At 38.0% G+C, this 288,358-nt stretch overlaps 5 protein-coding genes, 1 long non-coding RNA gene, 2 other non-coding genes and 2 pseudogenes across 13 annotated transcripts in view; 4 read left to right on the forward strand and 6 right to left on the reverse strand.

Annotated features, from left to right (window-relative positions):
• Positions 1-6,734: 6,734 nt before the first annotated feature.
• On the reverse strand, positions 6,735-29,423 carry LOC122428239 (transmembrane protease serine 11B-like protein). The gene is made up of 10 exons (XM_043448108.1): positions 29,275-29,423; positions 26,422-26,537; positions 15,603-15,721; positions 15,437-15,504; positions 12,159-12,319; positions 11,436-11,474; positions 10,485-10,659; positions 9,282-9,541; positions 8,397-8,539; positions 6,735-7,606 (listed from the first exon to the last, which is right to left on the reverse strand). The coding sequence occupies exons 1-10, from the start codon at positions 29,280-29,282 to the stop codon at positions 7,445-7,447; spliced, it is 1,251 nt and encodes a 416-aa protein (XP_043304043.1). The 5' UTR covers positions 29,283-29,423; the 3' UTR covers positions 6,735-7,444.
• A 6,714-nt stretch (positions 29,424-36,137) lies between these two features.
• LOC122428362 (transmembrane protease serine 11B-like) lies at positions 36,138-52,634 on the reverse strand. Its single transcript, XM_043448339.1, has 10 exons — positions 52,520-52,634; positions 49,164-49,285; positions 46,883-46,998; positions 46,736-46,803; positions 45,183-45,343; positions 43,579-43,617; positions 40,619-40,796; positions 38,197-38,456; positions 37,675-37,817; positions 36,138-37,064 (listed from the first exon to the last, which is right to left on the reverse strand). Exons 1-10 carry the CDS (start codon positions 52,525-52,527, stop codon positions 36,903-36,905), a joined length of 1,257 nt encoding a protein of 418 aa, XP_043304274.1. The 5' UTR covers positions 52,528-52,634; the 3' UTR covers positions 36,138-36,902.
• Positions 52,635-66,613: 13,979 nt separating this feature from the next.
• On the reverse strand, positions 66,614-183,871 carry LOC122428473 (transmembrane protease serine 11E-like). Its single transcript, XM_043448517.1, has 12 exons — positions 183,797-183,871; positions 172,499-172,556; positions 122,451-122,542; positions 102,768-102,892; positions 98,069-98,190; positions 95,561-95,628; positions 84,942-85,105; positions 81,091-81,129; positions 78,036-78,213; positions 76,259-76,518; positions 75,287-75,429; positions 66,614-68,994 (listed from the first exon to the last, which is right to left on the reverse strand). Exons 2-12 carry the CDS (start codon positions 172,505-172,507, stop codon positions 68,833-68,835), a joined length of 1,362 nt encoding a protein of 453 aa, XP_043304452.1. The 5' UTR covers positions 172,508-172,556; positions 183,797-183,871; the 3' UTR covers positions 66,614-68,832.
• On the forward strand, positions 87,989-89,466 carry LOC122427979 (annotated as a pseudogene).
• Positions 116,975-117,046, forward strand: TRNAC-ACA. Its single transcript has one exon. It is a non-coding gene; the product is annotated as a tRNA-Cys (tRNA).
• Positions 144,202-163,489, forward strand: LOC122428474. The gene is made up of 3 exons (XR_006265722.1): positions 144,202-144,357; positions 159,636-159,640; positions 163,479-163,489. It is a non-coding gene; the product is annotated as an uncharacterized LOC122428474 (long non-coding RNA).
• On the reverse strand, positions 146,873-146,974 carry LOC122428548. The gene has a single exon (XR_006265765.1). It is a non-coding gene; the product is annotated as a U6 spliceosomal RNA (small nuclear RNA).
• A 9,445-nt stretch (positions 183,872-193,316) lies between the features above and the next one.
• Positions 193,317-232,544, forward strand: YTHDC1 (YTH domain containing 1). 5 transcript variants are annotated; one of them, XM_043447746.1, is made up of 17 exons: positions 193,338-193,709; positions 204,516-204,617; positions 204,985-205,106; positions 205,443-205,869; positions 210,960-211,049; positions 211,513-211,566; positions 212,168-212,262; positions 214,400-214,508; positions 214,619-214,736; positions 222,552-222,636; positions 223,809-223,975; positions 226,507-226,589; positions 227,745-227,781; positions 227,854-227,917; positions 228,023-228,085; positions 229,569-229,703; positions 231,538-232,544. In XM_043447746.1, exons 1-17 carry the CDS (start codon positions 193,682-193,684, stop codon positions 231,760-231,762), a joined length of 2,004 nt encoding a protein of 667 aa, XP_043303681.1. In that variant the 5' UTR covers positions 193,338-193,681; the 3' UTR covers positions 231,763-232,544. The 5 variants fall into 5 exon arrangements, with proteins under 5 accessions (XP_043303678.1, XP_043303681.1, XP_043303675.1 ...); XM_043447740.1 differs by having other exon boundaries at positions 193,339-193,709; positions 204,985-205,313; XM_043447741.1 differs by having other exon boundaries at positions 193,339-193,709; positions 204,985-205,313; positions 227,878-227,917.
• A 19,402-nt stretch (positions 232,545-251,946) lies between these two features.
• On the reverse strand, positions 251,947-264,419 carry LOC122428336 (annotated as a pseudogene).
• Positions 264,420-272,802: 8,383 nt separating this feature from the next.
• Positions 272,803-288,358, reverse strand: part of LOC122428432 (UDP-glucuronosyltransferase 2B4-like) — a 19,917-nt gene continuing 4,361 nt past the window's right edge. Inside the window, exons 3-6 of one of the 2 annotated variants that reach the window (XM_043448455.1) lie at positions 280,417-280,548; positions 277,779-277,866; positions 276,698-276,917; positions 272,803-274,445 (exon numbers count right to left, since the gene is read on the reverse strand). In XM_043448455.1, the coding sequence (XP_043304390.1) occupies positions 274,166-274,445; positions 276,698-276,917; positions 277,779-277,866; positions 280,417-280,548 (720 nt within the window). In that variant the 3' untranslated portion in view covers positions 272,803-274,165. The remainder of the gene's footprint in view (positions 274,446-276,697; positions 276,918-277,778; positions 277,867-280,416; positions 280,549-288,358) is intronic. The other variant, XM_043448456.1, reaches the window with a different exon arrangement.

Genomic DNA, 288,358 nt, shown 5'->3' on the forward strand with positions numbered 1-288,358 from the left:
TGAAACTTCAATACTTTGGCCACCTGATGCAAAGAACTGACTCATTAGAGAAGACCCTGATGCTGGGAAAGACTGAAGGCTGGAGAAGGAGAGTCAGAGGATGAGATGGTTGGATGGCATCACCTACTCAATGCACATGAGTTTAAGTAAGTTCTGGGAGTTGGTGATGGACAGGAAAACCTGGCATGCTGCAATCCATGGGGGTGCAAAGAATTGGACATGACTGAGCAACTGAACTGAACTGAAAATGAGCCCTTTGCGAACCCTAATACCTTTCAAGAGGTCTGTGAAATCATACCAGTTGTACCAAAGCAGTGGTGGCTACAAATGCTAGTACTTTAGCTAATGGAGGTAGTGGAAACAAACTGTACTAGGAATCATCATATCCTCATATTTTTCAAAGTCACATATTTACAGAGGAAGATATAATTTCATCAAGAATGCCTTGAATGAAACATTAAAAATGACAAATTGTATGAAATCTTGACACTGAGTACCTGTCTTTGTAATATTCTAAATGACAAAATGGGAAGTACACATGAGCACTTCTGCTGTATGTTGAGTGATTGTACAACTTGCAAGCTGAACTCACCAGTTTTATCATGGAACAAGAGTTTATTTGAAAAGAGTGACTGAAAACTGTGGCTATTTAGAATCAGCATTTGGTAGACATTATCTTGAAAATGAAGGAAGTAAATCCATCATAAGGAAAACAACTGAAGATATATGTTGCTAATGATAAAATTTGAGATTTATTGTGAAAAATTAGAATTTTGGTAAATGTGTACATGTCCTTGTGAACTTGGGTTTCCTAGGTAGCACTAGAGGTAAAGAACCTATCTGCCAACACAGCAGATGTAAGAGGCGTAGGTTCAAGCCCTGGGATGGGAAGATCCCCTGGAGGAGAAAATGGCAACCTACTCCAGTATTCTTGCCTGGAAAATTCCATGGACAGAAAAGCCTGGCAGTCTACAGTCCATGGGATCACAAAGAGTCAGACATGAATGCAGTTACTTAGCATGCAGTCATGTGAACTTGACCCCCCCAGATAATGAAAGATTTTTATGATGATATTAGTTCTGATATTAATGAGTATGATTTTTTTGGTATTATATAATAGAAGATGTCAATACTTGAAACATAGGAATAACTCAAAATGACCAATAAATACTGCAACAGAATCACATATGGATAAAACATTCACTCAAAATGCAAAGTCTTCTAATGGATTTTAATATAACAGCACAAAAATTTCATTGAATTCTACATTGGGAGAAGCTACACTTGTTAAATAGTATTATCAAAGGAGACTATCTAGAAATAATATTGCCTTACTCTTCCTTTTTTCAACTGCATACCTGTGTCAATGGCAGATTTTCTTCATATACTTTAACCAAAACAGCAAATTTAATACAAAGCAGAGATGAGAATGCAGCTGTCTTCTATTAAGCTATATATGAAAGGCATTTGCAAAACTATAAAGCAATGCCATTTTTCTCATATTTTTGTCTTAGAAAATACCTGGGGATCAAATCTGGGTCTCCTGCATTGCAGGCAGATTCTTTACAGCCTGAGCCACCAGGGAAACCCCTTAGAAAATACAGCTATTTTAAAATAAAAGTTCTGTTATGTTATCATATAATGAGTTTATTATTATTTTAAGTGGATTAAATATTTTTCTATTTTAACTTTGAATATGATAAATATCAGTAGATATAACCTATATAACCAAAAGCTCTTTGGGATTCTCAATAATTTTGAAGAACAGAAGTATCCTAAGAGCTCAGAGTTTGAAAACCACTGCTGCAGATAACTTAAGATCAAGGATATCCATCTGGCAAAGCTAGCATAGTAGGTTGACTACAAGAGCGCAGAGAAAAGAGATTATAACAGAGATAAGTGCCCTCAAGCTCACAGGGCTCATGCAACTCATTTATAAGTTCAGAATAGATGCTGTCTCCAAAGAAATGAGCAAACCTCTCACTATTCCAGGTTCCCAGGTGCAGTAGGGAAGTCCTTACAATAGCCTGATGGATCTCCCCTGATAGAATGGACCCTGTGCCAGGTCATTTTGGCCATTGCTCCTATGTTGATATTCACCTGAGAGACAATAGAGAGTAATGGAAGGACCTCTCAATGGTTCATCAATAGTAGAAATGCACATGGATTTTTCAGTTGACAGGAAATACTAAGAAGCTATGAAATGACAACTAACTTTTTGAAGCTGTGAGCTAAGCAGGCCAAGCAAGTTCATTTATAACAGATATTGCATGCTGCTGCTGCTGCTAAGTTGCTTCAGTCTTGTCCGACTCTGTGCGACCCCACAGATGGCAGCCCACCAGGCTCCCCTGTCCCCGGGATTCTCCAGGCAAAAACACTGGAGGGGGTTGCTATTTCCTTCTCCAATGCATGAAAGTGAAAAGTGAAAGTGAAGTCGCTCAGTTGTGTCCGACTCTGTGCAACCCCATGGACTGCAGCCTACCAGGCTCCTCTGTCCATGGGATTTTCCAGGCAAGAGTACTGGAGTGGGCTGCCATTGCCTTCTGTAGATATTGCATAGCCTCATGCAATAGCTACTACTTGTATAGGAGACTAAAAAGAAAAGCAAAGAGGAAAAAACTGAAAGCCCAACAGAACATGAACAATGGAAGGACTTATCTTCAGCCTTCACAAACCCAGTCTTCAGAGTTTTCTGAGGGGTGAAGATCCCTTCTTTCCCAGAAGAGTGACATTTTCTAACAGAAGCATATGACACAAATTCAAGGTTTTTTTGTTGTTGTTGCTTTTTGTTTTTGAAAGTCTCCAACACTCTGAGAAAATGAGTGAACCAAAAAGTCCGTGTACTATTGGAAGCAAAGCCTCAAAGGACATCATAAAAGAGTGAACTAACAAATCCAGCACACATATTAGCAGATCTGAAGAGGTATGTGGATAGTCTTGTGTCTGAGGATGAGTGATTCAAGAAAAAAATATGCAGCTTAAAACTGAAAAGACAAGACTCTGAAAAAGGTCCAGTAGAAAAGTAACTGGATCTAGGTACTAGTTTTATAGAAAAATCAATTACAGAATCTGCCACCACCAAGGACTATGTCCAAAGCCTAATGAATAAATATAAGGCCAAGGAGATAAATGGTTAAGATGGCTACAAAAGAACAAATCACCAAAAACAATCCAGCAATACTTCATAGTGCTGTAGAAGAAGCTTCTTTCCCAGAATTTAGAAAAAGTGTGTTAGGGTTGTTGCTTCAATGGCCTAACATTCTCACCTCTAACAAAAACAATGTTCCACAAGTCTCAGGTATAGTGTAAATTCTCTGGACAATAAAACAATACATGGGAAGGGTCACAGTAACATGTTTGACATTTCTGAAAATAGTACCATGGAAAAACCTGATATTTTTCTTTACCTAAAACCACAAAATCTCAATTTACAACGATTAACTATTAAACAGCCAAAACACCTCTAAAACAGCAAAACACCTCTATTAATAGTGTTATAGCCATGCTTTCTCTGAAACAAACTCAGAAGGACAATGCAGATAGTGGAGTTTAGTTTATTATACCGGCGGGCCTAAGGCAAAGTCTCCTCTTAGCCAAGGACCCTGACCAGCATTTGTGAAAATCTTTTATACCCCATGTGTACGTGTCCAAACCCACCAGCCCAAATCCCTTGAGGCTTACAAAGGAAGGGTAAATACAATCACAATAACCCCATCATTCACGTGTTATGTGTTCAAACAGTTAATAATCAATAAGCCCGCGGTTATATTCCAACCAGTTAATAACCGATAAGACTGCGGTTACATTCCGATAGATATTGTCCAGAGGCAGGGGTGATTAGTGTCTGTTTTCTCTTAATCTGGATGTGATTTTCAAGATTCCCCTGCCCAGAGGGGGTCTTATCCTTCCATTGTCATTCCCACAGGCGCTAAGCACAGAGTTCAGAGTCTATTGGAGAGGCGGCCTAGCACGACCAGCATGGACAGGCCTGAGATGCAGTCCAGACCCTATGAATTCCTTCTTCATTCCCTCCTCTTGATGCTCTTAGTTTCTATAACGAGCATCATTTATTGAGATATATTGTACCTTAGCCCTCCTGCTACCCATATGAGAGAATGCTGTCAACCTCTGGGTTACAAAATTCACAAGGCATTGTAGGAAGCAGGGCCCACAAAGCAGGATGATCAAGATTACTATAACAACAGTTACAATGGTTTTCCACCAGTCTCCCTTCACCCAGGAGAGGACTGAAGTCCAAAAGGGAATATTTTCATTGCATATATTCGACTTTAATTATGGTGCAAGTCCCTCCCTGGGCTGCCGTGAGTCCTATTTTGAATTACTGAATCTGTTCTTCAGTTAACAGTTTCATGCCCTCTTGAACTCACTCTTCAAAATTCTTTTCAACTTTCCCTTACAGTACTTGTTGACTATCGGTCTCGTGCCGGTATTCAGCCTTAATGGCTTTAGTACTGTCTAAGAGGGCCTGTTTAGTGAAATTAGTTAAGGCCTCTACCTTAACCATGATATCCGTTGTCCCTACAGAGGGTACAAACAAGGCAGCAAGATAGTCATACCATTGGAACACGGATCGTGTCCACCTTGCATGCAGATAAGGCAGGTTTACTGGAGGCTGGTGTAAGCTAGGCTTAATACTGCCATGGGCGAAAGCAAATCCTATTGTGCAATGCCCCACCCAGCCAACTGGTAACCATGGCCATAAGTTAAGCCCACAGAGCCACTGGGTCCCATTGGGAGCTACCCAGCGGATTCCAGGCCAGTTGGAACCAGGCCACTGAGCAGACTGATTGGGGTGATAGGTAACTTCCAAGATTTGCTTACATTGTTCAGGGCACAAATAACAATTCTTTTGGGTCTAGGGGACGGTCTCCAAATCCAACTTTCTGTTCTTTTTGTTCCCAGCAAATAGTAGTAGGGACAATCAACTGTCCTTTCAGTGTTCTTAACATAATGATAATATCAAGTCTATCAGGAAATAATTTTAATATTATCGTTTCATGGATAAAGGAACTGAATTAGTAGTAGTTCTTTTTTTAAAAAATTAACAGTTTACATAACTAAGCAGAATATACTTTAAGTGAGTGAGTGAGTGAGTGAAAGTCGCTCAGTTGTGTCCGCCTCTTTGAGACCCCATAGACTACACAGTCCATGGAATTCTCCAGGCAGGAATACTGGAGTGGGTAGTCTTTCCCTTCTCCAGGGAATCTTCCCAACCCAGGGATCGAACCCAGGTCTCCCACATTGGAGGCAGATTCTTTACCAGCTGAGCCACGAGGGAAGAAAGTATATTCAAAACAGGAGCTACAGGCGCAGGGTACGGATCTGTCTCTGGTTGGAAGGTATCTGTCCCTCCAGACTCTGAACACCCTCAACTTCCTCCTCAGCTCTCAGTCTCAGCTTCTTTTTAAAGATTTTTTAATGGAGTATAGTTGATTTACAATGTTGTGTTGATTTCGGCTGTTCAGCAAAGTGAATCAGCTCCACTCTTTTTTAGATTCTTTTGCCATATTCATTACAGAGTATTGAGTGGAGTTCCCTGGGCTATACAGTGGGTCCTTATCTATTTTATATGTAGTAGTAGGTATATGTCAATCCCCATCTCCCAACTTATCCCTCCTCCCTCCTCTTTCTCCTCTGGTCACTATAAATTTATTTTCTACATCTCTGACTCTGGAGCTGTCTTCTTGGTTATTCCATCACCATTTGGGGTGTGAGGTTGGCTCCTAGACGCCCACAAACCATAAGCCCCCAGACCAGGTAGACATATTCCTCCCAAACAGAGGCCACCTTCAGTGCTGGTCAACCTGCTCCTGTGGGTCTGGCTCACCTCTCTCCTTCTGGGCCTGCCTTCCCACTAGACAATGACCCCCAGATGGCTTTTTCCATGAGTTGATCCAGCAGTGCACAGGCACCCAGCATCTCTTGAAGATGCAAGACCTGCATGGCCACCAACCCCAGGAAATCCTGCTGTGTGGGGAGGCAGCCTGCCCACTGTGCAAACTGCCTTGCCCTGGGAGAGGAGGCATGCCTGGGCTCTGCCTGTAACCTCTGTGGCTTCCTGGAGAGCCACTTCCTAGACTCCAAGCTGAAATTCATTCAGATTGTGTGTGATCACCAGACCAAACTCCACAGGCTGTCTGGAGCCTCAGTTCTGCTGAGGCTGGGCCAGCATCATCCTCAAGTGTGTCCAGGAGCCTCCAGCCTCCAGGGCCCTTTGAGGGCCACACCCACTGTTTCCCCACCCCCCAACCTCCCTACCACTTACTCCCCCCGCCACTTGCCCAAGCCTCTCTCTCCAGCCTTGAAGACAATTTCTTTTTTGCTTTTTATCTTTCTTTTTTATTTTTTAAATTAGTAAAATATGATAACAAATTTACTAGAGATTTGGAAAACACAGAACTAAATTACATATAGTTCCACTATATATTACAATTGTTTAAGTAGATAAATTAAGATTTTTAGTTCGAGTTTCAATATTAAGCTCTCAGAAATTAATAGAATGAACAAGGTAGCTTTTTTACCACCCTGGAGAGGGTTCACAAGTTGTGAACCAAGTGGCAAGAATAACAGGGAAAAAAAAGGAGAGAGAGAGAAGGTCAATAGTAAAAGACTAGAGAACAAACAAACAAACAAACAACAAAAAAAAAAAACAAAAAAGAAGAAAAAGAAAAGAAAAAAAAATTGTCATATTGAACAAAGAGAGTTTGCTTTTAAATTTGTTTTAATTAAAATATACTTTCATGGTTCATATCTACTCTTTTTTTACATGTTACAAATGAAGAATCTCCACAGAAGCCTGTATGAACACAGCAGAATTAGTGTACCTGGTTTCTGTAAGTCAAAAAGGTGTTGTTTTGCCTAATTTTGCTTATGGTGAAATTCTTAAACAGTGATTTCAAGAGTTGATCAAGACCCCATGACAAATAGGAGACTCTCTAAGCCATGCCTAAATTCAGACCAGATTTAGTTCACAGCTACATCCCTTCCACAAAAGATAGAAAGGAAGGCATATACAGTGTGTTCCAACCAACTCTCAGAAGGTATTGGTTTCAGTTTCCTAGAGTGAGGCTTGCTAACTTGCAGTGGACAAGGACATATTTTCTCAATTCCAGAAAGTCTGAATGACTAAAACCAAGAGTGTTATGGTGTGGAGAGATAACTGTGATGTGGGCACGAGAAATAGAAAACAAATAGTAATGGTTAATTTTGATAGGAACATTTTATTTAGTTAGGCTTTTCTCAACTAAACATGAGATTTTTTGTTCTGTCTAGTCGAGTCTGCTTAAAGTTCATAAATATTCCCTCAGGACCACAGTTATTTCACAATAATTATTATACACATCAATTTAAAATACATGTTAAATAAGGCTTAGAAGTAAGAGGCAAAAATGACCTAAAACAGTGTCTACAAGATGCTCTCCTCTTAGATACCAGTCTTTGAGGCAATCCAGTTGCGGTAGGCAGTCACTCGTGTATAGACTCCTGGTTTATTGATTGTACCACATTCTGCTCCCCAGCTCACTATTCCAACAAGGTACCAAATATTTCGAGAGTTGGGATGAACTAGTGGTCCTCCAGAGTCACCCTAAATAAAAATATTTGTCATTATGGAGAATTTACTTCCAGATACTTTACATACACAAAGTAGTAAGCCCAGATGAGCTTGTGGTTCACTCTTCATAGAGACTGTAGGGTGTATGATGTAAATCTAACCTCAACTGTGATGGACTAGCCTATATATTCCCTGGGGTTCTTTGGGGGAAACTTGAGTCCTGAAGTATGAACTGATAAGTGTTCCATGAGAAAGCTTTGGGAGACATATATTATGGATATCTTTGGAGTAGCAGGCTTCATATCTGAGAAATGTAACAAAACTGTAGCCATGAGGCTACAAAGTAAAAGAAATAGTCTAGAAGTAATTTAAACATTTCTGAGACTGAGAATTTAGTGAAATATGGCTAAGAGTATGGACTGTAATGATAGGCTATTTTGGTTTATATACCTGTTCTCCCACATGCTAGCTTTGTGACCTTTTGCAAATTACCTTCCTCTGCCTCGATTTCCTCATCTATAAAATGATAGTAGTGATAACATCTACATCACAAAGTTGTGATGAGGATTAAGTGGATTCATATTTGTGAAGGACTTCAGTCAGTGCTTAACTCGGAGTAAGTCCAACATGTATTTGTTAAACACTTACAAGCACATGTGGCATGTAGGAGACAATTACTTTAGCCCCAGAGCCGAGAGGGAGTTTGACTGGATTGTAAAAAGTAAATTAACTGAAGCACAGAATTACTTGCATATTGATAATTTACATAAAATAATAGTTGCTTGTATACTATATGGTCAGTGTGAATAATGTCCGGACTTACCTGGCATGCATCAATATTTCCTTCTATGTACCCAGCACATAGCATTGTGTCTTGTACCATCCCATTATATCCTTCCCGAGCATTACAAGTGTTTGTATCAATTATCTTCACAGGTGCTTTCTGAAGTAATACTGGGTATGCACCTAAGGAACACAAACATTATCAGCAAAAGAGCTGCTCTTTAGCAGAGCAGGATGGAAAACTAGCTTTGTTGTCTCTATATAAGACGTGTACTTGACTTTTTTTTAAGAGTGAAAAAGCCCCTTTCCATCACTCAAACCAAAGAAAAAGAGATTTGTAAAGAATTGGGCTTCCCTGGTGGCCCAGATGGTAAAGTGTCCGCCAGTGATGCAGGAGACCCGGGTTATCCCTAGGTTGGGGAGATCCTCTGGAGAAGGGAATGGCAACCCATTCCAGTACTCTTGCCTGGAAAATCCCATGGACGGAGGAGCCTAGTAGGCTATAGTCCATGGGATTTTGAAGAGTCAGGCATGACTGAGCAACTTCACTTTCACATTCTAAGAATGAAAATACCCCTTTCCCTCACTCAAACCAAAGAAAAAGAAATTTTTAAAGAATAGTTTGAAACATCTTTCTAATGCTGTCTTTCTTTGTCCTTATTTCCCTTCTTACATCTTTGCAGCAGCACCTTTTTAGTTAGGTTCTCCAGGTCAAGGAGCTTACACTACCAAACTGGCCTCCTTGGAATGTTCCAAATCCAGGATTTGCAAAGTCATAACTTCATATGCACCTTCCTTGAACCATTTCCTGGAAGTACTGGGCCTCCAGGGGTAAATGATCCTTTCGTTCTGTCCCTAGATCATTTTTTTCCCCTTGTTTCTTTTGTACCTTGCATATTAAGTTCCTACTCAAAACTTAACTTACCATCATGTGAAAGTGCTCCCCATCCTGTGACAACAACTCCTTCACCTGGTGGAAAAATCTGTGTGGTTTCAGGAAGACAAACTGAATGGACATCGTTCTTATATAAAACTTTTTCAGTAAGCAATATAACTGCAATATCATCATGAAGTTCACCCTTGATGTAGTTTTCATGAATAAAAATTTGCTGAACATAGTGTTGCATATAGGGGAGATTTACTTTGGTGCCAAAGGTGACAGTATAGTTCCTTGGATCTCGTGAACTAAAAGAAACAAAAATCATGTATTTTGCATTTATTTCAGAGAAATAGAGGTACAGGTTGCATCTGTTATAGTCTTTTCATGACATTGATGACAATTTCTTGCCTTGCAAGCCATTAGCAGTGATACAATCTGATTTTTTAAAATTCACTTGAAAAATCTTCGAGTCCCTATACCTACACTATGTAAGATGATTAAGATGTAGAAATTAAATAGTTCATGCCTTAAAGAAATTTAAATCTAATGAAAGATGGGCATGAACACAAAAAGTTATCATTGCCTAAATGGTTGTGTGACCACAAAATAGGAGGACTTAAATCTGTATGCTCTAGGGACTGGACGATTTCTTAGGAAAAGTAGCATTTTGATGAGACTATAGAACTAAGTCAATCTTGCCTAAAAGACAAGAAGAGAAGGAGACAGGCAGGTGGAGAGTGGGAAGGAGGTATGAAATAGGATTATGTGTGATAATAATTGCAAGTCATTTGGGATGTCTGCAGTATGAAGTGATGAGAGATAAGAATCATGTGCGAAATAAGATGTCAAGAATGAATTACTTTTTCCAATCTTACTGATAAGGTAGGAAAGCCTTAGATTGGCTTATCATATGATTTGTGTTTCAAACCAGAACACTTGGGAATGAGAAGGAATCCTATTGCTGAATACCCTGGGATAACAGGTGTAAACTGGACATTTAGCCTCCCTAAAATAAAGTCTTAGTCACTCAATTGTGTCCGACTCTTTGCAACCCCACATACTGTAGCCCACCAGCCTCCTCTTTCCATGGAATTCTCCAGGTTAAGAGTACTGGAGTGGGTAGCTATTCCCTTCTCCAGGGGTTCTTCCCGACCCAGGGATCAAACCCAGGACTCCTGCACTGCAGGCAGTCTTTAACTGTCTGAGCCACCAGGGAAGCCCTAACCTCAAGCAATATGATGAACTTACTTTTTAAAGCAGTGAGCTGCAGTCACCAGATATCTGTCACTGATCAAAGATGCCCCACAGTAGTGCTTGCCATTTTTTTTGAGACTTGCTTGCCAGGGCCACTCTCCTTCCTGAGCAGTGGATCCACCCTTGATTCTATCATAGGTAGCTGACATCCTTGGTCGTCTCCCACAGCCTGTCAGGAAGAGTCAGTGTTATACTGTTGAGAATAGAAAGATCCTGTTTGACTACAAAACTGAGGTTGAGCTGAGTTATCCTTGTGTTCTATCTGACAATGTCTCTCACTGAAAGGAACAGAATGCAATCTACACAGGAATCACTAGCAACCCCTGGATCACCTTCCTACCCATCATAGTATCTCCAAGACTCTTCAGCACTTGGAGGATATGGAAACTGTGCAAGGCGTATAAAGACACCATTAAGTACGTGGACGCTGCAACCAGACTCCGTGGTCTGAATTCCGGCCCCATCATTTACAAGCTGGATGAACTTGAGGAAATTACTTCACTTCTTTATGCTTCAGTTTCCTCATCTCTAAAGTGGAATAATAATTTTTGTTGTTCAGTTGCTAAATCGCATCTAACTCTCTGTGACCCCATGGACTATGGTTGCCCAGGCTCCTCTGTCCTCCACTGTCTCCCAGAGTTTGCTTAGATTCATGTCCATTGAGTCAGTGATGCTATCTAACCCTTCTCCTTTTGCCTTTAATTTTTCACGGTATCAGGATCTTTTCCTATGAGTTTACTCTTCACATCAGGTGACAAAATATTGGAGCTTCAGCTTTTCAGCATCAGTCCTTCCAAAAGAAATAATAATACTTATCTAGGATTGTTGTGAGGATTGAATGAGTTACATGTAAAACAATTAGAACTGTCTGATTCAGAATAACAAATCTTGATTGATATGTTTTACATCATCACATACATTTAATTAAAAAGTATCTGAACTTACGGTTGTTGATTATCTTTTCAGCTTTGACCTTACTGATTTCTGAAATAGAAGAAAAGGCCCATTGTAAATTTAATGACTAGCATTAGTCACTGACCCTGGGGCTGGTGATGGTAGGTCCAGAGAGAAATCATTTTGAATCTCAGGATAAAGTGTCAACAGAAAGGAGAAAATATTGGCTTATTTGAATTGATCTTTTACTATATATGAATGTGAGATATGGAAATACCATCTTCATAGTTCCACATGAGAAACGTCTTTTTATTTAATTGGGATTGTATTCTATATCATTCAAAGTGGAAAGTTACTAGTATATTTCATTTGAAGAACAGGAAGACCTCCAGGTGAACCTGATTCCTGTCAGTAAACAAAAATAACTTTTAAAAATTGACTTGTCTTATAATGGCTGATCGAATCCTATGTCTGAAAGTCATAGGAGATCATGAAAAGAATACAAGAATACATCACTACTATAAGGATTGTTCAACGTTTTACTACTTACTTTAGAATAAAGAGCAGCTTTCCCCTCAGAGAACCAGTTTTAAGGTGTGGCATTATTATGATCTAAGTGTGTTTTAATAATGAAGAATACAAACTGTTGCTCTGATATAAAACCATGACTTTTCTTTTAAAAAATGAGAATCAGCTTTGTGCCTGGGGCTTGTGATATATGTCCAGGATAAAAAGATGAAAGTAACACTGCTTCCATCTAGAACATAAGCTTACCCTCAAGTGTAAGCGAATCAGGATCTGTAGTCAAGGATCCTGAGTGGTTCTTCAGCATTTGACGTAAGATGCTTTCAATTCCTCTTCTTGTGTTTTCCTTCACTGATTTGGGCGCCTTGAATACGAGCCATATATGTGCTGTCACACTGTCGTCAGCAGGACTAAAAACACAGTAAAGGTTTCATATGTTGCTAAAAACGAGCATTATGTCTTTATTCCCTGAACTCTTATATTTTCACTTCTGTTCTTTTGTAGCTGTGTGTAGTACCTTCACCTTAAGTCAATCACAGGATCATCCAGCTGCCTACGTTTGCTGGGTGACAGTGTGCATACAGCTATTCAGTTTAGAAGACAAGTGGTTCTACACATCTAAAAATGTAGGAAAGGCTTGAGGCACAGAGTAGAAGTATCACACAGGAACTGGGATCATTTATTCCTACATTCATCAGTCATTTATTGAGCTGCTATGAAAAGTGATGAGGTGTTATGGGGTGATACAAGGGTGACTATAACATAGTTCCTACTCTCAAGAGGTTTCCAGATTTCTAAGAGAGATGACATCTATACAAATGACTTATAATAAATGAGGCAAAGCAATAAGATGTTTATCTTATCTGAAAATAAGGCAAGTCATGGTTTACTTAAAGTATCAGAGAAATTTTTATTGAAGAGGTAACATACACACTAGACCTTAAAATATTTTTATCACTGTTTCATCATCAAGCAAAAATTGCTTATCAGGCAGAGCAAAGGAGGAATAGTACTGCAGAATAACTGGATAGCAATAATATTAATTAGCATTTACTGTGTATCTTCTGTGTTCCAGGTACTATGTTATCACATTTATTATCACACTTAGTCTCCACAACAACCCTGCACCTTAGGTGTCATTACCTTCCTTTTGCAGACAAGGAAAACTTGAGACTTTGAAAGTCTACCTAATGTGTTCAGAGGCTTCCCTGGCGGTACAGTGGCAAAGAATCTTCCTGCTAATGCAGGTTTCCCAGGTTCAATCTCTGGGTTGGGAATATTCCCTGGAGAAGGGAATGGCAATCCACTCCAGTATTCTTGCCTGGAAAATCCCATGAAGAGGGGAGCCTGATAGGCTACAGTCCATGGCGTCTCAAAGAGTCAGACATAACTGAGCACATAAACATGCAATGTGCTAAAGATTACACAATAATTAAACTAAGATCCAGATACACTACAACTGACTCCCTAATCCAGGCCCATTACACTATGCACTTTGTCTCTATGCCAAGTTAGTCAGTGACGACAGTGTCTAGGAGACTGAGCTCAGATGGAAGAGGATTTGAATGTTAGCCAAGGGGTAGTGGTAAAGAGAAGTTGTTGAATAAAGCTGTGCTTGTGGAAGATTAACCTGACTGTCATGTTCAGGACAGATTTGGTTGGTATTGGAATGCAGGTGGGGACAGTCCAAGAGGCTGGCTAATGGACTTGTAAGAATTGTCAAGCATCTCTGAGGTCAGTGTCCGAAGTGGTATTATTATGCTTTAGATTTTTCTAATGAATGATTATCTTTTGTTATATAAATAAATAGTCATTCCTAGGTAGCACTCAGCTAATACAAGTTTGATTATAGTAGCAGTTGAAAGTCAAAAGTATTAGAAGCTCAGTCGTGTCTCTTTGTGACCCCACTGACTGTAGCACACCAGGCTCCTCTGTCCATGGAATTTCCCAGGCAAGAATACTGGAGTGGGTTGCTATTCCCTTTTCCAGGGCATCTTCCAGACCCAGAGATTGAACCTGGGTCTCCCACATTGCAGGCAGATTCTTTACTGTCTGAGCCATCGGCAAGGTGTGCCCAAATGAAAACCTTGGACCTGTAGCCTCTCCATCGCTTTCCATGGGCTCACACTTCCTATAGATACCCAAAGTTACATGTGTGGGAAAACCAAGCAAAAGCCTTAGGGTGGTTGCAGTCCTGTTTGAAAGATACCCTTTAGTGTTAGCCTCCCACTGTTTCCAATACTAAAATCAATTCCCAAAAAAGAATAAAAAAAAAAAAATTAAACCGATTCCCAAAATTAATTCTAGTTGAGCTTTTGAACCATCCTGCAATTCTAGGAGTCCACTTGAGTTCCAGGAGCAGCGGAAGAAGGGCAGACATAGTCTGGTGGCCTTGATTAAGGTAAAAGCAATAATAGCCTTCATTGGAAAAGTGTTTACTTGCAAATATTTCCATACACATTATCTTTTTTGATCGTGAGTATAGTTTTATGAGGAATGCAGTGTATGTGTTATTATCGCTATTCACAGACAGGGAAGCAGAGTCAGAGTGATGTAGTGATTCATTCAAGACTTGAGGGTTACTAAGTAGCAAAGCTGCATCAGGTTGTTTAACTCCTATTCCAGAGCTCCACTGGACTTTCCTGGTGGCTCAGCTGGTAAAGAATCTGCCGGCAATATATGAGTTCCAGTTCAATTCCTGGATCGGGAAGATCCCCTGGAAAAGGGATAGGTTACCCACTCCAGCATTCTTGGGCTTACCTGGTGGCTCAGACAGTAAATAATCCACGTGCAATGTGGGAGACCTGGGTTTGATCCCTGGGTTGGGAAGATTCCCTGGAGGAAGCCATAGCAACCCATTCCAGTATTCTTGCCTGGAGAGTCCCCATGGACAGAGGAGCCTGGTGGGCTACAGTCCATGGGGTCACAAAGAATCAGACACAACAGTGATGAAGTACAGCACACAGAGCTCCATTAGCTAGTCCATATTTCTGCAAACTTGTGCAGAAAACACAGCACAGTTATTTTGCTTCCTGTTGTGGCCACTAAAAGGATTTTCTTGGCATCAAAGTCTGGTATAGATATGCTCTTTTCTACCCTAAAAGAACTCTAGGGCAGTTCTCCAAGGTGTTGAACTAACTTACAAGAATAGAAAAACATGAAAAAACAGGATATGTATTTATGTTACAGCTAAATAAAAATGTTATACCGTCAAACATTGGTCTAAGAGACCAGTTAGTATTTGCTGAACATAAAAACTTTAAATACTAGAGAAATGATTCATATGTAATTTAAGAAATAATGTATTCTCAGTGTCACTAAAAATGAACTTCACTAAATAGCTCAAACTTTGCTTTAGTTGTGTGCTAAACAATTAGCCTGATATTTAGCTTAGGATGATGTCATTCATTAGTAACTTACTGGCTAATGATTGTAATCTGTCAACAGACTCCTTTTATAGTGGTATTTGAAATATAATGATATAGGTGATAGGTTGGTATCTTTTCTAACAGTTATTAGTTACTTACACCAGTGTGATGACTTGAGAGCTGATGTATTGTCTGTAAATGCTAGAACTCTGAAATGCATCAGACATCTGTTAAAGAGAACATAGAGTCAAATATCAAATCTCAGTAATAAATTTATGTTTCAGAGAATTAACAATGAACTAAATAGAAGAAAATACTAATTTACCTTCGTCTCAAGAATTTTGCTAAGATAGTTATTTTCTGGTGATGTCTCCTTTCCATAATTTCTATTATTTGGGATATTCAGCACTTTAAAGCTACCTTGGTAATAGTAGGTCTTGTTTTCTGTGAGATAAGGAAATGATCCAATGATTATTTAAGTGAAGTGGATTGCAAATCCAGATATAGATTACAAGGTAATACCAGCTATTAATAGTAAATAATGCGTTCATATTATATATTGATAAGCCTTGTGAACCTTTCTGGGGCAGTTGATTAGATAAACTGTGCTTTGCAGAAAGTATTTGTAAGACCAATAATGGAGCAGATCTATATCAGACAAAGGTCAGAAAGAAGAGTTATATCTTGATTGACACAGATGAAAGTGAAATTGAAAGTGGCTCAGTCGAGTCCGACCCTTTGCTACCCCATGGACTGTATAGTCCATGGAATTCTCCAGGTCAGAATACTGGAGTGGGTAGCCCATTCCCTTCTCCAGGGGAATCTTCCCAACCCAGGGATCAAACCTAGGTCTCCCACATTGCAGGCAGATTCTTTACCAGCTGAGCCACAAGGGAAGCCCAAGAATACTGGAGTGCGTAGACTATCCCTTCTCCAGCGGATCTTCCTGATCCAGGAATCAAACCAGGATCTCCAACATTGCAGGTAGATTCTTTACCAACTGAGCTATGAGGAAAGCTAGGACATTCTATAAATGATATCTGTCTAGAATAATCAATTTTTGGAGTATAAATAAAAATTGTTGGGACTTCCTTGGTAGTCCAATGGCTAAGACTCTGTGTTCCCAATTCAGAGGCTCTGAGTTTGGTCCCTGATAAGGGAACTAGATCCCACATGCTGCAACTAAAGATGTTGCATGCTGCAACAAAGATCAAAGATCTCCATGTGCTACAACTAAGACCTGGCACAGCCAAATAAGTAAAATAAAAAGTAAATATATATAAAAAAATTACCGTTAAGCATCTACTATGTGAAGATACTTTATAAAAACCATATGAAGAATACCCAGTTTTCAAGAGAAATGTGGTCTCAGAAATATTCAGTAATTTACCTAACATCACTTAGCTACTAAAAAGAGCAAAGTATCAATACCTGACCTTCTGACCTGTCTGACTCTGAAGCCCACATCTAATCCATTATATTTTCTTTCTAAATTTTTATAGATACTATGCTGTTTGATACATAATGCATCTTACCCCTAATATGTGATAGATAGTAAGCATCTAGGAATATGCTAGGTACTGGATAGTAGTGCCCAGCATATAGTAAACACTAAAAAAAATGTTAACATTGTTTTGTAGTATGACCATTGCCTTTGAATATTATCTTGTGGGAGAAACAGGCTCAATATGGATAAAAGCATACATGAGATACTAATAAGGATATAATTAAATGATAAATTTAATTGTTAAACTACAAGTTCTTTATGAATACAGAAAGGCAGACACCATAATTAAATTAAAATATGAAAGACGAAAACAATAGAATGGGAAAGACTAGAGATCTCTTCAAGAAAATTAGAGATACCAAGGGAATATTTCATGTAAAGATGGGCTAATAAAGGACAGAAATGGTATGGACCTAACAGAAGCAGAAGATAATAAGGAGATGTGGCAAGAATATACAGAAGAATTGTACAAAAAAGATCTTCATGACCCAGATAATCACAATGGTGTGATCACTCACCTAGAGCCAGACATCCTGGAATGTGAAGTCAGGTGGGCCTTAGGAAGCATCACTATGAACAAAGCTAGTGGAGGTGATGGAATTCCAGTTGAGCTATTTTGAATCCTAAAAGATGATGCTGTGAAAGTGCTGCCCTCGATATACCAGCAAATTTGGAAAACTCAGCAGTGGCCACAGGACTGGAAAAGGTCAGTTTTCATTCCAATCCCAAAGAAAGGCAATGCCAAAGAATGTTCAAACTACCGCACAATTGCACTCATCTCATGTGCTAGCAAAGTAATGCTTAAAATTCTCCAAGCCAGGCTTCGAAAGTATATGAACTGTGAACTTCCAGATGTTCAAGCTGGATTTAGAAAAGGCACAGGATCTGCCAACATCAAATTGCCAACATCTGCTGGATCATGTAAAAAGCAAGAGAGTTCCAGAAAAACATCTATTTTTGCTTTATTAACTATGCCAAAGACTTTGACTGTATGGATCATAATAAACTGTGGAAAATTCTGAAAGAGATGGGAATACCAGACCACTGGACCTGCATAGAGATTTCTCAAGAGGCAGGTCAAGTGGTCTGGTCTTGAGAAATCTGTATGCAGGTCAGAAAGCAACAGTTAGAACTGGACATGGAACAACAGACTGGCTCCAAATAGGAAAAGGAGTCCATCAAGGCTGTATATTGCCCCCCTGCTTATTTAACTTATATGCAGATTACATCATGAGAAATGCTGGGCTGGAAGAAGCAAAACCTGGAATCAAGATTGCTGGGAGAAATATCAGTAACCTTAGATAGGCAGATGACACCACCCTTATGGCAGAAAGTGAAGAGGAACTAAAAAGCCTCTTGATGCAAGTGAAGGAGAGTGAAAAAGTTGGCTTAAAGCTCAATATTCAGAAAACCAAGATCATGGCATCTGGTCCCATCACGTCATTTGAAATAGATGGGGAAACAGTGTCAGACTTTATTTTTTGGGGCTCCAAAATCACTGCAGATGATGACTGCAGCCATGAAATTAAAAGACACTTACTCCTTGGAAGGAAAGTTATAACCAAGCTAGATAGCATATTAAAAAGCAGAGACATTACTTTGCCAACAAAGGTCCCTCTAGTCAAGGCTATGGTTTTTCTAGTGGTCATATATGGATGTGACAGTTGGACTGTGAAGAAAGCTGAGTGCCGAAGAATTGATGCTTTTGAACTGTGGTGTTGGAGAAGACTCTTGAGAGTCCCTTGGACTGCAAGGAGATCCAACCAGTCCATCCTAAAGGAGATCAGTCCTGGGTGTTCATTGGAAGGACTGATGCTGAGGCTGAAACTCCAATACTTTGGCCACCTCATGCGACAGTTGACTCATTGGAAAAGACCCTGATGCTGGGAGGGATTGGGGGCAGGAGGAGAAGGTGACAACAGAGGATGAGATGGCTGGATGGCATTACCGACTCGATGGACATAAGTTTGAGTAAACTCCGGGAGTTGGTGATGGATAGAGAGGCCTGGCATGCTGCGATTCATGGGGTCGCAAAGAGTTGAACACGACTGAGCGATTGAACTGAACTGAAATGATTGAAGCAACTACATCCCAGTGTCTTCCCCAATGCTAAATTTTCTGGATTAGTGAAACTGAGACACTGTTGAAAGCATGTGCACATGCTAAAAATGTATATGCTGAACTCTTCCCCTACCCCACTTGATTTTTCCCCCAGCCCAGACTATGCTCATGTAAAACAAATGAAGTTTCTACCGAAGAACTCTAACCAGTTCAAGAAAAAATATCTAAGCGTAATGGTAACTTGAATTCTCTCAACAAAACCACCTAAATAACACAGCCTATAGTTAAAATCATTGTAAACAGGTATCTCTTTCAGAGTGAGCTTCAGTCAGCTCTTTAACCTCCAATCCTAAATATTAGCAGACACTGAGCTGAAAGATTAACATATATATTTGAGACAAGATCTAATATGAAATATTGCCAAAATAAACAGAGAAAACATTTGAGGAAAGAGACTAAAAACTAAAACAGGTTATTATATTTGGAGAAAATTTTGTAAGAAATAAAACCAAGATGTTATATAAAGGAATAACTAGATAATTAAAAAGCAGTTATACATATAACTGCAGAAATAAATAATTCAGTAGAAGATTTGAAGATAAACTTGAGAAAATGACCAAGAAAGTCATTTTTAAAAATACTAAGGGATGAAAAAATAGAAAGAAACAGATAAAAAAATTAGAGACTACATTTAGGAAGTCTAATATAAAAATTACAGGAGCCCCAGAAAGAGGGTAAAAAGGCTAGAAAATTATCAAAGAAATAATCTAAGAAAAATTTCAGGAACTGAAGCACATGAGTTTATAGATTGAAAGAACCCACTAAATGTCAGCACAATGAATGAAAATAAGACCTAGATTATATCAAATTACCATGAAATTTCAAAATACTGGGGACAAAGAAAAAAATCCAAAAGGTTTCAGAAGATGGGAGAGTAGGAGAAGAGTTTTCATTCAAAAGTTTATAATCAAAATGTCATCAGAATTCTCGGCAGGAACTATAAAAGCATGAAGATTATAGAGCTCTAACTTCAAAATTCAGAAAGGAAAACGTTTTTCAACCTAGAATTCTATACTGTTAATTAAGGTCAAAAGTAGGTTCTGATGTTTTCAGACATGTGAGTTGTCAAAATGTAAACTTTCTTGAAAGCTTCTGGAACATACATTCCACAACTAAGTGAAAGTGAAAGCTGCTTTCCGACTCTTTGCGACCCTGAGGACTATATAGTCCATGGAATTCTCTAGGCCAGAATACTAGAATGGGTAGTCTTTCCCTTTGCCAGGGGATCTTCCCAACCCAGAGATCGAAGCCAGGTCTCCTGCTTTGCAGGTGGATTCTTTACCAGCTGAGCCAGCAGGGAAGCCCAAAAATACTTCAGCAGATAGCCTATCCCTTCTCCAGAGGATCTTCCCAACCCAGGAATCTAACCGAGGTCTCCTGCACTGCCGGCGGATTCTTTACCAACTGAGCTATCAGGGAAGCCCACGGCCAAGTGAATAAAATAATAAAAAAGAAATCCAGGCATTAGGGGGTTAAACCCAGTAGACGGTGGAAAATAATTCTTAGAAAGTCACTAAAGAGAAATTCTAAATAAACAACCATGTAGCCAGGGAGTGAAGTATGACATGAACAGTAGAAAGTAAATAGATATCAATAGCTGAAAAGTCCAGGGATAGCAATGTTAAGAATCAACTTAAAGAATTGAAGACGGTTGCTCTGAGAAATGGGAAATAAGGGTAGCGGAGGAGGGCCTGCTTTTTTTTTTTTTATAAAAAGCTGTGACAGTTTGATTCTTACAACTAAAGTATATAAAGCTTAGGAGGAAAAAAATATCCAAGCATAGCAAAGTCATGGATAAAGGAGTAATGGTGAGCATATGAATATTTGAATATGAAAATATATTCATTCAAAACTTCACAACTAGTAATTATAATTATAAACCAAAATAAAGTGCTATAAATGTTGACAGTGAAAGGTAATAATATTGGTAACAAACTACTGGGAAGTGTGACAGATAGATGAGAAGTATGTATGCCTATTTTTAAACTTTCATAGCAGGATATGAATAACATAATGTCTAAAGTTAAAACACATGATTTTGGACCTAGCCTTAGATGGTGGAGGAATAGGATGGGGAGACCACTTTCTCCCCCACAAATTCATTGAAAGAACATTTGAACACTGAGCAAACTCCACAAAACAACTTCTGAACGCTGGCAGAAGACATCAGGCACCCAGAAAAGCAGCACATTGTCTTTGAAAGGAGGTCACCTCTATTTCCTCCCTCTCCCTTCTCTTCTCAACCCAACTCTGTGAATCTCTGTGGGTGTTCTGGTCTGCGGAGAACACTTAGGGAACAGACTGCTGCCTAGATCTGTCTCTCCTCTTGATTCCCCCCTTTTCTCCTCCTGCTCACCTCTATCTCCTTCCTCCCTCTCCTCTTATTCACATAACTCTGTGAACCTCTCTGGGTGTCCCTCACTGTGGAGAATCTTTTCACCATTAACCTAGAAATTTTATTATCAGTGCTATATGGATAGAGAAGTCTTGAGGCTACTAGAAGAATAAGACTGAAAACCAGAGGCAGGAGGATTAAGCCCAAAACCTGAGAACACCAGAGAACTCCTTACTACAGGGAACATTAATTAACAAGAGGTCATCCAAAAGCCTCCATACCTACACTGAAACCAAGCTCCACCCAAAAGCCAATAAGTTCCAGAGCAAGACATACCACACAAATTCTCCAGCAATGCAGGAACATAGCCCTGAGCATCAATATACAGGCTGCCCAAAGTCACACCAAACCCATACACATCTCAAAACTCACTACTGGACACTCCAGTGCACTCCAGAGAGAAGAAATTCAGCTCCACCCACTAGAACACTGACACAAACTCCCCTAACCAGGAAACCTTGACAAGCCACTTGGCCAACCCCACCCACTGGGAGGAACCTCCACAATAAAGAGGAACCACAAGCTACCAGAATACAGAAAGGCCACCCCAAACACACCAATCTAAATAAGATGAAAAGGCAGAGAAATACTCAGCAGGTAAAGGAATATGAAAAATGCCCAACAAACCAAACAAAATAGGAGGAGATAGGGAATCTACCCGAAAAAGAATTTAGAATAATGATAATAAAAATCATCTAAAATCTTGAAAACAAAATGGAGTTACAGATAAATAGCCTGGAGACAAGGATTGAGAAGATACAAGAAATGTTTAACAAGGACCTAGAAGAAATAAAAAAGAGTCAGTTAATAATGAATATTGCAATAAATGAGATCAAAAACACTCTGGAGGGAACCAACAGTAGAATAACGGAGACAGAAGATAGGATAAGTGAGGTAGAAGATATAATGGTGGAAATAAATGAAGCAGAGAGGAAAAAAGAAAAAAGAATAAAAAGAAATGAGGACAACTCCAGGGGCCTCTGGGACAATGTGAAACACCCCAACATTTGAATCATAGGAGTCCCAGAAGAAGAAGACAAAAAGAAGACAAACTGTTAGCCAGACTCATCAAGAAACAAAGGGAGAAGAATCAAATCAACAAAATTAGAAATGAAAATGGAGAGATCACAACAGACAACACTGAAATACAAAGGATCATAAGAGACTACTACCAGCAGCTCTATGCCAATAAAATGGACAACTTGGAAGAAATGGACAAATTCTTAGAAAAGTATAACTTTCCAAAACTGAACCAGGAAGAAATAGAAGATCTTAACAGACCCATCACAAGCAAGGAAATCGAAACTGTAATCAAAAATCTGCCAGCAAACAAAAGCCCAGAACCAGATGGCTTCACAGCTGAATTCTACCAAAAATTTAAAGAAGAGCTAACACCTATCTTGCTCAAAATCTTCCAGAAAATTGCAGAAGAAGGTAAACTTCCAAACTCATTCCATGAGGCCACCATTACCCTATTACCAAAACCAGACAAAGATGTCACAAAAAAGAAAACTACAGGCCAATATCACTGATGAACATAGATGCAAAAATCCTTAACAAAATTCTGGCAAACAGAATCCAAAAACATACTAAAAAGATCATACATCATGACCAAGTGGGCTTTATCTCAGGAATGCAAGGATTCTTTAATATCTGCAAATTAATCAATGTAATACACCACATTAACAAATTGAAAGATAAAAACCATATGATTATCTCAATAGATGCAGAGAAAGTCTTTGACAAAATTCAACATCAATTTATGATAAAAACTCTCCAGAAAGTAGGAACAGAAGGAACATACCTCAACATAATAAAAGCTATATATGACAAACCCACAGCAAACATTATCCTCAATGGTGAAAAGTTGAAAGCATTTCCCCTAAAGTCGGGAACAAGGCAAGAATGCCCACTCTCACCACTACTATTCAACATAGTTTTGGAAGTCTTGGCCACAGGAATCAGAGCAGACAAAGAAATAAAAGGAATCCAGATTGGAAAAGAAGAAGTAAAACTCTCATTGTTTGCAGAAGACATGATTCTCTACATAGAAAACCCTAAAGACTCTTCCAGAAAATTACTAGAACTAATCAGTGAATATAGTAAAGTTGCAGGATATAAAATTAACACACAGAAATCCCTTGCATTCCTATACACTAACAATGAGAAAACAGAGAAATTAAGGAAACAATACCATTCACCATTGCAACTAAAAGAATAAACTACTTAAGAATATATCTACCTAAAGAAACAAAAGAACTATATATAGAAAACTATAAAACACTGATGAAAGAAATCAAAGATGAAACAAATAGATGGAGAAATATACCATGTTCATGGATTGGAAGAATCAATATTAAGAAAATGAGTATACCACCCAAAGCAATCTATAGATTCAATGCAACCCCTATCAAGCTACCAACGGTATTTTTCACAGAACTAAAACAAATAATTTCACAATTTGCATGGAAATACAAAAAAACCTCGAATAGCCAAAGCAATCTTGAGAAAGAAGAATGGAACTGGAGGAATAAACCTGCCTGACTTCAGGCTCTACTACAAAGCCACAGTCATCAAGACAGTATGGTACTGGCACAAAGACAGAAATATAGATCAATGGAACAAAATAGAAAGCCCAGAGATAAATCCATGAACCTATGGACACCTTATATTCGACAAAGGAGGCAAGAATAGACAACCAAATTCTGAAGGAGATGGGAATACCAGACCACGTGACCTGCCTCTTGAGAAACCTGTATGCAGGTCAGGAAGCAACAGTTAGAACTGGACATGGAACAACAGACTGGTTCCAAATAGGAAAAGGAGTACATCAAGGCTGTATATTGTCACCCTGCTTATTTAAAGTATTTGCAGAGTACATCATGAGAAACGCTGGGCTGGAAGAGCACAAGCTGGAATTAAGATTGCTGGGAGAAATATCAATAATGTCAGATATGCAGTAGACACCACCCTTATGGTAGAAAGTGAAGAGGAACTAAAAAGCCTCTTGATAAAAGTGAAAGAGGAGAGTGGAAAAGTTGGCTTAAAGCTCAATATTCAGAAAACTAAGATAATGGCACCTGGTCCCATCACCTCATGGGAACTAGATGGGGGGACAGTGGAAACAGTGTAGACTTTATTTTTGGGGGCTCCAAAATCACTGCAGATGGTGACTGCATCCATTAAATTAAAAGATGCTTACTCCTTGGAAGGAAAGTTATGACCAACCTAGACAGCATATTAAAAAGCAGAGACATTACTTTGCCAACAAAGGTCTGTCTGGTCAAGGCTATGGTTTTTCCAGTGGTCATATATGGATGTGAGAGTTGGACTGTGAAGAAAGCTGAGTGTCGAAAAATTGACACTTTTGAACTGTGGTGTTGGAGAAGACTCTTGAGAGTCCCTTGGACTGCAAGGAGATCCAACTAGAAATGCAAATCAAAACCACAATGAGGTACCATTTCACGCCAGTCAGGATGGCTGCTATCCAAAAGTCTACAAAACAATAAATGCTGGAGAGGCTGTGGAGAAAAGGGAACCCTCTTACACTGTTGGTGGGAATGCAAACTAGTACAGCCACTATGGAGAACAGTGTGGAGATTCCTTAAAAAAACTGGAAATAGAACTGCCATATGACCCAGCAATCCCACTCCTGGGCATACACACCGAGGAAACCAGATCTGAAAGAGATACGTGTACCCCAATGTTCATTGCAGCACTGTTTATAATAGCCAGGACATGGAAGCAACCTAGATGTTCATCAGCAGACGAATGAATAAGAAAGCCCTGGTACATATACACCATGGAATATTACTCAGCCAATAAAAAGAATAGATTTGAATCAGTTCTAATGAGGTGGATGAAACTGGAGCCCATTATACAGAGTGAAGTAAGCCAGAAAGATAAACACCAATACAGTATACTAACACATATATATGGAATTTAAAAAGATGGTAATGATAACCCTACATGCAAGACAGAAAAAGAGACACAGACGTATAGAACAGACTTTGGGACTCTGTGGGAGAAAGTGAGGGTGGGATGATCTGAGAGAATAGCATTGAAACATGAATATTATCAATTGTGAAACAGATCGCCAGTCCAGGTTTGATGCATGAGAGAAGTGCTCAGGGCTGGTGCACTAGGTTGACCCAGAGGGATGGGATGGGGTGGGAGGTGGGAGGGGGGTTCAGGATGGGGAACACATGTAAATCCATGGTTGATTCATGTCAATGTATGGCAAAAACCACTACAATATTGTAAAGTAATTAACCTCCAACTAATATAAATAAATGAAAAAAAAAAATCACCTACCAAAAAAAAAGAAAAACAAAAACATGATTTTAGAAAATGACTCCAACTTCTCTCTTGTTTTTCAAAGTCTTTTTCAAAATGTATGTTAAAAAGACTTTTAATTGTTAACATCTTTGTTATCAAGAAACAAATAGTCAAAATTCAATATTCTTTGATTTCTCTTCATCACATGGACTGTAGCCTACCACGCTCCTCCGTCCATGGGATTTTTCAGGCAAGGGTACTGGAGTGGGTTGCCATTTTCTTCTCTCTTCATCATATACAATGAGTATAATATTTTAATTATCAATATAAAATAACACACTTGATACTATCTTGGTAGATTACTTTTTCTGCCTATCTAACAATTTTCCACACACTCATGTCTTTATATAGCATACATTATGCTGGTAAAGAATCTTGGTGGCTCAGATGGTAAAAAAATCCACCTGCAATGTTGGAGACCTGGGTTGGGAAGATACCCTGGAGAGGGGAAGGGCTACCCACTCTAGTATTCTGGTCTGGAGAATTCCATGGGTGTGTTGTCCATGGGGTGGCAAAGAGTTGGACACAACTGAGAGACTTTCACTTTTTACCAATTATCTATGCACTCATGTCTTTATAAAGCATACATTATGTTGCCTGTGTATATTCAAAATAATGTCTGTAATACACTGACACATGTTGACAATTCTTATTTCTGGGATCTTGGATCATTAATGGCCTTTCTAAAAGGAAATTATTTGTTATTTGCAATTGTTTGTCTTGTAGAAATAGAAATGAAAATTGCAACAAACTTAAAGAAATAGAAATGTATTCTTTACCAACCTACTGCCAGAAAATGAACTAGAAGACCAATAGTGGTTCCTAGGATTGCCACCACTCCAAACACAATGAGGACAATCACCCACAGTGGCAAAGATGGCCGAGGAACTGTCACTCGTCTGCAAGTAAAGAATATGAATAAGAAAGACATTAGAAAAGTCAGCCATTCCAAATCTTTATTTATTTTCTCTTGCTCACCCCTAGAATATCCATAATCTAAACACATTAGTAGCAAAAGACATTTGAAGACAGGAAGGAAGGAAAGAAGAAAGGATGGAAAGAGAGAGGAAGGAAAGAAGGAAGAAAGGGGAAGAAGGAAGTGAAGCCTATGAACTTACCTTAAAGCTTATGACTGAACCTCTCTGGATCTGTGCTATGAAATTATTTTTCAGGAGTTATGATGATGCCAAGTGACCTTTACTTAGATACTAGTTCCCTCCCCTGATCAATGGGTAGTGGAAAAAGTTAGCAAGTGAAGACCTTGCCAGTTAGGGGGGCCCAGGAAGAGAAAAGAATAGAAGTGCCTTGGGACTTCTTGATGCCTAAGTTTATTATAATTTTTATACTATGATCATGATCCTATATTATTTACTATGTCCTTATTATATCAAAAGAATACACACAAATATGAAGTGCCATATTGGATTAGAGCAGTGCCCATCTCACTGCCATGAATTCTCAAAGCCTCTGTGGCAAGGATCTAAAACATAGCTTTCTTGTAAGAGTTTCCCCATTTCATTGGACTAGCCCTAGAAAAGAAATTGAAATTGATAAAATATGGTTTTGAAGTCTTTACATTCACTGGCAGTGTTTCCTTTCTCCCTCTTGGTCTTTCACCACTCAGAGCTCCTGTGCAGCCACAGACTGCACAGGATGAGACCTAAGGTCTCATCAAATGCACCTGCAGAGGCAACCATGCTTTAAGATTCCCCCCAGATCCCCCAGGCAATCAGATTATTGCCTCACCCTGAGAAGTTACTCACTGAGCTAGGGCTTGAACCTTTCCTGGCTAATTAGCAGTGCTTAGAAACAATGGCTTAATCCTTTCAATTCTTTCAGTTTAGGACTTCACACAAGTGTCAGAATGATGGAGAAGGAGGAGGTGCTCTATAAATAAAAATAATATTACCCACCCAGCATAAAGGTGATGACTAACTTCCAGGCAAAACGAAACAGAACAAAACAATCTTTTTGTTTCTTCTCCACTTTTAATTGTGAGTGAATGCTCTTTCCTTAACTGATAGACCAAAGATGTGACTAATAAGAAAATATCAGGGTTACAAATATCATAACATTTTTAATAAAAAAGAAATCACATAACAATATTTACTTTAGCTCAAGAAAAATATTCTTAGTATGCTTTATTGCAGTGAGCATGCTCTTCTTTTTTAAAAATTAAAAATGTATTTCATTCAAATATAGCTGATTTACAATGTTTTGTTAATTTCTACTATACAGGAAAGTGATTCAGTTACACATATATATACATTCTTTTCATATTCTTCCAATATGTTTATCAGAAGGTATTGAATATAGTTTCCTGTGCCACACAGTAGGACTTTGTTGTTTATCCATTCTATGTATAATAGTTTGCATATGCTAATCCCAAACTCCCAATCCTTCTCTCCAGGAATCCCCTGACTGAGCATGCTCCTTCTAATTACATTTTTACATGAATTTATTTTTATTTTATATTGGAGCATAGTTAATTAAGAGTATTATGTTAGGATGCACATTTTTTAGAGAAATATTTCTGTAAAGTATGAGTTTGTATTTCAGTTATCCTAATTTATAATGTTTAATATATAATATAAATATTATAAATTAGGATCAGTTAATTTTGGTATATTGTACACATTGCAATGAAAACTCCATGCATGTTTTTAAAAGGTTGGCATGAATAATCATTGTTCACATGATGAAGTAGTAATCTAATTAGATACTTGAGGTAACACATGTCTATACATAGTTACACTATTCTAGTTTATGAACATTTTACAGACAAAAATACATAATTTTATATATTATTCTATAGGGAACCCTTATGAAGTAATGGTACTGTGAGATTGAAAGTTATATCCGTGAAAGCACTTCAGAAACCACAGATATTAAACAAAAATGAAGGATTCATAATCATTACCACCAACAACAATTTGACATTAGCTTTATGAGAGAAGAAAATTATATCTCTGCTTCCTTCTCTCCACTTTAAAATAGTCACACATTGACCTAAATGGCTAGGAAATCCAAAAAAAGAGGGGATATATGTACATGTATAGTGAATTCGCTTTGCTGTACTGTAGTAAATAACACAACATTGTAAAGCAATCATATTTTTTTAATAAATAAAAATATAAAATAGATAACCAACAAGAGACCTACTGTGTAGCACAGCGAACTCTGCTCAATACTTGGTAATAACCTAAATGGGAAAAGAATTTGAAAAAGAATAGATACATATATATATGTATAACTGAGTCACTTTTCTGTACATCTGAAACTAACACATTATTAATCAACTAAATACTCCAATATAAAGTTAAAAAAATTTTAAGTAAAAAGCAGTCACACATTAATATTGTTTTTCATTCACAGAATGTTAAGCTGCATGTTAGCTTTTTGAAGCACTCCCCAAATTGCTAAAAACAAACAAACAAACAAAAGAAACCTATAGATCCTAGATACAACATGTAAATAATAGGGTTGCCTCCAGATAGGAAATCCAAACTGCTGTGGAAAAATTACAAATTCCCCTCAAACTCAATTGTTTTACTGCAACCCTTGGGTGGGAGTCATAGTGGGGAAAGTGTTCATCCTTTTTATGTCAGAATTTTAGTCAAGCAAGTCTCCACTTACCTGTACATAATGTACTGATATAATGGCTGTTGATGTTAGTAACGATAAAGGAAACTTCTGTACTTCTTTTGTCCTGATCAGTGGTTCTCAGGTAAATGTACTAACCACAGTGATACTTGGGATCTTAAGGGCTGGGTGCACTAGCAGAAAGCAATTAAAAGGAAACTTGTTTAACAAGTGTTGATGACAACTTGGATCTGTGATTTAAAGGAAGAAATGAAAATTCTCTTTGAGTTGGATACTAAGACAGACATAATGTGGATTGGTCATCTGACAGGTCCACCCAAGAAATATCACCACAAATTGGTGAATCAGTGTTCTGACTCAGATTCTGTCTACCCCTTTCCTGATACTGTGGCTCCTCCTCAGTGAAACCAACTATACCTACCACAGCACTCTCTGACAAAGGACTTAAATGTACATTGTGGTTTTTTTTTTTTTCGGATACAATAATTCTGTTATAATATATACACTACCATGTGTAAAATAGATAGCTAGTAGGAAATTTCTATATAACACAGGTTGCTCTGTGATGACCTAGAAGGGTGGGATGGGGATGGGAGGGAGGCTCAAAAGAGAGGGGATATATGTAAACATATAGCTGATTCACTTCATGGTACAGCAGAAACTAACATGATACTGTAAAGCCATTATACTTCAATTAAAAAAAAATTCTGCCACAGCATTACTCATTGGAAACACACTTAATCTAAAAATTCTCCCTGGACTCTCTGCACATTTTTGAAGGAATGGATTTACTGATGGAAGTAGGTTTTGGTATAGGATTCATCAGTTCTATTTTGATAATTCCTTATGGGAAGTGGAGTTAACTAATCTAGTCAAGCATTATTTTACTAAGTGAATCAAGAAAATAGTAAAGACTTAATATGAGATATTTATGAATGCTATAAGGAAAATAAAGCAGAATAATTGGGCAGAAAATGGTGGGAGGCTATCTTTATGGTGGTTAGGAAAGGCCTCTCTGAGGAGGAAACTTTTGAACACTGACCTGAATGATAATATTAATAGGTATGACTCATCTTCCTAAAACATATTCATAACATTTCTTCATTTAAAAATCATCAAAACTCTCACTTGCTTTCAGGATAAAATAGAAACCTCACTGGTTAATATTCAAGGTCCTTTAGAATGTCATTTCTTTTTACCAATACTGTTCCATTACAGCGTGCTCTAACAAGAAGGGCATGACCTCTGTCCCAAGGCCAGGACCACCAGTAACTAGTTGTTTGGCATAAATCTTCCTGAGCTTCCCTTTTCTCTTAAGTAAGAATGGAATCTAAGAAGATTGTACATGTAAGGCAGTTGTTATCAACGGAGACCATGTAGGCCAAGTGCTTGATACAATGTACAGGACACTGTATTATCCTCACAATGACTTTACCTAAAACTTGACTTTCCTTGAGCTATTTCTCACAGTTCTATTCCTTGAATGGCTTCCTGGGTAGCTCAAATGGTAAAGAATCTGCCCACAATGCAGAGAAACCTGGTTTTGATCCCTGGGTCAGGAAGATCTCCTGGAGAAGGGCATGGCAACCCACTCCAGTGTTCTTGCCTAGAGAATTCCATGGACAGAGGAGCCTGTTGGACTACTATCTATGGAGTTGCAGAGAGTTGGACATGACTGAGGACCAAAACATACACATTCCTTGAATGGCAAGTGCTTTCCTACCTCCAAGATTAACACACCCAGGATTGCCATTTCTACCATCTAATGTTTATCCATGCTTCATGGTCCAACTTAATTGCTATGACCTTCATAAACCCTTCCCTGGAATTGTTAATCTTTAATCCAAACCCTTCTCTTTAATCTTTTTTTATGGCCCCTAATATTTACTATCATCAGTACTCATTTTCAATTTAATATAAATTATCATATTGATTTCTATTTGAATCTGTTCTGTGGAGGGTTCTATCATACCAATGAAAATATAAGCTACTTAAACCTGAAGGCAAAAACTATAGCTTATATTTTTTTGTTTTTCATAATGTTTATCAAAGTTCTTAGTATCCAGTAGATGTTCATCAAATAACATATATGCTTAAATAAAATGATTAATATCCAAAAATAGGTAGACCTCCTAAAAATTAATAAAATATTTTTTAAATGTAATATAGAATGTAGATAAGATTTTAATAGAGTATTCATGGAAGAAATAGAGAAGGACATTAACATAAAATATGCTTAATACCATCTATGGATAATTATAGAAGCACATTAGAACAATTCAATAACTCTACTAAAATTAAAAATTAAGAATTCTATTTCAAAATGAACTCTCGTATATTAATGGTAGGAATTAGAATTGAGTCACCAACTGTACAGAGTAGCTTGACATCACCTATTTAATTTTAACACTGTATTCCCTATGGGCTAGAGTCAGACATGGCTGAGTGACTAATGCACACACACACACATTCCCTATAACTAAGCAGTTTCACTTCTAGGTATATATCTAGACATCTATCCTGGCTCATATACTGAAACAGGAATATATAAGGTGATTTATTACAATGTTCTCAACAGAAAAGATAGAAACAAAATATTCATTGATAGAACAATGGTTAAACTATGGTGTACCTATACAATGCAATATTGTTTGGCAGGAATGAGGTTATAACTGGTGTGGTGCCTTACTCATTATCCTTTCTAAGGTCCCTTTCTATCCTATAGAGACTGGAAAGCTTAAAAAGATATTTCCAAGACTGCCTTGCATTTAGAATTCTGGATGCAAAATAGATTCTGCCAGCTAGATGCACTTGTATGAAACTTGAAAGGGAGAAGCAAGTCAAATGCCTTTTAAGGCAGAAATGAGACTGTCTTGGGATTTATGTTGATAAAAGGTCATAGGGATATTCTGTTTCCTGCAGCAGCATCCTACTTTCTATATCTAGCTTCCTAGGGTCTAAGAAACAATTTGAGAGTAGGCAAAGACCAGACCAGCTTACGGGTGTCAAGAGGCTGTAGTAGAAGTATCATTGCTGTTAGGGCCTTTCTGATCCCTGGATCTTAGCTATTGAATTCAATACTACCACAGTGGCTATCTCTTCTGGGCATCAGTTCTCTACTGTTCTATGGGTCATCCCTGAAGTTCAGCCTAGGGCCTTCACATCAGCCCTTCTAATAACTTTTGAAATACATGATTTCATACTTCAAATTTCTTTCTGTTTAAAATGTCTTTTCTAAAATAAATAAATAAAATGCTTCTTCTACTCTGACTGATAGAGTTGTAAATCTGTATAGAAAAATTTTAAGAAAAATTATTGAGTAAAAACATGAGATACAGGATCACAATTTGATACAATAACAGAAGTAATTAAAAGAAAATAATATTTACATTTTAATAGAAGTTAATGTATATACTTAAATTCATGTATTTATTTATAAAAAGGTAAATATATTTAAAATATCTGGAAGGATTCCAAAATAATGATTACTTCCAAGGAGAAGGAAAAAGATAAGAATTGAAAATGATAACTAAAGAAACTTTATCTTGATCTGTAATGAATTTGTTATTTTCACAAGAATAATGTGTTAATATGTTGCTTGCTTGTATAATTAAACAAGTTTAAAATATACTTGTTGAAATGAAATAAAAGTTTGTCTTTGATATGGATCTGAGTGGAGGATAAAAAGAGGAATTGGTAAATAAAATGTAGGGAGTTAGGGCCAAATTAATATTGGCTAAAAATAAATTGTATTAATATTTGTTGGCTTTGTAGAACTTTCCAGGATGAGATAATGGCTTGATGACAATAAGCACAAAATCCATAAGAACACAGTGGATTGGGACTCCCTCGTGGTCTAATGGTTAGCACTCCACACTTTGACTAATGACAGCCTGGGTTCAATCCTTGGTCGGGGAACTAAGGGCTCTTATGCCAAGCTGTGCAACATGGACTAAAAAAAAAGTTGATAAGTCTCACAAAGGTGTGAACTAATTTTTAAAGTATAGTTACCAGGAGAAAAACGTCAGAAAAGGACATTCTAGATAACGACTACAGCATTTGAAAGGCCCAGAATAGCATGTTTCAGAAATCTGAAGTAGTAACAAAATTAGAGCACAGGTTAAATACAAGGGCTCAATGGGAACAAGCACAGAGCTGCATATAGCAGCCAGATCCTAATAGGACATTTCGGTGTTATTCAGTTGGATGGGACTGTTACCTCCATTGAACCAGACACTAGTTCAGGAACACAGAGACAGAAAAACGCTCTTGAGAAACTGTCTAGTAGGATACTCAGACGCAAAAATAGATGTTTCCATTTTGTAGAAAGCACAGTAACAGGTGTATGCCTGGGGCAATCTGGAACACCAGACTAGGGACGTCAGAAAAGTCTTCCTGGTAAGAGGGAAACTCATAAAACGTGTCCTGACTAATGAGTAGGAAGTGTGTGTCAAGCTTTTTGTGGATTTGCAAATCATAATACAGAGTTTAGGTTTTATTCTCCAAGGGTGATGAGTCCAAGGGTGGAGTAGATTTTAAGCAGAACAAAGAAATTCTCCTAGACTCCCTGATAACCAAGACTTTGTTCCTGCTCTGATCATGGCTTGGTTTGATGCCCTTTAATCCCTTCTCTTTCATCAAATGTCTGGGAAGGAAAATGTGGGGACAGACTCTCATTACTCTGGCTAGTGATTTCTGCTTTGTTGAATCTTATTTTTGATAGATGATATAAATCTGATGTACAGAATAAACATATGAAACCAAAGATAGTTATTTAATTGAATTCTTGTATACACCCATGTTTAATTAAAATAAAGTTTTGTTTATTCAACCACAAGTGTGAATTGTGACAAATTTTAAATGAAGATGACTAAATTTATTGAGGAAACAACTTAAAAAAGTACAATAGAATTATTTTATTTTCACAAAGAATTATAATAGTTATAAAGAAAACAATGTTTTATGAAAGATTGATTTTTTGTAATCATATGATTTTTTTGCAAAACATAAAAACATGATTTTTTTGTAATCCTTTAATTAGCCACTGTAAACTGCAAATCTGAAATGTGCTTGATATACCTTTATGAATGTCTCAAAAATAGTTTCTAAAACTTCCTTACATTGAAATCATCAAAAATGAAAACTAGTAACAACTTATGTACCTCAAGTGCTAAGCAGGCATTACTTAAGGCATTTAACAAAATATCTGACACAATGGTCAGAAAGCTAGTTTGTAATGTCCTGGAATAGAAATCATGCTCAAGTTGCATCATTCCCTTCTCCAGGGGATCTTCCTGACCCAGAAACTGAACCTGGGTCCCCCACATTACAGGCAGATTCTTCACCATCTGAGCAACCAGAGAAGCCCATCATCTGGTGAAGATTTCTTTTAAAAGTGCAAATGAGTAATATGTAGTTACATTCAGTGGTGTGCTGGTAAATACTTAACAACCAGGTCTCAGGGCTAGGGACTAGGAGCCAACTTGTAGCACTGATCAATTTTCAAGGTCTAAATACACCATGATCAATTTCAAGCTACTCACATGATATTGCTGAACATAGATTCAGGAAGGAGCAAGCAGTAGCTTTCTATTTGTTGTTGTTCAGTCAGTGTTACGTCTGACTGTTTGCAACCCTATGGGCTGCAGCATGCTAGGCTTGCCTGTCCCTCACCATCTCCTGAGGTTTGGCCAAGGTCATGTCGATTGAATTGGTGATGCCATCTAACCATCTCATCCTATGTCACCCCCTTCTCCTCCTGCCCTCAATCTTTCCCACCATGAGGGTCTTTTCCAATGAGTCATCTCTTTGCATCAGGTGGCCAAAGTATTGGGTCTTCAGCATCAGCCCTTCCAATATGTGTTCAGGTTGATTTCCTTTAAGATTGACTGGTTTGATCTCCTTGCTGTCCAAGTGGCTTTCAATAGTTTTCTCCATCACCACAGCTCAAAAGCATCAGTTCTTTCGTGCTTTGCTTTCTTTACAGTTCAGCTTTCACATCAGTACATGACTTCTGGAAAGACCCTAGCCTCGACTACATGGACCTTTGTCGGCAGAGTGATGTCTTTGCTTCTTAATACACTGTCTAGGCTTGTCCTAGCTTTCCTGCCAAAAAGCCATCATCTTCTAATGTTATGGTTGCAGTCATCATCCACAGTGATCTTAGAGTCCACGAAGAGGAAATCTGTTACTGCCTCCACATTTTCCCTTTCTATTTGCCATGAAGTGATGGGACTGGATGCCATGGTCTTAGTTTTTTAATACTGAGTTTTAAGCCAGCTGTTTACTCTCCTCTTTCACCTTCATCAAGAGGCTCTTTATTTCCTCTTTGCTTTCTGCTGTTAATGTGGTATCATCTGCATATCTGGGGTTTTTGATATTTCTCCTGGCAATCTTGAGGATACTATTCTGAAAAAGTTGCTCAGACTGCCCAATCTCAGGTACATCTCATCAGCCCTATTATTTCCTATCATATTTTTTTTTTCCTTTGTAACACTTGTTGAGATTCTTACTTATGTCTTCACTGCCTATCTTTATCCTCTAAATGCAGCATCCTTGAAAGATGATACTGTGTCCATACCTGACATTTCCTGAAACACATTGGGCGTTCAATAAATATGTGTGATTGTCCTGAGTAAGGAGTGGGGAGGAAAAAAGCACCATCTTGTCCTACTTGGTTATGGATTGACTTCACATCACTGTGCTTGTCATTTGAGTCGCAATTTACAATAAAGAAAAAAGTAACGTCAAAAACAATTGAAGGAAGAGAATTTTGTAGTTTATTTTAGTTGTTTTTGAAATTTTAAGCTACATTTTTATTTTTAAGAAATTACAAGAGGTGATTTATTCACAGAGATTACAAAGTCAGCCCTCTGTGTAACCACATGTGTACTGTCAAGAGAGCTACTATAATAAGTGCCATACTCTCCTCTTCCCTGAGAATGCAAACAGATGACAAAAGGACATGAAGAAAATATTATATAAATAATTATAACTTTAAGTCATTTTAAAATTCTTGACTCATTTTGAATTTAAATTTTATTGAGGAAAAATTTATGTGAGGGTTACAGTCTATCAAAGGCTGAAGAATGACTTTAAGCAAATAATTGTTCCGCTTAGTGTTCCTCACTCTATAGATTAAGAGACTTGGACTAGCTGAACTTCTGATATCCCTTCTCCATTCCAAGATTATAAGATTTTATGAGATCGTAAAAGCTATCTCAAATATAAATAAAATGTGAATGTCCATTATTTGTCTTATACAGTCCAGTTTAACAACATGAATTTGTAACTTATAGAATGAAAAATAATTTATTTGGTATATCTAGCATATTTGTTCTCATACTAATAAAATGTGAATTTTTTTTTAATTCTGAAAAATAAAGTATATTCTTAATTTAATGGCAAGGTAAACCAGAACTAAGGTATTAATAAAAATATTTTGATCTTTCTCTTTTTCTTTCTGCTTCCTATATTAGTTAAATAGATAAATAAATGAATGGATAGTGTTTTAGATAAAATAAAACATTAATCAAGACCTTCATTCATTTGTATGTAAGAAAATAATTGGTATATAAACAGTGAAAAGAAAAATATTTTGAGAAAATGGATAAGAATATCCTATAGTTGTCTTTCTGTTATGTTCCAAAGTTACTTCTCTTTCAGAGTCCTGTCTTGGAGGTAATCCAGTCACGATAAGCAGTCACTCGAGTGTAGACACCTGGTTTATTCTTTTTACCACACCCTTCTCCCGCGCTTACTATTCCAACAAGGTGCCAGATGCTCCTAGAGTTGGGGTAAGCCAGTGGTCCACCAGAATCATTCTAGAAGAAAACAAGAAAAAAAAAAGTTTCTGGTCCTGAAACATTTCTGTCTCTAGTCTTGAGTTTTCAATAGGCTCTAGGCAGTGCAGACAATTCATGCTCTTCAGGCTTAGAACTGTGGAACTACTGAGTTTCTTCAGAACCCAGGGCAATTATAAATCAGAACACAGTGCCTACAACTGGACTGGATTGGGTTGGGAAGACTAGAAGCTGAGTTTGTAATGAGTCCAACCTTAAAAATGGCGAAAGTGACTCCATGATGAAGCCTCTGTAGAATGGATGACATGTGCATGTGGCATCTCTGGATAATGAAGAGGCAGCCTCGTAGGTCTACAGGTTGCCCAGAAAATAGGGCCAAATTTATTTTATTACCTTGTAACTATGGATTCCTAGACTAAAAACTTCCTGAGAGCAGAGTTGTGTTCACCACTGCATCTCCAGCTTCTGAGCTGGGGCCTGGTACATTAATGAGATGAATAAATATTTGTTAGGTGTATTGAAATAAGAAGCTACTCTGTGAAAATCATTAAAACAAACCAAAAAAAGTGATAAAAAACTTCCATTGAATTAGTACTTGGGAAAAATGATTTGATAATGTATCTAAAAGTACCTGACAGGCATCTGCTTCTCCTGACATAAATCCAGCGCATAGCATTGTATCAGTCACCAAGCCAGATAATGCATATGGAGCATTGCAAACTCTGTTATCAATAATCTTCAAAAAGGCCTGCTGAAGTATCACTGGAAGAGGACCTAAGGGCAACAAATGCTGCATATTATGGAGATCTTAACCTTGTTTGTTAAGACAAAGAACAATCTGTAGAATAAAGCAGATTCTTTTGGTCACCAAGAGGCAGACCAGTCCCAGGCTAGACTGATTTCTTTCTAATGTTTATTATAGCTGGCTGCCTCACACAGAAATTTCAAATTTTCCAGTTCATATTCCCAGAGATATTTCAGAAACTGAAGATGACGCCATGCTTTTTTGGTCCCATCACTTCGTTTTCTTTTCAGTTTTTTTTTTTTTTTTTTTATGAATTGGTTAATTGCATGAAAGAGTGAGTGATTGATTAATTATTCCTATGAAGCTATTACATATTTACAGAAAAACTTACCATTCACATAAACTTACCATTCATATAAAGTGTTCCCCATCCTGTAACTACAACACTGTCATTTGCTGAGAGTTTCATTTTGGCTTCAGGAAGACAAATCTTACGAACATGCTTTGTAAAAGATACTTCTTCAGCGAGCTGTACAAGGGCAATATCATCATGAATCCCAGGGCTACTAAAATTTTCATGAACAATAATGTTTTGAACTTTCCGTGTCATATATGGTTTATTTACTACAGTTTCAAAGTTAACCATCCAATCTTCTGAATTATTTTTCCTGGAAGGCACAATTTAATTAAAATACACTCAATTTGAGGGTCAAAATGGTATTCTCAGTGGTTATCTTATAACTTTAAGATATGTTTCCCAAACAGTACTATAAAGCACTTAAATTCTTGTTTTAAAAATGTCTTTGATCTGGGGATGTCATAAATGCTGCAGACACATAAAAATAGTCCTAAAGACTATTAGAGCTGTGTGTTGTTGTTTAGTAGCCAAGTCGTGTCCAACCAGACTCCTCTGTCCATGGGATTTCCCAGGCAAGAATACTGGAGTGGGTTGCCATTTCCTTCTCCAGGGGATCTTTCTGACCCAGGGATTGAACCCATGTCTCCTTCCTTGCAGGCAGGTTCTTTACCATCTGAGCCACCAGGGAAGCCTGTATTGGAGTGTTGTGTGTGTGTGTGTGTTAGTTGCTCAGTCATGTCTGACTCTTTGCAACCCCACAGACTGTAACCCAGCAGGGTCCTGTATCCATGGAATTCTCCAGGCAAGAATATTGGTGTGGGTTGCCATTTCCTTCTCCAGGGGATCTTCCCAACCCAGGGATCAAACCCCAGTCTCCTGCATTGCAGGCAGATTCTTTACCTTCTGAGCCACCAGGGAAGCCCATATTGGAGCTGTTAGCACACTACAAAAACTCCTAAATAGTCACTGATGTCTCCTGCTACTTCAGCCTCATCTGGTTTCTATGCATTTGAGCAATCACATACGCTGGACTCCATGAGCCCATGGCAGGGCTCTTGACGTCTGTCTGCATACATAAAAAAATTGCAACTAGTTCTCATCCAATCACTCCACTGTATTTACCAAGTCAATGCATCTTGGCTTCTAATTTAGATTTTTTTGACCAGATTCTCCAGTTCCTCTGAAATTCTTTCTCAATTTAGGCCCTAACATCCTATTCAATTACTGTCACTTTCCTCAAAATGTCAGGTGCATTTTTTTTTTAAGATTTCAAAATCTTCATGTAACTGTGACCCTCTTGAATCCTTCTCCCATTCTGAAGTCTTCAGTGACTCCACACACTCAATAGCTGTGTTTCTTTAGTAAATAAGCATCTTGTCATTTAGAGGTGTCCCTGATGAATAAAACTATATTTTCTTTTTTTGTTGTTGTTGTTTTTTGTTTTTGAATAAAACTATATTTTCTAAGCATATTTTCTAATGTTTCCTTTTACAAATCTTCTTTACTTCAAATAGTTATTTTTGTTTGCTGTCCATAGAATACAACTTGTGTCTCTTCATCCCAACACATTTGAAGATGACTATTTTTTCAACTCAAAATATGCATTATTCTTTCTGATCTATCTACTCCAATCAAATAAACTTTATCTCTTTAGAGTCTGGAACCAAACTTGTAACTGCATATCTCAGCTAGAATGTGTTCTCTATCTTCATCAAGTGTCCATAGCACATACTAACGCCTGTGTTGTACGTGTGACACTTACTACTCTATGCTGCATAATACCTTTAATATATCATATTTAAATTTCTTCAGCTAGATTGTAAATCCCTAGAGCACAAGACAAATAAGCACCTTGTAACTGGATTTAGACATACCTGCGTTCACACTCGGTTCCTGTTGTTTAACAGTGGCAGGATCTTGGTCAAGTTATATCACCATCTCTAAACCCGATTTCCTCACCTTTAAATAGTTTCAAGTATACCTTTCACATAGTATTATTGTTATGATTACATGAAATGATGTAAGGAAAGCACTTAGTATCAGGCCAAAGCCCTTATTTGGGAAATGTTAATTGCTTCCATTCGCTTTTCCCTTTGCAGTGCAAACAAAGGCATTTAAATGGGGGCAAAGCAGTAAGCTTCAGTTGGGTCCAACTCTTTGCGACCCTACAGACTGTAGCCTCCCAGGATCCTCTGTCCGTGGGGATCCTCCAGGCAAGAGTACTGGAGTGGGTTGCCATACTGTCCTCCAAGGGATCTTCCTGATGCAAGGATCGAACCGGAGTCTCCTGTGTCGACAGGCAAGTTCTTTAGTGCCACCTACGAAGCTCTTAAATGTCTTCACTGCCCTTAATTATGAGAGCATTTGTATATTTCATGTAGTCCTGGTGAATGTCACACATTTAGGTTAACCTTCAAAGACCTCCCAAATAGATCTGCAACCAGAATCTTACACTTAGACGTTCAAACATACCTAGCAAAGCAGTGAGCTGCAGATAGGAGCCATCTGCTGCTGATCAGAGAGGCGCCACAGTGGTGTTGGCCTTTCCATTGCATGCTTGCTTGCCATGGCCAGGCTCCCACCAGGGCATTTTCCCCATTCACAATTCGGTTGCCTACTGGGATACTGTTGGTGAGTCTTCTTCCACAACCTGAAAAAAGGATTTATTTATACAAGAGCAGGTAACTTTGATCATGCTTTATAAGAAATACATTTTAAAACAGTTCTTGAAACCCTTCAATGATTGTCCTGCATCTCCTAACCAATGCTGTTTCTTTTCAGAATGTACGTTTATTATGGTAGCACTCCATCCTTGTTTTGATGACTTTTACTCCTCTTTTCCAGTTTCAAGAATCTTTCAACTGTTGACCTTTCTTGTATCTATCCGTTATAATTCTAGTCTCCCCAAGTAGATTGCATAATTTTAAAGGTGGAGACTTTGCTTCATTAATATCTTACATAGCATGTACAATGCTGTCTGTAAAGCCCCATGTGGACAGCATATGCTCCATAAATATCCACTGAATGAATGAATGCCTGGATGTAACAAACTGTGCGCCACATGATACTCTTAAGAGAATTTGCTTAAAAAGTACAGACTGTGTTTTTTAACTTACAATAAACACATTTGATATAGCCTAGTTTTGCATTTTCTTATTACCCTCAGTGTCTTATTACCCTCCTTTTTCCCTTCGCTTAAAAAAAAAAAAAAAAACTAATTCAGCCATGATATTCTTCATGATTCCATTTTCTGAAAATAATTCTCACTTCAACCTTACAAATAGTCAGTTCAGTCAAGCAGTTGTGCCCAACACTGCGACCCCATGAACCACAGCATGCAAGGCCTCCCTGTTCATCACCAACTGCCAGAGTTCACCCAAGCCCATGTCCATTGAGCCAGTGATGCCATCCAACCATCTCATCCTCTGTTGTCCCCTTCTCCTCCTGCCCTCAGTCTTTCCCAGCATCAGGGTCTTTTCAAATGAGTCAGCTCTTTGCGTCAGGTGACCAAAGTATTGGAGTTTCAGCTTCAACATCAGTCCTTCCAATGAACACCCAGGACTGATCTCCTTTAGGATGGACTGGTTGGATCTCCTTGAAGCCCAAGGGACTCTCAAGAGTCTTCTCCAACACCACAGTTCAAAAGCATCAATTCTTCGGCACTCAGCTTTCTTTATAGTCCAACTCTCACATCTATACATGACCACTGGAAAAACCATAGCCTTGACTAGATGGACCTTTGTTGGCAAAGTAATGTCTCTGCTCTTTAATATGCTATCCAGGTTGGTCATAACTTTCCTTTCAAGGAGTAAGCATCTTTTAATTTCATGGCTGCAATCACCATCTGCAGTGATTTTGGAGCCCCCAAAAATAAAGTCAGCCATTGTTTCCACTGTTTCCCCATCTATCTGCCATGAAGTGATGGGACCTGATGCCATGATCTTAGTTTTCTGAATGTTGAGCTTTAAGCCAACTTTTCCACTTTCCTCTTTCACTTTCAAGAGGCTTTTTAGTTCTTCTTCTCTTTCTGGCATAAGGGGGGTGTCATCTGCATATCTGAGGTTATTGATATTTCTTCCGGCAATCTTGGTTCCAGCTTGTGCTTCCTCCAGCCCAGCATTTCTCATGATGTACTCTGCATATAAGTTAAATAAGCTGGGTGACAATATACAGCCTTGACATACTCCTTTTCCTATTTGGAACCAGTCTGTTTTTCCATGTCCAGTTCTAACTGTTGCTTCCTGACCTGCATATAGGTTTCTCAAGAGGCAGGTCAGGTGGTCTGGTATTCCCATCTCTTTCAGAATTTTCCACAGTTTATTGTGATCCACACAGTCAAAGGCTTTGGCATAGTCAATAAAGCAGAAATAGATGTTTTTCTGGAACTCTCTTGCTTTTTTGATGATCCAGCGGATGTTGGCAATTTGATCTCTGGTTCCTCTGCATTTTCTAAAACCAGCTTGAACATCAGTAAGTTCACAGTCCACGTATTGCTGAAGCCTGGCTTGGAGAATTTTGAGCATTACTTTACTAGCGTGTGAGATGAGTGCAATTGTGCAGTAGTTTGTGCATTCTTTGGCATTGCTTTTCTTTGGGATTGGAATGAAAACTGACCTTTTCCAGTCCTGTGGCCACTGCTGAGCTTTCTATATTTGCTGGCATATTGAGTGCAGCACTTTCATAGCGTCATCTTTCAGGATTTGAAATAGCTCAACTGGAATTCCATCACCTCCACTAGCTTTGTTCATAGTGAAGCTTCCTAAGGCCCACTTGACTTCACATTCCAGGATGTCTGGCTCTAGGTGAGTGATCATACCGTCGTGATTATCTGGGTTGTGAAGATCTTTTTTGTACAGTTTTTTTGTGTATTCTTGCCACCTCTTCTTAATATCTTCTGCTTCTTTTAGGTCCCTACCATTTCTGTCCTTTATTGAGCCCATCTTTGCATGAAATGTTCCCTTGGTATCTCTAATTTTCTTGAAAAGATCTCTAGTCTTTCCCATTCTATTGTTTTCCTTATTTTTTTACATTGATCACTGAGGAAGACTTTCTGATCTCTCCTTGCTATTCTTTGGAACTCTGCATTCAAATGGGTATATCTTTCCTTTTCTCCTTTGCTTTTCACTTCCCTTCTTTTCACAGCTATTTATAAGGCCTCCTCAGACAGCCATTTTGCTTTTTTGCATTTCGTTTCCATGGGGATGATCTTGATTCCTGTCTACTGTACAATGTCACAAATCTCCATCCATAGTTCATCAGGCAAATGGTCAGTGTTTTTCAAAAAGAAATGCTAGACAGATATGTAGCATCACCAATAATTTTGAAAGACTACTACAGATTTCCAAAATGAAATACTTCTAGAAACTTTGTAGCAAGATGATGGGAAAATATTTATGAGTGTGTTAAATTTATAATAAAGTTTCTAAACTTACAGTTGTTGGTAAGCATTTCAGCATTATACTTGCTGATTTCTGAAATTAAGAAACAAAAACATAAGGTTAATAAAATATCACCAAGCAATTCTCTTCAACCAAAGAACTAAATTTCCCAACCCAATTACACCCAATATTTAACTATTCAGATTATTTCACGTATTATTTATCAACCCCTCTGACTCCTACTTGCTCTATTTTGGCCATCTCTCCACATCTCTACCAGGTGGTATAGGCAAAAGGAAAAGGAAATAAAAAAGCAAAGGTCTCGGTTTTATAATAGTTGAAGTAAAGCATTTAGAGAAATAAGAAGCTGACACTCTTACCAAAAGAGGCACTGGGCATAATTGGATTTTTCCCCCAATGATAATTCACACTATTTTGAAATAGAGTTGTCTATATTTTAAAGAAAAATAGCAATTAAAATTACATTTTATTGCGCCTACCCTGCTGTTTAGAAGTCATCTCATTACTTAGACTGAATTGTGAAATTTTGAGAATTTGACTTAAATTTAAGTCTCTTTTCTTTTGGAAAGAGACCTTAGAGAGAAAGAAAAGAGAGAACATTAAAAAAAGGCACTTTGGAAAGTGTTGACCCTGAATTCCTGGGAGACAGAGGGGCCGTAACTGGTACAACCATCTTTCCTAATGACTAAGCACAAAGGAATTATCTTGCTCCTTGCAGAAGCTCTAACTTAAACCCACTTCTCATGAGTGGCCCATTGGTAACAGAGACTGTATTGAAGCAAAGGAGCTGTAACTGGCAGCTGGTGACCATTATAGCCTTCAAGGATACTAGGATCTATTGTCAGTCTGGAAGAATCACAAAACTGGTCTCTGGAAACACAAGCTTATCACCTAACAGACTTTTTAATAATCAAAGTTTAGAGTTTCAAGATCTTTGCAAAACCATCAAAAATTTCTGAATAATTACTTTCTGTACTAGGGCAAAATCCTATCATTTTCTTCCCTTGTTTTCTAAGGAATTATTTCAGGCGAACTTTATCTTTAATAGTATTACTTCCATTCTTCCCCAAGAAGCAATGAGAATTCCCTAATCTTCAACTTTACCCTTACTCCTCCAATCTTTACACTGAATGATCAAGAAAACCCCAAGTTTGTTTCTTATAATGAGATCCTGACATAAGTAGAAGGTAAGGAGGAATATATGGAGGAGGGCTTGGCAGCCCACTCCAGTATTTTTGCTTGGAGAATCCCCGTGGACAGAGAAGCCTGGCAGGCTACAGTCCATGGCATCACAAAGAGTCAGACTCGACTGAGTGTCTAAGAACAGCACAAGGAGGAATATGGCTTCAGTTATTATTTTTCACCCCCTTTTCATCCATTACAGCCAACCCTTCCAAACTCACGAGCATGCCTGTAGCTTAACACTTATTTCTATCACTGTTCAGACAAAGAGTCTATAACACTCCCCTTTACAATACCACCTCAACTGTAGAAGGGCCATAGTTGGGAAAACTAATTTTTCCTAAGAAAATTCCTAAAAATTTTGGTTCATTTTTTTTTCCAGTCCTTTTTTTTTTTTTTTTTTTTAATAGTCTAGGTACTTAAGTAGTAGTAAATAACATAAAGAAGTAAAATACCTGTAAGTTTAATGGAAGTGGGAACTGCGTTCCAGGATGCCATGTTGTCCTTCAACATCTGATGTAAGATGGCCTTGATTTTAGGCCTCATGCTATTCTTTTTTGCTGGAGGAAACTTGAATGTCAACTGTAAGTGTACACTCGAACCATTGGAATCAGGACTAGAAATAACAGAAATGTTTTAGTGTGCTACTTTCTGATTTTTTAGAGGTTTTATGAACACATTAGATTTCCCACATTTTAATTATTATATTGCCTTTACATATATTAAAAAATAATACAGATATTGTCACAGTATGTATAAAGTATAATGGTCCCTAAGAACCTAACTGGTTAAGAGGTATTGTTCATGAAAAAGGATGTGAACCACAAACTAGAAATCAGAATATCTCAAACACATGTAAGAAACTGAACACTGGCCAATAAATAACTGGCTTGAGATTTTATTGTATTGTAGAAAAAAATAGTGTTCTTATATAGATATTTTCTAATAGCTTAATTTTAGAGAAAAAGATAAATGAGAACTTAAATTCAGGGTCTGGAAGTATTCAAAAGACAACTTCTAGCATGTATTTGGGAACCAGTACTAAACTTTTTCCTATAGATTCTTATACATGTCCAACCCAATAGATCTATGCAATGAGAAACTTCAGAAAGATAACTCTAAAGCATGAAGACAATTTCCATTTTCTACATACTCAGTACATCATTTTTATTAATAAGGAAAGAAGATAAATTCATTTTGGAAGATTTTCAAACAAAAATCCATATTAAGCACGACTAAAAAAAACAACTTCAACTTTATTTTCAAATAATTATGATTAATTGAAGACCCTTTGAAGATTTTTGCCTGTCTGTAAGAAAGTAGATTGGTTGGTTGGTTAGCTGGTTGATTGGTTGGCTAGCTGGATTTTTTGTCTCATTTTGTCTTGTTTAGGGAGTTCAGACTCACAAGTGCTCCCTGTGTCACTCATCCCCTATGCTTTGTCCCACTGCCTCCCTGCATCCCTCATCCCCCCCCCCCACCACCAAGAGCACTTACAATACATATTCAGACAAAAGTTACCTTAAAAGATTCACTTTCTCCAGTCATTAAAGTGATGGTAATTATTAGAGAGAACAAAAGAGGATTATTTTAGAAAAAGTATGGCCAGATGGGTATTAAATGGGAAAAGAGATGATTAGTGTATCAGTAGCAAAACAATCAGCTAGAACTCCTGGTTCTGCATAGAGTTACAATTATCTTTTATCATAGAAGTCAGGACTGACTGCCACCAACTACCTTATAATTCCCCTTCAAGTGCAGAGATTAAAGATTTGAGCAGAACATTGCCTACTTGAATAGAAATTTGTTCAATACAGTGATGCTATAGTTTATGGGGAACTTTTTAGTCCCTTTCTTTTTACCTTTCTTCCCTTCTCTCCTCCCTTCCTTCCTGCTCTCTCTCTTCCTCTATCCCTGTCTCTTGCTGTTGTGGTTATTTAAAGCTGAGGCTGATGTGACATATTATCTACTTCTCATGCCATAAGATCTTGAATGAATTTTTACTTACAGAAGTTTGATGACCTGAGAGTTTATATATTCTTTGTATACACTAGAATTTTGAAATGCATCAGACATCTGTCAAGAGAAAAAACAAAAAAGTTACCATGTATGTTTTAACGAAATTTATAATAAAATAAATAAACTTCTGACTTACCTTAGTCTCAATATCTTTGCTTAGATCTGCGCTGGCCTGTGAAATTGCTTTTTCACAATTATCATTGTATGTGACTCCAGAAATATGAAAATCACCTTGGTAATAGTAAGTCTTTTCTGTGAAATAAAGAAAATACTTAGAAAACTTTAAAATAACCTTGACCTCAAGTCCCTCCATATCTTTATCTCAAAATTAATAATCAGTACTGGGAAATTATCACCACTTGAAAGAGAGATCCCCCTAGCTCTCAACCAATTCTAGTTACTCACAGTATTAACAAAGACTGTATGAATTCGTAAACCAGAGTCCTAGAGTAAGCCCATCTTCCAAAATTGCTTCAAACAGCTTTTACAACAAAGTTTGAGTGTCTAATTTTATTTCAAGAAGTCCAGTTCAACTAATTTAGATTTAGGTAATATAAGCTTGTCTAGCATTGAATCTGAAATGGTAGATAGCTGATCAGGTAAAGAAACTCAAGAGTAAATTCTTATCTCACACACTTCCTGCTCAAGCCAGGATGACTGTAGGGCTCCATTTTGCATCACTTCTTTCCACTAATTCACTGTTTCTTCAAAAAAAAAAAAAAGGGACTTGTTAAAATGCAAACCATATTTTGGAAGGCTAGCTAATTAAGCTACTGGTCCCCACTAACATACTGACAAGGCTTCTTCACGGTAGCCTGATTTGAAAAACTCAGAGTGCTATCCATAAGGAAACTATGTGAATAAAGTTATTTTTTTAATGAGTAGAGATAAGAAGTAGATAGAAAGATTCAGACTATGGAGAGGTGGTGGATAGACAAGGCAGGCAAGAGACCGTGAGTATCCACTATGCTTCCAAAGGATGTTTTGAAATTTCATATTAAGATGGTTGGGTAAAAACAAAGGAGAAGAGGCTAGGTTGAAAAAGAACTGAAATTGTCACTGAATCAAACAAAATATATCCATATTGCATTACTGTATGGGGTGATATATTTCAGAGGAATAAAACAGGAAAATCATGAAAAAGTATTATTAGAATAATACACTTAAAGTATTAGGATGTGGGTTTGTGCTCAACTATACTAGAAAGCTTGTGATATCTAGGAAGTGACTTGACTTTCCTGAGCCTCAGTTTCCTGCATGTGCAAGGAGGGACAGTAGTAAAACCTGCCCTCCCAGGCTCAGAGAATTAGTGTGAGGATCGAGTGGAGTAACACACACCAAGTTTCTTTCAAAACATTCAATGGATATACAAACTTCAGGGTTTACTTTTCCTGAAAGATAAAAATAAAACCAGCTTTCTGGATGTAAACTTAATGAATGTTATTAAAAATAAGATCAAGTTAGCATAAGCATTCAGCCATTTAGCCACTCTTGACTGTCCACTATTAGAAAAGCCATTAGTGGAGTATCAATTATGCTTATCAATTATGTCATTCAGAAAAGTTTGTTAACATATTTGGTTGCATCAAGTCTTAGTTGCTGCACGTAGGATCTTCATTACCTCATGTGGGGTGTTTCATTGTGGTGCACAGACTCTCTAGTCGTGGCACAAGGGCTCCAGAGCATGTGGGCTCATTAGTTTTGGCCCCGGACTTAGCTGCTCCACAGCATGTGGGATCCTAGTTCCACAACCAGGGATCAAAATGCATCCCCTGCATTATAAGGCAGATTCTTCATCACTGGACCACCAGGGAAGTTCCTTAAACAGATCTTAACAACCAACATCAGAGCACAAGCATTGGCTCAGACGGTAAAGCATTTGCCTGGAATACAGGAAACCCAGGTTTGATCCCTTGGTCAGGAAGATCCGCTGGAGAAGGAAATGGATGGGAACCCACTCCAGTATTCTTGCCTGGAACATCCCATAGGCAGAGGAGCCTGGAGGGCTACAGACCATGGGGGCACAAAGAGTCAGACACAACTGTGTGTGTAGATCTTAGTAACCAATATCAGAAGGAACCAAGAAGTGAAGGGAAGCTCTGAAGTTTGAGGTTTATTTTTTTTACCAAAAGATACAAGTTAGCTACAAACCCACTCTACAAGCACCTTTATTGACAATGAATACTGGCATCATAGTATTGAGCATTTCAATCTTGTCCACACTCCCACAGCTGGTGATATAACTTATAGACTGGATCAAAGAGGCATATGATTCAAACAAATTACAAACTTTGGTGTCAAATAACATGAAATTATGTTGAAATAAAATAGTAATTAGATGAGAAATTTTCCACAAAGAAATTTAACATTCCTGTTGTTTCTTGTCAATTTTTAAGAAAATGAGAGTCAGTACTGACCAACTGCCAGGAAGTGGATGAGGAGACCAATGGTTAATCCCAAGATTGCCACGACTCCAAGAAAAATAAGGATGGTTCTCCATAATGGCCAAGATCTTCTCTGGGAAGATACACTGGTGTGTCTACCAAAAGAGGGAAGGTGACTTGAGTCAGATGATGTGCTGTGTGCTGTGCTGAATCAGACAATAAGTATTCTAAATTTACCTGTCTCTCCTCCAACTCATACAACACAATTTATAATTTATGCATCATATCTTTGTGTTAGCTTAAAACACAAAAGCCTCAAATGTGAAAAGAGGATAGACCCTAATGCTCATTCATTTAACAGATCATCTTTGAGTGCTATGTTAGCTGCTGGGGATACAACAGTGAGCAAAATAGCATGGTTTATGTTCTCATGTTGACGAGGAGAAATCAACTGACTTTTTTTATTTACTTAAAACAAGTTATAAAACCTTATACATGATCTGATTGTACCTTTGGAACTACAGCTACATCATATACATGGACATATATAGATTTATAAACAAGACATATAACATCATTTATATATTTAACTAAGTGTGTCAGAAAGCATCATGATGTCAATTTCAGCTTTCCCACGTTTTAAGATTATGGATAGACTTTTTTATTTCTGTTTACTTCTTCCTTATCTGTACTCTCTAATGTTTCTACAATAAGCTTGGATTATCTATACAGTATAATTTAATAGATAGATAACTTTCATCATTACAACTAATCAATTAGATGAAAAATAATCAGAAAATATTGTAAGTTGGCATCATACAGATAGAGTGATCTAGGCTTACAGTTAGGTCATATGGCCAGGCTTAATCTAATTTATATAAAGTTTGGGCATTATTCTTCATATCTTGAAAGACATGATGTCATGAAATAGTTCATTTGGAGCTGTAACACACACACACAAATTAATTTCAAATTTCAAAATAACCTCAACTCTTTCTTCAATCTTTGTTTTCTGCATTATACTAAACAAAAATGACAAAACAGAAGAATTTGTAATCAGTAGACATATTTGTCAAATTAGATATTTTCTATGAGCAGGAAAACCTTTTTGTTCTAGTTCCTCCAGAACTAACTGACTTTTTGGTAGAGAAGATCCTTTAAAAATGAATTATAGGTAACTATGCCCCACCTGTGCAACTCCACCCAGTGTTAATTCAATTCCTCTCTGTTCTGTTCTTTATTCTTAATCCTACCTCTTCCTTATATCTCTTTTGATGACTCGTTCATTAACACTATCCTATGCCAACGTTGTGAAAGCTCTTCAAAGAAACTCCCTACATTCCATACATGCTTTTATACTGGAGTTCATTTGTATAATCTCATTTTCATAGGAAAAAAGCTATTTGGGCACAATATTTCTTATATTAGATGATTCACACTTTAAAAGGAGCATATAGTTAATGTTTATAACCTTATTAATATCTGAAAATATATGCCTGCTAATAAATAGCAAAATTTACTATGATAGTCTCAAATTTGTTTTGGATTAGCCATTGTAACATAGGCTGGTGGCTTAGTCTCTCTGAGACATGAATATTAGTTTGAGAGACTCAAGCACTATATAACCTAAATTATGTACATAGTACAGAAAGTAGCTGAAATGGTTTCTATATAAAATAGTCACTATATTACAGTGCATAAATGCTTTTCTTTGAAGGTCCCTTTTAGGTGTTCTTGGAAGTTCTAAAGAATACATAGTGTTGACTATAGAACTGGTATTGCTTTTTCCCCTTAATTGTGAATTTCTCCCTATCATAAACAATTGAGGAGATTGTTTTATATATAAAATATCACAGCTTATGATTTATTCAACCTCTCCTCTAGTAAGTATGATGTTTGCATTCTGAAATTGATTATAATTTTTAATAACAGCTGAAATCATTAAAATCATGTTCTAGATATCCAAAAAAGTCCATTCATGAAATAATTTACTCCCATCTATAAAGTATATATTTTAGCCATAATTTTTTAAAGGTAGAAATCTGAGTTCCTGAATGAACCTCTCATTTAACAAAGAGAATAGGGTAAAAATTAATCTTCAATAAATTTAACCAACTCCATATGCTAAACTAAATTATACCTGACTCACTTTTGGACTGAATCTACTTCAAGGATGAGCTCATTGCTATTCTGGTATAATTCAACTATTTACCTTAATAAAATTATAATAATGTTAAAAATAATGGTAACTACAGTATTGACAATTTTAAAACATTTGTCTCACAATAATTTATCTCCCACAGCCCATACCCAGTATCATATCCTAGATCAGACTTCCTTATAACCAAATTCTGGTACTGAATTAGCAGTTAAATTACAAAGCCTTACAAACTGTAGTTCTCATTTACTAAAACTTCATTTCTACACTTGAATTGGATGGACCTGAGTTCTGTTATATAGTGAAGAGTGTAAAATATGATTCCAATGCAAAATTCCCCAAATCTTATAAAGATACTTTTTTTCCCCATCATTAAAGTTATTCAGTCATTTCCGACTCTTTGCGAACCAATGGACTGTACAGTCCATGGAATTCTCTAGCCCAGAATACTGGAGTGGGTAGCCTTTCCCATCTTGAGGGGATCTTCTCAACCCAGGGATCGAACCCAGGTCTCCCGAATTGCAGGAGGATTCTTTACCATCTGAGCCACATAGGGAGAGAGGCTTATGAATAAGGAACAAAGTATTAATAATTAATGATCAAATAAGTCAAAGAGCCTCCACAGCCAACTTTCTTCTGGAACTCTAGGAAAGCCTAGAGTCTGGAAAGGAACTTATTTGGAAATGTATTAAGTTTTGAGGGCCCCCTGCAGTTTGCTAGGTGCTAATTTAGGGTCTGTGTTGTAAAGTATATTATTCCAAAAATCTATAATGGCTTTCAGGTTTTTAAAATATTTATTTAAAAATTCATACTAGAAAACATGGTTTTTGTTACACTATTAGAGAACAAAAATGGTAGTATTCTTTTTTTTTGGCTGCACCTTGCGACATGTGGTATCTTAGTTCCTTGACCAGCAATCAAACCTATGCCCCTGCACTGGAAATGTGGAATCTTAACTACTGAACCACCAGGGAAGTTCCCGTGGTACTCTTATGTATGGTTACTTTTAAAATAACAAATAAAATTTTCCTAAAATTTGATTAAGATTTTCCAATTTTCTGAAAATTTCCCAGAGACTTTACAAGGCCTTTAGATATCAGAAACAATAGCATGGATCCAGAAATAAAAATCTAAATTATAAAAAGCAACAAATGAACAAAAAACTAGAAGCTACTCTGTAGCAACCTGTTAGCTTTTATAGACTTAATCTCCCAAATAAAATTCCATTTACCTGTACATAGTATTCTGGTTATTATGGTGGAGTCAGGAACAAAGATAGTGACGATGTTGAAGATGATGATGATAGTAGTGGTAATAAAGATAAGGGCTTTCTGGTGGAGCTTTAAAGATGATCAGAGTTTCCCAGATTTATGTGTTAACATTCAGTGTTGGTTGATTCATTTTTATGGGCTGGGTGAAATAAAGAGAACAAATAAAGTGAAACTTGTCTGACTAGTGTCAATGACTGTCATATTTCTGTGGTTTCAAGATAGGAGTCATCCAGGGAATGAAAAACTTCCTTGACTTGGCTATTCAGAAAAAAACTAATAGCCTAATCTTGGTCTGGTCACTTAAAAGGTACACCTAAGAAATAGCTTTTTGGTAAATCGAGATAATTCTAACTCTTTGTTTGACCAGTTCCATCATTCTGGATTCTTCCTCCTCAACTGAAACCGGCTGTAACTACGTAGAAGTTGCTGACAAAAGACTTTTCACAAGGTATTGATATTAACATAACTAATATCACCACCATTTTGATATAATGAATTCTATCTCATTGTCATTTACATTTTCATTTCCCTAATTACCAGTGAAAATGATCATTATGATCATTATTTCACTGTTCAGCTACGCTGCAGCCCCAGTCTTTGTGTTCTGACTTCTATAGCCTGTTACACTGTGGTTTTCTGCTTAATTTTTAGCTCCTCTACCTCACCTGGACTGGCCAGTGCTCTCTGGCAAGAAACTATATGTACGTGAATCTCACCCAGTATAGCCCCTTCTCTTCATTAGTTTTCTCTGAGACAGCTTTTAAATTTCACCCACTATAGTCCCTTCTCTTCATTATTTTTCTATGAGACAGTTTTTTGCCAGTTTTTGGTCACTCTGTACTACCTTCATATATTTTTTATATTTTTTCCAAAGTTTATAATTATTAATTCTAGAAAAACTTGATAGAAGATATTTCTCCATTGCCATAAGTGGAACTAGTCATTGGTGGTGTTTAAAAAACAGAATCTCTTAATTATAGTTTAAAATTTGCCAATATTTCCTTTTAAGGTTAGTATTTTATGTCTATATGTACATAGTTTGTTGAAGAATTCTTTGCCTTTCATAAAGATATGCTTGCATGTTTTCTTCTAAAAACCTTAGTGTTACTGTCTGCATTTAGATCATTAATTCACATTGCATTCCTTTTTGTGTATATTATGAAGAAGGAGTAAAGATGCATTTTTTTCCGTATGACTATTAATTGACCCTGCACATCTTATTGAAATCATACGCATGCAATTCTTTATCCACTATCCTGCATTGCCACCTCTATTATAAATCAAGTATTGATATAAATCAAATGGGGGTATCTTTCTGAATTTTTTATTGTTACTTTATTTTTTGTGTACTCTATCACACTGCCTTAATTATTGAAGTTACATCATGTCTTGTGTCAACTTAAAAAGACACAACATAGGAGTTGTCAGTTTAAGTTGTGTTCAAGGTCCTACTGAGGACTGTAGCTTGGAGACAGCTACTGAGTTAGCTCTGAGAAAACTGCTCCAAAGAGATAGTGGAGAAAACCAGTTTATGTATGATTTTTGGCTAGGAAATACATACAGTCACATACACATCTTAGTAAAAGACTACTTCTAGTCACAAAAAACAAATGTCTCAAGTCAGTGATGTTAATGAGTTTCATGTATGGGAAGATTCAAGAGTCCAGGGTTATCCAAATTCTGCTGGAGATGTTTACCCAAGGATCTAAGAGGTCTGTTTGTCCAAAGCACAATAAGCCTCATTCTTTATCATCTGTGATGGATTGCAATTTAATACTTTTAGAACAGAACTTTTTCTCTGTTCACACTTGATATCTGGTATGTAAGTCTATATTTTTTTCTTTCCTCAAAATGGTCTTGGCTATTTTTAGTCCCTTATAGTTCCTTATAAATTTTAACATTGATTGATCAATTTCCAAAAAGAAATCTCTAGACTTTTGTTGGTATAGTATTGAATCTATAGAACAAATGGGGAAGAATTACCTTCTTAATATACTGAAGCTTCCAATCCATGAACTTGGTGATTTCTTCAGTTTATCTTGATTTTTAAAAAATTTCTCTCAATAGTGTTTTATAAGTATCTGAATAGAAGGCTTATACATGTTTCCCTAGGTTCAGTCTCATGTATTTGTTTTTTTCTACTCCAGTGTAAATCATTGTTGATGGTGGTATTGTTCAGTGACTAAGTCATATCCTGCTCTTTGAGACGCCATGGACTGTTGCACGCAGGACTTCCCTGTCTTTCACTGTCTCCCATAGTTTGTCCAAACTCATGCCCATTGAGTCAGTGATGCCATCCAACCATCTCATCCTCTGTCATCCCCTTCTCCTTCTGCCCTCAATCTTTCCCAGCATCAGCTTCTTTTCCAATGAGTCAGCTCTTCACATCATGTGGCCAAAGGATTGGTGCTTCAGCCTCAGCATCGATCCTTCCAATGAGTATTCAGGACTGATTTCCTTTAGGATTGACTAGTTCGATTTCCTTGCTGTTCAAGGGACTCTCAAGAGTCTTCTCCAGCACAACAGTTCAAAAGCATCAATTCTTCAGTGCTCAGCCTTCTTTATGGTCCAACTCTCATATCCGTACATGATCACTGGAAAATGATACTATTTGTAAATGGTCAGTCAGTTAGTTCAGTTCAGTTGCTCAGTCGTGTTCGACTCTTTGCAACCCCATGAATCGCAGCACGCCAGGCCTCCCTGTCCATCACCAACTCCCGGAGTGTACTCAAACTCATGTCCATCGAGTCGGTGATACCATCCAGCCATCTCATCCTCTGTCGTCACCTTCTCCTCCTGCCCCCAATCCCTCCCAGCATCAGGGTCTTTTCCAGTGAGTCAACTCTTCGCATGAGGTGGCCAAAGTGCTGGAGTTTCAGCTTCAGCATCAGTCCTTCCAATGAACATCCAGGACTGATCTCCTTCAGGATGGACTGGTTGGATCTCCTTGCAGTCCAAGGGACTCTCAAGAGTTTTCTCCAACACCACAGTTCAAAAGCATCAATTCTTCAGTGCTCAGCTTTCTTCACAGTCCAACTCTCACATCCATACATGACCACTGGAAAAACCATAGCCTTGACCAGACAGACCTTTGTTGGCAAAGTAATGTCTCTGCTTTTTAATATGCTATCTAGGTTGGTCATAACTTTCCTTCCAAAGAGTAAGCGTCTTTTAATTTCATGGCTGCAGTCACCATCTGCAGTGATTTTGGAGCCCAAAAAAATAAAGTTTGACACTGCTTCCACCGTTTCCCATCTGTTTCCCATGAAGTGATAGGACCATGATCTTAGTTGTAAATGGTACTATTCTTTAAATTTTATGTTATATTTATTGTTGGCATATTAAGTACAATTCATTAGTATATTGACCTCATATTGAGAAACTTCGTTTATCAATTTTATTTTTCTATTTGTATAGTATTTTGGATTTTTAGCATATACCTATAACAGCAAATAAGTGCAATATTATTACTTCCTTTTGATTGCTTATATTTTTATTTTCTTTTAGCTGATTCGTTGATTGATTGCCTTTGCCATACATCATAGAATTCTAGTTATTGTTGAATAGAATAGGTGATAGCTGGCATCCTTCTCTTATTCCTACTTTTAGGGAATGTTTTTTGGTATTTCACCATTGAATAGGATATTTACTATCATTTAATCAGATTAAAGAAGTTTCTTTTTGCTTTTAGTTTGCTAATTTCTTTTTCTTTCTTTTTTTTTTTTTTTTTATTAGTTGGAGGCTAATTACTTAACAACATTTCAGTGGGTTTTGTCATACTAGTTTGCTAATTTTTATAATAAATTAATTTTGAATTTTTTTTCCATTTCCATTTCCAAATGCTTTTTTCCATTTATTGAGATAATCATTTTTTTATTTTTGTTTGATCAATATTGTGAATTAAATTGATTGATATTTAAATGTCAAATCACACTTGTATTTCTATTAGAATGACCCCCACTGTATTGCAAATAAAATGTGATACATTTTATATTTTACTAGGTTTGATATCTTATTTTCTTTAGGAGTTTTGTATTCATGCTCCTGAAAGAGAATGACATAATTTTATTGTCTTTTAATGTCATTGTTAAGCTTAGTAATCAAGGTAATGTTGCTCTTATAATATAAGTTGGAATGCAATTATTTTATTGAAGATAAAATTTTAAATTTATATCAGGTGGAAAAATTCCTAGAAAAAAAATTCAAGTCTCCAAAACTGACATAATCACCACTGTAAGAATTGCTACCCATCCTTAAGGAAAACCACATTTTGGACTTTGCACAAACTTAAACTTTCTCTCTACATACTCACTGAGGTATAGAAAATTATCTGTTGAAACAGCTATTAGAAATATAATCCATAACTCATATGTATGTTATATGACATTTACTGTCAGATACCTTCTTAAAATAAGACAAAGATTTGAAGCTAATGTATATTATGTATTTATGTTAGATATCAATCATCTCATGTGCAGGCAAGCATGTCAGTCACTTCAGTCGTATTTTACTCTCTACAACTCTATGGACCATAGCCCGACAGGCTCATCTGTTCATGGGATTCTCCAGGCAAGAATGCTTGAGTGGTTTGCCATTTCCTCCTCCAGGGTATCTTCCCAAGCCAGGGATCAAACCCATGTCTCCTGGGTCTCCTGCATTACAGGAGGATTCTTTACCCACTGAACCACCTGGGAAGCCCCAGTCATCTCATATGCATCTCTTTTTTCTTTTGATTTGCTTCTAATATCAAAAATAACAACTTCAGATGTGTTCCTTCAACTTTCCTTGGATAAACAACGTTGTTTATGAAACAGTATGAACCTTTCTTCCATCTTAAACAAAGCCTAAAATTTCAGTATTTATGCTATTTTTCTCCCTTTGGTCCCATAACTACAAAGGGCCTCTCCACTGTAAAGGAAAAATATGTCATATTATACTAATGGCTTTGTTGAATCACCATTCTTTTTTTTTTTTTTTTTTTTTATTATTATTATTTTTTCCAGTGGGTTTGTCATACATTGATATGAATCAGCCATATTTACATGTATTCCCCATCCCATCCCCCTCCCACCTCCCTCTCCACCCGATTCCTCTGGGTCTTCCCAGTGCACCAGGCCAGAGCACTTGTCTCATGCATCCCACCTGGGCTGGTGATCTGTTTCACCATAGATAGTATACATGCTGCTTCTTTTGAAATATTCCACCCTCACATTCTCCCACAAAGTTCAAAAGTCTGTTCTGTATTTTCTGTGTCTCTTTTGTTTTAATATAGGTTATCGTTATCACCTTTAAAATATATATATGTTACGCTGTAATGGTCTTTACTTTGGCTACTTCACTCTGTATAATGGGCTCCAGCTTCATCCTCTCATAGGACTGGTTCAAATGATTCTTTTTAATGGCTGAGTAATATTCCATGGTGTATATGTACCACAGCTTCCTTATCCATTCATGCTGATGGGCATCTAGGTTGCTTCCATGTCCTGGCTATTATAAACAGTGCTGCGATAACATGCACGTGTCTCTTCAGATCTGGTTCCTCAGTGTGTATGCCAGAAGTGGATTGCTGGGTCATATGGCAGTTCTATTTCCAGTTTTTTAAGAAATCTCCACACTGTTTCCATAGCGGCTGTACTAGTTTGCATTCCCACCAACAGTTAAGAGGGTTCCCTTTTCTCCACACCCTCTCCAGCATTTATTGCTTGTAGACTTTTGGATAGCAGCCATCCTGACTGGTGTGTAATGGTACCTCATTGTGGTTTTGATTTGCGTTTCTCTGATAATGAGTGATGTTGAGCATCTTTTCATGTGTTTGTTAGCCATCTGTATGTCTTCTTTGGAGAAATGTCTGTTTAGTTCTTTGGCCCATTTTTTGATTGGGTCATTTATTTTTCTGGAATTGAGCTGCAGGAGTTGCTTGTATATTTTTGAGATTAATCCTTTGTCTGTTTCTTCATTTGCTATTATTTTCTCCCAGTCTGAGGGCTGTCTTTTCACCTTACTTATAGTTTCCTTTGTAGTGCAAAAGCTTTTAAGTTTCATTAGGTCCCATTTGTTTATTTTTGCTTTTATTTCCAATATTCTGGGAGGTGGGTCATAGAGGATCTTGCTGTGATTTATGTCGGAGAGTGTTTTGCCTATGTTCTCCTCTAGGAGTTTTATAGTTTCTGGTCTTACATTTAGATCTTTAATCCATTTTGAGTTTATTTTTGTGTATGGTGAATCACCATTCTTTAAATGAGTACATTATAGAATGTGCATGTGTTCCAAAACATTCCCATAGACTGCATGTTCCAGTTTCAATTCAATTATGAGGTCTCAGTGTTTTAACAAACTCATAAAAATTAATCAAGTGTTCCATAGCAGCTGGAATTATCCATCTTATGCAAGTACTTTCTCTCCCTGGGTTTATATTGTCCCCAAGTTGTATCATGACATTTGTATCCAAACACATTTCTTTACAAAATTTTAAAAATCCTTCAAACCCACCTTAAGATTTTCTATTCTACTGAATCTTCTGAAATTACTCTGGCCCACATTAATTTTATTATTTGCTGTCATAATATTGCACATACCTCAAAACAATTAATTATTATTTATTATTCTATTTGTGCCATATTTATTTCCCCAAGAAGATGAGAAGATCTTAAAGTGCAGGGTTTACACCTTATACTAATTTTTCATACACTCCAGTTTCTCAATAGGCACTTACAGTCTCATTGTCAGGAACAGGAAGCAAGCACCTCTTCCCCTTTCTTTTTATTGCTTGTTTATTCTTACATAGTGCTCTGCTGTGCCTAGTTGCTCAGTCATCTCTAACTATTTGGGAACCAATGGACTGCAGGCTCCTCTGTTCATGGGGATTCTCCAAGAAGAATTCTGGAGTGGGTTGCTATGCCTTCCTCCAGGGGATCGTCCCAACCTAGAAATCAAACCAGGGTCTCCTGCATTGCAGGCAGATTCTTTATCAGCTGAGCCACCAGGGAATTCCTACATGGTATTTGGCTCTTATTTGTACTATTTTTTTATTTTGCATTTGTAATATTTTGGTTTAGCTTGTCTGGAGAGCTACTAGCAGCCTCTTACATGGCACTGTTTCTTAATAAGCATACTTCTCACAGGACCTAGTTCTCAAAATAGCAAAGCTAGAAGCTCAGTTTTACCAATAGTTCATCATGATCAAGCTCTAGGGAATTATTTGATATTTATCAAACTCATGATATTGTTTTTGACCAAGGTGTCATGTAGGGAACTTAGAATGAGAGCTACAATATTCTCTATCTCTAGAATGCATGGTTCCATAACTAGGATATTACTTTCATATTCTCAAGGAATCTGGATAACTTAGTTTATAGGACTGTTACTCAAATGATGTGTGTGTACCAAATCCAAATATTCTGTTACGAGATTGCCTGCCCACTTCCTATAAATTCTCCAGATTAAAACACCATTTTTTTATGCACTGGTAATTTTTGTTGCTAAAAATATAACGTCATTATATAATCTATCCCTGCTAAAGAAAGGCTGAAGGAAGATTGACATTCCTTGCCAACCCTTGTAACATAGTGAACTGAAGTCTAGTACTCAATAAAAAAGATGGATTATAAGAGACCAAATTGCTGTTTGATGAGTTTCGGTCTTTTGTAGGATGAATTACATTCCTAAGTACTAAGAGTACTTACAAATGAAACTGTATGTAGTGTTATAGCTGATGTTTACGAGATTTTGATGAATCATAAAATGAGAGGAGTCCAAGAGTGGAGATAACATAGTTTATTTTTTAACTGAGAAAAGTTATCAGTGAAAATCATTTTCCACTAAATCTGAAAAAAATTTGGGTTAAAAGAAGTGGAGAAGTTACTAAAAGTATGGCTTGGGCAAATCTAAAATTGGAAGCAGTCATTACTTGAAGCCTATGTTGATTCACTTAAAATAAATATTGTCAGATTAACTTTATACCACTTTTAGATTAGGGGATTAGGGCAATGTGGTAGACAGAGTTACTTAGAATTCTTACTGTCTTCATCATCACCTTAAGAATTATTATCATTATTAATATAGCAAAAATAATAGCTATCATTCATTGAAGATACAGTAGGAGCCTTACTTTTTTATTTTCCAATGTCTCTATATCCAGGAAAAGGCAATGGCACCCCACTCCAGTACTCTTGCCTGGTAAATCCCATGGACAGAGGAGCCTGGTAGGCTGCAGTCCATGGGGCCGCTAAGAGTCAGACACGACTGAGCGACTTCACTTTCATTTTTCACTTTCATGAATTGGAGAAGGAAATGGCAACCCACTCCAGCATTCTTGCCTGGAGAATCCCAGGGATGGGGGAGCCTGGTGGGCTGCCGTCTATGGGGTCGCACAGAGTCGGACACGACTGAAGCGACTTAGCAGCAGCAGCAGTCTCTATATACCTCTTTCATATTAATTTTTTCAACAATTCTATGAGATAAATGGGCTACCTTGGTGGCTCAGTGGTAAAGAATCCACCTGCCAATGCAGGAGACATAGGTTTGATTCCTGGGTTGAGAAGATCCCCTGGAGGAAATGGCAACTCATTCCAGTATTCTTGCCTGGGAAATCCCAAGGACAGAGGAACCTGGGGGGCAGACCATGGTGTCGCAAGAGTTGGACACAATTTAGTGATTAAACATGAGATAAATATTGTCACTCCCACTTTACAAATAAGGAAATTGAACTTCAAAGAGTTTGCAACTTATCAAGAGACACCATATAGTGAGTAATAAAAAACAAGATTAATTTTTTTTTAAATGCATGGGACTGGTATTTCCTAAGATGATGGACTAAGGAAATGAGACCAACATTCCTGAAAATTATAGTAGGAAAAATGGGTAAAATAGTTAAGAACTCTGTTGACGATATCATAAAGCTAACAAAATAAAAATTCCAGGGCCAAGATCTTGGTGAAGATAAACTCAAAGAAGTTAATTAGCCTGCCATTTGGAGCTGCTATTTCTGAAAAAGGATGCTAAAGCTGAGAAGAGCATCTAATAGTATCAGGGTAACAGCGTCAAAAATTGGAATCCAGGGTCTGCACTGAATAAGGGTGGTTGTTAAACCCACCACGCTTTGAGTTGGGCTCCTGAAAGGCAATTTGTTAAGTGTGACTATATGCCCAATATCTGGATTGGATATCTCTATGAAAGAAAACCAATGATACTTGATCCCTACATGGCATTCTACTATGGAGGATCATAAATCTCAATGCAAAATAATAAAACTTTTAGAAAATAATTTAGGAAATAATCTTCATGATTGTGAAGATAGCAAAATCTTTCCACAATAAAAAGGTATTACCATAGAAGCCATACTTTGTCGTATTCTCATGTAATAAAATATTCTACAGCACTTTAAGTAAAAGAACTTCAGATACATGCATCAACATAAATGATTTTCACAAATGAGAGTCACAATATATACTATATTTTCAGTTTCACTTCTGTGAAACTATACAGTTTCACTTCTGTAATATTCAAACACTGTTAGATGTAGGGTGTTGAGTTATAAGTCCAGGATACTGTTCTCTGGGATGCTGGCAGTGTACTATTTCTTGTCTAGGTGGTAATTACATGGCTGTTTACCTCGTGACAATTTATTGATCTGTACATTTGTCTTCTGTATTCTTTTATGTATTATACTTCACCACAAAACTTCTGAAAAATTAATATATAAGCTATTAGAGAGGAAATTATTTCTGTATGAAAGCAAAATAAAAAGCCTGCCAACAACATGTACTGAAAAGTTACTGCAAGGTGCTGTGAAAGTAAATATAAAAGATACAGAAAAGAATGCATCTGCGATCTATAGAGATTACACATGATAAGAGAAACTCAATATATGTGAACCAATACCAGAATATTGTTATAATAATTACATGACTTTTTCCAAGAAAGTTGATGTGTCCAAGAGATACACATTTCAGTGCACTCCATTTTCATAAAAAGAAAGTGAGTACTAATTATTTATGTAGCTAAATGTGTAATCCCCTGGAGTAGCGAATGGCAGCCCGCCCCAGTATTCTTGCCTAGAAAATTCCATGGACAGATGAGCGGAGCCTGGTGGGCTATAGTCCACGGGGTTGCAAAGAGCTGGACACAACTGAACATGCATGCACAAACATGTAAAATTTTAAATACATAGCTGGTTGTCAAACATCTACTCTCAAATCTTTATAGCCATAAATGTAAATATATTTATTTGATAAATGAGATTTTCAAATTTAGCATTAGCAAATACTTCCTAAATTCTGGGGCAAGAACTGCTAAACTCATAGATACTACATATTTTATTATGGTTTGCAAAATATTTTCAGCTTCCTGAAGATACTAATATTTTTACCACTTCACATGAGGTTTTTGGGAGGGGAGTGCAATCACAAATAGAATAGAATTCTCTTCGGTTATCATGTTTGTTAAATACAAATATCCTAACTGTCCTGGCTGAATTCCTCTACCTGAACCAGCAGATTTTCTCTCCTGACTGAAATTCTGATTTACAGATTAGTAACACCATCTGGAGTTCTATCTACATATGTTTCTGTGGGAAGAAAAGTCCATTCTAAAAATATTTCTGTTTTATATTGTACTATAGCTTATTTGCAATGTTGTGTTAGTTTCAGGTGTAGAGAAAAGTGATTCACCTATACATACACATATATCTATTCCTTTCCCATTTAGATTATTACAGAATACAGAGTTCCCTGTGCTGTATAGTAGGTCCTTGTTGGTTATCTATTTTCAGTATAATAGAGCATATATGCCAATTCCGAACTTCCAGTTTATCCCTCCGCCCCACCTTTCCCCTTTGGTAACCATAAGTTTATTTTCTTAGTCTGTGAGTATGCTTCTGTGTTGAAAATAAGTTCATTTGTATCTTTTTTTTTTTTTTTTTTAGATTCTCCATGTAAGCAATATCATATGATATTTGTCTTTTTCTGTCTGACTTACTTCCCTTAGTATAATAATTTCCAGGTCCATTCATGTTGCTGCAAATGGCATTATTTGATTCTTTTGAATGGCTGGGTGTTATTCCATTGTATATATGTACATCTTCTTTACCATCATTTGTCTGTGGACATTTAGGTTGCTTCCATGTCTTGGCTATTGTAAACAGTGCTGCAATGAACAGTGTGATGCATACATCCTTTCAAACCATAGTTTTTGTCTGACTATATGCCCAGGAGTGCGATTGCTGGATCATATTGTGGTTCTATTTTTAGTTTTTTAAGGAAGCTTCATACTATTCTCCATAGTGGCTGTACTAATTTACCTTCCACCAACAGTACTTTCAACAGCTTAGGAGTTTCCCTTTTCTCCACACACTCTCCAGCATTTATTGTTTGTTGACATTTTGATGATAGCCATTCTGACTGGTGTGAGGTGCCTCATTGTAGTTTTAATTTGCATTTTTCTAATAATTAGCTATGTTGAGCAACTTTTCACGTGCCTCTTGGCTCTCTGTACGTCTTCTTTGGAGAAATGCCTATTTTGGTCCAAAAGGCCATTTGTAATGGGACATTGCATGCAATTTATTTAATAATGTCTTCACATTTATTTTCAAATATACAATTACTTTTTAGTGTTAATTGTATAGATAATGTTGTACATTAAACCTAGTACTTATTTATTTTATAACTGGCACTTTGATCTTGGATTTCCCAGCCTCCAGAACCATAAAAAACAAATTTCTGTTATTTTTAAGTCAGCCAATCCATGATATGACTGCTTCTTTTTGCAGAAAGAAATCTGAACATCACCAATATTTGTCAATTTACACCACCAGAAGTGCTAGCACTAATAAGAGAAATATTCTAGACTTACTAAACATCATTGCTGCACTTGCTTTCTGCTAAAATCTATTTCTTTGAAAACATTTTGTGAATTTATTGAAAGTCACAAAATTTGATTATTAAATTCCCTATGTTTACATAAAAGGATATTAACATAATAACCCCATTAAGATATAACCTTATTGTATTTGAATATATTCTTGGCCCAGCAAAGTTTCTAAGTGGCCAGTAAGTGCACAGGATGGTAGAGCAGGAACAGTGGTAAATGTAAAGCTTGTACACAAAGGAAGTTAGGGTTGACAATTGATGTGTGTCTGCATAATACTTTAAGATTGAGAAAAAAATGGAATGGTGCAAACAATGAACAATTATGTTCACACAAGACCTACACATCCACATACAAATATTGTAGTAGCTTTATTCATAGTAGCCAAAAACTATAAACAATTCAAATGCCCCTCAATGTATGAATGGTTAAACAAATTGCAGTGCACCCATGCTGTGAAACACACACAGCAATAGAGTAAGAATGAACTGTCATGTGTGGGCACAACACACGCACTTTGGATTGATCTTAAAGGAATTGCGCTGAGTCAAGAGGCCAACCTCCCAAGTAGACATATTGTATGATCCCAGTTATTAATATATACCATTCTTAGACAAAATTATATAGATGGAGAACAGATTAATGTTTTTCAGGGATTGCAGACCGGGAATGGGGATGGGGATGATGCCAGACGGCTGTGCATAGCATGAGGGATCCTTTGCCCTAACTATTCTGCATTGTGACTTGGTGATGGCACACAAATCCACACGTGAGACAAAATTACATGGAACTAAATACACACACACAAATAATTGCATGTTTTAAAAACATAAACTCTCATAAGGTTGATCGATTGTCTCATGGTCAACTTCCTGGTTATGATATTGTACTACAGCTAATCAAGATGTTACCGTTTCCATGAACTGGATAAAGAATACGTAGGATCTCTCTGTATTATATTTCAGGTCTTCCCAGGTGGCACTAGTGATAAAGGACCCAACTGCCAGTGTAGGAGATATAAAAGATGTGGGTTCCATCCCTGGGTTAGGAAGATCCAGGAAGATCCCCTGGAGAAGGGCATGGCAACCCACTCCAGTATTCTTGCCTGGAGAATCCCACGGACAGAGGAGCCTGGCAGGATACCATCCATGGGATCGCACAGAGTCAGACTGAAGCAACTTAGCATGCATGTATTATATTTTACAGCTCTGTGTGAGTCTATGATTATCTGATTATAAAAAATTATTTTAAGTGGTCAGAAATTTCAGGAAAAAGAATGTCTCCACTCGAGAGAGTCGAGGAAGGCCTCATGGAGGAAGCATCATTTGAACTAGACTGTAGATCTTCATATGGTCCAGTAGCTCTATAGTTAAAAAGGTTTATCATTTTAAAAGTTGAAATGAAAAATTAGAATAACAAATAACTTGGTAATATGTTTTGGAATGATCTCAATAAAAGTTCTTTTGTAGAATTAGAATTAAACAAGAAACCAGCCTATTCTGTTGATCTAATCATCTTTTTATTTTAAAAATACTTATTCAATCTATTAGTAATCAAGTAGCAATCATATAACAATGTAGTTTACATCAACAGTTATAATAGCACAATTTCTTTAGCACCTGCTATGTTCTAAGAACTTTGTTAAGCACTTTTAAATATCTCATTTTAATCTCTACAGCATTCATTTGAGGTGAATATTATTATCCCTGTTTTATAAGTGAGTATATTGAGGCTTAGTGTGTTTAAATAACTGGCTTATATCACACAGTGTAAAATCTGGGATTACTTCTTAAAATCGATGTGTAAATAGTAACAAAGCTACACGTTCTGCATAACACAAAAACAAAAGGTCAGTTCAACAACATTTCTTGAAAGACTATTATATGCAGAGCACTTTACTAGGTCCTGTGGGAAGAGAGAAAATATAGCTGAGAAATGCCTGCCCTCTTGCACAGTTAATAAATATTATTTCAGTCATGACAACTTTCTGCAGTGAAATGGCTAAAAAAGACAAGTTCAGGAATGCTGAAACTCTTTGTTGTGTTAGTCTCTCGGTCATGTCCGACTCTTTGCCACCCCATGGACTGTACTCCAGGCTCCTCTGTCCGTGGGATTCTCCAGGCAGGAATACTAGAGTCGGTTGCCATTTCCTTCTCCAGCAGATCTTCCCGACCCAGGGATTGAACGCTGGTCTCCTGCACTGCAGGCGTTTCCTTTGCCAGTTAGCTACCAGGGAAGATCTGAAATCCTTTAGAAGTTAACTTTTAAAGAAAGTTGTCATTTAAAAATATGATACTATTTTATCTATTTCTCTGTGCACATTAAGTTTTAACTAGCACTTATATATTCACTATGGCCAAACCTCTAAGATCTTTTGAGAAACATTTCTCTGAGATATATGATGTCACTGTGAATTTAAACTTCTAAAATTTCTTAATTTAAATCTCTTCAAGTTTGCCAAAGAAATTCCTATCACATTGTAGATTTTACTTTAATTTGGAAACTACCTCCAGAAATGTGGAAAATACTAACCTGCTGTCAATTTATATGGATTAATTTTTAAACACCTTCTTAAAGATGAATTGTATTCTTTTGGTTTTACAAGACCCTGATACAGAATGTCTACTACAGTTTTCATCATTACTTGAACACCCTAAGAGCTTGCTTCCCTTTATTTACCTACAGCCTACGGGTGCCACCTAGAGGCCTAACTGTGATGTATACTCAAACAAGACGAACACTGAGAGAAATGGTAGGAAATGTACTTAAGTCTTCCTTTAAAATTCATTTTCCTCAATTTTTTCAAAAGAATTCAATACATTAAATATATTTCTACAAAATATTTGACACTGTCAATTCATGTCAGATTTCATATCATATTTTAGCCAAGTGCCTAAATTGTATCAGTTCATATGCCAATGTTACTTAGGTGGATTTTTTTTCTACTAATGTTTCTTTCAAAGTGGTTATGGTACAATACCGAACTCATACGAGTAGTTATACACAATGAGGAAAGGGTAATGCAAAGATTTAGTGAAATCTCACCACTAACGTGAAACCAATCCTAACTTCATAGTGCCTACATCACTTGAATGCTCTATGTCTAACAACTTAATAGTAATTTATCAAAGCTGAAATCAGGAAGGTGGTTGACATTAGGCTTTTTCCATCAGTTTTCTATCCAGGCGGTGAGCAATTCAGTGTCATGCCAGATGTAACAGGGAGGCATCTTCCAGGATAAATTCCCCATAATATCCTCTCATCTGAGCCCAGAGGAGAGTCTGAGACACATGGTGTAAGAACGGACTGGAAATGAGGGCAAGGAGGTGGAGTGGTGAGGCCAGAATCCGCAGTCATCTCAAAATAGAGGTCTGACCTGTAGCTGCATTTAGAGAACTATACACACTCACAGCTGGACCTTATTTCCCTTCACAGCTATGCAATGTGGAAAAACTTTAAATACAAACACACAAGCTCTTGGTGATAATACCATTTCATTCAATAGTTCATACAGATTCTATTTTTATTTCCTCCCACCCAACCATACAAAAACCTTACCATATAATGTATGCTGCTTGTTCTTAGGTAAAGTTCCACTCTAGCCTCAGATTTGAAAGGAATTTGCAGTAAATTGATGAGTAACATTTTCTCCATCTTCCGCTTCTTTGTGGATTATCATAATGTCAAGCAAATTGATAATATTTATTTTTTATTAAGATATGTTGACATTCTCAGTAGTCCCATGTTAAATAAATACTATTTGCTTTAACTTAAAACAAATACATTATATAGAGTTTGTATACTTATTATAGGCCACAAAAAAATAGAATCTTCCCCATATTTATCTCTGTCAGTTTGCTGGAAATGCAAATAAATTATATCTTGGTTTCTCTTTATTTCCTTAACTTAGTTCCCATTCTTTCACCATCATGAAGTATTTGGTTTTCTGCTGTCTCTTTACCTGAACCTTCATGATTATGATCATTTTCTTCACTGCATTAATAAAAAACACCTAATACTTTTCTGTATGTAAAAATGTAGTTTTTTTTCTTTTCATATTTTGTTTTACTCTTTGTCCCGCACCTTGAAAGTGGAAATTTACCGAGTTGAGAAAAGCCAGGAAAATGAAGGAAGGGATCACTTCAAACTGCGTACATGCCTGAGAGAGATTTATGTCAACAGTCAAAATTTGATGACAGAAAACTTCTAGAAAAACAAGTGACTGCAAGTTGAGACAGAATCCATCTGATAGAAGCAAGATGGTGTGCGGAGCAGAGCTAGGAAGGAAATAGCAGGTGGTTTAGTTCAGTTGGTCAGATCTAGGTGGCCTGCATGATGACTTCTGCAATTCTGTACCTCTAAGAATGACCTGTACACAAAAGTGTGTTCCATTCTGCTAGGCTGTTCTCTCTTAGACACCAGTTTTGGAAGTGATCCAGTCCCGGAAGGCAGTCACTTTAGTATAAACACCAGGCTTATTGGGTTGTCCACATTCATCTCCCCAGCTCACGATTCCAGCAAGGTACCAGATATCTCTAGCATCTGGACTAACCAGAGGTCCTCCAGAGTCGCCCTAAAGGAAAAGGGAGAGATTAGTATTTAATAATGCAGCTTATTACAGAGAAATGTGCTATTTTCTAAAGTGAGTTTAATGAAAGGGGCAGTTTTAAAAAATCTTCAGTGTGTTCAAATGAGAAGTGATGTCCTTTATCCATGCCAGGAATTCACATAAAGGAGGAGCTCCCCTGCTTGGAGAGCTGGTTAGACTCAGGGCTCAGTACTCTGAGATGAAAGACTGCATCTCTTGGCAGAACAGCCACAATCTGATACATCTGACAAATAACCGCCCACACTCTATCAGTATGACACATCTCCTAAAAGAAGAGTGAGGAGTTTACTACTGATAAAAGCATGGCCATCAGAGTCAGACACCTGGGTTTAAAGCTCAATTCTGGCCCCTCCAAGCTGGCTAAGACCTTTAATTTACTTATTGCTAATGCTCCTAATAATACCTACCTGCAATGATAATTTTGAAGATTATGTAAGACAGTGTACATAACGTGCTTAGCATAGAGCCTGGCACAAAACAGAACTTAGTGAATATGTATATATAACCTCAAAGTCCGATTGTTTATGCCTTGTGAAAACCAGTAGGCTATTTCTTTTATATGGGTCATAAAAACAAGGTGCTGACTGATCTTCCCCCAAAATCCTGGGATCTCTAGTTACTGACCACTCATTACATGTTCAATACTATATGAAGTGCTTAAATAATTAATATATTATTTTATTAACTAGCGTAATTCTGGCAACAAAGCACGGAGTTAGGTTTCATTTTCTCTATTTTAGCAATGAAGAAGCTGAAACTAACAGAGTTTAGTAATTTTCCTGATATCACATGCTATTCAATATCCAGAGTGATTTCACTAAGTCCATGCTTTTTTTCCCTTACATTATACTAATTTATTTCATCTACATAAAAGTATTAACTAATACTAACTCAATTAGATATAATGTGTTTGTAATTTTTAAATCAATTAACCAATAAGTATATTTCCTTATACTCTCATATGTGGTAGGAGATGTAAAAAGAGTCTAAACACATGAGCCCTCCCCTCAACGAGTGCACAATCTACTGATAGAAGCAAAATGTACTATATGAAGCTATCGGATAACAAATCATTTAGATAATTGGCACCCAGGCCTATGTGAAGACATAGCAGATTAGGAAAAAGCAATGGAATATGCCAGAAACTACAAAGCTTAAATCTGTTTAAGAGACAGGAGTGAATGAGTCTGATAATAAAGTAATTAAGGAAAAAAGACAGCAGTGAGTCTAACAGCAATACAAGCTGAAAAGTAAGGTGATGTCCAGCAAGTATCAAATGGAGAAAGAGACAGTTGGTTCTGTTAACACTAGTTAGCTCACATGTGATTGGTGAATAGGGGAGTTACATCAGTACAAAGTGGAAGTTGTGATGGCTTATAGGTGTTTTGACTTAGGCAAGGGAACCAGACTAATGGGAGTAGAACTGCAATTTCCAGAAAAAAAAAAAAAGGTCTCAGCTCCACTACTGTGCAGGCAGAAGCCTTGGAGGCTCTAGTTTAAGAAAATGTTAAGAGTGTCCATGCCCAGGAACCCTTCTCCCTACCCAGAGAGGCACACCCCATCCTTGCTTAGTTCTCGGGTCCTGCCAGGCTGTACTTCTCCTCTGCCCAGAGCTACACTCCCATATGTATTGTCTCACCCTCAACAAGCCAGTATTTCTTTTTGTTTTCAGTATTTCTACTCTATTGTTTTTGTGCATTTTTAACTTTTCCCTCAGTCAGCCACCAGCCACCCTGGGCAATCTGCCTACCTACACTGTTATTTTTCAAGGTACAATTATTTTTGCTGTTGATGATGTTGTTAATTCTCTGGTTACAAAGTTGCATAACTTTTGAGGGGTCAGTTGGTCTGTATCTCCTGCTATTTCCCCCTTAAATGCAGTTATTTTTAGTGAGTGGTTTAATGAGAAACAGAACAGGAAGTTTATTCAAGAATATGGGTATGTATAGCTGATTCACTTTGATGTATAGCAGAAACTAGCACAACATTGTAAATCAACTACTCCACTAAATTTTTTTACAAAAGAATGTACATATCATAACAGAAACTTAAAGCCAGAAGCTAAACAAGAAACCAGTTTTAGTGATTAAGATATGAAGCAATGAAGCAATAGATTAAGTTCTTAACAGAAAGAATGGAGACAAGGAGATAAATATGGTAGAAATAGTAAGGTGAAAATATTCTATGATTTAATTGATTACATGTGAAAGAGATTTAAAACTAAAAGATTTCAAGAATAATGAAAGCCAACCACATAAATGAGAAACTTGAAATGAAAAAAGCACTTCATGGACAGGGAAGCCTGGCATGCTGCAGTCCATGGGGTAGCAAACAGTCAGACATGGCTGAGCGACTGAGTTGACTGAATGCCTGTTGAGTCTAAGATGGAACATATATAAAAGTTAGTCTTATACTAACAACTTAAAACATATAGATAGAAATGGTTTGGGAGTATGTGGAAATGTGAGACTGAATTTGGGCAAGAGATTAATTTTGGAGATGTGGATTTGGAAGACATTAAAGTGACAGCTAACTTAAAGAAAAGGTCATTTCTTTGAAGGTATATGTAGAGAAAAAATAGATGAGTCTTAAGGAGCAACAAGGCTTAGAGACAGGCAGAGAGGGAAATAAAGAGAAACCAAAATAAGGAACCAGAAATGAGTTGTTGGAAAAGGGGGGAGGAAATCAGCATATTTCAGGATTATAGAACCCAAAACAAGATCATATTTTAAGAGGAGGTAGCCACATGCCACTGAGGGGAGGGAGTAAGAGACCCAAGTAAAGGTTTCTGCATATAAAGTTATTCATGATTTTTGAGAGGGGGAAGTACCAGATTCCTCCTGAAACAGAAAAGCAGCCAAACTTGGTTTCTTGTCTTTAGTTCCCCAAATTTATGAGACATTCACATCTAATACTATCATTAAAAAGGCATTGTATTAATAGAAGAGGTAACATATTTTCAAATGAAATTATAAACAACTGTGATTTACTTCAAAATAGATCTGGAGTTGAGGATGGGAAGAAGAAGGTTGGGGTTAAAATATGTAGGAATGAAATGATTGGTCATGAGTTGATAATGTATAAACTGGGTGCTGTGTACACACTGTGAGTCAGTCACAGAAAAAAGTGTGGTCCCATCCCAACCCCATCACCAAGGGCCAAGTGGGGAGACTGGACTTCAACCATTACAGAATATAAGGATTCTGTAAGGCAATCCCCACCTGACTGGTGTCAGAGAGGCTGAGTGGGGAGCCTCTCTTTCATCCCTGCCAGGTGATGATGAAGCCTTCCTCTTCCTCCCCTGTGGTAACCAGCTGGGGAGCATGAACTACCCCCCAGTGCCAATGAGGCAGAACTCTCTCCCTCTAGGCTGATGTCAGAACAGACCTAGTGGAGAGCCAAGCGGTGATAAGGGCATTATCCCATGATGTCAGTGGAGGCCACAAGGTGAGCAGTAACAAGTTGCCACCATCCAGAATGGTATTTTTTTACTTCATCCTCACCATCCCAGACTTTATATGTGAAATCCCCTAAATGGAGGGTGTGAGGGGATTTTCTGTTCCTCCATCAAGAAGGGTGAGGAGGAAAATGGTATATACTTTTTAAAATGGTATATTTTTTTAAAAAATTAGGTTTAATAAGTTTCGGGACTTTTCTGGCTGTCCAGTGAAGGGAGCGCGGGTTGGATCACTGGTCGGGGAACTAAGATCCTGTATGCCCGGCACCACACGGCCAAAAAAATAAAATAAATTTAATAATTTTCTCCCATCTTAAAAAAAAAACCCACACTTAGTGAAAGTGGCTCACTCGTGTCCGACTCTTTGTGACTCCAGGGACTGTACAGTCTATGAAATTCTCCAGGCCAGAGTACTGGAACGGGTAGCCTTTCCCTTCTCCAGGGGATCTTCCCAACTGAGGGATCAAACCCAGATCTCCAGCATTGAAGGTGGATTCTTTACCAGCTGAGCCACAAAGGAAACCCTAGTGAGAAGCCTGCAATTCCACCTCCATCCAGCAGTAACAGAGGTCTCTTTCCCCACCCTGGTGTCAGGGGACAATGAGTGGGGGAAGTGCTACCCCATTCCCCTACCCCCTCCACTGGCATGTCAGAGGAGTCCTGTAAAAACAGATTTAAATAAGATGCTGAAACTCATAACATAATATCCAAAATGTCCAGGATATATCTGAAAATCACCCAATACCAAGAACCAGGAAAATTTTGACTTGAATAAGAAAAGGCAATCAATCAGACACCGACACTGAGATGACAGATGTTGGAATTATCTGACAAAGATTTTAAAGCAGTCATCACAAAAATGTCTTACTAGGCAATTTCCATCATAAAACACAAAAAATCCGATTATCAAAAAAAAAAAAAGAAAAGCTCACCTGAAGTGCTTAACAAAAAAAAAGAAGGAGATGATGGAAGTAAAAACAAAATCAATGAAATTGAAGATAGAATGATAGAAACTGCTCAATCTGAACACACAGAAAGAGGAGTGGAAACAATATGAACAGAAACTCAGAGATCTCTGAGAGCATAATGAAAGAGCTAACATACCTATTATTGGATTCCAAAATGAAGCTGAAAATTTTTCAAAGAAATAAAGGCTGAAACTTTCCCAAGTTTGTCAAAGGGCATAAACTTGCAGATTAAAAAGCTGAGTAATTGCTTCTCAGCCTTTTGGCTAAGATCAAGTGTAAAAAGCTGAGTAAGCCCTAAGCAGTATAATCAAGAGAAATCCCTGCCAAGATACAAACTCAAACTTCTGAAAACTAAAGACAAAGAAAAAACCTTAACACAGCAAGTTAAAAATGACATTTCATCTGCAAGAGAAAAACAATTCTAATAACAGCAAGTTCCTATTATAAATTACAGAGGCCATGATTTAAGCACTAAAAAAAAAAAAAAAACAAAACTGTCAAGCATAAATTATATACCTGGCAAAATTAGGCTTTACAAATAAATAGGAAATAAAGAATTTTACAAACAAAGAAAATCTAAGGGAATTTGACACTAGCCAGATCTACACTAAAAAAAAAAAAAAAAATGGCGAAAGGAAGTTTCTGAAACAGAAAAGAAATGATATAAAAAGAATTTTAAACATATACATTGCCATATGTAAAACAGATAGCTAGTAGGAATTTGCTGTATAATGTAGGGAGTTTAAACCCGGTGCTCTGTGACAACCTAGAGCGGGGGAGGTGAGAGGGAGGTTCAAGAGAGAGGGGATATATGTATACCTGTGGTTGATTCATGCTGACATATGGCAGAAACCAACACAATATTGTAAAGCAATTGTCTTCCAATTAAAAATAATTTTTAAAAAATTTTAGAAAACCAGAAGGGAAGAAAGAACAGACGATGAGTAAATAGACTTCCCTTCTCCTCTTAAGTTTTCTAAGTTACATCTGGCACTTGAAGCAAAAACATGTCTGATGTGGCTCTCAGTATTTATAGAGAGGAAATATTTAATATTTATATTTATTAATATTTAATATTATGAATGATGAAAGGTTAAAGAGGCTTAAGGGAAAGTATGCTTTCAATTTCAATCCAACTCAAACTGGTGTTGAGTAAAATCTCAACACCAGTAAACTATGATAAGTCATGTGTATTTAACTTAGAGGAACCACACAATTTTCCTACAAAGAGAGAGTATGGTTAGAAACACTAATGGATAAATCATGGTGCTTTTCAGGTCTACTATATTGCTCTACTTTTCTGTTTACTTATTCTATGAACTTTTGAGAGTTTGATATTGAAACTCCAACTAAAAATCTTAATTTATCCACTTAAAAATAGTTGCAATATACAGCAGAACTATAAAAAAATCAAAATGGAATTCTGAAAAAAGGCTACTGTATGATTCTACTCATACAACATTCTTGAAATTACAAAATTATAGAGATGGCAAACAGATTGGTGATTGCCAGGTGTTAGTGATGATAAAGTGATGGGGGAAGGAAATGGATGTTTTTATAAAGGGAGAAAGATCTCTGTGGTGACGGAAGAGTTCTTAACTGCAGTGATGATGACACAGATCTGCACATGTGATAAAAAGCAAGAAGTACACCTTGTACCAAGATCAATTCCTAGCTTTTATATTCTACTCTAGTTATATGAGATGTAACCACTGGAGAATACTTGGTGAAGGTTATAGGGGACCCCTCTGTACTATCTTTGCAACTTCTTGTAGAGCTGTAATTATTTCAAAATAAAAGGTGAACAAAAATTATTCAGCCAATCACTTACCTGGCAAGCATCTCTATTTCCTTTCAAGGAGCCAGCACATAACATTGCAGGAGTTATAGCATTATTGTAAGCTTGGGGTGCATTGCAGCTTTTAGTGTCTATAAGATCTACCTGTACTTGCCGAAGATGATTTTGACTGCTACCTAAAAGGAAAAAAATAGACTTCATATTTATATATATATATATATTCTATAAACCTGAAGAAAGTCTTTTATAATTAGTTATTGGATGAGCTGGCACATAGAATCTTAGAGATGTATTTTTTCAGATACAGTGGTATTTGGGAAATGAAGTATAACTATTTTAAATGAAGTTAGGTGCCTAGAAAAGAACCCCAAGTTGCTTAAATAATTTCTATGTCATTATTAAGCTTAGAAGTTAATTTCAGTAGGGAAAGATGGTAGTTTTATGATTCTCTGATCTTCACAATTAGGCGTAAGTATTAATGATCCCTAATCTCTTATGTGGTTAATACCCTGGCAGCTCATATAGTAAAGAATCTGCCTGCAATGTGGCAGATCCAGGTTTGATCCCTGGGTGAGGAAGATCCCCTGGAGAAGGGAATGGCAAACCACTCCACTATTCCTGCCTAGAGAATTCCATGGACAGAAGAGCATGGCAGGTTACAGTCCATGGAGTCACAAAGAGTATCAGACACAGGTAAGCAACTAACACTCCCACTTCACAATCTTATGTGGTTATTACCCTACTAAAAATTTCAGACATATTCACTCTTTCAGCCATCTTACCAAGCACCATTACTATAGTTGTAGTGATGTACTTGAAAGTAACTTAAAGCATGAAGGAATTTACATATCTTCTAAATCACTTAGTTCCCAAGTAGGACCTGATTGGCCCAGGTCCATATGACCAAACCACCAACATATTTTGGCATAATGGCATTCCACTCTTTAAATGCCTTAGCATACCAGATTAGGTTACTATGATTTGACTTTCTCCTCAGATGCTCACCATCATTTTGCAGTGCTCCAAATCCTGTCACAAACATCTCATCACCAGGGCGGAACTCGTGGGATGCATCGGGGAGACAAATTTTGTGTACTGCATTTGTGTAAGGAACAGGCCTGGAAAGCTCTAAGACTGAAATATCATAGTCATGCGATGGATATTTGTATTTTTCATGCACAATTATCCTCCGGAGGGATTGTTTCATTTTTGGAGGATATATTGTGACTCCAAAAGAAGCAGTCCACCTGGCTGGGTCCTTATACCTGAGGATAAAGTATGAGGAACAAATCCCACTTTACTAATATAACTATTTATATTAAATAATTTAGCACACACTTGTCAAAGTAAGTTTTCCCTTTAAAATTATAGTTTCTATGCATAGACACAAATGCTTTCCAATCTAAGGGTCAGGGGTCATATAAGGTGGAAAGGTCACTGTGTCAGGTTTCTTAGGGTTTCCCAGGTGACTCAGTGGTCAGGTTTCTTAGGGTTTCCCAGGTGACTCAGTGGTAGAGGCCACTTGCCAATGCAGGGAGACACAGGAGATGCAGGTTCAGTCCCTTGGTCAGGAAGATTCCCTGGAGAGGGAAATGGCAACCCATTCCAGTATTCTTGCCTGGAGAATCCTAAGGACAGAGGATCCTGGAGGACTAAAGTCCACAGGGTTGCAAAGACTTGGACATGATTGAGCAACTGAGCAAACATACATGTTTTCTTGGGATGTGCACTTCATTCTGCATACTGAGTCACCTACTCCAGATCCTAGGGCCTTTTGATATTTCTGGGCATCAGTGACTCCAAGGGACATATGGAAAGCATATCTTGTACAGAATGAAAGAACTATATGCAGTTGTGTGCACCATATTGCCTATCCACAAATTTCTCTGAAAATCAAAACTGCTACACAATAGTTTAACAGAGCATTACTTATCCTGTATACCTCCGGCATTTTGTGATGGGTTAGAAGATTGAAGCAAAATTCCTTGAAATATAACTGATCAATCTATTCAGTTGTATCAATATAATTTGTTACTACCAAATTTCTTCATATTTAATTTTTTCTTAGAATTTCTCCATCAGGATCAAAACTACAATTCACTTAGCATCTATCTCTGGTAGATATGTAGAATCTACGTGAGAAACGGCTCTTGATTTTCACACCAAGCTCAATGTCCAGAGATAATTCTCAAAGTCCTGCTTCCTTTGATAAATTACTGTGTAATTGTCAATGGATAATTTATCTACATGTTCTTTGATACCATTTCCATTTCTAGACTATAAAACCTCTTACTAACATTTATGTGTTTCCTACTCTCTTGTGTCTGACTCTTTGTGACCCCATGGACCATACAGTCCATGGAATACATCAGGCCAGAATACTGGAGTGGGTAACCTTTCCTTTCTCCAGGGGATCTTCCCAACCCAGGGACTGAACCCAACTCTCCCTCACTGCAAGCTGATTCTTTTCCAACTAAGCCACCAGGGAAGCCCTATGTGATAAAACATGCATATACATACATATGTATGTATATAATCTTTAATTTATATTAAACTCACCTCTCATGAGGCATTTCCATCCTACTAAGCACAATGCACTTTGCTTACCCTTAGTCATTCTCATGGAGAAGGAAATAGAAACCCACTCCAGTATTCTTGCCTGGGGAATCTCATGGATAGAGGACCCTGGGAGGGCTAGAGTCCATGGGGTCACAAGAGTCAGACAGGATTTAGCGACTAAACCACCACCACCATCCAATCATTTTCAAGGTTCAATACTTACTTTCTGAAGCAGTGGGCAGCACTCACAAGCCATGTGTCATTAATTAAAGTTGCTCCACAGCGATGGATCCCATCCCATTGCAGACTACTTTGCCATGGCCATTCACCCTCTTGTACCTCTGTTCCACCAACTATCCTGAGACTCTGTCCTGAGGTTTTGTTCCTTCGTGTCCCACAACCTGCAGAAGAGAGGATGCATTTGTTAGCAATTGTTTTTATGTATCAAACTGTGTTGTGCATGCTCAGTCGTGTCCTACTCTTTGCAACCCCATGGGCTGTAGCCCACCAGGCTCCTCTGTCCATGGGGTTTCTCAGGCAAGAATACAGGAGTGGGTTGCCATTTCCTTCTCCAGAGGATCTTCCTGACATGGGAATCAAATCCAAGTCTCCTGAATCTCCTGCATTGGCAGGCGGGTTCTTTATCCCTAAGGCAACTGTGAAGCCTGTATATGTATATACATATGTATATATTTATCTCTATATACAACAGATTAATATATATTAGTACATATATTATTATATGTATATATATCTAATATTAGTAGTAGAATATTGTTTATAACAAGAGTTTCTCAATCTTGGCATTATTGACATTTTCAGATGGATAATTCTTTGTTGTGGGGGTCCGTCTTGTGCATCACAGGATGTGTAAAAGGATCCCTGGCCTATACATATTAGATACCAGCAGCATCCCTGCCCCCCAACCATCATGATAACCCAAATGCCACAATAGGACATAGTCACTTGGGGGAGTCAAAATTGCCCTTGTTTGAGAACTGCTGCTGCTGCTGCTTCTAAGTCGCTTCAGTTGTGTCTGACTCTCTGCGACCCCCTGGACAGCAGCCCACCGGGCTCCTCTGTCCACGGGATTCTCTAGGCAAGAATACTGAAGTGGGTTGCCATTTTCATCTCCACGTTTGAGAACTACTGTCTTGTAATTCTGTGTTCGTGTGTTAGTCTCATATATCTAGTCTCATTGAAGTGTAAGCTGCTTTAAGCAAGGATTAAATCATCAGTTTTATGTCCCTATTGACTAACACAGCACTAGTACATAGCTAGTTCCCAGTAAATACTAGTAGTGAAAAGATATGCCATGTAATGGGATTATTCTTTGGTTTTACATTTAGTTAAGCCTGTGAATTAACCAGCATTCTGAGCTGGTGAGTAGTGCATTTCCTTTCATCTTTTAATATAAAGGTATTGTGTAATTCTGTTAAATATCAAATATATTCTCTAAATCATGGTAGGGTATTCTGCCTTAGGAGGAAGAAACACTGTGCCTTGAGTCAGTACCTTTAAAATACCTTTAAAATATCATTTGGGCCTTCAGTAATTTCATCCACCTATATACCAGTCCCATCACTTCAGTTCAATTCAGTCGCTAGTCATGTCCAACTCTTTGCAATCCCATGGACTGAAGCATGCTAGGCCTCCCTGTCCATCACCAACTCCCGGAGTTTACCCAAACTCATGTCCAACAAGTCAGTGATGCCATCCAACCATATATTCTTCTGTCGACCCCTTCCCCTCCCTCCTTCAATCTTTCCCAGCATTAGGGTCTTTTCAAATGAGTCATCTCTTTCCATCAGGTGGCCAAAGTATTGGAGTTTCAGCTTCAACGTCAGTCCTTCCAATGAACATTCAGGACTGATTTCCTTTAGGATGGACTGGTTGGATCTCCTTGCAGTCCAAGAGACTCTCAAGATTCCTCTCCAATACCACTGTTCAAAGCATCAATTCTTCAGTGCTCAGCTTTCTTTATAGTCCAACTCTCACGTCCATACAAGACTACTGGAAAAACCATAACCTCGACTAGATGGACCTTTGTTGGCAAAGTAATGTCTCTGCTTTTTAATATGCTGTCTAGGTGGGTCATAACTTTCCTTCCAAGGAGTAAGCATCTTTTAATTTCATGGCTGCAGTCATCATCTACAGTGATTTTGGAGCCCAAAAAAATAAAGTCTGCCACTGTTTTCCCATCTATTTGCCATGAAGTGATGGGACCAGATGCCGTGATCTTCGTTTTCTGAATGCTGAGCTTTAAGCCAACTTTTTCTTTCTCCTCTTTCACTTTCATCAAGAGCCTCTTTAGTTCTTCTTTGCTTTCTGTCAGAAGGGTGGTGTACCTGCATATCTGAGGTTATTGATATTTCTTCCAGATATCTTGATTCCAGCTTGTGCTTCATCCAGCCCAATGTTTCTCACGTTGTACTCTACATATAAGTTAAATAAGCAGGGTGACAATATATGGTCTTGATGTACTCCTTTTCCTATTTGGAATCAGTCTGTTGTTCCATGTCCAGTTCTAACTGTTGCTTCCTGACTGGCATACAGATTTCTCAAGAGACAGGTCAGGTGGTCTGATGTTCCCATTTCTTTCAGAATTTTCCACAGTTTATGGTGATCCACACAGTCAAAGGCTTTGGCATAGTCAATAAACAGAAACAGATGTTTTTCTGAAACTCTCTTGCTTTTTTGATGATCTAGTGGATGTTGGCAATTTGATCTCTGGTTCCTCTGCCTTTTCTAAAACCGGCTAGCTTGAACATCTGGAAGTTCATGGTTCATGTATTGTTGAAGCCTGACTTGGAGAACCCCAGTCCCATAATTGTCAGCAATTCTTATAATATGAGATTAATAACATCAAGACTTTATTTAGTGTGGAGTAGCACTAAGTTTCTGCCTTTAGCTGAAAAATATCAATATACAAATTACTTTTATACAATCTTTAGAAAATTTTCATGAGGATATATTGTAGATATCTGCAATCAGAATGTTAAGAAATATTTTTGCTTTTTCTTTAACAACTGTACCACTCACTTCTACTACAAATCTGCCACAGGCCCCATACATCCATTTCAAAACCCTCCCAGTTTTTATCCTTTTTCAATAAAAGGTAAGATAAACCTTACCTTCAGAGGTAAGATAAATACCATGAGATGTGCACAAATCGAACTTTATTCTGACCCCATAATACTGATAAAATAAACTTAAATAATCTAAAGTTAACTTTTTTCATTCAGGTAATGCAATTTTAATAAGTGTGTTAAACTTACAATTGTTCAGGAAGTTGTCTGTTTCTGTCTTGTTGATTTCTGAAACACACAGAAATGGTCAATAGAACAGGGTCTGCACATGAGAATTTCATAATGCCTCTGAGTACCTAAAATACTAAAGGTTGCTCAATTCCATTAAAAGATAGTATCTGTATGATGTAAAACTTTCAAAAAGCAACACAGTTTATCATAGACATAGTATATTCATTTTCTTGGGGAGAAGGGAGATTTGAACAGTTTCTTAAACTTTAGTGTGGCTAAAAGTCACCTAAAGAGCATCTTTATACTGTAAATTCCTTTTCCTTTTCCCGGTAATTCTGAGTTTGTCCTGAATCCCAGGAATCTGAGTTTTATAGCAGGAAATAGGATGCAGCTAGTCCATAGCTTTTAGGGGGAAATCCTATTCTAAATCGCAGTATTGATTCCCCAAATGCAATCATATTTTTATTGACCATTATTTTTGTATTATTTGTTTTACCAAACTCATTAGCATAGTTCCATCTGTACAACATACCCTAGTGCATGTTCATAAATTAGTTCTCACTCCCACTGAAAACCAATGCTGTCCATTTCTTGGTCTTCTTTTTGCTAAAGTTTTAGGAAGACAATTTGCCCTCAAATTGTCATTCAACTCTAGCCAGGGGCTCCTTAGCTCAACAATCAGGCCATAATCTTATCCAAATGCTAAACCAACCAATAGTTACATAAAATTCTCAATACTCAAATTTCCTGATTCAGTAGATTTCTAATGAATGAACCTATTTTTCTTTGAACATGGCAAGATAGGATTTCTAAATGTAAAAAAAAAAAAATAATAATGTTAATTTCTTTAGTATTTAACAGTTTTGATTCACAAAAAATCTATTTTCTAGAACGACTTTTCTGACTTTATTCTGGCTACATTTGGGGAAAATGAAAAAATGATGAAGAAGTGGCCATTTATTCTCAGTAAATATTTAAAAACACCACCACAAGTCTCCCTATTTCAATATTCTATTCTTTATTTCAAGCTTTTCCTAGAGAAAATCTGGGCTTTGCATGTTGATACTATTAAAAAAATAAATAAAAGACTCAAAATGGAGTCATTGTGCTAAGTCCCACATCAGTAAGCCAAACTTAACATCTAGCCTAATTGCAGTTTCAACCTATTTCAGGAAGGCGACCTTTAATCAGTGAACCTGGAATTACCTAGTCAGCGCTAGTGAAGTAATCTGTCTGCTGACCCCCATTGTTTCCCAAATGAAGTTGCCCTTTCCTGACACAATCCACTTTGCCAGAAAACTTCTTTGTCTTGTCTCCTTCTGGCCATAAAAGTCTTCTATTTTGTACAGCTCCTCAGAGTTCCCATCTGTCCACTAAGGCAGAGTGCTGCCCAATCCATGAATCATTAAATAAAGTCAATTAGATCTTTAAATTTACTTTGTTGAATTTCTTTCTTTCTTTCTTTCTTTTTATGTACCACCAACAGAGTTGACTTCATGGATGCATGATTTATGTATCTGCACCAAGTCCTATACTCAGCATGACCTTGCACTTGGTTTAATGCTCACTGTGTTGAAATTCGTAATAATTGTATCTCATAATTTGTGTTTGGAAGTGAAGTTTGACAGGATAATTGAGTATGGCATGAGCAGAGGAGATATATGCCACGTGTACATGGATTCATGCTACCCCTTTTGAATGTGTTATTCATGATATTCTTTGAAATAAGAATTCCAATGGCCCCACAATGTTCAGCAAACTCAAAATGAGTACAAGATAGTGTGTGATGTCTACCGCTATATAAACAGAGGTTACTGACAGCCCCAGGAAGCCAAGTTTTCTGTTTGAACCAGAACTTGCTTAGAACACTAAAGAAGTAATGGCATTCAAATAAACATAAATGACTAAGGGACCTACCATACCCTTTCTTCTGCCCATTACTTCTTTGTATTAGCCAAAAGCTTTAACTGAAAATAATGATATAGAAGGATGTTTTGGTCCTTCCTCACATAAGCTGAAGGTAGAGAGCACTGGTAAAATGTGCCTGTATCTAGAAGGGAAATAAACAATGTTGAGCTAGACCTCTCTAGTGTTTCTTTTGATCTGGTAACCAAGATGTATGCATGGATAAGCTATGAAATACAGTTGCATAGTTTTCATGATTCCAAATAAAAATTAAATGCTTTTATATTTGCATTTGAAATTGACATTTCACAATATAAAGGTGAACAGCAAATCTCATGCTACTAATTTAAAATTTTGACTTTTTCACTTACTGCTGCTGCTGATGCTAAGTTGCTTCAGTCGTGTCTGACTCTTTGCGACCCCATAGACGGCAGCCCACCAGCTCCCCCATCCCTGGAATTCTCCAGGCAAGAACACTGGAGTGGGTTGCCATTTCCTTCTCCAATGCATGAAAGTGAAAAGTGAAAGTGAAATCGCTCAGTCGTTTCCGACTCTTCACGACCCCATGGACTGCAGGCTCCTCCATCCATGGGATTTCCCAGGCAAGAGTACTGGAGTGGGTTGCCATTTCCTTCTCCACTTTTTCATTTAGACTATCATTAATTAATAAATAAAAATACCATGACAAATCAAGAAAAATCATGAAAGAAAAATCATATATCTTACTACCTTTAACAGCACTGTCTAATTGCTTTTTCGGAGTCTCAGACTTTCACTTCTCACTGGCCCCACAAATTACATACTAATAGCTGGCCATGACTAGTGGGCTGCCGTTTCTAAGCAAGTAGAGGGACTAACCACCAGGTTTGGTCTCTAGTTACATCTGTCAGTGTTTATATTAGGACTTTTATTCCTTCTTTCTACTTGTGCTTTATTCTGTAGTTTCTAGTGCTGCCATATCCAATACTTTATTCACCAGCCACATGTGCCTAGTAAGCGCTTGAAATGTGGCCAAACTGACGTGCATTATAAATATAAACTATACAATCAATTTCAAATCTCATGAAAAATATTTACATGGACTATTTGTCAATATGAATTACATTGTGAATACAATGTATTATAAATTGCATTATTTCAACTAGTAGACAGTTAAATGAACTACTCATTGAAATAGTACTACTTTGGATATATTGGGTTAAATGCATAAATTAATTAAACACATTTCACATGTTTACTTTTACTTTTTTAATGTGGCTACCAGAAACTTTAAGAATATACATGTGGCTGGTACACAGTTTCTAGAAACTAACACTGTTCTATAGCATATGACTGAGCTTTTAACCAATTTTATATTTCTCCTGAGGGTCTTGTATGTTTTTCACTTTCTAGTTATGAGGGCCTATCACAGTTTATCTTGTTCCCTTGCCCTGACAAAAACAAAAAATTTAGATTTTTCAAGTTAGTTATAAAATATACCAAAAATAATTTTTGCCAAAAGATACATGATATACATTTCATCAGAAAAGGGCCTAAGAGAAGAAGCTAATAAGGTTTATTAATGACATTTGAATGAAAATAGGTAGATAGCATGAATCTTTCACAAAATCTAAAAATCAGTAGCATATAAGCCATTACACTCAGAACATAAAAAGTAAGCAACAGGAAGAGGGATAAATACACAGAGCCACTTTTTCCATTCATCATTGGATTCTATAGCTAAAGTATAAGGCCCAATATAGAAAAAGAATCCTGTCTCACAAGAAAATGACAGACTTGCAGGGGAGATGTAAGTTAAAGTAGTATTAAAATTTTAAAAACTTCATTTGGATAAATTTAGTCCCAAAGAAGTATTCTGTTGGTGGCAAGACCCCATAATGAAAAACATCCAAAAACTTTTAAAGATTAGTGCCCAAAACCAGTTATTCTATGTAAGAGAATTGAATTAGAAGAAATAAACTTACTTTTAATTTCAACTGATTCAGGATCTAATTTAGGGGGTCCTACAGCATCTTGCAGCTTTTCATGTAGGACATGTTGTATTATTTTATTGATGGTTTCAGGGTCCTCAGTAGAAGGAAATCTAAAAATCAGCAGCATATGAGCCAACACTCCATGTTCCTCTTTACTGTTGACCAAAAAAAGAAAAAAGAAAAAAGAGAGAGAAATACAGTTTTAAAAGGTTAATATACAAATAAGATTTATGGCAATATCATACTCTATTTTTTCTTTATAACTCATTTGAAACACAAACACACACAAAAAAATATGTAAATGCAATTTTAAAAGATCTAATTTGTTTTCTTCTATATTCCTGATGCTGGGAAAGACAGAGGGCAGGAGGAGAAAGGGGTGACAGAGGATGAGATGGTTGGATGGCATCATGGCTCAGCAGACATGAGTCTAAGCAAACTGTAGGAGATAGTGAAGGACAGGAAAGCCTGGCATGCTACAGTCCATGGAGTCACAAAGAGTCAGATATGATTTAGGAACTGAACAACAACAACAATATTCCTATTGTTTGCCACATTCAAAACTCTCATCTCAGCCTTTCTGACAGTCAACTAGTAGCCTATGATCTTCCTTACCACCATAGGTTCTAGTTAAATACTTGGGTTATTAACATCAAAAGACAATTTTCTTGTCAACCATTCAAAATTATCAAATAGGATTAATTAAATCCAGTGATTTCTCCTAAGTAATCTTCAGGTTCTTCTAAACAACTGCTAATCCTGAAAACATTAGAAAGTTTGACCAAGTTGTCTTGACTTCATGTGATTTTATTTCCACAACAAAGTGTTAATGAGCCTTAGCATTATTTGAATGAATTACCACTTTGGAACCACGCTTGACTACTCTTTCTCATTCTCAGTCTATACTCTACCCCTTCTTTCACAATCACAACCAGTTCCCTTTCAGTCTGGGTGCAATAGGCTGCCACTGTGCTGGGCCCTGAGGAGGGTGAGTCCAAGTGCATGGGCGCTCTAAGAGCCATCTCCTAGATAGATACAATTTTGTAGCTCTCAGCACTTGCGGCTGCTGCTGCTAAGTCGCTTCTCACCAGGCTCCCCCGTCCCTGGGATTCTCCAGGCAAGAACACTGGAGTGGGTTGCCATTTCCTTCTCCAATGCATGAAAGTGAAAAGTGAAAGTGAAGTCGCTCAGTCGTGTCCGACTCTTCACAACCACATGGACTGCAGCCTACCACGCTCCTCCGTCCATGGGATTTCCCAGCAAGAGTACTGGAGTGGGTTGCCATTTTTGTCTCCACTCAGCACTTGACTCCTGTTCATTTTCAGAGTTAGATGTTTTGGAGGCTTGTCTCTAGGTACAGGTCTTAAAAGCTGAGGTGCCTCAAAGACAGAAATATAGATCAATGGAACAGAATAGAAAGCCCAGAGATAAATCCACGAACCTATGGACACCTTATCTTTGACAAAGGAGGCAAGGATATTCAATGGAAAAAAGACAACCTCTTTAACAAGTGGTGCTGGGAAAACTGGTCAACCACTTGTAAAAGAATGAAACTAGAACACTTTCTAACATCATACAGAAAAATAAACTCAAAATGGATTAAAGATCTAAATGTCAGACCAGAAACTATCAAACTCCTAGAGGAGAACATAGGCAAAACACTCTCCGACATAAATCACAGCAAGATCCTTTATGACCCACCTCCCAGAATATTGGAAATAAAAGCAAAAATAAACAAATGGGATCTAATGAAACTTAAAAGCTTTTGCACTACAAAGGAAACTATAAGTAAGGTGAAAAGACAGCCCTCAGATTGGGAGAAAATAATAGCAAATGAAGAAACAGACAAAGGATTAATCTCAAAAATATACAAGCAACTCCTGCAGCTCAATTCCAGAAAAATAAATGACCCAATCAAAAAATGGGCCAAAGAACTAAACAGACATTTCTCCAAAGAAGACATACAGATGGCTAACAAACACATGAAAAGATGCTCAACATCACTCATTATCAGAGAAATGCAAATCAAAACCACAGTGAGGTACCATTACACGCCAGTCAGGATGGCTGCTATCCAAAAGTCTACAAGCAATAAATGCTGGAGAGGGTGTGGAGAAAAGGGAACCCTCTTACACTGTTGGTGGGAATGCAAACTAGTACAGCCACTATGGAAAACAGTGTGGAGATTCCTTAAAAAACTGGAAATAGAACTGCCATATGACCCAGCAATACCACTTCTGGGCATACACACTGAGGAAACCAGATCTGAAAGAGACACGTGCACCCCAATGTTCATCGCAGCACTGTTTATAATAGCCAGGACATGGAAGCAACCTAGATGCCCATCAGCAGATGAATGGATAAGGAAGCTGTGGTACATATACACCATGGAATATTACTCAGCCATCAAAAAGAATTCATTTGAATCAGTCCTAATGAGATGGATGAAACTGGAACCCATTATACAGAGTGAAGTAAGCCAGAAAGATAAAGAATATTACAGCATACTAACACATATATATGGAATTTAGAAAGATGGTAATGATAACCCTATATGCAAAACAGAAAAAGAGACACAGAAGTACAGAACAGACTTTTGAACTCTGTGGGAGAAGGTGAGGGTGGGATGTTTCAAAGGAACAGCATGTATACTATCTATGGTGAAACAGATCACCAGCCCAGGTGGGATGCATGAGACAAGTGCACCGGCCTGGTGCACTGGGAAGACCCAGAGGAATCGGGTGGAGAGGGAGGTGGGAGGGGGGATCGGGATGGGGAATACGTGTAAATCTATGGCTGATTCATATCAATGTGTGACAAAACCCACTGAAATGTTGTGAAGTAATTAGCCTCCAACTAATAAAAAAATTAAAAAAAAAAAAAGTTGAGGTACCTGATTTGGGGTTCAAACTTTTCACTCATCAGGGAGAATCTCTGGGTTTGAGATTTTTTCCTGGTGTGGCAGAAAAGGATTTATTGCAGGATTGTGTCCCAGCCTCTCCAACCTGCTTCAATGTGACTTTCTTCTCATTTGCCCAATGTGCAGTAGTTACTCAGTCAACCTTTGGGGTTTTTTGCTTTTTTTTTTAAGAGAAAATTGTTTCTTCTGTATCTGTAGATTCAGTGAGTCCATGGGAGGAGGTGATTTTTTCTTCCTGCTTCACCATCTTAAACCAGAACCCCAAAGAATCTTACTTCTCACCTGTATGCTGCATCAACTCCTGTGCTCCTAAATTGTAGATAGGAATACCAACTAGACTCTCATTTTTGCAAGGCGGTTTATCTGTTATAAATTTGATTATCCATCCTCTCTGATGCAGCATTTCTACTTTTAGAAGTTTAATCTTCAAAATACACTCTTTCAGTGCAAGGAGATATGTATACATACAGCATCTTAACTTTATCTTTAAATCAAAAAATATTGTTAACAACCCAAGGGTCCATCAAAAAGGCAATGGCTAAATCAATCTTGACATACACTTGTAGTGAAAAACTATATAGCCAGCTAAATATATATGCAGTCGTTGGGAAAATATTAAAAATAAATTACTAATAAGATGTGTTGGATGGCTGTGTGCTGGCCAAAGCAGTCCTTCCTCCTACTGGGGCTCTTGGCATCTCTGTGACCAGCGAGCTGGACATCTTCATGGGGAACATGACCCTCATCAATGAGGATGTGTATCACCTCTGGCTGGATGATGATTTGGTGAGTACTTGGTGGCCCTGAGGGTGTGCTTGCTGGGGGATCCTGAAGCAGCCTGGCACCACAGCAGCGATGCTTCAGAGCGACACCATGGACCACTATGGTAATTTCCATGTGCTTGAGCACCTGCTCCATGCACCACCAAAACTGCAGCACCAGCTCATCTTCCAGATCCTGCCCTCTCAACAGGCACTGTTCATCTAGAGGGACTCTGCCGCTGATCAGGCCTTCGTGCGGGAGGCGCTGGGCAAGAATCTGTCCAAGGGCACCAAGAAAGACCTGGATGACATAGGAACCAAAACCGGCATCACCCTCAAGAGCTACTGGAGGCAGTCTGACAACTTTAAGCGAGTCTTAAAGGTGGTAGAGGAAATGAAGGACTCCCTGGTCGACAACACCCAGCAGCACTTCCTCCTGTTCGAGCGACTGGCCAGGGACTATGCAGCCATTGTCTTCTTCGCCAACAATCGTTTTGAGACAGAGAAGGAAAAAACTGCAGTCTCTGAGCTTCTGGGATTTTGCCTTCTGTACTGAGTTCATGAGGGTCCCAAACTGGACCCTCAGAGTTGCAGACTCCTAGGTGGATGACATGGATGCTAACTTTGAGGAGGAGAGTCTCCAGGACTTGAAGGAGATCAAACTACCCTCTGGGGAAAGTTCCGTGTCTTCTCGAAGATGGAAGCCAGGTCCTGGGGGCTGAAGAATGTGGCCTCCAAGCTGACCCACAATAAGGATGTCCTAGACCTATTTATGGGCCTTGTGGAGAAGTTCATGGAACCCTGTGGCCCAGACCACTGACCGCTGAATGATTAGCCCCCTGGGAGGGCTACATGGATACCCTCCCACCCTCCTTGGCTGCCTCCTGTGTCTCTATCATGACTGAGGCCCCCGCCACACACTGACAATAAAGTGGCCATGACTTTGAAAAAAAAAAAAAAGATGTGTTATTTCTGAGCATGAAACTATTAAAGAGGGGACTTTTGCTTTCTGTTTTTTGTAGTATTATGTTATTTGAATTTTACACAATTTCGTATTGCTTTTGTAATCTGGAAAAATAGAGCTTTAAAGGGATCATTGTTGTATATCTCATCCCCCTTTTCATTGCCACAGCACCCCATACATCCATTATTTACTCTTTTCTTCTTTCCCATAAACTATTCATCTACTGGCTGGCTGATAGACACAAAAACAAAACCTCCCACTACCCCAGCTATATGATTTACCTCACACCTTCATATCACAGAAAACCTTCTTGAATGGGTAAATTACATTCTACCTCACATTTACTTCACTACAGTCTACTTCCTCCCCTTCTGTTCAACTGAGTCATTTCTCTACTTGAACACTAATGACTTCCTCCTTGACATTTCCCATGGATTCTTTCTAGTCATATTACTTGGTCTCTCAGGAATCTTGTCAATGTTGACCACTCCCTCACCAAAACTTCCTGTTACTAGTTTCAGTGGTGCCTCTCTCGATTCTTTGCTTTGCCTGCTCCTTTCCTGTCTATTTCCTAGTTTGCTATTTTTCTTCTGTTTCCTTAAATATGTCATTCCTCAAGTTTTCTTCACCATCCTTTTTTTCTTGCATTACCCCTTTTTTGAGAAATTCTGTTGACACCCACACTTTCTAATACTCTGAGCTGATGTTGAGCAAATTTATGTCTTCAACTCAGTTTCCATTTCCTCCCTTATGTCAGACTCATATTTCAGGCTCATAGGATCACTTAGTATCTCAAATCAATATCTCTAAGGCTGACTTTATCTTTCCAACAAATTTGCACATCTTCATATTATGATAATAGAAGAAAGAATAATGAATAGCAAGATTTCTGGGATGAAGGGGTAAATAAATTAGAAAGTGATTCAGAAGATAGAATTGGTTGTTGTTTTTCAGTTGCTCAGTCACGTCTGACTCTTTGCAACCCCATGGACTGCATCATGCCTGGCTTCCCTGTCCTTCACCAACTCTCAAAGTTTGTTCAAACTTATGTCCATTGAGTTGGTGATGCTATCCAACCATCTCATCCTCTGTCATCCCCTTCTCCTCCTGCCTTCAATCCTGCCCAGCATCAGAGTCTTTTCCAGTGAGTTGGCTCTTCGCATCAAGTGGCCAAAGTATTGGAGCTTTGGCTTCAGTATCAGTCTTTCCACTGAATAATCAGGGTTGATTTCCTTTAGGATTGGCTGATTTGATCTCCTTGCTGTCCAAAGGGAATCTCAAGATTCTTCTCTACCGCCACAGTTCAAAGGCATCAATTCTTCAGCACTCAACCTTTTTTATTGTCCAGCTGTCACATCCATAATGACTACTGGAAAAACCATAACATTGACTATATGGACTTTTGTAGGAAAAGTAAGGTCTCTTCTTTTTAATACACTGTCTAGGTTTGTCTTTGCTTTAGTTGCAAGGAGCAATAGTTCTTCTCCAGTAGCATATTGGACACCTACTGACCTGAGGGCTTCATCTTTCACTGTCATGTCTTTTTGCCTTTTCATATTGTTCATGGGGTTCTTGAGGCAAAAATGCTGATGTGGTTTGCCATTCCCTTCTCCAGTAGGCCACATTTTATCAGAACTCTCCACCATGACCCATCTCTCTTGGGTGGCCCTACACATCATGACTCATGGTTTCATTGAGTTAGGCAAGGTTGTGATCCATGATTGAGGTCTTCATTCTGTCTTCCCTCTGATGGACAAGATGCTTGTGCAAGCTTCCTGATGGGAGGGATTGGCTGTGGGGAAAACTGGGTCTTGTTCTGGTGGGCAAGGCTATGCTCAGTAAGCCTTTAATCCAAATTTCTGCTGATGGTTGAGGCTGTGTAATGTCAGAAATGAAATTGAAAGAAGCTTACACCTTGGAAGAAAAGCTATGACAAACCTAGACAGCATATTAAAAAGCAAAGATATTACCTTGCCGACAAAATTCTGTAAGGTCAAAGCTATGGTTTTCCCAGTAATCATGTATAGATATGAGAATTGGACAATAGAGAATACTGAACATCAAAGAATTGACGCTTTTGAACTGCGGTGTTGGAGAAGACTCTTGAGAGTCCCTTGGACTGCAAAGAGATCTAACCAGTCCATCCTAAAGGAAATCAGTCCTGAATATTCATTGGAAGGACTGATTCTGAAGCTGAAACTCCAATCCTTTGGTCACCTGACACAAAGAGCTGATTCCTTGGAAAAGACCCTGATACTGGGAAAGATTGAAGGTAGGAGGAGACGTGGACAACAGAGGATGAGATGGTTGGATGGCATCACCAACTCGATGGATGTGAATTTGAGCAAGCTCCAGGAGTGGGTGAAGGACAGGGAAGCCAGGTGTGCTGCAGTCTATGGGGACACAAAGAGTTGAACACAACTGAGCGACTGAACTGAACTGTACAGAATGGCAGTAAGGGTGACCTCCTTCAAAATGACTTTTGCCAGCATGCCAGGCCTCCCAGAACTGTTGTAGTCAGTTCCCTGGCCCCACGACAGGCCACTGTTGACCCACACCTTCCCTGCAGACTCCCAAGCACACACAGGCAAGTCTGACTCATTCTTTTATGGTGTCACTGCTCCTTTCTCCTGGGTCCTGGTGCACACAAGGTTTTATTTGTGTTCTCCAAGAGTCTCTGTTTCCCTAGTCCTGTAGAATTGGTAGAACTTAGTTGTTTACGAAGTTCAAGGGGCCCAGGAAAGGGAGGAGCATGGATGACTTCCAGGTTTCTTATTAGCATAATTAGGTTTTCTTGAGTTTGAGAATTTTCTGTGAAACACCCACATGGAAGTGTGCATGGGCAAGCATATAGTTCTAGAACCAGGACAAAAATTTAGACTGGAAATAGAAACTTGGATTTCCATAGCATAGAAAACCATGATGTGGGTGAATGAAGTCCCCTTGAAAGACTGAAAATTTGCTAACTGGAGAAGCAGATACATATCCAAGAAAAAGTAATATTTTGAACATCAAAGAGTATGGAATTTTCAAGAGAAAGTGGGCAACTAAGTAACAGGCTGATGAGCAACTGGGAGCTTTTTTCATCGAAAAAATGCTGGAAATAGCAGCTGTTTTCTTCTGGAAATTACAAATAATTTGTATAAAGATAATACATTATTTTAAGATCCTCATATAGTATTTTGCTTTAAGTGTTATGCCTTGGATTCTATTTACTGATGGATGATGAAATTGAAGAAAGTGGAGAAAACTACTAGACTATTCACGTATGACCTAAATCAAATCTCTTATGACTATACAGCAGAAGTGAGAGATATATTTAAGGGACTAGATCTGATAGACAGAGTGCCTGATTAACTATGGAGGGAGGTTCTTCACATTATACAGGAGACAGGAATCAAGATCTTCCCCAAGAAAAAGAAATGCAAAAAGCAAAATGGCTGTCTGAGGAGGCCTTACAAAGAGCTGTGAAAAGAAGGGAAGTGAAAAGCAAAGGAGAAAAAGAAAGATATTCCCATTTGAATGCAGAGTTCCAAAGAATAGCACAGAGAGATAAGAAAGCATTCCTCAGCCATCAGTGCAAAGAAATAGAGGAAAACAATAGAATGGGAAAGACTAGAGACCTCTTCAAGAAAATTAGAGATACCAAGGGAACATTTCATGCAAAGATGGGCTCAATAAAGGACAGAAATGGTATGGACCTAACAGAACCAGAAGATATTAAGAAGGGGTGGCAAGAATACACAGAAGAACTGTACAAAAAAGATCTTCATGACCCAGATAATCATGATGATGTGATCACTCACTTACAGCCAGACATCCTGGAATGTGAAGTCAAGTGGGCTTTAGGAAGCATCACTATGAACAAAGCTAGTGGAGGTGATGAAATTCCAGTTGAGTTATTTCAAATCCTGAAAGATGATGCTGTGAAAGTGCTGCACTCAATATGCCAGCAAATTTGGAAAACTCAGCAGTGGCCAAGGGACTGGAAAAGGTCAGTTATCATTCCAATCCCAAAGAAAGGCGATGCCAAAGAATGCTCAAACTACCGCACAATTGCACTCATCTCACACAGTAGTAAAGTGATGCTTAAAATTCTCCAAGCCAGGCTTCAGCAATACGTGGACTGTGAACTTACAGATGTTCAAGCTGGTTTCAGAAAAGGCAGAGGAACCAGAGATCAAATTGCCAATATCTGCTGGATCATCAAAAAAGCAAAAAAGTTTCAGAAAACATCTATTTCTGCTTTATTGACTATGCCAAAGCCTTTGACTGTGTGGATCACAATAAACTGTGGAAAATTCTGAAGGAGACGGGAATACCAGACCACCTGACCTGCCTCCTGAGAAACCTATATGCAGGTCAGGAAGCAACAGTTAGAACTGGACATGGAAAAACAGACTGGTTCCAAATAGGAAAAGGAGTATGTCAAGGCTGTATATTGTCACCTTGCTAATTTAACTTATATGCAGAGTACATCATGAGAAACGGTGAGCTGGAGGAAGCACAAGCTGGAATTAAGATTGCTGGGAGAAATATCAATAACCTCAGATATGCAGATGATACCACCCTTATGGCAGAAAGTGAAGAAGAACTAAAGAGCCTCTTGATGAACGTGAAAGAGGAGAGTGAAAAAGTTGGCTTAAAGCTCAACATTCAGAAAACGAAGATCATATCATCTGGTCCCATCACTTCATGGCAAATGGATGGAGAAACTGTGGAAACAGTGGCTGACTTTATTTTTCTGGGCTCCCAAATCACTGCAGATGGTGACTGCAGCCATGAAATTAAAAGACGCTTATTCCTTGCAAGGAAAGTTATGACCAACCTAGATAGCATATTAAAAAGCAGAGACATTACTTTGCCAACAAATTTCCACCTAGTCGGTTTTTCCAGTGGTCATGTATGGATGTGAGTTGGACTGTGAAGAAAGCTGGGTGCCGAAGAATTGATGCTTTGAACTGTGGTGTTGGAGAAGACTCTTAAGAGTCCCCTGGACTGCAAGGAGATCCAACCAGTCCATCCTAAAGGAGATCAGTCCTGGGTATTCATTGGAAGGCCTGATGTTGAAGCTGAAACTCCAATACTTTGGCCACCTGGTGTGAAAAGCTGAGTCATTGGAAAAGACCCTGATGCTGGGAAAGATTGAGGGCGGGAGGAAAAGGGGATGACAGAGGATGAGATGGTTGGATGGCATCACGCAGTCAATGGACATGGGTTTGGGTGAATCCAGGAGTTGGTGATGGACAGGGAGACCTGGTGTGCTGTGGTATATGGGGTCACAAGGAGTTGGATATGACTGAGTGACTGAACTGAACTGAACTGATGAACAGATCTGAGATCTTAAATCTTATAGCAAAAAAAAAAAAAAAGAAAAAGATGAGTGAAATGAAAGAAAGGAGAGAAAAATGGTAGGAAGGAGAATCAAGAAGAGAAAAAAAACCCTCATCTACTACACTATTTTACATAGGACACTTATTTGTTATTAAACCAAGAGGTGTGGCTTAGGTCCCTATTTGTTCTAACTAGTTTCCAAAAAACAAACAAGTCAAAAAACCCAATTCTATAATATAGCCACCGATAACACTTAGAATCTGTCTGCAGTGCAGGAGACCTGGGTTTGATCCCTGGTTTGGGAAGATCCCCTGGAGACAGGAAAGGCTACCCACTCCAGTATTCTGGCCTGGAGAATTCCATGAACTGTACAATCCATGGCGTTGCTGAGTCAGACACGACTGAGAGACTTTCACTTTTATTTTTCCCTCAAAATCATCTTGCAAATTCTTTCTTTTGGATTTAAAGAATAAGTAAGGTACATTGTAACCCACAACTTAACACAGAAGAGATACAAAATTAATCTGTTAAATTATATCACATATGAACAATTCAAACTATTTATTACTGACCAGGCTAACAGCTTTAGCTTCAAATTATAATCAGAAGTCAGTATTTTAGATCTACATACCTGAACTTGATAATGTGAGACTTGACAAATTTTCCCCTCAATGAAGATTTATGAAATGCATTTTTCACCTGTTCCAAAAATATTCAAAATATGTCAGCAAGGATAATTTTCTAAAATTCTGCAAGTTGATTCAAAGCTCAAAACATTTTTTAAAAACTTAAAAGCAAAACACATTGACTGACATTTCACAATTGCTGAACTTGAGGAGTCTCTTTTTGTACTCTGTTCAGTGATTTCAGCTGGACTCTGCCTTAGGAATTATATGAGCTGGGGAACCATAGGAGGGGGGCTAGGAGTAATGTCTGCTGTGTTACACTCGGAAAGAGATAAAAGAGAGTAAACAGACTGGGTTCTGAAAAGTAAGAGAAGTATTCACTATGAGATGGAGACTTTTACTGTAGGTACACCAAGGAAATGAAAAGAACTCTGGCAGGTGGTAGGTCATAAATTCAGTCCATGGTCACACCATCCTGAACATGCTGGGTCTCATCTGATCTCAGAAGCAGAGTCAGGCTTGGTTAGTACTTGGAAGAGATAATGAATGTGAGAATGAATGCATAATGGTGTCACATGGTTCTCAAACCTGGAGAAAAATATTACCAAATATCCTGTCATAACCTACGCCCAATTCAGCACTCAAGATGCTCTTAGGAAGGCTCAGATGGACTGGAACACATAGCCTATGGGTGTATGTGTGTTAGTTGCTCAGTTGTGTCCGATTCTTTGCAACGCCATAGACTATAGCCTGCCAGGCTCCTCTGTCCATGGGATTTTCCAGACAAGAATACTGGAGTGGGTTGCCATTTCCTTCTCCAGAGGATCTTCCCAATCCAGGGATCAAACCTGGGTCTCCTGCATTGGCACACAGATTCTTTACCACTAAGCCACCTGGGAACCAAACACAGATACTACAAGCTGGTGACCAATTGACAAACAATGAGCCTTTTTATTCTTTCTTATATTTTGTTTGACTTCTGAGTCTTTGTTCCCAAGAACAATTACTTCAATTATGAACAAATCAGCACAATTCAAATGAGCCCTCTAATGACAGCATTCATTTGTAAATAAATTTAAAGGTTTTTATTTTATTGAATAACTTCAAAATTACTTGTTTTAAAGAGTACTAGAGTCCTATTTATATTCCTTTATGTTTAAGTCAGTCTGAATCTTATACAAAATTTAGTGACTGGCACAGAAAACAAGAAAAATAGTTGCATTTTTACTTAATATATTTACTTCCTTTCCTTTCCTTTACTATATATTACATTTTAAGGATATATATATACACATACATATCTTTAAGCAGATATATATCCTTAAAAAAAGTTCATTTAATATTTCCCTGATTTGGTGTTTACAAATACAAATTCAACCAGGATTTGATTTTCTCCTCAGCAAAGTATCCAAATCCTTAGGCTTCTAATTTACCAGACAGATTCCAGGTGGACCACTGCCATTCTGTTCTCTCTTAAGATATTGGAAAGCAGTTTGGGAATTTTCTAGTCTAGTGCCTTAATTTTCACATAAGGGAATTTTTCCAGAATGACAAAGAGATGTGCCAAATGGCACATCAGTGGCTAATAGATGGTCCTAGAAGTAGGTGTCCCAGCTCCTGGTTTAAGGTAATTTCCATCATGTCATTTCACTAATTACCTCACAGACTATCAGAAAACTTCCAAATTATTCTCTAAGTAGTCTGGCAATGATAAGTCTTCACCCAGGTTCTTGCTCTTTTGGCCTATACTGCTAAGGTTTCCCAGGTGGTGCTAGTGGTAAAGAACATGTCTGCCAATGCAGGAGATGTAAGAGATGCGGATTTGATCCCTAGGTTGGGAAGATGCCCTGGAGGAGGTCACAGCAACCCACTCCACTATTCTTGCCTGGAGAATCCCACAGACAATGGGGCCTAGTAGGCTGTGGTCTGCAAGGATCACTAAGAGTCAGACATGACTGAATCAACTTAGCATGCATACTTAGTTTTCCACTATTTAAACTATTTCTTTTATTCCTTAGGATACATGTTGATGACCTAAGGATAAAGATGAATATCCAAGGATTTCCTATAGATTTATGTACTAAAAACTTGTCCAAGGTTGGATACTTTTTAGTACTAAAATACTACTCAAGTATGTGTCTGAATAGTTTCAATCTTGTGTCTTTTGCTAAAGGTCTCTTCTTGAGGAAATCAGTGACACAACCACCATATTTTGGGTCACCCTCACATTCTCAGAATTTCTGGACTCTGCTGATCAATAGAGTATCACTAGCTAAAGAAGTGTAAGTAAGAGGGACAAAGAGAAAAGACTAAAGGTCACTAGGTTTAGTCTCGTAAGGAATATTCCTCCAAGTCACGTGTTGTCAATTTTGTTTTATGTCTCTCAGGTAGGGTCTCTCCCCATTTTGCAATGATATACCAGATCAGTTAAATGGATATTTGAGAAGCTAGGATACTAAAAATTTTGGTAAAAAGTGATAGCAAATGCCCTAGAAATGGGGAGAAATGCTTACCATTGATTCAATTTTCTGGCTCATTTCTGTGAAATTTTCAGAAGCCTCTCTTCCAAACTCACCATATACTTTGTTACTTGTAAATGACAATGTGCTGTAGTAATTGTAGGTCTTCTTTTGATCTATAAGAAAAGAGGCAAAAATGTATCATACTTTTTATCTGATGTGTGTAAAGCATCAGGCATTTTCTTGTTTGGTAGTTGAACATTCAGAAAACTAAGATCATGGCTTCTGGTCCCATCACTTCATGGGAAATAGATGGGGAGACAGTGGAAACAGTGTCAGACTTTATTTTTTGGGGCTCCAAAATCACTGCAGATGGTGACTGCAGCCATGAAATTAAAAGATGCTTACTCCTTGGAAGGAAAGTTATGACTAACCTAGACAGCATATTAAAAAGCAAAGACATTATTTTTCCAACAAAGGTCCGTCTGGTCAAGGCTATGGTTTTTCCAGTGGTCATATATGGATGTGACAGTTGGACTGTGAAGAAAGCTGAGCGCTGAAAAATTGATGCTTTTGAACTGTGGTGTTGGAGAAGACTCTTGAGAGTCCCTTGGACTGCAAGGCGATCTAACCAGTCCATCCTAAAGGAGATCAGTCGTGGGTGTTCATTGGAGGGACTGATGCTGAGGCTGAAACTCCAATACTCTGGCCACCTCATGTGAAGAGTTGACTCATTGGAAAAGACCCTGATGCTGGGAAGGATTGGGGACAGGAGGAGAAGGGGATGACAGAGGATGAGATGGCTGGATGGCATCACTGACTTTATAGGCATGAGTTTGAATAAACTCCGGGAGTTGGTGATGGACAGGGAGGCCAGGCGTGCTGCAATTCATGGGGTCGCAAAGAGTCGGACATGACTGAGCGACTGAACTGACTGAACTGAGACAGACTGAGACAGGAGAAAATGTCCCACCCAAATCATCTCCATCATCCTGCTCTGAGCTTCATGGTTATCTCAAAATAAAAGACAGCAACATTCATCATTAGAAGATTTACAGTGTAAAATCATTTTAAGATTTAGAGTGTAAAATCCATACAAAATGCTCGGTGTTCCTGTAGGCTAATTAGTTACATGGATATTTCTGAATAAACCACAAGAAGCAGCTAGTCAGGCCATCTGAACACACTAACAGGAATAGATTCAGAAGCTTCCCAAGAGCAAACACATTTTTATATTTTAAAAGTAGATTTCTCTCAATTCCATAAACTATCCATCAATTCTGGCTGCAAGGATCTAGAATAAGAAAATTTATTCTGGCTAAAGAAGGAGGTGAGGGTAGGGATTAAAATACCAGGAGTTTAGTGAATAGAATTTTAAGGAGCTAGAGTTGCCACCTTGGTAACCCTCCAGGGACAGTACATAGTTTCACCTGGTTCTCTTGGCTCTCCATTTATTTTCTCCCTCCAGCCAGAGGCATTGGCTTTTTTCGTTTCTTTAGCCAATGTCTCCACTCTCTGCATCCAGTTCAAGCAGCCCAAGTTTTTGGTCTGCTGAAGAGTTAATGCAGCATAGCTTTTCTTCTACTCTCCTTTACATGAAGCAGGCACAGAGCTCAGAAGATTCTTTCAATGAAATATTAATGCTGACTATGTTTTGTGTGAGAGACTGTGCCAAGCATTAGGAATACAATGGTGACCAAGACTGTTGTGTATGGTTATAATAGGAAAATGGAGTGTGCCTCATTCAACCTCAGTTTCTCTCTTGCTTCTCATTCTTTCTCTCACTTAAACACCAGAGGGAAAGGAAATTTACATTAGACACCTGTATCCCTAGCATATTCACATGTCTCACCCAGTTTAAAATAACCCTCCTAAGAAAGCAATGTTATCCACATCTAACAATAAGGACTGTAGTCTCAGAAACATACATGCATTTGTCCAACCTCAACATAAGATGGCCAGAAAAGATTAAATTGGGTTTCAAGTTAACGTCTAACTCCCAAAGCACACATTTTCATGATACACTGCTTCTTGGAATGGAAAAAAACAAACTCACTCACTGAAGCTACAGGAGAAGTCTCTAGTCATGCATGAGAGCTATCAAAAAAAAAAAAAAAAAAAGATTCTACCAGATCATTCTGGTCATCCTGAGGATTTGTTGGGATAGAAAGGGAAGCCAGTGGTGACTTGGACAAGACCTGGGGAGGGAGTAGTGATTTGTAAAGGAGATGGATGGCGCTGAACGCTCAAGCTCTCCTGAGCATTTGCCACCTAAGTGAGGGCCTAGGGAGGATTTTCCTTCCTCCTTTCCTGGCCCTGAATGGCCTGTGTGACCTGAAATGCAAACAGACCACAATATACACAATTTGAAGTATGAGTTTTAATGTATTGAAATAGTGACCAATAGTTTACCTTCAGTCTAAGGCTGGGTCCAATACTCTGCATTTCTAACAAACCCCTAGGTTCTGCTGATGCTGCTGGTACCAAATCACACATTGAATAGTAAGGTTCTAAAGAAGAGGTGAACATTCTCTTCTATATCCTTAGACTCTTTTTTTTAATTATTAGATTGAATTATTTGAAATTGCCATTTATATAGGTTAAAAATGGTCCAATATCAGCAATTTCATATGCTACAACTAAATAAGTTACTATAATCAATATTTTAATTTGCCTGTTAGAGTCAAATAGGTTGCTAGGTGTCAAAACACATTTCCAGTTGACAAAATTATATGGCATGTGTAGTTGATGAAAAATACCATAGAGAGTGTTAACAGAAAAGTAAGAAAAATATGGATGAACATGAGTTTGCTGATAATATTCTAACAGGAAATTATTCATTGTAGGTGATTCTATAACCCACAATGATGTTCATAGGAGACATACTGCTGTTATTCAAGTTACTGAAGGGATAGAAATATAGTCCCAAAGGCCACCGGACACAAACTGCACACACAGTTCTATGTTGCCTGGGTTTTATGCCAAAATGGTGTTTTTCCAAGCGTGATCATCTCCATCTTTATCTGCCTGTTTCTACAATAGATTTGTTTGGCTCACTTTGGTTCTCTAGGCATGCCAGCTCGTAAATGCTCATGTGCTTCATCTACTCTGTTTTTATGTCACATCTGTAAACAGAAGATAGGTGACAAATGTGACAGCAACACATATCATAACAATCACTATTTATTCAGGTGAATTGTGTGGGCAGTGGAAGTTGTGTGTTCCATATTACTCAGATGATCATCCCAACAATAGGATATATAGGAACAGAGTACTGAAGAAATATTACCAGGTTTTTATTGTATTATGCATATGAGTAAACTTTGTAAGCTTTATAATACATGACTTGGAAAGAGGCAAAGGAGAAGTACTAAGGAAAATTTTCTCCCACTGAAGTAATGAGATCCCTAACATTATTGGGAATTCCTCATTAAGTCAGACAAGCCTAAATATTTTCCAAGAAAATATCGTAGGTATGATTCATTCATTTTCATCATTCAGCATTCAATAGATGTTAATTATCTAACATGTGCCAGGAACTTGCTAAGTTCTAGAAATAAAAAAGTGCTTAAAACATAGTCTTAGACATCCATGGAGAGGAATAATGATGCTTGTAACATAATGAGACTTAGTATATTCAGAACAGAGCTATAGAATTATAAAAATCATTTTAGCTATTCTTTTTATATTAAAAACATGTTCCAGAGAAATTATTGAAACACAGATACTACAAATTCAAAGATCTGCATGTAGGCAAATTCTATCCCCCCTTCAAAAAAAAAATCTTTAAATACTTTTTCTTTAAATTTCCGAAAAATAATCCACCTTGTTTAGGAAATTAAGATTGGATTTGTGTCTGTTAGCAGAATATAACCAATTTACAGATCACCATCTTTCTTCACAGGAAAGCAACTTCTGCAAATTCCCAATTAAATTAGAATCAAGTGATTAGCTTTTTTGGTTACAGGGTCTTAAATATCAAAGCATTATCTAGTCACTAAGGGAGATATTAAACCAACAGGTCAAAGTGGAGTCAGCTAATTAAAACCTGAGACAGAGTAAGAAGGAAACTTCAGAAGGGTTGTTATGCCCTGGAAAAACAGTTCTGAAGTACCCTGGGGACCTTTCTAATAACAGAGCAGCATTCATGCTTCATCTAACAGGGAGGTACCTGAATACCACAGAGTGAACCTCTTTATAATTAACCTTCTCAGCATATCTTATTTTCTTTAAGCACTTGCAATATATCCCAAGATGATTTTAAAATAATGACAATAGACATTTATTCAACATATACTGCTATAAGCATTTTTCCAACTTACTAGTACAGAATAGAGCCTACCAGTCTATAATCTCTGATTGTATAGTTTATTGAACTGTCAGGATTTCAATGAGTTGGAGTTATTTTAAATCAAGATGATTTAAAATCCGATGACTTCAAACCTCTCCAAACATTGGACTCTACCTTTCCTATGGTTTTCCCATAATTAAGACTTGATTATTGCTTGTCAATGAATATGAAAGCTAGCATGATATTCCCAGCAGGAAGCATTGCTACATCAAAGATAGAAGAAAGAATCTTCCTTGGCTTGTGCAGATTAAATGAGTAACAAGGCAGGTAAAGATCCTTTTGAACTATCCATGTGAACAAATTATGGTAATGAATGAATAAGCCTGAGGCAAATCAAAACAGAAATGTAGATCAGGAAATATTTGAGGTAAATCACATGATGCCAGGGCAACCCATACTTACTGTATCTTGCATAATGAACGATGAGTCCAATGCACACTGCCAGGACAATTAAGGAAATAAAGGTGATGAGGCCAATAACCCAGGGCTCCAGACAAGCCCTCTTCCTGGCTCTCACCACAGATGACCTGAAAAAGAAAGCAAACGGGTGGATTATATTACAGTATACACCACACCCACTCCTTAGGTGAAACAGATATTCCTGGGGAATTAATTCAGGACACTCAGAAGGAAGAGTACTGTTTTGGTTTAAAACATACCCCAATCCCTGCTGAAGCCATTCCTGGCTCTGGTTGCCTGACCTTAGGCACGTAATTTGATTTCTCTGTGCCTCAGTTTCCTTGCTCAAAAAATGAAGATGATAATGATAGCACCAGTCTCAGAGGATTATCATTAAGGATTAAATGAATTACTGTAGGTCAAGTGCCTACAACAGTGCCTAGCATGTAGCAAGTGCAATGTAAGAGTTCGCTATGATTTACTGAGTGGTCACATGCAAGCTACTTTCAGGCACTGTACAAGCTATGAAAATGTTTAAAGCCTGTTTCCATCATAGAATTTTAAATGGCCTATGATACTTATTAGGGCTTCCTTGATGGCTCAGTGAAGTAAAAAATCTGCCTGCAATGCAACAGACACAGGGGATGCAGGTTGAAGCCCTAGGACTGGAAGAGCTGGAGAAGGAAAAGGCAACCCACTCCAGTATTCTCGCCTGGAAAAGAATTCCTCCCATGGACAGAGGAGACTTGGTGGGCTACAGGCCAAAGGGCTGCAAAGAGTTGGATTCAACTGAGCGACTAAACACACAGACCACCAGGGAACTCCCTAAATCCTAAACTTTTGGGCTTCACAAGTGACACTAGTGGTAAAGAACCTCCTTGCCAATACAGGAGACACTCAATCTCTGGGTCAGGAAGATCCCACAGAGTCAAACACGACTGAAGTGACTTAGCATGCACATGATATATGTTACAGCTTGAACCGTATCAGGTTCCAGGCAAAGCTACTAATTCTATTCTCGTAATATTTTTCTGAAACAAACTTCAAGGATACACATAACTCTAGAAAAGAACCAGAGTTCTTTTCTACAGAGCCAGAGTGTTTGAACTGATGTTTACCTCTAAACTTCAGCAATGCTTCAGGAAATCCCCTCTGCATAAAACTTTCTCAACCGCTCCCATTTGTTCTGCTTTCAAAAATAAGTTACTGAGAAATGCTGATCAACCTGCTTTTTGTTTGATTAGTGAAGTTACCATTCCCTTGTGTTACAATAGCTTCTAAACAAACTCAAAAGTTAGAGAAAATGAAAAGTCAGAGTGGGCCCAGTTGTTGAATCATGATGCTGTTATTTTCCATTTCTAGGGGTATTTATCATGCTGGTAGAAACAAGGCATGTGTTCTTATCTCCACAAAAGTCTGGTACATGAGAACTGGGGGAAAGAACAGGGTTATCCTGGAGGACCACGTGGGGTGGATTCAGAATAAAGAGAATTCCAAGTCCAACCCTTTCCTTATCAGCTTGGACAAGTTATTTAGACCCTGAACTAAGTTCCGCCATCTGGCAATAAGTGACAGGCCACCCACTGTCTAAAGCACATGGTTGATTCTAGGACCCTGAATGAAATCATGAATGTGAAAACTTCTTGAAAATTGTGAAGAATTTTACAGTAAATAATTGTTGCTTACAGAAATCAAGGAGACTCCATTTCCTGGTGATCCAAGACTTGTTGTTTAGTCACTAAGTCATATCCAATTCTTTTGTGACCCCATGGACTGTAGCCTGCCAGGCTCCTCTGTCCATGGGATTTCCCAGGCAAGAATACTGGAATGGGTTGCCTCCTCCAGGGGATCTTCTGGACCCAAGGATTAAACCCACATCTCTGCTTTAGCAGGTGGATTCTTTACCACTGGGCCACCAGGGAAGCTTGATACAGGACTAGGAAGTGGTCTGATCATTTTGGTCGCTGGCACACCTTCATCCCATCTTGACTCTGTCTCAATGTCCTGTTCAGTGGGAACACTGTCACAGAAGTCAACAGTGTCATCACTACAGACCTCTGCCCCTGCTGAAGTCACTGGGATGTAGTGAAGGCTCCAGGGATCTACTTGGTCTCCTCCCTTGGTTCTGTGATTTCCCCATGGGGCTATAGCCAAGGAAACTTTATCTTCCTCTCCCCAGTCTCTTCCATCTCCAGTTCTCCTTTAAGTGGGATTCCAAACACCTGTTCCTAGAATGACGATTACTGAAGTATAAAAGGACTTCTCCACTTCTGCATATTTCTTATGTGAAGACGTGCCTGAGATGCTTATAAACTGATTCCTGTCCCTCCATCCCTGAATGCTTGCTATTCACTTGCAGAAGAAAGGAGATGTGCACAGCAGACATAAGCAAAATGTTAGAGGGAATGTGGGGAGGGAAAGGCTTCTTAACTAATTTCAACACATGCCAGATGAAGAATATAATTTGTAATTGTAGGAAACAATTGATATAATCATCAAATGAAAGTATAAAATTGTGAAATATAAGACAGAAGTTATATTCATTCTACAATAACTTTTCATTGAGATAGAAAATTTAAAATTGCAGCCACTAAATTTATGAGGTAGTATTTACCTGTATCAGCATACAAAAGGCCAATAAACTATTTTAATGAAAAAAATGTTGCAGAATAATATGCATCCTATGTTTGGCTTTTGTAAATGTTAATAATAAAAATACATGTGTGTGTGCAGAGAAAAGTATATTAAAAAAACACAAAATTTTTAATAGTAAGAAGTGAAATAAAAGTAAGTGAGCAACTTTTAACTTATGTATTTTTTATGTTATGATGGATTCTTTTTAAAAGGAGATATCATGGCTTTCAAATAAATGAGAGAGAAACTAAGGAGGACAGTTATACATGTCTTTTTAAAAAAAAATTTGATTAGAGTATATTTGCTTTATAATGTGTTAGTTTCTGCTGTATAGCAAAGTGAATCAGCTATATGTGTACATGTATCCCCTCCCTCTTGAACTTTCCTCCCATCCTCCCCACCCGATCCTTTCTGGGTCATAGCACTGAACTGAGCTTCCCGTGCTATACACCAGCTTCCCATTAGCTAACTATTTCACACGTGATAGTGTATATACATCAATGCTACTCTCTCCATTTGTCCTACCCTCTCCTTCCCCCACCCATGTCTACATGTCCATTCTCTACATCTGCATCTCTATTTATGCCCTGCAAATAGATTCCGCTGTACCCTTTTTCTAGATTCCATATATATGCTTTAATATACATGTCTTTTCATGGAATTCCTATCACTAACCTGTTTGAGATACTACTGCATTTTCTGTTCCTCTCTTCCACCTTTCAAAACTATTTTAGAGATGCTCTGTCTTTGGTGGCTTTGAGGGAAATAATAGGGATAGCATAGAATAAACCAAGAGAATCCATAAAAAACACTCTGAATAAACAATTAAGAGAGTATGTTTTTTTATTCTGACCACCAGCTTATTTATTGTACAGTGTGATACCAGAAGATTCCATTCTCTCCCTTATTTTCTGCATATGAAAGACAAGGATAAGAACTACAGTCCCTTCCTAACTTGATAAGCTCTTAGAGAGAGAAATGATGAAGTATTTTATTACTTTGAGCAGTCAAGCAGAAAATCATTGTACAAATAGTAAGAATTACTATTATCATTATTTTAATTATTAATAATAATGGCAGTGGCCATATTCCTGATTTTTTGTCATTGGAAACATCTCTTCCCTTCCCTTCCCATCTTGATTTCCAAGTAGAAAATCATTGTACAAATAGTAAGAATTATTATTATCATTATTTTAATTATTAATAATAATGGCAGTGACCATATTACTGGGATTTTGTCATTGGAAACATCTCTTCCTTTCCCTGTATGGCATTGCTTTTCAAACTGATTCACCCTGTTTCTTAATTACTTTTCTGTTTGCTCTCTCAGCGAGTGATTCAGTGTTGAATTGCTCCAAATTAGATGTAGTGGGAATGTGTTCCAAAAAAATGGAGGAATAAATCTATTTTATGTATCAACAGACACTTGTGTAATTAACCCCTTCCTGCACATAAACCCTTGTCCAATTATGATTGGGATCTGTTGAAAATAATCTGAACCTCTTCGTGAAAAACCACCTTCAGATAGACTAGATAAATTCCAATAACTTCAGTGGTATCAAATTTCTTTCTTTCTAAGATTTTTCTTTTCAACTGAGGACATGTTTAACTAGACAGTGAATGTAACAGGTGAATATAGCAGTTAAAATATAGTTATATATCTGGCAAAAAAATATGGTTATATATAGTGGTAAAAAAGCCCACCTGCCAATGCAGGAGACTTGAGATTTGGGTTCGATCCCTTGGTCAGGAAGAGACCCTGGAGGAGGAAATGGCAACCCACTCCAGTGATCTTGGAGAATCCCATGGACAGAGGAACCTGGTGGCCTACAGTCCATAGGGTCGCACAGAGTTGGACACGACTGAAGAGACTTAGCCCAGCACGGCATATTTTTATAAGTCCCAAATTGCCAGAAAACAAGTCCAGAGTTGCATTATCATGATCACTTCTTAATGTGTCATTTTCTAGAATAGTATAAAAAGAAAAGCAGGAGCATTAACAAAAATGTGAGGGGGAAAAAAGCATTTATAATACTGCAAATAGACCTCATGGCAAGCATTGGAGACCCAAACGACAAGTCTCACAGTGCTTCAGAGGAAAGTTTACCAAAACAAATGCCAATGTAAAACTACCACAATGGACTGATTAATAACGGACATTGAACTCGCTCTCCAGTCTCTGTAAGGGTGGTGGTGGTTTAGTCGCTAAGTTGTGTCCAACTCTTGCGACCCCATGGACTGTAGCCTGCCAGGCTCCTCTGTCCATGGGATTTTTCAGGCAAGTGGGTTGCCATTTCCTTCTCCAGGGGATCTTCCTGACCCAGGAATTGAACCTGGATCTCCTGCATTGCAGGCAGATTCTTTACTGACTGAGCTATGAGGGAAGCCCCTTCTGTAAGGGTAAGCAGTGCTAATATTCTTAGCTGGAATGTTTCATCTGCTCAGTCCAGTTGAGCTGTTTTGAATGATCATGTGCACGATGTCTATAAATCTGGTGATCCCAATACATTATTAACTCTTTAAGCCACAGATCAGCGAAGTTTTCGGTGAAGGCCGCATAGTAACTGCAGACCCCTTCTGGTTCAGCGGGTAAAGTATCCTCCTGCAATGTGGGAGACCTGGGTTCGATTCCTGGGTTGGGAAGATCCCTGGAGAAGGGAAAGGCTACCCACTCCAGTATTCTGACCTGGAGAATTCCATGGACTATACAGTCGCAAAGAGTTGACAGGACTGAGCAACTTTCACTTTTACTTTCATAGTAACTTTAACAAATTTCTGTGAAGGTCCCATAGTAACTGTAGCAGATTTCTGGGTTTCTATTGCAATTAGTCAGCTACGCCATTGTAGTGTAAAAGCAGCTACAGCTAATATATACAAAAATGAACACGGCTGTGTTCCATAAAACTTTATTTCTGCACACTGAAATTTGAATTTTGTATAATTTTCTCTTATAAAATTTTTTTTTAATTCGTTTCAACCATTTAAAAGCTATAATTCTTAGCTCAAGCACTGTACAAAAACAGATGGTGGGCCAGGTTTGGCTCTTGGGCCATAGATTACTGATGGCTGTTGTAAGCCCTGTCCTACAAGTCAGTGTTAATTGCATTGAGAACTTATAATAATCTTTGCATTTTTTCATCTCAACTACATGGCAAGTCTAATGTAACATGTCTCTAATCCCATTACCACTGACCTTGTTCTGACAATTCTCACTAAAATTCATCCTACAGCTTATTTCCCTAATCTCTAAATCATTGTCCATTACAGTACACTGTTCTTCTGGAAATGATAGAGCCAATGACTGAAACCACTTGAAATCCAAGTTGGCCTCAGGTGGCCTGGCATTCCCCTTCTTCCCCATGAGCTTTCTGGCTCTTTGTCTTTGCTCCTGCTGCCTCCTATATAGAGTAACTTAGAGTTTGTATTTGCTTTCATCATAGACGCCTCTGTATACATAAGATTCAGTTCAGAAAAGTCCCCTCCACTTCAGTAAGTTTTATTCACCCCTAAGTGTCACATCAGAATATACATTTTGAGTTCCCTTGAGGACAATGTCTGAGTCTTACTTATCTCTCTTCTCTGACCACTCTGCTGCTCAAGATACATTCACAGAGGGAATTGAATAGAAGTTGATTACTCCAAATTGAACTGACCATTTGTCAGTACCACAGTATGGGTTTTAACCTCCTGTCTTTCATAGCACTTCTGGTCTGCCTCAGCCTTACACAACAAACTGGAATATTACACACAGGAAAGGATAAGTCAGTCCTTATGAAGACTATTTACTATTTAAGTAAAGCCTGATTTTCATAAAACACTTTAATGTAATAATTAAACTTTGTGGTTAATATGTTTATTTTACCTGTTTAAAATGTATAATTTTCCAACTGTGATCTTACCTATCTACTGTAAAGTATTATTGTAGCACAGAAAAGTGATAAATTAAAATAAGGGGACATTAATTTCAGGAGACATATATTATTTGGGGTCATTAAATGTCTGTACATAATTAGGATATCCAAACAAAAAACAAAAGCATAAGATACCACGATGAAGTAACAGCATAGTCCCTTATGACGTTCTCATCCTCATGTTCAGTTGCTAAGTGGTATCCAACTCTTTGTGACCCCATAGCTGCCTCTCTAGCTCAGTGGTAAAGAATTCACCTGCCAATGCAGGAGACATTGGTTCGGTCCCTTGGTTGGGAAGATCTCCTGGTCAGAAAGATCCCCTGGAGGAGGAAACAGCAACCTACTCCAGTATTCTTGCTTGGAAAATCCCATGGACAAAGGAGCCTGGCAGGCTACAGTCCATGGGGTCACACAGAGTCGAACACAACTGAGCATACAACTTTTGACATTACCAGTTCCCTAAGTCAGAGCTTCAGTTTTAAAATATCAATTGAAAAAAAATTGAAAAAAAATCAATTGATAAATATTGATTCAGGTTTTATTTTATATTTAGCTCATTTCTCTACATCATAGAGTGTGCCTGCTTGTTTCACCCACACAAATACTTCAGATGCTTTGTCCTTTGTGGAAGACTTGTATCAACAGGTACTGGTGAGATCTCCAGTTATGAGATTAGAGTCTTACTATAAACTAGAACAAGACTATTAAAATGTCCAAGGTGGAACTAAAATTTTGAATCTATGTTCATGGATCATATGTTTTCATTGCCATGTCTTGTTTTTTTTAAGAAATACCAATGCATTACTCCTTATAAAGTTACAAATAACATGTTTGTGTTGTGTCCACTGTTATACAAATATACATATAAATTATCTGATAGCATCAGCCAGACCCTTGGACTGAATTATGTGTTCATTTCCTACAATAATAACTATGAATAGTTCGCAAAGAGAAGTTACATTCATAACAAAGTAGTAATCTAATTTCTAGACAGGTGATTCCATTTTCTTTCTATAGCACCAAGATAAATGGTGGGAAGCTCATTGTTTCTATTATAAATGTTTTTATTTATATTCTACCTTGTTCTAGATTGACTTAAGGTACCCCCATAAAGACACATGGGTGGCTCAGATGATAAAGCATCCGCCTGCAATGCAGGAGACCCGGGCTCAATTCCTGGGTCGAGAAGATCCTCTGGAGAAGGGAATGGTTACCCACTCCAGTAGACACATACTTACATTTATATAATTATTAAAGTATATATAGTATTAAATTACATTTGTATATGGTTTTATTTAGAGATGCAGGAAGAAAGTGAAAACACAAAATGAGAATAGTACTAAAACTGCTTATCATAATTCCCCATCTGGATACTTCCATAAGTCAGACCACAAAATTTGAAGCTTTCTAGCAGCCAACTCAAAAACAAAACAAGGAAAACAAATAAACCCTGTTCAAGTGCATTCTTCATAGTACCCATAAGATAAAAGCTGAACACTTATTCGGCTGCAGTGCAATTCTTTTAGATTCTAACAGAAAGAATATTCTGTAATGTCATGAACAATATTCTCCATAATATTCTTAGCATAGAAACAAAAATTATAATGCTCTTTTTATTATAAAACTAAGTGTTTTATAATACTCTTAGTATGTTCCTCAATACTGGAAAATACCACCAATTATTGTTCAGTGAAAACAATTTTATGTGGGGGGAGCAATGTGAAATTATTTATACCAAGCTCTGAGATAATTTTTTAAAATATCTAACAACACTTCACTAATTATTGAAATGGCTCTGTGTGGCATTTTCACATTATAAAGAAGCTAAAAGTTATTAAAATCATAGACATAAGAATACAGTTTTACTGAGTGCAGTAGTAAATTTTTAAGAAGCATTGTATTACTTAATTCAATAGTAAGTTTTTAGTAAATGTTGGAAAAGACAGAAAGCCCTACCACTAACTGTGGTAAAACCCATAGCTTAATGATTCTTGTATTTGACCATAAAACTCAAGTGATAATATCTTTCATCCTGCCTACATTAAAAGGAATTTGTGATTACACATATGGTATCATCAGACTTTTTTGGACACGTGTATTATATAAGCATTAATGACAATTCAACAGTAAGGAATGTCTCTGATCTCAACTGTGTTATCAACCATCTCTTTATTAAGTTCCCAGCCAGATATGGTGTAGCACAGGAAACTACAAATTGAGATTTAGGTTGGCACTCTGCCTGACCTCTAGAAATTTATAGTCACAGATAGATGGGGTACAAAAATTTGAAGATCGCATTAAGTAAATAGATATGGGTCTATATTCTTATAAAATGAGTTAGTTTAGTCCTTAATTGCAGTAAAATATTTGCTTTATTTTCGTCAAACTCTTTCCAGGTCAACATAGTAAATCAAAATGACCTGAGTAGGCAATTTTAAAAGCAGCAGTTTCACACAGAAATGTTGATGAGACGTCATTGCAGCTAGCCATAGGGAATTGTATGCATTTGAAAATGTGGAAGAAAAATAAGCATCAACAGGGAGTGCATGAGTAATTTTGTCAGGAGTATCAGAAGAAAAAATGATTGAGAAACCTGAGCCAGAGACATTCTTGAAGCTGCTAATGTACAGCACTGACTTTCAGAATTTTTTGTAGCTTTAGATGTCCTCCTACCAAACCTTTCCCATGACTTTGTCTAGATGCCTCTTATAACAGTTCACATGATGTAGCAGAAATAACTCTGAACTGAAAGACCAGTGACCTGTGTCTCTGTATTAGAGCTTTTATTTAAGAACTAAGTCCTTTCATATAAATGCTAAGTTTCTCAGATGAGAAATCTGAGAGCAAATTCAATATCCCAGAAGTTCCAGCAACCCATAATTTCTAATTTAAATGATGTTGAATATGCTCTCATTTTCTTCATTTGTAGGAAACATTTGGAATTTTAATTGATCTACATATGCTTTAGTTTCCACCAAAGCTAGTGTTCCATACCTCAAATAACCTAAGAAATGTTCAACATTATTACAATTAAAATTCACAATTTGCTAAGCAATCAACTTTAGCATAATTTTTCACATGTATAATTTTTCTGATGGCTGCTGCCAGATTATTTGGCATGGTCAAATTACAGGTCTGCAAGTCATTTGAAATAATCTGAGTTTTATATGAGGAAGTCATAAAATTTCTTGACTACTTACATCCTAAGCCAGTTTTAAAAGTCCCAAACTTGTAAAATTGCATCTTGTGCAAATCTTGATGGGCCTTAAAATTAGAATGTGCCAGCTGGAACATGTGCGACTCTTTGGTGTCCTCCTCATTGCTGTTTCCCTGGCAAGCACTGTATGCCATATACAAAGAATCCCTTAGAAAATCTAGAAGTTTATATACATAATAAAACCCATATGAATTATTTTAACAATGAGGAAGAATTGGAAAATGTATGGATTCTGTTAATGTTTATATTATTCTTACAAAAGTCGGATTTTTGGTTAGTGAATTTCCTGCACCAATTGCTAACCTATAATATAATGGATGTATTGAGTTTTAACTTTTGGATGGAACACAAATTTGTAAAATTAATCATTGGATTATATACTCACCTTAACTTAGTTATAATTTAATGTATTGTTATTGTATAGTAGCAGTGAAATATGCTCAGATTCATAAGGTAGAATTAATAGTCCAAATTAATACCATAAAAGTATAAGAAAAGTATTATCTTATCCAAAAGAACTAAATATTTTCAGTCACCAATGTCTGTAGCTTTAATTCACATCTAAATGCTGATGGCTACCAAATCTGTAAATGCAGATCACTTGTCTAAACTTCATACCCATATGTCTATCTGCCTACTGTTCACAACAGGACATACCTCTCATCATTCAAATTTAGCATGTCTGTGCTAGAGACTCATAGGTTCCTATCCCAAATATTTTCCTTAGTTGTAGAATCTTTGATTTCTGGTTGGACATATGGCCCCCTGGAAATTAGAAGAGTGTCCCTTCTTCATGAGTCTCCATATGGATTTGAGTTCTGACCAATGGAGTCTCTATCCCAGTGGGTAGAATCCTAATGTGCTAGTTGGAGTTCAGGCAATCACACTGACCCATGATTGGAAGGCTGTATGTTCATGCCCCTGGGACAGCACAGCAATGGAAACCTGGATTCCTAAATACTTGGTGAATCTCCCTATCAGCCATTACTTGCCTAACTCCAGACTTGCCTTACATTAAACTGAAATAAAATGATATTTTATATAAGACACTTTAAGTTTCCTACCAGTCATAGCTGAACTGGAACTAATCTATTATGCAAAACATATTAGTTGCAATCAAGGTAAATTGTGATTTTTTAATGTAATTATCTTTGTGACAAGAGGACATTCAAGAAATATGTTTACTAAATTACCTTGAAAGTTTTATATATGAGAGGTACATAAAGTATTTTACTTAGTATTCTCTGGCCACACAATTTTGAGATACAAGTAATAAGTCTGATGCTAATAAATAAGGAAACCAAGATTCCACTTAGGATTCATTGTAACAAATTCTATGACTTTATGCAAATAACTTCTATTTTCTTGTTTAGTGGATATAGGTCTGGGCTTTGGAGTCAAACAGCTTGGGTTTAGGCCCAGTTCTACTTCTCACTTGCTGCAAGCAAGTTACTCTCTGTAGGTCTACATTTCCCCTACTATAAATAGAGATAACGATAGAACCTAACTGTATGGTTCTTCTAAGTGTTGATGAAATAACACATATATAGCAATTGGCATCATGACACGTAAACAGTACATGGTCAACAAATGCTGACTTTGTCATTATTCCTCCTTCATAATGAAGAATTAAGTTGCTTTCAAAGCAGGTTGAAACAATCCCTCAAATTTCCTCATGTGCCTGAGGGAATAAGGAGATGATAGAGCAGGTAAGGCCTCCAAGTCTCAGTCCCACTCCACCCATAGCAACACTGCTCCATAAAGCAGGGGTTTGCATGAATCTTGTGTGTAAATAGATGGGGAAACAGTGAGAGACTTTACTTTCCTGGGCTCCAAAATCACTGCAGATGGTGACTGCAGCCATTAAATTAAAAGGTGCTTACTCCTTGGAGGAAAAGCTATGACAAACTTAGACAACATATTAAAAAGCAGAGACATTACTTTGCTGACAAAGGTCCATCTAGTCAAAGCTATGGTTTTTCCAGCAGTCATGTATGGATGTGAGAGTTGGACCATAAAGAAAGCTAAGTGCCAAAAAAAAAAAAAAAAAAAGAAAGAAAGCTAAACGCTGACGAATTGAAGCTTTTGAACTGTGGTGTTGGAGAAGACCCTTGAGAGTCCCTTTGACTGCAAGGAGATCCAACCAGCCCATCCTAAAGGAGATCAGTCCTGAATATTCACTGGAAGGACTGATGCTGAAGCTGAAACTCCAATACTTTGGCCACCTGATGTGAAGAACTGACAAGTTGAAAAAGACGCTAATGCTGAAAAAGACTGAAGGCAGGAGAAGGGGATGACAGAGGATGAGATGATTGGATGGCATCACAAACTTGATAGACATTATTTGAGCAAGCTCTGGGAGTTGGTGATGGACAGGAAAGCCTGGCGTGCTGCAGTCTATGAGGTTGCAAAGAGGTGAACATGATTGAGCAACTGAACTGAACTGACCTGTGTGTAAAAAGGATTCAACTGGTAAAGAAAATGTGTAAAAGGACTCATCTTCGGAGCTGTCTAGCTCTAAAAATCTGTAAATCAAGCCAATGGTCAGCCATGAAGTATCCAGTTTAGTGCAAAGCTTTAGAACTTTACTTAAAAAGCCCAAATCTAGCTTTGCTGTTGGGTCCAGTAATATATATCCAAGTGCTTAATTACGACTTGAATGTATTTTAAGGTTTGAAAGATTGCTTTGAAATATTTTAGATGTATTATTATTATCTTTGCTATTTTCTGGACTAGGAAAGTTGAGACACTAAGGTTAAGCTAATTATTTAAAGAGCAAGGAAAGTTATCTCTGCTTAACCTAGAGAGTGGGCTTCCTTGGTGGCTCAGATGATAAGAGAATCCACCCACAGTGCAGGTTCGATCCCTGGGTTGGGAAGATTCCTTGGAGGAGGACATGGCAACCCACTCCAATATTCTTGCTTGGAGAATCCCATGGACAGAGGAGCCTGGTGGGCTACAGTCCATGGGGTTGCAAAGAGTCAGACATGACTGAGCGACTAAGCACACAGTACAACCAGGAGAGCAGTTGAGATTCCAGGGATGTGGTGGTGGCAGCAGGGAGTATTAGAGAGTTCAGGCCCAGAGTTAGAGATGTATGTCTGAACTCCAGTTCTACCAATCACTTAGAGATTTGGAAGTCTCAGTCTTCCTAATCTTTAGTTTTCCTATCTGTAAAATCATGATCATATTAAAATTGTCTGCCTCACAGTTCTTGATAGGTTTCAAATAAGAATATATGTTAAAAAAAAAAGAGTATGTTGAAATTTTTTATAAAAAACATATATACATATATAATACTTCCATATATATGTATATACCTATGTATCCTACTATATATACATATATATATCTTCTGAATTTTACTATGACCTGATAAGCTTTTAATGTGCAATGATCAATTTTTTGAAGTCCATACATTTCTACACAAACTCAAATGGCAATAATAACAACAGCAACAATAATATCTCCTGGGTCAGGTAGACACCTGTGTTAGTTTAACTCTTCTACTTGGTAACACTGGACTCAGTACACAGGTGAACTGGGAGGACAGATTCCATCTTTAGTATTGACTGACTCACTCATTCCTGTGATCACATGCGAATGACCTAATCTTTGACTGTGATATCCCGTAAATTATAGAACACAGAGAGAAATGCTTCCTGTCTACCAGCCTCAGAGGTCTACTTAGAAGACTATCCATTGAATGATAGCACTGTTCCTTGAAAATATAGCTTTTATATCTTTTGATGCATGAGGCAGTTAAATCAGCAGAGCAGTCGCACTACTGAGGTAGATTAGGAGGCATTGTGGGATGGTATAGCATTGTGATTAAGAACCTATGTTTGCAATCAGATAGACCAGAGTTAGGGCTTCCCTGGTAGCTCAGATGATAAAGAATCAGCCTGCAATACCAGATACCCAGGTTTGATCCCTGGGTCAGGAAGATCCCCTGGACAAGGGAATGACAGCCCACTCCAGTATTCTTGCCTGGAGATTCTCATGGACAGATGAGCCTGGCAGGCTATACAGTCCATGGGGTTGCACAGAGTTGGACATGACTGAGCGACCAACACACTCACACACACACACAGACACACAGACCTGGGTTAATTACCAGTTCTGCCATTTATCACCTCTGGGCAAATATTGTTACTTGACTAAGCCTCAGTTTCCTCATCTAGAAAATGGGTATAATAATATAACCATTGTTTTTTTTATAAAGATTAAATGCACATGATATTTTAGAATAGTAGGTAGCACACAGTACATGTGAAACAAATGATGGCAATTATTACTTTGTTCTGTACTGACTCATAGTTCAACCTTAAAGAGTACTAAATCCTTCTGTATCTGCTTCTGCAGCTTCAAAAAAGATATCATCTGACATCTTCAGATGAAAGATTGCAAGACACAGTTTAATGGTGACTATATGATACTTTAGGACTTCCCTGGTGGCTCAGACGGTAAAGCGTCTGCCTACAATGCAGAAGACCCGGGTTCGATCCCTGGGTGGGGAAGATCCTCTGGAGAAGGAAATGGCAACCCACTCCAGTACTCTTGCCTGAAAATCCCATGGGAGAAGCCTGGTAGGCTACAGTCCATGGGGTCGCAAAGAGTCGGACACGACTGATCGACTTTACTACTTACTATATGATATTTTAGAATCCAAAGTATCTGATTGCAAACCCTGGTCTATCTGACTGCAAACGTAGATTCTTAATCACAATGCTATACCATCCCACAATGCCTCCTCTATCTACCTCAGTGGTGCTACTGTTACGCTGATTTAACTGTCTCATGTGTCAAAAGATATAAAAGCTATATTTTCAAGGAACAGTGCTATAATTCAATGGATAGTCTTCTAAGTAGACCTCTGAGGCTGGCAGACAGGAAGCATTTCTATTTTGTTGTTGACAAATATCATGTTTATTCCTATCATCTTGGAGTTATTATTCTAAAATTCTCAGAAATTTCTCAATCATGCAGGCCATGTATGTACATAGGAGAAGACTGGGCTTGCGGGTTCTGGCATGACGTGGTACCTCTGCAGCCCACTTTTCTCTCTCAACCTCTTAAAATTTTCCTATTTTCTAACCCACTCATTTCAAAGCCTTCAAATTATGCTTGAAACTGTGAGACCATTCTTCAAAATTCTCATCCACCATCTTTGATGAGAGCATGTCCAAAGGAGTGCACTTTGAAACATACTTAGCAGAATTCCTCTAAACTCTAATCCTGAGAAAGCCACGAAATGCAGACAGAACCCCCATTTCATCACTTGACAGTCTTAGAAGACCTGCTCCACAACTGTCCAGTGTCCCCATCCTCAAGGATGAAAGCATCAGGCATACTTAGAAATCTCAGCGCTGACAAGAAAGCTGTGATGTTGCTTTATTTTTTGAATGTTTCTCTTTATTTGCATATTATTTTGAAACAAGGATATTTTGGAGGAAAGCAGACAAAAATGAGTAATAACAAAGGTTCACTAGACAGTTACAGTTATTACAGACTAATGAATTTCTTCCATGAAATGGTGCACTAAGATGAACTTGATTTTCACACTATAGCAAATGTTGCAGTCTTTTTTAGAAAGCAATGATATAATTGAATGCTGATCACTTTTGAGATGGTACAGAAAAGTTAGTTCACATTATCTTGTTTAAATACAGAGACAATTTTAAGAAAATTAAGTAAGGACAGTCTATGAATCCTTCAAAACATTTCTAAAAATCAATCAACGAAAACAAAATTATACCACCCTCCTTCCTCCTTTGGTATATATGTCCATTCTTTAATATTAACTGATATTAACTTGTTTCTTTGCCTATACAATATATAAATAGGTATTCCTACACATGCATACACATTTTCTCCATGCATGTATATGCATATGTGTGTATTTTCCATCTCTCTGTTAGAAAGCAAATTTTCCAAAGACTCTTCTTTTAGCTTCCTACACACAATAGACTGTATTATAGTAAAAAGAATACACCACAGAGCCAGAAAGGTCAGGGTCAGTTTCTCGATCCAACACTCACCAGCCCTGAGCTGCAATTATTTTGTCTTTTAAAGGAGAGATCATAATAGCAGCTTCTCAAAGGACTGTCAAAATTAAATCAGATAGCATTTTACAAAAGGTGTAATACATAATATAGGTGCGCAACAAATCAGTTTCCTCCACAAAGAACTTGGTACACAATGAGAACTCATTAAAAGTTGTTACGTGGACCAGGGCTGATCTTGGCTGAAAGAGAACTGACAACAGAGCATTGGACACTGGGAGCACCATCATAAAGCATCTCTGGACCCACACCTCACCCTTCATTATCACTCTCTGTTGACTAATTTCAGGGCAGAAAGGAAGATGGTGCTAGATTCATTTCACATTGAGATTTTTCCCTACAAGCAAACAGATTTTTAACCCAAGTACGACAACCCTCTCTGTCAGACACAGATTACCCAAATTATGCCTGTATCCACCCTCCAGTTTCCCATACATCCTGAAATTATCTTCACTTCCTTAATCATCACTATGTTGTGTAAATGACTACACTTCTCCCTTGGAGGAAAAGGTGACCGGGAAGAGAACACCTCCCATTAAGATATAATTATACCAATTTAAAGAAACCAAAGGGCCACCTCTTTAATAGCTGACCTATTTCCTTTCTACTTTAAGTTCCTTCTGTCTTAAAAGTTCCTTTCTTTTTATGGCTTTACACTGTACCAGTTCTTTACAGTAAATAAGAATGACTCTGTGTAACTTTTAAAAATACAATTCCCATACCTCAACCAGAGATTCATGGGAATTCTTGAATGAGAACTGGACTTTTCTACTTTTAATAAGTACCCAGTGAATTTAATGGAGGGGATCCATGGGTTATAAGTTGAGAGATAATGCTTATCCTACTGAGTAAAAATTAAAGTTGTCCATTTTGTTTCATTTGAATAGTACTGTTTACCTTCATCTGTCTAAACATGTGAAATATTAATGTCTATAAATTCTGTCTGCTGTCAGTGGTTGCTGGTTGTCAGTACTTGCTGGTGAATATAGTCAGCAGACATGTCCATCAATATTATTATATTATTATATATTTATATATTATATTATTATTTAATAAATATATTCTTCTCTTCCCAATCTCTTCCCTGTAAACTTACACCTGAAAAAGTTTTCTTTAACCTTCTGTTGTATTTTTTTGTAAAAGTAATGTGTTGATTTCTTCATGTTCAAAGAACAGTATAAAATCAGAATTTAGAGAAAACAATAGTATTTAAAGAATAATGTTTACCTGATCTGAATTTCTTCTAACTTTTAAATTCTAAAATTCAGTTCAATTCAGTTCAGTGGCTCAGTTGTGTCTGACTCTTTGCAACCCCATGAACTGTAGCACGTCAGGCCTCTCTGCCCATCACCAACTCCTGGAGTTCACCCAAACTCATGTCCATTGAGGTGGTGATGCCATCCAACCATCTCATCCTCTGTCGTCCCCTTCTCCTCCCGCTCTCAATCTTTCCCAGCATCAGGGTCTTTTCAAATGAGTCAGCTCTTTGCATCAGGTGACCAAAATATTGGAGTTTCAGCTTCAATATCAGTCCTCCCAATGAACACCCAGGACTGATCTCCTCTAGGATGGACTGGTTGGATCTCTTTGCAGTCCAAGGGACTCTCAAGGGTCTTCTCCAACACCACAGTTCAAAACATCAATTCTTCAGCACTCAGCTTTCTTTATAGTCCAACTGTCACATCTATACATGACTATTGGAAAAACCATAGCCTTGACTAGATGGACCTTTGTTGACAAATAGTGGTTTTCATTTAGAACAGGTAAAGTAGTGAAGGAGCTATGTAGCTGAAGTAGTGAAGAAGTAGTGAAGAAGCATATCAGAAATATGCTTAAAGAAAAAGTAGCAGAGTTCAATGTTATATGCCACCCTGGATGGGAGTAAGGTTTTGGGGAACTTGGATACATGTATATTTATGGCTAAGTCCCTTCACTGTTCACCTCAATCACAACATTGCTAATCGGTTATACCCCAATACAAAATGTTTTTGGTGTTAAAAAAAAGAGGAAAAAAAAAGAAGCATGTCATTTGATAAATCTTTCCATCTGTTTCTGATTTGCCTTCCCAGTTATGAACCAGTGGCCTTAAAAAGAAATCGCCTGTAGAGAATGGAAATCCTTGGGAATAGTCAACAGAAATGAAGAAGGGAAAAGCTTCAGGAGGGCTGATTTCTTGATCTGAGTGCATTTGACACAAATATGTTCAGCTTATGAGAATTCACTGAGTTGTAAAAATATTTAATGCACACTTTCCTATATATACATTATATTTCAGTAAAAAATAAAAACCTGCAACAATCACTGTTAAAAAATGAAATTCCCTTTATATTTCAATATACCTGTTTCTTCAAAGCATTCCAGTTGGCACATTTATTTCAGCAAATGTACATAATAAGTTTAATCCCTTTTCACTCTACCCATTCTCTGAACATCTCCTAGGCTGACTCAAGCATAATTATGCTTCACTTTCTATACAATTTTTAGATCAGGAAGTTTTTGTTTGTTTTCTGTTGAGACATATCTTTCATCTACAATGAAGCAGAACTGAAAGTATTTTTTGCTTCAAATTAGAGATTATACTCAGAAAAATTCATTCCAATTCCCCCCACATTATAACTCCCCTACACAAAATCCAGACTCAGATCAACGTAGCCTGAAATCAAATTTAGAATCTTGAGTTTGATAGGATTATATATTTAAATAAAAGCTATTTTCTATAGTAATATTGTAAAAAGTAAGGCAGACAAAGGGTATACATAAAATCATCATGGATTATAGAGAAGTACTTGAAAAAGGCAGGAAGCCTTGAAAAGTCTGATTAAATTTGTGATGTCTCTAGCTCTTAGTTGATTCATGAACAAATATAGAGGGTATTAAAATTCTCATAACTATGTAGGACTCTCTATCAATTACAGAGCCTGCATGTTCTTCATTTTTAAGATCCCATTAGGAGTTCTATACTTTTCAAAATATTTTCTTCTCAAAGCAGAAATTAAAAAAAATAGCATGCCAATATTTTACTCAGAGAAAATAAATTTTTAATATGAGGATAAAATTTTCAGAGTCCAAGCTAGTACATTGTAAACTTGTTACTATTTAGTTTCTAACTTTTAAAGAAAACAGCCTCAAAATAATTATGATTTCTCTATTAGAGAAGTTGATTGTGTCTAGGTACATCACTGGATTTATTTTGAAAATCCAACTATAATAATTTCATCCCATTATATTCTTAAATTTGTCTTGTTCTTTTAAAACATATATAGTTTTTAAAATTTATACTATTTATTTACAGAAAGAAGCATAAGTTTAATCTTTATGGTTGGTTTCAGTTTTTTTCTCATGTATAATTTTAATTAAGCATATGATATAGTATAATGTACTATAATATATACCATTATTGCTGTTGTTTAGTCATTCTGTTATGTTCAACCCCATGGACTGTAGTCCACCAGGCTCCTCTGTCCATGGGATATCCCAGGCAAGAACACTGGAGTGGGTTGTCATTTCCTTCTCCGTAATATATAACATGACTTGGGACAAATAGAACTCAAGGTAAAAACACATTCTATTTTTCTCAAAACAAAACAAACTAAAAGACAGTTGTCAAACACCATGTATCTTTATCTTTTGTTGAACTGTTTTGAGTGTATATAGAAAAACATTTTGGAATGAGACAGAACAGGACAGGGAGCACTAGTATATAAAGAAGAGAAATCCATTTCTTGACAAAATTTCAGTTTAAATATCAAAAGTGTTTTTCCACATTAAGCAAATAATGAATTGGAGATCTACACATTCCTTGATGTGGTTCATGCCATTTTAAACAAGTTAACTTTAGACAAAGGAAAAGAGAACTCACCGATACATTGCTGACCAGCAGAGAGGATTCCTCTGGAGACCAAGGTCTGCAATCAAGTGTGTGTTTCCAGACTCTATCAGCAACCTTGAGGGCTGGATTAAGGAGAAGAGGGAAGTCACTGATGATCTAACTAGAACCAGTCTGACGAGTCTTGGCTAGTTGATGGAGACTGTGTTACTAGTAAGACAAAGTCAAATTTTACAGAGAGCAAGAAAGCATAAACAATACTGGTACTTTCTAGGAGTGGGAACTAAAAAGCTATTGTCTTCAGATTATAATAATTTAAAAGTGTTACTATAAACCATATAAACTAGATTTTTTCAATAAAAGTCAGATATTTAAATCTAGAAAAACAAAATAAATCATCTTTCTCAACCTCACATTTCCAATAAGAAAATGAGGTTTAATTAAGTTAAATTGGTCAAAATCACAGTTAATACCTCTATATAGTAATAACAGCTATTTCTTTAAAGAATATTTTTGCTTATTAATAAAAGGTGTTATGGGGAAATATATATATATAAAGGAAGACATGATGTTTGTTGCTTATGAGGGTGATTATTTTTTTTTAATTGGAGGATAATTCCTTTACAATGTTGTGTTGGATTCTGCTGTGCAACAGGGAAGGAACATAGATGCATACATAGAGAACAAACTGTGGACACAGCCGGGGAAGGAGAGGGTGGAAGAACTGAGAAAGTAGCATTGACATACACACACACACACACACACACACACATATACACACACACATAATAACTAGTGGGAAGCTGTTATATAACACCTATTTTTTTTTTTTTTATGAAACATGATTTATTCCTTTGGGAGAAGGGATAGGGGAGAAATTGATAGACCAATAAATATTGCACGGGGCACTGGTGGAGGCAAGATCCAGGCGGAGGTAGTTTCTGTAGAAAGGGTGAGGGGCCTGGGTAGCGAAGGCACCTGAGTTTTGCTGTTGGGGCCTGATATATAACACCTATTTTTTTTTTAACTAATCTGACATGCTTTCCACTCTACCATGCATATAATAAAAATTTTACTTTGGTATTTATTGAAAATATAGTCAAGATTAGAAAAGCATTAATATCTCAAAATTATGTGCCACCATTCTTCTAGAAAATTCATATAGTTTGCATATATTAACCCTCAGTTAGGACAGTGGTATTTCCTATGGTGGAGACAGGCATATCCGCCAACACAGTCATTATTATTTTATTTCTGAGAAGGCAATAATCTAGTTTTTTAAAATGCGTACTGACACATGTATATGCAAATGTCTGTGTATTTGTGTCAGGTAAAATCTTTAATCTGCCTCCTCTAATTCTTGTAAACTAGGTGTTTCTCCTTTATGTTCTCATAGTATCATAACACTTACCATAATGTATTAGAAATTTTTGTTTATTTTATCTCAACCCCACTAAACTGTAAATTCTTAACAGACAGTAACTTTATTTCTAAGACATATGGGCTCTCAAAAATATGCATGGAAAGGAGAGAGGGAAGGACGGAGAAAGCAGGTATGTGGAACCAATTCTAAAAATCACTGTAAAGAAGGCAAATAAATATGGTTGAATACTTCTACTCAGCCATTTAACCAATGGCTCATCTGAGCAGCTGTAAAAAATTGGGATCCACAGTGAAGTGTGGGATTAGGCTGCCAAGAATTGGAATCATTCTCTAACGGTAACTCAAGAAACCTCTTCTTTGGGGCATTCTGTACTTGGGATTGGAAAGCAACACCTCATCTTTCTTTATTCTAACTACGAGATAACACTGAAGAAAAGCATGGATATCTACTCGAAGTTATTCAATATATAGTATCATGTTTCTGTCTGCTCACTTGAAATTACAACTCAGCCAGAAACAAAGAGGAAACAATGATGAAGTAAAAACTTCCAGGTTATGAGATTAATCTTTTCTTGTTTTCTAGCCCTTAAGAAATGAAATTTCCATTAACTAAATGTTAATACTAGCTTCACATACTATATTCTACTTCACATTAAAATTTTATTAAAACTTTGATTATACTTTTTCGTTCAAAGGAAGACATTCTCCCCAGAGTGACTTTGGGCTAAGACGTGTTAGACTCATTTAACAGGACCTCAAGACTTTTTTTCTCTATGAAAACCTACATTCCAAACTCAAAGAAATTCTTTATGTGGTCCTATATTCTTATATACTTAGGTTTCCTGGGCTGTGCTGTCCTGTGCTGTACTCAGTCGTGTCCAACTCTTTGCGACCTCATTGACTGTAGCCTGTCAGGCTTCTCTGTCCATGGGATTTCTCAGGCACGACTACTAGAGTGGGTTGCCATTTCCTACTCCAGGGATCTTCCCAACCCAGGGATCAAACCTGAGTCTCTTGCATCTTTTGCAGTGGCAGATGGATTCTTATCCATTGAGCCATTTGCGAAGCCCATACTTAGGTTTATGTATTCCTAAAAATGGAAATAGTGACAGACTTTATTTTTGGGGGCTCCAAAATCACTGCAGATGGTGACTAGAGCCATGAAGTTAAAAGAACATTTTCTCCTTGGAAGAAAAGTTATGACCAACCTAGACAGCATATTAAAAGCAGAAACAATACTTTGCCAACAAAGGTCCATCTAGTCAAAGCTATGTTTTTCCCCGTAGTCATGTATGGATGTGAAAGTTGGACTATAAATAAAGCTGAGTGCTGAAGAATTGATGCTTTTGAACTGCGGTGTTGGAGAAGACTCTTGAGAGACCCTTGGACTGCAAGGGGATGGTTTTGGTTTTGGTCACTGCCTCCTGTACAATGTTACAAACCTCCATCTACAGTTCTTCAGACACTCTCTCTATCAGGTCTAATCCTTTGAATCTATTCATCACCTCTACTGTATAACCATAACGGATTTGATTTTGGTCATACCTAAATGGGCTAGTGGTTTTCCCTAGTTTCTTCCATTTAAGCCTGGATTTTGAATAAGGAGCTCATGATCTGAGCCACAGTCAACTCCAGGTCTTATTTTGCTGACTGTATGGAGCTTCTCCATATTCAGGTGCAAAGAATATAATCAATCTGATTTCGGTGTTAACCATCTGAAGATGTCCATGTGTAGAGTTGTCTCTTGTGTTGTTGGAAGAGGATGTTTGCTATGACCAGCATGTTATCTTGACGAATCTCTGTTAGCCTTTGCTCTGCTTCATGTAGTACTCCAAGGCCAAATTGCCTGTTACTCCAGGTATCTCTTGACTTCTTACTTTTGCATTCCAATCCACTATGATGAAAAGGACAGCTTTTTTTGGTGTCAGTTATAGAAGTTCTTGGAGGTCTTCATAGAACCATTCAACTTCAGCTTCTTTGGCCTTAGTGGTTGGGGCACAGATTTGGATTACTGTGATGTTGAAGGGTTTGCCTTGGAAAAAAATAGATCATTCTGTAATTTTTGAGATTGCACCCAAGTACTAGATTTTGAACTCTTTTGTTGTCTATGAGGGCTACTCCATTTCTTTTAAGAGATTCTCGCCCACAGTAGTAAATATAATGGTCATCTGAGTTAAATTCGCCCATCCATTTTATTAATAGTTCACTGATTCCTAAGATGTTAGTGTTCACTCTTGCCATCTCCTGCTTGAAAAGTGAAAGAGTTAATCGTTCAATCATGTCCAACTCTTTGTGACCCTATAGACTGTTGCCCATCAGACTCTTCCGTCCATGGGATTCTCCAGACAAAAATACTGGAGTGGGTTGCCATTTCCTTTTTCAGGGGTTCTTCCCGACTGAGGGATTGAACCCTGGTCTCCCACATTGCAGGCAGATTCTTTACTATCTGACCCACCAGGGAAACCCTATCTCCTGCTTGACCACATCCAATTTACCTTAATTCATGGACCTAACATTCCAGATTCCTATGCGATATTGTTCTTTACAGTGTCAGATGTTACTTCCACCCTCAAACTCAGCCACAACTGAGCATCATTTCCACTTTGGCCCAGCTGCTTCATTTTTTCCTGGAACTATAAGTAATTGCCCTCCACTCCCCAGTAGCATGTTGGACACCTTCTGATCTGAGGGGCTTATATTCTGGTGTCATATATTTTTGCCTTTTCATACTACTCATGGGGTTCTTGAGGCAAGAATCCTGGAGTTGGTTGCCATTTCCCCCTCTAGTGGACCACATTTTGTCAGAACTCTTCATTATGATCATCCATCTTGGATGGCCCATCATGGCATGGCTCATAGCTTCATTGAGTTACACAAGCCCTTTCGCTACAACAAGGCAGTGATCCATGCAGGGGACTCTTCTCCCTTGTTCTCTCTTTACACGTATGTGGAGATGGGTGCCGATAGTTGTTAGGAGAGCAAATCTTTTGACTTCGTAGGGTGTCTAACCCTGCCAGAGGGCAATGACTGTTGCCAATTTTTGGCATCACTTTGGAGATTTTCATAGGAAGCTGATGCTAAAGCTGAAGCTCCATTACTTTGGCCACCTGATGTGAAGAGCTGATTCATTGGAAAAGACCCTGATGCTGGGAAAGATTAAAGTCAGGAGAAGGGAGCTACAGAGGATGAGATGGTTAGATAGCATCATTGACTCAATGGACATGAATTTGCAAAATCTCTGGGAGATAGTGAAGGAAAGGAAAGCCTGGTATGCTTCAGTCCATAGGGTCACAAAGAGTCAGACATGTCTTAGTGACTGAACAATAGCAATTCTATATCAAGAGCCACTTTCTTTCTTTCTTTCTTTTTTTTTGGCTGTACTTTTTTTTTTTTTTTTGCCACTGCTCCTCTGGGATGCAGGCCCTAGGACTCGGGGACTTCAGTAGTTGTGGCTCTTGGGCCCTAGAGCACAGATTCAGTAGTTGTGATGCATGGGCTCAGTTGCCCCACAGCGTGTGGGAGCCTCCCAAATGAAACCATGTCTCCTGCATTGGTAGTGGATTCTTTATCCCTAAGCCACAAGGGAAGCTCAATCTGTCATATTATAGTGACAGATTTTTGTGTCTGTTGCATACCTGAAATGGAAGAGAAAAGAGGGCTAACAGTGGAAAAGTAAACGTCCAGATACAAGACAGTCCTTTGCTTATGTAACCTGAGGTCAGGACTCTACATCTGTAGAAGAGCAGACGAAGGGTAGGCACAGGGCTTTCTTCACTTGTTTCCTCACTCAGCTCTATTACTCAGCCCTGATTAACTGTGGGTCATCACAGCCTATCCTTCTATCTCCACCTTAGAGGAGTTCACCATTGCTTGGGTGTGTTTGTTTCTGAATTGCTCAATGGGAAATGAGTGTCACATCATATTCACTCAATCAAGATGGTTCCAGAACAAATGCCAATGTCATTACCACTACCCCATTTTTTTTGCAGAGAAACAAGAAAGAAAAATTAAAGTTAAAAGTTTTGACTGATATAGTCTTTTAATGATAAAGTAATTGAAATAATCAGTTCACTATAAATATTAAATTAAATTTTAATCCAGTTAGCCCATATACTTCTTTTAAAAATATATTTTAGTTAAATTCAGAGTTCTGTGGAGAATGAAATGGCAACCCACTCCAGTATTCTTGCCTGGAGAATCTCATGGACAGAGGAGCCTGGCAGGCTACTGTCCACAGGGTCACAAGAGTCAGACATGACTTAACAACTAAACCACCACCACCATACAGACTTCTGAGGTTAGAAAGTAGAATGATTAATTGCTTTCTCAACCAGGAAGGCACAGGAGGAGAGGCCAATACCGATGGTTCGAAGCCTCACCTGTTAAGAGATGGGCTTAAGGGAAAAGAAAGAACAGAGCAACTGATTCTACTTGGCAAAGATTTCACAGAAGACCAGTGAAAAAGTGAAAGTGTTAGTTGTTCAGTTGTATCCAACTCTATGCGACCCCATGGGCTGTAGCCCACCAGGCTCCTCAGTCCATGAATTTTCCAGGCAAGGATACTGGAGTCTGTAGCCATTCTCTTCTCCAGGGGAACTTCCTGATCCAGGGATTGAACCTGGGTCTCCTCCATTGTAGGGAGATTCTTTGCCAGCTGAGCCACCACAGAAGGCCAAGGACTCACCAATGATTAAGATGTCACCAAGATAACAAAGAAATTTCATTACTGGAAGAAGAAGCAACATGAGTAAAAAGCACCAAGACTTGAATAAAATTCCCAACACACGTGAAAGATGCTCACCAAAAAAGCTCAGGCTGAAAACAACACACTTATTTTTCTAATTTCCATCCCAAAGTAATCAAAGTCTTTGTACTCATTCCTTCTTGTTAAATCAGTGTAATAAGTGTAAGAAGCAAACACTGGAAACAATTTCCTGCTTTTGACTATCTCTTTGCTCCTAAGAAGCTACTCTGTGTGGTTAAACAAGAGCAAGTTTTCATTCAAATATAGAAAACTACTACCAAGACATCACTTCCTTGTCTCCCAAATCATACTGTATCATGTTGTTGGAACATATTCCTGAGCCACCTAAGAAGCCCTGCTCTGAGCTTCACAGGACACAATACTTCATATAACAAGCACTTCTTAGCTCATTTTGTAATTGTCTACACATTCCTGGTGTCTCTGATAACAGTGGATTGTGTCCTTTCTTTTAACTACACTATTCCCAAAGCCTGGCTAAGTGCCAGACAAATAGTTCAGCTCAGTTCAGTTTAGTTCAGTCGCTCAGTCATGTCCAACTCTTTGCAACCCCAAGGACAGCAGCATGCCAGGCTTCCCTGTCCATCACCAACTCTCAGAGCTTCCTCAAATAACATCTATCAAGTCGGTGATGCCATCCAACCATCTCATCCTCTGTCATCCACTTCTTCTGCCTTCAGTCTTGCCCAGCATCAGGGTATTTTCCAATGAGTCATATCTTCACATTAAGTGTCCAAAGTACTGGATTTTCAGCTTCAGCATTGGTCTTTCCAATTAACTTTCAGGACTGATTTCCTTTAGGATTGACTGGTTGGATCTCCTTGCAGTCCAAGGGACTCTCAAGAGTCTTCTCCAACACCACAGTTCAAAAGCATCAATTCTTCCATGCTCAGCTTTCTTTGTGGTCCAACTCACATCCACACATGATCACTACAGAAACCATAGCTTTGACTAGATGGACCTTTGTCAGCAAGGTAATGTCTCTGCTTTTTAATATGCTGTCTAGGTTTGTCATAGCTTTTCTTCCAAAGAGCAAGCGTCTTTTAATTTCATGGCTGCAGTCACCATCTGCAGTGATTTTGGAGCCCAAAAAAATAAAGTCTGCCATGGTATCTGTTGTTTTCCCATCTATTTGCCATGAAGTGATGGGATCAGATGCCATGATCTTAGTTTTTTGAATACTGAGTTTTAAGCCAGCTTTTTCTCTCTCTTCATTCATTTTCATCAAGAGACTCTTTAGTATCTCTTTGCTTTCTGCCGTAAGGGTATTGTCACCTTCATATCTGAGGTTATTGATATTTCTCCCAGCAATCATGATTCCAGCTTTTTCTTCATCCAGCCCAGCATTTTGCATAATGTACTCTACATGTAAATTAAATAAGTAGGGTGACAATATACCACCTTGACATATTCCTTTCTCAATTTGTAACTAGTTCATTGTTCCATGTCCAGTTCTAACTGTTGCTTCTTGACCTGCATACAGATTTCTCAGGAGGCAGGTCAGGTGGTCTGCTATCTCTTTAAAAATTTCCCAAAAAAAAAAAATTTCCCACAGTTTGTCATGATCCACCCAGTCAAAGGCTTTGGCATAGTCAGTAAAGCAGAAGTAGATGCTTTTCTGGAATTCTCTTGTTTTTTCTATGATCCAGTGGGTGTTGGCAATTTGATCTCTGGTTCCTCTGCGTATTCAAAATCCAGCTTGAACATCTGGAAACTCTTGGTTCATGTACTGTTGAAGCCTGGCTTGGAGAATTTTGAGCATTACCTTGATATGTTAGTGTGTGAGATGGGTGCAGTTGGTGGTAGTTTGAATATTCTTTGCTATTGTCTTTCTTTGGGATTGGAATGAAAACTGACCTTTTCCAGTCCTGTGGCCACTGCTGAATTTTCCAAATTTGCTGGCATATTGAGTGCAGCACTTTCACAGCATCATATTTTAGGATTTGAAATACCTCAGCTGGAATTCTATCACCTTCACTAGCTTTGTTCATAGTGATGCTTCCTAAGGGCCACTTGACTTCACATTCCAAGATATCTGACTTTAGGTGAGTGATCACATCATTCTGGTTATCTGGGTCATTAAGATCTTTTGTGTATAGTTCCGTGTATTCTTGCCACCTGTTCTTAATAGCTTCTGCTTCTGTTAGGTCCATACCGTTTTTTCCCTCAATTGTGCCCATCTTTGCATGAAATGTTCCCTAAGTATCTCTAATTTTCTTGAAGAGATCTCTAGTCTTTCCCATTCTATTGGTTTTTTTTTTTTTTTTCCTATTTCTTTGCATTTGTCACTTTCTTATCTCTCTTTGTTATTCTTTGGAACTCTGCATTCAGATGCAGACACATAGTTGGCACTCAGTAAATATCTGTTAGATGAACAAGTATCTTCTCCCTTGTGTTTTTGTACATCTGAAATCTTCTTTTCAGGGTACTGAAAAGAATCAGGGTACTGGGCCAGACCTGGCCAAGCTGAGTCAGTAGGTCTGACAACTAAGGATTAGGTCCTAGGGTAGGTCACACCAGCTGAGGTTCCTGTGGAGAAAGGCAAGAGCGTTGACATCAAGTCCAAGTCCTTAAAGAGAATGCACTTTCAAAATCAAGGAAACCGAGGGGAGAATCAGGGTTTTAAATGCAGAGAGAAGCCTAGGCTGTGCCTCTCAAACTAGGGATCTTGTGTTCACAGGCATATTCGTCAAGGTGCCTTGGAAGCCTGGAAGCCATAAGACCAACGTGTACCATCTCCCTACAGTATCAAATTTATTCAATGGTGAGTAATTTAGAAATTCCATTTCTATTAAACATAGCCTAAAATACACATCTTCACAGATTTTAACTGTAAAAATGAGATTTCAAAATAACTCTATGCTTTCAAGTGAGCCATTTTAATGTGTATGCCAAGTTCCTAGAGTCATGTGCTTTTCCTCTTGATGTTGGGGATGCTGCAGCATGAATTTCTGAGAAGCATAGATAGGGTAAGAAACGAAGCAATACCAAACTCTCAAAGAAATACATTGGGCACAATTTGAGAAAGATCTTGAGCACCCAACAAGAGCAATACTGGGCTCTCCTTACCTAATCTTACTGATTTGCATAAAGGTGAATTCTATGGATTAGAGAAAATGATAAGTAGGTGATTAGATCTTCTTTTTAACTAAAACCAACTTTTTCTTATTACAAAAATAATGTATAAAACAAGATTCATCACAAGTTGATAATTGTTGAAGCTAGGTGATGGATACTTGAGGGTTCATTATACTATTTCCTATATTTTGGGGTTGATTTGAAAGTTTTCCACACTAAAAGGTTAATGAGACAACAACAGCACATACTTAATTATAGAAGACTACAACATACAGGCAAGCAAAAGGAACAAATGTAAAAGAAATGTAATTCCAATGCCCAATACTTTCATAATGTGGGATTAATTTTCTATTCTATTCAAAGACATTAGATAGATAGATATTTTTTTAAATTGTATCGGACTCTCCAAATGCAAGTCATCCTATACTCCATTGAGTACTCTGATTTGGGAAACTGATCTGAGCTTAGTGAGTAAGTCTGAGTATGAAGTCATATTCCTTCTCCCTACGAGTTTAGAAATCTGAATATGATGCAATTCTAACCAATGATAAATTAGGAGGTGGTTGCTAGAGATTTTAGAAAGATTCCTCTTTGGTCTTTACAGTAAGTGATAGTCTGTCATTCTCTCCTCCTTTTGAATGTGAATGAGGAATCAACTTCTTTCAATTATTTTGGGAGCCAGCTGGAGGATAAAGCAGATATTTTGAGTGAGAGAGCAAAGAGAAGTAAACTAGTTCCTTTATAACATTGTTAGCTCACTGAACCAACAACCCGAAAGCCTTCCCTATCTCTGGTCTAGACCAATTGGATAAACACATATAATAATTGCAATAAATAAATATATCATTTTAAATTCATTTTAGCAACTCTTCTGGTGATCCAATGGCTAAGACTCCACGCTTCCAATTCAAGGGGCCCAGATTCAATCCCTGGTCAGAGAACTAGTCCCACATGCCACAACTAAGAGTTCCCATGACAAAACTAAAGATCCCACATGCTGCAACAAAGATCAAAGATCCTGCTGGCCACAGTGAAGACCTGGTGCAGCCAAACAAATAGATAAATAAAAATACAATATTTAAAAAATAAAGAAATTAATTCATTTTGAGTTGGATGTTCTATTACTTGTTGCCAAAACTATCCTAACTCACACATTCAATTTAGTCTTTGTGTCTACTTAAGGATATATCATGAACATCTTCCGGTGTCAATAAATTCAATTCTATCATTTTCTTTTTGTTTTGTTTTGTTTTTTTGACCTAGCTGTGTGGCTTGTGGGGTCTTAGTTCCCCAACCAGGGATCAAACCCGTGTCCCCCTGCAGTGGAAGTTCAGAATCCTAACTACTGGGAATTCCCTACAGCATTGTTTTGAATACCTATTCTATTGTACACTTTTTTTTTTTTAACGTTTTTTAAGATTAATTAATTAATTTATTTTACTTTACAACATTGTATTGGTTTTGCCATACATTGGCTTGAATCTGCCATGGGTGTACATGTGTTCCCCATCCTGAACCCCGCTCCCACCTCCCTCCCCATCCCATCCCTCTGGGTCACTTATACCTCCCCAACATCTTCAAAGTTTAATTGCAATCTTCTTGTAGTACTATCAGATGCATGAAGTTCTTTACAAGTAAATCCATTAAGGACAAAATCTCAATATCTTTTCTGAAGGCAGGACTACGTCTCCATTGAGTGACCACTATAATTAGACAGCAACTACATTCAAGACCATTGTTACCCAAGTTCAAGATTTGACACCAAGATAGTAATTCTTTCCTGTAAATGCATGGAAAGTTTTACATCGTATTGTCTTCTTTTCCACCCTTAATGAGGGCAAAAGTTACTATAACTTGATACTAGAACCATTTACCACCTCATGTAGGATGCTATGCAAGTTACTTCTCGCTGAGCTGAAGGCAAAGGTAAGGGCTCAGTGGCAAGAGATTTGTGATGACTGTTTTCCTGACATATTCACACATCAGTATGAGTATGAATGGTCCTTTCCATAAACTGATCTGAGAGTTAAGAACCTTTTCTTAGGCTAGTTATCAAAATATTCAAAGCACAACAAATACCAATTCCTGAGAACCCTTTCTGGGAATTCTTTATATGTGTTCGTCATTATTTCATATTGTTTGTTGGTTCTTGATATCATACCTATGAAAAGCTCAGTCTTCTTACCAGTAGGAGACATTTTATCTAGCTAAATGTCACAGATAAGAGAAAGATCACAGACAAGGATTCTCTTGGGAAAGTTTTAACCTAGGAGTTGAGACCAGCAACACAAGTTCTCCATGCCTCAATATGATGAAATCTAGGAAAAGAAGCTAGACCCAGATACTATTGGCAGGATAATCACCTAGAATACCACAAAGGGAGGAGCCAGGCAAGTCAACTCTAGTATATTTCTCTTCCTACTCCTACAAAGTAAATAGTATCAACCTCCTTTGTAGGAAGATAAATTGGACACTTTTTGAGAGAAAGAGCCCAGCATGCTAGAGGGCTGATGACATTGAGAAGAATGAGGAGCATTCCGAACCCAGAAGACCATCAGCAAATCTTTCTGATTGTAACCACCAGGCATAACATCCTTCAGCAGATTTAGAGAGAACATGGTAGAAGAAATATTTCAGAAAGGTGATCACTAGCATTGCCCAGAACTTTGCAAAGACATGAAACCTCAAAAGGGCCAGAAAATGTCACACAAAATTAAATACACCAAGGCTAGATGGTGAAATGTTAGATAGCAAGTAAAGAGGAAAATCTTGATGGTTCTAGAAAGAAAAGATACATTCCTTCCAGGATAATAGAAACAGACCTACAGTAAAAACTGCTTGCGCTGAAACAACAGAACAAAACATAGAAGGAAAACAAATTTTGAACCTGAAATTCTACACCTAGTCCAATTATCAAGTAAACACACTCATATTTTAGAGAAAACAGTAACTGAGAATTTGATGGCCTTGTTTTCCAATTCTATACGAGTTTTAGTATGTAAATAAGTTTATGTGTTTCAGATATATTGCTGATCCTACATTGTGACTCCCGCCAATTGCCTACTATGTATGAGCGTATTCATTTATTTCTCTGCAACTAAACTGATTCTATGGGAGCTACATTTCAGCTGGCTCATACACGAATTCTCACAGATTCCCCTGTGCCTCCCCACTTCCTTGCAAAGAATAGTTCGTGCTTTAAATTTTCTTGGCTCATGTCTCTGGCCTGAATCTCCTACCTCTAAAGTCCTTTCTTCTACAATGCTGCATGTCTGCCAACTTTGAGGGACCGCCTCTCTCAATCTGGCTTACTCAAGTACCACTTAAACCTTGGTTAGGACAGATTGAAACTTTTATTTACACACAGGGTTTATATGTTCTTTTAGAGGTTTAGGCTACAGTGTGTCAATAATAAATCAGGGAACTTCCCTAGTGGTCCAGTGACTGGGACTCTGCCCTCCCAATGCAGGGGGCCTGGGTTCGATCCCTGATCCGAGAACTAGATTCCGCATGTGACAAGGATCCTGCATCCCACAACTAGGACCCAAGGACCCAATGCAGCCAAATACATACATACATAAATTTTTTAAAAATATGTAATGAAGCAGAAGAAATAAAATAATCATCTTAGTTTCTTTAAATTTAAATCTAAGCCTTGCAATTTACTAATCATGTGACCCAGGGCAAGTTTTACTGAACACACTTAAACCTGTTTTTATAAAATGAGGAGAATATCTTTTTTTTACCCCAGGGTTATTGTGCAGAACAAATGACATAATATATTTAAGGATCCAAAAACTACTCACTGTCAATAAATGTGAATTTTCTTTACTTCTTCCCTCTTAACTGTAATGCAAATGCTGCCTATAGAGAATCACGAATTTATTTAACCTTAAAAAATAATTTGAGAAAAAGAAACAAAAATTCATTTTTTTAAGTCCATGAACAAAGAAAAGCTAAAAGTGAATATACAAGATGATATTTTAATTTACTCATGTTGCCATCTGTGAATGCCTATTTAAAATCAAATTATGAAATATCTGAGTATGAAACATACATAGAACACTCCCAATATATTTATACATGGAGTTATATATTTATGTAACTGAAGTGTATAACCCAAAAACTTGTTCTTTAATTTACAATGAGAAATATTGTCAACCTGGTTAAGTGGAACATGTTTTTCAATTTTTCCTGGCCAGCACATTCTCTTCTGGGAGCAAATCTTCTGGGAATATCATAATTTTTGTTCAAGAATTTCTTCCCACAGGGGCAAGTGATGAAATTATAGTTCCTGTGCAGTGGCAACTTTGCTTTGCTTTACTTTGAAGGCAAGACTGAAAGTAAACTTTATTGAATCTGGGGCAGTGACATCTGGACTATAATGGGGCTCTTTCACACAAAGTTTTAGATGAGAGGTATGAGTGTTAGTTGCTCAGTTGTGTCCTACTTTTTGCAGCCCTATGGACTGTAACCTGCCAAGCTCCTCTCTCCTTGGTATTCTCCAGGCAAGAATACTGGAGTGGGGTGCCATTTCCTACTCCAGGGAATATTCCCAATGCAGGGTCGAACCCACATTCCTCTTATGTCTCCTGCATTACTAGACAGATTCTTTACCTCTAGTGCCACCTGGGAAGCCCATAGTTGAGATGGAGTTGGGCAAACACTGTGACTGTTTTGAGTAGCTGATAAAACCAGGCTCCATAAAAGGAAAGGATGTGGGTTTTCCCCTGAGAAGAACGGAATTCTCCCATATAGGCACTGTGTGTGCATGTGTGTGTGTGTGCACATGCCACTGGAAGCCTGATGGTTGCAATGCAGGGACCTGGAAGTGTCCCTGGGCTTTAGGTTGCAAGAGTAGCTACTTATGATGGCAGCTATTAACAGTGATTCTAAACTAATGGACCACAGTCCCACTGAGGTCCACAAAAGTGTGTGATTTGACTATGGTAGTGTTGGGCTCCAAATCACTGCAGATGGTGACTGCAGCCATGAAATTAAAAGACAGTTGCTGTTTGGAAGAAAAGTTATGACCAATCTAGACAGCATATCAAAAAGCAGAGACATTTCTTTGCTGACAAAAGTCTGTCTAGTCAAAGCTATGGTTTTTCCAGTGGTCATGTATGGATGTGAGAGTTGGACCATAAAGAAAGCTGAGCACAGAAGAATTGATGCTTTTGAACTGTGGTGTTTGAGAAGACTCTTGAGAGTCCCTTGGACTGCAAGGAGATCAAACCTGTCCATCCTAAAGGAGATAAGTCCTGAATATTCATTGAATATTCTGATTCTGAAGCTGAAACTCCAATATTTTGGTCACCCGATGTGAAGAACTGACAAATTGGAAAAGACCCTGATGCTGGGCAAGATTGAAGGCAGAAGGAGAAGGGGACGACCGAGGATGAGATGGCTGGATGGCATCACTGACTTGATGGACATGTGTTTGAACAAACTCAGGGAGTTGGTGATGGACAGGGAAGCCCGGCATGCTGCAGTCCATGGGGTTGCAAACAGTTGGACACGACTGAGTGACTGAACTGAGTGCCATATTAAAATAAAAAGTTAAAAAATTGAGTGCTAACATTGAAAAAGAAAGTTGCACTTAAAAATATGAGTTTCAGACTTTTCTCACAAAATCAGACCTGGCAAAACTGTCTATTTCCATGGGTCAGCAATCAGTTAGCTCTAAAAACAGCAGCTTCTCTTTTTAAATGGAGTATGTGCGAGCCAGTTCACCACCACTTGCACTGATATCATTCCTGCTATTTCCTGATACTGCAGCCAAATGTCATGGCCACTTTTCTTACACCAACAGACTTCACATATTTTCATTACCAGCCAGACCTGGGTTGACATTGAGCTGGCAACTGCTACATCACCCAACTCAAATGTCTACCGATGTCTGGCTGGTAATTCCATGGACAGAGGAGCCTGATGGCTATAGTTCATGGGGTCACAAAGAGTCAGAAACAACTTAGCGACTGAGCATGCACGCATGCACATAACATGCAAGCCTTGCAAATGTCCTGGCAGGGTCCCAATTGTCTTATGGAGAATTATAAGAATGGTGTTCCCTCCTAGGAGCTGGCAGTTAGAGGCAGAGGTAGCAAACATCCCTTGGCCAGCAGGATGAGAAGCCTGCAGAGAGAGACCAAACTGCAGCAGAGCTCCTAGCCACAGGCAAGACAGGACCCTGGAAGCTCTCCAAACAGTGTGGCAGAGAAGTGAGTTCTAACATCTGGCAAGTGGAGAGACAGTCATTTCCTGTAATTATCTGGACACAAACGTGAAAGATAACCTCAGTTTGTAGTGACAGGCTGATAAAGCTGTAGACATATGTAGACAAATTTGGGGTGGTGAGGGGGTCTTCTCACAGTCACCTCTTCACATTCACCTTCAACCACTTTCTCACTTGTTTTTCACTCAGTCTTACCTTCCTGAGAAGGTGTGTTGCCAGAGTTTGGCTTGAAATAGAACAGAAATCAAGCAGTTTTCCTTTGGAGCCAGCAAATAAGGGGAAAAAAAATAGTGACATTTTTTTAAAGACTACAGGGTATCACTGACTCAGATGTGGGTCACATCTTCTCACAGAAAACACTTCTTAAAACTTACGCTTTCCTCAGTTGTCATGAATGTTTCATCTGTATGAATATTTTGCACTTGTGCATAATAGAATCGTATAGAAGAGAATTCCGTGTGTTGTGTTTGCTTTGGGGAGGATCTGCTGCCCTACGGTTCAAAACTGAGGATGTTGACAGGAGGTGAACTGTCTGGACTGGATGGAGTGTGGAGTAGAGTCAGTATCTTCTGTTTGGAAGGAACTGCATAAACTCCAGAGGTGAAGCTCCTGCTGAGCATCATTATCCAAGGAGATGCGATATTTTAGCTCTGCTGGAAAGTCACTGAAGCATCACTGTGAACTCAAGCTGCATGATGTCATGCAGGCTACAAACTGTCAGAAAAGAATAAGCAAAGGATAGCAAGGCTGCTGTGTGTTGGGTTATTTTTAACAAATCCATTCTATTTATGTGAATAGTTTTTAGTTCACTTTGTAATTATGAAAAGTGCCTGTACAAAATGTCCACTGATTATACATTTTGTGTAAACAATTTAGGATATTGTAAATGAAAGTGAAGCAAATGCAGAGAAACAAGCGCTTTTATAAATATAAACAAAAACAGGCAACAGTCGGATAACAAGAAATGTCCATGTGCAACTTTAAAGAATAATGCCAAGTTACTCCCCACTGTAGTTTATCAATTTACACTCTCATCAGGAGCATGTGAGAGCACTTGTGTCCATCCATGGTTATTTCTGCCATTATGTCTCAAGTACCAAGTACAAGGCAGAGCACATAGTTGGATGCTAAGTGATGTTTGATGAATGAATGAATGAGGACCACGATTTGTTTACTGTTGGGACAGTCCAGAACACAGGTCCAGCACCAGCTCCAATGAAAGGCAAGTAGGGACAGAGTTAGCATTATGAAAAGGTCTGCTCAGAAAAGCAAGGTAGAACATACTATCTGGGAAAAATAGTGGCAAGGAAACAATCAAATCCCAGGTGAGAAAAATGTAACAGAAGATGATTAAGGCATGACAGGTACGCAGTCTGCAAATAGGCAACACGCAGAGATCCAGGCAGCAGTCTACCTCAGCAAATTCTTACTAGTGGGAATCTTATCTCTGAAAGCAAGACCCTAGTCTCTAGAAGGCAGTATCAGAAAAACCACTGGCTTTTAGGGGAGAAAGATAGTAGTAGTTATAAAGTATTATAACAATAGGATATTGAGTAGAAACTAGAGAAATTTCAGAGCTAGAAATCAAAGTGGATCAATCAGACCATCCATGCCTTTATGTTCAGCCGTAGACCCACAGTGTTGACAGATGTCAGTGTATTTCTGGCTGTAGTTTATGATCCATTGTGTCAATCCAAAAACAGATTTCTTTTCTATTCATAATTCATTTTACCCTGACCACCTTCTAACTGATAGCTATCATTCATATCTCATTCCTTTCTCCATCTAGTCTTTCCGGCTCTGCAACTCAGTCTTTTTCTCCTGGCTACCATCCTTTAACACCAAACTGCCATTTCCCTATTTTGGCTTAGGCGTCCCAGGTGGCTCAAGTGGTGAAGAATCTGCCTGACAGTGCAGGGGACACAGAAGACTTGCATTTGATCCTTGGGTCAGGGAAGTTCCCCTGGAGAAGGAAATGGCAACCCACACCAGTAATCTTTCCTGGAGAATTCCACGGACAGAAGAGTCTGGTAGGCCATAATGGTCCACAGGATCTCAAAGAATCAGACACAACTGAGCACCCACTCAATTACATTCAATTTTAGCTCAGTCCATTGATGTGATTATTCCAGGTTAATCTGCTAGTATTGACTATCCCCCTCACACACTTTATTGTTTTTTGGTTATTTCTATATCATTTCCTTCTATTACTCTCTTCAGGAAAGATTATTTTCCAATACAATGGAGGGGAAAGGGGAAACCAAAAAATGATCAGATAATGGGAATACAATAATTACTACCTGAGGAAATTCTAAATTTATTTAAAGTTCTGAGTGAGAAAATACCTACAGTAGTGGCTCAACTCTTACTAACTCCAACAGTGCTAGGACTATGTATTCCAAATATAACAGGAAATCAATACACAGTCATGGCAGATTATGATGGTCAGTCAGTCAGTTTAATTCAGTTACTCAGTCGTGTCTGACTCTTTGTGACCCCATGGACTGCAGCATGCCAGGCTTCCCTGTCCATCACCAACTCCCAGAGCTTCCTCAAATACATGTCCATCAAGTCAGTGACGCCACCCAACCATCTCATCCTCTGGGGTCCCCTTCTCCTCCTGCCTTCAATCTTTCCCAGTATCGGAGTCTTTTCCAATGAGACAATTCTTCATATCAGGTGGCCAAAGTATTGGAGCTTCAGCTTCAACATCAGTCCTTCCAATGAACATTCAGGACTGATTTCCTTTAGGATTGACTGATTGGATCTCCTTGCAGTCCAAGGGACTCTCAAGAGTCTTCTCAAACACCACAGTTCAAAAGCATCAATTCTTCCATGGTCAGCTTTCTTTACAGTCCAACTCTCATATTCATACATGACTACTAGAAAAACCATAGCCTTGACTAGACGTAATTTTGTTGGCAAAGTAAGGTCTCTGCTTTTCAATATGCTGTCTAGGTTAGTCATAGCTTTTCTTCCAAGGAGCAAGCATCTTTTAATTTCATGGCTGCTGTCACTGTCTACAGTGATTTTGGAGCCCAAGAAAATAAAGTCTGTCTCTGTTTCCATTGTTTCCCCATACATTTGCCATGAAGTGATGGGACTGGAAGCCATGATCTTCATTTTTTGAATGTTGAGCTTTAAGCCAGCTTCTTCACTCTCCTCTTTCCCTTTCATCAAGAGGCTCTTTAGTTCTTCTTCACTTTCTGCCATAAGGATGCTGTCATCTGCATATCTGAAGTTATTGATATTTCTCCCAGCAATCTTGATTCCAGCTTGTGTTTCATCTAGCCTTGCATTTTGCATGATATATTCTGCATATAAGTTAAATAAGCAGGGTGACAACATACAGCCTTTTAGTACTCCTTTCCCAATTTGGAACCAGTTCATTGTTCCATGTCCAGTTCTAATTGTTGCTTCTTGACCTGCATACAGATTTCTCAGGAGGCAGGTCAGGTGGTCTGATATTCCCATCTCTTTAAGAATTTTCCACAGTTTATTGTGATCCACACAGTCAAAGGCTTCAGCGCAGTCAATAAAGCAGAAGTGGGTATTTTTCTGGAACTCTCTTGTTTTTCCTATGGTCCAAGGAATTTTAGCAATTTGATCTCTGGTTCCTCTGCCTTTTCTAAAACCAGTTTGAACATCTGGAAGTTCTTGGTTCATGTACTGTTGAAGCCTCACTTAGAGAATTTTGAGCATTATTTTGCTAGTGTGTAACAGGAGTGCAGGAGAAGGCAATGGCAACCCACTCCAGTACTCTTTCCTGGAAAATCCCATGGACAGAGGAGCCTGGTAGGCTGCAGTCCATGGGGTCACTAAGAGTTAGACATGACTGAACTGATTTAGGAGCAGCAGCAGCAGCAGCAACATGAGTGCAATTGTTCAGTAGTTTGAGCCTTCTTTGGCATTGCCTTTCTTTAGGATTGGAATGAAAACTGACCTTTTCAGGTCCTGTGGCCACTGCTGAGTTTTCTAAATTTGCTGGCATATTGAGTGCAGCACTTTCACAGATCATCTTTTAGGATTTGAAATAGCTCAACTGGAATTCCATGACCTCCACTAGCTTTGTTCGTAGTGATGCTTTTTAAAGGCTACTTGATTTTGCATTCCAGGATGTCTGGTTCTAGGTGAGTGATCACACCATCACGGTTATCTGGGTCATTAAGATTTTTTTTTGTATAGTTCTGTGTATTCTTGCCACCTCTTCTTAAGGTGGTGAACAATGCAAATGATAACATTCCACCACTATGATGCTGGAACAATGCAAATGATAACATTGTCTCCAGTCTTCCATCTTTGTTCTATGCTTCCTATAATAAGGATACTAACATAATAAGGATACTAACCCTAACATAACATTGTTTTTCTTGTGATCCCCTAGTGTCCCTATATACTGAAGAGGTACGGTTAAATTTTATTCATTAATTGGATCACATTAATTTTTAATTCAGTGGATAAAAAATTCGAAAGATGTACAATGAATAACCATATTTAATAGACACATAAATATCACTTAATGAAGGAAGAAATTTTCCTTATCTCTGAAAGCATTACTGATTTATCTGAGGGTCTTGAACTTTTCAGCTATACTCAGATACAGACTTCGTTGGCCTACTGTAAGACTGGACATTCTGAGTTTTTCATGAGTTTCCCTAAATCAGTAGTGTCTTGAAATATTGACAAATGAAATATTCTCTACCTTCACTCCTTTCCTGGCACTCATAGGGTGTATCTGAAATATTGGACAAGCATTTGTGCCAACAATAAAACATATCTCAAACATTAAGCACATAGAATGCAGAATTAAATTGAGAATTTCTGATCATCCCTATTCTACAAAATCCAAGCTCAGGTCTACTACCATGCAGTAGGCACTGCTTGGGATTCAAGCCTCACAGCTTCACCTTTGTCTGTAGAATCTGTGAGCTGGCCATGTGGTCAATAAATATCTCTTTAACAGGCTACGTTATATTTTTCTTTGTCAGGAGTAGAATATTTCGTAACTGCATAGCCTTGCCTTTGGGTGTGTCGGAAATTACTTGAAGGAAGGAAAAGACGTGTAGGGAGTAGGAAAAAGTGAGAAAAAGAGACAGGATGAGGAGGAGAAAACATTAATCCAATGATATTTTAAAAAGATTCCTTTCTGTTTTTATTTTCTGTACAATCTGTTTTTTAAACTAATTGATATATGTTCTAGTTTTTTTTTAATCTTCTCAAGTTTTTTTCCAATTACCATGTATAATTTTAGAGAGTATGCAAAAAAGAAAAAAGTGGAAAAACTGAATAAGTAAGACAACTTTGAGGTTACCACTTACAACCAGAGCCCAGCTGGGCCCTTAAACACTTGGTGTACAGGCCTGGAACAGCCATCCTCCTTGGCAAACAGTAGTATGCTGACCTTGGAAGCTGTTGCTGCCTGAGGCACAGGCATTATGAGGTAATAACAATTGGCAAAATTAATTGAGAATGATGAGCCAAGTAATAGGTGAGCCAGAAAACCATCCCAGGATAGTTTCAATCTGCTAAAAAAGAAGTAATATGACTGGCAATCATTAATAGTCAATAGCAAGGTATCCTTTGCTCTCAAATCCATCACGGCAAGGAGCCAGACAAATAGTTAATAAGTCTTGTCCAGAGAAAAGAAATAAGCAATTCAAATCTTCCTCAATTGAAAACTCTCTCATTTGTCCTCCACTACTTATTCATTAATTTACATCCTTACCTGGATTTTAAAATAATTTAAGATATCACTTTTATTGCCACTGGAAAAGGACATGCATTAGTAATTTATGCTTTGCCCTCCTGTTTCTGAAAAGCAGAATAGCACTGTTTTATAGTAGGAAATTGCAACACACTCGAGTATTCTTGCCTGGAAAATTCCATGGACAGTGGAGCCTCGAAGATTAGAATCTGTGGGCTCACAAAGAGTTGGATACGATTAAGCACACACACACAGAGCAGTGTTCTTAATGGAATAGTTGCCAAATGGTCCTGACTTTGGCAGGTACATCCACTTGTGTATGAACAAGCTCTCATTATGTGTGACAAATGCAGAATGATACGTAGAAACTAACTCTGGCAAAATCCTAGTGTGTGGTATATGCCCTTACAGGAAACTTGCCTAGCACAGCACATATGCAACTAGAGACCTTGTCTTAAGAAAAGTCCTGTGGGTACATATGTTTTGCTATTTCTCCGGAAAAGTGATTCGAAAATATTCATGTACATCAAACAACAGAGGCCTGTATCCAGAGAGGTGTGTGAGTGTGTTAAGTCATTTCAGTTGTGTCCAATTCTTTTTGACCCTATGGACTGTAGCCCGCCAGGCTCCTCTGTCCATGGGATTCTCCAGGCAAGAATACTGGAGTGGATTGCCATGCCCTTCTCCAGGGGATCTTCCCTACCCAGGGATTGAATCCATGTCTCTTTTGTCTTCTGAATTGGCAGACGTGTTCCTTACCACTTGCGCCATCAGAGAGGTATGTCAAAGTAAGCTGTGCATTAGAAACTTTTGCCAAAAGAATAAATCGCTTTTCTAAGATCAGGCTATGATCTAAATGTTTCCCTCACACATAAAATAAGGATAAATATTAAAAGGTGAAAGGGAATATTTACTTTCTATAATGCCTGCATACTTCCTAGAAGAGAAAGCTGAGACTTTGGGGGATCTTTCTATAACCTTTTTTAATACTGGTTATATAAACACATATGCTTCAACTAAATTATGGCCAATATTCAAGCTCAGAATGAAATAACCAGTAAGATTTGTAGCAAACACGCTCTTTTTTTGCCTTCTAGTCTCAAAATTAATTAAGCTTTCCCTTGACTAGACCTCTCAACTCAATACGTATTTATTGTTTTACTACTGAAAAATGATATACCCAAGACATTATGCTAAAAAGTAACATAGATAATGTAAATATAAAAAATAAACAGATGTCTTTTCTCATAAACTAGCATTTGAAAGTTGAAGTTTCAATAAATATTGCTCACCAGAGTGGCAGACTTTTCTATATTAACATCTCTCATAGGGGAGTGGGAGTGGAGATGAGTGAAAAAGCCTTAGATTTAGCCATTTAAGTACTACAAATAAGGCATGCCATAAGCAATACTTCATTTTCAATGGAGACAATGAAACCTGCTTAATCCAGACTATCACTGGAGAGTTTGTTTTGGTATTTTTTTTAAAGATGCTATTTAAGAATCTGTAACAATCAGAAACAGAAAAATAGAATTGACTGATTCCTCTAGAAAAGTTTGTATCTTGCCAAGGTTGCTTTTCTTAAAAGGAAATATATTTTCCCTACTTCTCTAAATAATATTTTAGGAAAAAGGGTTAGCAAAAAAGTCCCCTAAACCGTGGAGTTCACAGCCAGCCTTAAGTTTTCCATTTCTAGTGTTAAGTTCTTTGCTGGGAGCCAGCACACGAGATCCCACCCATGACAAGTTCGTGAGGAGAAGACCTGACAAGCAAGGCAGATCAGGACCTCAGGGATTTCGAAAAGCTGCCCCAGTGCTCACCTTAAAGATGATCTCTGTCTTTCTGATGCTTGCTATATTAGACTACTCCCTAATTTCTGTGACACAGGTAGAAGGCCTTCCCTGATCTCTCTCCAAACAGAATCAAATTAGAACTTTAATTAATATGTCCCCCGGATGGTGGTATCCTATAAGATTATCCAGGATGAAAGGAGTGTTTCAATCTAGATCCCTTTACTGGCATTCTAGCCTGCTTGACAAATGCTACTACTAATGCACATGACTGCTCACAACACCTTAATCATAAACAGCATAAAGAACCTGATCACATAAAGGCCCTAATAGGCACAGAGCCCTTCGGGAGGTGAGGAAGCCCTATTAGAGAACAAAAAAATTTATTCTAAAAGCGGTTATAGTTAAAGATTTAGAAAAATAAGAGTTTAGAATTGTTAATTTTAACCAGGACTGCTAAACAGGGGCTGCCTCACCGGAGCTGCAGAGTCTTTGTGTGGTAAACGTTTTAGATAAATTTAACTGATAACTTCTGCAAAAGGACTGACCCTTGTGTTCAATAAAGAATACATTACAGAAAACAGCTTTGCATTTCCCTAGGTCATAAAATGTCAATAGGCCCCAAGGCCAGAAGATAATGTACCAGACCCTCATAAACAAAGAAGTATGCAGAAAACACCCTGGTTTCGTGAAGGACAAGCTGATGTCATGTTAAACTATCTTCTCCTTAGAAATGTACTAACTTAGGGTATAAAAGCTACAGTAAAAAATAAAGCATTGCCAGACCTTGCTGCACACCCCCAGTCTGGTCTCTCTCTCTTGTCTCTCTCTGTCTCTCTCTGTCTCTCTCTCTCGCCAACGCTGTTCATCCTTAGGGTACCCCTGGATCCTGCTGAGGCTGGACCCCGGCAGTTCTTCATTCTAAAAGCAAAACATATTGTTGGTTGAATAATACAAGGCTGAGAGGAATTCCTTCCTCAAATTTTTAAAACGCCTCAATTCTAGAATTATTGCCTCTCCAATGACTCCTTTCTTTTCAATGTGATGTGAAAGCAAAAGGCTTTCTTCTCAGAAGCCTCTGTTAATATCCTCATAATCCCAGGGAGAGGTCCCTTTTTATTCAAATCTCAGGTGATGAGGAAGAAGACAGAATACAGGATGATCCAACTCTGCTGCATTTCAAAAGTAGAAAGAGAGGCAAGTCAAGAAGGAAGACAGCATCCTGCCTTCAAGCGCATCTTGCAATGAAGCAGGGGCGTGGCGCCCACAGAAAAGTACCTCACCCACATAAACAAAACTGACTAGTGTTCTCTCAGCAGCCCAGGAGCCTCTGCAGCTAACATCAGCCACGACACCTATGTTTATAGCTATAGCAATTGCACCATGTCAGAAGGGATTATTTCACTGTCATAGTTCATGTAGGGCCAGTCTTGTTATGAAAATATATAAGCTTGCACTTTTTCTCCACCTTGATTGAGGTGTCATATTTATCTTGCATAACTGAAAAATAAGGAACACTCGACAAATTTATATGTTATTCTTGGCAGAGGTCATGCTCATCTTCTCTGTGTAGTTCCAATTTCAGTATATTTGCTGTGGAAACAAGCATGAGGCTTGCTTGGATTTTTATTTATGGCGTCTGTATTTTTTAAATTATTACTTTGATATTACTTAGATCTGAAAATCATCAAATACCAAATTAATACACACATATAGAAAAACAAACACAAATGAGAATATAACAGTGACTATCTTTACATGATGTCTAGATTAATTTTTTAACTGATTTTGATTATAAGTATTATCCGAAATTTCAGTAGTGAACAGACTCCCCTGATGAGTCCTGTGGCTAAATGTGGAGCTCCCAATGCAGGGAACCCAAGTTTGATCGCTGGTCAGGGAACTAGGTCCTGCAAGCTGAAACTAAGATGGGACATAGCCAAATAAATAAATAAAGTTTCTGTAAAAAGCATTTATTTACTGTTTATAGATTAAGAACAAACACAAATTTTCTTTTTTATCCAAAAAATATGATTCTCTCATATCAAGTGATTTCTTTCTATTTTAATGTAGTTTTTCAAATGTTTACAATAAACACATGTCATAGGAAAAAAGTAATAATTATTTTATCTCTAAAGAGACCTCAGTGATGAAATTGTTTATTTAGTCTGAATGCTGGGAGCATATAAAGGTGTAATTTAAACACCAGCACAGTAAAAAGGTTTAAGTATTCTGTTAAAAAGGGTGAATCAACAAAAGTAGAAGTATTATATCACTGGTATAGATGGATATCCTGGGCCTAACTGAGTAAGCTTTGGTTTAGACCTAGGCAAATTCATCCCTTCTAATAAAGTGAGCTGCTAAACCAAGTCCTGTCTTTCATCTGACCAGAAAGATAGATAGCTAGAAAGGATCTGAAATGGAGATAGCAAGCCCAATTTATTCACAGTGTCAGTACTGCTCTATGAACTGTCTGATCGCTTATATAATGCTCATTTGAGTTAGAAATTAAGGTAAAGGGTCCATAAATAACTTAAGGAAATTTGCTAGCCCCACACACCAGAATGTACAAATCATTTCATCTCCTGGACCAAATAGTTTATTCATTAGTGATATCAATATTTCTATTGCCTTTTTCAGTTCTAATAGTCTAATATGTATATTGTTTTGTTATAAATTAATTATTTATTAAGTATATTAATATATTGATTATATATTCATATATATTTATATTTTATATATACAATGTAAATATATTAAATATATTAATTAAAACATTAATATATTCATTATAAATTAATTTATATCTGTGCAGGAAAATCCTGTCCTCTAATTTTACTCTGGGAAATATTTGACCAAACTAAAATCGATAAAGAAAAGAGTTGTTGATGACTAGTTATCATATAAAGACTTGATAAAGCAATTGTGTGTGTATTAGTTGCTCAGTTGTGTCCGACTCTTTGCGACCCTATGAACTTTAGCCCATCAGGCTCCTCTGTCCATGGCATTAGCCAGGCAAGAATACCGGAGTGGGTTGCTGTTCCCTTCTCCAGGGCATCTTCCTGACTCAAGGATCAAACCAAGTTCTCTTGTATTGCCGGCAGATTACCATCTGAGCCACCAGGGAAGCCCTAATAAAGCAGCTAACAAAATGTAATTTTATCTGTGTTTCTTAAAAGGGAAAATTTAATGTCCACCCAAAATACTGCATGATATTCTTTATCAGGGGAAATCCCAAAGTAGTCAGCATACAGCTAAGGCAACCCCCTTACAAATCCCTTAATTTTTGTTCTGAAGTGCCAAGTCAGTACTATCATGTTGAAGAAATCTTCAAACTTTGGTGCCTTCCTGACAACATGCAAACATTTTATGGGAATTCCTTTGTGGTCCAGCAGTTAGGAAAATATGCAAACGTTTTAACAATGTGCACTTTAATAACTGTGGTCACCAGCATGATTTCTCTAGGAGTTTGCCTACTAATCTTACCACTCACTTAAGCAGTTGTGAAACTGGTGATGTATGTAGTTATTTTTTATTTATTTTTTTTTTAATTTTTTTTTTAAAGCCCAAAAGAGTAATTATCATATGAGGGTGGTGGATGCATATAATTTGAGATTTTAGCTCAGAGATCCCTATCTAGAAACTTCCTGACAATGAAATGTTGTCAGAAAGACAAATGGCTGTTACATTTACAGGAGAAACCACAATGCCTGGAGAAGACAGGGTGTAGTCACTCCAAAAAGAAGCAGGTGGCACTTTCATTGCAAAGCCCTGGGGCAAAACTGATGCTTCTCTGTAGCTTTCTTCCCTTTGCTTGTAGCCTTCTGAATGCTGGGCAGACTCACTCACAAAAATGTCTGAAATTTGGAAAACTCCTGGGGATAAAATTAAGAAATTAACAGTTTCTCATTTTCAAAAAGCAAAAACTCTTTTTTTATAGACAAGAGGCAGTCATTTTTCAGTAGATAAACGAATCCTTTCATTCTTTTTATTTTTTTATTGAAGGATAATTGCTTTACAGAATTTTGTTGTTTTAGGTCAAACTTCAAGATGAATCGGCCATAGGTATACATATATCCCCTCTCTTTTGAACCTCTCTCCCATCTCCTTCTCCATCCCACCCCTCTAGATTGATATTGAGCCCCGTCTGAGTTTCCTGAGCCATACAGCAAATTCCTGTTGGTGATCTATTTTACATATGGTAATGTAAGTTTTCATGTTACTCTTTCCATACATCTCACCCTCTCCTCCCTTCTCCCCATGTCCATAAGTCTGTTCTTTATGTCTGTTTCTCCATTGCTGCCCTGTAAATAAATTCTTCAGTACCATTTTTCTAGATTCTGTATATATGCATTAGAATATGATATTTCTCTTTCTCTTTCTGACTCACTTCACTCTATATAATAGGTTCTAGGTTCATCAGCCTCATCAGAATGGATTCAAATGCATTCCTTTTTATGGCTGAGTAATATTCCATTGTGTATATGTACCACAATTTCTTTATCCATTCATCTGTTAATGGACATCTAGGTTGCTTCCATGTTCTAGGTATTGTGAATAGTGTTGCAGTGAACAGTGGTATACATGTGCCTTTTTCAGTTTTTGTTTCCTCAGAGTGTATGCCTAGTAGTGAGATTGCTGGGTTATACAGTGGTTTTATTCCTAGTTTTTTAAGGAAACTCCATACCATCTTCCATAGTGGCTGTTTCAATTTACATTCCCAACAGTGCAAGAGCATTCCCTTTTCTCCACTCCCTCTCCAGCATTTATTGTTTGTAGACTTTTTGATGATGGCCTTTCTGACAAGTGTAAGGTGATATCTCATTGTAGTTTTGATTTGCATTTCTGTAATAATGAGCAATGTCGAGCATTTTTCATGTGTTTGTTAGCCTTCTGTATGTCTTTTTTGGAGAAATGTCTGTTTAAGTCATTTGTCCAGTTTTTGATTGGGTTGTTTGTTTTTCTGGCATTGGGTTGTATGAGTTGCTTGCATATTTTGGACATTAATCCTTTGTCAGTTTCTTCATTTGCTATTACTTTCTCGCATTCTGAGGGTTGTCTTTTCACCTTGCTTATAATTTCCTTTGCTATGCAAAATCTTTTAAGTTTAATCAGGTCCCACTTGTTTACTTTTGTTTTTATTTCCATTATTCTAAGAGGTGGGTTATAGAGGATCTTGCTTTGATTTATGTCATCGAGTGCTCTTCCTATGTTTTCCTCTAAGAGTTTTATAGTTTCTGGTCTTACATTTAGGTCTTTAATCCATTTTGAGTTTATCTTTGTATGGTGTTAGGAATTGTTCTAATTTCATTCTTTTACATGTAGCTGTCCAGTTTTCCCAGCACCATTTATTGAAGAGGCTGTCTTTGCCCCATTCTATATTCTTGCCTCCTTTATCAAAAATAAGGTACCCATAGGTGCATGGGTTTTTTTTCTGGGCTTTCTATCTTGTTTCATTGGTCTATATTTCTGTTTTTGTGCCAGTACCATACTGTCTTGATGACTGTAGCTTTGTAGTATAATCTGAAGTTGGGAAGGTTGATTCCTCCAGCTCCATTCTTCTTTCTCAAGACTGCTTTTGCTATTCGGGGTCTTTTGTGTTTCCATATGAATTGTGAAATTTTTTGTTCTAGTTCTGTGAAAAATGCCATTGGTAATTTGATAGGGATCACATTGAATCTGTAGATTGCATTTGGTAGTATAGTCATTTTCACAATATTGATTCTTCCTACCCAGGAACATGGAATATCTCTCTATCTGTTTATGTAGTCTTTGATTTCTTTCATTGGCATCTTATCATTTTCTGTGTACAGTTCTTTTGTCTCCTTAGGTAAGTTTATTCCTAGATATTTAATTCTTTTTGTTGCAATGGTGAATGGGATTGATTCCTTAATTTCTGATTTTTCATTGTTAGTATACAGAAATGCAAGTGATTTCTGTGTATTGATTTTGTATCCTGCAACTTTGCTAAATTCACTGATTAGCTCTAGTTATTTTCTGATACTGTCTTTAGGGTTTTCTATGTACAGTATCATGTCATCTGCAAACAGTGACAGCTTTATTTCTTCTTTTCTGATCTGAATTTCTTTTATTTATTTTTCTCCTATGGTTGCTGTAGCTAGGACTTTCAGAATTATGCTGAATAATACTGGTGAAAGTGGCCACCCTTGTCTTGTTCCTGATATTAGGGGGCATGCTTTCAGTTCTTCACTTTTGAGAATAATGTTTGCTGTAGACTTCTCAAATATGGCCTTTATTATGTTGAGGTAATTTCCTTCCATGTCCATTTTTTTGAAGAGTTTTAATCATAAATGGGTGCTGAATTTTGTTAAAGGCTTTTCCTGCATCTATTGAAATAATCATATGATTTTTATCTTTCAATTTGTTAATATAGTGTATCACATTGATAGATTTGCATATACTGAAGAATCCTTGCATTTCTGAAATAAAACCAACTTGATCATGGTATATGAGCTTTTTGATGTGTTGCTGACTACTGTTTGCTAAAATCCTGTTGAGGATTTTTGCATCTATGTTCATCAGTGATTTTGGCATGTAGCTATCTTTTTTGTGTTGTCTGTGCCTGGATTTTGGTATCAGGATGGTGGTGGCCTTGTAGAATGAGTTTGGAAGTGTTCCTCCCTCTGTAATTTTTTGGAAGTTTTAAAAAGATAGGCATTAGCTCTTCTCTAAATGTTTGATAAAATTCTCCTGTGAAGCCATCTGGTCCTGAGTTTTTATTTTTTGGGAGTTTTTTTTTAATCACAGCTTCAATTTCTGGGCTTGTAATTGGGTTGTTCATAATTTCTATTTCTTCATGGTTCAGTCCTGGAAGATTGAACTTTTCTAAGAATTTGTTCATTTCTTCCAAGTTATTAATTTTATTGCCATATAGTTGTTCTTAATAGCTTCTCTTTTTTCAATTATTTTTATTAGTTGGAGCCTAATTACTTCACAACATTGCAGTGGGTTTTGTCATACATTGACATGAATCAGCCATGGAGTTACATGTATTCCCCATCCCAATCCCCCCTCCCACCTTCCCCCCGACCCGATTCCCCTGGGTCCTCCCAGTGCACCTGGCCCGAGCACCTGTCTCATGCATCCCACCTGGGCCAGTGATCTGTTTCACCATAGATAATTTACATGCTGTTCTCTCAAAACATCCCACCCTCACCTTCTCCCACAGAGTCCAAAAGTCTGTTCTGTACATCTGTCTCTCTTTCTGTTTTGCATATAGGGTTATCATTACCATCTTTCAAAATTCCATATATACATGTTAGTATGCTGCAATGATCTTTATCTTTCTGGCTTACTTCACTCTGTGTAATGGGCTCCAGTTTCATCCATCTCATTAGAACTGATTCAAATGAATTCTTTTTAACGGCTGAGTAATATTCCATGGTGTATATGTAACACAGCTTCCTTATCCATTCGTCTGCTGATGGGCATCTAGGTTGCTTCCATGTCCTGGCTATTATAAACAGTGCTGCAATGAACATTGGGGTGCACATGTCTCTTTCAGATCTGGTTTCCTCAGTGTGTATGCCCAGAGTGGTATTGCTGGGTCATATGGCAGTTCTATTTCCAGTTTTTTAAGAAATCTCCACACTGTTTTCCATAGTGGCTGTACTAGTTTGCATTCCCACCAACAGTGTAAGAGGGTCCCTTTTCTCCACACCCTCTCCAGCATTTATTGCTTGTAGACTTTTGGATAGCAGCCATCCTGACTGGTGTGTAATGGTACCTCATTGTGGTTTTGATTTGCATTTCTCTGATAATGAGTGATGTTGAGCATCTTTTCATGTGTTTGTTAGCCATCTGTATGTCTTCTTTGGAGAAATGTCTGTTTAGTTCTTTGGCCCATTTTTTGATTGGGTCATTTATTTTTCTGGAATTGAGCTGCAGGAGTTGCTTGTATATTTTTGAGATTAATCCTTTGTCTGTTTCTTCATTTGCTATTATTTTCTCCCAATCTGAGGGCTGTCTTTTCACCTTACTTATAGTTTCCTTTGTTGTGCAAAAGCTTTTAAGTTTCATTAGGTCCCATTTGTTTAGTTTTGCTTTTATTTCCAATATTCTGGGAGGTGGGTCATAGAGGATTCTGCTGTGATTTATGTCGGAGAGTGTTTTGCCTATGTTCTCCTCTAGGAGTTTTATAGTTTCTGGTCTGACATTTAGATCTTTAATCCATTTTGAGTTTATTTTTGTGTATGGTGTTAGAAAGTGTTCTAGTTTCATTCTTTTACAAGTGGTTGACCAGTTTTCCCAGCACCACTTGTTAAAGAGGTTGTCTTTTTTCCATTGTATATCCTTGCCTCCTTTGTCAAAGATAAGGTGTCCATAGGTTCGTGGATTTATCTCTGGGCTTTCTATTCTGTTCCATTGGTCTATATTTCTGTCTTTGTGCCAGTACCACACTGTCTTGATGACTGTGGCTTTGTAGTAGAGTCTGAAGTCAGGCAGGTTGATTCCTCCAGTTCCATTCTTCTTTCTCAAGATTACTTTGGCTATTCGAGGTTTTTTGTATTTCCATACAAATTGTGAAATTATTTGTTCTAGTTCTGTGAAAAATACCGTTGGTAGCTTGATAGGGATTGCATTGAATCTATAGATTGCTTTGGGTAGAATAGCCATTTTGACAATATTGATTCTTCCAATCCATGAACACGGTATGTTTCTCCATTTGTTTTTGTCTTCTTTGATTTCTTTCATCAGTGTTTTATAGTTTTCTATGTATAGGTCTTTTTTTTTTTAGGTAGATGTACTCCTAAGTATTTTATTCTTTTTGTTGAAATGGTGAATGGTATTGTTTCCTTAATTTCTCTTTCTGTTTTTTCATTGTTAGTGTATAGGAATGCAAGGGATTTCTGTGTGTTAATTTTATATCCTGCAACTTTACTATATTCATTGATTAGCTCTAGTAATTTTCTGGAAGAGTCTTTAGGGTTTTCTATGTGGAGGATCATGTCATCTGCAAACAGCGAGAGTTTCACATCTTCTTTTCCTATCTGGATTCCTTTTACTTCTTTTTCTGCTCTGATTGCTGTGGCCAAAACTTCCAACACTATGTTGAATAGTAGTGGTCTTGTTCCTGATTTCTGGGGAAATGCTTTCAATTTTTCACCATTGAGGGTAATGCTTGCTGTGGGTTTGTCATATATGGCTTTTATTATGTTGAGGTATGTTCCTTCTATTCCTGCTTTCTGGAGAGTTTTACATCATAAATGCGTGTTATTTGTCAAAGGTCTTTCTCTGCATCTATTGATAGATCTTATGGTTTTTTATCTTTCAATTTGTTAATGTGGATGTTTACATTGATTGATTTCAGATATTAAAGAATCCTTGCATTCCTGGGATAAAGCCCACTTGGTCATGGTGTATGATTTTTTTAATATGTTGTTGGATTCTGTTTGCTAGAATTTTGTTAAGGATTTTTTGCATCTATGTTCATCAGTGATATTGGCCTGTAGTTTTCTTTTTTTGTGGCATCTTTGTCTGGTTTTGGAATTAGGGTGATGGTGGCCTCATAGAATGAGTTTGGAAGTTTACCTTCTTCTGCAATTTTCTGGAAGAGTTTGAGTAAGATAGGTGTTAGCTCTTCTTCTAAATTTTTGGTAGAATTCAGCTGTGAAGCCATCAGGTCCTGGGCTTTTGTTTGCTGGAAGATTTCTGATTACGGTTTGATTTCCTTGCTTGTGATGGCTGCTGTTAAGATCTTCTATTTCTTCCTGGTTCAGTTTTGGAAAGTTCACCTTTTCTAAGAATTTGTCCATTTCATCCAAGTTGTCCATTTTATTGGCATAGAGCTGCTGGTAGTAGTTCTCTTATGATCCTTTGGTATTTCAGTGTTGTCTGTTGTGATCTCTCCATTTTCATTTCTAATTTTGTTAATTTGGTTCTTCTCCCTTTGTTTCTTAATGAGTCTTGCTAATGGTTTGTCAATTTTGTTTATTTTTTCAAAAAACCAGCTTTTAGCTTTGTTGATTTTTGCTATGGTCTCTTTAGTTTTTTTGCATTTATTTCTGCCCTAATTTTTAAGATTTCTTTCCTTCTACTAACCCTGGGGTGCTTCATTTCTTCCTTCTCTAATTGCTTTAGGTGTAGAGTTAGGTTATTTATTTGGCTCTTTTATTGTTTCTTGATGTAAGCCTGTAATGCTATGAACCTTCCCCTTAGCACTGCTTTTACAGTGTCCCATAGGTTTTGGGTTGTTGTGTTTTCATTTTCATTCATTTCCATGCATATTTTAATTTCTTTTTTGATTTCTTCTATGACTTGTTGGTTATTCAGAAGAGTGTTATTTAGCCTCCAGGTGTTTGAATTTTTAACAATTTTTTTCCTGTAGTTGAGATCTAATCTTACTGCACTGTGATCAGAAAAGATGACTGGAATGATTTCAGTTGTTTTGAATTTTCCAAGACCAGATTTATGGCCCAGGATGTGATCTATTCTGGAGAAGGTTCCGTGTGCACTTGAGAAAAAGGTGAAGTTGATTGTTTTGGGGTGAAATGTCCTATAGATATCAATTAGGTCTAGCTGGTCCATTGTGTCATTTAAAGTTTGTGTTTCCTTGTTAATTTTCTGTTTAGTTGATCTATCCATAGTTGTGAGTGGGGTATTAAAGTCTCCCACTACTTATTGTGTTACTATTAATTTTCTCTTTCATTCTCATTAGCGTTTGCCGTACATATTGTGGTGCTCCTAAGTTGGGTGCATATATATTTATAATTGTTATATCTTCTTCTTGGATTGATCCTTTGATCATTATGTAGTGTCCTTCTTTGTCTCTTTTCACATCCTTTATTGAAAGTCTATTTTTCTGAATGAGTATTGCGACTCCTGCTTTTTTTTGTTCTACGTTCGTGTTGAATATTTTTTTTCCAGCCCTTCACTTTTAGTCTGTATGTGTCTCTTGTTTGAGGTGGTTCTTTGTAGACAGCATTATAGGGTCTTGTTTTGTATCCCATTCAGCCAATCTTTGTCTTTTGGTTGGGCATTTCAACCATTTACATTTAAGGTAATTATTGATAGTATGGTCCCGTTGCCATTTACTTTGTTGTTTTGTTCACGTTTATACAACCTTTCTGCAGTTTCCTGTCTAGAGAAGATCCTTTAGCATTTGTTGAAGAGCTGGTTTGGTGGTGCTGAATTCTCTCAGCTTTTGCTTGTCTGTAAAGCTTTTGAATTCTCCTTCATATCTGAATGAGATCCTTGCTGGGTACAGTAATCTAGGTTGAAGGTATTCTCTTCATTACCTTAAGTATGTCCTGCCATTCCCTTCTGGCCTGGAGGGTTTCTATATGATAGATCAGCTGTTATCCTTATGGGAATCCCTTTGTGTGTTATTTGTTGTTTCTCCCTTGCTGCTTTTAATATTTGTTCTTTGTGGTTTGATCTTGTTAATTTGATTAATATGTGTCTTTGGGGTGTTTCGCCTTGGGTTATCCTGTTTGGGACTCTCTGGGTTTCTTGGACTTGAGTGGCTATTTCCTTCCCCATTTTAGGGAAGTTTTCAGCTATTATCTCCTCGAGTATTTTCTCATGGCCTTTCTTTTTGTTTTCTTCTTCTGGGACTCCTATGATTCGAATGTTGGGGCATTTCACTTTCTCCCAGAGGTCCCTGAGGTTGCCCTCATTTCTTTTGAATCTTTTTTCTTTTTTCCTCTCTGCTTCATTTATTTCCATCATTTTATCTTCTACCTCACTTATCCTATCTTCTGTCTCCATTATTCTACTCTTGGTTCCCTCCAGAGTGTTTTTGATCTCATATTGCATTATTCACTTTTAATTGACTCTTTTTTATTTCTTCTAGGTCTTTATTAAACATTTCTTGCATCTTCTCAATCTTTGTCTCCAGGCTATTTATCTGTAACTCCATTTTGTTTTCAAGATTTTGGATCATTTTTATTATCATTATTCTAAATTCTTTTTCAGGTAGATTCCCTATCTCTTCCTCTTTTGTTTGACTTGGTGGGCATTTTTCATGTTCCTTTACCTGTAGGGTATTTCTCTGCCTTTTCATCTTGTTTAGATTGCTGTGTCTGGAGTGGGATTTCTGTATTCTGGAGGTCTGTGATTCCTTTTTATTGTGGAGGTTTTACCCAGTGGGTGGGGTTGGCCATTTGGCTTGTCAAGGTTTCCTGGTTAGGGAGGCTTGCGTCGGTGTTCTGGTGCGTGGAACTTGATTTCTTCTCTCTGGAGTGCAATGGAGTGCCCAGTGATGAGTTTTGAGATGTGTCTATGTGTTAGGTGTGACCTTGGGCAGCCTGTATGTTGGCGTTCAGGGCTATGTTCCTGTGTTGCTGGAGAATTTGCGTGGTATGTCTTGCTCTGGAACTTATTGGCTCTTGGGTGGTGGTTGGTTTCAGTGTAGGTATGGAGGCTTTTGGGCGGTCTCTTATTACTTAAAGTTCCATGTAGTCAGGAGTTTTCTGGTGTTCTCGGGTTTGAGGCTTAAGTCTCCTGCCTCTGGGTTTCAGTTTTATTCTTCCAGTAGTCTCAAGACTTCTCCTACTATACAGCACTGCTAAGAAAACTTCTAGGTTAACGGCAAAAGATTCTCCCCCATGAGGGACGCCCAGAGAGGTTCACAGAGTTACATGAAGAAGAGGAGAGGGAGGAGGGAGATAGAGTTGAGCAGGAGGAGAAAAAGGGGTACTCAAGAGGAGAGAGATAGATCTATGCAGTTGTCTGTTCCTAGAGTGTTCTCTGTAGCCTAGACACCCACAAAGATTCACAGAATTGGATCAGGAAGAGAAGGGGAAAGGAGGAAATAGAGGTGGTCTGAGGTAGAAAAAGGAGAGTCAAGATTGGGAGAGAATAATCAACACACTCCTGAATAAAAATGGGCACTGAATACTGGATTCTTAAATGTCCACAATTTATATCATATACTGAAAAACAAAGATTAAAAATCTAGAGTAGAGGTTCGACTCTTAAAAATACTATATTAAAAGCAAAAACCAAAACACACACACAAAAATTTTAGAAATATATATGAAGTTCGGTTTAAAAATAGGGCTTCTCTCTCTCTTTTTTTTTTTTTTTTGGTAAGGTTATAGTGTAATGAAAATGAAAATTAAGGAGTAGTAGAGGAGTAATAGAGGACTTTAAAAGGAAATAAGAGAAAAGGAAAAATAGAAAATAGAAGAGAAAAAGGAAAAAAAGAAAGAAAGAAAAAAAAAAAACAACACAAGTAAAAAAAAAAAATTATTTTTCCTAATTAAGAAAATCGTAAAAAATCTATGAAAATGAAAGTTAAGGAGTAATGGGGGAGTAATAGGGAATTTTAAAAGAAAATAAAAGAGAAAAAATAAAAAAGAAAAAAAATTTTTTTTTTTTTTTTTTACTCAAAACAACAAAAACAACAAAAGTAAAAATATATCTAGGAATTTCTCTGGAGCTGTTGCGGTCAGTGTGGGTTCGGTTCAGTTTCAGATAGCTCCTCGTTCCAGCTTACACTTCTCGATATCTACAGGCCCCTTCCGGTGTAGTCAGTGGTACCTACAGGGATTTTAATCTGTTGCACTGGTCCCTTCTGAAGCGGTTCCCTTTGTTTATTTGGCTTCTGTTTGCCGGTCTCTTCCGCGCCTAATTTCCACCCTGACACAGGCGGGTGGGGGTGGTCTCTTATTCAGGTTGCTAGTTCCTTCGCGCTGCGGGGAGGGGCTGGCGCTGCTTTCCCATCTAAGCTGCTCAGGCTCCCGGCTGCTCTATATGGAGCGTGCCCTGCACTGCGCGCGGTTCCAGCCCTCGGGTGTTCCACAAAAGCACGGAACACAAAGCTGCGCCTGCATTTTGTGCCTACGCCACCCGAGTGGCTCAGGCAGCCAGGCGCTTGACGGGGGGCTCTCTCCCCGGGTGCGGCGCGTCTTCTGCCCTGCGCGGTCCCAGCCTCAGTCCCCGCCTGCGCCGGTCGGGTGCCTGCACCCTGTGTCATGCCGCGACCCTCCCGGCGGATGTCGACCATCCAGAATCTCAGGAAGTCTTTGATTAGAAAGTGGAGGCCTGTTTGCAGTGTGGTAGGGGATGCGGTCCTTGGGGCCAAGCCTGCCCCTTCCCCTCCCCCCTGCCTCCTGCCTCTGGCGGGGCTGGGCCGGTCCTCAGCCTGTGAGCTCTTCTCTGGACTTTCTCGGTCCCTTTGTTCTGCGAACAGCCGGCAGTGTGTTCGGGCCGGTTAATTTTCTCTCTCTCTTTTTTACTGTCCCACAGTTTAAGTTGGTAATTCACAAAAGCTCCCTCCAATTGTCCTCAGGGCACTCAGGCCCGGTCCTTACCTTAAGCAATGCCGCCTGCTCTTCTCCATTCTGCCCCCACTTGCTGGTGGCGGATGCGGGCATCTGGGGTACTTTTCCACTGGAAGTTGCTTTTAGGCACGTAATCTGTGAGTTTTATTTATTGTTCCCCTCCCAGTCAGGTTGCCCGCCGAGGTTCAAAAACTTCCCCTAGACCCGCCAGTGCGAGGGTTTCCCGGTGCTTGAACACTTCCTCTATTAAGAGTCCCTTCCTGGGACGGATCTCCATCCTTAGTTCCCCTGTCTCCCTTTTTATCTTTTATATTTTGTCCTACCTGCTTTTGAAGACAATGGGTTGCTTTTCTGGGTGCCTGATGACCTCAGCTAGCGATCAGAAGTTGTTTTGTGAGGATTGCTCTGCGTTCAGTTATTCTTTTGATGAATTTGTAGGAGAGAAAGTGGTCTCCCCATCCTATTCCTCCGCCATCTTCTAGCTTCTTATAATACTTTGTATTTATGCATTGTCTGTTGCAAACTCTCCTTTTTCATTTCTAATTTTGTTGATTTGAGTCTTCTTTTTTTCTTGAAGAGTCTGGCTAAAGGTTTGTCAATTTTGTTTATCTTCTCAAAGAACAAGCTTTTAGTTTTATTAATCTTTACTATTGTTTCTTTCATTTCTTTTTCAATTATTTCTGCTCAGATTTTTATGATTTCTTTCCTTCTACTAATTTTGGGGGTTTTTTGTTCTTTGTCCAGTTGCTTTAGGTATAAAGTTAGGTTGTCTATTTGTTGTGTTTTTTGTTTCTTGAGGTACTATTTTATTGCTATAAGCTTCCCTCTTAGAACTGCTTTTGCTGAATCTCATAGGCTTTGAGTTGTGTTTTCACTGTCATTTGTTTCTATAATTTTTTTGATTTCCCTTTTGATCTCTTCTGTAACCTGTTGGTTATTTAGAAACGTGTTGTTTAATCTTCATGTGTTTGTGTTTCTTACAGTTTTTTTCTTGCAATTGATATCTAGTCTCATAGTGTGGTGAGAGAAGATGCTTGATATGATTTCAATTTTCTTAAATTTACTGAGGTTTGATTTGTGACTCAAGGTGTGGTCTACTGCTGCTAAGTCATTTCAGTCATGTCTGACTCTGTGAGACCCCAGAAATGGCAGCCCACCAGGCTCCACTGTCCCTGGGATTCTCCAGGCAAGGACACTGGAGTGGGTTGCCATTTCCTTCTCCAATGCGTGAAAGTGAAGCCACTCAGCCATGCCCGACTCTTATCAACCCCATGGACTGCAGCCTACCAGGCTCTGCCATCCATGGGGTTTTTCAGGCAAGAGTACTGGAGGGGGCCGCCATTGCCTTCTCCAGATGTGGTCTAACCTGGAGAATATTCCACGTGCACTTGAGAGGAAGGTGTATTCTTCTGCATTTGGATGAAATGTCCTGAAGATATCAATGAGATCCATCTCATCTAATGTATCATTTAAGACTTGTGTTTCCTTATTAGTTTTCTCTTTTGATGATCTGTCCATTGGTGTGAGTAGGGTGTTAAAGTCTCCTACTATTATTGCGTTACTGTCAATTTCTCCTTTTATGTCTGTTAGTGTTTGTCTTGTGTATTGAGTTGCTCCTATGTTGTGTGCATAGGTATTTACAATTGTTATGTCTTCCTCTTGAACCAATCCCTTGGTCATTATAGTGTCCTTCCTTGTCTCTTGTAATCTTCTTTATTTTAAAATCTATTTTGTCTGATATGAGGATCACTACTCCAGCTTTCTTTTGCTTCCCATTTGCATGGAACATATTTTTCCATCCTCTCACTCTCAGTCTGTATGTATCTTTAGGTCTGAAGTGCGTTTCTTGTCAACAGTATATATATGGGTCTTGTTTTTGTATCCATTCAACCAGTCTGTGTCTTTTGGTTGGAGCATTTAACCCATTTACATTTAAAGTAACTATTGATATACATGTTCCTATTGCCATTTTCTTAATTGTTTGGGGTTAATTTTGTAAATCTTTTTTCTCCTCTTGTATTTCTTGATTATGTAAGTCCCTTTAACTTTTGTTGTAAAGCTGGTTTGTTGGTGCTGAATTCTCTTAACTTTTGCTTGTCTGAAGATCTTTTTATTTCTCCATCACTTTTGAATGAGATCCTCGCTGGGTACAGTAATCTTGGTTGTAGATTTTTCCCTTTCAGTACTTTAAATATATCCTGCCATTCCCTTCTGCAGAGTTTCTGCTGAAAGATCAGCTGTTAAGCATATGGGGTTTCCCTTGTATATTACTTGCTGCTTCTCCTCTGCTGCTTTTAGTATTTTCTTTGTGTTTAGTCTTTGCTAGTTTGATTAGTATGTGTCTTGGCATATTTCTCCTTGGGTTTATCCTGTATGGGACTCTTTATCCTCTTGGACTTGATTGACTACTTCCTTTTCCATGTTGGGGAAATTTTCAACTATAATCTCTTCAAAAATTTTCTCATGCCCTTTCTTTTTCTCTTCTTCTTCTGGGACCCCTCTAATCTGAATGTTGGTGTGTTTGATATTGTCCCCAAGGTCTCTGAAGCTATCTTCAGTTATTTTCATTCTTTTTACTTATTCTGCTTTTCAGAAGTTATTTCTACCATTTTGTCTTCCAGCTTACTGATTTGTTATTTTGCTTCAGATATTCTGTAATTGACTCCTTCTAGATTGTTTTTAATTTCAGTAATTGTATTGTTTGTCTCTGTATGTTTATTCTTTAATTCTTCTAGGACTTTGCTAATTGATTCTTTCATTTTCTCCATTTTGTTTTCAAGGTTTTTGAACGTCTTTACTATCATTATTCTGAATTCTTTTTCAGGTAGTTTGCCTATTTCCTCTTCATTTATTTGGACTTCTGTGTTTCTAGTTTGTTCTTTCATTTGTGTAGTTTTTATGCCTTTTCATTTTTTTTTTTTTTTTAAACTTATTGTGTTTGAGATCTCCTTTTCCCAGGCTTCAAGGAAAGTTGAATTCTTTCTTTGGAGAAGGTTGAATTCTTTCTTCCTTTTGGTTTCTGCCCTCCTGGGTTGGTCCAGGGGTTTGTGTAAGCTTTGTATAGTGTGAGATTTGTGCTGAGTTTTTGTTTGTTTGTTTTTCCTCTGATGGGCAAGATTGAGTGAGGTGTTAATCTTGTCTGCTGATGATTGGGTTTGAATTTTTGTTTTGTTTGTTGTTTAGATGAGACATCCTGCACAGGGTGCTACTGATGGTTGAGTGATGCTGGGTCTTGTATTCAAGTGGTTTCATTTGTGTGAATTCTCACTATTTGATACTCCCTAGGGTTAGTTCTTTGGTAGTCTAGGGTCTTGGAATCAATGCTCCCACTCCAAAGGCTCAGGGCTTGATCTCTGCTCAGGACTGAAGATTCCACAAGTGGTTTGTTATGGTAGTAAGTGAGATTGAAACAAATATCCAAAAATGAGAAAACAAAGATGAACCCCAGACAAATGGAAGTTACAAAATCAGGCAAATAATAATTAAAATAATGGAATATAAACATATACAGATACACTCATGTGCAAAGTCAAAATAGTCCAACAAAAATAAAGTACAGCAAATTGACCCAGAGAACAAAGGAAATAAAAAATTATATTTACCAGTTAAAAACAAAACTAACTAAAGCACAAACTGAAAAACAAAACTAAAGCAAAGTGCCAAGTGGGGAATGCAGCAATGAAAACAAAAATAACAAATACGTTGAGAGGAAAGGAAAGAAAGAAAAGAAAGAAGGAATAGATATGCAACATTAAACAGAGGTGGATGAAGAAGATTTATATACATTAAAGATTAACTGCAAGGGGAAAAGAACAGTAGGAAAGCCAAACAAAGGAATAAATGTAGAAAAATGCAATAAGTTTTTAAAAATTAAAATTATAGAAAAGAAAAAGAATGAAAGAAAAAAGAAAAAAGGAAGAAAAAGAAAAAGGAAAACTCCTCAGAACTGCAAAAGCCCAATGTAGAGGCAGAGGTTTATAACAACAATAAAAACTGTGGCTGATTATACACATACACACATACACCCATAAGCGAAATCAAGATAGCTCAACAAAAATAAAGTACAATATATTGACCCGGTGAACAAAGGAAATCAAAATTTATATCTACCAGAACAAAACTAACTAAAGCACAAACTGGAAAACAAAACTAAAGCAAGGTACCAAGTGGGGAATAAAACAATGAAAATAAAACTAACAAATATGTTGAGAGGAAAGAAAAGAAAGAAAGACTAGATATGCAACATTAAATAGAGGTAGATAAAGAAGATTTATATACATTAAAAATTAACTGCAAGGGGACAAGAACAGTAGGAAAAGCAAACAAAGGAATAAATGTAGGGAAAATAATAATAGGTTTAAAAAATTTAAAAAGAGAAAAGAGAGTGAGAGAGGAAAAAAAGGAAAATTCCACAGAGCTGCAAAAGCCCAACGTAGAGGCAGAGGTTTATAACAACAATAAAAAATGTGACTGAGGAATAAAACAGCTCAAAAGCTTAATTGAACTTCATACTGCCAATAAAATCAACAACTACAACAGCGGGGGGGGGGGGGGGGGGGAGAAAAAAAGTCCGAAAGAATCTACAGAACAAGTCAAAACATAAGAATAAGAAATGTTTTTCTTGAATCATTGCTGTCAGTTCTTTTCCTAGTTGGGAGTCACAGTCCACCTCACCTCCCTAAAATGCCCTCTAACACTGTGCTGATATCTGGACTGCTGTGGGGGAAGCTCAGATTCTAATCTGGTCCTACTCCTGTGTGTCCTTGCCTTCAACATCTACAGCCATCAGAACTAGCACATTTTTTCTTATGGGAGTTCTCTATGACCTTTTATATATTCCATAGACACAGTCTGCCTAGTTGATCCTGTGGATTTAATCTGCAGCTTGTACAGCTGGTGGGAAGGTTTTGGGTCTTCTTCCTTAGCCACACTGCCCCTGGGTTTCAACTGTGGTTTTATTTCCACCTCTACATGTGGGTTGCACACTGGCCCAGAGAGAGTTGAGCGTGAAGGTGGCAGAGCTGCTTGGTTTGCAGGGACCCTGGCAGCACCAAGCGTGCAGGGACACGGACTGCCTCCGTGGCTGCAGTCATAGCCCTATCAGAGTCTTTTTTCGAGCCTCGTGTAGCTGGCGATCAGAAGGCCTCTTTGGCCAGTCTTTCTCCATAGCTCTGCCCATTCAGGCACTTAGAGGGCTCCCTTGCCTGGGGACCTTCTCTGTTGTTCCGCACACAGGTACATAGAGGGGTCCCCCTGGCTGGGGTCCTACTCTGTAGATTGGTGCATCAGGTACTTAAAGGGGCACCCTGGGTGCGGTCCTATTCTGTAGTTCAGTGAGTTAGGCATTTGATAATCCAGCCTCTATCATTCATCTGCCGGTGCTGGTGGGTGGGGAGAGAGAGGCTATGGTGATGGCTCCACCTACTACATGTGACTCAGCAGTATTGCTGCCTGGCTTTTCTTCCACCAGCATTTCCCACCACGATCTCCTCCCTCACATCCCCTCAATCCATCTCTCCACAGTCAACAGCAGCGCTCGCCCTGGGATTGCTCCACAATCCCTAAACTCCAACTCCCAGCCACTGCGCCTTCTAGGGGACCAGCATTCCTGTCTGGGGTATGTATGGCTGCAGTAAGGACGGTCTGATTTTCATTCCATTTAGGCTGCCACGGATCAGCTGTTTCACTCTCAGTCTTAAATTTTTCTCCTCTGACTCAGGCAATTGCTCCGATGTGGGGATTGGACCCCTGCTTCAGTTCCCCCGCAGGTGCAGTCCTACTAACACTCCTGTTTTTCCCCCTGGTTCCTTCACCCTACCAAGTTTTTTATAGTTTTGTATATATTCTTTCCCACTGGTCAGGTACTCCTGTTCGCTCTCGGCTGGTGTTCTGCATGCACTTCTGTGTCTGAAGGTGTATTTCTGATGCATCTGTGGAGAGAGAGATGTACTCCACATCCGCCTACTCCCCCACCATCTTGTTCTGAATTCTTTCATTCTTCTCTGGAAAAGGGCTCTTAGAGGTTGTTTGATCTTTTAGTCAAACTAGTCAACTGAAAGTTTAGACATTTTTTTTTTTTTTCTCCTACCATTGAAGCTAATGCTATTGACACATTTTGTTGCCAACGGAAACGGTATGGCATCATATGCATCATATTCCTGGTGCACACCGAGGCCAAATAAACCCAAACATCAGAGTCTGCAGCAGAGAAAGCACCACACAAGGAGAAGGGGTGGCTTGGTTCACAGACCTGAACTCTCCTGTAATTTTCAGAGAAGAGTTTTTATAGGTAAAATTTGGGTATGGGGCTCTAGGGCGTGTGACTTTCTCCTGATTGGTTGATGGTGAGGTAACAGGGCAGAGCTCTGAGAATTTTAATCCTGAGCCTTCTGGTTCCAACCTGTCTGGGGTCTCAGTATGTAGTTGCTATTCTCCACCTGGGTGGGGGGCCATCGTTCCTGTGCATGCTAAGTCGCTTCAGTCCTGTCCAACTCTTTGGGACCCCATGGACTGTAACCTGCCAGGCTCCTCAGTCCATGGATTCTCCCAGGAAGAATACTGGAGTGGGTTGCCATGCCCTTTTCCAATAGGTCCTGTAGAAGAACTCAAAGGTATACTGCAATGTATATTCCTTTGGGGTGGTGTGGGGGGAGGAGTAGGATTCTGCTTTCTTGTTGCACTATTGTTTTTTGACTGCTTTTCCTTTGTTTCTGAATTCTTTCATTTCTCTAATCATAAATGTTTGAAATCTGCCCAAGAAATGGAATGGAGTGGGAGGAACGATGACACAGTAAGTTTTTTATACCTGGGAGAGTCCCACAGGGTCCCACTCAGCTTCAGTTTCTTAGAGCCACCTCTTTTCTTTTTTTGGCCCTAGAGTAAACCTTTCTTTGCTCCAAACTCACTTCCATTTGTTTGACCTCCCTGTGCATTGGGCACACGAACTGAGATTCGGTAACATTCTTTTTTTTTTTTTTTTAATTGAAGGTTGATTGCTCTGCAATATTGTGTTGTATTGTCTGCCATACATGGCATCAATCAGCCATAGGTATACATATGTCCCCTCTCTCTTGAACCTCCCTCCCACCCCACTCCACCCCTCTAGGTTGTCACAGAGAACCAGGTTGAGCTCCCTGAGTCATATAGCAAATTCCCACTGGCTATCTATTTTACACATGGTAATATAAATGTTCCCATGCTACTATTTCTGTTTGTCACACCCTCTCCTTCATTGCTGTGCCCACAAGTCTTTCCTGTATGTCTGTGTCTCCTGCAAATAGGTTCATCAGTACCATCTTTCTAGATTCCACATATAAGGATTAATAACAGATTCTTCTGTTACAATCACAGTTAATAATACAGTGTTTACTATGTACAGGATTTTGCTCTGGATTCTTTAGATATATTGAATCACTAAAACTTCAATTTCACTCTATGAAGAAGGTTCCGTTATTATCCCTACTAAGCAAATAAATATTAAATATCTCTTCAAATGTCATGTACTCAGTCAATGAAATAACTGGTTTGTGTTAGAAAAACGCCGCGGGAGGAAAAAAGCCTCCTCTAAGGACCGTTGGTGAAGGCCTATATTGAGCAGTCGCTCTCGGGCAGAACTCCCGGGGGCGGGCGAGTGAGGAGACAAAGGGAGTCTGCGAGGTATGAGGGGGTGGGGAGGGGTTTTATAGCCAGGGCCGGCGTCCAAGCCAGGTCTTTTCATATAAGGAAGAAAACGCGGAATACAGCGGCGGTCAGTGTCTAAGGGCTCTGTGTTGGTACATGATTGGACCAGGCTGCAGGGGGTCGGTCTCCGGGAGTTTAGCCAGCCTCCGGAATTTGCCTTGCCGCACTTTTCCGGGGCACTTTTCCGGGGCATGTCTCAATATGCCCGACCTTTCAGTTTGGAACCCAGGTAATTTGGATTAAAAGTCTATGTTCTAGGGACTTCTCTGCTGATGCAGTAAGACTCCACATTTGCATTGTAGGGGCACAGGTTCAATCTCTGGTTGGGGAATTGAGATCCCATGTGCTGCATAGTACAGCAAAAAAAGAAAGAAAGAAAGAAAATGTCTATGTTCTTAACCACAATGCTAACTGTCTCACTGGATTATAACAGTCTCTTTACTTTGTATGTAATTATGATATCATGATTTGTCCACTTAAAAGTCACAATCTAAAAGTTGATAGTTGTGTCTTATTTATTGGAAGAAATGTTTAGGACTTAAACCCAGGAGGCAGCATGTCAAGTAGCCTTGAGACAACTGCTTTGAGGAGACAGGGGAGGGGTTGGAGGTGGGGTGGAAGAGGGTGAGAGTCAGGTTTTACAGAGGTTTGCAACAAGACACAGATAGTCTGAACATCAAAAGTATTTTTGTGAAATAAAAAAAACCAGATAGCTCAAGTTCAGGAATTTAGCACTTTTCTATATATGGGAAGATGCAGGAGTGGGGGTTCACTGAAATCACTTCTTTCATATGCATCTCAGCTATCTGAGGCCAGTATCCTGAATTCCTCTAGGCTCAGGGTAGGGAGTGGCTATAGCCTAACAGCTGCTCCATCACAAGTATTGTTCTCCTTCCTGGGCATCCTCAGGGCTCAGACATTCACAACTGGAGGGCCAGAATCACTGAGGGCTGTGACATCTTTGTTTACTGATATGGCAGGACTATTCCATTTCTCAGATTTATAATAGGAAATATGTATCTGGTCTTTGCTAGGTAGTTAGAATAGGGAAAAGGAGTCCAGAATGGCGGTGACTAAAAGATAAAAAAGAGAAAAGCCCACAAAAATAGAACAAAGGAAGGTCTGAGGACTGGAGTGAGGACCTCAGGTAGAACAAACAACAACCCTGGCTAACCCAATTTACATAAGGCAGGCCCAGCGGGGGAAACATATAAAAAGAGGAGCCAAAGGACTCTCTCTCTCTCCCTCGCTCTGGGGCACTCTTCTCTTAGCATCTTTGGGTCCGCACGCCCTCACGCCTCGAGGATGGATTTTCCTGCTATTATCTAAATACAATAGAGCTGTAACATGGAGCTGTAACACTGATTTATCTAAGAGCTATAACATGGTCCCTTTGAGACCTGAGAGCTATAATACCGTCTTTCCAAGACCTGAGAGCTGTGACACGCCAAGGGCTTTAATGTCGGTCACTCCAAATTTTTGTTGTGATGAGACAGAGCCAAGGAGAATACACTCACCTGACAGTCTTCATTCTCATTTCTGGTACAGAGCTTTTAAAACTCCAGGAATTTCCTAAGTGACTGGAGCCATAAAAGTGGATTTTGTTATGTTCCATGTGCTCAGTAGCTCAGTCATATCTGATTCTTTGTGACCCCATGGACTGTAGCCCACAAGGCACCTCTGTCCATGGGATTTTCCAGGCAAGAATAGTGGCGTGAGTTGTTATCTCCTTCTCCAGGTGGTCTTCCCCTTCCGAGGACTGAACTTGTGTCACTTGCATCTCCTGCATTGGCAGGCGGATTCTTTATCCCTGGTGCCACTTGGGGAAGCCAAAGTGAAAGTGTTAGTCGCTCAGTCGGGTCCAGCTCTTTGCAACCCCGTGGACAGTAGGCCACCAGGCTCCTCTGTTCATAGGATTTGCCAGACAAGAATACCATTCCTTTCTCCAGAGGATCTTCCCCACCCAGGAATCGAACCCAGGTTGAGTGACTATTGGGAAGCTCCTAGATCACCTAAGGGTGGGGTTTGGTTGCCAGGGGAACCAGCCGAGTGATTAGAAGGTTGGATCTTTGAATTCCACCTCCCTACCTCCAGAGAGGACTGAGAGGTGGGAGATTGAGTTCAACTATCAAAGGCCAGTGATTTAATCACTCAAGCCTCTGCAATGAAGCCTCCATAAAAAATTTTTTTTAAAAAAGCGTTCTGAGGGACTTCCCTGGTGGTTCAGTGCTTAAGAATCTGCCTTCCAATGCAAGGGACAGGGGTTTGATCCCTGATCAGGGAATGAAGATCTCACACCGGAGCAACTAAGCTGAGCCTTTGAGCTCCAGAGCCTGTGTGCCACAACTGCTAAGCCCGAGCACCAGAACTAGAGAGTCTGTACTCTGTAACAAAAGGTCCCACATGACACAACGAAGATCCCGCATGCTGCCACTACCCAACACAGCCAAATAAATAAAAATTTTTTTAGAAAAAGAAAAATTTCTGAGAGCTTTCAGACTGCTGAACCAAATTGCTGATGCAAGGTTGCATGCCTGAAGCACAGTGAGGCCAAACAAACTGAAACGGTGGAGTTTGGAGCAGAGAAATGTTCCTTGCAAGGTCATGCAAGGCGATAAGGTAGCTCATACACTAAAAAGCCTTGAGCTCCCCCAAAACTTTTGGCAAAACACTTCTAAAAGCCAAGTGAGGGAGGTGGAGTGTGGCCCATATAGTCAAAGCTGTGGTTTTCCCAGTAGTCATGTACGAATGTGACAGTTGGACCATAACGAGAGATGAATGCCCAAGAATTGATGCTTTCAAACTGTGGTGCTGGAGAAGACTCTTGAGAGTCCCTTGGGCAGCAAGGAGATCAAATCAATCAATTCTAAAGGAAATCAACCCTGACTATTCATTGGAAGGATTGTTGCTGAAGCTGAAGTTTTGGCCACCTGATATGAAGAGAACTCACTGGAAAAGACCCTGATGCTGGGAAAGATTGAAGGCAAAAGGATAAGGGGGTGGCAGAGAATGATATGCTTAGATAGCATCACCAACTCAGTGGAGATGAATTTGAGCAAACTCCATGAGATAGTGGAGGACAGAGGAATCTAGTGTGCTGCAGTCCATGGGCTCATGAAGAGTTGGACATGACTTAGCCACTGAAAAACAACAAAGAGGCTTCCCTGTTGTTGAGTCACAAGATTCATGATCAGCTTGATCAAGTTCTCTGGCTGATGTGAGGTAGCAGGATGGTGTCACACAAGGTGAACATTATCAGTCTTTAGGTTCCAGGAGACCTAGAGCTATGCATTCATGCTTGTCAAGTAGTCAACATCTTTCATGTGTTGGAGAGAATGAGGCTTTTTTCATCTGCAGAACATTTCAGGAAATGTGCATCAATACTATTATCCAAGCACTTCGGAGAGGAACTAAAGCAGAGGATATGGAGGAGGGCCTGTCCCGGGAAAGCACCAGAGTCCTGCTCAGTTACAATTACATTTCCATGACAATTGTATGCTGTGCAATATTCCAAGGAATCCAATAATTTTCTTTAATAAGATACCCTTTCTTTTCTAACATTCCAACAGATTAAATTCAGATTTGTGCTTATATAATTTCTTCTGGATTGTATCTTTGAATGTGACAACTACTGTCTTTGCCATCTCAAAATCTTAGTGATTTGATGGAGCCACAGTCCACAGTTGGTCTCACAGCTCTCTTCCAAATGTTGATTTAAGAAAGTTCCACTCTCAGAATTCTTTGCTTACAGTCTTGGGGAAATGAAGAGAGTGCATAAAATTTTTTGAAGAAACATTTAAGGCACCAGGTCTGGAAGTGGCACAAATGACTTCAGTCCACATCCCAGTTACCAGTCTGCAAACCTAGGAAACAATAATCAAGCAAAAAATGTTTGTTTGGGATCAAAGGATTGCAATTCTGGGCATACAGATACACAGATACACAGATTCAATCCAAATAGCATCCACTAGGGAGCAAAAGTCAGGAGCTTTTAAAGGCAAAGAAGGGAGACTTGCATTACAAAGAATTTTAATTGGAGTTAGAGATAGCAACTAGTCATGATTGAGTGCTAAGGCTATCCTTATGTGCATGCAAAATCACTTCAGTCACGTCTGACTCTGTGCGACCCTGTGGAATGTAGCTTGCCAGGATCCTCTGTCCATGGGATTCTCCATGCAAGATTACTGGAGGAGATTGTAATGCCCTCCTCCAGGGGATCTTCCTGACCCAGAGATTGAACCCAAGTCTCTTATAGCTAACCTGCTTTGGCAGGCAGTTTCTTTACCACTAGGAAGAAGGAAAAGTTTATTATTGTGACAAGTTGTAGGTATTCTTGCAGAGTTCTTGCAATATTTGTGGATTGGCCCAGTTCAGAATTCCATGGCTCCATTCAATGGGACATGTATAAAGTCCACCTCTTTTATGGCCTTCCAACTCCATTTTAAAACCCCCTGACGTAGGTGACTCTGTTTTGTTTCATATTTCACAAGTTATATTGTAAGTGAAAGTGGGGTCTGGGTGCTCAGTACTCAAAAGCCATTAAAGAGGCCAGGCTGGTGGAAAGGAAGGTTTGCTTTACTGTGGATGCCAGCAATCTCAAGGGAGAGCAGATTCCTGTTCAAAGACCATCTCCCTCCACTGACAGTTGTGAGCTAGAGGCTGAGGGAGGGGCCTACGTGCAGAAACAGCACAGTCACCTCTGACAGTTATCCTGAAATTGGTCTTTGGTGGTCTGACTAGCATCATCTTGATTGTTTAAGTACAGTTAATCTTCAGTTCCAAGGTCAGTTTGTTTCCAGTTCTTGAGGCCAGTTCTTAGAATTGTAGTGGCTAATGACATGACTACAGTCTGGACATCATGGAGTCAACCTCTCCATCTCGTAGGGGCTTCAATCTCCATAAGACAGCTCACAGGATATGGCTCAGAATATTACCTATAGACCCCGAGAAGGCACTAAAGGTCCTCAACTATTATTATTTGGTCTCCTTTGAGTGTTTTCTCTTTTGTTTCTACATGTTCTCACTTCTCTGACTAAACTTATTCTTTGGCTAAAGTTTTTCCACAGACAAAAGGCAGGTAGAGGACATGGGGGATGAGGACCATAGAGTCTTGCTCCATTTCATTTTGAAAGCAAATCCCATAGGGCATTCCTAGTTACACTTCTTATTTTGGTAATGAAACAGGGAGTTTGTAACTTACCTGTCTCATAGGGAGGGATCAAAATCAGGAGTGAAGGTGCCAAGTCTCACAAATGCTGCTTTTGGGGGGAACAAAATCATGAGGAATGATAATCAGCAACGGGAAGGTAAATGCTGAGAAAAATAAGTAAGACCTTATAGTTCAAACACAATCAGACACCAAGGGTTAGCTTGTTCATCTGTCTTCAGTCATTTTTGCAACTGCAGAATCATTTTGAAATACAGTGTATCTAGACATTCACTTGAAATAACCAGAGAAAATAAGCATAATTATGATGAAAATAAAAAGGAAAGCACATCACGTTCATTTATAGAGTGAATATAAATCAATTTACCATAATTATCCATTATTCTAGGTAATCTTTCTGAACCTATTCCTTCTCAATTCATCTAGTCAAAGAAATAAGTAACTTACCTTTCACTAGTTTGAAGATGAAAAAAAAAAAGATGACAGCTGAATTGTAATCGTCAACTCTGCATAATATAATAGCTTTTTCTTTCTCAAATAGTCATGTCTATCATTCCTCACCACACACACAAAAAAACCCCACACACTCCTCTTTTAAAACTTTTTGAAGCATTTTAATCAGCAGCCGAAGACATTCTTCAGATTCTCTGAGATGTAAAGTTGGCAGTTTTCCACATGACAAACTTTCATTACACCATCAACTAAGAAGCAATCAGTGATGTTAAAACACACCGAATAGAATTAGATGTTCTACAGGGAAGCATAATACCCTCTTAATATTCACAAGCAACAGTTAAGAAAATATTATTTCATCTATTTTCTCTAATAGGCTGTGCTATAGACTCCACTGCAATCTTTTCCTCTTGTGATTTTTCACAGGAACCAAGACAAAAGAATGTAGCTGCTGCTGCTGCTGCTAAGTCGCTGCGGTCGTGTCCGAATCTGTGCGACCCCATAGACGGCAACCCACCGGGCTCCCCCGTCCCTGGGATTCTCCAGGCAAGAACACTGGGGTGGGTTGCCATTTCCTTCTCCAATGAAGGAAAGTGAAAAGTGAAAGTGAAGTCTCTCAGTGGTGTCGGACTCTTCCCGACCCCATGGACTGCAGCCTACCAGGCTCCTCCGTCCATGGGGTTTTCCAGGCAAGAGTACTGGAGTGGAGTGCCATTGCCTTCTCCGAAAAGAATGTAGAGGAGAGGGTAAATCCCAAGACAAAAAATTTTGAGAGGCACTGAGTTCCAAAGATAATCCTCATTCAAGGTCATGAATGATAGTTAAAGAAAGATAAAATGAAAGCTTCAATTGAAGTAATTTCTAATGATAACATATTAAAATCCATGAATGCAATTTAAGGCCCACATTATACCAATTAACAAGATAATTGCAAAAGAATTCCCACTATGAAAAAATCATCATGTTTGTCACATCGAAATGTGAAGTTTTCGATGAACATGATACATCATGTTCTTTTTAAAAGTATTTTTTTACATTTGTTTCCTGATTTATATAGATGGGTCAGAGCTTTATGGCTTATCTTGTTATCATTTGCTAAACTAAAACAGAATTAAAATATAGCTACTGTGATACTTATTATCCTCCACTTATCCCAGGAAGAATATGAGAAGGGGTCTTCAGAAGCCTGAGAATTCAACATGCTCATGCTCAGATAGCACTGGTTTTCCTATGCTCTCAAATTACCCCAGACCCCACACCCCAGCTTCTACAATGTATTATCCCTTTTTGATGATCAAGTGCACAAAATTGGATTAATCATCCTCTCCTACTTCATTTTACATTATCAGCAAGTGTCTCTTATTTTTCCTACTTTTGTTTCACTATTTTTCCATTCATATACTATCCTCATCTCTCTTCCATCCTTGTATGTAATATTAAAATATATGCTTTTCCATGTTTATTTAGATACACATGTATCCTTAAAAATAAATACAGTTTTGCTTTTTGAGTATGTGCATTTAGTCTCCTTGAAAGGTATTCTTTTGTAAATTTCATAGTTTCTTTTATTCTACTTGCCATGATGTTTTAAGATCCACCGAGCTATAAACTAATCTAGAACATTAACTGGATACAGTGATACTGCTATATATTGGGGTCACAAAGAGTCGGACATGACTGAGTGACTGAACTGAACTGCTATTTGTATATATAATTCATATACATAATATAACTATATTATGTAACTATCTCTCACTTCTCATTTCACAGGCATCTAGGCTTCTTCCATTCTGATTATCACACACAGTGCTATAAAAAATATTCTTAGGGACATGTGCAAGAGATCTAGGATATAATTGCTACACTCTATAGAGAGTATATGCAATGTGATGTACCAAGGACTTGCAGGTTGCTCTCGGGAATGGTTGCACAAGCTTCCTTTCTTTTAAGCTTTATGGGAGAATTCTTGTTTCTCAACATCCTCACTTTTACTTGATCTTAACAGGTTTCTGACTGATGTTTCAATTTGCATCTCTTTATTACTTGAAAGGTTAAATAACTCTTCAGTTGCTTATCAGCCATTTGGATTTCCAAGTTTGTTTCTCTGTGCATTTTCTATTTCAATAGCAGAACTTCATGGGTGGTGTTATTTATTGTATCTTTTCCTTTTTTCCTGATTAGTTTTTTAAAATATCTGTTTATTTGGCTCTGCTAGGTATTAGCTTCTGCATGCAGGTTCTTTCACTGTGTCATGTGAATTCTTAGTTTTGGCATGTGGGATCTAGTTCCCTTACCAGGGACTGAACCCAGGCCCCTTGCATTGGGAGCATGGATCTTAGCTACTGAACCACCAGGGAAGTTCCTCCTGATTAGTTTTATCAGAAACTGGTCTAATCAACCTTTTACAAGAAAAAAACAAAACAGCAATTTGGATTTTTACAGCAATGCCTAGCACACAGATGTGCAATATATATCATATGAATGATGAATATATTAATAAGTGACAAAGGAATGTCTTTTGCTACATAACAGACAACTGAACAATTCAATGAATAAAAGTTAATTTCTCACTCATGGGTATGCAGACTGGTCTGAAGGAAGTTATGGCTCTGCTCACATCTACTGGGCCTGATACCAACCTGCAGTCTGTAATGAGAAGAAACTATCCTTAAAGGTTTTTTGTTGTTGTTGTTGTTGTTTTAACTTTGCTTAATAGGTTTCATGTTTTCAACCACCTTTCCTTGAAACATAGGAAGCAAAATGATACATGATATTCATAACCCCCAAAACTTAGTGAAAATCCTTGCAAGATGACTAGTCAGGAAAATATCTTGAGTAATATTTTTTTATTATTCTCTCTACTTTATTACAACTTAATGTCCCCTATGTAATTTTTCTGACTTGCAATGTCAGAAGATAAGACTCTCCAACATGTCAAATTGTTTTACTACAGAGACTGTTTCCACCTCTCAGGAAAATAACATCTACCCAAGGTTTGTTTTAAAAAACAAGCATATTTTAGAAAATTGTGTGGCATCATCAAACTTGAAGGAACACCTGCCAAGGTACACGATCATACTGACTGTTAAATTTTTGAACTATGTGGTATCTGTTGGTAAATAGAAGCTACCCTGAGCCCCATTCCCATGCCTCCCCACTGCCCCAGCCCGCCCCACATGTACTCCTATTCCCCAGGTGAAGAGCGAGGTAGAAGCCTCCTGGAATCTGCTCCAGCCCTTTGATGCCTGCTCTGAGTGGTCAGTGCTTCATGTTGCACCAAATGCTTGGTTTTCTTTTTTTATTATTTATTTATTTGGCCGGTCCAGGTCTTAGCTGAGGCTCACAGGTTCTTCAGTCTTTGTTGCAGCATGCAGGATCTTTGGTTGCAGTGTGCGGGATCTGCTTCCCTGACCAAGAATGGAACCTGGGCCCTCTGCATTGGAAGTGTGGAGTCTTAGCCACTGGACCACCAGAAAAGTCCCCGTACTGGATGTTATATATTTTAAATATCATTTCTGATTATAGGATATTATACATATTTACATGTCCAACCTGTAAATAAATTCAGGGGAGGTTTTTTTTGGCCTCTGTTCCTCCAGCAAAGGCACACATATACAAATGACATGTGTCACACGTATGTATACTCTATAAAATCTTTGGGGTCAAGGAAGCAGTCCAATCTTATCTGTCCCTGAAGGTGTTTTAAAGACCCTCTGGAGGCTTCTGATCCAAGTGTAAGTGCTTCTCCCATACTTTCCACGTCATCTGCATTACCTCTTGAAGTCATTCTTTTTCTTGCCCAAACACTTCCTCCCACAATGCTTTCAGATAGGATCTTTCTGTGGCAGCCTTCTCAAGTTTTGTGCACCTTACAATAACATATTTCAGATTCATTCTTAAATATAATTAATTAGATTTAAAAATGCTAACTTGAATTTTTCCTATTTCAGCACTTTCTCTGAGTGCTTTCCACTTAGATAGTAATATCATTCTTAATTTGTGCAAAAATCTGTCAGTATGTCTTAACTTTTTTCTCATTTAAAAAAAAATTATTTTATTTATTTTTTGGCTACTGGGTCTTAGTTGTGATATGTAGGATCTTTACTTGTGGCATGGGAACTCTTAGTTTTGGCATGTGGGATGTAGTTCCCTGACCAGGGATCAAACCTGGGCCCCTGGCATTGGAAGCGAGAGTCTCAGCCACGGGACCACCAGGAAAGTCCCTTCTCTCAGTTTTTTAATACCACTTTGTCTTTACCTAATTCCTTCAGAAATATTCATTGACCTGATTTTTCATTTTACCAATTTGTTTCTCAAGTATATTCACTTAGATAAATATTATCCACAAAACAGTAGTAAGGTGTTTCTGATACAGTTCTTACTACACAATTTCATCTGGTAGATTTTTCATATTCAATGTCTCCAATTGGTCCTTCACACCTGATTTTCCTGATTCATGCTTCCAATTTCTTCCTTTAGCTTTCTAGTGTTATCTAGTATGTTTTTTTTTTTTTGTTTTTTTTTTTAATTTCTTGTTTGGTCTGGTCCATTCATTTGACTTCCACTATAGATTTCTCAGCGTGTTTACTTTCTTTTCATAGTACTTGCATTCTTCCTACTTTTTTATTTTCTCTTATGTCCCTTAGGATCCGCAGTAATACCCAAATGATTTAATAAGCAGACTGCATGGACTAATCTTAATAGAATGTTGAACACATTTGAGCAGATGGATGCCCACTGCAATGACCCTATATGGGCTCAATACTGAATGTCAGCTTAATTTGAGACTATCAGCTACCTTTGCTAGTTATAAGTACTACTATATCCTGATTAATAGCCCCAGATTACAAAGTTCTTGTACTAAAAATATCCTGCCTAGTGTCCCAATGCTGATTTTAATTTTCTTTAAAATTGCTTGGTAATATATTTTCTAAACCTCCTTACAACAGTTAAAATATAATGTGGCATTTTCTTAAGAACAATAAGATTTTTAAGGTCATAAAATATTTAAGATATTACGAAGAAATGCTTTCAAGATAAGGCATGTAGTTACGAATATTCTGTTTATCATCCTGCAAGAATTTTCATTTCCAAATTAGATGACTTGACACAATATCAAATTACAATCATGGATTATTTTACATAGCATTTTAATTTATACCAAAATTTAACAGAACAGTGGTCAGGTTTATTTGATGCTGTAAATACTTACTGTTCTCTTTTTAAATAATATTTGGCTTTAGCATTCAAGTGTCAGAATATTTCTTGCTTTCAATTAACCTATCTTGCCACTAGGTGGAGAGTAATGACTGCTTATGGACTTGCGGCAAACAGCTTTTGTGTTTAGTCGCTCAGTCATATCTGACTCAATGCAACCCCATGGACTGTAGCCCACCAGGCTCCTCTGTCCATGAGGATTCTCCAGGCAAGAATACTGGAGTGGGTTGCCATGCCCTTCTCCAGGGGATCTTTCTGGCCCAGGAATCGAACCAGGGTCTCGATTATATTGCAGGCAGATTCTTTATCAACTGACCTATCAGGGAAGCCCTCAAGCAGCTTTTAAAGATAGCCATTTAATGCCTTTGTACAGAGTCTTGTTTTAATTTGGTGAAAAGTTAATATTCTAGTTTCAAAGGTGAATTTATAGCAAGTTCTTCCCCTTCTAAATCACTAAATATTAATAAAACAAGCCGTATCTTTAATGCCTTCACTAAACATCCCTATGTTTATTTTGGGAAGAAAGGAGAGGCTCTTTAACATCAAGAATAGTAAGAAATCAATCAATAAATCATTCAATTTCTTACCAATAGGGACAGAATAAAGGAACAAAGTGGGTGATTAGAGTTAATTCCACTAGGGGATTGTAAGTACAAAAAATATGGGAGACTCTGTAAGTTAATGATTACTCAAGAAAGCAGGTTTGCTTAACTGCAAAACCAAGTAGGCATGCTTAGCAACAAAACCAAGCAACAGAAGCATGAGACATGCCCCCAAACAATAAAACAATAGTGGCATGAGACACACAGCCTGCCCAGTGAGCTCAGTAGGGTTATGATCCCTAGGACATGCTCTCTGCACACATAAAAAACAATAATATGTGGACCTAGTTTGACCACGCAGGGACAAGAAAATTCCCCTGCCCAACCTGGAGGAGGAGCTGATGCTGGAAGCATGATGACTACTCAAGTAAAAAGAAGCTCTTCTTCTCTTCCCTGCTTTTCCTTTGATTATAAAACTATAGCCCAGGAAATTCTCAAGGTGTGGCACTCTCTTGCTTGCCCACTTGAAAGCCTCACAAGTGTCCTCTTCTGATAAATCACTTCTTATCTATTGCTTTATCTCTTGCAGAATTCTTTTCTGCGCTGAGACATAAAGGACTCTGGTACCAGGAGCTCTTTGGAGCCCCCGGAAACGACACCAAAATTTTCATTACCATTTCAGAGTGCATGCTGTACACGCTACTTGCTGGAAGAAAATGATGTGGGAACTCATGTCCTGACAGCCCAAGGGTTCCTGGGGAATTCATCAAGCCACATTAAATCACAGAAGGGTAGTGACTCTGTCAGTGGATTCTGGCTGATGGAATGACCTTGGACCTCGCAGACCTCCCTGAGCTATAGAGTGCTTCCTCACAGAGCTTCCCTCCTTCCACGGTTCTTACTGTGAATGGCAAGAGTTTTAGAACCTGGACGTGTAACTCACAGATTTCATAAAATTCTGAGATATATACATACTCATAATTATACTTATATATATACAAATATATATATATATATATATATATATATATATGTACTCATCATATACTTATATTGATAGGGACTTCCCTGGTGGTCTAGTGGTTGAGACCCCATACTCCCAATGCAGGGGGCCCAGCTTCAATCCCTGGTCACAACCTGCAACCAAGAGTTTGCATGCTGCAGCTAAAAGACCCTGCATGCTGCAACAAAGATCAAATATTCAGCGTGCTACAACTAAGACCCCACTGCCGGGGTCCAGCCTCGGCATGATCCAGGGGATACCCTCAGGATGAATGGTGTTGGTGAGAGAGAGAGAGAGAAGACACGTGAGACCAGCCCTTGATAGGGCCAAGTCTGCGAGAGGGAGAGAGAAAGAGAGAAAGAGAGAGAGAGAGAGACCAGATGGGGGGTGCAGCTGGCAGAGTCTGGCAATCTTTTATTTTTCACCATAGCTTTATACCCTAAGTTAGTACATATCTAAGGGGAAGATAGTTTAACATTATGTCAGCTTGTCCTTCACGACACCAGGGTGTTTTCTGCATACTTCTTTGTTTATGAGGGTCTTGTACATTATCTCTGGCCTTGGGGCTTATTAACATTTTATGCAGGTCAGGTGAATGTAAACCTATTTTCTGTTTCTATGGTGACCTTAACTGAAAGGTAGCAGTCTCATAGGGCAACAGTACAGAGTAGAAGTATAACCTTGTTAACACAAAAATTAATCCTTCTGCAGAAGTTGTCAGTTACGTTTATCTAAGAAGTTTACCCCAGACTGACTCTGCGACTTTGGTGAGGCAGCTTCTGCCTAGCACTCCTGGCTGACAATTAACAACCATCTCATTGTTACCACACTAGGGCTAAGTTCTTATTTCTCTAGATCTTTAACTATATTAACAATGGTTTCTATAACACAACCTTAGCACATTAAAAGCAAAAACACAGCAAGCAAAACACAGCAAGCAAATGTTAACCCAATAGCTACTTTTAGAATAATTTTTCTTATGTTTTCTAATAGGACTCCTTCACCCCTCAAAAATGCTCTATGTCTATTAGGGCTTTTATATAATCAGGTTCTTTATGCTATTTTATAATTAGGATATTATAAGCAATCATGCATATTAGTACCAAGGGCATAAATGCATTTGGCTAACAAACTACCAGCAAAAGAGTTTAAATTAAAACACTCCTTTCACCCTAGATAATCTCATAAAATACCACCACCTGGGAAACTTATTGATTAAAATTCTAAATTGATTCTTATTTGGGAATATAGAAATTAGGGAGTAGTCTATTGAGGCAGGCATCAGAAAGACAGATATTATCTTTAAGGTGAGTGCCAGGGGCAGCTTTTCAAAACCCCTGAAAACCTGATCTGCCTTGCCTGTCAGGTTTTCTCCCTCATGACCTTGTCATGGGTGGGATCTCGTGTGCCGGCTCCCGGCACCCCACACAGCCAAATAAATAAATATTAAAGCAAAAAAAATCATATTGATAGATACTCAGATGCTTACAGTTTAAGTCTAGTATTTGTACCTAAAGTGGTTGTATCATAATCAAGTTATGATCTACAGGCTTTGTGTGAAAGTCGTTCAGTCATGTCCTACTCTTTGCAACCCCATGGACTAATACAGTCCATGGAATTCTTCAGGCCAGAATACTGGAGTGAGTAGACTGTCCCTTCTCCAGGGGATCTTCCAAACCCAGGTCTCCTGCATTGCAAGCAGATTCTTTACCAGATGAACCACAAGGGAAGCCCAAGAATACTGGAGTGGGTAGCCTATCCCACTGAGAAATATTCTGGTAATGGGTAGTCTAAGGACTTCATTGTACTTCACCTACAGTGAGAACTGAGATGTTCAAACTTACTAGCAAAAAAATTAGAAATTTTAAAATGATGTGTCATTTTCCTTTTTAAAGGAAATTAGATTACATTAATTGCAATTGACAATATGGAATAAGACGGTTGGAAAGAAAATAAACTGGTATAAGTTTTCAAGAGGGGAATTTTGCAATAATTATAAAAACTTGAAAAGTATTTATACCATTTGACTGAGATTCCACCTAGAGGAATTTATTTATTTATCAAAGAGAAAAATATGTAACAACCTAAAAATCTAAAATTTAAGGAATTTAAGTAAATTATAACAATGTTCTACTTGCATTCCTGTCTGCTGCTAGTATTCTTTCTGTGCCTTCGAAGTTGGAAAGTAAAAACTACATTTCCCAGATACCCTAGCTGTCGGGGTTGGGATGGGTTTAGGATCTGCCAGTCAGAGACCAAGGATCAGTGAACGCCTGAGCGCTGCAGAGCCTGGTTTTAAAGCTGCGAACCCTGGCGGAGCCTGTATTGTTCTGTAGCCCACAACCTCGCGCTTTGATGATTTCCTAATGGCAATGCTACTTGGGAGTAAGGGTTGGCGGTGTGGTTCTGGTGAGTGGAAGTCCTTCTCGGAAGCTCCTGGATGCCAGAGTTTAAGCCATCTAATATCGGGTAATAAATTTCTCCTACTTGGGCCAGATAGAATGGTATGCAACCATAGCCGATAGCTCATTCATACGATGGAATACGACACACATCAATTTAAAAATTACATGGTCAAAATTTGATCACATAGGAGTAAATTCTGTAATTTTATTTTTAGGTCTCAATCGTTCATTTTTTATAGCTTAATCATTTGCCTCAAAAACTGTTCACTTAAAGTCCCTCTATAGCTTTAAGAGCTAACAATTGAACGTGGTTGTAGGAAAATTAAAAATGATTTTTTTAAACACAGTCCTTTAAAAGAGTTCCCTTCTGCTTTTCAGCTAAGCCACAATTCTGTTGCTGTACCACTCTTTCCAATAAAAGCATTTATTTTTAGGTATCTGTCTGTCCTGTATCATTCAAACAAATTTGGCTAAAAACCACATACATGGTAGAAATCCTGCTCTCCTCCATGTTGTTTTTGCTCATCTAATTCTTGGGAGAGAGAAGGAATGTGGAGGGTAGGTTTAATTTTTTTCTGAACAATTTATCGGTGGTTTTTCTGCTTGTTCTTTTGTGTTAAATTAATTAAACAAGGTGACCGTTAGATGTGTTAGTGTGTGAGTCACTCAGTCGTGTCTAACTCATTGCGACCCCATGGACTGTAGCCCACCAGGTTCCTCTGTCCATGGGATTCTCCAGGCAAGAATACTGGAGCGGGTTGCTATTCCCTTCTCCAGGGGATATTCCCAACCCAGGAATCAAACCTGGTTCTTGCACATTTCAGGCAGATTCTCTACCGTCTGAGCCAGCAGGGAAGTATGTCCTACTCTTCTTCCCTCTAAAAAATAAAACTGTGGTAAAACTATTGTCAGTAATGACAAGAACAACAACAATAAGGACTTCCATTTTTTAAGTGCTTACTGCTGTAAGGTCACACGTTTTACTTGCTAAATCCAAAAGGTAACTCTTTGAGGCAGATACTGTATTCTGATTCCCACATACCCTCACATTAGGACACAGAACAGAAAGGGGTTAATTTAAACAACAGCTAAGTGGCAGAGTCTGGATTATAACAGAGAGCCTGATTCCAGAGTTCTTAAAGAGAGAAAAATTTGTAGACTCAGGCCCATCAAAAGCCAAGTTACTAGATGCATAGAGAAGTTGATAGAGTTATCATATTTAAAACGATCCAATCATGTTATTCCCATTAGTCACTCAAGATGCCTGTTAAAATGTCATGTTCCCAGGTTTATAGCAATCCCCTGAATCTGATTTCTGGGTTCAAGGCCAGGAATCTATATTTTCAATAAATTTTCCTTATGAATCCTATGCACAGTATACTTTGAGAACTCTAGATCAAGAGGGTCAAGTTCACACTCTGCAGTTTGGGACAAAAACCAATGTCTTGGGTAGTACTTGCTGTGTAACAGATGTACAATAAATACTTGTGGGAGAAATCCAAAGAGACAAGAAGGGGAGGAAGTAGGTTCGGCTACTTAAGTTTTGGATAAAACTAAGGCTTAAAATGGAGATAGGAAGACAGAGTAAATTTCTTGCAGAAATCCTGTACATATTCCAGGATTTGTTTTCTGTCTTGTTTTTCTTTCTCCAAAAGATGGTAGCCCTTGAAAAACAAATGCATTAACTTAAAGCATAAATGTAACTACTTACCTTTTAAATGCCTTTCATTCTATTCCTTTTCATTTCTCCTTTCTCTGCTTGCACTGGCATGCAAACTGGTTGTTCCGGTCGAATGAGTCAGTTTGGATGGAAGCAATGATGTACAGGAGCACCGTTTGTGTTGACATCCTAGTCACACATTTACGAAAGTAGTGACTGCAGTCACTACTAGACTGTGGTTCAGTCACTACAACTAGAACAGTAGGATTGTTCTAGTTAGTCCACAGAATTTCTAAAATGTTCCTGGAAATTTGACCTGAAAGGTATTTCAGAAAGTCTGGCACAATTTAAGTCCAAACTTACTCAACTAAAACTGTCCCAGTTATCTTAAGACTTTATTATTATTTTTTTAAAAAATATTTATTTCCTCCAGCTAATAAAAATAAATGAAAAAAATATCTATTTGACTGCACTGGGCCTTAGCTGTGGCATGTCGGATCCATTTCCCCAACCAGGGATCAAACCTGGGCCCCCTGCTTTGGCAGCATGAAGTCTTAGCTGCTGGGCCACCAGGGAAGTCCCTAAGATGACATTATTATTTTTAGAGTAGTTTTAGGTGCATAGTAACATTAAGAGGGAGGTATAGAGGTTTCTGTTTAACCCCTGCCCACACACATGCATAGTGTTTCCCATTATTAACATTCCCTACCAGAGTGGTAATTGTTATAATTGATGAATCTATACTGAAGCATCATAATCACTCAAAGTCCATAGTTTATCTTAAGCAAATCTTCAGTGTTGTACATTCTTTGGGTTTGGACAAATATATTAGTATAATGACATGTATCCATCATTACAGTTTCAGACAGAGTAATTTCACTGCCCTAAAAATCCTCTCTGATCCACCTATTCATCCTTTCCCTACCTTCAACCCCTGATAGCCACTGATCTTTTTATGATCTTATTACTGTCTCCTTAGTTTTCTTTTCCAGAATGTATATGGGGTCATACAGTAGGTAGTCTTTTCAGATTAGCTTCTTTCACTTACTAACACGCATTTAAGATCCTTCGTATCTTTTCATGCTTAATAGCTCATCTTTTTACAGTGCTGCTTAATAATGTCCATTGTCTGGATGTACCATAGTTTGTTCATCCATTTACTTATGAGGAATATCTTGTTTGCTTTCACACTTTGGCAATTATGAATAAAGTTACTATAAACATCCATGTGCAGGTTTTTCTTTGGGCATTAATTGTCAACTCCTTTGGGTAAAAACCAAGAAGGATGATTGCTGGACCCTATAGTAAGAGTATGTTTAATTTTGTAGGAAATAGCCAAACTGCCTTCCAATGGCTGTACTCTTTTGCATTGTCACCAATGTAAAAAGATAAACTGAGGCAAATTAAAAATCCTTTGTTTATTTGAGGAAAAAATAGATTCAAACTGCAAGTAGTTAGAAGCACTTGGCTGAAAAGAGTCAGGGAAAGACTTTATATAAGAAAGCATAGAAGCAAAGAAAGGAAAATATTTAACTGGCTATAGCTTAAGGCCTAGTTGGTTATTTGTGATGGGTTGCACTTAGTGATTTGATTTCGTAACCTTGAGACATTTACAGGCTTAGGATTTGGTTGGCTTACATCAGCCCCTATGGTGTTAGAGCCATCTCAGTATAATGGCGTCCTCGTTTAATTAATTTCACAAAGGTAAGATTATCTGTCCAAATGCAAGGATAAAATGCAGCCAAGTCTCAGAAAGAATTGCAGCTGAAAACTAGAATTCTGTAAGACAACCACGATGGGTATTTTCCTTTTCTGCTTCCCCTTTGCATTTCTTCCTTATTAGAAGATCAGTCTTACCTTCTACTCAGTCCACATTATGGTGATTAGTTCAAATATTCAAGTGTTAATTATAGCTTCAGTCACACACAGAAAATGATCCTTGGTCTAAATTCACTCCTAAATCCTACTCACACCACCTGTGGCCCGGAGCGACCATGACATTATACAGATATGGCCCCTGGGAGCTGTATACGTGAGGGCAGTGGTTTGCTGGAACTGGCTTATAATGACTTGTGTGCATGTGCTCACTCGCTCACTCATGGCCAACTCTTTGCAACCCTATGGACTGTAGCCTGCCAGGTTCCTCTATCCGTGGGGTTTTCCAGGCAAGAAAACTAGAATGGGTTGCTGTTTCCCACTCTAGGGAATCTTCCTGACCCAAGGATTGAACCTGCATCCCCTGCATTGGCAGGCAGATTCTTTACCACTGAGCCACCTGGGAAGCCCTATACAAGAGCCAAGGGTGAGATTTTCAGAAATTTTGCAAGCTGGTTGCTAAACAAAGGGATTATTGAAAATTAGATTATATATGGAGTCTGTCAAGGCTGTATATTATCACCATGTTTATTTAACTTTATGCAGAGAACATCATGCGAAATGCCAGGCTGGATGAATCACAACCTGGAATCAAGATTGCTGGGAGAAATATCAACAACCTCAGATATGCAGACGCTAGCACTCTCATGGCAGAAAGCAAAAGGAACTAAAGAGCCTTTTGTTGAGGGTCAGAGAGGAGAGTGAGAAAGCTGGCTTAAAACTCAACACTCAAAAAACTGAGATCAGGGCATCAGGTCCCATCTCTTCATGGCAAATAGAAGGGGAAAAAGTAGAAGCAATGACAGATTTTATTTTCTTGGGCTCCAAAGTCACTGTGGGAGGTGGCTCCTGCCATGAAATTAAAAATACTTACTCCTTGGAAGAAGAGCTATGACAAACCTAGACAACATATTAAAAAGTGGAGACATCACTTGGCCGCCAAAGGTCTGTCTAGTCAGAGCTATGTTTTTCCAGTAGTCACGTATAGGTGTGGGAGCTGAACCATAAAGAAGCTGAGCACCAAAGAATTGATGCTTTCGAGTTGTAGTGCTGGAGAAGACCTTTGAGAGTCCCTTGGACAACAAGGAGATCAAATGAATCAATTCTAAAGGAAATCAACCCTAAATATTCATTCAAAGGACTGATGCTGAAGCTCCAGTACTTTGGCTACCTGATGTGATAATCTGACTCATTGGCAAAGACCCTAATGCTGGGAAAGATTTGAGGGCAGGAGGACAAGGAGGTGGTAGACGATGAGATGGTTGGATGGCATCACCGACTCAATGGACTTGAGTTTGAGCAAACTCCAGGAGACGGTGAAAGACAGGGAAGACTCCTGGCATGCTGCAGTCCATGGGGTCACAAAGAGTTGGACACAGTTTATCAATACTGAACAAAAAGTTGTAAATAGATGATTTTAAAAACAAAAGTAATAAATTTCAAAACTCACCACTTTAATTCTTTCAACTAAAAGTTAATACTGTCTCTGTTCTTGAGCTTATTTATATTTTCATCTATTGCATCTGTGTGGTGAAAATACTACACAATTGTGTTACTGCATGATTTTCTACTGAACACATCACTTTGTTCATGATATGGTGTTACTTTGGTAGCTTGAAATAGGTCATGACGGAATTATCTATACCATAGAAAAGGGCAAACACTACAAAGATAGTTTTTCCTTCTGGAGAGCTGGTTGCTAAATATCTACCAGCTCACCACCAATTAAAGGAATCAAAACCCTTTATCTCCTTCTATTGTACTAGAAGACAAGTTCCTTCAAACTAACTGTAATACAATTGATAATACAATTGATGCTTCTACAGTTTAAAAAAAAATTTAATTGAAGTATAAAGTGAAGTTGCTCAGTCATGTCCGACTCTTTGCAAACTCATGGACTGTAGCCTGCCAGACTCCTCTGTCCATGGGATTTTCCAGGCAAGAATATTGGAGTGGGTTGCCATTTCCTTCTCCACGGGATCTTCCTGACCCAGGAATCAAACCTGGGTCTCCTGCACTACAGGCAGACTCTTTACCTTCTGAGCCAGCAAGGAAGCCCAAAAATTGAAAATAAATTGAAGTATAGTTGGTTCAAAAAATAAGATGGCAGTTTTAAGGTTGTTACTGCTAAGAGATGACTGTGAGTTTGGATAGCAGTTTGCATAGCCATGTTAACAAGTAACCACAATGAGAACAGCAAGTGTCGTGGGACTACAGGGCAGACAGTGATTACCTGAGACAGGCTGGATGATATATTAAAAAAGAAAAAAAAGGAAGATATAAATGTTTGTGCTCAGATGCTCAGTCATGTTCAACTCTTTGGGACCCCGTGAATCATAGCCTGCCAGACTCATCTTTTCATGGGATTCTCCAGGCAGGAATACTGGAGTGGGGTGCCATTTCCTTCCCCAGGGAATCTTCCCTACCCAGGAATTGAACCAGCATCTCTTATGTCTCCTGCATTAGCAGGTGGATTCTTTACCACTAGCACCACCTGGAAAGCCCAATATACAAATAAATACATAGTTTTCCTTTACAGGGTTACATTCCCTGGTGGCTGAGATGGTAAAGAATCTGCCTGCAATGCAGGAGACCCAGGTTTACTTCTGGGTCAGGAAGATTCCCTGGAGGAGAGCATGGCAACCCTCTCCAATATTCTTGCTTGGAGAATCCCATGGACAGAGGAGTCTGGTGGGCTACAGTCCCTAGGGTGGCAAGGAGTCAGACATGACTAAAGCAACTTAGCACACACACATCCATGTATACTATGAAATGATTCCCACAATCAAGTTAATATACATCTCTATCCATTCACATAGTTATAGTAACTTTTTTTCCCTTTGGTGTAGTGAGAATACTTAAAATCTAGCCTTTAAGAAAATTACAAGCGTGTGTAAAATATGGTACTATTAACTATAGTCACCATGCTGTACATTAGATCCTAGAACTTAGTCATCTTAAAGCTGTTGTAGCTCTCCTAATAGTGTTCTCTTATTTTATTAAACTCCTTTTTTTAAATATGTGGGTATGTATGTGCATTAGTAACTCATTTGTGTCTGACTTTTTGCTGCCTCATGGACTATTTAGCCCACCACGCTCCTCTGCCCATGGAATTCTCTAGGCTAGAATACTGGAGTGGGTATCCATTCCCTTCTCCAGGGGATCTTCCCAACCCAGGGATCGAATCCAGGTCTCCGGCATTGCAGGCAGATTCTTAACCATCTCAGCCACCAGGGAAATCCCTTTTAAAATAGATGTATATATTTGTATTTAACTGCGTCAGGTTTTTCAGAGAAGGCAATGGCACCCCACTCCAGTACTCTTGCCTGGAAAATCCCATGGACAGAGGAGCCTGGTAGGCTGCAGTCCATGTGGTCGCTAAGAGTCCGACACGACTGAGCGACTTCACTTTCACTTTTCACTTTCATGCATTGGAGAAGGAAATGGCAACCCACTCCAGTGTTCTTGCCTGGAGAATCCCAGGGATGGGGGAACCTGGTGGGCTGCCGTCTATGGGGTTGCATAGAGTTGGACACGACTGAAGTGACTTAGCAGCAGCAGTAGCAGCGTCAGGTTTTTATTACATCAGGAGAGATCTTTCGATGAGGCATACAGGTTCAGTATTTGTGGCTCACCGGGTTTAGTTGCTCCTTATCATGTGGGATCTTAGTTCCCCAACCAGGGATCGAACCCAGGTCCCCTGCACTGCAAGGAGGATTCTTAACTAGTGGACCACCAGGGAAGTCTCAGTTATACTTAACTTTTTGATGTATTATTTTATAAAGATACCTTATCCTTACCAGGCATAGGTGAAGATGGGAAAATACAGAGGCAGGAGCATCAAATCAGGTCCTATTAAATTAGCTCACATAGTAGTTTACAGAGGCACTCAGGCAGGCAGTAAATAGAAAAGAGGGTGGAAGGTGAAGGCACGCTAGGCTTTATGCATCTGGAAGTCCAGATAAGCGTTTCAGTAAAGGATACAGACTCCTCTATCTCCTGCTTTCCTCTCATCTACATGCACTTGTTTAGAAATAGGAAACGTTCTCGTCTGCATCAAACTCTTCAGAATGAGCAGAAACAAGGCCTCTAGTGGAAAAGGCCAAGAGACAATGGCAGTAGGAGGCTCGGCTTCTTTACTGCATTGAGCAACTATTTTAAACACAATTGCATGATCTGTTCAATGATAAGTTCAATTTAGAAATTTGCCTAAAATTCCTCATATGTAATTTTTAAAAATGAAATATTTCAAAGACACTGAAGACAGTAGTGTAACCCTCATGTATGACATGCTATTAATGTATTATTATTAATAATTAATATCTAATGTGACATGTATTAATGCCATTCTTTGACATGTATTTCAGGTATTTCTTGTCTTTAAATAAAGCATATCTGATGAGCATTAAATCCTCCTTGTACCCCTTCTCAGTTCTATTCCTTCCTCACATCCCAGAAATTACCACTCTTTTGAAGATTACTTCTGGTCTATAATTTTGTATTTTTCATACATTATTTCTGTATAAAATAATACATTACTTTTTATGTGTTTTTAACATTTAAACAATATTACCATAGCAATTTGAAAGCTCCCATTTCACTTAACATCATGTTTTTGAAATTTAACCATGTTTTAGATGTAGTTCTTGTTCATTTTAAATTCTGTATCATATAACTGTATATGAATATAACACAAATTATCTATACATTTAATTCTGTATTCCATGCTTAGGTATGATTACATCATACTTTACTGATCTATTAATCCATCTGTCTTACTTTACCACACTGTGTTACTATGTGTTTTATGATAAGTGTTGAAGTCAGGTAGTGCTAATTCTCCAAATTGTTCTTGTTTTCCAAAATTATTTTGACTCTTCTAGGTCATTTTCACTTCCCTATGAATTTAATTTCACTTGTCAATTTCTTTTAAGAACCTCTACTGGGATTTTGAATGAGACTGCTTTGAATTTATTGATCAACTCAGGGAGGGTTGACATCAATAGTGAGTCCTTCAATGCATGATGAGTATCTTTTCATTTATTTACGTCTTCTTTAATTTTCTGTCAACACTGTTTTATAGTTTTCAGTATTCCTAAGTATTTTATATTTTTAATGCTATTATAAATGTTTTTAAATTTTATTTTCCAATTGTGTGTTGCTATATTTAGAAATACAATTGATTTTTAACATATGGCATTTTATATTACTTCTCTAAGTGCCATGTAACAATATACCCTCAAGTTTAGTGGATTCAAAAACAAACTTTATTATCTTTTGTCATTTCTGTGGGTCAGGAATTTCAGAACCACTTAGCTGGGTAGTTCTGGCTCAGGAAATTGAGGTCAGATTAGGGCTGCAGTCATATGAAGGCTAATCACCTTGAACTTCTGTAGGTTGCATATTTATGTTTTTTAACCTTTTATAATATGCAAGACTCAACTTCCACATTTTGTTTCCTCTTGTGGCTCATTCTGGGCCTTGGTTTTAGTCTTTCTGTTATACAAATTAGCAACCATTAATAACATGTCTTGATCTGTTTATCTCATTCATGGTTATAAAATGATGATGTCCTAACTTCTAACATCGGTTCACCCTGGACACATATTAGCTTGAATACCTCCCTAAAGAGAAACTTTCTTTCATCAACTACTTGCCTGATAACCATGAGATACAGTTCTAATTAGAAAGGCAGGTTAGATGATAACTTCTCTTGTTTACTAATTTTCAAAATAATGAACTGGTTCCCTAGCATCACCCAAAGGGGACTGATAGATTTTTTTGAACTATGATGAATTCAAGGATTTAAACATATTTGGTATATTTCAGTCCACTGCAATTTTGTCTTTATAGCTGCTCAAAATGCCTCATAGTTTGATAGGGCCCTAGCATTCTCTGATTACTCCTTTCTAATATGACAAGATGTTCTAGGTTCATATTGCATATTCCCTTTATTGATATTCTCTAAGACTCTGTACTGAGTTTCCTTTACTCTTCACTCTACATGACCTTCCCAGGGCAACAAAATCCAACTACCATTTTTTTTTTTCCCTAAATCCACACACTTCATAGATATATACTTCAGTCAGTAACACTGGTCAAAGGTAAGGCAGTTGAGAGGGATGGTGGAGGAAGAGTCTTACTGGAAAGTGTATGCCCCAATTAAAGGAATTAAGCTTTAATAAAAGCACACAAACACTGATGTTTCAAGATGTCTTAGGTTAGGAGGCACCAGTTTGCAACCTGTTCTGTAGGACCTGGCCCTGGTCTGATTTAATAGTAAACATTGTGGAAAATGTTTCAGAGATGTTTAAGATTTTGCTGTCTTCCTCTTAGGTGTGCTGCTCATCTTGAACTTGTGTTGGCTTATTTTCACATTTTATAGGTGTGGATCTGTGGAAAGCCAAAGGTGTTTTCCATCTTCTCCCTCCAGTGGGCTCACCCCTGAAATTACGTCTCTCTGTAGATACTGAGCTGCTTTTGTTTTTGGTTGGGTCCTGGTTAGGCCCTTACTCCTAAAGATGTGGCCTGTTTCTCAAGCATTATCTCAGCCAGTTGTTCTCACTCATTATCTGGGTGGTAGCTCAGTGATGTTCTCTGCAGATCCTTGACCACACCAAGGCCTCTTTCCTGATCAGAGCCTTTCGTTGTGCTGGTCTCTGCCTGGAAGACCCTTATCTCCACCTTTTGCTGCGTATCAGTCTCAACTTCACCTCCTCAGGACTTTATATAAAAAGCCTTCACCTATCCCCTCTGCCTTGCCATATTAGCTTTTTGTTTCTTTCATAGACTTCATCATGATTTTTAATTTTTTTACTTATGTTTTGTCTTCCTCAGTAGAACATAAACTAACTCCTTGAAGAGAGAAAACAATCAAGGTCAATCAAAGAACAAGGCAGCATAGATCTTTCTTTAAATTTGTCATTAGTTTGATTTTATATTTTAACAATGTTACTTTTTTTTTGCGTTCAAATGTCTTTCCCTTGTAAACTCAGTTATGAAACAGTGAAGCAAAATTACATTTTCATCCCTTTGACAATGAACTTTAAGCAAGTGTCCTCGAAGATCTTACTCTATCATGTAAAATGACTTTTGGCCACTCTCGTAGTTTTAATTTCTCAAGTCTGTTTGACTCAACTGTGTACCCTAGGACCTCGATACATGTTTAAATCAAATTTATGTGACTTACAAAGCTATTTTAAAATACAATGTAATTCCTTTCCCCAGTAAAAAACAAAACTAGTAGGCTTTTGTTACAAGTGAGCTCATCGCATCCTGCGCTGCCTTTCGGTAAGCCTCCAGCACCAAATTAGAAAGTACATCCTGTACTGAGTGTAGAAAGTGATGGCCGCAAAAGGACTGGCCCCGACTTGTCCTAAATAAGCCTTCAGTTTTCAGAACTGAATCAGGAGTCCCGCGGAGAGACAGGAAGCATCTTTGTCTTGAAGCTGGAAGGTACTTTAATAGGCGCTTCAGGTGAGAAAACTGACAAACCAGGGAGTACGCAGGGTAGCATGTAACCTCGAATACTTCATCACTAGAAATGAAACTCATTCCAGAGACTTCCGGGTTGCGGGAGGCGGCACGACGTGCGGACGTTACGTCACGTTCCCTCGCCCGTCCCACCTCCTCGCCCCTCTCCGCACTGTGACGTTCCCAGGGAGGAACGTAGCGTAAACAGCGCAGGGCACTTCGGGAGCTGGATTGTTTCACGCAGGAAGCAGGCTCCATTTTAGCGCCGCCCGCTGTCGCCATCTGTTTCCCTTCCCCCAGCCCCCCGCCTTTCCCCCCCTCCCGTCTCTAAGCCCCAACGGGAAGGCTGGGCCTAAGCTGTGGGTGGCTAGAGTGAAAGGAGGGAAGGGGAAAAGAGAGAAAGGGAAGAAGCGGGGAGAAAGGGTGAATCGGGAAGGGTAAGTGTAGAGGCCACGGTGCGGAGCGCGCAGCCCAGCGGACGGACTGACGGACGCGCCTGTTTTGCTGCCGCGGCTGCGGCGCCCGCGCGAGTCGCCTCGAAGCGGCGGCGGCGGTAGCAGCAGCAGCAGCGGAAACAAGAGGGGAGCAATGGCGGCCGACAGCCGAGAGGAGAAAGGTTAGTGCGGAGAAAGGTGACGGGCGGAGTCTGGGCTCTGGAGTGGTCGCCCGAACCGTGGTCGTCGTTGTGAGTTGGGGGTTGAGGAGGTTAGCTTGCTCCGCGCGGAGCTGGTCTCCCCATGGAGACACTCGGACTCACTGGCAAAGACCAGGCCTGCCCTTTCGTCCTCGGTCTCCCCATGACCTAACACTTCATCTAGTCTTGGATTTTTTCTTTGATCCTAATTTCCTTCTTCACGTAACGTTTATCCGTCCTGGGCGCGGCTGAGAGAAGGCCTGTTCTGAGTTGCAGGCCCTTGGGTTTATTTCCTGGTAGTATTATGCGGAGGTAGTGCGTATTTTGAGAACAGTCTTTTCTGTTAGATTTTCGAAAGCCCTTAATGCCACGATTAAAGCTGGTAGTTTAGTAAGTAAGGATGTTTAAGACGTGGTATATATAGATGATTAGTCCGGGGAAATGTCGACAAGTAATTTCTGGCTGTTCCTGTTAAATAGGCAGTGGCAGGAATGGCCTGTTTGGTTACATATTTACTTACTTTGGGAAAGGTAATGTTTGAAAAGATGATTATGTGGTTCAGGCCAGGCAGAAAAAATCTTGGCCGCTATTCTGAAAGACACACGTTTTGCGTAGTTCCTGGAGGGTAACTAGGAACAAATAAATTAATTTATAGAGAGTCGGAGGGATACAGTTGCTTTGAAGTTTGGGAGGAACTGATATTGCCAGAATGAAATGTCAGTTCTTTTGAAATACTGGCCTTCCGGGGCCTAGAAATGTTAATGTAGATCCAGAATCAATACAAGTCTGAAGAGTGGTCTAGATTGAGTGGTGCGTTAAGGTTTTTTACAACCCTAAGATTACTATAATAGTTTTGGGAAGGATATAGCTGATTATTTAAAAAAAAAAAATATATATATGTATATATATATATATTTATACACACACATATATAGCCAGCTACTGCCCTGTATTTCTCGAATCTACCCTTTTGTGTGGCTAATTAACTTGGCGAGGGGAGCAATTTGTTAAATGGACTGTAGAGTCAAGTTCCATTAGATTTGTGATCTCTAATTTTGCTCCTTAGAAGAAGGAAGAGTTAGTGAACTGGAAAAATCAGTGAACTGTTTTAGGGATAGGGGCGACCTTGGGAATTGGACTGGGTGGAAATATGTTTAAGGTAACTAACTGCTCCTGCTTAAAGCGGGAGATGGTGACTGGGTTTAGTAGTTGAATTTTCCTTCCTTAAATGAGTCCTTAAAATCCTCTTCCCTCCTTTTGAGAAATCCAGAAGGAATTCAATCATGGAATTGATTAGGTTTTAGTTGTTTAATTTTCCTTCCTTAATTGAGCCCTGAAAATCCTCTCTCCTCCTTTTGAGAAATCCAGAAGGAATGTGATCATAAGATTGCATGATGTTAGTGAATAAAACAAACTGCTTTTAATTAGAAGTGTAGTAGTAGTAAATAGATGATTTTAATCAGTAAGAATTAACTCAGTCAACGATTGTTTCAAGAGTGTAATCTATGAGCTGTGTGTGGGGGGGCGGGGGGGTGGTGGTGGTTTGTGAGATGAGCTAGATAAAAAAATGAGTAAAACTCAGTACTTCTCAAGAGTTCCTTGTCTCAAGATGAAAATAGTTGTGTCAGTTATGGAGTAGACACAGTTGTACACGAGGAAAAAGAGTAGCTGCTGTATTGAATTTTTTGCTTTAGAAATGGATTTAGAGGTGAAAATGTCTAACTACAGGAATTTTGTCACTTACTGGGAAGTAGTAATGCCACCTATGGGCAATACTTAGGATAAATTGTCCAGCTTTCGAAAGGCCTCACATTTGTGTAGTTTTTAAAAACTTAATTTCCATAATTCAGCTTATTTCAAAATTTATGCTAAAAGTTCTTATCTTAAAGTTTAAGATTGTCTGTAGTTTACTGGGAAAGCTAGCAGATACATACCCATTGGAGTTGCTTATTTAATTTTGAAATGGGAAGATTTCTAGAATAGCCTACTTTGCAAATAAGGAAACTGAGGCCTAGGGTGTCTTACTTTCTTGATATTTGTCAAACAGCTGGAAAAGAGCTAGAATTAGAATTAATACTTGACTTTGTTTTCACATTGAACAAGGAAAAATGAGCAGGTCAGTACTTATTGTCATCAGTTGTCTTGTATGAAACATTAAGAAACTATAAAGATAAGCCCTGTAAGAATCTTAGACATGTCACAAACCTCAGGCCTTTCTTTAAAGATCTGTAAGTCGTGTAAGATCTTGATAAGAAATTAAGTTGCAAAAATTTGCTGTAAATAAAAGAACAGTTAAACTTTTGGTCATAAACCCCTTGTATTATTGGGCTTTGCATATTAGCTATATAATAAGCAGACATTATCTTCTATAAATGCTTCTGTAATACCTGTACCTGAAAGCTCAAGTCTGTAATTGGAGAAATTGCTTGCTTAATTCCTGTGGTGATTATCCAAAATGGAGATTTGGAAGATGTTGAAATGTTGGTAGTATTATCGAATGTTATTTGCCGTTTTTCTGTATAAACATTTTTGCAGTTTATTTCTTAAGTTCTTTCTGAAGAACAGTTACACAAGTTTAATATATCTAAAATGTGGGTTATGAGGTACCACTTTAAAAAGTAACATGTTTTTTGTGTGTTACCCAACTGGAAGCTCCATGAGGGCCAGGAATATGTCTGTCTTGCTTACCTGATTCCTGGTGTACAGTAATTGTCTCAGGACCTTGAATAAATGATTTAGAAAATTGTAAATCATTAGTTCAGGGTTGGACTTCATTAAAAACTAGTTATGTGATATTTGCTGTTGCTGTCCAAAGTTAAGAGTTTCTCAGTTTATACATAACATACAGTCATGCAAATACATACAAATATATGCATTTGGTAACACACACACACACTAGTCCTCACTCTAGTAAGTCCTTAGGGCTAGATAGTCTTCGTTCACTTTAGTTAGGGCTTTGTAAAGCATAGAGTATGTTTGATATTCCAATATATTTGTTTTATCCATAATAGAAGTAGGACAGAAAGCTACAAATGCTCTCCATAGACTTCAGTTGTTTGTTTTTTGAAAGACGGGAAGTTTGGACGGATGGGAAATCCAAGTCTCTTCTTTTAGAAGAATGACAATTTTGAATGACAAAAAAATAACTGAGAGACTGGTCTTCACTAAAACAAAATGGAATGGGAGGCGCAGGGAATGCTGCTCCATTTCCAAACCCCGCTGTAACTGTATTAGCTGAAGTAAAATAGCAGCTGTAACGTATTGGTGCCCTGTGTTAGACACAAAATGCACGATATATTTAACCACTCAGGTTTTTTTAGTTTTTCCTCCCTTTAAATACTTAAGGTCTTAGTCTGAACCTGGATCCTGAAATAAGTAGTACTCTGTATCTCCTGACCCAGAAGCTTCCAGGGTCCAAAAAACAAACCATTTCTCAAATAAAGATTATTTTCAACACAGATATCCCTGGAGTTAAGGATTATGGCCTTTCAGGCCAGGAATTTCAAGGTTGAAGTGTAATTCTGGTAGAGTGGAAAGAGTACTAAATTTGGGTTCAGAACTGTGAGATTTTAGTCACAGTACTTGAATTCATTGGGCTTCTTTCTGGAATACTTGTTCCATACATAACCTTCTAAAGGTTAAACTACTTTGAAAGCCAGTTAGATTTTAAAGTTCTGTCTTTATCTTATTCAAACAAATACCCCCATCTAGAGAAGACAAGCCTTGTTGACTGACAGTTTTGAACAGGTTCTCTAAAAACAGTGATTTTTTTCTTTCTTTGTTCTGTTTCGTATTGTGGATCTGTATATTTATCCCAAAACTCAGTTTAATAGTTTTTGATGGTAATATAAGATTATGCTTGCTTAACCAGTGATGATAATGAAGACCATATATGAACATCATATATTGCGAATGCAAAACGTTCACAGATGATTGTATTTCCATAAAGGAATCAAGCTAGCAGCAGCCTGCTTTGTTTTATTTTCAATCAAGGAGTATGTGAAAGTCAGACAATTCAAATAAAAATCTAAATTTGGAAATCCTCTTGAAAATTTATAAGATTTGACAGGGTACTTGCATGTCTCTTAAGACAGTGAATCCACTGGAGTTGAGTAGGCTTGCCCCCTTTAGCATTCCTACTCTTTCACAAGGTAACCTGTGTACTAAAAATACATGTTTGGTGTTCCTGTTACTTCAGTGTCTTGAATTGAACCTTAAATTTTTTTTAGTTAATATCAGTGTTGTGTTAAGAGTTACGGGTATATGCATTCTAGGGTCAGGCAGATAAAATGCTTTTTTAATAGAGTGTGTATGTGTCTTGGCAAATAGATGTGTGTGTGTGGCAAATAGATGGAGAAACAGTGGAAACAGTGGCAGACTTTATTTTCTTGGGCTCCAAACTCACTGCAGATGGCTATTGCAGCCATGAAATTAAAAAACGCTTGCTCTTTGGAAGAAAAGCTATGACCAGCCTACACAGCATATTAAAAAGCAGACACATTACTGACAAAGGTCAGTACAGGCAAAGCTATGACTTTTGCAGTAGTCATGTATGGATGTGAGAGTTGGACTATAAAGAAAGCTGAGCGGCGACGAATTGATGCTTTTGAACAGTGGTGTTGGAGAAAACGCTTGAGAGTCCCTTGGACTGCAAGGAGATCCAACCAGTCCATCCTAAAGGAAATCAGTCCTGAATATTCATTGGAAGGACTGATTTTGAAGCTGAATCTCCTAATACTTTGGCACCTGATGAGAAGAACTGACTCACTGAAAAAGACCTTGATGCTAGGAAAGATTGAAGGCAGGAGGTGAAGGGGACGACAGAGAAGGAGATGGTTGGATGGCATCACCGACTCAATGGACATGAGTTTGAGTGAACTCCAGGAGTTGGTGATGGACAGGGGGACCTGGTGTGCTGCAGTCCATGGTGTCGCAGAGAGTCGGACTGAGCAACTGAACTGTGTGTGTCTTAGTCGCTCAGTTGTGTCTGACTCTTTGTGACCCCATGGACTGTAGCCCACCAGGCTCCTCTGTCCTTGGGGATTCTCCAGACAAGAATACTGGAGTGGATTGCCATGCCTTCCTCCAGGGGATCTTCCCAACTCAGAGATGGAACCCAGGTCTTCCATATTGCTGGCAGATTCTTTACCATCTGAACCACCAGGGAAGCCCTGTTTAATTAATACAATAGGTAATGGCAGGTATTGAGTTAATAGAGAATAAAGGGGTAAGTATGGTCTGTGTTCAGGAAATATTGGTAAATTCCCTGATGTAAAGAACATAAAGCTAGATTGTCTCATGGAAAACTTTGACATAAATTACCTTGTCTGTGTCTTTACCAAAAACTGTCAGGACTGCTCCAGCTGGTAGTTTTCAGGTAAGAATCTGGGCCCCTAGTGATCAAATAGTCTTTTTTTAAAATGTAGAATATGTATTCTTACTCCAGGAGTTGGTGATGGACAGGGAGGCCTGGCGTGCTGCGGTTCATGGGGTCGCAGAGAGTCGAACACGACTGAGCGACTGAACTGAACTTAAACCCTTGGAGCTTTCAAAAACAAAGCATCCAAGAGCTAAATTCATTCTATAGGCTCTTAGTGTATAACTTTGAATGGATTTGAAGTTTAACTGTAAATGGGAATACTGTTTGTGTTTCATTTGAGTTACTTTGTTGCATCGACATATTGTGAAAAATTCATTTTTTTGTTGTGGCTTTAAAAGGGTGTTGTTTAGTTTTTTAAAGACTATATAGATTTCTCAAAAAATAAATAAAGCACTTTAAATGCTGCATTTGAGGGGCTTCCTTGGTGGTCTAGTGGTTAAGAATCCACCTTGCAATGCAAGGGACTCGGGTTCTATCCTTGGTTGGGAAAGATCCCACATGCCACAGAGCAGCTAAGCCCATGTACCGTAACTGTTGAGCCTGTGCTCTAGAGCCCAGGAGTCTCAACTGTTGAGCCTATGTGCTGCAGCTGCTGAAGCCCTCACGCCCTAGGGCTTCTGCTCCGCAACAAGAGACACTACCTCAATGAGAAGCCCATGCGCCACCACTTCTGAGCGCAAACTCTAGGGCCTGTGCAATGAGAAGCCACCATAATGAGAAACTCAAGTACCACAAAAGAGTAGCCCTTGTGCAGTGAAGACTCACCACAGCCAAAAAATAAAAATAAATAGATCTTTAAATAAATTAAATTCATCTAAAAATCCTATTAGGAAATGCTGCATTTGAGTTATATTTTATATAGAATTCTTAACCAGGCATCTGCTAACCTTTGTTCATTTTATTGCTAATATTCTTATGGTGCTGCTGTCAAACTATGAAGAAATTGAACATGCGCATATCACTGTGCGGAATAATGTTAAATTTCAGGATAGAACGAGTGATTTAAAGCATAAAAAAAGTCATACTGGAGAACCAGTGAATGTTACTTTCTCTCTTCTTCCCCAAAAGGATGTACCAGGGGTAGGTTAATCTTTCATAGTAGTAACTTCTGAGATTACTAAAATAATCCTTTATAGCTAATTCATTTTAAATTAAAAACATGAATTAAAATACATACAAAGTGTACATTTTCTAGCCAATGAAGGGTCATAGAAAGCAGTCTGTTGGCTTTATAACCCAATACTCTCATTATTTTAAGAATACACCTTACATTTATAATTAAATAAGCAAAACTAAGCAAGTGGTGATAGTTTGGATAATAGCTTCCAAGTATTTGGAACATTGCTTCCAGCAATAGTTGGAGTCCCTGGATCCTCTCTTTGAACCTGAGTAGACTGACTTTTATGATTGTCTTTGAGTAAAATACTATGGCCCTTTTTCTTTTGGGCTGTATTAATATATCTTTAGAGCTCTAAACCACCATGAAAGAGGTTGACCTATGCTGAAGCTGTCATGATAGAGAGTGCCATTGAAAGGCATGCCCTAGGAGCCCCAGTTGTTTTGAATCTACCCAGCCAGTGTGAATAAGCAAGCCTTCAGATGGTTTTAGCCAGCCTTTAACTGCAGCCACATGCGAGACTTTAGTTGAGCCTCAGAACCATAAGCAATAATAATGAATGAATGTATTGTTTTAAGTCACCAAGTTTTGGGATAGCATGTTAAATTTACTGCAGTAGTCAGAATATTTATATATTTGTGTTATTGAGAAAAGAGAATTTTGTTCTGTATTCAGGACCATATTTTGTGTACTATGTACCCTTGTCATTTTATTTGATCCTTCTGAAGAAATAGCTGCCCCCACCCACCCCAAACGGTGATCTTTTTATTCTAAATGCCTCTTATCAGAGGTGAAGAAACTGGAGCTCAGATTGGGACTTTCCCAAAGATACCTAGCTTTTAAATGATGACCTGGATTTTCTTGCTTCCAAACGCAAATCTTGTCTGTATCGTATTTCAACAAATAAACGGTTTCAGTGGTGGAGAAAAGTAACTTAAATACGATCTTTTATATCAGGAAGTCAGAAAATATTTTAGGCTCTGTAGGCCTCATAAGGTCTTTGTCATATATTCTTTTCTTTTTTAAAAACACAACCTTAAAAATGTCAAAACCATTCTTGTCTTGCCAGTCAAAAATAGGCTGTGGGCTGAATTTTGTCCTGCAGGTCTTAGTTTGCCAATTTTGTCATAAAACCAGTTACATTTTTGTTGTCATAGAGTATAAAATGGGTAAAAATTTGTAGACATCAAATGAGGATATTATGGCTGAACTTAAAGTAAATTTAAGATGCTGCAATGTTTGGGATACAGAGCTTTCTGATGCACTAATTTGAAATTAATTACTAGTGCACCCAACCTTTCAGTGATGCTTTGTAGTTTTGTTTTCTTACACTTTGTTTAAAGGTACTTCTATTGTTTACATGTAATTTAACCCTATATTTTATTTTTTTTTAACCCTCTATTTTAAAGAAAGCCTGAACTCTAGACGAGTGAATTTGCGTTAACTTGAATTTCTGAGTTTCTATTTCTTTATCTGCAAAGTAGTCTATCTAAAATATACCTTATGTGTGTCATGTGTGAAAGTGATAAAATGTTAGAAAAGCAAGTATTGGTTGGTATTTTAAAAATTTGTAGATACTTTCTAAAACTGCAACTTATCTTTGGATTTGTCTAATAAAATTATTAAAGTTTTTAAAGAGTAGTACCCTTTTTGTAGGGAAACCATGATTTGGGCCTGTCTGAAATGTAAATTGATACAATCAGCCTCACACTATTTCTTTCTGTGTTAGATTTAGCATGTATAAAAGTATATAATTTCATGTGACTAGGTCAAGCTTTTGGTTGGATATTTCTAATCAAGAACTAGCAATTTCTTGCAAAGATTTAGATAGCACTGTACTAATTGTCTTACTTGCTCTCATGTCATAGTTCTTTTTTTTTTTTTCCTTTTGGTTCTACAGATGTCTTATCTTTCAAAATTTGTTGGACTCACTTTTTCACTGACTAGAGAACTTTCACCCAAGGATTGCTTAATATCTGAAAAACATGGATTTCTAAAAATCAAACCATATGTTTTTATTCTTTTTTTATAATATAGTATCCAAAAGTTGTGTTTGCACTATTCAGGTTTCGAGGGGATTTTCTTCAGTGAAAACATGAACTCAGAGGATGAGAGAAACCTTCTTGGTTTACATATCTTGGTTTTCAATAACATTAAAAAAAAAAGGGAAGTAGTCCATATAGTATATATTCATTTTAGAAAAATAGTAAAGTACAGAGAAGCATTTTTATGGCTCAAAGAAATCAGTTACTATGCTGTTTCAGGCATATATAATTTTCAGTGTTCTAAGTAGCAACTGTGGCTCCAAGTACAGAAGATGTGTTTCTTTTTCTGTATCCTGTGTCACCTTGCTTTTCCTCTTATTTTACCTACATTATCTGTTTTAGTTCTCTTCATTCCCTGATTTCTGTCCCTCTTTGGGGAAATTTGAGTTGTATCTAACCTGTTCAAAGACCTCAGGTTAATAAACCTTGTTATACTTTCACTGGGCTTTGCTTTTTGGCTGGAGCCATGGATCCAGTTGTCCTGTCTCATCAGTTTTTATGATTTTATACCTCTTGTTACGGCACCTTAAATCTGTAAAGATATTTTTGTTGCTTGTATGCTTAGTGTTTAAAATGTTAACCATTAGCTTTAGTGCCTTATTTGGTGGGGGAGGGGGGATCAGTTTAAAGTAGTAGATAACATAATTGCATGTATTTTGGAGAATTTTTTTGTCCCATTAGACAGGATGGGGGGTGGTATGAAGGGGGAATGGGATGATGAAACTGAGTTGTAAGTTTTTGTGATCATTGAAAGTATCAGTTACAGTCAATGGTTCCTTTGTCTGGACAAGTTACACTTTTTATAGTCCAAACCAGCAGCCTCAAATGTTTCTGGTTATGTACCCCATCACTAATTTTCTTCTTTTAACCTGCTTCAGTGTTATTTCAGACAACAGGATAGCTGTAGGGATAGTACAAAGATTTTTTTGCTTTTCAACCACATTTCACACGTTAACATTTTTACCATATTTGTCTTTCTAATTCATTCACACTCCGTCTTTTGTCTGTTGCAGACATGATGCTTCTTTGCTCCTAAATACGTAAATGTATGTATTTTCTAAAAAGTATAATTCTCTTTTACTTAACAGCAGTACTATCAAAATCAGGAAACTAACATTGATACTTGTAGCCTGCAGACCTTATTTAGATTTCACTAGTTTTTCCAGTTAAGTCTCAGGTCATGTGCTGTATCACATATCTTTTAGTCTCCTTTAATCTGAAGTGTTTTCTTAGTGTTTGTATTTCATGATATTGATGTTTTGGGATGCCTCTAAATTTGGGTTGGTTTTGTATTTGTTTCCTTATGTATAGGTTTAGGTTTTGCATTTTGCGTAGGAATATTGCAGAATTGTTCCATGAGTAGTGTGCCATACCAGGGTCCATGATACTGATTTGACCCTGTGGGTGATGTTAACTTTGATTACTTGTTTAAGCTGGAGTCTGCCAGAGTTTGTGAATTGTAAAATGGTAATCAGTAAGTATTTTTCCTGAAGTACACAATCTTCCGTAAATATGCATGCTGTCGCTTCAGTCGTGTCTGATGCTTTGTGACCCCATGGACTGTAGCCTGCCAGTCTCCTCTTCTCCATGGGATTCTGCGGGCAAGAATGCTTGAGTGGGTTGCCGTGCCCTTCCCCCAGGGATCTTCCAGACCCAGGGATCAAACACAAATCTCTTCACATCTCCTGCATTGGCAGGCGAGTTCTTTACCACTAGCACCCACTAGCGCTGCCTGGGAATCCCTTTGATAAATATGTTTATTTAAAAGTTATGCACCTGTATTATTTTTTTATTGTGCACATTTTAAAGCAGTTGACAAAAACTAGAGATGAAAGGATGACGCACAAATAAACAAGTTCTCACTTTTTCTTTTTGTACCCCGGAAGGAAATGGCAACCCACTCCAGTGTTCTTGCCTGGAGAATCCCCAGGACGCGGAGCCTGGTGGGCTACCGTCTGTGGGGTCACACAGAGTCAGACACGGCTGAAGTGACTTAGCAGGAGCAGCAGCAGCGTATCCTTTCATACCCTATAGGATATATACTCCAGACTTTGTAAACCAGGGCTCTGTATCATATCCTCTACTTTATATGGTTTTATAGGAATTATTATTGTGTCTTGATCCTGAAATAAAAGCTCCTTAAAGGTTAAGTTCTCATACTTAAATGGCTTCACAGTAAGTACTCAAAAATAAATGCTTAATGGTAATGATTTTTCCCTATTACTTTTTAATTTCCTTGATTTCAGATGGAGAGCTTAATGTTCTAGATGATATTTTGACTGAAGTACCAGAACAGGATGATGAACTCTATAATCCGGAGAGTGAACAAGATAAAAATGAGAAAAAGGGTAAGATTTCTGTTTATTTTGTTAAAATAACAGTGTACATAGAGAAAAATGTCTTAAGTCTTTTCTTTTGTACTTGTTCCTTGAGGCACTTAACACCACAAGCACAATCATAACAAGCAGTGGTACCCAATTCCACGTGAAAGAGAGTAATACTTATTTTTTCAAACATGTGAAATGTCTCAGATAAGTGAATTTATTCCAGTATTTGAAAGCTGTGTTTTCTCTATGATTAACTTTGGAGTACAAATATTTCAGAAGACATTTTAAAGAAATGAGGCTTTTTTTCCCTCTCTGATATGTTTACTTGTTGAACTTTGGTGCAATAAGTCTTAATACCCAAACTTTTTTTTTTTTGGTAATTTTTAAGGTTCAAAAAGAAAAAGTGACCGAATGGAATCAACTGACACAAAGCGACAAAAGCCTTCTGTTCATTCAAGACAATTGATTTCTAAGCCACTGAGCTCATCAGTGAACAATAACAAAAGAATGGTTAGTACAAAAGGAAAATCAGTCACAGAGTATAAAAATGAGGAATATCAAAGATCTGAAAGAAACAAGCGGTTAGAAGCTGATCGGAAGATTCGTTTGTCAAGCAGTGCCTCTAGAGAACCTTATAAGAGTCAGCCTGACAAAACTTGTCTGCGGAAAAGGGATCCTGAAAGGAGGGTCAAATCCCCTACACCAGATGATTCCGAGGTAGTAAATGTTATTGCAGATACAATAACAGAAAGCAATTCTTTCATTTCTGTTTGAGGCTAGAACTGTTTATTCACTCTGACCTTGTCTGTTGTATGACTGCTGATTCCCTTTTTCTTTAAACATCAGAGAATTGGGCTTGAAGTGGATAGACGTGCAAGCAGATCCAGCCAGTCTTCTAAGGAGGAAGTGAACTCTGAAGAATATGGCTCTGACCACGAGACTGGCAGCAGTGGTTCTTCTGATGAGCAAGGCAACAACACTGAGAATGAGGAGGAGGGGGTGGAAGATGTGGAGGAAGACGAAGAGGTAGAAGAAGATGCAGAGGAAGATGAAGAGGTGGATGAAGATGGCGAGGAGGAGGAGGAGGAAGAAGAGGAGGAGGAGGAAGAAGAGGAGGAGGAAGAGGAGGAAGAAGAATATGAACAGGATGAGAGAGACCAGAAGGAAGAGGGAAATGACTATGACACTAGAAGTGAGGCTAGCGACTCTGATTCTGAATCTGTCACCTTCACGGATGGGTCCGTCAGATCTGGTTCAGGAACAGATGGATCAGGTACTAACTTTTAATGTAAAAGTTTGTCTTTATTTTTTAATTGACCTGATTGGTGTTTTTCTTGAATATTTTAAAATTGAATTATGAAATTTGAGGCAATGTGGGATGTTAGTAAGACTGTCCTGTGGTTTTTTTGTTTTTTTTTTTTAATACAGTGTGTTTTGGGATATATTATGCACTTGAATAAGATTTACATATCTTAGTCAAGGTGTTTCTTAGCTCCAAATTGATTGTATTGCAAATGCACATTACTTCATTTGTTTCTCTAATAAGGAAATATATCTGAGGTTTTAATGTTATAAATTCTTAGATTTACATACGAGTCGACACCAGCTTATTTAAACACTGCTGTACTTGAAGTATATTCATATGGAACCTATCTGCTAGGTATTAGAGTATTTTCATGTTAAATGCCTCTGGATTTCTATCATGTGGCAACAGAAATCAGAATAACTTTGTTTCTCTCTTGGGAGCATGAACTTTTATTTTTATGCCTGTGGGTTGACTGGGGCAATGCCTCCAGAGGGCTGGGTATAAAAGGTATTAGATGGAAAATAAAGAGTATAAAATTCTTGTGGAGAGACTGGGAAAGAAAGATGCTTTGCCACTTTCTCTGACCCAGGAGACTTAAAGTAGGAATGGTAGATAGTTGCAGTCACTAGGCTGAAGGAACCCTCTTTTGGGGAGAAATTCAGAAGGTTGAGCAAGGAGCGGTCAGGGTCCTTAAAGATCATTGGCCGCTCTATGATGATTATAGTCCCATGGCTGTCTTAATGTAAAAGTGCCACCAGATCTGCTACATAGGCCAAATGTAACAAACACTGGAATACAAGAAAAGTTCTATTCTTTTGATATATGTGATAGTTACAATGTCATTGTAGAATTTTATCATTTTAGTAGTACATTGTTGGTAAATCATATTCTTGATAGTGTAAATGTTAGAGCAGATGGCCAGGTATTCTCCAGTTGGCAGCTCAAGTGCTTCTAGCCTTTTACTCATCAGAGTTCTAGGTTTGGGAGTTAGACAGGTTTTTGGAGGTGGTTAAAGAGTTAGACTGAACAGATGGGTAGTTGGGTTTAATACAAAAAAAACTTGTGGAATCTATTACTATTATTCCATCATACTTTGCACAGACTGATGGGATATGCATTTATAATTTATGATAATGGATAGAGAACAAAAATTGCATTGAAAGTATGAATGTTCATTTATTGTGGAGAATGTGTGAAAAAATAAAAGTAGGGGACATTTTATTGTAGGAATCTTCTTTTTAGTGTTGACATTAGGAATGATATTTCTTAGACTTGAATGTTTATCTTGTTTAAGTTAAACAGGGGAGACTTACTTGGAGAAGGGAATGGCTACCCATTCCAGTATTCTTGCCTAGAGAAGCCATGGACAGAAGAGCCTGGCAGGCTGCAGGCAACGAGTCGGACACGACCGAGCGAGTAAACACGCATGCCAAGGAGATTGTATAAATAGATCAGACCTGCACTAATGTGTATTTTTAATAAGCTCCTAGATGCTAACACTTAGCAAGATATTTATTCATACTTTTTATGTTTTTTGTGATTAGATATTTTGTATTGAATACCAGCCAATGGTTTTTAGAAAACCTGGATATTAAAACTGTTAAGAGATTTAGAGATACCTAGAACTCTTACTTTCCTTATTAAAGGAAGCTTTGTGACTTTTCTTTGGAAGAACTCTTACATGGGACTTGTTTTAAAGACTGTTTAGTATGCAGGATATTATTATTTTTATCACGGAGCAGTTTCTAGTACTGTGAAAGAAAAAGAACCTGAAACTCTTTAAAAGAGGGGTACCAGTTTTTAAATACAAAGGATGACAGTTTAGTTTCCTTGTCATGAATTTTCTAGACTCCAGTTTATTTTACCTCATTTTTTCCTCAGAACTTTAGCAACTTCTTTTATAGCAAAAGTGACACAGTTGGTGATTGTTAAAAGTTATTTTTTAGGTGACTGTTTTTTTGATCTGAGAATAATAGTCAGGAGAGGGGATCATAAACTTAAGAACAGTGGAAGTTAGTTGTACAAAAAAGATAAAAACTCCTTGGAGATTTTTCATGGTAATACAATATTTAACATTATATAAAAATTGTTGGGCAAGATCTGCTTCTGTTATTTTTCCTGCCTCATCTTAGTGAGAGATTTTTTTAGTACAAGTATTATGTTTAAACAGCAGTAGGAGTTGTATTATTCTTTGTGATCAATGTGTAATGTTTGGAAGTGAAAGTGTTAGTCACTCAGTTGTGTCCGACTCTTTGCAACCCCTTGGACTGTAGCCCCCCCTGGCTCCTCTGTCCGTGGAATTCTCCAGGAAAGAATACTGGAGTGGATTACCATTCCTTTCTCCAGGGGATCTTCCTGATCTAGGGTTGAACATGGCTGTTCTGCATTGCAGGCAGATTCTTGACCATTTGAGCCACCAGGGAAACCCTGTAATGCTTAGATTCCCTAACTATTCAAATAGGAAAAAGTAAAAGAAACATGTTAGGCGTTTTGAAAGAAATAATTTAGAATGATTTTCTTAAAACAAAGTTTATTTTTCTAGTCTCCTTCATGTGCACGTCAATTGATTCAATGAATTCGGTTCCTTCTGTATGCTAGATGCTATATAAGAATGTGTAGTCAGTGAACAAAACAGACATGATGAGAAAGAGATTTGGGATGTGACAAAAACTCCTGTTTCTCGTCTGTTTGGTTGAGGTTTTCAGTTATTTTGTACTAAAACTTCAGTTTAATTTCTTTTGAAGTATTACAGTTTACCATGAAGGAGAGGATTTTAAAACTTGAAAGTTAGGTCTCATTCAAAGCTGGCAAGCCTAGGAATACTTTTTCTATAGCTAATTATATGAATATCAGTATGTTCCCCAGTTGCTAGCTTTAAGTGGGCTCGGTTTTGTAACTGTGTCAGTATGTACTGCCTTGCCTTTCCTGTTTGCCCAGAGTTAGAAACGTCAGCATCATTGATTAACTTCTTGTTAACAATCTTATTTGGAGAAGGTATTAGTAATAAATTACAAGGGGGGGAAATGCTTACTTAAAAGGAACTTATTACCTTGTAGTTTTCCCTCTTTAAACTAGCTTAAAGTTAGAATCCCCTTTCAGGAACAGTAGTGAAATATCTTTTCTATTCTGTTATTAAGAATAGAGCTCTTGGCTTGTACTTGCAAGTTAGAAACTAGGATCTGCCCCTCAGGAACCACGGGACCCTGGCCAGGTTCCCTAACCATACCACTGAGATGAGGTTTCCCTTCTGTCAGTGAGAATAATGGTTCTGTGTATCTCACGAGTTTGTTATAAGGATTAAGGGAGAGAATCTATTTAAAGCTTTTAAAATAGAAGTTTATATGAAAGATTATTGATTATCATTTCAACATTCTCTTATTTTTATAAAAATAAGTATATGTATTTTCTCCCATCATATTCCTTTTCATAACTGAAAAGTTAAAGGTGCTTATCATGATGTAATTAAAATACTGATAAACAGTGACAGGAGAGCCTAATTGCATTTTAGGTCTTCATTTATATGCTTATAAAGTTTCAAATTAAGCCTGAAGTTGTTCTTATAAGTAATGCAAGCCTTTTCTGTCTATTGAAGATTCTCAGCTTTTTAATAGCACTATACAGACTATCACTGAGATTTTAGAGATAAATTTTGAATTGAATTTGAAAATAAGCAGTAATTCAGGAAGGAAATGGTCAAAAAGAATGTATTTGAAGACACAGAAGCAAACAGTGGCAACCAGAAGGGAGTTCAGTGTAATTTTTTTTTTTGAACAGTTGAAAACCTTTGAGTTTTGGGGTTCATTGGACATCTCAAAATCAGACTTGGAATTTGCTGAAGAATGATAGTAAACTTTTTAAAAAGAGGACTTAAAACAGTGTTACTTGGTGCATAGAAGGGGACATTGTAATTTTTAACTGTATTTTTTATTGGGGTATAGCTGATTAACAGTGTTGTGATAGTTTCAGGACAAGGAAGGGACTCAGCCATAAATACACATGTATCCATTCTCCCCCAGATTCCCCTCCCATCCAGGCTGCCACATAACATTGATCAGAGTACCTACTCTGCTATACAGTTGGTCCTTGTTGGTTACCCTTTTAAATACAGCAGGATGTACATATCAATCCCAAGTTCCCTAACTATCCCTTCCCCTCATCCCCACCTGCCCCCCCACAACCATAAGTTGGTTCTTGAAGTCTGTGAGTCTGTTTCTGTTTTGTAAGTTTCTTTGTATCATTTCTTTCTCCATCCCTTATGATCCCACATATAAGGGACGTCATAAGATGTTTTTCTAGGTCTGATTTCATTCAGTATGACACTCTCTTCGGTCCATCCCTGTTGTTGGAAATGGCGTTATCTCATTCCTTCTAATGGCTGAGTAATACTCCGTTGTATATATGTACCACATATTCTTAATTCTTTCTTCTGTTGGTGGACTGTATGTTGCTTCCATGTCTTGGCTATTGTAAACAGTGCTGCGATGAACACTGGGGTGTACGTATCTTTTTGGATCATATTTTTCTCTGGATATATGCCCAGGAGTGGGATTCAGGGTCATACTAGCTAGATGTTTTTTAAGGAACCTCCATACTGTTCTCCATAGTGGCTGTGCCAGTTTGCATTTCAAACAAAAGTGTAGGAGGTTTCTCTTCTCCCCACACCCTCTCCAGCATTTATTATTTGTGGATTTTTTGATGACAGCCTTTCTGGCTGGTGTGAGGGAATACCATAAGTTTAATTGAAAGAAAAATAGTGTTTGCTTTGCAGAATTTTTTTCCCCCCTTTTAAAACTTTTAAGACTTTTATATATAGGGTAAGTAGTTTTTCATTAATGGCTGTGTATTTTTATTTGATTAAAATTGGTGGGAGAAATAAAAAATGTGCTTAGCTTTTGAACAGTGTCTGAATTGGCACACTTTGTTCTGAGGAAGTTAAGTGGGTCAGGAGAGGTTAGTAGTGAATAATACTTAGGGAAAATCCAGACATGATGATACATTCTTATTTGATTAACTTACATTGTAATGTTTTTAAAAATCTTGTCTTAATTCTTTCTTAGATGAGAAAAAGAAGGAAAGAAAGAGAGCTAGAGGCATATCTCCTATTATTTTTGATAGAAGTGGAAGCTCTGCATCGGAGTCATATGCAGGTATTCTCATTTACTTTTATTTGTGATCATATCTGACTGATTCTAATGTAATCTGCTGTAAAAACTGTGGAGGCTGTAGTTTAGCGTGAACTTGTTGATGTTCATTAGTATTGATTTCTGGCATGTTCAGTGTAATAATTCTAGAAGAAACTAAGCTTTTTCTTATTATTTTAATCCTGTTCTGTTACTGCTTAAGTGGAATTTCACTTTTTTTTTTCTTGGAAGATGATGATTCAGTGACTAGTTTTCTGAGTGAGAAACTGTTCAAATATTTTTAAAAACATCCAAACAACCCAAAAAGCAAAACACTCGTACACATTGAGAAGTATTTTTTTTTGTGTGTGTGGGTGCGCCAGGAAGAATAATTTGTCTTGAATGAGAACTTTATGTGACAAGACTGTAGAAATTTTGTCTTATCTCTATTAAAGCCCAATCTGAACAAATGTACTTTGGCTAAATACAGGTTCAGAAAAGAAGCATGAGAAATTATCATCTTCCGTTCGTGCTGTCCGAAAAGGTATCATTTAAATTTGAAATTGTTTTCATTGCATGCTGCCTTAAAGTCATTATTTTTCCTTATTGGTTCTCCATTAATAGTTGGTTTTAATGTAGTAATGTTCTGATATATTGCATTAAAGGGGAAAAAAATAATGTCTTACACAGAGCTCCATATTCACTTTTTACTGCCATATCTTTTAGAAAAATAGCAAACATCTTAAGCTATCTTAGTTTCTGGACAGAGTGGATGGTGTATGTGTGTGTGTGTGTGTGTATATATATATATATTTTAAGATATATATATAAATAGGATAAGAACTTGTTAACGATTTTAAATGATTAATGTGATAAAATCCATAAAATTTATAGCTATTTTCACACAAAATATGAATCTGATATATCAGAACATTACTATATTAGGTTGGCCTTCTTGCAAAATGCTGGTGTCTTTTCTTAGCTTTGCTTTACTACGTGTTGTGGCTTAGCTTTTCAGGTTGAATGGGTGATTATGAATTTTAAAAGTTTAGTTGGGTTGCGGAGGGCTTGTTCAGTTAGTACAACTTAAATTCCTCCATGTGACAATGGCCTCTGGTTAATCAGTTTGGATTTCTTTTTTTCAGATCAAACCAGTAAACTCAAATATGTTCTACAGGATGCAAGATTTTTTCTCATAAAGAGTAACAACCATGAGAATGTGTCCCTTGCCAAAGCTAAGGTATTAGCAACAGTTCTGTTGAAACTATCCTAACCTTGAAAATTTTAATTGTGAAGGTGGACTTAAGTATCACTTGAGTACATGAGATACTGTAATTTTCATTAAAGCTTTAAAGCTCTTTTCCCCCAGTTGCCCTGCAGGGTCTGCTTTTTTGACTGGTTAAGCAACCAAGTAGTAAATTTTACGTTTTCTTTTAACTCTTCTGAAGATGAGTTTAGAAGTAAAATTACTCAATATTTGAAGACTATATTTCATTATACATTGTACTGCAAAAGTGGTTCAAGTTTTGTGTTTCTTTATTCAAGTTGCTAGTTTATTATACCAACACTTTTTAAAAAGGTTCTTTAGTCAGCCAGTTTTTGTTTTATATTACTGCTTGTTTTCCACCTTGAGGTTTTCTTGAAAAGAAGGTGTTCCTCTATGGAGAATCTCTTTGAGTTTTTAAAAGTAAGATCACTTGGATTTTGAAGAAAAGAGAAGATTCAGTTTACAGGCCCACCTAGCCTTTACAAAAGGGATATACCTGGTTGCTGTCAGATGTTGTAAGGTTAATTGTTTTCTAATGTTTCTGCTGTAAAATACATCTACTTTTTATACAAACTATATTATAATATTTTCATATTTTTGGTTTAAGACAGTTTCTATTGACTTAAAGAAAGGTAAAACTAAACATTTTTTAAAGATATTTCTGTCAGTATTAATGATCATCCTCTATTTCTGATTTGAGGTTAACCCATTAAATTTTACAGATGGAAGGAATAATATGCCAAAGAACTATCTAATGGAAATTTATTCTGTTCCTCAGCTGGAGTGGATTTAGGCAAAAGTATTTAAGCATCTAGTGTGAATGAGATCTAGAATGTATCAGCAGATCAAACTGAATTGGAGCTTCTGCTTTACTTTACCATTCTGCCTCTTAATCTTTCATGAAGAAAGAATTGATTAAAATGCTTTGGAAATGGTAGCTGTGTTCCAGCTCTACATAAAACACAAGTCTCTTCAAACTATTGGTATTTGAAAATTTGAACTTAAATTGAAAAGAGAAATGATTCAAATTTAATAGAAATTCTTCCCTGGGGTTTACTCACATATTTTTTCATCATTAGGCAGTTTTTATTTTACTTACTTTTATTTTATTTTTTAAATTAAAATTTTTTTGGCCCTGATGCACAACATGTGGGATCTTAGTTCTCTGACCAGGGATTGAACCTGTGTGCCCTGCAGTGGAAGCACAGAGTCTTAACCACTGGACCACTAGGAAAGTCCCTGAGCAAGCTTTGTTTTTTGTTTTTTCAAATTATGGAACTAGGATAGCACATTTATTGGAAAATACAGAACAAAGTTACATATAATTCCACTACAGATAACTTTTTAAGTAGATGAATTAAGATTTTTTTGTTGGAGTTTCAGTATCAAACTCTCAAATTAATAGAGTGAATATACAAAAGTAGAATGGTATAGTAGACCTGAAAAGCACTATGAACCAATTCATATTCAATTAAGATTTATACAATTTTCATACAACAGCAGGGTACAAATTCTATTCATGTTCCCATAGACTATAATCCAGGAGACAACTGGAACATATCCAGGGATGTAAAACAAAGTGAAAAATTTCATGGTCTAAAGGTATTGAAATCATACTGTCTGTTCTCTTATCACTGTGGAATTACGTTAGAAATCAGTGTCAAGAGATATTTGAAAATAATACACACATGTTCGAGTGCACTGTGACATTTACCAGGAGAGACCTCTGACTTAGCCATTGAAAGTCTAGACACAGTTTTTAAAGAAGAAATGTACACATTGTGAATCACTTTCAAACAAAATGTTTTTCCGGTAGTAAATGGTTCTAATTTAGAGTAACTGTTGGTGATTGTTCTTATTGTATAAAATTCTAGCTCATGTGTTTTGGTCACCGCTCGCCCTCATGTGTTTTACTCGTAGTTTTAATGTTTTTGTTAAGTTTGGTTAATTTTCTCCATATTTTTCCCGAGTATTGTATTATTTTGACTGCTGATAAATAGCACCTTTATTCATAATAGCTTATTGGTAGCCTTGGTCTTTTGCAAATATAATTGGAAACATAAAAGATTTACATTAATTACAATCTGTGATCTTCACGTTATTTATATAGGGTGTATGGTCTACACTGCCTGTAAATGAGAAGAAATTGAATGTTGCATTCAGATCTGCAAGGAGTGTTATCTTAATATTTTCTGTGAGAGAGAGTGGAAAATTTCAAGGTAAAATTTCAATGTTAAGTTTTCAAGGGAAATTTCAAGGTAAAAATACTTTGGATATGTAAAAACATTTAATTATATTTGCATGAATACATTATAATTTATTCCCTTAGGATTTGCAAGACTTTCTTCAGAATCACATCATGGAGGATCTCCTATACATTGGGTACTTCCAGCAGGAATGAGTGCTAAAATGCTGGGAGGTGTCTTTAAAATTGATTGGATTTGCAGGTAAATTGCACACTTCACTGTAGATAATTAAAATTGCCCTTGTTTTGAATGGGCTACCAGTTGATAATATTAGCATTCCACAGTTATGTAGTTGTAATTTATTATCCTAATTATTCTCCCTTTTTTGGTCTTAACTCCTAATCTGATTAGGATCTGTGGGGTTTATTTAACAATGTTGAAAGTAAAAATAACATTATATACTTTGTTCACTACCTTTATAATCTAAGGTGCATAGGACAAAGATTTAGTCAAGAGTTTTATGTATTTCATTGGTTCTCTGTGTTAGTAACATAGCAGAAATTTATGAATCAGACAATTGCTTGAAATGTTATTTAACATTTATATTTAGTGGTTTAACTTGGCGTTTTATTACTGTAAAGTGGGAAAATAGTCACTCTTTGGCTTGGCTAAGTAACATTTTGGGGGTGACTAGTTGTGAACAGGTAGTGGTTTTTAAGGAAGTTAGCAAAGTCATGTTAGTTAGCATTGTGATCCTTGAAACTGAAGTAATTAAGATTTAAATGTTTGTTATAAAAATAGACTTATTTTGAACTCAGAGTTATTTACTACTTTTTTGACTTTACTGAATGGTTGTACATTGTTTTTAAAAGAATGATTAAAGCAGTCAGTTTAGATAATGCAAAAAACCTTAACACTTCAGGAAATGGACAGTTTGTTGTCTGGAACTGCCAGCTGGGGTGAAGCCAGAAAGGTTTTATAGGATAAATAATAATGAACAAGAAAGATACTAATAAATTATTTGACTGGGTGGGGTAACATTGTTAACCTTGCTTGGGATGAGGAAGCCCAGAGCTTAGTGGGTGTTTGGGGATTGGCCGACAGGACATACTGCATTTCTGGTCATGTGGAGCACTTACAGGGACATGAAAGGCACCTAACTTTTCAGTTTGCTGGTTGGCACCTTGGGCAGGAGTAACTCCATCTTGGGGCCTAAAAAGGTATTTCAACAGTCTGAAAAGCAAGTTGTTTAAGTGAACTTGGCATGCACAGATCTTCTGCTTGTAAAGTTAATTTTAGTTAAATAAGAATTACCTGAAAGGGACCATATGGATTTTTTGGTTTTATAAGTTGACTTAGGTGGATTTTGAAGGAGATAGAGGAATTGGATAAGAAGGAAAAATGCTATTTGTTTTCAGGAAGGCAAACTAACACACAGAAGAACTAATGCAGAGAAGAACCATGAAATCAGAAACCTTGGGGGTAGGAGGTGGGGTATGTTGGGTGATACAGGGAACCACCTTTTTAATGAAGCAGAGTCAGTAAAGAGAACAACAAAAGGCAAAGATTATTATTAATGTGGGTCAGCCTAAGGAGTTATTTACTTTGGGACAGTGAAGAACTATGAAAATGCATGGGCAGTGATACAGCAGACTATGTTGATATTTAATAGAATAGCAAAATGTTAGATACATATAAATATATCACCATTACTCATCCCATCATTTCTTTCTATAGGGAAAAATGAGAAACAATCTAAATTCTCCTGTATAGGAAATTGGTTAAGTAAATTATGGTTTGTAATGTAATACGTGTAACATGGAAAGATGTAACAGATGAAAGGATACATAATTACATTGAAATGCATTGTTAGCATGGTGAGACTATAGATAATATTCCTATACTCCATTGTACCCAGGGTTTTAAAATGTAGTAATTTATTTCTAAAATTAATCATAATCAAAATCACAAAGTTTAGAAATCTGGTGGTAGTTTATAGGGAAGACAAATCTTAGAGATAAGACATTTTTACTTATAATTTTTTTGATAGATAAAGGCCAGAGGAAAGGTTTGCTAAGTCTGTGGTTTTATGACTAGAGACATTGTTGATGTAACTGAAAGATATTTGGAGATGATGCTTTCTTAGGAATAGAAGAAAAGTAATTACCCAGTTTTAGATTGGTGGTAGCAAATTTTGTTTTGGATATTACTTATTTAACTTTTATTTTCAAATGATTAATTAAGAAATTTCTCTTTTAGAAGATTAATTTATTCAAGATTATTATCTCATTTTCTTCTTCATTGACTTACTAGCGGTTTTACTATCTTATTTATATTAGCAACAGAAGAGGTACAAATTCAAATAGTCCATCCTTCTAGCAGTTTGTGCAAAATTTTGGGTAGTAATTCTTATTTTTAAGTAAGTTTTAAGGATTACCTGAAAAGAATATTTTTAAATTAAAAAAATTACAGCTTTAAAAAGAAAAAGTCACAAGTATGTTCAAGAGTAATTTTATAGTACTTAAAAGTTCTGAGGAGGCACATGACATTATTACATTGATATTTCCTTGGGTAAGTCATCTGAACTGTTTTCCACATAAAATGAGAATTACTTTTAACTGTTAGTATTAAAAGGATTCAGTCCAGTTCATCAGTCAGCTGTGTCCAACTCTTTGCAACCCCATGAACCGCAGCACGCCAGGCCTCCCTGTTCATCACCAACTCCCGGAGCCTACCCAAACTCATGTCCATTGAGTCGGTGATGCCATCCAACCATCTCATCCTGTGTCGTCCCCTTCTCCTCCCACCCTCAATTTTCCCCAGCATCAGGGTCTTTTCCATTGAGTTAGCTCTTCGCATCAGGTGGCCAAAGTATTGGAGTTTGAGCTTCAGCATCAGTCCTTCCAATGAACACCCAGGACTGATCTCCTTTAGGATGGACTGGTTGGATCTCCTTGCAGTCCAGGGAACTCTCAAACGTCTTCTCCAACACCACAGTTCAAAAGCATCAATTCTTTGGCGCTCAACTTTCTTTATAGTCCAACTCTCACATCCATACATGACTACTGGAAAAACCATAGCCTTGACTAGATGGACCTTTGTTGACAAAGTAATGTCTCTGCTTTTTAATATGCTGTCTAGGTTGGTCGTAACTTTCCTTCCAAGGAGTAAGCGTCTTTTAATTTCATGGCCGCAGTCACCATCTGCAGTGATTTTGGAGCCCCCGAAAAATAGTCAGCCACTGTTTCCACTGTTTCCCCATCTGTTTGCCATGAGGTGATGGGACCAGATGCCATGATCTTAGTTTTCTGAATGTTGAGCTTTAATCCAACTTTTTCACTCTCCTCTATCACTTTCATCAAGAGACTCTTTAGTTCTTCACTTTCTGCCACAAGGGTGGTGTCATCTGCATATCTGAGGTTATTGATATTTCTCTCGGCAATCTTGATTCCAGCTTGTGCTTCTTCCAGCCCAGCGTTTCTCATGATGTAGTCTGCTTATAAGTTAAATAAGCAGGGTGACAATATACAGCCTTGACATACTCCTTTTCCAACAACAACCAGTCTGTTGTTCCATGTCCAGTTCTAACTGTTGCCTCCTGACCTGCATACAGGTTTCTCAAGAGGCAGGTCAGGTGGTCTGGTGTTCCCATCTCTTTCAGAATTTTCCATAGTTTATTGTGATCCACACAGTCAAAGGCTTTGGCATAGTCAATAAAGCAGAAATAGATGTTTTTCTGGAACTCTCTTGCTTTTTCGATGATCCAGTTTAAAAGGATTAAACTTTAATAAATATAAATCAGATATGATAGTTACCAGAGTTTTATTTAAGTGCCTTTTGGATTTAATAACTGGCTCTGAGTTTTTTTTTAGGTGTGGTCCTTGGATCACTTGCATTAGTAGTATCTGATTATTACAATGTAGGATCCTGACATGTGCCTCAAACCTGTATGCACACACTCATGCTCACTCACTCAGCTGTGTCCAACTCTTCGTAACCTTTTGGACTGTAATTGCCAGACCTCTCTGTCCACACGATTTTTTTCAAGCAAGAATATTGGAGTGGGTTAACCATATCCTCCAGGGGATCTTTCCAACTCAGGGATCAACCTTGAGTCTCCTGTATCTACTGTATCTTCTGATTTGCAGGTGGATTCTTTACCGCTGAGCCATTGCAGAAGCCCCGTAGGCACACTTGAGTTTTTAAACTAGATGGTGCATGGTAGCAAATAAGGAAGGAGGCATGCATAAAAAGTCACTCATTTAAGTAGCCACTCTGAGTTAGATCAAAATAAGACTAAATTTATAAAATATCATTTGATCAGAATTAAATCTATATTTTAATCTAACCCCTATCACATCCATTTCAAATAACCCATTTCTCTTTGCTTTCATGGTTTCTTTGCTATTCCTGTTCGCTTTAATGACCAACTATTTAGTATATACAGTCTTTGTACAGTTCATGTTCTTTTGTTAAATATGCCCCATTTACTAAGTTCCTTAAAGTAGAGAATCACTGCCATGTTACCTAGAATACTCACAGTAGAGATAATCATCTGTAGGCCTCTTCATTACATGTCTGCTCAAAAGCTAGCTTTCAGGATGCCTGCTCCATAATCGTGATAACCACAGATGTACAATTTCTCTTAGTTTTAACCTGAGCCCTGTTTTACCTAAGGCCTCATAGTTCCCTGTGATATTCAGGCTGAGATTAACTAATCTGTCAAAACAGTGGGCACACGTCTCTGGAATCTAGTTAGAACCAGTGCCATCAAAGAGCCACCAAAGAATTTTAACCGCAAGTGACTCAACCAACTCAACATAATGCCTTTTTTTGGGACCAAGGGTAATCCATGGCTAATGTTTAAATAACAGTGATAATTCTGTGCAGTAATAACTTACAACCTTCCTGTGCTTTGGGTAGTTGAAAGTGAAAGTGTTAGTTGCTCTGTTGTGTCCAACTCTTTGTAACCCCATGTACTGTAGCCCTCCAGGCTCCTCTGTCCATGGAACTCCAGGCAAGAATATTGGAGTAGGTTGCCATTCCCTTCTGCAGGGAATCTTCCTGACTCAGGGATAGAATCCAGCTGGGTCTCCTGCATTGCAGGTGGACTCAACCATCTGAGCCACCAGGGAAGGTTGTAGGTTATTCCTTTCTGTAACTTTTTAACTGGCAATTTAGAAGAAAAATATAAGAAACTATTAAAATACAGTTTTTAACTATAGATCTGTGTCTGGATATTCTAGGCTTTGGTATGGATTTAATCTAGCTTAATGATGATCTGTTTCCTCCCAGCCCTCCCTGAAGTGGCGGGGTGGGGATGTGTATATAGATGTATATATGTACACACATATTTTTGTTTGTATACACTCTTGAACCACTCTTGATGTGTGAGGTAAGATGTCTTTTAGATGAAGATTCAGGCCTTTTAGTAGTACCTAGTGGGCATTTATTTCCACCACTCATTGCTCACTTCTCCCATACATTCACATCACCACCACAACATGTCATGCCACTTTGTAACTTTAATCTTTCTTTTTTATAAATTTTTTTATTAGTTGGAGGCTAATTACTTCACAACATTTCAGTGGGTTTTGTCATACATTGATATGAATCAGCCATAGAGTTACACGCGTTCCCCATCCCGATCCCCCCTCCCACCTCCCTCTCCACCCGATTCCTCTGGGTCTTCCCAGTGCACCAGGCCCGAGCACTTGTCTCATGCATCCCACCTGGGCTGGGGATCTGTTTCACCATATACAATATACATGCTGTTCTTTCGAAACATCCCACCCTCACCTTCTCCCACAGAGTTCAAAAGTCTGTTCTGTACTCCTGTGTCTCTTTTTCTGTTTTGCATATAGGGTTGTTGTTACCATCTTTCTAAATTCCATATATATGTGTTAATATGCTGTAATGTTCTTTATCTTTCTGGCTTACTGCACTCTGTATAATGGGCTCCAGTTTCATCCATCTCATTAGAACTGATTCAAATGAATTCTTTTTAATGGCTGAGTAATATTCCATGGTGTATATGTACCACAGCTTCCTTATCCATTCATCTGCTGATGGGCATCTAGGTTGCTTCCATGTCCTGGCTATTATAAACAGTGCTGCGATGAACATTGGGGTGCACGTGTCTCTTTCAGATCTGGTTTCCTCAGTGTGTATGTCCAGAAGTGGGATTGCTGGGTCATATGGCAGTTCTATTTCCAGTTTTTTAAGAAATCTCCACACTGTTTTCCATAGTGGCTGTACTAGTTTGCATTCCCACCATGTAACTTTAATCTTTTCCAGTAGATGTTAAAAATATTTTCTGAGGTTTAAAAAAGTCCAAGATTTGAGCATTTAATATTCATCTTTAAGAAAATTCACATAAGGCTAGAAGTAAATGGTTGTATAGCTTGTCCACTGGACCAGGTCATTTGCTTGTAATTTTTCTTCTCCATTATGTCTTCGCTTAGGTCCTTTTCATTGCTTCAGAAGTGTCTCTGCTTTACCTTTCCACCTATGACTTTTCCCGAGTCACTTTTCTTTCAGGCTTATCCCTTATGCCACTTTTTCCAGGAAACATTTTTTATTTGTTTCTTTCTTGCTTGCCAAGATAAATATGACCATTCACATTAAAAGCGAAATTTCTATACTCTGTTTATGGTACTCATTCTTTTTACAAAATACTTGTATGTGCTTATTTATTGTTTGGTGAAAGCTGTTTAAAAAAGGTTAGGAATGAAAGTTTTTTATCTCACTCATCTTTATATGTCTTTTGAGCAGTTTCATTTGTATTGTAGATATAGTTCTTTAATTAAAGCATTTATTTAATTTGGCATTACTTTATGCACAAATAGATGAAACATTATTGAATGATGTTAATTTCTGATTTTTTTAGCAACAGGTATTTATTACGTGTCATGTTTATGTTCATTGTTGTGCTATAAAAATGGAGGGTATATAAAAATGAAGGGTATTTTTTTTTTTAACTTGGCGAGACTATTTTGCCCTGTGGCTCAGAAACAAGCCTATAATATAGACTGAAGTAAGTCAGAAAGAGAAACACCGATACAGTATATTAATGTGTATATATGTAATTTCGAAAGATGGTAATGACGACCCTATATGCAAGACAGCAAAAGATGCAGCAGTGTAAAGAACAGACTTTTGGTCTGTATTGGAGAAGGGGAGGGCAGGATTATTTGAAAGAATAGCATTGAAACATGTATATTACCATATGTAAAATAGAAGACATGAAGAGGGTACTCAAAGCAAGTGCTCCCGGACCACCCAAAGCGGGTGGGGTGGGGTGGGGAGGGAGGTGGCAGGTGGGTTCAGGCTGGGAGGACATGTACATCTGTGGCTGATTCATGTTGATGTATGACAAAAACCACAATATTGTGAAGTAATTAGTCTCCAATTAATTAATTAAAAAATAAATTAAGTATAGCATTGTAGTGTAAGAGAAGGGGTAGAGCATAATTAATACATGCAAATATGTAAATTTATAAGTATAAAATTTTGTATTACCAAGAGCTGTTCTATGTGTGGTAGAGAATACTGCTTTAGCAGAAGGGGAAGATACTTGAATCTGGGAAAGCAGTCTTGAACCAAGGATAGGGGACACGTATTCATGTGGTATTAACTGCCTGGTTAAAGTTCATCTCTTTATTGATCAGTTATTAAAAAATACAAGATTTTTAGTACATAGATGTAAGATGTAAACATTTGATGAGTTATTTCATTTGCAAGCTACTTAAAACAAGTTTGAAGAGAGTGGCGCTATCCTTACATTTATAAGATGAAGAAACTCAGGCTCAGAAAAGTTGAGGGAGACCAAACTGGCTTGGTGTCCTAGCTCATTTTTTTTAAGCATATCTAGCTTTTTTTTTTTTTCCTTTTTGAGAATACAGGAGAATGTGCAAAGTGTGTCTCTGAATGTGGCTTTGTTTCTGGGAAATAATCTCTATCAATCTTATTTAGTCGCATTCAAGTCATGATTAATAGGAATTCACTACTAAAGCATAGTATAAGGTCTTTAAAGGATTCTGCAAAAGAATATAATCGATATCACTTTGTGTTTAGGCGTGAATTACCCTTTACTAAGTCAGCTCATCTCACCAATCCTTGGAATGAACATAAGCCAGTAAAGATTGGACGTGATGGACAGGTTTGTTGTTTTAATTGATTCTAAAAGCATATATTTAATCACTCTTCCAGAAATCTTTATTGAAAGATATTTTAAAACCATTTTTGAATGAATTTGTGGGAATGATTGGGGAAAATAGTTGGAGTTTGTGATTACTGTAACTATGACTGACTGATATGACCTCCATTAATGTAGAAAGGTAGATTTATATGGTACTTGATTTATACAATTGAAGGAAAAGTTTTTGAAGAGAACTGGCATGATTTTAAAAATCAGGTTTAGGTTTTTCATTGTGTTATTACTGTTTAACAGATTCTGATACATTTTAGAAATGCCACTTAATATCTTTACTGAAGTTTTCTGAATAGAGGAAAACTTTATTAAAAGGAGATGAGTATGTGTATACGCAGGTTGTCGAGTCTGCAGATGAAATTGAAAATGTGCAGTGATTTAAAATAAACCTAGGCCTATGACCCTTAGTTTTCTAAATGTAATTTTGAACCCAGTTTTTATTGCTTATAAGTGAAAATATTGGTAATTTAAAATAAAAATTATACCAAGCCCATAGATTAGTTTGCCCTTGTTTATATATTTCAGTGCATTTAGCAATTCATAACCTTGAAAATTGTTGACACACACTAAACATTTTTTCTCCATTGTATTAAGATGGATGACTTCGTCCTGGTACTTAATGTATTTTTCACAAAGAAATATTCCTTTGTTACAGAGGGTGACTGTCACAGATTCTGTGACAGAATCTTGGAGATTCTGTGCTATGCTTAGTCGCTCAGTTGTGTCCCACTGATTGCAACCCCATGGACTGTAGCCCACCAGGCTCCTCTCTCCATGGGAATTCTCCGGGCAAGAATACTGGAATTGGTTGCCATGCCCTCCTTCAGGGTATTTTCCCAACCCAGGGATCAAACCTGGGTCTCCTGCATTGCAGACGGATTCCTCACCATCTGAGCCACCAGGGAAACCATTTTTCCCCTTACATAAATACATGAAACACTTTTGAAAAAAGTTTTTTAAAGTCTTTCAAGGAAATTGATTGGAATCTCATGGGATCATCAACCTTGGGAAGGAAACCTCCAAGTCAGCCTGTTTTTGTTCTGTACATCAGGAAAATACAAAAAGTCTATCAAAAGTTTCTCCTTTTTTTCATTTTTTAAATTACTGCTTTCTTATTCTAGGAAATTGAACTTGAATGTGGAACCCAGCTTTGTCTTCTATTTCCCCCTGATGAAAGTATTGACTTGTATCAGGTCATTCATAAAATGCGTCACAAGAGAAGAATGCATTCTCAGCCCCGATCAAGAGGACGACCATCCCGTCGAGAACCAGTCCGGGATGTGGGAAGGTTAGAAACGTTCTTTGGACTGATAATAGGCACATATATCAGAATAACATGATGGAGGAATGTGATTCGTCAAAAGTTTGTCCTGCGGTAAAGAAGAAAGAGAAAATCCTCAAATCAAGCTGCATGGACTAGTTTGTGGCTTCATTGAGGATTTCAGATGGTCACCTTGGTCTCAGTCATTTTTCAAGAGGAAAATGGGGATCTTTCCTTATGCAGAAAAAATTATCTGCTAAAGAGCGATAACCAGTTTAGATTAGATAGTAATCTGATAATACAATGTATACCATTGAAATAAGGTAGGCCTTTGTTGCTAAGAACAGGCTAGAAAGGAGGAAGAGGAGGAAGTCTTTATTTGCAAAAATTGTTAATATTTTGTAAAAAGCCTTTTCTTTCAGGTGTGTCTCTGGATAAGCCTTATCAGATATGGGACTTTTATAAAGGATCACTATTATTTTTTCAGAAGATGACGCCTCATTTATTAGAGGATAAAATATTTTAAGTTATTTTGATATTCAAGAGGAGCATTGTTGGGACTATCTCAGATTTTATCATCGTGATGTGTTAACCCCATTCTCAATATTGTCTAACATGTACCCCGTGAATTCACACATCTTGCTGAGCTTCTGAAAACAGTAGGTTCTTTCCAAAGGGGATCAAGTGGCCCTGGGAGACCCGGCAACAAACCAAAAAGAAGGGCTGTTGCTGTGTCTGTTTACAGCTTTTCCAGATGCTGGCAGTACCTGTGGACTTAAAAGTGTTTTTTAGAGGATCGCCATGGTTGTTGATCACTACTTTATGAACTAAACAGCATTTTCCGGGAAAAGGGGTTTTAACTTGTTACAGAATTGGAGAAGTCTTTGCAAAGGACTGATTTAAGCCCTTCACCCAACACCTTCCCCTGAGTAGATTTGCATACAGCTAAATCTAAAATATTCTGCTAAAGACTGTTGGATGTGTGGTTGATGGGATGAAACCTTTGGTTAAGTTTCCTTTTGGTGGAAACATCCTGTGGTAGGTACAGATAATCCAACAAGAGTCCCCATTTCTTTGAGCTTAAGAAGGACACTGTCAAGTAGGTAGGAGGAAACCTGGCAGAGCCCCCTTACTTTTGGCCTAAAAGGACTGATCACCAAGATGTCTTTTGAAGTTTTAAGCTAAGAGATTTCCAGTGCAATACAGCACATACAAGTGAAGTTTTTACCTCAGATTTGCAATGGACTGTAAACTATACTTATTACACCACTCCTCCTCTCAAGCCTGCCAGGGCCTCCATATTTGTATGTGGCTTACAGCTTACGGTCAGTAGTTGGACTACTTTATGAACTGTTACTATCATGTTTTATACCGGTCGTAAATGCACTCCCCAAACTACAGGAAAGCGGTATGTTTATTTTTTAAACCAGTTTTTAATTTTCTTAGTCTTATTTATTGTAGATGCAACTGTTTTTATTATGTTGGGGGGCTTGGGTTTATTGCAGCTTTGTAGTTTGAGTGAACTTGTGTTGCAGAAGTTTATGAAAGCAGTAAACATTCAGAAATAACTGGAAAGCTAGTGACGCCCAGGTTATTACAGAGATTTTGACAGTAAGGTTAAAGAGATATATTTATTATTACCTTAAAAAACTTGAAATTTTGTTTTTTATTTTGTGTAGCTCTTTATTAAATGCTAAGTAAAATGAAGTGTATTTCATGATGTATATACGTTAACCTTAATGGTTACATTAACCATTGAGATGAAAGATAGTGAAGAGCAGCCTGCTGCAGATAGTAAAATTTCACCTTCTAAAGAATACATTTTGAATTTGTATTATGAAACTCTGTTAAAACTCTGCCCCATTATTTGCCAGCTTATTTTAAGGCATTGTTTCTGGGAAAAAATTCCCACAATTTGTAAATGTTATTAATTTTAGAAATTAGTTTTTCAAAGTATTTAAACATTTTAAAAACTTTCCTGTAAAACAACTTTAATAAGTATCAAATTTTCTGTATGATCATGTGAAAAGTATAATTTTGTACAAAGCAGAAGAAAAATATTTAAGAAATACATAATTTTCTTTAGATTTAACCTAAAATGACATTAATAAGTTTAAATATATAGATTTTAGGGTTACATGTTGTGTAATGATGAGAGGTTTTTTTCCCCTTTCTTTTACCTGAATGAAGACTTTATTCAGAAAAGTGCTTTAATTGTTATACTGGATATTTATATTAGCTTTAAAAGGGTAGCTCATTTACTTTTGTTTAGATTACTAAAATGTTATTTACGTATTTTGAGCAGATTACTTTTAAGTGTATGGTCATAACACAAGGATTAGAGAATATGTTTCTAGCAATACATCTAAGGATTGGTGTATGATAATTTGAGGAATTAAAATTTAGAGATTTTAAGATGTTTGTCCACCAAAGACAAGGCTGTTATTTTAAAGGAAATAATGAGCTTTTCTTTAAGTATTTCTGTCAGAAACTCTTGCTTTGCTGTTTGTTCTCCTAGCAGTTTTTGGTTTAATTTCTAATGTGTCTAATTTATGTAGGCGTCGACCAGAAGATTATGATATTCATAACAGCAGAAAGAAACCAAGGATTGACTATGCCCCTGAGTTTCATCAGAGACCAGGTTAATATTTTATAATCCTGCAGATATTTGACTTGAAATTATTAAAAACAACAGCAGCACAGAATCTTCTGTCATGACCCTATAGTTTTAAAAGTGAGAAAACTTTAGGATGCAGCTATTAATTACCTGAAATTGCAAGAAATGGAAAACTGCACTTGTGTTTTAAGATTAAATGTAGTTAGGGAAAGCAATGATCTTACACTATTACTAGGATTTTTATTCTCTTTGATACTTAGTATTTCCTGTGGTAGAAAGCTTTAATTGGAAACTGAAATTATGCTATATTTTTCTAAATAACAACATCTTTGACTTTCATATTTTTAGAGAGGAATGGGAAATGCTTGGTTTGTAATCTAAAAACAGCTTTTCAGTTAACCTTTCCCTTACTGGAGTTGAAAAAGGCACACTGTAGTCAAGAGAAGGTATTTATTTAAAAGTCAGTAATACACTTACAAAAATCAGACCATTTGGAAGTTGGTGTTAGCATTACAGCATTGTTACATGACAGATGGCTTGATAAGCCTCATTCTTCTCCAAACTGAGGTATTCTGAAGAAGTAAAATTTTTCCCTAGTAACTTGGCCACTTATACTTTTTCACATTTTAATTTACTAAGTCCTTATGAGAAGAAGAGGGGAGAATATTTCTCTGATTACCATGGTGCTTTCATTTAAAATGTATATATTTTACTTTTTACAACCTTTGTTAATTTTGTTTTTCTCCCCTTAAGTTTGCATTTTTTAAAGCTTTGGTTGACTTAGCAAGGCTTATGTATACTCAAGGTGGAAGGTAAACATTTGTTTTAAGGAAGACCTATTACAGTGTCCTCAAGATAATTCCTCTGTCCTTACCTTCTTATGGTGCAGCATGAAGAAATTTCTGTCTAGCAAGAATTGGGGTGTGGATTTAGAAGATCCATATGCAAACCTCTAACAGTTTATAATTCTGTGATATCAGTAAGTTATTTAGTTACTTTCTAATTATCATGTAATCTGAGAAGAAAATCTGAAAATGGAACAGTATGATAATAGCATCATTTAATAGCATCACTATTATATCATGGGAAGAATTGAAATGAGTGGTAAGGAAGGTTTAATTATGATGGCATAATAAAAAATATAAGTTTGATATACTAAAATGCTTGATGTTTGAACAGGGTATTTAAAGGATCCACGATACCAGGAAGTAGATAGGTAAGTTGGGTTCATTTTTCTTCAGTTTTGAATTACATTCTTGGAACTAGTTTATGAACCACCTGAATTTAGTTTCACAAATCTTATTCCCAACAGACGGTTTTCAGGAGTTCGCCGAGATGTATTTTTAAATGGGGTAAGCATTTAATTTTTTTTTATTTAATGCACATAAAATCAGTATCTGATTTATTTCGTAAGTTCTGGGTTTTTTATTTATTGACATTATCATCTTTCATTTTAGTCCTACAATGATTATGTGAGGGAATTTCATAACATGGGACCACCACCACCTTGGCAAGGAATGGTTTGTATTAATTCTGTTTTTGCAAGTTATATAACTTCATTGGCAGTTCCGTACGTTTTGAATGCTTACTTGGAGTATGATTGTTATAGTTACCCATTAAGAGACTTAAAATACATGTCTTTGGTGATAAGTAAAATTGCATGCTGTTTTTAAAGTAAAGGCTTATGAATGGTTGGATTTGTATAGTGGAGGCTTAGTTGATAAATGTTATGATTTATTATTGTGGTGGCTAGTAGTGTAAACTTCAGGGTTCAAATACCTTCCCTTCTCAACTCTGACTTTAGATAAGTTTCATAATACATTTTTGTCTTAGTTTTCCTTATCTGTGAAATTTGGGCATCCATTCATTCTTTGACTCATCAGACTACTTAGCGCCTGCTCTTTGCACGGCACTGTTTGCTCTGGGTGCACATCGGTGAATAAATCGGACTGTATGCCTGTGCTTGTATAGTTTAAAATGCAGTGGAATAGTGTCAGCCTTGTAGGACTGTCAAGAAGCTAAGTTTGCAAAATACATGTTAAATTTAGCATAGTGCCTGACCCTGATATTCAGTAAATTCTCTATATTAAATAAGGTTAACTAAAGCTTATTCCTAAACTTTAATTTTTTTCTTTCTCTAAGAAAACTGGATGTTCTTCTTAGAGTATATTTTAAGGTATTAAAGATAGCTGAAGCATTAATTCCTAATAAAACAACTTGGAAGTTTAATTTGTTCTAATTCTTACCTTTTTATCTTAAAATGCTGCCTGTAATGTGGCCTTTTCATCTGACTTTTATTTCACTTAAGGTACTGTATATAGACAGATGAATTCTTTCTTTCCTCTAGAGTATGAAATTTAAAAAATATTTAATAGTAATATCTTGGCCCTAACTAGAGGGAGAACTACCTTGATTTTCCATCATTCATTTTATAATTGCATTTAAAGTCATTAGCTCTTTAAATACATTTGTGCATAGTATTAAGATGACTGATTCTAGAGTCAGAATGTCTGATGTTGTGTCTAACTTCTACCCCCTTTAGTAGCAGTGTGAATTTGAGCAAGTGACCTAACTATTTGGTGCTTCAATTTCCCTTTTTATAATTATAGGATTACATAATAATACTATTACCTGTAATTCTATTAGTACCTATCTGTAGGGTTGCTGTGGGGATTAAATGAGACTTGTGTTTAGGACGGTGCCTGGACAATAGTAATCACTGTATAGGATAGGCTTTTGATTTCTAGTGGTATTTATATGGTATGTAAGTATAAACGTTAAATGTTAGATGATGGAGTTTAAATATTCAGGAGTTTATTACACACATTTTCTTTCAACAAGCAAATAAAGAGGGTGTCTTAAAGAATGTTAATGTCATCAAAGTAAACAGCTTCAACAGAGTAAATTCTTTCTTTGGGATGGGTGGTTTGCATAGGGGAATTCTAAGAATGGTTTGTTACAGGATGTTTTTTAGATGCTTATGGAAATGGTCCTCTCTTTTAGACTCCTTATCCTGGAATGGAGCAGCCTCCACACCATCCGTACTATCAGCACCACGCCCCGCCTCCTCAAGCGCACCCCCCTTACTCAGGACACCACCCAGTGCCCCACGAGGCGAGATACCGAGATAAGCGAGTAGTAAGTGCACGCGAAGGCAGAAGCGCGAGGGCGCTGCTTAGAATTCTGTAGACAATTTAAATGTGGGGGACACCGACTTACTGGAAAAGACCCTGATATTGGGAAGAATTGGAGAGCAAGAGGAAAAGGGCGACAGAGCATGAGATAGTTGGAAGGCATCCCAACTCAATGGACATGAGTTTGAGCAAGCTCCTGGAGATAGTGAAGGACAGGGAAGCCTGGTATGCTGCAGTCTGTGGGGTCAAAAAGAGTCTGACGTGACTTACTGACTGAACAACAGCCAGATTATGTTGATTAACAGATAATGGTTTCATATTCCTACTGCAGATTGTTTAGGCTAATCCCTTTGGTTATTTAAGTGGATTATTTTTCAGTTAATATTTCTGGCTCTTCAATATAATAGTTGGGCTGAGTTTGTTTATTAAATGCTACACACATGATGACTCTGCTGGGCCACATAAACTTCTTTTTATCTTCCCACATGATGAAGAACATGCATGTCTGAGAACCAATCAGAGCAGTAGTTTCCTATCTTTGAGATACTTTGATCTGTCATTTATTTCCTTATCTCATTAAGTTATTAATCCTTCAAAATAAAGTCACACTAGGACCATTAATATTTAGTAAAACAATCTGAGAATTCTAACAGACTTCTGGAGAAGGAAATGGCAGCCCACTGCAGTATTCTAGCCTGGAAAAGCCTGTAGACAGAGGAGCCTGGCAGGCTGCATGCAGTTCATGGAGTCACAAAAGGAGTTGGACGTGACTTCACAACTGAACAGCATTAGACTTTTAGCAGTGTTTGTTTTTTTTTCCCACCACTCAAAGAAGTACACAGCCAATATATGATGAAATCTTAGTGGAATAGCTAGGTTGTGGTGTTTTTAAAAATGCCTTTTTTAAATGATCACATTATTTTCAAAAAAGGAAGTTTTTCTGAGACTCTTTTACCAAAATATTTTTGTCCTTTTTAACAGGTTGTGCTTCATGCACCATCATATAGTAGCTTTCTGGTTAATATATATGTATAATATATTTTGTATTTATGTAATCGCTTATTTTGAAAATATATGAAAGGTAGTGTGAAAATTTGAACATTATAAGCTGACTTTTGAAGAAACAAAGTTCAGTAAGTAAAGATGAGTTGAGAACTGAAAGAGGAACTCTAGAGCAGGGGTCAAGCTTAGTAGTAGCCATGTGACAGCCTTGCACCTCACTTAGTTGCTTATCTTACCCTTCACTGTCCTCCTCAGCCTTATGTGTATTATTAGCTCTGTGTGAAGTAGACTTCACAATCTTAACTGCAGTACATATTTTTAAAAAAATTCTGTCAAGTTCCATAAATTGTTAACAGTGATTTAGTTTGAAAGAAAATCAGGAATGGAAGAATTCCTAATTTCACCTTTAGAGGGCGGAGTTGGTTTGCTTTAGTTTGTAGACTCAAAGGAGGAAAAATTAAGTAGAATCCACCTGTTGCAGAAAAACATTTAGCATAGGTGGCAGCATGTATTGACGTTATTGATCATGTGGTTGAAGGTCATCATTAGGTGTTTATTTTGGCATAAGTCTTAGTAAAGAGATTGGGTAGAGAAATTAAATAGAAAACTGACTGTAAGAAATGATTTTTTTAATGAGATCTGAGTAAATCATCTGTTGTGTCTAATTAATGACATCAGAATCCTTTTTCTAAACAGTGTCAAAATTGCTTTCTGTGAATTAATGCATTAAGGTATTTCTTTAGATTCTTCTCTCTACCAGACAATAATTACCGTAAATGGACTTATAAATTCCGTTTGATTTTTGACATACCTTATCCATTTCTTACCTTTTCTAGCATGATTATGATATGAGGGTGGATGATTTCCTTCGTCGAACACAGGCTGTTGTCAGTGGCCGGAGAAGTAGACCCCGTGAAAGAGATCGGGAGCGAGAACGAGACCGCCCTAGAGATAACAGAAGAGACAGAGAGAGAGATAGAGGACGTGATAGAGAAAGAGAAAGAGAGCGATTATGTGATCGGGACAGAGACCGAGGGGAGAGAGGTAGATATAGGAGATAATGTGCTTTTGGAAGGAAGCACTGATTGTTTAAAGATACAGAATCTTGTATTTTTCTTTTTGTGTGTGTTTACAAGTAGTAAATTTATTTTCAACTGTCTACTTAAAGTTCATTGTGTAGAAGGATTTATTATGACCCTCTTTGTTCCAAGCATGCAGTATAAGAACTGGAAAAACTCAAATCTTCCAAAAATGCACAGTTGACAATTTGAGTTGACACTTTTATTGGGACAGAATGGAACAGTCCAAGAATGTAGATACTGATTCAGTCTCTGTAAATCTTCATCTGCTTATAGGGTGTTCATCCTAGAGTTATTTTTTGTTCATTTTCTTTCTTTCGGATCTTGATTGATGACTGCCATGATATTTTGCTTTGATGTATTTCTAAATGTAGTTGCACACGGTTCAGTAAAAATAATGCTGCTATCAAGTATGCAAATATTGAAGTATGATGGTTTGACTCTATGGCAGTGTTGTAGCAGCCTCTTGGTTTCTTCCTTTCCCTCTTTTTTTTAATCTTAAAAAAGTCACTTTTTATTTTTCTTCGTCTTCAATGATGAGAGCAATATTAAGAAGACATTGCTATCTAATTTTTAATCTTTTTAGATAGGAAAAATTCCTATGTTCAGTAGCATGGTTGATGCTATTGGTTTAGCCTTCTCCTCCAAACTGTATACATTGGCTTGGAATGTTCACAACTTGCGTGTGTGGCAGCGGAAGATAATTCCCATATTCTACATTGCTACTGTTTTGTATAAAATAAATTGGTAAAGATTGACACTTATCTCTTGTGTTTCATTCTTGTCTGAACGCAAGTTTGTTTTCTTGTGTATGATGTATGGGTTGGCCAAAAAGTTCATTTGGGTGTTCCCATATGATGTTATGGAAAGACCCAAATGAACTTTTTGACCAACCTATTAGTGGACATAAAAGAATGCTTTGTAAAAAAAAAAAAAAAAAAAAAAAATGCTTTGTGCTTAGAATTGTGGGAACCCCATTTGTCTTTTTTGCATATTTTATCAAAAGTGATTTAACCTAAGTCAATTATATATGAATGCTTACTTTTGTTTCTAATGTAAGAACTAATGGTACACAGTGGAATTTCATTGATATTTTGGTTAAGATATTTATTCATTTGGTAGCATTTTTGGATCTACTTTGGTTACAGGATTATTTTGTTTTTTCAGGTTTTGTATTCATCTTTGATAAGTTAGCTATTTCCTATTTTACTTTTAAAATACACCTTTAAAATTAACCCTCATATAGTTACTTAAGTTGATCGTTAATCCCTCTCAGTAGTAACAAGCTGTATAAAATCTAGTCTGTAAGAGATTTAAAAATTTTTTTCATAAATCCACATGTTTTATTTATTTACTTTTCAGTAAGTTTAAATACTTGAAGGGTGCAACATCGCACAGATTCTGTGTCCAGTAGCAGGAAGGTTGCTTTGGAATCTGGCATGACCCATGCCACTGTCTCTGTGAGCGTGAGTTGTCTTTCTCCAGATTACTCCGGTTTTGTTGGGTTATCTGTCAGGAGGTACTGTGGTGGGCTCTGCTTTGCACACAGAAGCACACCTCCTGCCTGGGTAGAATTCATCCCAAGCATATACAGTTTTCAGCAGAGCTGTGTGCTCCCTCTGGTTCCATAGACCCCGCCTTTAGCCAGCAAAATGGCCTTGTACCACAGCCTTCCAGACGTATCTGTCGTTTTAGACATCTTGTTCCCAGCAGGCCTCCACAGGACCCAAGATGGCTGAAAGAGCTGTATTTTAAGTTACCATTTTGGCCTTTGTTACGTTGAATGTTTAAATATTTGGGATATTTGCATGTTTGATCACATTTTTTCATTTTCATACACTGTCATAATTCTGTGCTAGATCATGTTTATAATTTTATTAGTGTCAAAAGAACACAAGAACTTTGCTGTTGAACAATTTTTAAAACTGTCAGTTTACTGCTTTCATATTCTTACTGACATTTATAATGTTTTTCCATGCGCTCCCAATTAGTATTTAGGTTGGTGCAAAAGTAATTGTGGTTTTGCATTGTTGAACTTTGTCGTTTGATATTGAAATATATTCTTAAATAAATGTGGTCATGTTATACATCATTTTAGCACATTTCTCGCTTTATGTTTTTGCTAAAGACTTACTGCTGTTTAATTTAGACTAGAGAAATGTTAGACAAAAAGCAAATTCAAGCGATTTTCTAATTTGAGTTCAACATGGCTTTCATGTGACGATCAGCTTTGGTTGGACCAAGAAGCTCCAAAACACTTCCCAAAGCCAACTTGCACCCCCAAAAGGTCATGGTTACTGGTGGTCTGTTGTCAGTCTGATCCACTACAGCTTTCTGGATCCCGGCAAAACATTACATCCAAGAAGTATGCTCACCAGATTGATGAGCTGCACCAAAAAGGCCCAGTTCTTCTCCACCACAATGCCTGACCGCTCAACCAGTACTTCAGAAGTTGAAAGAACTGGGCTATGAAGTTTTACTTCATCCACTGTATTTGCCTGACCTCTTGCCAACTACCACTTCTTAAAGCATTTTGACAACTGGTTGCAGGGTAAATGCTTCTACAACCAGCAGGAGGTAGAAAATGCTTTCCAAGAGTTCATTGAATCCTGAAGCATGGATTTTTGTGCTACAGGAGTAAGCAAACTTGTTTCTCGTTGGCAAAAATGTGTTGATTGCAGTGGTTCCTACTTTGATTAATAAAGATGTGTTTGAGTCTAGTTATAATGATTTAAAATTCACAGTCCAAAACCACAGTTAACATTTGTACCAGCCTAATAGATATATATTATTCAGTCGCTTAGTTGTGTCTGGTTCTTTGTGACCCCATGGACTGTAGCACACCAGGCCTCCCTGTCCTTCACCATCTCCTGGAGCTTGCTCAAAAACTCATGTCCATTGAGTCAGTGATGCAATCAATTCATCTCGTCCTCTGTCATCCCCTTCTCTTTCTGCCTTTCAAAGTCTTTCAAAAAAGATTTATTTTAAATCTCTGCAGTGGGGTTGAGAAGAACACTTATGTATTAAGAAACCTGGATTCTGAATCAGCATTGCCTTTGATTAAACCACCTGGTAATGCATTTCACTAACATTTTGTTTATATTCATCAGTACATTTTATAAGTTAATATCAGTTCAGTTGCTCAGTTGTGTCTTGACTCTTTGCGACCCCATGGTGTGCAGCACGCCAGGCCTCCCTGTCCATCCCAACTCCCGCAGTTTACTCAAACTCATGTCCATTGAGCCGGTTATGCCATCCAACCATCTCTTCCTCTGTTGTCCCCTTCTCCCGCCTTCAATTTTTCCAAGCATCAGGAAGTGTGTACATATACTTAATTTAGTTACCCAACCATCGTAAAAATTTTTGCTTCTTTCCATATCAGCCGTGTTTTTTATCTCAATCCCTCCACTGAGGAACTGTGACCACTATCTTTTGCTTTAGAAAAAGCTTTGCTTGTCTCTTCATCATCTTCCTTTACTACAGATTTTCTTATTTCTCTCCCTTTGCCAGCACTTTGGCTGTTCTAAATTGCTAGTCTGATGGGATGACATGAACCTTGACCCTCGAACCACCTTACCCTTGTCAGTTCGTGGTTATCACTAGCACTGAGTTCCACCCCCCTAAATTTTAGGCACCCCTCTGCATCCTGGGGCTTCCCAGGTGGTGCTAGTGGTTAAGAACTCACCTGCCAATGCAGGAGAAGTAAGAGACTTAGGTTCAATCCCTGGGTCGGGAAGATACCCTGGAGAAAGGTACGGCAGCCTGTTCCAGTATTGTCTGGAGAATCCCTTGGACAGAGGACCTGGGCGGGCTATAGTCCATGAGGTTGCAAAGAGTTGGACATGACTGATAGACTTGAGCACACAGCATAGCGCACTGCATCCTGAGTCTTGGATTAATCCCTTCTTTCCCTGTCATGTAGCTATGATCCTATCTCCTGACTGATAGCAGGGTCCGTTGTCCCCACTAACAGTTACTATTTTCTTTGCCCAGTGTGTCACTGGTATGAGGAGTCCAAAATGTGATATTCATAGCTTTATGTTCAGTGGTAACTTTACTGTGACCCCTGATAGAACTGTCTTCACTATGGTACCCCCAGAAGCAGAACCTAGAAGGACCTGGATATTGAGCATTTTCAGGCTCCCTCCCCCAACCCAGGTCTCAAGAGTTCCCCATTTTTCTATCTAGACCCTGACTTTGGTAGGAAAACTGTTGAGGTTGTCAGTTGAGTCTTCTCTGTAGACTGCTTTCTTTGCAATTATATTCTAAGCTTTGTTTGCTGCTGCTGCAGAAGAAAGAGTCTAAACACTGCCAAGGAGAACTTCTGACTTGCACAGCATATTTTGATTTGATGTCTACTTAAATTGAGTTTGTCATTTACAAGACTTCTAAAACTTTGTTTAAGGAAAAAACCAATGTCATTCTGTAAATTGTATTATTACCAATAGTAATTTCCACATAGGCTTATCTGGTGGCTCAGATGGTAAAGAATCTGCCTGCAGCGCAGGAGACCCGGGTTCCATTCCTGGGTCGGGAAGGTCCCCTGAAAAAGGGAATGTCTACCCACTCCAGTATTCTTGCCTGAAGAATTCCATGGACAAGCAAACCTGGCAGGATATAGTCCATGGGTTGCAAAGAGTTGGACATGACTGAGTGACTAACACTTTCACAGTGTACCGTCCATAAATCAATACTTTATCTTCTCCACACCCCTCACCGGTTGTACGATTCTTATAAATTGTTACCAAATGCTAGGAGCTCTCAGTGTTGCACATGTCATCAGGAGTGAGATTGTTATTGCTAGTTAATCAATGAGTTAGACAGTTCCCACATCTTGTCGTCCAGGTCTGCTTTTTAGAGCCAATTCTGGTACAGCCTATCTCAGTATATTCTCAGAAAACAGAGCCTGAGATAAGGATCAGAAAGCAGTAGTTTATTTCGAGAAATCCTAGGGTACAAGAGTAGGGAACAGGAAAGGATGAAACAGGAAGCGAGAAAAGTTAGTACATGTATTACGAAGCTAATGAGCAAGTGGAACCTAAGTCCACTGGGACCCAGTAAGAAGCCATGTAGAATATACTCACAAATGACCACCTGAACGATGGGAGAGGGCTCCTATTCAACATTCTGCTAGATTATGCATGTGTGAGATGAGTTCCTTCAGCAGTTTCATGCAGTGGTGTTAAAGAAGCTCTTGTGTAGAAAGAGAGAGAGCTGCTATCAAATTATAACTGCAGAAGCTCCTTGGCACAGCAAAAGCTAGTGAGCAAAATTGGTTAAAAAGATAGGAGATAGGACATAAGAGGTGTGGAATATACAAGAGCCCTCCCTTTTTCCTCATTTCATTTTGTAGTAATTATGAATGAAATATTTTTGACTACTTCTGAGGTTACTAAGTAAGGTTAAACTTTTTTTTTTTAATTTCTAATTTGTTCATTATGTTTATTCTGCTGTGTGTGTGTGTGTGTATTGTATGTGCTGGCCTTAATCTGCCATTTATAAGCTATCCATAAGTGTTTTCTGATCTTTGCTTGTCTCTCTGTATTTAAGCATGAGCAATAGATCAAACACATCACTGGGATTTCTCTGTACCTGTAAAGGATTTCTTAACTATCTGGTTTTGATTTTTATGCTGAGTGTGTATTACTAGACATTACTCAAGGGACCCATACATGTCAGAATGAGAAAGGATTTACTTTGATGTGTTACAGTGATTTTAGGTACTTTATTTCTCCCTGGATAATTTTTCAATTTCTTTACAAAAGAACTCTAATTCTGGGAGTTGGGTGGGGGGGTGAAAAATGAGGGTAGATAGAATGTAGAAACCACAGTATAACAGTTTAGCTTCAGATTTTTCTATTCTCTAACTTTTTCTGCACCAGAATCCAATCCAGATTCATAGATTGCATTTAGTTGTCCTATCTTCTTAGTCTCTTTTAATCTTAGATAATTAATCTTTTAATCTTAGAACTTAGTTGTCATATCTTCTTAGTCTCTTTTAATCTTAGATAATTAATCTTTTAATCTTAGTATTTAGTTGTCATATCTTCATCAGATCAGTCCCTTAGTCCTGTCTGACTCTTTGCGACCCCATGAACCACAGCACACCAGGCCTCTGTATTCATCACCAACTCTGAGTCCACCCAAACCAATGTCCATTGAGTCGATGATGCCATCCAACCATCTTCTCCTTTGTCTTCCCTGTCTGCTGCCCTCAATCTTTCCCAGCATCAGGTTCTTTTCAAATGAATCAGCTCTTTGCATCAGGTGTCCAAAGTATTAGAGTTTCAGCTTCAATATCAGTCCTTCCAATGAACACCCAGCACTGATCTTTAGGGTGGACTGGTTGGATGTCTTTGCAGTCCAAGGGACTCTCAAGAGTCTTCTCCAACACCACAGTTCAAAAGCATCAATTCTTCAGCACTCAGCTTTCTTTATAGTCCAACTCTCACATCCAACATAGCCTTGATTAGACAGACCTTTGTGACAAAGTAATGTGTCTGCTTTTCAATATGCTGTCTAGGTTGGTCATGGGGAAGGCATGGCAACCCACTCCAGTACTCTTGCCTGGAAAATACCATGGACGGAGGAGCCAGGTAGGCTGCAGTCCATGGGGTCACGAAGAGTTGGACACGACTGAGCGACTTCACTTTCACTTTTCACTGTCGTGCATTGGAGTAGGAAATGGCAGCCCACTCCACTGTTCTTGTCTGGAGAATCCCAGGGATGGCGGAGCCTGGTGGGCTGCCGTCTATGGGGTCGCACAGAGTCGGACCAGACTGAAGCGACAGCTGCAGCAGTAGCAGCTAGGTTGGTCAGAACTTTCCTTCCAAGGAGTAAGCGTCTTTTAATTTCATGGCTGCAGTCACCATCTGCAGTGATTTTGGAGCCCAGAAAATAAAGTCTGACACTGTTGCCACTGTTTCCTCATCTATTTGCCATGACGTGATGGGATCGGATGCCATGATCTCAGTTTTCTGAGTGTTGAGCTTTAAGCCAACTTTTTCACTCTCCTCTTTCATCAAGAGGCTCTTTGATTCTTCACTTTCTGCCATAAGGGTGGTGTCATCTGCATATCTGAGGTTATTGATATTTCTCCCAGCAATCTTGATTCCATCTTGTGCTTCCTCCAGCCCAGCATTTCTCATGATGTACTCTGCATATAAGTTAAATAAGCAGGGTGGCAATATACAGCCTTGACGTACTCCTTTTCCTATTTGAAACCAGTCTGTTGTTCCATGTCCAGTTCTAACTGTTGCTTCCTAACCTGCATACAGGTTTCTCAAGAGGCAGATCAGGTGTTCTGGTATTCCCATCTCTTTCAGAATTTTCCATAGTTTATTGTGATTCACACAGTCAAAGGCTTTGGCACAGTCAAAAAGGAGAAATAGATGTTTTTCTAGAACTCTCTGGCTTTTTCAATGATCCAGCAGATGTTGGCAATTTGATCTCTGGTTCTTATGCCTTTTCTAAAACCAGCTTGAACATCTGGAAGTTCACGGTTCCCGTATTGCTGAAGCCTGGCTTGGAGAATTTTGAGTGCTACTTTACTAGGGTGTGAGGTGAGTGCAATCGGGTAGTTTGAGCATGCTCTGGCATTGCCTTTCTTTGGGATTGGAATGAAAACACCTTTTCCAGTCCTGTGGCCACTGCTGATTTTTCCAAATTTGCTGGCATATTGAGTGCAGCACTTTTATAGCATCATCTTTCAGGATTTGAAATACTTCAACTGGAATTCCATCACATCCACTAGCTTTGTTTGTAGTGATGCTCCCTAAGACCCACTTGACTTCACATTCCAGGATGTCTGGCTCTAGTTGAGTGATCAGACCATCGTGATTTTTTGTCTCTTTTAATCTTAGATAATTTTTTTTTAATCTTACATAATTAATCTTTTAATTTTAGATAATTCTTGGTTGGTCTCTCTTTTTTTTTTCAGTTTTTCTTAATTTTGACAGTTTTGATAAATTATTGGCTAGTTATTTTATAGGATGACCCTCAGTTTAGGTAGGCTTGATGTTTACTTATGATTCAATTCAAATTATGTGTTTTTGGCAATAATACTGCAGTGATGTGCTCTTCTCAAGATATCATTTTCAGGAGACACAGGATATTTCTATGTCTCATTAATGGTGATGCTATCTTTGATCACTTGGTTAAGATGATGCTTGCAGGTTTCTGTACTGTACAATTATAATTTTTAAAATTTAAAATGAATTCAGTCAGTCCAGTTGCTTAGTTGTGTCCAACTCTTTGCAACCTCATGAACTGCAGCATACCCAGCCTCCCTGTCCATCACCAACTCCCTGAGTCCACCCAAACTCATGCCCATTGAGTCGGTGATGCCATCCAACCATCTCATCCTCTGTCGTCCCCTTCTCTTCCTGCCTTCAATCTTTCCCAACATCAGGGTCTTTTCAATTGAGTCAGCTCTTTGTATCAGGTGGCCAAGATATTGGAGTTTCAGTTCAACATCATTCCTTCCAATGAACACCCAGGACTGATCTCCTTTAGGATGGACTGGTTGGATCTCCTTGCAGTCCAAGGGACTCTCAAGAGTCTTCTCCAACACCACTTAATAAGCATCAATTCTTCAGCACTCGGCCTTCTTTATAGTCCGACTCTCGCATCCATACATGACCACTGGAAAAACCATAGCCTTGACTAGATGGACCTTTGTTGACAAAGTAATGTGTCTGCTTTTCAATATGCTGTCTAGGTTGATCATAAGTTTCCTTGCGAGGAGTAAGTGTCTTTTAATTTCATGGCTACAATCACCATCTGCAGTGATTTTGGACCCCAGAAAAATAAAGTCAGCCGCTGTTTCCACTGTTTCCCCATCTATTTCCCATGAAGTGATAGAATCAGATACCATGATCTTAGTTTACTGAATGTTGAGCTTTAAGCCAACTTTTTCACTCTCCTCTTTCACTTTCACTTTTTCCTTTTTCCTCTTCACTTTTTCACTCCTCTTTCATCGAGAGGCTCTTTAGTTCTTCTTCACTTTCTGCCATAAGGGTGGTGTTATCTGCATATCTGAGGTTATTGTTATTTCTCCCTGCAATCTTGATTCTAGCTTGTGCTTCCTCCAGCCTAGCATTTCTCATGATGTACTCTGCATACAAGTTAAATAAGAAGGGTGACAATATACATTCTTTCCTACTCCCTTTTCCTATTTGGAACCAGTCTGTTGTTCCATGTCCAGTTGTAACTGTTGCTTTTTGACGTGAATGCAGATTTCTCAAGAGGCAGGTCAGGTGGTCTGGTATTCCCATCTCTTTCAGAATTTTCCACAGTTTATTGTGATCCACACAGTCAAAGGCTTTGGCATAATCTATAAAGCAGAAATAGATGTTTTTCTGGAACTCTCTTGCTTTTTCAATTACTTAGAATTCTATGTGTATATTATTCAATGTATACATTCTAATACTAAATAAAAATTGATGTAATACTATTAATATCAAACAAGTAGAATGAAAAATGAAAAGTATGAAATGTGATAAAGACCAACATTTGTATGGATAGAAGTAACTGAGAAATAACATATAAAAATTGTGAGATTTTAATGTACTCTTGGAAACTGATAGATCAAGGAAACAAAAATTAGTATGAAATTGATCATATTGGGAACAAAAACAAGTTTCGTCTTTTGAATTCTGTAGCTCCATATAGAGTATATACATTCTTTTCAAGAGCACACACACACGGAACATTTTATAAGATTGACCTTGGGCAGGGTCACAAATGAAATCTCAACGAATTCTAAAGTATTTATATGAAACATCTGTTGACTTCAATAAAATGAAAAATAATTAAAAGGAAATGTCTTACCTGGAAATGCTTTAATTTGAAAAGATACAATCACTCTAATGTTCATAGCAGCACTGTTTAGCAAAGACAAGGAAGCAACCTAAATGTCCACTGGCGGATGAATGAATCAACAAGATGTGGTGTGTGCACACAAACACACATAAACATAGTGGAATATTACTCAACCATAAGTGTATGCATGCTCAGTCATATCCTACTCTTTATGATCCCATCGACTGTAGCCTGCCAAGTTCCTTAGTCTATGGAAATTTCCAGGCAAGAATATTGGAGTGGGTTGCCATTTCCTACTCCAAGGGATCTTCCCAACCGAGGGGTTGAATCCAAGTCTCCTTAATTGGCAGCCAGATTCTCATACCACTGAGCCACCTGGAAAGCCCCACTCAACCATAAAAAGAATGAAATAATGCCATTTGCAACAATGTGGATGGACCTAGAGATTATTGTACTAGGTGAAGTAAGTCAGATAAATATCGTGATATTGTTTGTATGTGGAATCTAAAAAATAATACAAATTTATTTACAAAAACAGAGACTCACATAGGAAACAAATCTATGGTTACCAAAGTAGAAGTGAGGGAAAGGATAAATTAGGATTTGGGGATTAGCAGATACAAACTGCAAACTGCTATATATAAAATAGATAACAACAAGGTCCTACTGTATAGCACAGGGAGCTGTATTCAGTATTTTGTAATAAATTATAATGGAAAAGAATATATATATATATCACTTTGCTGTACACCAGAAATTAACATAACATTGTAAATCAACTGTCAATAAATTTTTTTTTAGGAAAGCATGTTTAGACTGTTCAGAGATGAAAGTGCAGTTAAGAATGGGTTGGGGTGGGAAGTTGACTATAAAAAGAACCATTTAGAAATTCTAGAAATCAGAAGTATATTGATTGATTATATGAACTAAAATGGAACTGAATGGATGAACAGAAGAATGGATATGAGAAGTTGTAGATGAACCTTAAGAGATAGAGCCTCTAGACCTGAAGGCTCTAGGAGTTTTCAGTGAACTGATTAGGATGTGTGTTTATTTGCTAATACATTACGTCAGAGCTCTCCTGATTATCTGTGGTGCTTTTAAAGTTCTCATGTTTCTAATTGTTTTCCTGGCCGTACTTACCCATCCTGTGCTACATTGCTTATTTGTGATCTGATTCAGTGTGTTTGCCTCCCTTTTTATTTCATTCTTTCCTGGGTCATGTAACCTGCATGTCCTCTTATGCCTGATCAACCCAGCTCAAAAGCTTAACTTCTCTGACCTTGAATTTCTGGTTAATTTTCACTAGTTAATCTGTCTTTTGTGAATCTTGTTTCTTTGCCAGTCACTTTCAGTCATGGTCATCCATGACTCTGGGATTGTAGATTTTTTGTTTTTACAAATGACAAATTGGCCTTTCATACCTTCTCTAAGCCAAGGAAGAATCAGTAGAAAAGTACCATAATAAAAAAGGAGTTCAGTACATACAAAAAAGAGTCTTGAATGGATAAAAAACAACCAACCAAAACCACCAGACCAAAAAATGGGCAATCATATTAATAGAGATTTGCCAGTTAAATCAATAAAATACTGTATTTCCATATATTTTGGATTGCTCGATTTAATATCCATCATAAAGGAAACACCAATTACCTGGCCACTCTAGTGCTGGTTTGATGGATGTGTGAACAGATTGGTGATGGGTTCAGAGATGAAAGCTTATGTGGGCTTTTAGGGGAGGAAGACTTTCCTTCTCTTTCTGGTTCATTGTCTGATCTAATAATTAAATTTACATAAGACAAATAAACAGGGAAAAACAAATTTAATTTTGTATATACGAGAGCCCATAAAAATATGAGACTCTAAGAAATGACCAAACAGGCATATTTTCTACCTTTTAGACAAAGAAATAATACCTTGATGAAGAATTGGCAAGATGAAGGGGTTTGCCCTTGGCATAGCAAATTCATGAAAAAGTAACAAGTTTTCTTTAAATAGTCTTCTCAGCCCTAGATTCCTTATCTCTGTTGATAAGGATGCCTTCTATTCTGGAATAGAGTGTAGCCTCACAGGGCAATTTATTTCCTGCTGTCAGTGGGGATAGAAGAAAGAGTATCCTTACACCAGCTTTCTCCTAAGTAACTTTACTTTCCTAAGAATTTAATTCAAAGTAACATGCTAAAGTGGCATAGTTTGGGATGGCATATTCTGCTCACCTCCAGGTCCAACATAATGGATTTCCTGTAACCTACACTGAGCTAGCTATTACTGAAGTAGAAAATCTAATCTATTCTACCATACATTTGGACATTAAAGAAGTGACCACCGGGGGTGCTGCAGACCCAAGGGGGCCTACTCTTACTCACCTTTGTCAGGAGCTCTATCTACTACCACTTCTATGAACTTCATTTTAAACACAAGCTGTGCCTTTTCTTTGGCTTCCCAGGTGGCACAATGGTAAAGAATCTGCCTGCCAATGCAGAAGGTACAGGTTCATTCCCTGGATCAGGAAGATCCCCTGGAGAGGGAAATGGCAACCCACTCCAGTATTCTTGCTTAGGAAATCCCGTGGTCAGAGGAGCCTGGTGGACTGTAGTCCATTGGATCACGGAGTCATACATGACTGAGCACCCACACATGCCTCTATTCACCTGAATTTTATTATGATGCTGTGCCCAAGGATGCAAAAACCTTTGGGATGTTAATGGATGAAAAATTTGAAGTTCTATTGTTGTCTGTTATACCAGTTTTCAATTTATTGTTTCAACTCCAAATTCAGCTTTGTGATACAGACATATCTTATTGTGTTTTGATTTATTATTTATTTATTAATATGTTTGCTGTGGGTTTGTCATAAATGGCCTTAATTATGTTGAAATATGCTCAGTTGTGTCTGACTCTTTTTGCTACCCCACAGACTCTAGCCTGCCAGGCTCCTCTGTCCATGGGATTTTCTCGGCATGTGTACTGAAATAGGTTGCCATTCCTTCTAGTGGATCTTCCCGACCCAGGGTTCCAACCCGCATGTCCTGTGTCTCCTGAATTGCAGGCTGATTCTTTATCCCTGAGCCACTGGGGAAGCCCCTATGTTGAAATATATTTCCTCTGTACCCACTTTGATGAGAGTTTTTGTCATGAATAGATACTGAATTTTATCAAATTGGTGATTTTCGTGTGATTTTTATCTTGTCTTTTGTTACTGTAGTGTATCACATTGATTGACTTGCAAATGTTGAACCATCTTTGTAATCTTAGAATAAATCCAAATTGATTTTGGTATGTGATTCTTTTTATGTATAATTGAGTTCAGTTTACTAATTTTTTTGTTAGCTAATATTTTAAAAGGATTTTTGCATCAATATTCATCAATGATATTCACCTGTAATTTTCTTTTTTTGTTGTTGTAAAATTATACATAAATCAGCATTTTAAAAAGTAGAATTAATTACTGAAAGATTTATGAAATTAGAATTTTAAATTGACTATAATCCACCTTATATTTTTAGGTACCATTTTTCTTTGGTTTGATGAACAGAACGGATCATTTCAAGAGGAATATTTAAGTGTTTATCAAGAAATACACAGGATTATTTTCATCCTTAGAATTGAGTGGATTAACTAACACAATATGTTCACTCAAGATTAAAATTTTGGGTAAAACAGGAAGGCACAGTTCTTGTCAAATATGGAGGAAAATCTTGTCACAACTTGATCCATAGTGGTTGAATTAAATGAAATAATACTATCTATCATGTCTGCTAGCCTGAGGTCTCAAAGTCTACTCCCTCTTTTTCTTCTTTCCTGTCTTAACAAACTTTTGATAGCAAAACAATCAACCTTTTATGATAAGGAAAATAACAGTTGTCACACAGGCCAGCAAGAACCCAGTCATGTCCAGAGAGTGGTACTGGAAGCAGGTGAGGTAGGCATCTGGCCACAGGTGCTTAGCTCCTTTGTGGCACATGACAAACTCAATCCAGAAGACTGCTTGGTCCAGGGGCTTCATAGGCTGATCACGTAGAATGGTTGATAACCTCATCACATTCTCTGTATACCTAAAGGAAAACCAAAGAGACATTAATTTATACAATGAGCCAGAAAAGATAAATGTGTGAAATTTTCATGTAGATGGTATAAATTAATGCCACATAGAGGAAGGAAAATATATTATTTTCCTTAGGGACAGTTAGCTTATGGGCTAGAATTTGTTAAATGAATAGAATTTCAAGCTATGAAAAAGAGAAAAGATGAGAAACATCAAAGCCTAAAGAGTTGAATGAGTTAAGTCCCTAAGGCAAAGAGAAAGAAGAGATACATGATTTGAGTGTTCAAAGTTTGAATCATCCAGTAAAGAATTTTTAATAGATAAGTTTTAAAATGCTGTCATAACCCAGAGATAGCTGGTATATCTATGAGGAGGTTCAGAGACACATCCAGGCAGGGATGAGCAGGAGGAGCCCACAAATGTTGACCTTTTATTAGTGAAGTAGTAGTTAAAAGTGTGGAAGTGAGTTGCCTTGATTTGAATCCTGACTCTGACACTTATTTGCTGCCTGTTTTTCATTCTTCCTAGTTCACAGTTTTTTTATTGTTAAATGGAATGAATGGAAATAGTTCCTTATCTGATTATTTTGAGGAATAATGTATTGATTCTTAGAGGCAGTCCTAGCATAAAGTAGACTCTCAGTAAATGCTAGTATTGTTGTTGTTTTCCTTGTTAGTTATTTTAGAATCTGGAGAAGGCTCAACATTTCACTTTCAGGCTTTACAGTTACATTTATTTCTACAGTTGAAATGATGATGAACTAACAGTCAAGAAAGAATGAGGAATAAAGAAATATGGCTTAGGAGCTCTGGATCACAAAGTGCTACAACATGGCACTGTAGCAATAATTATTGAGGTAACTTATCTCCCTGTTCTGTACAAAACACATGGGGAGCACTGGGTTTTTGAGAAGAGGTTGGTAATCTAGAAACATTTTTGTTATACTCTAGGGAAAGATTATGGATGAAAAAGTTACTTGGTATGTGCAAAAGACTTAGTACACCTTGTAGAGTTTCATAAACATTCAGTATATATCAGGTAATAAATTATTTTCATTTTTGGACAACAGCTTTACAGTACTAAAGATTAAGAAATGTATAAAGATACTAGAGAGATGTACTTTTACATAAAAACCACCAAATGAAACCTATAGCTCTTAAAAAAGAAGAAAATGTGATTTGTATGGTACTCATTTACTGTATTTGTGTCAAAGTAAAAATAATACTACTTTTAAAACAAAATTGTCCACTGTCACTGTGCTATTATTACCAATATATTCTCAAAATGTTTTCTTTCCTAAGTTATCATGAAGCAAATGGGGGAAAATATATACATCATAGTTATAATAATAATAATATCATTCAAATTAATGCATATCCTGATATAATTTGGAAATCAAATATTCCTGGTGTTAGAAAATTTGGCTTTTCTACAGGAATGTCCCAACATATATCTTCTAAATCAATTATGTTATGATTTTACATTCTTCTAAATAAGATAACAACCAAAAGAACTAAGAATATACCTATATTTGTAAGTGGTATCTACATAGTTGAAATTGGGTAAATTAGAAGGTTCTGATTGTTTACTGTTTATCAGTGATGGGGTCAAAATATAAGCATAGAAAATTTGGAAAGTATGCAATGTAATTGGAATTTGAGCTGGATTATGTCACGCTGGTTTCCTGAAAATAAACCATCTTAGAGGAGTTCCAAGACATTTGTGGAGTTTACACACCGAAAGAAAGTGTTAACTGTCAGATGAATAATCTTGTAACACTCACAGTCCCTACTCTTACTCTGTTCTGGATGCTTCTTTTTAATCCTTCTGTTACCATTTCAGTGATTCTTCTCCTTCTAATGAGTAGCTCTTCCAAAATTGCTCCACTATCCCTAAACCTGAGACAAACCTTTTCCCTAAAAACCACAGAGAAATAACTCAGTGTGACACTCAAAATGGTTACTGATGACTTTTCAAAGTGTTGAGCAATCTTACTCCTCATTGTGTTTATATGAAGACTCACTGGTCTTCATATGAGAACTTCTCTAGGAAGAGTATCTAGAAAAAACTATACTTAGAAAGGATTATTAATGACTTGCTTCAAAGCACTGACAAAATCTGTTCTTAACATTGTTTCCAAGTCCAATCTGATGGCTGCTCCCTTGGCCTTCATAGGAGTGATGTTATCATGTTGATCAGCAAACAAAGGAAGGCCCACCATAGGGATCCCATGGTAGATCATCTTGTAAATGCCGTTGGTTCCACCACGAGTTATGAAAGCTTTGGTTTTTGGATGGCCTAGGATTGAGTGAATTTCAGTAGAATTATTAACTTTAAGTCTTAGAAATAAAATGAAAAATGGATATTATAAGGCACTGAAAGAAGCAGTGTCTTTTAGATAACAGATGATTCATGGAAAACTGCATTTAAACTGCTTTCAGAAGTTGGAGCAAGAATCCATTAAGTCTGCTGAAGAGGTAAGTGAAGACTTTCTGAAAAAAGTGCTTTGTCACTTTAATTCCACAAGTGAATCCAAGATTGGCAGGTGAACAAATTGAAAGAACAGTCTGGATAAAAGGAAGCACATGAACAAAAAATCCAGGGAAGGGCATGTCAGAAATATACTGTCTTAAAGAAATAGTGAAGCCATTTATTCAGATAAGGGAGTCAAGGCAACAGGAAGCATAATTGTAGTGGAACTGCAAGCAGAGGGAGGAAAAACCAAATTTTATCATGAAATGTGACATGGAATGCCCACATTTTATGTACTTATTACTGTTTGTATGCATACTGTTTGTATGCAGCCATGACCTTTCACACATAACGGCATAGACAAATGAGATTTTCAATGACAAGTATAAATATTTGAGAAATTGTCAAGTGGTCTTCATTCTAGTGCAAAAACAGTCGCAGATCACTAATAACTTGCAATTTATTTCGTATACTAGCTCTCAAATTTAATAGTTACTGGTTTATTTCTTTTTGACTGTTATAGAAGGGAGCTAACTTATATCCACTTAATATAGCTCATTATTTCATTAGAGTTTTTATCTTTTTATTTACAGAAAGGAAAGTGCATGTAATCATGCTTGCAATGAGAAATATTTTTTCTTATTTGTAATTTATCAATTACAAATTGATGTAATTGTGTCCAATTCTTTGTGACTCCATGGACTGTAGCCCTCCAGGCTCCTCTGTCCATGGGATTCTCCCAGCAAGAATACTGGAGTGGGTTGCCATTTCCTTCTCCAAGGGGATCTTCCTGACCCAGGGATCAAATCCAGGTCTTCTGCATTGCAGGCAGATTCTTTACCATCTGAGCTATAGGGAAGTCTTTAATTTATCAATAATCAATTTAATTTATGCTGCCTGGGAAGAATAAGTTCTTTTAGATTACAAATTGTTAAGCCCAGCTTCCAACAAAAATGGCAACTGGTAGTATCTTACATGAATCCAGAGTATTAGCACTATTACAAATTTCAAAATTGTTTGAATTTAGAAAAGAAAACTGTGTTACAAATATCAATAAGGCTGTTGAAAAAGTTCTAAAATTATGTTGCTAAAGTTTACTGAACCAACCGTGAACATTTTAACAATGAAGCACAAAGCATTGACAGCATTGATTAATGTGGTTTGTTTGTCCAGTACCAAAATAAGATAACCAACTTTGATTCCCAAGCAATTCCTTTAACTGTATTTTAATTTACTAGCGTTTGACTTCTGCTCATCATATGAATGTAAAATAACTTTAAGTTCTCAGCAAAAAATTAGTGTAGGTGCTTAGAAGAAGACTATAATATCAGATAGCAAACTAAAAAGTAGTTCACAAATTTCCAAAATGATATTTTACATAGTAGAAAATAACACCCAAGGGTATTTTACATAGTAGAAAATAAATTACTACTATATTTTATGAAGGAGGAGCCAACTGAATCTTTTCCATGCCAGTCTTCGTCATACGTGACACCTTCTAATGGTCTCTTTTCCTTCCTCAGCTTGGAGGAGAAACAGAATCCACTAAGGGTCAGACTCTACAATGGACAGCATTCATTCTAAGGGCAGGACCCCACCTTTACACTTGACCTTTGATCTCTGATCTGGCAGGGCCCAGTCAATCAGGGATGCTGATGTTTCTCTCTAAAAATCACTGGGGCTGGTTGGATGTCTGGAGGCAGTTTGGGGAGCCCTGATCATCCTTTCTCTAGGTAAAAGCTGAAAAGCACCCTGAATGGCACACCAAAATTTAGAGGAAATAAAAGGAGCCAGGATTACCTGGCAAGTACAAATTGCATGGCACGTTTCAGGCTTTTATCACAATTAACATTATTGTGCTGCTATGCTTACTGGATCATCAAAAAAGCAAGAGAGTTCCAGGAAAACATCTATTTCTGCTTTATTGACTACGCCAAAGCCTTTGACTGTGTGGATCACAATAAACTGTGGAAAATTCTTAAAGAGATAGAAATACCAGACCACCTGACCTGCCTCTTGAGAAACCTGTATGCAGGTCAGGAAGCAACAGTTAGAACTGGACATGGAACAACAGACTGGTTCCAAATAGGAAAAGGAGTACGTCAAGGCTGCATATTGTCACCCTGCTTATTTAACTTGTATGCAGGGTACATCATGAGAAACGCTGGGCTGGAGGAAGCACAAGCTGGAATCAAAATTGCAGGGAGAAACAATAACCTCAGATATGCAGACGACACCACCCTTATGGCAGAAAGTGAAGAGGAACAAAAAGCCTCTTGATGAAAGTGAAAGAGGAGAATAAAAAAGTTGGCTTAACACTCAACATTCAGAAAACAGATCATGGCATTCGATCCCATCACTTCTCGGGAAATAGATGGGGAAACAGTGGAAACTGGCTGACTTTATTTTTCTGGGCTCCAAAATCACTGCAGATGGTGATTGCAGCCATGAAATTAAAAGACGCATATTCCTTTGAAGGAAAGTTATGACCAACCTAGCTGCTGCTGCTAAGTTGCTTCATTCGGGTCTGGCTCTGTGTGACCCCATAGATGGCAGCCCACCAGGCTCCACCATCCCTGGGATTCTCCAGGCAAGAACACTGGAGTGGGTTGCCATTTCCTTCTCCAATGCATGAAAGTGAAAAGTGAAAGTGAAGTCGCTCAGTCCTGTCTGACTCTTCGTGACCCCATGAACTGCAGCCTACCAGGCTCCTCTGTCCATGGGATTTTCCAGGCAAGAGTATTGGAGTGGGTTGCCATTGCCTTCTCCATGACCAACCTAGACAGCATATTAAAAAGCAGAGACATTACTTTGTCAACAAAGGTCTGTCTAATCAAGGATATGGTTTTTCCAGTGGTCATGTATGGATATGAGAGTTGGACTATAAAGAAAGCTGAGCACTGAAGAATTGATACTTTTGAACTGTGGTGTTTGAGAAGACTCTTGAGAGTCCCTTGGACTGCAAGGAGATCCAACCAGTCCTTCCTAAAGGTGATCAGTCCTGGGTGTTCATTGGAAGGACTGATGTTGATACTGAAATTCCAATACTTTGGCTACCTGATGCGAAGAGCTGATTCATCTGAAAAGACTGACGCTGGGAAAGATTGAGGGCAGGAGGAGAAGGGGATGACAGAGGGTGAGATCATTGGATGGTATCACAAACTCTATGGACATGGGTTTGGGTGGACTCTGGGAGTTGGTGATGAACAGGGAGGCCTGGCATGCTGCGGTTCATGGGGTTGCAAAGCGTCGAACACAGCTGAGCGACTGAACTGACTGACTGATGCTTGCTGTTAAAATTTAACTCTTGAGAACATCTGTATGTGTATTGTATCCTCAGGAGTCCTTCAAGGTAAAGGAGTAAATGACAAGGCATAATTTGGCAATTTCTGTACCTGCCACACTACTATTATAATACCAAAATTCACAATGCATCTCTTAAATATACTTCTTTTTTATCACAATATTACTTCAAAATTCTTGTCAATCAAAGGCACTCTGTGCTACTTTAGCACCTGCTGTGTATATTTTGGTTTATATATATATGTATCTGAGGGGCTTCCATGCTGGCTCAATGGTAAGGAATCCACTTGCAATGCAGGAGACACAGTTCAGTTCCTGGGTTGGGAAGCTCCTTTGGAGAAGAAAATGGCAGTCCACTTCAGTATTCTTGCCTGGGAAATCCCACAGACAGAAGCCTGGCTGGCTACAGTCCGTGGGGCCACCAAAGAGTCAGATACAACTCAGTGACTAAGCAATAGCAACAACATAAATATTTGAGATAAGCTGAAGCTATTAAAATGGTCTACCTTTCTTACAGAAGATGTCTAAAATCTGACCTTTTATAGAGTGTAACTGACTTATTAAATATTAGTAGTTGTCCACTGTTAAGTTACTGTGCGTACCTTTTGTGGAATCTCGGCAAGGGCTGATGCAATCATATTAGCTCTTTCTTCTGACATGTTAGTGATAATTGACCCCAAAGAAAATACCACAATACCATTTTCTCCAGAGCTCTGCACAAGCTCTTCCATTTCCTGTGAAAAAAAGCATTTGCTCCATCACAAAAGAGCAACAGCATAGCAAACATTCGTTGAAGGATGACTACAAACAGTTAAAGAGAAAATCTGATATTTTGAGGAATTATTAGAGTTGCAGCTGTTTTTCAAAATATTGTGGTAAAATACAAGTAACATAAAGCTTACCACCTAACTACTCCTAAGTGTATAGCTTAGTAAAGTATTTTCGTATTCTGCAACCAATCTCCAGAACTTTCTCATCTGACAAAAGTGGTGGTCTGTGTCCATTAAGAAACTCCATTTTCCTCTTGCCAGCCTCTGGCAACCTTCATTCTTCTCTGTGTTTCTACAAATTTAACTAGTCTGGATACCTCATATAAGTTGAGTTTTGCAGTATTTGTTTTTTTGTGATTTACTTATTTCAGTCATGTAAGATTCTTCATTGTGACAAATGTCAAAATTTTCTTTTAAAGCCTGAGTAATATTTCATTGTTTGTAGATACCACATTTTGTTTATGGATTTATCTGTTGATGGACACTTTGTTTGCCTCAACCTCTTGGCTCTTGTGAATAGTGCTTTCGTGAATGTGGTGTGCAAATAGGTCTTGGGATCCTAATATCAGTTCTTTTGGATACATGCCCAGAAGAGGAATTTCTGGACTATAATTATAGTTTCAAATTTTTTAAGAATATCCAAATTGTTTTCAGTAATAGCTGTCTTTTAAGACTTCACTCCTTAGGTCCTTGAGAAGGATATGTGTGATTTGAGGACAGTTTTTTCTATTAGGTATATTTATGGGAATGTTTGTGTATGTGTGTGTGTGTCTGTGTGTAAGCAAGAAATGAGATAGAGCCAGTACACATAGTAATGAGGGAATAATATAATCTTGGTAACAAGATTATACTTAGACTCTTTGTCAGTAATGTTATCAATTACTAACATAGATTCTTAGCAGGAGGCATGACCACAGGATCTTAAGTCACCTTTAATTCTTTATTGTTGTAGTTCTACTATATCATCTGTTTACTCCAGTCAGACTTTCTAGGGAATTATTTTAGCTTAGTCATTACTGTTTCACTTCTCTGACTATGAGCACTAAGAAAGAATTATAATATAAATGACTTTATCAATTGGCCCGCTCTGTAATTTTTATGCCTTACATTAAACGTTTTCAGAATTTCTCAAACTCTATATCTAAATTACTAATCATTGAAGAGTCTGGTATTATTGTTTGGAAGTTCTGTGAAACAATCCTTTGAGTCCTATTTATATATGACCCAGAGATATACCTGTCATTACATATTTCAGTGACCATATTGCTGGGTTTGTTTACATATTACACCCTTTGCCCTGAGCTCATATTGTATGATCTATGTCACAGTAGGCTGTGCTATATGCAACTGCTGTGAGGGACTCTTGCCATCACCTCAATGGGTACCCCAGAGAGCACCTGCTCCCCAGTGGGACAGCATTACCCTGATACAAAATAAATAGGAACATTACAATAAAAAACTATAAGAATATACAGGATGAATATACATGCAAAAATTCTCATCCAAATATCAGCAAACCAAATTCAAGAATGCATTAAGAGGACCATATAGCATGACTAAGTGAGATTTATCCCTGAGATGAAAGGATGGTTCAACATACCAAAATCAAATATAATACTTTATACCAGTAGAATACAAGACAAAATAACTTGATCATCTTAGTAGATGCAGAAAATGCATTTGACAAGACAAAAACATCCTTTTATGGTTAAAAATCCTCAACATACTGGATATAGAAAGAACACACCTCAGTAAAAACAGCCATATATGACAAATCCAAAGGTGGTAATATACACAATGGTGAAAGTTAAAGGTTTTTATCTAAGATCATGAACAAGACCAGGAGGCCCACTCCCACACTTAGTTTAACCTAGAAGTTCTTGCTAGAGCAACTAGGTAAGACAAAGGAATCAAAGGATCCAAATAAAAAAGGAAGAATAAAAATAATCACTTTTTGAAGATGACACATTTTTTTTTTGTATAGAAAATCCCAGATAGTCAACCATAGAACTGAACTAATCAACAAATTAAGTAAAGTTGCAAGATATAAAATCAACATACAGAAATCAGTTGTATTTCTGTATACTAACAATGAAACATCTGAAAAAAAAAACAAAACAACACTATCCCATTCACAATAACATCAAGAATAAGACAATAACTATAAATAAATTTAACCAATGAAGTGAAAGATCTGTATAATGATAACTACAAGACTGTTGAAAGAAATAGAATAAAACACAAAGGAACGGAAAGGCATCTTGTGTTCATGGATTGGAAGAATTAATAGCTAAAGTGTCTACACTATCTAAAGCCAAATAGAACACACCTCTCAATTTCAAATTATACTACAAAGTTACAGTATTTAAAACAATATGGTATTGGCCTATAAATAGACACATAGGACAATGGAACAGAATACAGGATCGAGAATTAAATCCTTGCATGTACAGTCAACTAGTATTTAACAATGAAGGCAATCTTGAAAGGATTGTCTTTTCTTTCTCTTCTGAGGAAACTAGATTAACACATGTAAAAAAAAAAAAAAAAAGAAATAAGACTCCTAACTTACAGCACTCACAAAAATTATTTGAAAATGGATCAATGGTTTAAATATAATGGTTTAAATATAAAAGAAACTTCTTGACCTTGATCTTAAAAATGAGTTTTTTTGGATATAACACCAAAATCACAACAAAAGAAAAAGAAATCAACTAAGTGAGACTAAATCAAACCTAAATATTTCTGCACAGCAAAAGACACAATCAGATAAAAATGTAACCTACAGTATAGGAAAAAAATATTGCAAACCACACACGAAAAGAGGCATTAACATCTAATATATGTAATTCATACATCTCAATAACCAAAAAATTAATTGCAATTGGCAGATAGACAGGATAGATAATTTTCCAAAGGTACCCAAATGGCCAACAGGTATATGAAAAGATGTTCAATATCACTGATACTCAGGGAAATGGAAATAAAAACTTCAGTGAGATACCATCTCACAACTGCTAGAAAGTCTGTCATCAAGAATATAAACAATACATGTAGATGAGAATGTGAAGAAAAGGAAATTAAATTAGTTGAGTGTCTATGGAAAATAAAATGAAGTTTTCTACAAAATTAGAAATAGATCTATTATGTGATCCAGAAATTTCACTTCTGGGTATATACCTGAAGAAAACAAAAGCAGTGTAGTGAAGAGATATATGCTCCTATGTTTATTGCAGCATTATTCATGGAGCCAAGGGGAAAATTTCTGTCCTTTATAATGAAAAAGCAAAATGGCTGTCTGAGGAGGCCTTACAAATAGCTGTGGAAAGAAGGGAAGCAAAAAGCAAAGGAGAAAAGGAAAGATATACCCATTTGAATGCAGAGTTCCAAAGAATAGCAAGGAGAGATAAGAAAGCCTTCCTTAGTGATCAGTGCAAAGAAATACAGGAAAACAATAGAATGGGAAAGACTAGAGATCTCTTCAAGAAAATTAGAGATACCAAGGGAATATTTCATGCAAAGATGGGCTCAATAAAGGACAGAAAAGGTATCAACAGAAGCAGAAGATATTAAGAAGAGGTGGCAAGTATACACATAAGAACTGTATAAAAAAAGATCTTCACAACCAAGATAATCGTGATGGTGTGATCACTCACCTAGAGCCAGATATCCTGGAATGCAAAGTCAAGTGGCTTTTAGGAAGCATCACTATGAACAAAGCTAGTGGAGGTGGTGGAATTCCAGTTGAACTATTTCAAATCCTAACAGGTGATGCTGTGAAAGTGCTGCACTCAATATGCTAGCAAATTTAGAAAACTCAGCAGTGGCCACAGGACTGGATAATGTCAGTTTTCATTACAATCCCTAAGGAAGGCAATGCCAAAGAATGCTCAAACTACCTCACAATTGCATTCATCTCACACACTAGTAATGCTCAAAATTCTCCAAGTGAGGCTTCAGCAATACGTGAACCAAGAACTTCCAGATGTTCAAGCTGGTTTCAGGAAAGGCAGAGGAACCAGAGATCAAATTGCCAACATCTGCTGGATGATCAAAAAAGCAAGAGAGTTCCAGAAAAACATCTATTTCTGCTTTATTGACTATGCCAAAGCCTTTGACTGTGTGGATCACAATAAACTGTGGAAAATTCTGAAAGAGATGGGAGTATTAGACCATCTGACCTGCCTCTTGAGAAATCTGTATTCAGGTCAAAAAACAACAGTTAGAACTGGACATGGAACAACAGACTGGTTCCAAATAGGAAAAGGAGTACATCAAGGCTGTATACTCTCACCCTGATTATTTAACTTACATGCAGAGTACATCATGAGAAATGCTGGGCTGGAGGAAGCACAAGCTGGAATCAAGATTGCAGGGAGAAACATCAGTAACCTCAGATATGCAGATGACACCACCCTTATGGCAGAAAGCAAAGAAGAGCTAAATAGCCTCTTGATGGAAGTGAAAGAGGAGAGTGAAAAAGTTGGCTTAACGCTCAACATTCAGAAGACCAAGATCATGGCACTCAGTCCCATCACTTCATGGCAAATAGATGGAGAAACAGTGGAAACAGTGGCAGACTTCATTCTTTTGGTCTCCAAAATCACTGCAGATGGTCATTGAAGCCATGAAATTAAAAAGATGTTTACTCCTTGGAAGGAAAGTTATGACCAACCTAGACAGCATATTAAAGAGCAGAGATGTTACTTTCTCAACAAAGGTCCGTCTAGTTAAGGCTAGGATTTTTCCATTAGTCATGTATGAATGTGAGAGTTGGACTGTAAAGAAAGCTGAGTAAGAAAGGATTGATGTTTTTGAACTGTGGTGTTGGAGAAGATGCTTGAGAGTCCCTTGGACTGCAAGGAGATCCAACCAGTCCATCCTAAAGGAAATCAGTCCTGGGTGTTCACTGGAAGGACTGGTGTTGAAGCTGAAACTCCAATACTTGGGCCACCTGATGCAAAGAGCTGATTCATTTGAAAAGACCCTGATGCTGGGAAAGCTTGAGGGCAGGAGGAGAAGGGGACGACAGAGGATGAGATGGTTGCATGGCATCACGGACTCAGTGGACATGAGTGAGTAAACTCTGGGAGTTGGTGGTAGACAGGGAGGCCTGGCGTGCTGCAGTCCATGGGGGTCGCAAAGAGTCGGACATGACTGAGTGATTGAACTGTACTGAACTGAAGGGAAAAAGCCTAAGTGCCAATCTTGAATGCATATAGAAGATGAAATATACACACACACACCCCCACACACAGAGGCACAGACATAGAATAATATTCATCCATGGGAAAGAAATTCTGTCATATTTGATAACATTGATGGACTTTGACAATATTATGCTAGAATTTCTTCATTCATTCTAATCTTTTATCTACTTCTATAATTAAATATATATTTATGACATATATTTTGAAAATTGTAATCTAACATTCTTTTTTATCCTACAAGAAAATTATGATCTTATTTTTTTTTTTTATTTTCCACTTGTTTCCAAATAAGTCTCATATGTAGATGATTTAGGGTAATTAAGTATTCAATTATAATGGTGTGATGTGCATTGAACACATCAGTGATCAATTAAACAGTGATTGATACACTGTTTAATCATTGCTTAATAATGGATATTTAGATTGCTTCCTGTGTTGACTCTTGTGAATTACTGCCCAAAATATTGTTTTTGCACATCTTGATTATTTTTTTCTGTATCATTTCATAAGAGTATATTGTGAAGCCAAAGGCTATAAGCATTTTTAAGATTCTGGACACATTTTGCCAAACATCTTATTTCTTACAAAGTACAGAAATTTTCTGAGAACCTAATAATTAATGGAAAAAGTGGTAGTTTGAAAAAACAGTTTCCCTGTATAATAAAGTCTTCACAGTCATTGACTTGGATTCAAATCTTGTTTCTCCAACTTAATAACAACACATTATTATTAATTATTGTGATTTACTGCTATTCATCTTTCTCTTTTACCTTCTTCCTCTCCTGCTCATCTCTTCTCTTATTAACATTGTCACTTTCCTGAAATGAGAATGGGGAAATTTTTCAAAAAACGGAGTTAGGTAGCACAGAACTTTCACTAATCTTATCTCAGCCTTTGGACACTCTGAAAGTTACCAGAGATAACCCAAGCTTTTTTAATCAAAAGTGATACTGTGTTTTACCTTTGAAAAAGATGTTTCATTTTTCCATCAGTAAGAGACAAGAAGGATTTCTTAAGAGATGACAAAATAGTTCACAGATTAGATTCTTGCTTTCCTTCATATGGACTGTTATCCTAAACTGAAGAGAATTTTTCATAATTTGAAAATATGGGCAATTTTCAGATTCATGTATGAATAATTATTTGGTCTTTATTACATGTGCAGAATTTATGGTTCTTATGTATGCAGTGTAAATTCTACCAGGCAGCTATGATGTTGAGACCTACATTCTTTTAAGGGAGCTTTTCTGATGTTTCCTTTAGTCTTAGTATAGGCAGAAAACACCTGGTCATTAGAATAAATGAGAATAAATCCTCCCTTTTCTGCTGTTAGATGTAAAACCCTGGAGATTTTAATGAGGAATGGTTTAAATACTGATGTGAAGGTGAGGAAATGTTGGATTTTGTTGCAAAAAATTGTTAGGTCATACATTTCATACTTTTATATTATTGAAGAATTTTTTTTAAGCTAAAGCACTGGTGAAAAGCCTCAATCCTTACAAAAAAAACTGTAGCATTTTATCTTGCTCATCTCTTTGCCAAAACCTTAAAAAAATTCTTAACATTATAATTTTAAATTGAATATACTCATCAGACTCTTGAGAGTCCCTTGGACTGCAAGGAGATCCAACCAGTCCATCCTAAAGGAGATCAGTCCTGAATGTTCATTGGAAGGACTGATGTTGAAGCTGAAACTCCACCTGATGCGAAGAGTTGACTCATTTGAAAAGACCCTGATGCTGGGAAAGATTGAGGGCAGGAGGAGAAGGGGATGACAGAGGATGAAATGGTTGGATGGCATCACCGACTCAATGGAGATGAGTTTGAGTAAACTTCAGGAGTTGGTGATGGACAGGGAGGCCTGATGTGCTGTGGTCCATGGGGTCGCAAAGAGTCAGACACAACTGAGTGACTGAACTGATTATATTTCATTTAACTTAAACTTGATTTAATCTATTAAAAGTTTTGATTACCTTTATTTTTAACATAAAACATTAAAAAATTTACTTTTAAACAACTCCCTAGGATATCTACTCTCTAGGACTTTACTGGATTACATAATCTTGATGTGTTGGAAAACTGATTTCTAAGTATTAATTCACAAAATCCAAGTGGCTGGTGCACATTGGGTTATTGATAGTATGTCAGAGTAACAAAATTACAATAATGACAATAGTTAATATTTCTTCTGGATCACTGAGTATGTGTCAGAGACATTTTAGGTGCTGCATACCTACTAAATTTTTTTTCCCCTAAATTGACAATATGAGGTTGGTACTGTTATTATGTTAGTGTGCTTATATCTCTATGAACATTGTAGTCTAGTTTTCCATCATTGTTGTCTGTATCTTGCCTGCTAAATGATGGCCATTTCCACTCTAGCCCCTTTACAGTCCAACACAGTGACTAAATCTTGTGTTTCTTTTTAAATGTGATCATCTCTCTCCCTTTCTTAACCGTTTTAATTTTCTCTGTAGTGCTCCTACTAGATGTTTCCAGCTCCTTGTAATTATCTGCTTCTTTAATCAGCCTCTTCCTGTTTAGACCAAACTTAGACTTCTTGGGACGGAGAAGGCACTGGCACCCCACTCCAGGACTCTTGCCTGGAAAATCCCATGGACAGACAAGCCTGGTGGGCTGCAGTCCATGAGGTCGCTAAGAGTCGGACACGACTGAGTGACTTCACTTTCACTTTTCACTTTCCTTCATTGGAGAAGGAAATGGCAACCCACTCTAATGTTCTTGCCTAGAGAATCCCAGGGACGGAGGAGCCTGGTGGGCTGCTGTCTCTGGGGTCGCACAGAGTCGGGCACGACTGAAGTGACTTAGCAGCAGCAACAGCAGAGTTTTTGGGAGCTGTCATTACCACTAGGCCTGTTTTTCTTTCCTGTCTTCCTCCACACATGCCCTATCCCTTCTGTTTATTCCTAAATATCCTTCAGATCTCACCTTAATATCAGTGCCTCAGAGATAATGTCTATGATTCACTCTGGATATTTCCTTAGTTGTTGTGGTCTTTTTGTATTATAATAATTTTCACACAATGTTTGTATACTGCTGTTCTATCTTTTACTTCCCTGATGGCTCAGAGGGTAAAGCGTCTGCCTGCAATGCGGGAGACCTGGGTTCGATCCCTGGGTCGAGAAGATCCCCTGGAGAAGGAAATGGCAACCCACTCTAGAATTCTTGCCTGGAGAATCCCATGGATGGAGGAGCCTGGTAGGCTACAGCCCACAGGGTTGCAAAGAGTCGGACACGACTGAGCGACTTCACTTTCCCATTCTATCTTTCCACATAGAGTATCAGGTGGCAGAAACTGTGTCTACACCATATCTCTGCATATTAGCACTTACTTCTGGAGTATGCTAGTCACCATTATAATTATTTTTGAATGAATGTCTGATGCTTTATTATGTGTTCAACAATGAATTCATAATTTGATCAACATATTCTCAAAGTCTCCTGGGTTTCTCGTTTCTCCAGGACACTCTCCTTCCCAGTTTAATCTGTAATGATAATAAAATTCAGATACTGTGTTGGTATAGAAATAAATGTTTTTAGTTGGCAGATCACTTTGGTAAGCTCTCTACATTTGACTCATTGAAATAAAATATTCTAAATAAAGCAAGCAGACTTATTGTTATTGAAAATGCAAAGTAAACAAAACAAAGCAAATAGGAATATGCCACCTTAGGCAGGGATTTGGCAGGTTTGCAGTGGAGGCCTCCAACAAATTCAAAATTTGGTAGCAGAAGGCAAGGGAATTCAAAATCACAGAAGGTACGAATGAACCACATCTCAGCTTTCCCCGTTGTCTCTGATAACGTAGTGTGTCTTCTTGAAAGGCAAAACAAAAACAAAAGCAAGAAGGAAGATTAGACAAAACGAGAATGCTACCATGTGAGTATTTTAAGTAATTTTTAGAAAGGAGCTTGGAATGATACAGCCAAAGATGTTTGAAAGTGTCTGTTCTTTGATAAAGCAATTAGATGTGTGTATAATGTAGTATGAGTGTGTTCAGTCTGTCAGTCATGTCCAGCTCTTTGAGACCCCATGGACTGTAGCCTGCCAGGCTCCTCTATCCATGGAATTCTGCAGGCAAGAATAATGGAGTGGGTTGCTGTGTCCTCCTCCAGGGAATCTTCCCAACCCAGGTATCAAACCTGGGTCTGTTGCATCTCCTGCATTGGCAGACAGATTCTCTACCACTAAGCCACTTGGGAAGCCCTATAATATAATAATATAACAATAGAATAATATTATAATATGAGCTTCCCTTTTTGCTCAGCTGATAAAAGAATTTGCCTGCAATGTGGGAGACCTAGGTTTGATCCCTGGGTTGGGAAGATCTCCTGGAGAAGGGAAAGGCTACCCACTCCAGTATTCTGGCCTGGAGAATTCCCTGGACTGTATAGTCCATGGGGTCACAAAGAGTTGGACACAAATAATACAGTAAAGAAACTGAGCTATCCAGATAGAAAGAATTTCTGAATCCAACCAAGATACTTGTGCTCCAGATATGTGTGTCATTTCTCAATTTAAATGACTTCAGCTGTCAAGAAATTTTATGGGGTTTCCAGTGATTTTTTTTTTTAAGTTAAAAAAATTTAGTAAGTTGGAAATATAATTGCTTGGAGAATTTCCAAAGTTCTTCAGTTTGTGGCTTGTTACTTCCTGAAATGATCTGTGTTACTGACAGTCCACAGGGTTCTACTTTCAGTTCAGTTCAGTTCAGTTACTCAGTTGTGTCCAACTCTTTGCAACCCCATGGACTGCAAAATGCCAGGCCTCCCTGTCCGTCACCAACTCCCGGAGTATACTCAAATTCATGTCCATTGAGTCAGTGATGCCATCCAACCATCTCATCCTCTGTCATCCCCTTTTCTTCCCACCTTCAATCTTTCTCAGTATCAGGGTCTCTTCAAATGAGTCAGCTCTTCGCATCAGGTGGCCAAAGTATTGGAGTTTCAGCTTCAACATCAGTCTTTCCAATGAATATTCAGGACTGATTTCCTTTAGAACTGACTGGTTTGATCTCTTTGCTATCCAAGGGACTCTCAAGAGTCTTCTCCAACACCACAATTCAAATCATCAATTCTTTAGTGCTCAGCTTTCTTTATAGTCCAACTCTCACATCCATACATGACTACTAGAAAAACCATAGCTTTGACTAGATGAACATTTGTTGGCAAAGTTAAGTCTCTGCTTTTCAATATGCTGTCTAGGTTGGTCATAGCTTTTCTTTTAAGGAGCAAGCATCTTTTAATTTCATGACTGCAGTCACCATGTACAGTGACTTTGGAGCCCAAGAAAATAAAGTCTGTCATTGTTTCCAGTGTTTCCCCATTTATTTGCCATGAAGTGATGAGACTGGATGCCATGATCTTAGTTTTCTGGATGTTGAGTGTTAAGCCAACTTTTTAACTCTCCTCTTTCACTTTCATCAAGAAGCTCTTTAGTTTTTCTTCACTTTCTGTCATAAGGGTGGTGTCGTCTGCATATCTGAGGTTATTGATATTTCTCCTGGCAATCCTGATTCCAGCTTGGGCTTCATCCAGCTTGGCATGTCTCATGATGTACTCTGCATATAAGTTAAAGAGTTCAGTTCAGTTCATTTCAGTCTCTCAGTTGTGTCCGACTCTTTGTGACCCCACGAACCGCAGCACACCAGGCCTTCCTGTCCATCACCAACTCCTGGAGTTTACCCAAACTCATGTCCATTGAGTTGGTGATGCCATCTAACCATCTCATCCTCTGCCGTCACCTTTTCCTCCTGCCTTCAATATTTCCCAACATCAGGATCTTTTCAAATAAGTCAGCTCTTCACATCAGGTGGCCAAAATATTGGAGTTTCAGCTTCAATATCAGTCCTTCCAAATAAACAGAGTGAAAATATACAACCTTGATGTACTCCTTTCCCTATTTGGATCCAGTCTGTTGTTTCAATCCAGTTCTAACTGTTGCTTCTTGACCTGCATACAAATTTCTCAGGAGGCAGGTAAGGTGGTCTGATGTCCCCATCTCTTTAAGAATTTCTTACAGTTTGTGGTCATCCACACAGTCAAAGGCTTTGGTATAGTGAATAAAGCAGAAGTAGATATTTTTCTGGACCTCTCTTGCTTTTTCAATGATCCAACAGATGTTGGCAGTTTGATTTCTGGTTCTACTATACCATATAACTTAAGTGTTTCTGTATTATTTATGAGAGCAGTGGATCATTTTATATTTTCAGTTCCTCTTTACACTCACAGGAGAAAAATTCTTGGAACTTTATACAAACACACTTTCTGAGGCACTAGAAAAGTTAGGGCTCATCCTAAAAACTAAAAGATAACTTACCTAGTACTTTGCTGTAAAACAGATTCCACTTGTTTACATTAAATGTCTGGAAACAGAGGTCAAAATAAAGTACATATATCATATTTTTTAGCCTTTCCATGAATGTCATATGGTCATTTATTTCTGACATAATAACAGGTACCTATGATGGTGGGAATGCAATTTTTCCCCGTTAAAGGTATTTTAAATATCTCGGCCAGCAACTCACCACAAGTCCAATGGCATCTGCAAAAACGACCTTGAACCTTGATTCCTGTAACTTTGTCATAAGTTTCTTGTTTGAAACAACATCTTCTCAAAGCTTCATAATAGTATCAGAATATTTCAAAATTGCACTTTTCAGTGTTGAGAAATGTGTCCAAAATGAGTCTTTTGACACATCCATCCACACATCTTGACAATACACTTGATAAATTTTTTGTAATCATCATTAGCTAAAGATGCATGGAAAGTCTCAAACTTCATAGCAGATGGTTTGTTGGGATCAATAAGAATGGAAACTGAAGATGTCAAAACAGTCACATCATGACCCCTTGTGACAAGCTGATCCAGAATCATCTTCATGTTTATCCAATGACTATATTCCACTGGTCATACCAGCACATTCCCACAACTTCCAGAGCTAAAGTAGCAAGTCAGCCTTAGCAGCAACAGAAACGACAGACATTTCATGGACATCTTATTCATATGCAAAAATTGCTGAATCCTTTGCCATTGCTCATACTTATATCTCCTCATGCTTATGAGGAGGTACCCCACGTCCAAGGTCAGAGAAACCCCAGCAAGAGGATAGGTGCTGGAGCGGCAGTTGTGCAGCGTTGGAGCGGCTGTGAGGAGGTGCCCCACGCCCAAGGGCAAAGGAGAAGCCCCAGCAAGATGGCAGGAGGGGTGAATTTGCATTTAGAATCAAACCCTATTCCCTCCAGAGATGCTCAGAGGGCTCAAACAAACCTTGTGTGCACCAGGACCCAGGGACCCTAAAGACACAGCTGTGTTGAGCGTCTCCTGTGGAGGTATAGGTCAGTAGTGGACTGCCACAGAGATGGGGTCTCTGGGTGTAGCAGACTTGGGTGTGGCATAAGCCCTTTTGGAGGAGGTCACCATTAACCCCACCATAGAGCTGCCAGAACTTACACAGGACTGGGAAATAGACTCTTGGAGGGCACAAACAGAACTTGGTGTGCACCAGGACCCAGGAGAAAGGAACAGTGACCCCCACAAGAGACTGACCCAGACTTGCCTGGGAGTGTCCAGGAGTCTCCAGAGGAGGTATGAGTTGGTGGTGGCCTGCTGCAGGGTTGGGGCGGTGAGTGTAGCAGTGCATGCATGGGATCTTTTGAAGGAGGTCCCATTATCTTCATTACCTCCACCATAGTTTGACCCCAGGTAAAGAGCAGGGAGGGAACACAGCTCCATCCATCAACAGAAAATTGGATTACAGATTTACTGAACATGGACCTGCCCATCAGAACAAGACCCAGTGTCACCCTCATTCAGTCTCTCTCATCAGGAAGCTTCCATAAGCCTCTTATCCTCTATCAGAGGGCAGACAAAATGAAAACCACAACCACAGAAAACTAACCAACCTGATCACACGGACCACTGCTGCTGCTGCTGCTAAGTCGCTTCAGTCGTGTCTGACTCTGTGCGACCCCATGGACTGCAGCCTACCAGGTTCCCCCATCCATGGAATTTTCAAGGCAAGAGTACTGGAGTGGGGTGTCATTGCCTTCTTCACACACGGACCAAAACCTTGTCTAAATCAATGAAACTATGAGCCATGCCATGTAGGGCCACCCAAGACGGATGGGTCATGGTGGAAAGTTCTGACAAAACGTGGTCCACTGGAGAAGGGAATGAGCAAACCACTTCTGTATTCTTGCCTTGAGAACCCCATGAACAGCATGAAAAGGCAAAAAGATAGGACACTGAAAGATGAACTCCCCAGATCAGTAGGTGCCCAATATAGTACTGGAAATCAGTGGAGAAATAACTCCAGAAAGAATGAAGAGACAGAGCCAAAGCAAAAACAACACCCAGCTGTGGATGTGGCTGGTGATAGAAGCAAAGTCCGATGCTGTAAAGAGCAATATTGCATAGGAAACTGGAATGTTCGGTCCATGAATCAAGGCAAATTGGGAGTGGTCAATCAGGAGATGGAAACAGTGAATGTTGACATTTTAGGAATCAGTGAACTAAAGTGGACTGGAATGGGTGAATTTAACTGAGATCACCATTATATCTACTACTGTGGGCAAGAATCCCTTAGAAGAAATGGAGGAGGCATCATAGTCAACCAAACAGTCCGGAATGCAGTACTTGGATGCAATCTCAAAAACGACAGAATGACCTCTGCTCGTTTCCAAGGCAAACCATTCAATACCACAGTAATTCAAGTCTATGCCCTGACCAGTACTGCTGAAGAAGCTGAAGTTGAACAGTTCTATGAAGACCTACAAGACCTTCTAGAACTAACACCCCAAAAAGATGTCCTTTTCATTATAGGGGGCTGGAATGCAAAAGTAGGAAGTCAAGAAACACCTGGAGTAACAGGTAACTTGGCCTTGGATGCAGAATGAAGCAGGGCAAAAGCTAATAGAGTTTTGCCAAGAAAATGAACTGGTCATAGCAAACACCCTCTCCCAACAACACAAGAGAAAACTCTACACATGGACATCAACAGATGGTCAACACTGAAATCAGATTGATTACTTTCTTTGTAGCCAAAGATGGAGAAGCTCTATACAGTCAGCAAAAACAAGAGTGGGAGCTGACTGTGGCTCAGATCGGGAACCCTTTATTGCCAAATTCAGACTTAGATAGAAGAAAGTGGGGAAAACCACTAGACCCTTCAGGTATGACCTAAATCAAATCCCTTATGACTATACAGTGGAAATGAGAAATAGATTTAAGGGACTAGATCTGATAGACAGAGAGCCTGATGAACTATGGATGGAGGTTCATGACATTGTACAGGAGACAGGGATCAAGAACATCCCTAAGGAAAAAAAAAAATGCAAAAGGCAAAATGGTTGTCTGAGGAAGACTTACAAATAGCTGTGAGATGAAGAGACGCAAAAAAGCAACGGAGAAAAGGTAAGATATACCCATTTGAATGCAGAGTTCCTTAAAGAATAGCACGGAGAGATCAGAAAGCCTTCCTCAGTGATCAATGCAAAGAAATAGAGGAAAATAATAGAATGGGAAAGACTAGAGATCTCTTCAAGAAAATTAGAGATATCAAGGGAATATTTCTTGGAAAGACGGGCTCAATAAAGGACAGAAATGGTAGGGACATAACAGAAGCAGAAGATATTAAGAAGAGGTGGCAAAATACACAGAAGATCTATACAGAAAAAGTCTTCACTATCCAGAAAATCACAAAGGTATGATCACTACCTAGAGCCAGATGTCCTGGAATATGAAATCAAGTGGGCCTTAGGAAGCATCACTATGAACAAAGCTAGTGGAGGTGGTGGAATTCCAGTTGAACTATTTCAAATCCTAAAAGATGATGCTCTGAAAGTGCTGCATTCAACATGCCAGCAAATTTGGAAAACTCAGCAGTGGCCACAGGACTGGATAAGGTCAGTTTTCATTCCAATCCCCAAGAAAGGCAATGCCAAATAATGCTCAAACTACCACATATTTGCACTCAACTAACACGCTGGTAAAATAATGCTCAAAATTTTCCAAGTCAGGCTTCAACAGTATGTGAACCTTGAACTTCCAGATGTTCAAGCTGGTTTCAGAAAAGGCAGAGGAACCAGAGATCAAATTGCCAACATCCACTGGATCATCAAAAAAGCAAGAGAGTTCCAGAAAAAACATCTATTTCTGCTTTATGGACTATATCAAAGTTTTGACTGTGTGGATTATAATAAACTTTGGAAAATTCTGAAGGAGATGGGAATATCAGACCACCTGACCTGCCTCTTGAGAAATCTGTATTCAGATCAAAAAGCAACAGTTAGAACTGGACATGGAACAACAGACTGGTTCCAAATAGGGAAAGTAGTATGTCAAGGTTGTGTATTTTCACCCTGCTTATTTAACTTGTATGCAGAGTACATCATAAGAAATGCAAGGCTGGGTGAAGCACAAGCTGGAATCAAGATTGCAGGGAGAAACATCAATAACCTCAGATATCAGATGACACCACCCTTGTGGCAGAAAGCAAAGAAGAACTAAAGAGCCTCTTGATGAAAGTGAAAGAGGAGAGTGAAAAAGTTGGCTTAACGCTCAACATTCAGAAAACTAAGATCATGGCAACTGGTCCCATCAGTTCAGTTCAGTTCAGTTCAGTTGCTCAGTTGTGTCCGACTCTTTGTGACCCATGAACTGCAGCATGCCAGGCCTCCCTGTCCTTCACCAACTCCCTGAGTCCGCCCAAACCCATGTCCATTGAGTCGGTGATGTCATCCAACCATCTCATCCTCTGTCGTCCCCTTCTCCTCCTGCCCTCAACCTTTCCCAGCCTCAGGGTCTTTTCCAATGAGTCAGCTCTCCGCATCAGGTGGCCAAAGTATTGGAGTTTCAGCTTCAACATCAGTCCTTCCAATGAACACCCAGCACTGATCTCCTTTAGGATGGACTGGTTGGATCTCCTTGCAGTCCAAGGGACTCTCAAGAGTCTTCTCCAACACCACAGTTCAAAAGCATCAATTCTTTGGCACTCAGCTTTCTTCACAGTCCAACTCTCACATCCATACATGACCACTGGAAAAACCACAGCCTTGACCAGACAGACCTTTGTTGGCAATGTAATGTCTCTGCTTTTTAATATGCTATCTAGGTTGGTCATAACTTTCCTTCCAAGGAGTAAGCATCTTGTAATTTCATGGCTGCAGTCACCATCTGCAGTGATTTTGGAGCCCAAAAAAATAAATTCTGACACTATTTCCACTGTCTCCCCATCTATTTCCAATGAAGTGATGGGACCAGATGCCATGATCTTAGTTTTTTGAATGTTAAGCTTTAAGCCAACTTTTTCACTCTCCTCTTTCACTTTCATCAAGAGGCTTTTTAGTTCCTCTTCACTTTCTGCCATAAGGGTGATGTCATCTGCATATCTGTGGTTATTGATATTTCCTCCAGAAATCTTGATTCCAGCTTGTGCTTCCTCCAGTTCAGCGTTTCTCATCATGTACTCTGCATATAAGTTAAATAAACATGGTGACAATATATAGCCTTGACTAGCCTAGACAGCATATTAAAAAGCAGAGACATTACTTTGTCAACAAAGGTCCATCAATCAAGGCTATGGTTTTTCCAGTAGTCATGTATGGATGTGAGAGTTGGACTATAAAGAAAGCTGAACACTGAAGAATTGATGCTTTTGAACTGTGGTGTTGGAGAAGACTCTTGAGAGTCCCTTGGACTGCAAGGAGATCCAACCAGTCCATCCTAAAGGAACTCAGTCCTGGGTGTTCATTGGAAGGACTGATGTTGAAGCTGAAACTCCAATACTTTGGCCACCTGATGCGGAGAGCTGACTCATTGGAAAAGACCCTGAGGCTGGGAAAGGTTGAGGGCAGGAGGAGAAGGGGACGACAGAGGATGAGATGGTTGGATGGCATCACCGACTCAATGGACATGGGTTTGGGCAGACTCAGGGAGTTGGTGAAGGACAGGGAGGCCTGGCATGCTGCGGTTCATAGGGTCGCAGAGAGTCGGACACGACTGAGCGACTGAACTGAACTAGATTGGTCATGGAGAAGGCAATGGCAACCCACTCCATTACTCTTGCCTGGAAAATCCCATGGACGGAGGAGCCTGGTAGGCTGCAGTCCATGGGGTCGCGAAGAGTCGGACAGGACTGAGCGACTTCACTTTCACTTTTCACTTTCTTGCATTGGAGAAAGAAATGGCAGCCCACTCCAGTGTTCTTGCCTGGAGAATCCTAGGGATGGCGGAGCCGGGTGGGCTGCTCTTTATGGGGTTGCGCAGAGTCGGACCCGACTGAAGTGACTTGGCAGCAGCAGCTAGGTTGGTCATAACTTTCCTTCCAAGGAGTAAGCATCTTTAAATTTCATGGCTGCAATCACCATCTGCGGTGGTTTTGGAGCCCAGAAAAACAAAGTCAGGCACTGTTTCCACTGTTTCCCCATCCATTTGCCATGAAGTGATGGGACCAGATGCCATGATCTTAGTTTTTTGAATGTTGAGCTTTAAGCCAACTTTTTCACTCTCTTTCACTTTCATCAAGAGGCTCTTTAGCTCTTCCTCAGTTTCTGCCACAAGGGTGGTGTCATCTGCATATCTGACGTTACTGATATTTCTCCCGGCAATCTTGATTCCAGCTTGTGCTGCCTCCAGCCCAGCGTTTCTCATGATGTACTCTGCTTATGAGTTAAATAAGCAGGGTGACAATATACAGCCTTGACGTACACCTTTTTCTATTTGGAACCAGTCTGCTGTTCCATGTCCAGTTCTAACTGTTGCTTCCTGACCTGCATACAGGTTTCTCAAGAGGCAGGTCAGGTGTTCTGGTAATACCATCTCCTGAAGAATTTTCCACAGTTTATTGTGATCCACATAGTCAAAGGATTTGGCATAGTCAATAAAGCAGAAGTAGCTGTTTTTCTGGAACTCTCGCTTTTTCAATGATCCAGCAGATGTTGGCAATTTGATCTCTAGTTCCTCTGCCTTTTCCAAAACCAGGTTGTACATCTGGAAGTTCACGGTGCACATATTGCTGAAGCCTGGCTGGAGAACTTTAAGTATCACTTTACTAGCATGTGAGATGAGTGCAATTTTTTTGTAGTTTGTGCATTCTTTGGCATTGCCTTTCTTGGGGATTGTAATGAAAACTGACCTTTTCCAGTCCTGTGGCCACTGCTGAGTTTTCCAAATATGCTGGCATATTGAATGCAGCACTTTCACAGCATCATCTTTCAGGATTTGAAATAGCTCAAATGGAATTCCATCACCTCCACTAGCTTTGTTAGTAGTGATGCTTCCTAAGGCCCACTTGCCTTCAGATTCTAGGATGTCTGGCTGTAGGTTAGTGATCACACCATCATGATTATCTGGGTGGTGAAGATCTTTTTTGTACAGTTCTTCTGTGTATTCTTACCACCTCTTCTTAATTTCTTCTGCTTCTGTTATGTCCCTACCATTTCTGTCCTTTATTGAGCCCATCTTTGCATGAAATGTTCCCTTGGTATCTTAATTTTCTTGAAGAGGTATCTAGTCTTTCCCATTCTATTGTTTCCCTCTATTTCTTTGCATTAATCGCTGAGGAAGGCTTTCTTATCTCTCATTGCTATTCTTTGGAACTCTGCATTCAAATGGGTATATCTTTCCTTTTCTCCTTTGCTTTTTGCTTCCCTTCTTTTCACAGCTATTTGTAAGGCCTCCTCAGACAGCCATTTTGCTTTTTGCATTTCTTTTTCTTGGGGAAGGTCTTGATTCCTGTTTCCTATACAGTGTCACAAATCTCCGTCCAATCTAGTCCCATCATTTCATGGCAAATAGATGGAGAAATAGTGGAAACAGTGACAGACTTTATTTTTTTGGGCTCCAAAATCACTGCAGATGGTGACTGCAGCCATGAAATTAGAAGATGCTTACTCCTTGGATGATAATTTATGACCAACCTAGACAGCATATTAAAGAGCAGAGACGTTATTTTGCCAACAAAGGCCCACCTAGTCAAGGTTGATTTTTCCACTAGTCATGTATGGATGTGAGAGTTGGACTATGAAGAAAGCTGAGTGCTGAAGAATTGATGCTTTTGAACTGTGGTGTTGGAGAAGACTTTTGAGAGTCCCTTTGACTGCAAGGAGATTCAACCAGTCCATCCTAAAGGAAATCAGTCCTGAATGTTCACTGGAAGGACTGATGTTGAAGCTGAAACTCCAATTCTTTGGCCACCTGATATGAAGTAGTGACTCATTTGAAAAGACGCTAATGCTGCGAAAGATTGAAGGCTGGAGGAGAAGGGGACGACAGAGGATGAGATGGTTCGATGTCACCACCCAGTCAATGGACATAAGTTTCAGTAAACTTCAGGAGTTTGTGATGGACAGGGAGGTGTGGTGTGTTGCATTTCATGGGGTCGCAACGTGTTGGACATGACTGAGCGACTGAACCCAACTGATGCTTATATCCAAAGAGAAATCAGTCAGGAAGTTGAAATATAACAGCTTCACTTCAAGTAAATATATTGTATAAAAGCAGATGTGGAAAGCAACTGAAAGGACAAAGTGTAGAACACTTCCAGATTATACAGTGTGCTTAATATTGTTTTGTCAGTCATACCCATTTAAATATTGATATCCTTGCACAGAACGCCAACTATACCTTGTAAGGGATAAAACTAGTGTAAAAAGAATAGCAAGTGAGAGGTTCTTGTGACTGTGGTCCCTTTGACAAAGAATTAGAAATAAAATGACATCAGCAAGTTGGAGGGTTAGGAGGGTCCCAACACTTGTATCTCCCATAAAATCTACAAAAACAATAAATGCACAAATAGAAACCATTGAAAAATATATAGAACTAAAATTTAAATTCCCTCATTGGAAATTCAGTGTATTCTATAAGATCATTTTCTCTGTGGTATACAAATTTGCATATATTTACATATGTTTAATTTTATTTCCAAAGAAGAGTATCATACCTATTTTTTGTAATTTTTGCAGCTTATTCTTTACTTGGTAATGTGACATGGAGAATATTCAACAATATTGTCCATAATCCATCTGTTTTCTCTTATGGCTGTATAACACATACCTATGTTTAGGTTAGTGTGTTCATAAACTGATAGCAACTTAAGTGCTAGTGGCAATTCAGTATATAATTATGAACCCACCTACCAATACAGGAAACATAAGAGATGCAGGTTTGATCCCTGGGTTGGGAAGATACCCTGGAGGAGGGCAAGGCAACCCACTGCAGTATTCTTGTCTGGAGAATCCCGTGGACAGAAGAGCCTGGCAGGCTACAGTCCATGGGGTGGCAAGGAGTCAGACACGACTGAAGTGACTTAGCATGCATGACACATGCAAGTCTTTCTGTATGACAGATAACCAAGATGTAGAGTTGCAGTGTTAAACAGTACATTTTAAATTTTATTTTCAAGGGTACCTCCATGTTATACATGCAGAAAAATAGTTCTCCCATATTATTTGTTCTGAAAATTATTTTTGGAAAATAATTTGCTTTAAAAATTTTTAAATTATGAAAACATGATAACACATTCACAGAAGACTTGGAAAATGCAGTTACATATAGTTTCCTGTATATTACAATTTTTTAGGTAGATAAGATTTTTAGTTAGAATTTCAATATCAAACTCTCAGAAATTAATAGAATGCATCTATAGAGAAGTAGAAGAATATAGTAAACCTGAAAAGCATCATGAATCAATTCAACATATTCCAATTTATGCAATTTTTACACAACATTGGGATACAACAAGTTCCCATAGACTATAAACTAGGAGACACTGGAACATATCCAGAGACATAAGTGACTTAATTTGCATTTCCCAAAGCACCAGTGACCTTTGTCCCTTTTTATATGTCATTGGCCATTTCACTTCTGTGACTTTCTTATTCATCTTCCATCTATTTTCATATTGGACTGTTTGAGTTTTTGTTGGAGATTTGGAGTAATTCTCTCTATACAATAATGACAAACCCTTTTTTGTTGTTGTTACGAGTGTTGCAAGATAGATTTGTGGGAAATTATTTAGAACTATGTGTGTGATTTAATAATATTATCTACCATTGTACCATATTAATTCTATCTTTTTTAAACATGGCAATTATGTTGAGAGGCAGTATGGAAAATTCAACGGTACATTTTTCCTATTGTTCCCCAAGCATCAATTTGTTTTTAAATAATTTGAATAAATTATCCCTTAGACTGATGAATGTTTGTTATATGACTTAGATGGTGGTCCTCTTGGTCAATAAGACCCATTTCCTCACCTGGACCACCTTTATTATAAACTGTTTTCCTGATGTGCAGGTTTCAAAAGTGACTTCAGATTGCTTTCATTTGATTTACCAATTTTCCATAAACTTTATGTAATTTTTGTATTCTGCCCATTATTATCTGATTATGTCAGTCAGAGGAGGTCTAGGTTTATCATTCTAGTGTCTATGCACATCATGTGAAACACTGTTATAATATATTCAATAATTTTTTAGTAAAGCTTCTGACTTAAAATAATACATTTCAATATTTACCCATTTACTTTTATATAATTTTCATCAGCTTCATCTTGGCATGACATTTTTCTAAATCTTAAACAGTTAAAAAATTCCTTGAAAACAAATTTTGAAAGGAGGTGTTGAACTGTGAAAAGCCGTTTTGTCACAGGAAGACAGGAGCCTTTTCATAACTCCTTCCTGTTGAAATAAGCCTCAAGAATTCCACCTATGGGGCATTCCTGCTTTGGGACCCAAATACAGCTATTCCCTTTTCCTCTTCTTTCCTGTTTCAGCAAACTTGCGGCAACAAAACAGAAAACATTTTGTGACGACAAATACAGCAGTTGCCACACAGGCCAGCAGGAACCCGATCACGTCCAGAGAGTGGTACTGGAACCAGGTGAGGTCGTGGGCGGCTGGTCGCAGGTCCTTGGCTCCTTTGTGGCGCATGACGAACTCAATCCAGAAGATCGCTCGGTCAAGGGGCTTTATAGGCTGATCATGTTGAATGGTTGATAACCACATAGCATTCCGTTTATACCTGAAGGAAAATCAAAGAGACTTCAATTTATAGAATGAACTAGAAAAGTTAAATATGTGAAATTTCCATGCAGAGAGAGGAAATGAGTGCCACATAGAGTGGAAGAACAACTGATTGTTTTTCTAAGATATAATTATAGAGATCTAAGCTCATCGGCCTGGAGAAGGAAATGGCAACCCACTCCGGTATTCTTGCTGGAGAATTTCATAGACAGAGGATCCTGGCAGGCTACAGTCCATGGGGTCGCAAAGACCTGGATATGACTAAGCAACTGAGCACACGTACAGGAGCTTATGGGCTAGAATTTGTTGAATGCATAGGATTTCAAGCTATGAAGAAAAGAGAAGACAAGAGAGGAGAAGCATTTGTAGCCTGAGAATGGAATAAGTCAAATTGTGAAGGTGAAAAGAAAAGAAATACATGACTTGAGCTATCCAGTAAGGAATTGTTAAGAGATCTGGCAGAGAAGCTTTGAAACACTATCATAATCCAGAGATAGGAGGTAAATACATCATGAACTACAGAGACATGGCCAGACTGCACTGGCCAGGAGTTGGTGTCGACCTTACCTTAGTGAAGCAGTGGTTAAAGTGTGGAAGTGAATTGCCTTCGTTTAAATCCTGACTCTGACACTTACCTTGCTGCCTGCTTTTTAAACTCCCTTTCTCAGTTTTTCATTGTTAAATGGAATGCATAGCAATAGTATCCTATCTGACTATTTGGAGGAATAATATATTGATCCTTAGATGTATTATTAGTATATAGTAGACTCAGTAAATGTTTCCTAATACTATTGTTGTTTTCCTCGCTAGTTATTTTAGAATACAGGGTGTGCCAAACATTTCACCTTCAGGCTTTGCAGTTTTATTTGTTTTTACTGTTGAAATGATGATGGAATAACAGACAAGGAAGGAGGAATAAAGGGATATGATGCATGAACTTTAAATAACAGTGTGGTAACAATGGAGGTAACTTCTCTCCCTTTCTGTAAAAAACTCAGGGGGAGCATTGGGTGTTTGAGAAGAGGGTATTAGTTCAGAAATACTTTTAATAGACTAGGGAAAGTTTATAATGAAGAAGTTACTTAATATGTACAATGGACTTAGTACAATGTGTACCATATCATAAATAGTCAATATATATCAAGCAGTACATTATCTTTGTTTGTTGACGCTAGCTTTACATTATTAAAAATTAAAAAATACACAAAGATACTAGAGAGAGTTACGTTTACATAAAACTGCCTACTGAAACATATTTCTTTTAAAAAGAAAGAAAATATTCTTCTTATGGCAGTCATTTAGTGTAATATTTGTGCTAAAATTAAAATAAAATAGCACTGTTTTTAAAGCACAAATGTCCATTGTGCTATTATTACCAATATAGTCTCAAAATGTTTTTTTCCAAAGTCGTCATGAAACAAAAGGGGGACAATACATACATCATATTTGTGATATTAATGGTAATAATATTACTCAAGTTAAACCATGAAAAATTTGAAAATAAAATGTTTCTGGTTTCAGAAAATTTGTTTTTTACATAGGAATATCCCAACATGTCTTTTCAAAGTCAATTACTTTTTGATTTTACAGTTTTTCAAAACAAGACAAAAACAATCTAAAGAAGAACTAAGAATGTACCTACATTTGGTCTTCCCAGGTGGCACTAGTGGTAAAGAATAAATAGTCTCAAAATAGTTGTAATTAGATAGTTAATTAGATAGTTCTAGATGTTTATATCTTTCATCTTTGATGGAAAAAAATATTAGCACAGAAAATTTGAAAAGGGCTCAATGTAATGAGAATTTGAGATGGATCATGTCATGGTGATTTACTAAAATTAGATCATTTTAGAAGAGTCTAAAACATTTTAGGAATTCATATGCTGAAGGAAACTTGTAAGTGTGCAGATGAGTGCTTAAAGAGTTCATGGTTTCCTACTTTAACTTTGTTCTCAGTGCTTCGTCTTAATCCTTGCTACCATCAAGGGATTCTTCTCATTCTACTGAGGAGCTCTTTCAAAATTTCTCCACCATCCTTAAGCCTCTGACAAATCTTTACCCTACAGCCACTGAAAACACATAATGTGACCCAAAAGGTTACTAATGACTATTTCCAGAGCATTGAGCAAATCTTACTCCTCATTGTTTTTACTGAAGACTCCTTGCTGCCTCTTGTGTCTTCCTATGAGAATGCCTCTAGAAATAGTATGTAGTAAAACATATATGTGTATGTGTATATATATATACTCACGAAGGATTGTTAATGACTTGCTTCAGTGCATTGAGAAAATCTGTTTTTGACATTGTTTCCAAGTCCAGTCTGACAGCTGCTCCCTTGGCCTTCACTCGGTTGATGTTATCAGGTTGCTCAGCAAACAAAGGAAGGCCCACCATAGGGACCCCATGGTAGATGGCCTCATAAATGCCGTTGGTTCCACCATGAGTTATAAAGGCCTTGGTTTTTGGATGACCTAGGATTGTGTGAATTTCAGTAAAATTATTAATTAAAAGTCTTAAAAATGAGAAAAGGGCATTAGAAGACACTGAAAGCAAGCAACTTTTTAAATATATATAACTCTTAATTACACCAGGAAACTGCATTTAAATTGCTTTCGGAACTCAGTGCAAGAATCCACTAAGTCTGCTGAAGAGGTAAGTGAAGACTTCATGAAAGAAGTACTTTACCTTTTGCATGTCATAAATGAATTCAAGATCAGCAGGTTATAGCTTGAAAGAATACTCTGCATAAAATAAAGTGAATGAACAAAAATACCAGAGGAGGGCATGTCAGAAATATATTCTCTTAGAGAAACAGTAAAGTCATTCAGTCCGATAGGGTGACAAGGCCACAGGAAGGGTAATAGTAGTAGTACTGGAACCAGAGGACGGAAAAGCTACATTACCACAAAATGTGTAATTGCCTCAAGGAAATGATTGCGGAATTTTTCCTACAGAAAATGAAGGGTCATTGGTAATAAAAGAGGAGCCGTTTTTTTTCAGTGGAACTTAAAATATCCCTACAGGGGGGAAAAGATAGAGAATTCAGAGACAGAACAACAATCTGTGAAGTTCTTTAAAAGTTCATGGCTAGAAATGATTACAGCTAAAATAAGACATTTTGATTCTGACTATAGAGACATCACTATGTTTAATAAAGTGACAGTTGCTATATTTTCTCCTATTTTCACCTAGAGCTGGAAATAAAAACAAAAGAGTAAAGTTTTCTTTTTGAGTGTTTCAATAATAAATGCTCGGTAAGTCTGTTTCCTGTTGAAGTATGATCACTCTGCTCAGATGTTACCCATGCTTTCAATTGTTCTACCAAGTCTCACCAAGAAGGTCATTCTGGGGGATCCACTCATACAGCCGAGTATTGGGTCCTAAGGTGTCTGGTTTCTTGCCACCATGTCTCCATAGAACCTGTTAAAGTAAAGAAAATATTTCGTAAGTTGAACTTCAAATTTATAGGAATAGAATTCTAAAGAGATTGAAGACATCTAGTTAAATGTCTTCCATATGACACTTTGTCATATTCTGTATGAAATGTGATGATGCTGGGAAAGATTGAAGGCAGGAGGAGAAGGGGACGACAGAGGATAAGATGGTTGGATGGCATCACTGACTCAATGGACTTGAGTTTGAGTAGCCTCTGGGAGTTGGTGATGGACAGGGAGGCCTGGTGTGCTGCAGTCCATGGGGTCACAAAGAATCAGACACAACTGAGTGACTGAGCTGAACTGAACTGATGACAGTTAAGGAAACAAGGACATGAACTCTTAAGTAATGATATCTACTAATACACTGCCATCAGTAGGAAGACCCACATTTTATGAACTTTTTCAACCAGGTGTGGTATACACTAATGACATCTCACATGTGATGCTATAGAGAAATGAGATCTTGAACGGCAAATTTAAATATTTAAGAAATTGTTATGTGGTCTCCATTCTATTCCAAAAAAAGTGGCAAATAATTAATAACATACATTTATTTTGCTTTATTTCATACACTAGCTCTCATTTTAAAATTTAATTGCCTCTTACTATTTCCTTTTGGATTCACAGTAAGGACTTTACTTATATATACTTACTCATATAGCTTAAGTTATTTTTATGAAAGTTTTACATCTTTTGATTTACAAAAAGGAATATATTCAATCAGCCAATTATGACAATATTTCTGCTTATTTAGTAATTTATTAATAACAAATTAATTAATGCTATTTAGGAAGATAGCTTCTTTTAGATTACAAATTATTAAACACTACTTCCAAGAAAAGTGTTTATTAGCAATTTTGGCATGAATCCAGTATATTACCACTTTTCTAGGTTAGGAAATTCTTTAAATTTAGAAAAGAAGAGCCTGTCAGTAATTTGTAACTATTAATAACAAAACAGCTGTTGGTAAAGTTCAAAAACTGTGGTGCTAAATTAGTACCAAGCAATCTTCATAAACTGGATTATAATTTTTAGTTGTTTAACTTCTATTTGCTATGTGAATATGAAGTAGGTTTCCAGCAAAAAATTAGCATGTGTGGTTAGGAGAATACTACAATATCAAATAGTAAACTAAAAAGGTAGTTCACACACATCCAAAGACCCTTGGTGTATTTTATACATTAGAAAATAAGTTACTACCATATTTTATGGAGAAGGAGGCAGCTGATCCTTTTCCATGCCAGTCTTTCTCATGCTTGGTTCCTTCTTACAGCCTCTTTTCTTTCCTCAATTCAGAATAGTAATAGAAGCAGAGTCCATTAAGGACCAGACTTTACAATAAACAGGGTTCACCTAAAGGGCAGGACCCCACTTTCACCCTTTCTCTTTGCTCTTTCTGCCCACAGGGTTCACCCAAAGGGCAGGACCCCCACTTTCACCCTTTCTCTTTGCTCTTTCTGCCTCAGACTTTGGCAGGACTGTCAACAAAGGAGGCTGATGTTTCTCTTTCTCTGAATCACTGTGGCTATATGGATACCTGGCAGAAGCTTGAGGTGCCCTGACCATACTTTCTCTGTGTAGCAACCAGAAAAGGACACTGAAGAGGGCTGTTTCAGCATTTAGGAAAAGGAAAGTGGTTGGGATTTCTTGGCAGGTAGAAATTTCAAGGCACATTTCAGATTTTTGTCAATATTGCTAACATTATTGTATTATTGGGCTTCCCTGGTGGCTCAGATGGTAAAGAGTCTGCCCGCAGTGAGGGAGACCTGGGTTTGATCTCTGGGTTGGGAAGATCCCCTCAAGAAGGAAATGGCAACCCATTCCATTATTCTTGCCTGGAAAATCCCATGGACAGAGGAGTCTGGCTACAGTCCATGGGTTTGTAAAGAGTCGGTAAGAGTCGGTATTATGCCTATGTTAAAATTTAACCTCTGAGAATACTTGTGTGTATATATATATATATATATATAGTCCTCAGGAGCCCATCAAGGTAAAGGAGTAAACTACACAACAGAATCTGATGATTTCTTTTCCCGCCTACAATACTATTATAATGCAAAAGTTCATACTACACCTCTTAAACATATCTTGTCTTGATTACAATGTTAATCCAAAGTTATTGTCAATCAAAAACACTCTGCATACCACTTTAACACCTGCCATGTATATTTTGTTTTTTAAAAATATCTCCAGTAAGTGGGAGCTATCATAGTAGTTTACCTTTCTTGCAGAAATTGTCTGTAATTAGACATTTTATAGAGTTTAACAGACTCATTAATTGCTGTTGCCATTCAGTTGCTAAGCTATGTCTGATGCTTTGCGACCCTATGGACTGTAGCCCACCAGGCTCCTCTGTCCGTGGGGTTTTCCAGGCAAGAATACTGGAGTGGCTTGCCATTTCCTTATCCAAGATATCTTCCCAACCCAAGGATCAAGCCTGAGTCTCCTGAATGAATAGGCATACTCTTATACTGAGCCACCAGGGAAGCCCAACTTGTTAAATAGTTATCCACTATTAAGTTACTGTGCGTACCTTTTGTGGAATCTGGGCAAGAGCTGATGCAATCATATTGGCTCTTTCTTCTGTCATGTTAGTGACCATTGACCCCAAAGTAAACACCACAATACCATTTTCTCCAGAGCTCTGCACAAACTCTTCCATTTCCTGTGAAAAAAAGCATTTGCTCCATCACAAAAGAGCAACAGCATAGCAAAGATTAACTTAAAGATGGCTACAAACACTATAGTTAGGAATTATTCAGTTCAGTTCAGTCGCTCAGTCGTGTCCGGCTCTTTGCGACCCTATGAACTGCAGCACGCCAGGCCTACCTGTCCATCACCAAATCCTAGAGACCACCCAAACCCAAGTCCATTGAGTTGATGATGCCATCCAACCATCTCATCCTCTGTCGTCCCCTTCTCCTCCCACTCTCAATCTTTCCCAGCATCAGGGTCTTTTCAAATGAGTTAGCTCTTTGCATCAAGTGGCCAAAGTATTGCAGTTTCAGCTTCAACATCAGTCCTTCCAGTGAACACCCAGCACTGATCTCCTTTAGGATGGACTGGTTGGATCTCCTTGCAATCCAAGGGACTCTCAAACGTCTTCTCCAACACCACAGTTCAAAAGCATCAATTCTTAGGTGCTCAGCTTTCTGTATAGTCCCAACTCTCACATCCATACATGACCACTGGAAAAACCATAGCCTTGACTAGACAGACCTTTGTTGACAAAGTAATGTCTCTGCTTTCTAATATGCTCTCTAGGTTGGTCATAACTTTCCTTCCAAGGAGTAAGCATCTTTTCATTTCATGGCTGCAATCACCATCTGCAGTGATTTTGGAGCCCCCGAAAAATAAAGTGAGCCACTGTTTCCACTGTTTCCCCATCTGTTTGCCATGAGGTGATGGGACCAGATGCCATGATCTTAGTTTTCTGAATGTTGAGCTTTAAGCCAACTTTTTCACTCTCCTCTTTCACTTTCATCAAGAGGCCCTTTAGTTCTTCTTGACTTTCTGCCATAAGGGTGGTGTCATCTGCATATCTGAGGTTACTGATATTTTTCCTGGCAATCTTGATTCCAGCTTGTGCTTCATCCAGCCCAGCGTTTCTCATGATGTACTCTGCATATAAGTTGAATAAGTAGGGTGACAATATACAGACTTGACATACTCCTTTTCCTATTTGGAACCAGTCTGTTCCATGTCCAGTTCTAAGTGTTGCTTTCTGACCTGCATACAGGTTTCTCAAGAGACAGGTCAGGTGTTCTGGTATTCCCATCTCTTTCAGAATTTTCCACAGCTTATTGTGATCCATACAGTCAAAGGCTTTGGCATAGTCAATAAAGCAGAGATAGATCTTTCTCTGGAACTCTCTTGCTTTTTTGATGATCCAGCAGATGTTGGCAATTTGATCTCTGGTTCCTCTGCCTTTTCTAAAACCAACTTGAACATCTGGAAGTTCACGGTTCACTTATTGCTGAAGCCTGTCTTGAAGAATTTTGAGCATTACTTTACTAGCATGTGAATGAGTGCAATTGTGTGGTAGTTCGTCCATTCTTTGGCATTGCCTTTCTTTGGGATTGGAATGAAAACTGACCTTTTCCAGTCCTGTGGCCACTACTGTGTGTTTTTCACATTTACTGACGTGTTGAGTGCAGCACTTTCACAGCATCATCTTTCAGGATTTGAAATAGCTCAACTGGAATTCCATCACCTCCACTACTTTTGTTCAAAGTGATACTTCCTAAGGCCCATTTGACTTCACATTCCAGGATGTCTGGCTCTAGGTGAGTGATCACACCATTGTGATTATTTGGGTCATGAAGATCTTTTTTGTACAGGTCTTCTGTGTATTCTTGCCACCTCTTCTTAGTATCTTCTGCTTCTGTTAGGTCCATACCATTTCTGTCCTTTGCTGAATTTGTTTACACTTTTTTAATGTCACAGTAGGATGTACTATGTGTAACTGCTTTGAACGTGTAGTTCACATCAAACTAAATAAAGCTTCTGGTGAAGCTGTATTTGCCTGGAATTGTTTTAGAGTTATTCTGTTGAATAACCCCAGATCCTCATCAATTAAAAATAATTTTGTCACTAATATACTAGAATAAATCCACATTGCTCAATGTACTCTTCTAAATAAATTGTATGCTTTGAATTTTATCAGAATTATTTTGTCTTGTAGTCCTTCATACTTTCCAATATAAAATTTTTATCTTCTATATTAGAATAATTCCACATTGCTAATCATACTCTACTACAAAAAAAAAAAAATGCAGAGAGGAAAGTTTCCTGAATAGCTAGTGAAAAGATGTACTTATCTTTTAAACTTCTTTCCTTTTTTTCTGTTTTAATTTCATTATTTTTTTCTTCTGGAGAATAATGACTTAACCCTTCCATCATAAAATGTATATTTTTTGACCCTACTTATGATCAAAAAATTTTTTTAAACTATTTTTAACAGAAAAAAAGAAAATGGAATCTTTTTTCAAACTTTAACCTTGCAAATTACATTGTGTAGAGAATTTGTTAAAAATGTAATTTGACCCTGATGATATCAGTCTTAACATGAAGGTCACTAAACTTTCCTATGACTCATATGGTGTGTACATGCTCAGTCACCTCAGTCATGTCCTACTGTTCACAACCCTATGGATTGTAGCCTACTAGTCTCTCCTGTCCATGGGATTCTCCAGGAAAGAATATTGGAGTGGGTTTCCATGCCTTCCTCCAAGGAATCTTCCTGACCCAGGGATTGAACCCACATCTCCTTTGGCTCCTGCATTGCAGGCGGATTCTTTACCACTGAGCCATCAGGAATGACTAACTCACACGTTCCATTCAGGTCATAGGTATATTTCCAGTGACCAGCAGTATTTAAAGTTACCTGTCTTCAGTATTTTGTCTCATTGTCTTACTACTCAAAGCTGATTTTTCTCTGCTATGGAAGATGCATCCCTATCATATGGTAATACATCCTTTCTTTGAAAATTAATCACTGATGTGGACTGATTATTCTCCTTCTCTGACATCTTTATGAAAATAACACAAGCTTATGGCAAAAGCATGCAAAATACAAAAAGTTATAAAAATGAAATAAGGTATACTACTGAGTAGGGTTATCCTTAGTTTAAAATTCATACACATTTTTTTAAAGAATAAAATATATTTGACATAAAGCATTAGTAATTTAAGGCATATAATGTATTGATTTGATACATTTATATATTGTAGTAAGTTTGCCATTTTAATGATAGTTTGCATCTCCATAATGTCACATAATTATACTTTCTCTTTTTGTGGTTGTAATAACTAAGACAAGTTTGGAAAACTCAGCAGTGGCCATAGGACTGGAAAAGGTCAGTTTTCATTCCAGTCCCTAAAGAAGGCAATGCCAAAGAATGGACAAACTACCACACAATTGCACTCATTCACATGCTAGTAAAGTAATGCTCAAAATTCTTCAAGACAGGCTTCAGCAATACGTGAACCGTGAACTTCCAGATGTTCAAGTTGGTTTTAGAAAAGGCAGAGGAACCAGAGATCAAATTGCCAACATCTGCTGGATCATCAAAAAAGCAAGAAAGTTCCAGAGAAAGATCTATCTCTGCTTTATTGACTATGCCAAAGCCTTTGACTGTATGGATCACAATAAGCTGTGGAAAATTCTGAAAGAGATGGGAATACCAGAACACCTGACCTGTCTCTTGAGAAACCTGTATGCAGGTCAGAAAGCAACACTTAGAACTGGACATGGAACAGACTGGTTCCAAATAGGAAAAGGAGTATGTCAAGTCTGTATATTGTCACCCTACTTATTCAACTTATATGCAGAGTACATCATGAGAAACGCTGGGCTGGATGAAGCACAAGCTGGAATCAAGATTGCCAGGAAAAATATCAGTAACCTCAGATATGCAGATGACACCACCCTTATGGCAGAAAGTCAAGAAGAACTAAAGGGCCTCTTGATGAAAGTGAAAGAGGAGAGTGAAAAAGTTGGCTTAAAGCTCAACATTCAGAAAACTAAGATCATGGCATCCAGTCTCATCACCTCATGGCAAACAGATGGGGAAACAGGGGAAACAGTGGAAACAGTGGCTCACTTTATTTTTCGGGGGCTCCAAAATCACTGCAGATGGTGATTGCAGCCATGAAATGAAAAGATGCTTACTCCTTGGAAGGAAAGTTATGACCAACCTAGAGAGCATATTAGAAAGCAGAGACATTACTTTGTCAACAAAGGTCTGTCTAGTCAAGGCTATGGTTTTTCCAGTGGTCATGTATGGATGTGAGAGTTGAACTATACAGAAAGCTGAGCACCTAAGAATTGATGCTTTTGAACTGTGGTGTTGGAGAAGACGTTTGAGAGTCCCTTGGACTGCAAGGAGATCCAACCAGGCCATCCTGAAGATCAGTCCTGGGTGTTCACTGGAAGGACTGATGTTGAAGCTGAAACTCCAATACTTTGGCGACCTGATGCGAAGAACTGACTCATTGGAAAAGACCCTGATGCTGGGAAAGATTGAGGGCAGGAGGAGAAGGGGACAGCAGAGGATGAGATGGTTGGATGGCATCAATGACTCAATGGACATGGGTTTGGGTGGTCTCCAGGAGTTGGTGATGGACAGGGAGGCCTGGCGTGCTGTGGTTCATGGGGTTGCAGAGAGTTGGGCACGACTGAGTGACTGAACTGAACTGGTCTCAGTATGCTTGATGATTATAATATTGTTGTCTAAATTCACTGTTCTGTACCTTATATCTCTAGCTCTTATTTACTCTGAGATGCAAGTTTTATACCTTAAAAAACATCTCTTTATTCCTCCCAGCCCTTAGCCCCTGGTAACCACTACCATATTACTCTCTTTTATTAAAAGTCAGACCTTTTTAGTTTCCACAAACAAGGGATGGGTGTGCGTGCTTAGTCACTCAGTCATGTCCCAGTCTTTGCGAACCCACGGTCTGTAGCCTGCTAGGCTCCTCTGCCCATGGGAATTCTCCAGGCAAGAATACTGGAGTGGGTTTCCATGCCTTCATACAAGGCATATCATCAGTGTTTGTCTTTGTCTTTTCAAAAAGATAAACAAAAGTGACAAACTTTAGCTAGACTAACAAAGGAAAGAAGACTCATAAATAATATTAGAAATGAAAGAGAAGACATTAAGCTGATATCACAAAAATACATAGGGTCATAAGATACTGTTGTGTAGAATTATATACCAACAAATTACATACCACAGAGAATAGATAAAGTTCTAGAAATACATAATATGTCAAGACAGAATCAGGAAGAATTAGAAAATCTGAATAGTTATAATGAGTAAAGATATTGAACCAGTAATCAAAAATCTCCCAACACGAAAACACCAGGACTAGATGTCTTCACTGACAAATTCTATAAAATATTAATATTTGCTGTTGTTGTTGTTGAGTCACTAAGTTGTGTCTGACTCTTTGCGACTCCATGGCCAATAGCATGCCAGGCTACATTGGGTTCTCCAGTCAAGAATACTGAAATGGATTGCCGTTTTGTTCTCCAGGGGATCGTCCTAGATCAGGGATTGAAACTTTATCCCCTGCATTGGCAGGCAAATTCTTTATCACTGAGCCACCAGGGAAACCAAATTATCCATTCTTTTTTTCCTTCCTATTTGTGTGTGTGTTATCAATTTTCAGTGATCTGAGTTTAACTTAGAATCAAATTTATTTCCTGGCCCATAAGTCCTGGTCCATAGAAGTATGTGAATTTCAGAATTTGGAGGAAAGAATTCTGAAAATTTTGGAGGAATTTGATGCTGGTGACAATTAAAATCTAAAGTATTCCTTCAAGGTCAGGGAACTGCATCCACCAGGACACACATGGAAATGGTCATCACTGCATTGTTGTCCAAGCTCTATAACTCAGAGACCCCATGGCCACACTGACTTCTGAGTCCATTCTCAGCTCTTCCTTGGAGGCCACAAGCAAAGTTATATCAACAAGGGGAAAGACTGTATGACCAAAAACGCCCCCTACCCAAAGGGTTCTCTCCTAAGATAGTTTTCCCAGGGTTTAGAAATGGCTTCTAAATTGCAGGGTTCTTTCTTGTTTTGGATTCCAGGAACCCTAGGTATCCACTGGTTGGAACTCAGGGATTCTTAAACTCCCCTGTGGAAGGGACATTTAACATGCATATGTGTGATTCTTTTTTCTTCTACTGAAGTATAAACATTATCAGAATCAAAATAATATTAAAGGAAGATTTTCATCTTTGTATATCAAAGACCTGTAAGTACCATTAGTTCAAATATAGTTGGTGAAAATTGTATGAAACTTATCATGAAGTCTTTCATTAGAATAGACAGTAAGTTAATATTATTTTTGCTTTTTCAACCTGAATCTCTTTAGTTCTCCCACCTGATTCACTTGTCAAGTCTTTTAGGAGTTGCACAGTTACATTTCAGAGGCTGCTTAAACAGAATGGAACTCATGTTGTAAATAATAATATGATTCTCAGAAGAGAATATGAATTTCTCCTCCAAATATGTCTGCATAAATTTGTAATATAGTTTAAAAAGCCAAAGAGAGGAAAGTAGTAATTCCAAAGACTATGAAGCTCCATAGAGACTAAACTGGGATCTCTGTCAGTCCCTCATTCAGACACATCCCCATGTAGCATGAAGCTCATGCTCAACACTTACTCCAAGGGCTGAGAATCATTGCTTCAAAAACTTTTCCTAAAAAATTAAACAGGAGAGAAGGAACATTTCTAAACTCATTCTACAATGCCAGTGTTATGTCTTGATATCAAATAGACAAGGAAATTATAAGTAAAGAAAACTATATGCCAATATCCAGGATAAATATATATGCAAAAATTCTCATCCAAATATCAGGAAACCAAATTCAACAACACACTAAAAGACAAGTGGAATTTATCCATAGGATGCAAGGATGGTTCGACATCCAAATAAATAAATGTAATACATTGCATTAATAAAAGAAAAGATAAACTAGCTTGATTATTTCAACAGATGGAGAATAACATTTGACAAGATAACATCCTTACCTGATAAAACCTCCTATGTATTGGGTGTAGAAGGAACATACCTCAACATAATAAAGACCATATTTGGTAAACTCAAAGCTAACATGATCAACAATGAAAATATGAAAACTTTTTCTCTAAGATCAGGAACAAGACATGATTGTCTCTCACACTCATTCAACATAGTATTAGAAGTCCTAGCTAGAGCAACGAGGCAAGACAAAAAAATAAAAGGTATCAAATCAGAAAGGAAGAAGTAAAATTGTCATTCTTTTTTTTTTTTTTTGTGGATGACATAATTTTTTGTACAGATAATCCCAGAGGTTCAACCAAAAACCTGAACTAATCAACAGATTCAGTAAAGGTATAGTATAAAAAGTCAACATACAGAAATTAGTTGCATTTTTCTATACTAATAATGAAACATCTAAAAAAATTATGCTATTTACTATACGATCAAAGATAATAAAATAACTAAAAATAAACTTAACCAATGAAATGAAAACTCTGCATAGTTATAAGACTTTGTTGAAAGAAATAGTGGAAAAAAAAAACAAATAAATGGAAAAACATCATGTATTCATGGATCATAAGAGATAATATTGTTGAAATATCCACACTACTCAATGCCAGTTAGGGCATCACACCTACCAATTTCAAATTATACTACAAAGCTATAATATTTAAGACAGTATGGTATTGGCCTAAAGATAGATAAATAGAACAGTGGAAGGGTCCAAATTAAAACTGTATTTATAGTCAATATTTGACAAGGAAGGCAAGAACATCTAATTAGGAAATGTTAGTCTATTCTTTGTCTTCTGAGAAAACTAAGCACATGTAAAAAAGTGAAAGGAGATCCCTATTATACACATTTCACAAAAATGAATCAAAGACTTAACATAAGACTAGACAGCATAGTGGTCTTTAAAAAAAAAGTGGAGAGAA

This window comes from Cervus canadensis, chromosome 26 (genome assembly GCF_019320065.1).
Source record: "Cervus canadensis isolate Bull #8, Minnesota chromosome 26, ASM1932006v1, whole genome shotgun sequence".
In the NCBI taxonomy this organism is placed as follows: domain Eukaryota; kingdom Metazoa; phylum Chordata; class Mammalia; order Artiodactyla; family Cervidae; genus Cervus; species Cervus canadensis.

Excerpts from the sequence above, each read along its gene's own strand:
- LOC122428473 (XM_043448517.1), bottom strand. Across the intron at positions 95,629-98,068 it reads GCCAGAAAATTGAATCAATG|GTGAAAAATGCATTTCATAA; the intron begins GTAAGCATTTCT and ends TTTTTGGAACAG. Across the intron at positions 75,430-76,258 it reads TGGAGCACTGCAAAATGATG|GTAGCAGTCAAAATCATCTT; the intron begins GTGAGCATCTGA and ends TTTTCCTTTTAG.
- YTHDC1 (XM_043447740.1), top strand. The coding sequence starts at position 193,682 with ATGGCGGCCGACAGCCGAGAGGAGAAAG. Across the intron at positions 193,710-204,515 it reads CGACAGCCGAGAGGAGAAAG|ATGGAGAGCTTAATGTTCTA; the intron begins GTTAGTGCGGAG and ends CCTTGATTTCAG. Across the intron at positions 205,314-205,442 it reads CTACACCAGATGATTCCGAG|AGAATTGGGCTTGAAGTGGA; the intron begins GTAGTAAATGTT and ends TTTAAACATCAG.
- LOC122428362 (XM_043448339.1), bottom strand. Across the intron at positions 40,797-43,578 it reads TGAAATGCTTACCAACAACT|GTTGTGGAAGAAGACTCACC; the intron begins GTAAGTTTAGAA and ends TCCTTTTTTCAG. Across the intron at positions 37,818-38,196 it reads GGGAACACTTTATATGAATG|GTCCTCTTCCAGTGATACTT; the intron begins GTAAGTTTATGT and ends TGTTGCCCTTAG.
- LOC122428239 (XM_043448108.1), bottom strand. Across the intron at positions 15,722-26,421 it reads AGTTCATTTTCTGGCAGTAG|AAAACAAGACCTACTATTAC; the intron begins GTTGGTAAAGAA and ends CTTATCTCACAG. Across the intron at positions 15,505-15,602 it reads GCAAAATTCTTGAGACGAAG|ATGTCTGATGCATTTCAGAG; the intron begins GTAAATTAGTAT and ends TCTCTTTAACAG.